This window comes from Takifugu rubripes, chromosome 5 (genome assembly GCF_901000725.2).
Source record: "Takifugu rubripes chromosome 5, fTakRub1.2, whole genome shotgun sequence".
Lineage (NCBI taxonomy): Eukaryota > Metazoa > Chordata > Actinopteri > Tetraodontiformes > Tetraodontidae > Takifugu > Takifugu rubripes.
In genome coordinates this window covers 11,021,721-11,252,567 of record NC_042289.1, presented here as the reverse complement: position 1 = coordinate 11,252,567, position 230,847 = coordinate 11,021,721, and the positions used below count along the sequence as shown (strand labels likewise).

At 46.2% G+C, this 230,847-nt stretch overlaps 19 protein-coding genes and 4 non-coding genes across 62 annotated transcripts; 14 read left to right on the top strand and 9 right to left on the bottom strand.

Annotated features, from left to right (window-relative positions):
• Positions 1-6,396: 6,396 nt before the first annotated feature.
• On the top strand, positions 6,397-26,423 carry plekhh3 (pleckstrin homology, MyTH4 and FERM domain containing H3). The gene is made up of 13 exons (XM_011604151.2): positions 6,397-7,015; positions 10,108-10,163; positions 14,340-14,434; positions 16,912-17,094; positions 18,003-18,160; positions 19,630-19,753; positions 19,942-20,239; positions 21,336-21,543; positions 21,689-21,816; positions 22,233-22,353; positions 22,688-23,176; positions 23,290-23,481; positions 24,311-26,423. The coding sequence occupies exons 1-13, from the start codon at positions 6,881-6,883 to the stop codon at positions 24,479-24,481; spliced, it is 2,358 nt and encodes a 785-aa protein (XP_011602453.1). The 5' UTR covers positions 6,397-6,880; the 3' UTR covers positions 24,482-26,423.
• Positions 26,424-26,720: 297 nt separating this feature from the next.
• Positions 26,721-31,910, bottom strand: tubg1 (tubulin, gamma 1). Its single transcript, XM_003964787.3, has 11 exons — positions 31,731-31,910; positions 31,277-31,389; positions 30,917-31,084; positions 30,763-30,831; positions 29,854-29,933; positions 29,654-29,780; positions 28,643-28,729; positions 28,259-28,408; positions 28,024-28,176; positions 27,779-27,940; positions 26,721-27,666 (listed from the first exon to the last, which is right to left on the bottom strand). Exons 1-11 carry the CDS (start codon positions 31,777-31,779, stop codon positions 27,469-27,471), a joined length of 1,356 nt encoding a protein of 451 aa, XP_003964836.1. The 5' UTR covers positions 31,780-31,910; the 3' UTR covers positions 26,721-27,468.
• Positions 31,911-32,597: 687 nt separating this feature from the next.
• On the top strand, positions 32,598-37,771 carry retreg3 (reticulophagy regulator family member 3). Of its 2 annotated transcripts, XM_011604150.2 has the most exons (10): positions 32,598-32,705; positions 32,927-33,190; positions 34,007-34,113; positions 34,319-34,349; positions 34,439-34,565; positions 34,674-34,758; positions 35,239-35,376; positions 35,476-35,555; positions 35,732-35,864; positions 35,954-37,771. In XM_011604150.2, exons 2-10 carry the CDS (start codon positions 32,955-32,957, stop codon positions 36,493-36,495), a joined length of 1,479 nt encoding a protein of 492 aa, XP_011602452.2. In that variant the 5' UTR covers positions 32,598-32,705; positions 32,927-32,954; the 3' UTR covers positions 36,496-37,771. The 2 variants fall into 2 exon arrangements, with proteins under 2 accessions (XP_011602452.2, XP_003964920.3); XM_003964871.3 differs by having other exon boundaries at positions 32,621-33,190.
• A 452-nt stretch (positions 37,772-38,223) lies between these two features.
• On the top strand, positions 38,224-40,244 carry psmc3ip (PSMC3 interacting protein). Its single transcript, XM_003964786.3, has 8 exons — positions 38,224-38,608; positions 38,863-38,963; positions 39,031-39,120; positions 39,218-39,329; positions 39,480-39,625; positions 39,708-39,761; positions 39,844-39,903; positions 39,978-40,244. The coding sequence occupies exons 1-8, from the start codon at positions 38,590-38,592 to the stop codon at positions 40,032-40,034; spliced, it is 639 nt and encodes a 212-aa protein (XP_003964835.1). The 5' UTR covers positions 38,224-38,589; the 3' UTR covers positions 40,035-40,244.
• A 235-nt stretch (positions 40,245-40,479) lies between these two features.
• On the bottom strand, positions 40,480-44,328 carry mlx (MAX dimerization protein MLX). 3 transcript variants are annotated; one of them, XM_011604148.2, is made up of 8 exons: positions 44,157-44,328; positions 43,354-43,390; positions 43,153-43,242; positions 42,536-42,645; positions 42,358-42,460; positions 41,818-41,917; positions 41,486-41,687; positions 40,480-41,396 (listed from the first exon to the last, which is right to left on the bottom strand). In XM_011604148.2, exons 1-8 carry the CDS (start codon positions 44,193-44,195, stop codon positions 41,340-41,342), a joined length of 738 nt encoding a protein of 245 aa, XP_011602450.1. In that variant the 5' UTR covers positions 44,196-44,328; the 3' UTR covers positions 40,480-41,339. The 3 variants fall into 3 exon arrangements, with proteins under 3 accessions (XP_011602450.1, XP_003964834.1, XP_011602451.1); XM_003964785.3 differs by having other exon boundaries at positions 43,354-43,393; positions 44,157-44,326; XM_011604149.2 differs by having other exon boundaries at positions 43,354-43,586; positions 44,157-44,264.
• Positions 44,329-44,856: 528 nt separating this feature from the next.
• fmnl1a (formin-like 1a) lies at positions 44,857-53,641 on the top strand. Its single transcript, XM_011604147.2, has 25 exons — positions 44,857-45,367; positions 47,376-47,459; positions 47,616-47,702; positions 47,795-47,868; positions 48,095-48,178; positions 48,264-48,410; positions 48,561-48,666; positions 48,787-48,863; positions 48,944-49,037; positions 49,300-49,374; positions 49,459-49,569; positions 49,723-49,872; positions 49,965-50,066; positions 50,335-50,962; positions 51,045-51,169; positions 51,265-51,464; positions 51,549-51,783; positions 51,863-51,931; positions 52,004-52,084; positions 52,287-52,416; positions 52,495-52,658; positions 52,737-52,838; positions 52,917-53,015; positions 53,129-53,243; positions 53,314-53,641. The coding sequence occupies exons 1-25, from the start codon at positions 45,197-45,199 to the stop codon at positions 53,376-53,378; spliced, it is 3,375 nt and encodes a 1,124-aa protein (XP_011602449.2). The 5' UTR covers positions 44,857-45,196; the 3' UTR covers positions 53,379-53,641.
• An 80-nt stretch (positions 53,642-53,721) lies between these two features.
• On the bottom strand, positions 53,722-111,420 carry srcin1a (SRC kinase signaling inhibitor 1a). 15 transcript variants are annotated; one of them, XM_029835864.1, is made up of 24 exons: positions 111,231-111,420; positions 110,803-111,159; positions 85,997-86,047; positions 83,913-83,942; positions 82,854-83,206; positions 78,416-78,442; positions 73,851-74,046; positions 73,300-73,311; positions 72,695-72,990; positions 71,313-72,136; positions 71,048-71,149; positions 69,684-69,811; positions 68,904-68,924; positions 68,101-68,261; positions 66,240-66,415; positions 65,526-65,656; positions 65,125-65,272; positions 64,554-64,860; positions 64,179-64,443; positions 63,954-64,093; positions 63,660-63,812; positions 62,327-62,566; positions 61,033-61,170; positions 53,722-58,070 (listed from the first exon to the last, which is right to left on the bottom strand). In XM_029835864.1, the coding sequence occupies exons 2-24, from the start codon at positions 110,822-110,824 to the stop codon at positions 57,564-57,566; spliced, it is 4,428 nt and encodes a 1,475-aa protein (XP_029691724.1). In that variant the 5' UTR covers positions 110,825-111,159; positions 111,231-111,420; the 3' UTR covers positions 53,722-57,563. The 15 variants fall into 15 exon arrangements, 14 of the variants coding, with proteins under 14 accessions (XP_029691724.1, XP_029691725.1, XP_029691723.1 ...); XM_029835865.1 differs by lacking the exons at positions 110,803-111,159; positions 111,231-111,420 and adding an exon at positions 109,756-109,976 and having other exon boundaries at positions 64,554-64,774; positions 64,847-64,860; XR_003888417.1 differs by lacking the exons at positions 110,803-111,159; positions 111,231-111,420 and adding exons at positions 58,278-58,424; positions 109,756-109,834 and having other exon boundaries at positions 57,931-58,070.
• A 3,058-nt stretch (positions 111,421-114,478) lies between these two features.
• arf2a (ARF GTPase 2a) lies at positions 114,479-118,026 on the bottom strand. Its single transcript, XM_003964784.3, has 5 exons — positions 117,879-118,026; positions 116,950-117,104; positions 116,715-116,825; positions 116,342-116,466; positions 114,479-116,181 (listed from the first exon to the last, which is right to left on the bottom strand). The coding sequence occupies exons 2-5, from the start codon at positions 117,092-117,094 to the stop codon at positions 116,020-116,022; spliced, it is 543 nt and encodes a 180-aa protein (XP_003964833.1). The 5' UTR covers positions 117,095-117,104; positions 117,879-118,026; the 3' UTR covers positions 114,479-116,019.
• Positions 118,027-118,748: 722 nt separating this feature from the next.
• wnt9b (wingless-type MMTV integration site family, member 9B) lies at positions 118,749-124,323 on the top strand. The gene is made up of 4 exons (XM_003964868.3): positions 118,749-118,964; positions 119,406-119,659; positions 121,021-121,286; positions 122,569-124,323. The coding sequence occupies exons 1-4, from the start codon at positions 118,879-118,881 to the stop codon at positions 123,028-123,030; spliced, it is 1,068 nt and encodes a 355-aa protein (XP_003964917.1). The 5' UTR covers positions 118,749-118,878; the 3' UTR covers positions 123,031-124,323.
• Positions 124,324-130,377: 6,054 nt separating this feature from the next.
• On the top strand, positions 130,378-133,193 carry gosr2 (golgi SNAP receptor complex member 2). The gene is made up of 6 exons (XM_003964783.3): positions 130,378-130,566; positions 130,763-130,827; positions 131,374-131,482; positions 131,917-132,049; positions 132,137-132,277; positions 132,582-133,193. Exons 1-6 carry the CDS (start codon positions 130,538-130,540, stop codon positions 132,741-132,743), a joined length of 639 nt encoding a protein of 212 aa, XP_003964832.1. The 5' UTR covers positions 130,378-130,537; the 3' UTR covers positions 132,744-133,193.
• Positions 133,194-133,377: 184 nt separating this feature from the next.
• Positions 133,378-152,405, bottom strand: gpatch8 (G patch domain containing 8). Of its 14 annotated transcripts, none has more exons than XM_029835885.1 (11): positions 152,260-152,332; positions 150,644-150,721; positions 149,902-149,937; positions 145,422-147,618; positions 142,896-143,011; positions 141,716-141,757; positions 139,575-139,642; positions 139,353-139,439; positions 139,079-139,222; positions 138,812-138,942; positions 133,378-138,608 (listed from the first exon to the last, which is right to left on the bottom strand). In XM_029835885.1, the coding sequence occupies exons 7-11, from the start codon at positions 139,599-139,601 to the stop codon at positions 134,792-134,794; spliced, it is 4,206 nt and encodes a 1,401-aa protein (XP_029691745.1). In that variant the 5' UTR covers positions 139,602-139,642; positions 141,716-141,757; positions 142,896-143,011; positions 145,422-147,618; positions 149,902-149,937; positions 150,644-150,721; positions 152,260-152,332; the 3' UTR covers positions 133,378-134,791. The 14 variants fall into 14 exon arrangements, with proteins under 14 accessions (XP_029691745.1, XP_029691741.1, XP_029691743.1 ...); XM_029835881.1 differs by having other exon boundaries at positions 141,716-143,800; positions 145,422-145,494; positions 147,600-147,618; XM_029835883.1 differs by having other exon boundaries at positions 141,716-143,011; positions 145,422-145,494; positions 147,600-147,618.
• A 1,004-nt stretch (positions 152,406-153,409) lies between these two features.
• map3k14a (mitogen-activated protein kinase kinase kinase 14a) lies at positions 153,410-163,021 on the top strand. Of its 3 annotated transcripts, none has more exons than XM_029835890.1 (16): positions 153,410-153,476; positions 157,145-157,402; positions 157,479-157,557; positions 157,654-157,876; positions 158,096-158,479; positions 158,559-158,693; positions 158,769-158,898; positions 159,195-159,323; positions 160,326-160,430; positions 160,515-160,672; positions 160,759-160,909; positions 161,011-161,304; positions 161,388-161,497; positions 161,750-161,888; positions 161,968-162,068; positions 162,628-163,021. In XM_029835890.1, the coding sequence occupies exons 2-16, from the start codon at positions 157,159-157,161 to the stop codon at positions 162,787-162,789; spliced, it is 2,544 nt and encodes an 847-aa protein (XP_029691750.1). In that variant the 5' UTR covers positions 153,410-153,476; positions 157,145-157,158; the 3' UTR covers positions 162,790-163,021. The 3 variants fall into 3 exon arrangements, with proteins under 3 accessions (XP_029691750.1, XP_029691749.1, XP_029691748.1); XM_029835889.1 differs by lacking the exon at positions 153,410-153,476 and adding an exon at positions 153,494-156,104; XM_029835888.1 differs by lacking the exon at positions 153,410-153,476 and adding an exon at positions 156,731-156,747.
• A 121-nt stretch (positions 163,022-163,142) lies between these two features.
• On the bottom strand, positions 163,143-165,808 carry LOC101068139 (apoptosis regulator BAX). The gene is made up of 6 exons (XM_003964782.3): positions 165,579-165,808; positions 165,034-165,082; positions 164,785-164,943; positions 164,548-164,683; positions 164,344-164,448; positions 163,143-164,236 (listed from the first exon to the last, which is right to left on the bottom strand). The coding sequence occupies exons 1-6, from the start codon at positions 165,607-165,609 to the stop codon at positions 164,138-164,140; spliced, it is 579 nt and encodes a 192-aa protein (XP_003964831.1). The 5' UTR covers positions 165,610-165,808; the 3' UTR covers positions 163,143-164,137.
• Positions 165,809-165,950: 142 nt separating this feature from the next.
• rps11 (ribosomal protein S11) lies at positions 165,951-167,803 on the top strand. The gene is made up of 5 exons (XM_011604143.2): positions 165,951-166,073; positions 166,500-166,640; positions 166,876-166,951; positions 167,201-167,330; positions 167,608-167,803. Exons 1-5 carry the CDS (start codon positions 166,059-166,061, stop codon positions 167,729-167,731), a joined length of 486 nt encoding a protein of 161 aa, XP_011602445.1. The 5' UTR covers positions 165,951-166,058; the 3' UTR covers positions 167,732-167,803.
• On the top strand, positions 166,725-166,807 carry LOC115250093 (small nucleolar RNA SNORD35). Its single transcript, XR_003888654.1, has one exon. It is a non-coding gene; the product is annotated as a small nucleolar RNA SNORD35 (small nucleolar RNA).
• On the top strand, positions 167,042-167,126 carry LOC115250092 (small nucleolar RNA SNORD35). The gene has a single exon (XR_003888653.1). It is a non-coding gene; the product is annotated as a small nucleolar RNA SNORD35 (small nucleolar RNA).
• Positions 167,454-167,537, top strand: LOC115250094 (small nucleolar RNA SNORD35). Its single transcript, XR_003888655.1, has one exon. It is a non-coding gene; the product is annotated as a small nucleolar RNA SNORD35 (small nucleolar RNA).
• A 12,273-nt stretch (positions 167,804-180,076) lies between the features above and the next one.
• trnac-gca (transfer RNA cysteine (anticodon GCA)) lies at positions 180,077-180,148 on the bottom strand. The gene has a single exon. It is a non-coding gene; the product is annotated as a tRNA-Cys (tRNA).
• A 2,570-nt stretch (positions 180,149-182,718) lies between these two features.
• On the top strand, positions 182,719-188,798 carry lfng (LFNG O-fucosylpeptide 3-beta-N-acetylglucosaminyltransferase). The gene is made up of 8 exons (XM_003964864.3): positions 182,719-183,251; positions 186,217-186,265; positions 186,473-186,575; positions 186,663-186,816; positions 186,905-186,990; positions 187,082-187,247; positions 187,335-187,420; positions 187,495-188,798. The coding sequence occupies exons 1-8, from the start codon at positions 182,853-182,855 to the stop codon at positions 187,559-187,561; spliced, it is 1,110 nt and encodes a 369-aa protein (XP_003964913.1). The 5' UTR covers positions 182,719-182,852; the 3' UTR covers positions 187,562-188,798.
• A 1,862-nt stretch (positions 188,799-190,660) lies between these two features.
• Positions 190,661-202,363, bottom strand: ttyh3a (tweety family member 3a). 2 transcript variants are annotated; one of them, XM_029835857.1, is made up of 15 exons: positions 202,284-202,363; positions 201,461-201,644; positions 200,228-200,397; positions 199,111-199,222; positions 198,786-199,006; positions 198,594-198,689; positions 198,139-198,211; positions 197,870-197,945; positions 196,650-196,705; positions 196,118-196,210; positions 195,407-195,499; positions 194,933-195,069; positions 193,866-194,039; positions 193,637-193,712; positions 190,661-192,127 (listed from the first exon to the last, which is right to left on the bottom strand). In XM_029835857.1, the coding sequence occupies exons 1-15, from the start codon at positions 202,340-202,342 to the stop codon at positions 192,050-192,052; spliced, it is 1,698 nt and encodes a 565-aa protein (XP_029691717.1). In that variant the 5' UTR covers positions 202,343-202,363; the 3' UTR covers positions 190,661-192,049. The 2 variants fall into 2 exon arrangements, with proteins under 2 accessions (XP_029691717.1, XP_011602442.1); XM_011604140.2 differs by having other exon boundaries at positions 202,073-202,343.
• On the top strand, positions 201,720-208,458 carry snx8a (sorting nexin 8a). 4 transcript variants are annotated; one of them, XM_029835858.1, is made up of 14 exons: positions 201,720-201,737; positions 203,007-203,073; positions 203,560-203,687; positions 203,854-203,983; positions 204,613-204,803; positions 205,004-205,124; positions 205,466-205,602; positions 205,672-205,752; positions 205,821-205,981; positions 206,051-206,180; positions 206,262-206,330; positions 206,407-206,556; positions 206,855-207,004; positions 207,297-208,458. In XM_029835858.1, exons 2-14 carry the CDS (start codon positions 203,037-203,039, stop codon positions 207,375-207,377), a joined length of 1,566 nt encoding a protein of 521 aa, XP_029691718.1. In that variant the 5' UTR covers positions 201,720-201,737; positions 203,007-203,036; the 3' UTR covers positions 207,378-208,458. The 4 variants fall into 4 exon arrangements, with proteins under 4 accessions (XP_029691718.1, XP_011602443.2, XP_011602444.2 ...); XM_011604141.2 differs by lacking the exon at positions 201,720-201,737 and adding an exon at positions 202,543-202,561; XM_011604142.2 differs by lacking the exon at positions 201,720-201,737 and adding an exon at positions 202,680-202,911.
• On the bottom strand, positions 207,516-210,553 carry nudt1 (nudix (nucleoside diphosphate linked moiety X)-type motif 1). Of its 4 annotated transcripts, none has more exons than XM_011604139.2 (4): positions 210,440-210,553; positions 209,386-209,546; positions 208,852-208,997; positions 207,516-208,724 (listed from the first exon to the last, which is right to left on the bottom strand). In XM_011604139.2, the coding sequence occupies exons 2-4, from the start codon at positions 209,535-209,537 to the stop codon at positions 208,552-208,554; spliced, it is 471 nt and encodes a 156-aa protein (XP_011602441.1). In that variant the 5' UTR covers positions 209,538-209,546; positions 210,440-210,553; the 3' UTR covers positions 207,516-208,551. The 4 variants fall into 4 exon arrangements, with proteins under 4 accessions (XP_011602441.1, XP_003964830.1, XP_011602440.1 ...); XM_003964781.3 differs by having other exon boundaries at positions 209,386-209,542; positions 210,440-210,539; XM_011604138.2 differs by having other exon boundaries at positions 210,365-210,503.
• mrm2 (mitochondrial rRNA methyltransferase 2) lies at positions 210,137-213,183 on the top strand. Its single transcript, XM_003964861.3, has 2 exons — positions 210,137-210,533; positions 210,723-213,183. The coding sequence occupies exons 1-2, from the start codon at positions 210,203-210,205 to the stop codon at positions 211,151-211,153; spliced, it is 762 nt and encodes a 253-aa protein (XP_003964910.3). The 5' UTR covers positions 210,137-210,202; the 3' UTR covers positions 211,154-213,183.
• Positions 213,184-230,847: the final 17,664 nt, after the last annotated feature.

Below are 230,847 nucleotides of genomic sequence, written 5' to 3'. Positions count from 1 at the left end.
AATCCAAACTTACAGGTGGAGGCCAATGCTTGCTTTGTTTCTCACAGACATATCTGTGCTCTGGGCCGCCTCCATTGGAACTGGGAATACTTTCCATAGGGGTGCCACTTTATCCTGCACAGGACCTGTTCTAAAGGTATGAGCATAATCCCACACAGAGAAATTCTCACACTGGACATACACCATTAAACTTTCTCTCTCTGTCTTTCTCTCACGCACACACACAAACACCTGTTCCCAACAGTGGCCAAAGCCATAATCTGTTGCCAAAGATTCTTTCCAGCAGATAACAATGCTGATGTGTTATCATGGATGTGTATTGTGTGTTATGATGGTGTATGCAGGGGTGTGAGCTATTAACAGTGAATGCCGGGTGTATTTATTAGAAACGATTGAGTATTTTTGCCCATACACCTGGAATATTATATTTTTATCATCTGAAATTATTCTAACCATGTGATTTATTCTTGGTAAAGTGTAGCTTCTCAAACTGATACTACGGCTGCCTATAAATAAGAACATGAAGGGGAATTTGTCCACTTGATGGGCAACAGTATATGAGAAAAACAGACTGCAATTTATTCCAGGAATTTTGGTAAAGTTTCAGCATTTTGGGAGTCCAGCCAGGTGTTTTCGTCCATCATCCATGGGAAACCTGGTATTCTTGGTGGGTGAACACAGCAATTAAAACAGCATGCTGCCAGGTGTCCGTACACCCCCATCATGACCCCCTGCAAGGCAATCCCTGCTAGTATGAGCAAGAAATGCATTGACTAGTATCCCACCAACGAAGCTCTCCCCCATTGTTGGCTCAACTGGTACGTCCAAGACAGCTGCTACAACCTGTAGAACCTCTAAAACAGCGGGCGCGTAATTGACTTTCCGATAAAGTAATTTTAAACACATGAATTCCGACATCTATTCTCTGTTAACCCCAGCTTATCCCCGGTCAGGGTTGCAGGGATGCTGCCTGTTCAGTTCATCACAGTTTACACACACACTACACACCCACACTAGAAGGCCACAGGCTCCAGTTAAATTAATGTGCATGGGTTTGGACCGTGGGAGTTCTCGGAAAACTCTAGATAGGAAGGAACGTGCTTTGTGGGATTCATACTTTGAACTGGCTCTGCTATAAATAGTCAAAATTATTTATTTATTGGGTTATTGTTTAGTGGCTAACCACTGATATCCATTTCAGACCAGAGCAATGAACATATGTATTTTTTCAGAGTGTATTTATGAACGGAGAGGAGACATGAGAGATATATGGCCACTGACAGCTCCACGAAGACCACAACACTAGCACCTGCATTAAGTTTAAATACCAGCAACAGCTGCAGTCTATAGCGGAGATGCACGGAGCTGAGACACTTTTGTTTGGGGTGTTTGCTGCCAACACGAACACACACAGATGTCGTCTCACCACCGCTGACACATGCATAACGCCGTGCTGTGTTTCCCTCACGCAGCAGACAAGCCACAGTTATTTATTCTGCCTCCCAGTTTGTTTGCCCACTGTCTTCTGTCTTTTGTTGCTCCGCCTGGGCTTTATGTGGTGTGAATTGCTGATGGCGACAAGTGACAGTTGCAGCTGGGAGGATAATAAGTGAGGATGAAAGGCACGTGACAAATGAGAAATGATGTATATGGTTAGGTGGGACCGTAGATGGACACCACTCTGTCGTGGCAACTGACTTTTTAAGGTCCAAAAGTGATGTTGTTGCATTTGTTAAGTGATTTCAGACGTATTTCGTCAGTATTGGCTCACGATCAATCTCCTCAGTGATCTTCTGCCATGTTCTCTGTAGATAAGCTCCAATAAATGGCAGCAAGGTTCTCTCAGTTAAGGGCCACTGATGCCAGTGGTGTTCTGAAGGGAAGCAATCAGTGCAACAGGAGAACTGGACAAAAACCTTAGTGCATATATCTATTATACATTAGAGTCTTCTGAAAAAACAGAGAAGGCCATAACTCAGAAGGGAACTTGATATCCTTTGTAAAAGATCTCTGGAGAACATGCAGAACACAGTACCCAGAACCCAGTCGGCAGGTTTGTGGTGTGCAGAGTGACTGTGTGACCGGGGGAGGTGCAGAGATAAAATACAGCACCTGCCTTGCAGAGTTCACTCTCTGCATCCATGAATGTTACTCTTGGAGGTCACGCCACCTAGCAACAGTCTGGATCATGTCCCGAAGGAAACTTGAGACAGCCCACAAGCAGGCGCTCACACGCACAACACAGTTTATAATGTACTAAAGGACACATTCTCCTAAAAACACACACAAGTGACATAGTTGCACTGTCAGTGATCTGGCCGGGGCAGTGAAATTATTCCTTTATAGTCTGCATTAGTCTCATAGCTGGCATAGTTATCATAGCTCAAATCACAACACACCTTGACAGTAAAAGATTTCCTTGTTGCTTTTCCTTCCTGTGAAGGATCAATAAAAACAACACACACAAAGACAATTATTTACCAAGGAAATTACACTAATCACTATTTAAAAAGTTTTCTATCCTAGAAAAATAGAACCCTATCATTTACCTTCAGCAATGATTATGATTACTTGTTAAATCAAATGTCTTTTTCTTCCCTTATACAGACAAAAAAAAAAGCAGGCTTGTGCAGCGGACCAGAAAAATGTAAGCTCATTAGCTCTGAACAAGACTTTTCCCATATTGAATAATTACAACGCCCGTGCCTGTAAGAGACATTCTGAAGGCTGACATTTAAACACAGGAAAGAGGAACATTATACAGCACTTCTTCAAAAATAAGAGTAAGAGAACATTTCTGCCAGTTTAATTTAGCATACACGGCCCATCATTTGCAACAGTTCCACCCTGTGGAATACAAAACAACTTCTGTTTTCCATTTGTACATAATACAATACACGACCACTTCTGCATTCGTTTCGGACTTTTTTCCCCCTCCACTAGATGTGCTTCTTTGCTTCTTTGCACAAATGCCAAGTGCAGAAAGTGTTTTGGCAGGGTGTCATCAATTCTGGATCCTTTCGCACAGCCAGGATTCTAAAAATAGATGAAGGACTTTGGCTCTCTATTCAACCTCCCTAACTGTCAATAAGTTATCTGCTTTCTCATGCAAACACTCAGCCTACACTCACACATTAACTGCATTGTCTTCCACTATCTTCCCAGTTCCAAGCCAGTTTGTTAATGAGACTTCTAATCATTAAGTGCAAACAACGGGATGTATCAAGCATTCACCGGCACACTACACCCTTCTCCTCTGATATAAACACAGGATATATTTGTAAGTTGTTTGCAGTTGTCACTTCATGTAAGTTTTACTCTGAGCTCTGTAAGATGTTGATGACCATGTAGACAAAAGAGTGTCTTTAGGTAAACACCACAGATCCACAGCCCCACTCAGGAGGATGCTTCTGGTCAATACCTGATAAGCCTCATTGCAACACGTTATTAGTGTGTTACATGTTTTGCAGTTTAAATGTGGGCAGCCTGAGACAACGTGCAACATTCAGCAGTGCTCAGAGTTTCTCCTCTGAAGACAGGCAGGGGTTAACCAGGGCAAGAGGGTCAGATGTTGGCTGAGAATGTTTTCCCAAGCCTGGCCTTCGCTTGACACACGTGCCACGCAGTCCCCAAAAAATGTCCCACAGCCAAAGGTAGACACATCTCACTTGGATTTGAAAAAGGTGTGAACAGAATTTTGAAAAACATAATCACAGACATTTTAACACTGATGCAAATGCACAGCTGGATATTTTATGGTGTGGACTCAAGGTCAAGTAACAAAATAGGTTTTCCTGCAGCAACCCGTACATGGGGTAGTCATTAAATGGGAGTTCTATTCTGTTGAACTGCCCAAAGTTACTGGTTCAACACACGCTGGGCTGTGCCAGAGGTGGGGGTGACAATTAAGTTCAATGCTGGACACAGTGGGGAGGAAATCCGCTTAAATCAAGGTAAAAGGTCATCGGGGTCCGATTTGAAATCTCTGGTTTACTTTTGTTAGATAAACTTTGACCCTGAGTCTCTTCTGAAACAAAACTGTAGCAGGAAATCTGTGCTGAGCACGTAAGGCGATTCTTTTTTTAGTCAGCAACCACAGTGGGGGATTTAGTTTCAATTTAAATAAAAAAGGGAGAAATGCACAATATTGGTGATAGTTGCCCCATCGTCACGCTCTGAAGGCTTTAAAGAAAGTTATAACTGTCAAACTGTCTGATGAAGAGAGTTGGCTCGCCAGAAAAGGTTTCACATCACTTTTTGGAGTCTGACTGCAATACAGAGTGCAGTGAAACTGGATCTCACATGCAATGACTGGCAAAAGTCACAGAGAATAGAAGATATGTGCATTTTCATAGGGTTTTGGTGTACTATATATATTTTAAAAAAAATAGCAGTGATGGGTAGTAGTAAGTGGTAGAATGGATAAAACGTAAAAGTATTTTATCAAGACAAATGAAAACAGTAAAACCCTGTCTGTGTTGGGAGCTCAACCAAATCATTTGCCCTTCTCTTGATCTGGTGGCTCAACCTTGCAGTATCAGGTTATCAGGATCTCTCTCTCTCTCTCGCTAGCTGTGTGTGTGTATGTGTGTGTGTGTGTCTGCGCCTGTGTTTTACTGGATAATGATGTGTCATCTCCTGGAAACCGAGGAAGACACCAGAGGAGAGGGTGAAGTACGACATTGAAATGTACTGAAAGACTTTAGCTGTTTCTCTCGTAGCAAAATGGAATCTGTTAACACTCTCAAGTTTAACTGTTTATTTATCACCCCAGATAATATGAGAACAGAGTTTTGGTCTAGTATTTTCTTTAATAATGCATTTATACTGAATGTTGGAGCAACTTCTTCTCTTTGAAACCATATCTGGCTCTTCTTTTTTTTTTCTTTGGTAATGTGGGCTGAGAGAGCACTAAAAATAAAACACATGTTCCACCAGGTCTGTAGGAGCAGGGCCTCCAGCGTATTGTTTTGGGATATGGGGGAGGACAGCCAAATCTGGCCCAGACTGAGATTTTGCACACTGGATACAGACACAGAGCAAAGGGGGCAGGGCTGCTGTACCTTCAAGGAAAGAGTTGCAGAGACATTAACTCCAACACGCTATTTTCTAAATGTGCTTTGCAATTTACAGTTAGAATTAAAGGGAAAAGATAATTAGGTATACTAATTTCTGCATTTGCACACATATCCTCCACTTTTACCTGTAACAATGTAAAATTAAAATGTGGGACAGTAAATTTTTTACATCCTTGACTTGGTTGCAGGTTGCTCATACATTTAGCCCCTAAAATCAGCATTGTGCATTCATGTTGGGTTTGCATATATGTCTAATGGAAAGCAAATTATTTCTCCAGCAATGTAAAATGGGCAGGGAAGTGGTTTTCAGAGCTCTTCTTGGTGAGGAATGAGTTAAAACCAGCTGACTTGGATGTGAGGGGGCGTTGACACAGAGGAGCGGAGGGGAAATGAAGGGATATTAAGTGAGAAATGAGCATGAATGCAGAGGGGGCTGTATATATCACGTGTCTGGATTTAGCAGCAGTCCTCCTACCTCCTACTGTTATATCTTTGTAGATTGTTCATTAAAGTGGAAGAAGACAGTGCGTGTGTGTGTATGTGTGTGTGTGTGTGTGTGTACGTGTGTGTGTGTGTGTGTGTGTGTGGTGTAAGAATACAATATTGAAACAAAGAAGGCTGTGAATGGCAGAATCAAATTAAATTAGGGTGCGTATTATATAAAGCATTTTAAAAGCCTTTTGCCTACTGTAGACCTCAGATGAGACGGATGGTCCATACTTATGTGCTATAGGTGCAAATGAGGTAACTGGTGGTTTTAATGCCTATTTATAGATATTGATGTGTATTGTATGTGTTCTACGGTTTCTTCCGGAGGCTCCTCTTAATATTGTCCAATTTGCATATTCTTTTTTGACTAAGGGTGTTTAAGTAAAGATTATTTGTAAGTAATTTAGTTTGCCAGTGAAGGCTTTTTGTTTTATTTAATTGGCATATGGCAATTTTCTAACAAAATATAGGGTTGGGCCCAAATACATACAGAACAGGTAGAACTGGTTTTAACCATCTGACATTCTTAACTTTTCTGAACCATACTGGACTACATTAAACCTAGAGTTTTAAACTCGTCATCAGCGTGGTACTGAGAAAGATTTACAGATCTTTAAATAATAAAAAGAATTTCGCTATCTGCCCTTGTTATCTTTAGCTATTTAACAGGCTAACTCTTCACAATACCAAAGCGATCATAAATCAGTCTGTCCGAGGGGCGTGGTCGGTGGGCGTGCCCTTTTGAGGAGTGTCTGCGTTCACCCAATTAAAACCTTAGCCGCTGTGTTGTGGGCGTGGCCCGATCGCCCACAGTATCCTGTCCGAGACCCAGCACGCTTTTGTTCAAACTGGAGTCAGAGTGTCGGTCCAGCGCAATAGTTCCCTTTATTAATACTTCAAACGAATGTCTTTAGGAAACGCTGACAGCAGATATCTCAAACGGGCTCGGTTCTACGTTTTAAACCCGCCATGCCGGTTTTAAGATAACGATTTAATATCGTGCGTTTTCACAACGCTGGGACACCGTGAGCAAAGCACCTGAAGTCCTGGGAGATCACTCTTTTTGATTTGATTTCTTAGTTGTGTTTGGACCATGGCGAGTGTTCTGAAGACCTGCCTTTAAAGCACCTATCACATGAGTGAGAGAAAGGAGAGTCCTCGGTGCCCGTTATCCTCCTGGCCGGATCTATGGAGTGGCTGCCCACTTCGCTTCCTCGCAACTCTTGGAGTCACTTGCGGCGGCCGAAGCAGCAGCGGTGGTGTTGAAGTCATCGACCTGGATAGAAGAAGGCGGCACACGTAACCTTATTTGAATGCCTTTGCACGCAGTTTGCTGGTTTCTGTGCTGCAGACAGGGATTTAGTTTGCTCGGACGGGACTATGGGGAGAAAGAGGAGGAAGAATCTTTTGAGTTGCGCAACAAGGAGGACTTGACTCCCAGTGGAAGGGTAACTATCCACCTGCACCTCACACCGTATCTAATTGGAGGGATTTATTACTCGTTTTCCTTGTTTGTCGTGTACATGGATGATGTAACATTACAAAATCCAAGATTGTCTTGAACGAAACGCACGACAGGTTAAAAAAGAAAAGTTTTTCAAATGCTTATAAGCAGCGTGGCCTTAATAAAAGGCCAGTTTTAAAATATTTTCGGCGGGCTGTGCTTTTTCACTCGATTGTTAAAGTCTGTGGGATTTCCAAGATATGTGCGCGCCGCTGGCTGGTTTAGATTGGATTGCATGCCCGGGGCGACGTTGAGCAACGCTACACACGCACATACAGTATGTGCGCACATGCAAACTGTAAACCCCAGTGTGTTGGAGCAATCATGTGTACTAGCCCTGTCCGCTCCATTGCGAGTAAGACTGCAGCCTTGTCTTCTCTGTAATGTTAGTCATCTGATCGGGCGCAGAGAGTTCAGCATTGTCCACCCATTTGTCAGAGGGGCATTGTTGAATTCAGTTGAGGTAAGCTCTGTCTGTGTGAGCCAACATGCTGCAAACCACCCCAAATCCAGCACTTTGCGTTTGTCTTCCACATACAGATCCTTACTATGATCTTGGCTTGTATTCTGGGCCAGTCTTAATTATTATATGTATCATGGTAAAAGGTACATGTGCTGCTTAAGCATTGTTACAGACCTGCTGGTGATATTGTCAAGATGTTATCTGTTGTATTTATACTTTAGCTACTTGCAAACAGCCAGTAATATGCATAAAAATGCTGCATACATATATTTTCCCCATTGCTGCTTAACAGAAGTTTAACTGTACAAGCAGCCACCAGATAGCAGCAACATCTGCTGCTCAGAGGTGGATGTGCTGCAACGAAGCGCTGATTTTCTTGGAAAGTAAAGTTTATTCCGCAATTTCCACAGCACAATATATGGAGTGTGTGCGTTCATGATTAAACTTTATTTGATGACTTTAGATGGCAGTGTGGGCAATAAGAACAGGCCTTTATTGTTAATTGTTAATTGAACTGTTTCATCTTTTGAAGAAATGGTTTCAACCGTTCAAAGTATGCGTCATCATAATTCCACAAATCCAGGTTTGTCTTCATTTCTGTCCCCGTCAGTTATTATAATTTAGTGTCAATAGTTTATTCTGGGTCAATAATTAATGCCAAATTAAATCCAGCTCATCAGCTAACCTAGCCTTGAAATCCTCAGGCCCTCCCTTGTCAATATACCAAGCTAACTGTTATCATCGCTGTTGATGTAGGGGGAGGGGAAAGCTTTGACAGTCCCCTCAGGGCCGTGTCCCATCTTTTACCCAAAGCACTCAATTTTCTCCACAGCTTCATGATCATTATTGTCTGACAGCGGGTCACATCTCCTCGGGTGTATGCATCTTTTCAGCTTAACACAACACAGAGCTACATGCACTCAATCAGGTAGGCATCTGTCCTGGACAATAGTAATGGACACAGATCAGGTTTAGGACGTCAACATTGTCCTCAACGTCTCACCACGATGAATAAGCTCACATAGCACTGAAGCTGAAGGCCTTTCTTCTTACCGGACCTCTTCTTGCTTAGATTGGAATCGTGAGAGAGTGCAGATGCTTGTGTAGACTTTGTGCTTAACAGCACCAGGCAGTGTCAGAACCTTTTCCTTGCATGTTGACAGTCCTCATTCAATGAATTTGCTCTCCAACAGCTGCCCAAACAGTCACAGTGAGCTGAATGCCTGCAGTGTTGGGACAGTAAGGCACTAATTTTAGGACAGGACATCCGTCATTTTCTCTCTCTTTTCATGTTTCCACTGAGACTTTATTCAGTTTTTATGTAACAAGTCACGTTTTTGAATGAGCTACTACCACAGACTGTTTAGGCCTGCTCCGTTTAAAGTGCGGCCTGCAATACCACAGCACATCCTGTTACTTGGAGCAAATGGAAACAGTCCAGCTATGATGTGAGCAGGTCCCACCGACTGTCAATACTGCCCCCTGTCTTCAGAGGTGTCACTGTATGCTGGTTATATTTGGTTTGCCTCACCACCTTTAGGCCACACATCTGGTCTACAGGCCAGTGCTGGCTGTGCCCAAGCATTTCCATCTGGTCTACTCCCCCCCACCCCCACCCCCCCTTCCCCAAGAGGAGCTGAAGAGAGAGAGAGAGAGAGTAGACTGGCAGGGGTGGATATAACAGAGCGGAAGTCAACCATGGAATGAGCAAATCATGGCATCGGATCTGCTCCAGTCTGGAGTGATTCATTCCCTGACCTTCAGCTGAGCATTGGCTGGAGCTTAATCTCACGCAATCCTCATTTCTCATACCGCAATAAAAATCCTTCACGATAGCGTAGAAGTGCAACAATTTCTCCTAAGCCCACATACATTTAGAATCCTTGTTTATTCGAGTTATTAAAAGCAGGCTTCTTTTTTCACTAGAGTGGCTACACATAGGCAAATGTGTCCAATAGTGTATGAAGTGTGAGAGGCCCAGAGCTGTCCTGGATAGTGTTTCAGGTAGGCCAACCCCCAAGTTTGGTGGGGGCAACCACAGGAGTTGGCTCAAGGCTGTGGCTCATAGAGACAACCATCCGGGCCAATTGGGACGCAGAGTGCAGCTCTGCACTCCAGGGAAATGGTCCAAGCTGCACACAGGCAATCACTGATGGGGTTTTCCAAGGTCATGCTGGGGCCTGAGCACCATGAAAAAAAGATCCTTTTTTACTTCATTTGAGACTTGGAATTAAAAGTCCATTGTTACACTCATGCAATTTCATTTCCTGTGTTTGCTAGTGGCAGCCCCATTTAGAATCAGCATACAGTAGCAACGATGCCGACCTCTACGCAAAACACTAAACCAACATTGATTTAATACAGATCTCAGGTTTGCAGATAATAAAAAACAACTTCTGCAATTGCTTGAATTTAATGTTTTATGTTTGTGTTGACTCAAATACAGTGACACCATGTGACATTTATGCAAAATTAGCCTGTTTTGAAACTGTGTGGAGCAAAGACTTTCTGTTTTTTTTTCTTTTGCCTCGCATCCTCATGTGTTTCCTCTGTTCTCTTTCTTCTCTTGACAGAGTCCAGCGGAGGTGACTGTTTGTCAACCAACTCATACAGCCAATGGATCCAAAGGGTGAGGACAGATAATGTTCATTAAAACATGAGCCCTCCTCTACTGTTTGAAAATTTCTTCTATTTGTGGTCAAATCTCCTGTTAACACATCCTCACCTGAACACACGTGTAAATATTCACATTTTTATTGACAGATGATCAGATGTTCTCCACTGCTAACCCTTGTGTCTCAACACAGATGGCCTGTAGGGCCATCCAGTGATTCCTTGTGTGGTTTCCTCATACTAAAATTGTTGGTGATACACAGAGCCACTGGATGTCTCGGCAACCACTGATTTCAGTAAACTACGTGGGTTGGCAAGTGAATTCTTGCATCACCACTGAGGAATAATTAATCTGCCCTGCTAACTTGAGCACTTACCAGAAATGAGTCACAAAGTTCTTGTGTGAGGCCCAACATAGAAGGGTAGTAGAGTACTGGTAACTCTTTTTGGGGGGGAGATGAGGAAAAGAACCAGGTATTAGGCCATTGTTTCCTCACCTGTGTGGGCCTCAGTTTACAGTAATAGGAAAGTGGATTTTGAAGTGGAAGCGAAAGGCTGGGCAACTGGACTTGGTGACTCAGTTCTGTGTCAGAAGCACACTAAGGAGAGGTGTGTCTTGAATGTGCTTGTGTAGTACCACATCCACCCACGTCTATGGTACTAGTGCGGCAGTGTGTTGAGGACGTAAATAACCCTTTTAAAAAAACTGGGTTGTAATTATCACACCTAATGCAGATTAGTAACTGCGACGCCTCAAAGGTGACCGGCGCACGCAGAGGGGCAGCTCGCTGAAGCAGCAGCCAAGCTAGTCGCTGACACGTCAGCTGATTGTTAAACAGCGGATGGGAGCTTCACTTAAATGTCACATTATAGACATGACAGCTTTTTGCTGCGTGTTTCTCTGGGGCTATTAAACCCATCATAACTCTTGGTTTAAATAGTGGTATTCCCATTTAAAACTCAAGTATTTGGAGAAAAGTGAAATACCACATATTAAAAAAAATTATAAAAAAATCAAGCAATAAATATCAAAGCTGGGGTTTGCAGCCATCTGCGCTAGTGCTTATGCAGCGAAGAATAGAACATTTCTGAAGATGCCGGTAGTTATTGCTTTGATATGTACACCAAAATGACTATTCTGTTTTTACTGTTCACAGGTGAACACGGACAGATTCTTTATTTCTGGTGCCAAAAACAGTTTAGCCTTTAACTTGGACGGGAAAAGAAATCTGTTGTTGTTGGCCTGAGACCAACCACAAGTGGATCAGAGCAATGATTTGAACTCTTTTTATTAGTCTGGTCATTGTTGGGAAGGCTGTAACAGATAGGCTGTGTTTACACTGACCTCTCCATGTCAGACAGCTTGCAGAGGGTGTGGGTGGGGGGCATATCTCAGCCAGACACTGTCAGATCTCTCAAGTCTATCTTCCTGTCAGCAGTGTCGAGAAACTTTCCCCCCATGAGCTCTGCTCACAATAGCTCACAGTATCCTTCTCAACTCATTCTGTTTGTATTCATTAGTTCCGCCTTATAGGTGGGAGAGTTAATTAGTAACTATATCAAAAGGTAAGTGGACACTTGAAGACTACTTGCTCTTCTTTGTCATAAGGATCAGTGTACTCATACAGCCTTTATTGCTGATCAGCGCTCTTTTTGAGTCGCAAAGTTACTCTTCCTGTCATATAAATGTGCCCCTCCTCCTCATCCGTTCTAAAAACATGACTTTTTCTCTCTTCCTTCAGCTCAGTCCAAAATTTCTTGGCAGTGGTCTTGAGTAAACAACATATTTTTAGCTGAGAGGTCATATAGGCCCAGTCTTAATCACCACATTCCCATTTTCCCACCAGCCCAGATTCAGCAAGAGGCCTTTGCTTTCTGCTCATGCATCGTGGGTGAGGGGATAGAGTCTAGAGAGAGAAAAGAGGATGTGTCTGAAGAAAAACCAGCTCTTTAGTATGTCACATAGGATTTTAATAAACTGTAGGGATGTGACCTCCATTTAACTGTATAAAATGATGCACTGCTGTGTCCAGTAGTGAAAGATAAAGCCAGATTTTCCCTTTTGGAACTATTCCTGCATTTACTTCCCCGATTAAACCTTCAACACGTCCACACAAGTGTCATTTTGGCCGCCGTGTTCCTGTGGACATGAGGTCAGCCTCTGCATTCAGAAACACGTTTCCCCTGATTCTGCAGAGGTCATCTATGCCCCAGAGCAAGGACAATACTTTTCTAACTATAATTACTGTCTCGCATTGTTACTGCACACAGAACTGTGATCAATAGTTCAATGGCACAGTGGCAACTGCCAGACAGACATGAGCTGATCAGATTATTGTGGCACTCGCGCTGAATTTAGGTCTGTCATCATCATTGTTACCTTTAACAAAGCGATGCGGGCAGTATGCTGCTCTCCAGTTGTGACGACCCTGCACAAGGACGCGAGAGCTGCCAATAATAGTCTATAACTTGGCACCACGTATAATGCACATATGACTTTAAAATAGGGAGAACGTAATAGGACTATCCTACTTTTGAACAGTTGTCATGAATGCCGGTTGTTGTTGACAACTTAGATAATTCCCTGGCCTTTTCAAGTTTTTATAGCAAAGCTTTGATGTCAGAAAAATGCAAAACAGAACCCCAAATCTAAAGCAGAAAGACATATCTTGGGGTGAACGAAGACAGTGACGATGCCTTTTCACTTAGGCCACTCTCTGTGCTGTCTAAATCCCCACTCTCTGTGCTGTCTAAAGGTATAGATCTTAAGATTACTGGGCAGCTGTGGAAATCTCAAAGCAATCAATATTCAGAGATGTATGCCTGCATATTTCAAACCAGCTCAGCGCACATGGACTTTATCCCACATTCAACATACATTCTTTTTCATTTTAAATCTGTGAGTTAGAATCCTGATCACCACAAATATATCCTTGAAAAGTAACAAATTCCACGTGATCATAATACACCATTATTTGAGATTAATGGCAAGGTGGTCTTGAAAAAAAGTGTCCTTGAGCAAGATACCAAGTCCTAAAATAGCTCCTGGAGCTGGGTCTCCGGCGTTTGCCCCTGCATGACAGGTTATTCCTAATGAGCATGTTGTACCCTGTGAGTAACACGAGTAGTGTGAATGGCTGCATATGGACTTGTAATCTAAATCACTATGGTCAAAGATGAGTAGAAAAGGGAAATATCAATCCAGTCCTTTAGTCAATGTACAGTAAAATAACACATGTGAAAGGCTGTAACCTCTCTGGAATTGTAAGCTGAGTCACAACTGGTAGGGCTATAGTGATACCTATTGGTTTTTGCTGCCATTCATGGAGCAGAACCTCTTAAAATAACCCGATCAATACCAACCTACAGTAAATCAGTGGACAGATTAGGAAACCGCGAGCTGGATATCCCTAATACGGAAGTCCTGTGGAATCTACTGTATATTCCCAGGACAATGTTAATAATGAGTAAGCTAAGAAGGGAGTCGCTTGTTCCTCTACATTAGTGAGGATAAATAAATGTGGAAAGTTCAAGTTTATGCTAATTGAATAGACTAGAAATGGGCCTTGACCCCAGATAACCTACATGACAATCAGATAAAAGTTGGAATTTGACCTCAAAACTGGCCACCCACATTTATATCTGTACATATATTGTATGTAAACACAATCCCACAGAACTCTAAAGAAAAAGAAGGGATGGCGCTTCAGCGGAATTAAATATGTGTTCGATGTTTAGCTGGGACTGTCTGAGGCTGTGACCTCCTGAACTTCGGTCGTTCTCTGCCCAACATGAGCTGGCTGGCTGGGAGTCAGACCGGCGTCTCCCAGTCACGTTTATTTTCAGTCTTGCTCGACTCGTCAGTCAGAGTGATAAAAGACAGACGAGCTGTCCGCAGCGCTGTGTTATATATCTGTGTGTGTGCGTGTGTGTGTGTTTAGCTTGCGTGCTGAGAGGGAGGGAAAGTGGCAGAACACTGTAGGACAGATATTTGTGGCACTCCTTTTAGTACACCCCCCCATCCCAACCACACACACCCACACAGCCAACGGAGAGGTTGGTAGTTCCAACGGCATGGTGTCACATGGGACGTCAACAGCCAAGTATATGTCTCTGGGCCAATTAACTGTCCAGTAGTCCTCCTGAGTCGTCAGGAGAAGCAGTTACAGTATCCTCCTGTTCCTCCACACAGGCACACAATCTCTGAGGTGTCAGAAGAGATGAAGAGCCTGGTAATTGAGAAGAGTAAAATGGGACTGGATGAAGAGCCTGAGCTGCTGGTTAAAGGTGAGTTACGATTGCATGATACTCATTTGCGCTGAATGCACGCTCCCCCGCGGCCACCCTGTTAAACTGCTCCTAATGTAAATATAGTTAGTCAGCCAGTCAGCATGGCAGCAACTCAATGCATTTAGTCACAGTTGTGATGATTATCTTAAAGACAAACCACTGGAACAGGAAGTAAAGCGCATTTTAATAACTGAACCTGAATGTGACATGGTGTTCAGAAAATGCTGATCTCCATCTTTACATACATGAAGTTCTAGGGTTCCCAGGGAGTCGCTTACAGGACATATTCAATGAGCGGAACGTCTCTGGGCAAATGTGTCAGGAGAGATGAGGAGCCAGACTTGTTTATGCTGAGAAGATGGGAAAGTAACGCAAAGATTGTTGTAACCAAAATATGCAGACGGATGCGTATGAAGGCAAAACATGCCGAACCTTGAAGAGGGCGGGCTACTGGCTGGTAGTGGTGTAATAGTGTGGGGGCTATTTATGCACATTTCAGACCACTTACTACCAATGGATACAGTTCAATGGCCAAATATCTGCCTGTGAACCACGGTTGCCTCTTTGTGCCTCTTCGCATGCTCACATACTGACAATAATTCATGATACAAAGTGAAAGAAGTGTGTGTGTGTGTGTGTGTGTGTGTGTGTGTTTCTTGGCCTGTTTCTAAAAGGGAGCAGTAAAATGACAGCACTTGGATAAGTTGCATCTCAATTGGATTGGCAGCAGTCAGATTGCCTAATTCTGACAACAGTTACTATGCACCCTCTACTAGCGCCCCTCCTTTATTGCAGCTGTTCCTTCTCTGTCTCTCTTTCACCGATGGAGTTCCCACCAAAGCACGGGACGGTTACTCAGCAGGACCTGCAAGGCTGCAGCACATCTATAGTTTAGAACTAATCCTTCACTGCTCTTTGGATTTTTTTTGAGTATTCGCGGATATTTTTTTGCATTTCCACTTGGAAATGATGTTAAGCCAGTGGTTATGGCAGAAGAGGAAAATGGTCCGATGACAATTAATCTTCATAAAATATGCTGTTCGAACATGTTAGACTACATATTGATCCGCTAATATTTTCAGCAATGTTAAAAAATACAAAAAGTCCATTTTTTTTCTGGACTGGAATGTACTCTGTAAGTGACAGGATGTTTGCAGTAAAGAGATGGAGAAGCACAGAGAAGAAGATTGTTTGCTCAGTCTGTGTTTGAGGGGGCTGGGAATTGAGGGTTAGGGGTCACAAATGAAACAAATTAAGGGTGAGCTGTGGCCCCCAGGGGAGACATTAGTGGGCCACAAGGATGAAGTCCAGATGGTGGACTCTGGAAGAATTATACAAGGGGTTTAGAGACCTTTTGTTTAATAATAAGAAGAATAATGTACAATATCTGTCTATCTGTATTTATAAGTGATAATGAAATTTTTTTTGGGGGGGGGGGGGGGTGATAATTAGTTTTAACTGAACAAAAACAGCCAATACTCATAGCTCATTTCAAACGCCTGTGCACTCCGATGCTGTAGGGGGAGCAATAACATCCAGCATTAGGAAAAGACATGAAGAAGAGTTTTCAAGGCAACCGTGAGGAGAGTTGATGTTTTTCACTGTTTCTGCAGTGGAAACCAGAGCAATTTGTAGCCCAGAGAGGGAGAAATGTTGTAAATAACACTGTCATTATCTGTTTATATTGGATCTGGTCATTTTTGTGCACCCATCTATGTCCACTCTATCTTAGCCTTTCTTACCTTTGAGTCACATGACCGACGGTATCAGCCTCAGAGCATTCCGGGGGAAGATAAGTAACAAAGAAAACACCTCAAATTTGATACAGCCTTTTAATACAAACCAATGAGAGGAATGCAGATGAGAAAAGGGGACAGGAAAAGAGAAGAGATTAAAAAAAGAGCAGGTTGAGAGCTGTATCTGTGGGTCGTCCTGCGTCTGTAATAAAAGCGCTGAGGTAAAAGACATTTCAGAGTCCGTCAGCTTGTCTGCCTCCTCTAGTCTGTCAGCAAACTCAGCCAGCATTACCTCATGGTTTTTATTTATCCATTTCATGTTTGTTTTTTATGCCCCCCCCCCCCTCCCGTTGCGGTGATAAGTACCTCTGGGATTTTTGTTCTGGGCTATATCTGGTGGGTTTATTGCAGGGCCAGACCTGCCACTTATATCATTTAGAAGAATTCCTTAAACAGGAAGCATAGCCTGAGAGGCTGAGGCTTTTTTCGACCCTTTGGAACACGGCTATTCAGGGAGGAAGCGGTGGTACGGGTGTGCCGTCACTTCCATTTTCACCTACTGTTGTACACAACCGAATGGCCTTTGCTTGTGTGCTCTGCTGCACATACACAAGCTTTAGGACATTTGTCGCAACATGAGCTTTTCTTCTTTGTTCTCATTCTCTCTCATCAGTCCGTGTGTTGTATCCTCTGTAATTCTAACAGTGGAATGGTGTGGGTGCTTATCTTTATATGTAGGGTGGCTGTTACTGGAGGTGAGAGGAAACTGGATCAAGCAGCGGCGCTACTGGTTTGTGTTGAGCCAGGATTCCCTCGACTATTATAGTGGATCAGAGAAAGGAGCCCGCAGACTTGGCACGCTGGTCCTCACCAGTCTCTGCTCCGTCATCTGGCCAGACAAGCAGAAATACAAAGAGACAGGTGAGGGTGGCCACTGATGCACAGAATGACCCACATGCCATTGCTGACCTGCACCTAACCTCTCACATGACAGCTTAGACCCTGCAAAGGAAAGTTCAAGGGTCAAGATGCCATGAGAAAGTGTTGTTTTTTTTAGATATAAAAAAGAATATTGCCTTAATATAACAGCTCTCTTGTCTTTCTGAACTAGAAACAAAAGCTCCAGGCCATTAAGAGTATTTGATAGATGCAATTAAAGAGTCACCAAATTTATCTGCATCATAAAGCAGGCTGTCCAGTTGGTCCACATGTCAGTGAATGGAGGACTGTGTCCTGCTGACATCCACAAACCACTTCATTTAACCAAATGATTTGATAAATTTAAATTCAGTTCTTTACTGATTCAATAATCTGGGGGCTTCCTTCAACCACTGTACCACTGTCAGGAGCTCTGTCATCCTTATCACTACTGTGACTACTGTTTTGTTCTCCATAATCAACCAAGCCACTGCTATTAGCATAATGTATTTACATCCGTCATGTTAATTCTATTACATTGTAGAACCCAAACAAAGAAGGATGTGTTGTAAAGTCAGTAAAGCTGTCAGGCTGCAGACCTGAGGCCTGGGGACCATCTCGCGCTCCACACAAAGGAAGCCCGTATTTATGCAGGGAGAACACACGGAGGGTTTAAACACTGGCCTCCTAACTCATCAGCAGAATCGGGTTTTATTTGGCTTTCCTGTGGTCTGAGGTTCCTCTCAGTGACTTTTGACTCTCAGTGAAAGCCAGAGAGGAAGTCAGGAAGAAAGACTCTGCCAAATATGCAAAACATCCAGATGCAGGGAGCGTTTCTCTGTTGTCTTCCATATTTTAGTTCAATTACAGTGTCAGAATAAGGTTCCGGAAATGCTGAATTGTGCTTTCAGGCTTCTGGAACATCACAGTATATGGGAGAAAGCACTGCTACAGACTGTACACCAAGCACTTCAACGAGGCTGTGCACTGGGCCTGTGCCATCCAGAAGATCATTGATACGAAGGCGCCAGTAGAAACACCAACGCAGCTCCTTATTCGGGACATTGAGGTGGGTGTTCAGATGTTTCCACTGCGGAGGAGTCAGCCTTTACTGGAGGCTGATGTTTCAAATAACTCCTGATCCGGCTCGTGATCTATTTTCTAATCTATCCTGACTGAATTCTCAGAACTTGGGATTTTGTGGAGTTATTTAACTCCCAGGTGAAGTGATTTTCATGTACCGTAAAGGTGGGATAGATGTATTTATGGACAGGAGAGGTTGAAGGAGCAAAGCGTGTCAAAATCTCAATGAGCCAACTCATCCTGCAGTAGCCTAACTGGGGGGGGGAGCAGCAAGGCCAGATAAGCAGTCATTTGCCTAGCCTCCTGTCCCCATAATCTCCCAACGAAAGTCTCTAATCTTGAAGAAAGTGGTTAATCTTCTTGCTTTCGTCTGCCCCAGTTGGCTCCCTCATGAGGGGCCAAGTTCTTAAGGAGCAGAGGGGGGGGCTGCTTGCTTGGATATCAACTCATTCGTTCTATTTTTAGACGCTTTTGACTTATCTAATGGTGAGAACCGGTCCTCATTCTCTCTTAGTCTCACCATATGTTCACTTTAGGCACAGGCGCACTTTCTCAAAGGGAGGATCTATTTTCTCTTCTAAATGCGAGATTAGGACTACTTTTCAAAAATGAAACAAAAAGTTGGTTTTTTTTGGGTTTTTTTGCTGTTTTCCAGTCATTCTCTCCACACATGGAGCAGCAGGGGTCAGACATGCAGACCAATCGTGGAAGCAAAAGTTTTCATAGAATTAGATTTGGTTTTTTGGACTGCTAATTGTGTTGAGGTGGGGGTGCTGGAGTCTATCCCATAAGGGTGCATACAGACAAAGAAAGGGTTCAACCCGGCTCATCTGAGCATTCGGGGGTTTGGTACCTTGCTCAAAGGCACCTTGGAAGAGGTCCTGGCACCTCTCCTGCTACCAAACCACCTTCCAACTGTTGCCCCCCCCCCCCCTTCTCATCCCAGTCCCCGGCATGCTGAGCTGTGATTCTTTGCACGTGCAGACTGTGCATATCCTCACGTTTCCACGCAGCGGCATCTTATTTCCGCATTTCAAATGGACGAGTCTGTCACCACTGTGAACCCAACACTTCAGAAGAATCTGTCGTCTCTGCTCCACTCCGGGGTAGATCTTTTTTGTTCAGTGGGGGCAGAGTGGCAACATTTCTAATAAGCAACAGGTGCCGGAAGGCTGATGTATGGGAGCCATCTGTACTGCTGGAAGGCATCTATCCACATAGGCAACGGAAGACACAAACACAAGCCTGCTCAGTCATTGACACCAGCAGATGAAATATATGTTAGCCAGGCTCTCGTGGTTTGCTGGGTCATCATTTGACCTTTCCTCTGCTTTGAAACTCGCCAGAGCTGAATTCTGACCCTGGTCGGCTCGACCTCGTTCACCTTTGACAGACAGGCTTCTCAAGTTCAAGTTTATTGTGAAAATAACATAACTTTGATTTTTTTTTTTCTAGGAGAATAAATTCCACCCTGAAGTAGTGGAGCACATCTACCAGCACAATCCCATATTGAAGTACACCCAGGGCCCCCTGTACGCTCCTCTGCTGCCCTTCCCTTATGGTAGCCTGGAGCACACCTGTAAGTAGTCCACCTTTACATCATAAACTATCTGGAACATTATTTTCAATCACAACTACATATATGATTTCATCAGAGACTCTAAAACAACTAATAAAATTATGAACTAAACCAAGGCTGTCGGTATATAAAGGAATTGTCAGTGATGGTCTGCAGAAATGCAGGACTGATGTTCCACCTGTTTGCAGACCACAGTGGGAAAGGCTATGGTTCCGTCCGTGAGGAGGCTGTGAAGCTCTTTAACTGCCTCCAGCAGCTAGAATCTTCCCGGGAGCCTGTTCCCATCATCCAAGGGGTTCTGCAGACGTGCTTGGACCTGCGGCCCCTCCGTGACGAGGTCTACTGTCAGCTAGTGAAGCAGACCAGCTACACACCTGCGCCCTATACTGCTGCACACCTCCGCTACTGGCAACTTCTTACCTGCATGAGTTGCACCTTTCTGCCCGGACCCAACGTACTCAAGTATCTTCGTTTCCACCTGAAGAGGTGAGGAGCCCACAGAAGGGCCAGATCTGTAGTCCACAACACCTCTCCCACGTGTGTTTAAGGTTTTATTTGCTTGTCACGTGTTTAAAACAGAACAGTACAACAAAATATGATCAATAGTAATGATTTAATGTGCTGCAACAATAATGGTATTAACTGACGTGGTAAAAAAGACCAGCAGATACGCTGGAATCACTTAATTTTGTTAGTACATCATTCAGTGTTTCACACCAGGATTTACAATCCAGAATGAGCTTTTCTGTCTTTTTTCTGTGCAAGTGTTCCATTAATAACATTCCATCTGACCTAGTGACATTCAACACCACTATTTTCTGCCTATATATATGTATATTTATATATATATATACCGGTATATGCTGTATTTACATGCATGGAATCACATTCCTGCAAACCAGACTGATGCAGCAGGGCAGCATTCCCACCCTCTCGGCCCTCCTTCCTTTACCCAGTGCCATGAGAAACAGCCCGGGAACGTCTGGTGACACAGAGCAGGTCAGGAGGGAGAACAGAATGGTGGCGAGACAGGAAGGAGTGAGGAGATTAGACCGCAGGAAGAATCACACTGTTGAACAAAATCAACAAGCCATCAGAGGGAAGGACGGGCCTTCTCCCTATGGAAGAATGTTTGCAGGCCACTTTTGTTCGCCCTGAGAAGAGCCTGTCATTATAATTGCTTCCTTCCGTTCCTCCCTTCTGTTTACATACAGCATAAGTCCATCAGCTTGTCTTTCACACCTCACACACTCTGCAGCATGTGTGAAACTTCAGGCTCCATTTGGAGCTCCTGCCTGCCGCCTTTGTGTTGCCCTTCTGAAATAACAGACTCAGGGAGGAAGTGGCGGGTCACACTGGTTCACAGGCGTGGATAACACCTTTTCCTGTTTAGCGCACTACCCACACTCTGTCCTTTCTTTGCATTTTACATTTATTTGACGGACTGACGGATATTGTGCCCAAAGACCTTAACAGATGAAAACGTTTCTCAATCCAAGCGTTGCCAGCCCCCAAAATAAAGAAATTCAGTGGATTCTGTGTTTATTGGAAATTCTGAAAGGGTTCACGCAATGTTTTGCAGGATCCAGAGCCAGAACCCCGAGTCTGAGATGGATAACTATGCGTCATTCATCAATGAGGCTCTGGATAAGACCAAGTGTCGGGAGTGCGTGCCCTGCTGGGAAGAGATCCAGACCCTGATGAACCGACAGAAAATGCTGTGCACGGTCCACTATCCTGGTCCTGGATCGTGCCAACTCTACATCAGCTCACACACGACTGCCAATGAGGTCGGGGGACACTTCTTTTGTTCTCAATTGTGTTCCGCTTCCAATTTTCAAAGAACATCACCTGCTTATCTATGCTGCTTATCTTTTGTTTTTACCTCCAAATGAACCTTTTGGGTGCTCATCTGTCATTGCTACCAACTTCCAGGTGGTGCGGAGGATGCAGGAGAAGCTCGGCCTGCAGGACAGCAACAACACATTTGCACTGTACAAACAGAGCTCGGTCTGGGAGCAGCCAGTGGCCGGCAGCGCTCTGATCGCAGACGTCCTGACCAGGTTTGTAAAGTAAATGTCAGTCTTCAGCCTGTAAAACAGAACAGACCCCCCCTTCCCAAAGAGGTCAGACATAATAAACAAGTAGACAGACGAGCTATCAACAGCTCCGGCAGAGACCTGAGTCATTTATCACCCACTGAACGTGAACACAGCAGGAGATTGTGTATTTATCTCCTCTCACCCTCTTAACGTGCACTGTTATCCTTGATAACTGACGACCTTGTCTCAAATACAGCACTTGGCTGGGAAACTGGACTTGTATTATTTCTGCCAGCAAAGCAAGTCACAGCTTTGTGAAAGCATGAAACACTTGAATTCAGGTTCATGTTACAGTACTCCAACAATACCTGGCGACCTGTAGAGAACACGTTTAACATGGAACAAATTTACGACTCTTGTTTTGTCCCCGTCTGTAGCCTCGCCAGTAAAGAATCAGAAGCCAAATCCCAGTGGAAGCTGTGTTTCAAACTCTACTGCCTGATGGATACAGACAGCATATCGGTGGACAGCATCGAGTATCTCTTTCTGTTTGAGCAGGTAATGAAGCAGAACGCAGATGTCTGAACTGTGAACCATGAGCCATCCTTGATTTTACTGCAGTGATTCATTCGTCACATTTCGTTGAATCATTGTTTTTATGGAATAATATTATATGGGTGTAAAATGCATTCAAAAGTGTGACTAAGAGCGCTGGCTGCAGAACAGAAGGGGCAAAAAAGAACTGGCACTTGTTTTATTAGAATAGTTTTCCTCGGGTCTCTCCAGGGAAGAACTCAATGAAAAAGTCAAATGGTTTGGGATGGAAGGTTTTGATTACAGGAAGGAGACTTACCGACAGTTTGTTCTGTATTTTGCTTCTTTCCGGCCTCAGTGTCACGAGATGGTGGTGCGTGGACAGCTGCCAGGCTGTGAGGAAGACCTTCAGACCCTCGCGGCTCTCAGGCTTCAGTTTCTGATGGGGGACTTCAGCACACACGCCCCTTGTCCTCCTCTGGAGGAGCTGTTTCCAAATCACATGTTAGAGGCTCGGGTCCTGGTGTCCCTGTCTTCAGCACAAGCCCTGTCCCCCTGCCAGGTGGCAGCTCAGGGCTGCCACTCCACGCAGCGCTTCACCTCTGGGCTGTTGGCAGGAGCGCTGTGGAGCCACGCCGCCACGGCGGCGCACAAGCAGAAGCTCAAGCAGGACATTCACCTGCGCAGTCGGCTGAAAGAAGAAGCGGCGGCAGTTATGGGGGTCATCCTGGAGCGGTGGCGAGGTCTCGTCGGCTACGGCTGCAGGGACAGCATAGCCGCTTACCTCGCCATCGCACGCCAGTGGTCGGGTTTCGGATGCACGCTTTACGAAGTGGACTTCTACATTGTGAGTGCTGCGCCGGCTACGTCGTTTTATTTATTAGGGTCGCTAAAAGTTAGACCGCCGCTGTGTTCCGAGGTCGCTCGGGGTCAGTTGTGCTGACATCTGGCTCTCCCCAGAGTTCAACTGGAAGCTTTTCCCAGAAGCTGTGGTTGGGCGTCGCTGCTACATCTGTGTCTCTGTACCGGCAAGGAGAGGCTGAGGCCCTGGAGTCTTTCCCCTACGGCCAGATCTGTTCCTACGGTGTGTCTGATAGCAACACCTTCAGGATCACAGCTGGGGACCGGGATCTGCTGTTTGAAACCACCAAGGTATTCTGGCACCCTCCTCCAGTTAAAGCCGCCCAACGCCGCGTGTGAACGCCGCATTGCTCGGTTTTATCACCTCCGTGTCGCTGTGCTCGAAAGGCCCTCCCTCCGTCCGTCCGAGCCGTTCTAAAAACGTATAATTCCGCTCTCAAAGGAGCGCACACGACTTATTTTGGCTCCCCAACCACAGCCAAGCACCAAACTTTTGAACTTCCTGACAACAGTGGGTGAGTTTTATTACAGCAGGGTATTGCGTTAAGTATGATGCAACATTTCTGAGAAACCAAGACCCCCCCTACCCCCCCCAGCACAAAGCAAATCCTGTTACTTTGGCCTAATTGACTTGATTTTCCTGCACAGAACAAAAATGCCTCTGAACATTATTGGGACATAAAACTGTCTGTTATTTATTTATTGAGGCCAAACTAAGAAGGCTCGTTTTAATAAACTGTCATCCTCGTATGGGCCGACCTTAATGGAATTTTACCAGGAATGAAAATAAGATGGAGGAGGAGGAGCCGTGGTTCATCTTCCTAACTGCTGCTTATTGCTAATCAGAGTCAAGGGGGGGGGGTGGGGGGGTGGGGGGGGTTATATTTGCTATATTTCCATAACAGCTGTAGAAGAAAATATGTGATGAAATATCCATTCCACACATGAAATGTTCCCCTGCAAGTGCCAAATATCATCATCATCATCATCATCATCATTATCATCTGCTTTTAGATGAGCCAATTCTCTTGGATGCTGGAGAACACCGCGCAGCTCCACCCTCCTGTAGCAGCGCCAGACTGATGCTAAAGCCTGACCTTCCTCTCTTTCTCTCTGGCAGCTGGCTGAGATCATGCAGCTGATGAATGCCTACTTCAGTGCCATCCGTTGCCCACAAGGGAAGGGGGAAGACGTGGACATAACCAAAGCAGAGAGTACAGAAGTTGGGTTGAAACACTTGGCCTCCACACTGACGCCCACGCTGCTGGAGCTGCCCTCTCACCCGGTTTGAAAGGGACCTATACTTTGACCCCCCTCTGCCCCCCCGCCTCCTCCCTCTCCACGTGGCGTCCTGAGGCCCACCCCGGTCCCCTGGACACTCCACCTCTTCAACTGGGAAAGACACGGCAGCCAAAACAAAGAGAGCGCTGTTTTCACTCCCCATCCGTGAAAATAAACCCTTGCTGCGCTTTCCAGCTGAAGGAGCGGGAAGATGGGGGAGGGGGTGGGTGGGGGCACGGGGGACAGGAAAGGCAAGGCAAGCGGGTCTGTTTGCGAGTGAGGCCAGCAACCCACAGAAACCAGCGCGGTCGATGATGAGCTGTCACACACTCTTCAGCCCACCACTCTCGTAGCCAGCTCTGCTACCCTGCATGCTAACCCTCCAACACCCCCCCCCCCCCCCCCCCCCCCCCCCAATTCCATCTCCCCCCCCAACAATGTGAGACGCTGCTTCAAGTGTTGCTATGCCTGGAAGAGCCAAGCAGAAGAAGAGCTGTGGTAACGATCCGCTTTGGCTCCGGGTGGAAACGCTGCTCTCAGCGTCGGCTTTCCTTTTCCTAGAAAGCGGCCATCACTCATGCACTGCTGGAATCGTTTTGGGAACATTCTGTGACACACAAACACGCCCTGCTGTGTCTTTGGCAACTTTCCTTTTTACACACTCTCTCCCTCACCCACACACACGCCCAGTCAGTCACTCTCACGTGCCCCGGTGCTGACATGTTCAGAAGGGGGCAGTTTTCTTAAGGTCCCTGCCAGACCTGGAACCATCGATGCAGTCAGCCATGTGAACTTGGAACTGGAAACAGATGTCGAACTCTGCAGCCAAGTCGCTCCGGCTGCCGCAGCCATATAGACTCTCACCTATGGGATTATCTGCGCGCCTGTATGTGTGCGGGATCAAGAAAACCATTTCCTGGATAACATTCAGGACCCGACTTAGCTCGGTTTGCTATAATCCAAAGGATATTGGAGCCCCTTCTGCATTGTTTCCACCCCAGCGCTCGCATGCATCCTTCGCTGGGCTGCTCGCCGTGGCTTGGAATCCTTGAGTTTTGCTTAACTCGACTGATCATCGTACTTACGGCTGTTACCCCGAAACGGCTCGAATCTGCTGACGGCAACAGGTCCGATTTAGATTATTTACGAAATGTAAATACATGTTTAATGGAAGAAAACCCAGCAACTCTCCAGTCCCCCCAGAGGTTTGTGTCACTGCGGCTTTTTACCGTGCAGTTCCCCATCTGTCTGCTATTTAAACTGATCTTTCTCATCTAGCCTTGGATGCTTTTGTAGTATTATTTATGCAACTTCTTTTGGTAATAGTTCCTTGCGTCTTAAGTGTAGACCCAGATATTTGAGGCTTTTAGTTCTGCTCCCGGAAGCAGTTCAGATCCTGTGTAGCTCCTTTTTGTTTCGCCGCCGTGTGTTTGAGCATGGACCAAAGACGACTTTCTTTTTTTTTTTTTTTAAAGCTTTTATAACAAATGATCCCAAAGCAGACAGATATTTCGACTCGCGTCACATTTGCTTGACTTAAAACTTGAAACGTGAGACAAAGACGAAGACAACCTGCAGTAAACGCTCAGGCGGAAGTAGACTCGAGACGATAGGCTTTGCAAATCCGAGCAGTCTGCGACACGATGTCACGCAATAAAGCAGCCTCAAGACAACCTCTCACCACGAAAAGCCTTGAAGATCCATTGCACAGTCGACCCTGCTTCTGTCCTGAAGCAACACTGGTTTTTCTACTACAGCTGCAGGCAGCTCTGAACTTTATACGGATCGAAGCCGGAGATGTTGCTTTGTATTAAACTCGTTTGTATGTTGCATGGTACCTTTTTAGTTATGGGTGTATAGTTAATTGCACTATCATTTGTTTTGAACTAACTTGGAAGTGCAATAAAAACTATAAATACTGTAAGAATTAATAAAAAAATAGCACCATTTTACATGATTCTTGTTTTTTGAGGTCTTCAAAATGTGTTTTCTTCACTAGTGTTAATGCGAGAGGGCCCTTTTGCTGTCCCTGGTGCTGGGGGGGGGGGCTGGGCAGCCCACCAGTGTGCAGGTGATGTCAACCTGGTGTTGTTTCTGCAGCTTCTTGGTTGCTCTGTCAAGTTGTGCACCCCTGGGTTTGGTGCTGTGCCACCTTCCATGTCTGGGCTGGGCCTTGAACCATGAACCCTGTTTCCCAACCCAGTCCCCAACAGACTGAGCCACCACCACCAATGAACCAGTAGATTGTATTTAAAATTCCAAATGTGACGTAAACATTTGTTTATTCGGCATTTTACACAGGTCCAACAAGCAAAGCAACTTAAGAGACACAAGGCAGAGATTGACAGGCAAGGAGGCGTCACCCTGGCAACTAGGACAGCGGTCCCGCATCGGTTCTGGCTCGAGTCCAACTACAAGTTTACTATCTTGTCAGTCAACTTTACCATCGATGCGTCCGTCAAACCTGCTCAAATTAAACAAGGCAACTGAATTTTTTTGAAACCTGGAAAACAACAGCACCAAAACTAAAGACCTTTACTCTGTAGAAAAATAGACAGAACCGAGGCAACATCTTTTCTTGCATTGCTGGAAATGGGCGGCTCACGGAAGAGAATCGGAAAGATGACTATCGAGGGACATTAGGGACAGGTTATACTGGTGCTCTTCGCACCAAGTAGGCTGCAACAACTTCACCTAAGAAGATGGAAACTGGGGTTTGACAATTCCCAGTAAGTGACACAATCCAGACAAAAAGTTTTTGGCTAATATAACTCTGGACGTCAGTATTCATTTATCAGGCTAACCCTGTATTTATGTGATACACACACACTACTGTTACATGCTAGACCAAGCCAATAAATACCATTGTGGAGACGCAGATTTAAAGAATTCTGTCCATTTGTCAACCAGGTATAGAAAATATGCTGCTGAGTGGACATAATTAATGTGAACTGAGTGGAAGGAGATATTCTGTGTGGAGCAGAGGAAAGAGTCTGTTTATTGTTCTTGTGTTCCCCAGGAAATATAGTCAGGCCGCGTAGCTGCGCTGTACTCCTCCACCAGCTGCTGGACGACTTCACGAGAGTCGTCCAGCTCGTCAAAGTTGTCCTTGAAAATGTCCTCCTTGCGGAACTGCTCCAGGAAGGCCTCGCGTTTCCGCAGCTTGTCGTACTGCCGACTGGTCCTCTCGAACAACTGCGGCGCAGCCAGGAGACGCATCAGTGCTAAATCCAGTACTCAGAATAACTTCAACTCAATTCATGACCCCCCCCCCAGCTGCTAAAAATAGAAAAAGAGCCCCACTTACAGAGGAGATACTTGTGTGATTGGCCATCATCAAACCGCTGACTCGGTGGGCCGACGGCAGGTACGGGGACCTCCTCGACAAGGCCACCTGGATGCTGGCGGGACCCCAGGGAATGAAACTGGCAAGTTTTCTCTCCCGAATCCTTTGGAGACTTTTGTGCACCTGTCCAAGAGTGAGTCAGAACCAGTGAAGGAGCCGACGCCGCCACGCGCGTGGCCAAGAAGGAGGAGGCGCCGCGTTCCTACCTGCGTGGGATCCACCTCGCCCTGGATGATGTTGAGGATGGCGATGTAGCAGTGGCTGGGCTGCCTCTCCCTCCCTGTGGAAACCATCACGTTCTTGGGCTGCAGAAGCCTCCTCATCACGTCCAGAACCGTGGTTTTCCTGACGCTTGCAACCTGAAAGGAGTTGCATTAACCACCAGGCCGTCGTTTTAAATCAAAGCCACAGTACGGTAGGAAAGCCTCAGCTTCCACTCACAGACTGGTCAGTGGTCAGTGGCGTGTACCCAGTCATGAGGAAGTGGAGGCGGGGTGTCGGGATGAGGGACGCGATCAGGCCGATCAGGTCATTGTTCATGTAGCCTGGGTAGCGCAGAGTGGTTGTGCTCGCCGACATGATGGTGGAAACCTGCGGAAACATTGAACACCGCCTTTAAATTCAATCCCGTGGGACAAAAACAGCCAATTTAGAACTACGTGGACATGAAAAGTAGAAGAATTACTTATGCGTTAAGCGCAATAACGGCCGCCATTTTAACCGATCTGAATTCAGATCAGCTCCAGCAGCACCTGAGCAGATGACGCTCCGCCTGCTGCGACAAACGGGCCTGCGATACCAGAAAAAATATCGCCGTTCGCTCACCAGCTGATTGATCTGGGAGAAGGAGGGATTCTGGATGTGCAGCCTGTCGGTGGCGATGCGATTTAAAGCCGTGTTGTCCAACACCACCTGACGTAAAAACACACAGAGACGGAACCTGAAGAGAGAAACTGGAGCAAGAGGGTTACGGGACCAGGAAAGTCTTAAAGAGCAACACAGTGTGCTGCTGTTAGAAAAAGCGGATTAGAAAAGGCAGACTGTAGAGACAGAACAGGGGGACCAATTGTTGGGCAGATTCTATTAGCCCTGCGGCTAATTGAATCAGCATCAGGCCCTTACACGAAACCCCAGAGGAAGGAGGTATTAGGAGGGGAAACCCCATTAGACTGGTGGGGCATCTGAACCCAATAGAATCAAAATATGTCACTTTTATTGCTTCCCCGCGTGAAAAAACAAAATAGCTTTTTTAAACGCGTGGAATCACTAAATTAGCATAAGAGCCATCAAGAGCGTTAATTGATGATAAAAGTGCCTTTGGAAACTCAGTGTAATGTCACAAACTTCAGTTTTGGAGATGAATACGACAAACCACAACTTGTTTTATATAATTGAATGAATTACTGATGGTTGTGGTTTCAGGCTGGATTCACATTTAGCGTGAAACTGGTTTTCTGACGCCGTCATTAGCGCCCGTAATGATCCTCGGAGCCTTAATCCTATTTAACTGATGCCAGGGCTGCACTCCTTTCATGTCTTAACACGTTCTGACACATGGGGGAGAATTTCCTTGGCTGCTGCCATTCACGTCAGAGCGGGGAAGGACAAATTTGTTTAACAAGTCTGACGTCACATCCTAATTTTATTAGCTAAATTTGATTTTGTTTCCTGGTTCAGCTGACTTGCAGTGGAAACATTTAGTGTTATACCGTGACAACGGTCCCAGGACTTTTCCGGGGGGGAGGGGTGATTTATGAGGTGATTTAGGGGTTTGGCTGGACAAAGCAAAGACACAAAGGGATTAATTAACCCTCATTATTCAGCGCCGCGGCTCACCACGCAGTCTGCGTTCTGAGTGAGCCTCTTCAGCGTGAGCAGCGAGTTGTATGGCTGAACGACCACGTCGCTCATCTCGTCCTGGTTCGGGAAGACAGAGTAAGTCTGTACCAGCTTCTTTGGATACCTGAGGGGGGGGGAGATACACACTGTGATTCTTGATTTTACAACCTGATGAGAAAAACCAGTGTGTTTTCAACCTGTCGTTGAGTTTCTCCAGGAGATACGATCCCAGTCCTGAGCCGGTCCCCCCAGCAATAGAATGACACAAGACGAACCCCTGCAAAGACGCCTCAGTTATTCTCGGCGACATGGTCCGGCTGCAGCACGGGCCATACGTGCAGGCAGCGCGCCGTGTGTGGGTGAGCAAACACTTCTCCTCCTACAGCAAGTATTTATATAAACGGGAGCAGCTCCACCTCACAGTTACCCCAACGCAGCCCTGTAATACCTGCCTTCTACCCTTGCCCAGCTATTATCACCAGACGTTCTGCACAGCACACCACGCCCTGCCAACACACACACACACACACACACTACAGCACAGCCCACCGATCTCGGAGTGCACACAGGAGCGCACGTGCTCAATAGTAATGTGGGGTCATGATGTGAACACATTAGAGAAATTGCAGACCTCTGCGGGGAAATGAAAGTTGTTTCATAGGAGGCTGGGTTCTAAATAAAAGTTCCCAAAAGGCACCAAGAATATTACCAAGGCTGTTCTAAGGCTTTGCTTGGTTCTTGATTACAGCCAACAGGACCATTGAACATGGCCCGATTTATTTTTGGAAGTGTTTCACCGCAACAAAGTACAAGTTTCTGAATAAAAGTTGCGTACTCTTCATACCGTACATTCATACCAGCTGGGCAGAAACTTACCAGAGAAGCAAAAGTGTCACGAACTAAATTAGCATGATGCAAAATGACAAAGATACAGAAAACAACCATGGAGACATTCTGCAGAACCTGTGTTCCAGAAGAATGAACTTCATTACATCGGTTCATGCTGTTTCTCTGAAGATAGAATCGGGGAATTAACCAGTACGTAGAATCACCCCCACATTCTCACATCAAATCACTGTTAACTGGGTTATTTTAAGAATTCCCACCTCCAGGCTGTCGCTTCCATCCGCTTCTCGGTCAATGATGTCAAAGATATCTTCCTGGATTTTTTTACCCTAGAAAGGAAAAAGGCCCCATTTTAAACCCACTCTCACCACTATTACTTGCATGGGACTAAATAAAGCAATTGCCAGCGCTCACCTGCGAGTATCCACTAGCCCAGTTGTTCCCGGCACCCCCGCCGTGCTCAGAGAGGTAGATGTTCTCTGGATTGTACAGGTTTGCATAAGGTGAGTTGAGAATGGAGTGAATCACCCTTGGCTCCAGATCCAGGAGCACCGCTCGGGGGATGTAGTGCTCATCATCAGCCTGTGCAGAGAGCAGCGTCACGGGTTTTTACCGTACACGGGATAACTACGCCACCTAGTGGCGACACATGTTGTTGCAAATAAAGCGCCAGAGGGGGAAGAAACTAAAGAGTGTAAAGACAGAAATGCTTGGTTTGTTCGTCCCTGGGGAGGTGAAAATGGCACTGAAGCAGACAGGGTTTAGATGGGTCACCTGGTAGAAGAACACATCCTTTCTGTCGGTCCCTTCAGTTGCGAACTCCTCAACGATCCCCTCAGGACTGATGCCGTGCTCGGCACACAACTGCTTCCAAAACTCAAATCCAACTGCAAACACAGATACGAAAATGAAGGCGATAAAATGAACAAGTTTATGCTCCTGACAGCCACCGTTATACAAAGCGCACTGCGGATAGCTATGACCCATTTGTTATAACATTATCTCTGGTAAAAAACACCAGATATGTCAAGTCAGTCAAGACATACTAAGTTGCTTTGCACTCTTTAATTTACATACTTGAAAAAAAGTGATTTAAACAAGCCAACAATGACTCGTGAGATGACTAAAAGCGTATCATCTTAGCAAGCTAATTTAACGCCACAGTTTGGACTAACATCACAAGGATTCTAATCATATGAACGGAGAGATCCTCCCGTTTTCCACGTACTTTGATTTCCACACTGGCCCAGCTGGAGCGTTATTATTTCCCGCGGCATGTTGTTTTAATCTTGCGCTTATTTAGCCAGTACGCACGCTAATGACCAGCTAAATAACACAAAAATACCCAAACTGCTTCGCACCAGCCTGCTTCTTCCCGCTTGGTGCTGATGTGACGCGGGGGCGACTTCTTCTACCACACCGACGGTGGAGAATACTGCCCCCTGCTGTAGCGGAGGAGCCAGGTTTTGTTTGATATTGCAACAACAGTATATGACGGCTGGTTGTATAAATATTTCACCACAACCTCAGACTGAAGTCTATTTTATCTGAATTTGGTGCGAACCAGCGTTCTATTTTCAATACCTTAATAATATGTTGTGTGAACTCATGAAGATCCGTTGAATGTGTAGTTTCATGAGCTCAGTTCCCTCAAGTGGAAATGTTTTGCAATTACATCTACGAATAAAAGTATTAAAATGGGTTTATTTCATTTTATTTTTGTAGATAATCTTTAATTTATGCTCTGAAATCGGCGATACGGTACACACTCAATGCAAAAAATGTACCCTGTAAGATGAAAGCCGCAGAAGATGGACGGAAGGAGCCAGGCATTATTGCAATTATTATAATGTAAATAAAAGGTTTGCACTCGTAATAAACGTAAAAAACTATATATTTGATAAGCAAACGTGATAATCGATGTCACGAAATTATGTTTTCCGAGCTTCTGCCCTCTTGTGGCCATACTTGATAACTACATGTAAAACCTCCGACTGTTAGTCAGGTTTACCATGATGCTATATTACTGCATTTCCGGTTGGGCTCTTCAAAATAAAATGCTTTCGTTTTCTATTCCACCTGAACGCAACGTGACACAGGGACTAGCGGCTTGTGATTGGACCGTTACGGCTCAGAAAAACAGGATACGCCATATTGTTACCTTTCGAAGACAGAACTACAGTTCTGCAAAAATGACAGAATAGTTAAGTGTCATCTTGGGTTATGAACGTATTTTCTTTACATTTAACGGCATTGGCGCTTCTAATGTTGGCAGATGATTTGTGTTAAACGCTTAGACAGTTTAATCTGGTGTCACTAGCTGTTAGCTTGAAACCTCGTTAGCATTACACTCGGTCTGTGGAGCGATGTTGTGAATGAAGCTGTATCGACTCCCTTAAACTCACTTAAGTGCTTCATGTACAGACTTTCTTTACAAACGGGATTCGCTAAAATGACGCACGCCGGTGCAACAAACGAAGTGTTGGCCGGGGAGTGCTCGGCGAGTGAGTGCCCGAGAAGTCGACCATGCTCCGGCGAGAGAGACAGTCAGGTCCGGGCTGTCAAAGCTGCGCTCCAGTCCAGGCTTGGACCCTACGAGCCCGTCCTGACCTACCTCCAGTCCGTCCTCGTCTGGGAAAGACCCATTCAGTGTGTGTTCCTCTACACTGTGGTCAACCTTGTGTTTTGGTAAGCGTCGGCTGGTGTTGGTGAAAACCCTGATTTCACTGTTACCGTTGTCATTTATCCATCTACGTGTTGTAAGAGTCTATTTTCGGGGTTGTTTTTCAGGGGGGGATGAAAACAGGTGGTGCCTTCATATAATGAGATGTTTCACCTGTCAATTCAAGCAGCCACAGATGGTCCTGACACTATTTATACTTGTTTCTGCCGTTGATCCTCCTGACCTTTTCTGGTTTAAAATGGCTGCAGTTGATGGCAGGAAAGAGACGCATTTGTGAAAGTCAAAGTTTATGTTGCTTCTCCAACATGCTTTTAAACCTTCGGATTTCATTTGATACTGGTATGCAAGGTTGCTCACGCTGCCATCCCTTTAATTGTCTTTGCACACTCACAATGGTGCGGAATAGTTTCTGCATGGATTGGTGCATTCATGCGACGCTTATGCATGAATCAACAACACAGAGAAGAGTCACAGATGAGCGGTTAATGAGGACCCCCCCTCTCCATAACGTGACACCCTGAATGGCTCGAAAGGATCACCCGGTAAAGTCATGCAGCTCCGGCCCGAACAGCATAAACCCACCCTGGAAACAAACTCTTTCTTGGGTTAATCTCTAACCGGTAAGTGGCAGCAGAGTTGCTGCGCAAAGCCAAATTTCTGTTTGCGTCGATGGGAGGTCGCTCCTCACGTCACGCCACCGAATGTGAACGCGTGGAAGGAAGCAGGAACCGTCAGGAAATCTGCGCCGAACCGCTTTGTTAAGGTTTCTGACGGAGGATTAGAAGTGCTTTGTGCTCACCTGCTTTTATTTTGCCGTGCAGGTTCTTCGCCCTGACGTCACTGCGCCTGCTGTGCCTGCTGGCGTCCGCGTTGGCTGCGCTCGTGTGTGTTGATACCTGGAGGAATAAGATCTGGCCACAGATTAGAGGTGCTACAAATTGTTTCTTCAGAGACTCTTGATATCTGTCCAGCTCAGTCTAACATGCCCTGATTAGTTTCCCCTCACCTTTCCCCCATTTTGTGGTTTTATATATAGATTAACAAGCGTTTCTTCATGGTCGGGCAGTTTTCTTAACATAGCAAATTCTCTGGAGATGTGATGAATGTTTCTCTGTTTTTCCTTCATCTCACAGTCCGAAAACTGGATGAGCCAGAAAATGAGAGGTTTGTTACTTTAAGTCCAATTGGGACTGAAAAATGGCGCCGTTGGTGGCGGCGCAGTCACTGACGGGTGCTTTTCTCTCCCGGTGTAGCTGGGGTCTGGTGCAGCCGGGCGTCCTCAGCGTGCCTGAATTGTGCCACCACGTAGCTGAGGCCTGGGTCAGCGCAACAGTCCTGGCGTCCTGCCTGCTCAAGTACAAACAAGAAAACCCCGGAAAGGTAAAGATCAGACGCTAACTGGGAAACGTACATGTGATTTACTCATTTGAGGCGTTTAAGGTACGAAATGCTTCATACGTGATTCCGTGCGTGTTGTTGCTCTGTCAGTTCTGCGTCCTGACCTGTGGAGCCTTCTCCGGCCTGGCCGTGGTTGGACGCCACGTTACTGGATTGGTGCTCTCCTACTCTGCTGGTGAGACTCACACGTGTGCGACTGCTGTGCCAGGTTCTTTTGCAGGAGGGGCAGTGAAGGAACACCCTGACTGCTTCTGTTAAAAAATGCACGAGCGGTGAAAGCGGATCTTTGGGGCCCCGCTAGCGGGGGCCTAGACTCTGGTGATTACCGTTGGGGACGAGGCACAGACGGAGGGATGGAGAGGAGCCAAGCAAAGAGCTCAGGAGGTCACACTGCGACCAAGCTAATCTCCAAGCCTCCACCTTGTACAGTCAGAGACCACGGGGAGAGGCGAGAGGGCTGCCAAAATCTGCTGACGTCAGCAGGTCTTATGACCACGGGGGGTCCAGAGTATCCGTCTCAGGAACACAGCACTGTTCTGCTGGAGCCACAGACACCCTGATTCAGACTTCCTAGCTCAAATTCACGATGCTCGCTCTCTTGTCCTGCCTTGTTCAACAGCCTGCTTCTTTTCTTCAAACTCTTCTGTCCCTGTAGTCTGGGCGACTCTCCTGGCCCCTCTGGGAGTGTACCACAGAGTGTTCCAGAATGTGTGTGTGAGGCTGGAGCCGGCCCTGCAGCGGTTGGACTTCAGTGTTCGTGGCTACATGATGTCAAACCCTATAGATAATCAGTGTAAGTAGCGCGGCGGGATTTTTCCCCCCTGTCTCCAGTGAGGGTGGAGTCGGCTTATTTGCTGTGTGTGTGTGTGTGTGTGTGTGTGTGTGTGTGTAGTCCTGCGGCGGCCCATCGCTGGTGCAGCCTCAGGTGATGCCACTGACAGTGAGGAGGAGCTGGCTGCTTTCTGTCCTCAGGTTAGTGTGGTTTCATATTTTATTCACAAACACTAGCTAACATGGTGCCGTCGGTTCAGCTAATTTCAGTGTTGAGTCGCTGCTTCAAGGATTTCACCTGATCTGCTGCGTCCGACATCTGCTTGGTTTTGGGGGGGGTGTTTAACTGTGAAGCTCTCACCATTCTGCTTTCCCAGTTTGATGACAGCGAGGACGGGAAGGAGCTGGCGATGACCGACTCCGAGCACTCTGACGCCGAAGTGTCCTTCACAGAAAATGGAACCTTTAACCTGTCGCGGGGTCAGACGCCGCTCACTGAGGGCTCTGAAGGTGGGAGACGAGGACTGGGCCATGCTGATTGTCCGTCGTGGTCTCCTTTGCCTCTGAATTCTCAGTCTTCTGCTCTGTGTGGTGTTCAGATCTCGACAGGCACAGCGAGGAGTCCTTTGCTCAGGACCTTGCAGAGTTCCCCTCCATTAACCCCGACGCCACCCTGATGGATGATGACGATGACACCAGCATAGGGCTGCCCAGTCTTGGTCCATCCGGACTTGCTAGTCACCGGGCTTCAGTGCTGGATGTCGAGGGTCACCTGGATTCGGACCAGGACGATTTCGACGCCGAGCTTTCTTTCAGCAGTCGGCCGGCCGTCTCTGATTTCTCTGGTGACCTGGCTGGAGTGATCGCCAGCAACATGATCCAAGCGGCGCTGCTGGGGGCGATGCAGCCTCGACCTCCTACGACCCAGAGGAGAGAGGTTCCTCCCAAGGTGGCCACCCAGCGCAGCTACCGCAGGATCTCCAGCTCAGAGCTGGATACAGACTTGGATGGGGAGGACTTTGAGATGCTGGACCAGGCGGAACTGCACCAGATGGATCCGCTTGGAGGAGGAGAACGGGGGAGGCGGGGAGAAGGTCAGGGGTCTAACTTCCTGTCCAGCCTGCTGGGTAAACCACAGTAAAGCGTGTGTGAGGAAGAGATAATTTTAGATCTTCTGATTGGCATCACTGTGAATTATTATACGTTCTCTCCCTTAATCCCAGTCATCCAGAACATCTTGTACATGTAGGATTAGCAATAGAAGATGCAGAGATGAAGCCTACAGAGGAACCAGCACACTGCAGCGTTGCACCCACAGTCTACCAGGGTACTTGTTACACAGGGCTATTTCACGTGGGACCAACCCCGGACCTTCCCGTTGGCCCGTCCGAGCCATCTTTCCTCGGTGACAACATGATGGAACTCTTCTAGATTCCTTACACAGTCAAATTTTACTTTTTCTTTTTTTCCCCAGGTCCATTGAGTTAAACAACAGCAATTTAAGTTTTTTTTTTTTTTAATCATATAGGCCTGACCCTTGGAACAACCTAATAGTAAAGAAATGACAAAAACAGACACGAGGGCTTTTAAAAGTTCACGTTCGGCTGTTGTTATTTCCATCGATAAAAAACGATCACTCGATGAGTCCTGGTGCTTTTTCATTCATTCAGAACTCTTTTCTGTTCCCGAGGAGAACGTTTTGGTCTTCTAGCAGCCCTGAAGAAAAAGATTTGCTTGTCTTGTATAAAGTTTCCAGTGGTGTCCATGTTTATACCTCAACCGTACCCTCAGCCGATGGTTTTACAGATTAAGCATTCATAATTTTCTTGTTTAGTCTCCTATTTTTAATTCAGGCCGACAGTTTTTAACTCAAAAGTCAAACAAATGATCTTTACATTTGTAAAAAAAAAAAAAAAGACTTGAAAGTCACGTGTTAAGATAAACCCTATACTATAAGTGTTTGGGTGTAAAGAATTGAAAGTGTGTGTGCTATTTTTTTAAAAGTACAGAGTTGATCAGGGCTTTGCAGTGAGCTACGGCTGAGATTTATTGAAATCCTTTATAAAAAATGTCCTAAAACTGCTGTTTTCAGTTGCTCTTTTCCCAGGACAACATAATAGCTGTAGAACAAAGTAATAGATGAGCATAATATAAGAAGAATTGCTGGATTGAGATAGAAAAACTGCACTGATTTAAAGGAGGTCACTGACCTGCTGAGTCCAAATGGAGACAGAAGTGACCGTGCTGTGTTCTGTTTGGAAATGTATAAACCAATGGGATCTCTCTTTAGTCCTGTCCATTATCCATGAGGGTCATTTCTTCAGTAGTCGGTTTGATAATCTGATGCATTCCTTTGCAATTGCTTTTGATATGTTTTGTTGTGCAAATCATTGAATAAAATGTTTACTTTTAAGCATCATTTCATGTGATAATTTATTTAGAAATCTATTTCAAAGGAAATATGAGACTTCAATGGCTGAACAAATACGAGAGGTTTGAGTTCTCTTTGAAGAAAATTAGACTTGAATATAACTCAAATAGTATGTGGAGCAAAATTACGGTAGTTTGTTGACCAAGTAATTTAATGGCAGATATAACAATAAGGGTTTGACTGAATCTATAAAATATAGTTTTTATATTTGTTTTAAGGAAATGGGGACTACATGTTTAGTCTTGGCAAAAGTTTTATTGATCAATGGAACTATACAACAGAACGTTCCTGATGAAGATGGTCGATTATTACATTTGGACGCCTCAATGACGGGTAAAAAACTACACTACCCACAATGCATTAATACGGCCCCTGATTGGTGGATTACGGTGAGCACTATCGGCCTTAGAAAAATAAGTAATATGTAAGCTTTTTTAATTGTTCGTTCGATTCTATTTACGGTTTGGGTTCGATTTTTTCCCCGACACACTTTTGATGGAAAGGAAATTGTGAAACAGGATTTTTTGACAACATTGTTTCCGGAAACAGACTCGTAGTGAAAAAGGGGGCGGTGACCGATGAGCTCTGACCCAAAGTTCCTACATTTCGCGCATAAAGTGCAAAAAACTCGAAAGTCTCGTTCGTATTTAGATTTAAACGGTTATTCTAAAATATTCAAAAGCTCGTCTCGAGGCTCATTCGGAGGAGATATCGGTGTAATTTGACGTCAACGGGTGAGCGTCGCAGTGACGACACTTTCGCGCGAAACTCGGTTGCAGGAGCTGAAGTGGACGTTAAGTTGAAATGAGCAAAAAGGACAACGGTACGTTTTTCGTTATTCCAGAAACACTTGAAACCCAACACCACTTAGATCCCAATGATTGAAAATAACGTAGCTCAGAGACAAACATTAAGCTTCACGTACAGCGCCGAACACAATAACACAACATGGACCGCACTAGCCTAGCTGTTGTATCCGGACTGCTATTGTGGTGCTACATCGGTTTTATGTAGCACTCTTAAGATGCCTACCATTCAAAGGAATTGTAGATCGGTTGATTTCCTCCTCACCCGCAGGCGCAGCAACCATCCTCGCCTATCTGAATGAGAAGAACCGGCCATACAGCGCCCAGGATGTCTTCTCCAATTTGCAGAAGCAGCATGGATTGGGAAAAACGGTGAGAAAACAGTCATACAAGTGTATTCAAACCTGGAAAAGGTGATTGCATATCTTTGATATTTCAGGCAGTTGTCAAAGCCATGGAGCTGCTGGCGCTAGAGGGAAAGATTAAGGAGAAGATCTATGGCAAGCAAAAGATTTATTTTGCTGATCAGGTTTGTCTCAGAAATGTTTGGCTGGATGAAGCTGCACCGGCTGTCTCTTACAAGTGTTTACCGGGGGAAACTGATTGCTAACAATCTTTCCCTAAAGGGTCAGTTCCGGGACGTGAAGGATGCTGATCTAAAAGAAATGGACTGTCAAATTTCGGAGCTGAGTGCAGAGGTCCAGTCCCTCAACCAGGGCTGCAAACAGCTGGATTCAGGTGAGCTATGCTGATCTCTGCAAGTTCACTTCATAGCAAGCTCTTCGGTCCATTAGATGTTGCTCCAACCTCTGGAAAATAAGGATTTTTTTGTTGCGGTGTGGTTGAAAGGGAACGCTGTCTGTGTTCGTATGTAATCTCTGTTTACAGAACTGAAGGAACTCACCAGCTCTCTGACAACGGAGGAACTTGTGTCTGAGATCCGGGAGCTGAAAGCGGAGTGTGCAGGGTACAGAGCACGCCTGGAGACGATCAAGTCGGCCACAAATCACGTGACACCAGAAGAGAGAGAAAAGGTCGGGGACAGCCCTATTACAGACGTTGCAGTAGTTTCTCGTTCTGTTCGATGAAGAAAGCTTCAGATATTTTGATTTGCAGGTGTACAAGGAGCGGGAGGTATATGTAAAAGAGTGGCGAAAGAGGAAGAGATTGGTAATGCAGATACTTAAAAATGGCCACGATCCTAAATGCTAGTGTTCCCTACTCATTACGTTCTGTCTTTGGGCTCTCTCAGGCATCCGATATGATGAACGCCATCCTGGAAGGGTATCCGAAGAGCAAAAAAGAGTTTCTGGTAAGAACAAGAATCTCAGAAGACCGACTTCTTTGCCTCAGAGTACTAATTAAATATCTGTGGTGCCCTCACAGGATGAAGTTGGGGTGGAGACTGATGAAGAGTGTAAGGTGGTTGTTCCAAGCTCGTGAAAGAACAAGAACGTTTTGTCCATCCGCTTCAGAAGCGTTCCTCTGAGAAATGTCAGGGTGGCCTGAGCCAGTGTGTTCTTAAACAGGCTGATTTATTTATGCCGAAGGTCTAAAGGCCGAGGAGTCGACTTGTTCCTTTGTTTTTTGAGGTTCATCTTTGGTGGGATTTGTATATAAAACCTGTCCGTTGGTAAAGCTGCTGTTGTTTCACGATGACGTTAATTCCCTTTGTGTTCTTTCTTCCTCTTGGTTGTGAATAATCATTTGCATGTTTTCTTTGTGCTACTGCACTGTTCCTCATTCATGCTGCTCCTTAAATCAGGGAGATGTTTTGTCTCTTTCGTTTTGCTTCAATAGACACTGATGTGTTGTTAGATATTGTCCTGTCATTTTATTTACATTCTATTTTATTTCTACTGTTTGGAAGAAAACAGGACCCAGGAAGAGGTTTTACAGCCTAGTGGCTGATGACGCAATAGGATCGTTTAATAAAATCTTTCCAGGAAATCCATAAATTGACAACACAATATTAGCCAATGAATGGTAAACATCAAAACAAGACAGGTTTAACTTACTGAATACTGTAAAACAACGTTGACAAAAAAGCTTTCGATCATATACATGAACATAAAAATGTTTTTTAAAAACAAAACAATATACTGGCTGAACAACAAACTTGATTGGTAAAATATGTTAGACTGATCTTCTGAAAGGTTCACAGTCCAAGTCGAGTGACCGTTAGTATTAAACACAACTTCCCTTTTACAACCCATAATAATCCATGGAACTTTACTACTGATAGAAGGCACCAGGTTAGCGTTCAGTATTATAGCACAGCTGCACCAATTCAAAGTTTAGGTTCCTCACACTTGCTTGTTTCTCCGGGTATGTGATATGTTGAAGTGGTTTAGCTGATCCACTGTGTGTGTGTGTGTGTGTGTTTACATTTTATGTACATTAATAATACAGGTGAAACCCCGATGAGGGTGGAACTGATCTGGAAAAGGGCAATAGGGTTCTCCAACCTGCATTCATTCCATACAGCTGCTTTCCTTTGCATTTCTTAGTGGAACAAAAATCAACGCTCAGCAGGATAAAGCAACAAATGTATCATTAGAGGCGTTGGGAGCAGCCCAACGCGATAGGTTTCCCTTTCTGCCCGGCGTGGAGGCGGTTTTTGCTCCACTCACCGAGACAGTGAAGAGACGAGGTCAGTGTGACAGAGTGCGACTTCAGGTTGACTCGAAGAGGTCAGAGCAAGCCCAAAATCAGGTTTGGGGAGGCAAGTCCAGAGGTTTCACTCCATTAATAAAGCTGGCCGTTGAGCTGCCGCAGCACGCCGAGCACAAACTCCTTCAGTGTCTGGAAGAAGACCACGAGATGCAGACAGACGTTAACATAAACACAGCTCCTTGGCTTATATATGCACATTACATAAGAACACTGGTCACCTGAGGTTTGCAGTGCTCCTCGATCCAGCTGAAGACGCAGGCAGACAGCTCCTGGAAACTGCTGACTGAGACAGAAGTGCTGAAGGACTGAAATAAAGAATCCATGATGCTCTGAAAGATGCTGAACTTGATCTGGTCAGACACCTGGTTCTCTCCTTGCTGTGGATTGTTCTGGTGGGCCTTTACTATGTGTTCATAGTTCCTATGAGGAGATGTGGACCGTTACACAAAACAGCGGACCCAAACGACATTTAAGCCATTTTGGTTTGACGGCCGGTCCAGCTATTATTTTTAATTCATGCAGAACTGCTCGGGATTAGGCTTTGTCTCACGTTTTCATGATCTTTAAGGCCATCACTTCTTTCCTTAGTACAGAAACTTCCTCTTCTTGTTTCTTTTTCTCTTTATGAAGAAAATGGATGTAGTCGATCGCTGGAATCACAAAACAAACAGGATTTGGTCACAGTTGGGATTCCTTTTTATCTTCCACAGGATGCTTCGTCACAATGATCTCTAATGCACCAACCACATGCTGTTATGTTCTCTAACATTTTTATTTACTACTGACTATGACTTAAATGAAAAATAAAGCTGAGTTTCTGGTAAGGCAGAGGTGGATTTTCTCCCAGGAGTTACAGGGTCTCAGACGTCTGTATGGCCCAGCAGGAGATGGAGCCAGGCCTCTACAGCTCTGTATGGCCATCCTAATGAGTCTAGTACATCTGAACTGTTGTGAATCGTTGTTGAAGACATTATGCCAACACAATAATTGCTCTGATGCTATAAAATAAATGACTTTTGTGGTGAAGATATAGTGATACAACGTTGTGTTGACCATCATTCATTCTGGTGACAGGAACAATATAACTTACTTTTCTGCAGGACTGTAGCTTTGCTGATCTTCTGTGCTCCCATTGCAAACTCAGACTGCTGCTGGCAGGTTGGTACGATGGACTGGAGGTCATCGTAGCCTTTCTGAGGTTTTATAATAGTCTTTCTTATATAAATAAAAAATAAAAAAGGGGATGCACTTGTATAGAAAAGCTTTACCTTGATGGCATCCCTCCTCTTCTGCTCCGCCTGGGTGTGTGCTTGCCTTCGACGGTCTTTATACGAGTCTTTATATGAGGTCTCATGTCTGTAGTCGCTGTCTTCATCATCTATTTAAGAATATTGATAACAAATGCACCTCTCACCATTAACTATGGCATACATGAACTGAGCAACTAAAAAAACACACAAATGGGTTATTTGTTGTTTAATATTTCAACAGGAAATTACAATTTTGCACATTTTGGTTTGCTAATTATTATATGAAAGAATATGATTGGGGATATCTATGCATATATAGGCATTATAGGCAAAATCTATATACAGCAAAGACGCAAATGAACCTGTAGATTATTACAACTGTCGTTACCCTGATTATTACAAAAGATGATTAACAGTTCTGTATGTTTAAGGTATGATTAAAAAAGGCATGAAAAGAAAAAAATAACCCTGTATAAAGCTCTGCAGTTCATTGTGCTGGGTCATTATTAGCACTGGTGTTAAAATAAACTAAGATGTCAATTATTATTTTTCTTTGTCCACAATTAAAATGTGCAAAAAACCCACAAATGCAACAAAGTTTCCTTCTAGATAATGTCAGAAATGTGAAGAGACACCTGTATTTGGTACCGAGGATGCACTGGTAGAGCCGAGGCTGTTGGCTCTGGACACAACTGTAGCCCGTTTGGATGTTTCAGCAAAGAAACCTGTGAAGCAAGAAGGCTGATGTCTGACACCAATCGCTCAATCTTCACCAACACAAAGCCAAGATAATGAAGTTCTTGGGGAAAAAGTCGACAAACTGGCTGAATACTTACTGGGGTCAAAGCCGCCGTCACTGAACGCACCATCGGTCTGCTGAGCCATCGCCAGACCGCAGCCCAGGAAAATGGGAAAAAACGTGTTGTTGATGGGATAAGTACAAAACCCCAGAGCCAAAAATACAACCAAAGACCAAGAACTAGGCTGGCTGGTAAACACGAGGATCTCCTACTGAGCTTTGGCCTGGTTTGAATCGTGAATTGGACCGTTTATGTCGGCCAAATTATCCCTGCAAACACAATTCAGCGGTTTGTTCTGGGGCATCGCGACAATACAACGTTTTTGCCAATAAGGGCAAGAAAATGACGTTAGAAATGAAAGTTGCCTTCTTGCTGATGTGCAAATACATTGTTACGGTACGCAATATAATTCGATATTGGGATTGCTTCAGAACCGGAACTACCCATCTGATCTCACGCATTTATTGCTGATTGGAGTGAAAACGTGACATCTTATCGAGAACTACACAAACTAAGACGTCGAGATTTAATCCTCTGGAACAACTGTAAAACTAGTTATTTAAAAAAAAACACACATCTAAAACGAGCCATTTTCGGTGCCTGCACGCCTATTTTAAACCAAATGTGCACAAGCGATCGCCCCGGCGTTTTGTTTACTTTCCTTACATTAGCAAACGTCACTTGGCTAACGTTAGCCGTCGAGCTAACAAAGCCACGTTACACCATTTATAAACATTTTCAACTTTTGTAAAAATGAAATTTGTCACTTAATACTTGTGTCACGTTCGAAACTGTTTCTTCATTTTTAAATAATATGAAACCTAATAACTGGTACGTACTTTCCAGTGCTCCTCTGGCGACGTCGTCGGATCCGTCATTTTGGAATGCTGTGTAAGAGTGCTGCGTTCGTGCACCACGTAACTTATTCTCAAAGGAAAAAGTAATCACTTAATATAAAACCAGTAACAAAATCGAGAGGTTATGACGAAGTAGAATTAATTAAAGAGTATGTGTTTTAAAAATCTACGGACTTTTGGAGTTTTAATTTATGTGTTTGTTTGTCAGTTTGTATTTAAGAAGTATAATTTCCAAGCCAAACTTAGAAGCAGCACCGATAATTCTGGCTGGGCGTAACTGTGACCACAGCGTGGCGCTGTTGCACAGTCGATATCAACGTGTTAATGAATTCAAAAACTAAATGAAATACCACACCAAAACCCAGCTTTTAGAAAAGGGAAATTGTGGTATAATCTTCAAACATACGCACCAAGAGCTCAAGTGGAGTAAAAACTGAATCATTAAAAGTCAGAAAGTAATGTACTCTTTTTAAAATGTTTCATATGCATCTTGCTTGGCTAGAGCACTGCTTAAAAACTGATTGAATTCAGGTGTAGTATATTTTAGTTTCACCTGCATTTACTTAGTAGATGCAATGTTTATCTTTAACTGTGGTTGCTGTCATGCATAGGAAGTTACTCTTCTGCTTTTGTGGTTAGTCTGTTACGGAGTGTCACCCTCCCTTCTCCTTCCTCTCACAGTGCACACACTTAAAAGAGTTTGTTACCTACTGGAGAATACAGTGACATTTAGGTGCAACAGGCACCACAAGGCTTGGACTTTTTTCAGAAGCCCTTGTTGACTCACTGACATATTGATAGAACAGAAATGAGTAGTGAGAATTTTTTTCCATCATACATTTTATTGTAAGGAGCACAGAAGATTTAGTAAAAACGAGTCTTCATGATCTCAGATCTGGCGGGGAAAAAGTTTGGTTTGTTTCAGATTTAGAGTGATCACTTTGTCACTCTACATACGCCGATTTCTTCGGAAACATTGTTTGTGTAAAGCTTTCCTCCTGGATTACTTGTGGAGATTAGTGATGGGGAATGCGGCTGCAGGAGGCCTCGAGCAAGAAACAGCTGAGAACTCAGCTGGGACCACTTCAGGAATGGGTGACCCTGCTCAGTTCTTACAGAAGAAGCAGCCAGCTCCCCCAAAACTGCCTATGCCCCCAGAGGAGGAGCTGGAGGAGCGCTTCAATTTAGTCCTGGTGAGTAATTGGCATTTTCTTAACATAAAACTTAGTTCCAAGATGTTCAGCCTGAAATTACAATGAAATATGCATCATTTTGTATAATACACACTTTCAGCATGTCATTACATTGTGTTTTGCACATTAATCAATCAATTAATCATTTAAAAAAAAAAAATTGCACACAAACATACATTTTTTTCTGATTCATCAACATCCACATTCCCCATTTTCTGCACTGACAGATTTAAAAATGTCACATGAAGATTATCTTGATGTGTTTCGGGGCAGGCAGCTGACTTTAGGGGGAAGTTGAGCAACATACATTCAAGCAAGTCTATGAGACCGGAAAGTAACAGTTTCTCCATTCTGTCAAAATTTGAAAACCACATTTGATTAACTGTAAAACTGATAAATTATCTGAGTAAAAACACTCAGTTGAACACCATGAAGTGCATTTGGATTTACACATTTAAAAAAAAATCCTCCCACTTTAATTAGGTGATTATTTCTTATAAGGTCCAGATCTATGATCATTATTTTAATTTGAATAGGGCACAAACACATCTAAAAGATGCTGACACAGTGAAGCATGGAGATGTTCCATTAGCGAATAATTAGCATTAATGGGACTAATTTTTAGTTTTAGCCGGTCTGCCTGTAGGTTGGTTATTTAACAATTAGTGATGATGCACCAATATAGGGCTCAGATGCTGATGACCTTCCATTCTCTAATGATATACTATTTTAATGAGAGAGCATTCCGTTCTTGAAAGAAACGATGAACGGCACACACAATAAAAAACAAATACAGTGAGAATGACAGTTCTGCCATTAATGATTGCAGGGAAAGGGGGGAATTTGTAATTGAGCTGTTGAAAATGTTTTTTTCAAATCTCGATGTTACTGCCTCCAAAATCTAAAATACCAACCAAAGCTATTTTATGTCTCCAAGAGAGGGGGGAAAAAGCAATGACCTCACTTCCTCTTTTGAAAAACAACAAACACAACTTCAACAAACTCTTCAGGGATAAGTTTAGCGTTATACTGCATACATGTTTTTTGGCTTGTTTTATTTTAATTTTAAAAAAGAAAGCAAAAAACCCCCCAACAACAGGCAAAATGGGGTTATTACCACTAAGAAAACCCACAACGGCACCCCACCCATGCCCTGCACCTCTCTGGAGGCTAAAAAGGCGCCATTTCCGTTACTGACTCTATTTTCATTAGTTGGCTAACGCAGTAGATCAGAGACAAGGCTGAGCTACACCGCAACAGTGTTTTAAAAATGATAACTTTATACAGACTGTAGAATAACATTAAATTACAGCTAAAATATTATGCCTTTAATTAAAAGTGTTGTTCGTTTGAATGACTGGATAACTGGAGGCACTTCTTTCTTCAAAATAATATTATTAAAACACATTTATGACATTTTTAAAATTTGATTTATAAGACTCAGTGGGGCGATGTGGGTCAGCTCTGGCCCAATAATAATTACATTGTATAAGAGCCTTTTTATTATATAGCTTCAGCACATGTAGTCACTTTCAGCCTAATTTTCCATTTCGGGAGGTTGAGCCTGAAACTAAAGGGCGTGGAAGTGGAAGTCGGTTCATGCTGTATCAATTTAAAAGTGTCCCGCAGTGAGGTTTCATAGGCCTGTTCTGCAAGCTATGTGGCAATGCACAATTTTATTTATCTTAGAATAAACATTCAAAGAGAAGAAAACAGCATCCTTTCATTTAGATCCAAATATGTCACCGGTTGTGCTGACAACAGTATCTACTGACAACCATCGATAAAAGATGTAAACACTGAGTCATATTTACTTCCGGCAGGCCTTGGAGACCTCCTGCATCAGTAAGAAATTGTATTTTGTGGTTACATAGATTTGAATACTGTTGCAGAAAGAAAATGGAATACTTGCCTATGGTAACGGAAAGCATGTTTTCTTTTAATTTCACCATGGTGACACCAGGCATATACAAGTTTGCTCACATTTGACTATCTCTCGGTCTTTCAGAGCTCCATGAACCTGCCTCCAGATAAACTGAAGCTGTTGAGTCAATATGACAATGAAAAAAAGTGGGAATTAGTCTGTGATCAGGTAAGGATTCACACAGAAGCGGCCGAGAGCCGTAAAGCCTCCGTGTTTCTGTGGCAGCAGGTGATGTCAGGAAAGCTACCGAGGGCACTTTCAGTCCGAGTGACTGCTGTAGAGGAGTTAATGTGTCTGTAAATCTCTGCTCATCTCGCCCTAAAGGAGCGTTTCCAGGTGAAGAGCCCTCCATCCACTTACCTGACTAAAATCAAGAGCTTCTACCAAGACCAAGGAGGAGTACCGCGGAGGGTCAGTGTCACGTAAAAGCATCCTTTCAAATACGACATGCTCATGTTTCCACATGCACAGTGCTGCCATGAGACCCATTCTTCTGTGTTTAGCTGAAGAAACGCATCCAAGAGGCCACCCAGGTCCTCAAAGATCTGGAGATATCTCTTCGCACCAACCACATCGGGTGTGTAGGTCATGGCAGTGTGGGCCACTTGTGATATATTCATTGTACATTCATGTAGATGTCAATTTTTACATCTTAGATAACTCTACACATTGACATTAGCTTACTATAGTCAATGGAAAATTGGTTGAAATGTTTATACGAGGACTACCTGAATGCATCAGACCAATTAAGATGGTTTGCTGAGTAAAACTATTCTTTGACATTTATTTTACATCTACTTTAGTTGGGCTCAGGAGTTCCTCGATGAGAAAAACAACGGCTTGGATGTTCTGGTGGAATACTTGTCCCACGCACAAAGTGATGCCTCGTGAGTATCTGAAGGATGGGAGCAGATTCTTCGAAATAAAAGTTTTTATCACTGGTTGATGATGAATGTTGTCCAAATTCTGTAGGTTTGAAGTGGAGAGCGTTGAAAATGGTGGCACCATTTCAGACAGAGCAAAATCACCAGATAGGTCAGTGGAAGACTTGACCAAGAGTTCCAGCAGCTCCCACTCATCGTATGGGATGAGCAGAGCGGCTCGTGCGCTGACTGTAAGGTAAGAACTGCAACCATGTTTGCCTGAATGTGGAACATCTAGTTAATTAACTATCTATGGACATTACAGACCAATAAATGTATCATGATTAATACCAAATACCTTAGTTCCAGAGATTGTTATTGCTGTATTTATATCATCCCTTTCCAGATTAAGCTCAACTCTAGGGAACAAGATCTATAAGAAGTCCAGTTCCAGTCAGAGGGATGACGTACACGTCTGTATCATGTGCTTACGAGCTATAATGAACTACCAGGTACAGACACTTTTGCTTTAACAGGATCAGAAATGCCACTAAAAGTGTGTTATCAGAAGACCACGAATCTGCCGCTAGCTAATTTTAATGTCTATTATGCTAAATAACGCCTATTTCTAGTCTGGATTCAACCTGGTGATGAGTCATCCCCGCTGCGTGAATGAGATCACGCTCAGTCTCTACAGCAGAAATCCCAGGTGAGCACACCAGAGGATGGAAACACCTGTGTTGTCAGCCCACCTGTGTATATATCTTATCTTTCCATTCCATTCTACAGAACCAAAGCCCTGGTTCTGGAGCTGCTGGCAGCAGTGTGTCTCGTCAGAGGAGGGCACGACATCATTCTTTCGGCTTTTGACAACTTTAAAGAGGTGAAATAAGTCTAGCCTTAAACTTCCTACGCGGCTGTCATTTGACATTTGGTTGCCTCATACTTCCGTTATTGACTCACAGCTTGCGTGAGACATCACCCCCCTCACATGGAGTGTGGGCACATGTCATAAAGTCATGCATTTGAGTTCAAGAAATAGTCAATAGAAAAGTGCAGTATTGAAATGTTCATTTCCACTTCTAATCATCTGCACCCTTGCCTCCCTTATTTAAAAAAAAATATGCATATATTTTTTCTGTCAGGTGAGCAAAGAAAAGAACCGCTTCGAAAAGCTAATGGAGTACTTCATCAACGACGACAGCAACATTGACTTCATGGTAAGCTGAAGATTTTATGCCCGACATCTTAACAGAATAAAGGGAGCCTCAGGTAAACTGACTTATCTGTTACTGTGTCTCCAGGTAGCCTGCATGCAGTTCATAAACATTGTCGTCCATTCAGTGGAGAACATGAACTTCCGTGTTCACCTGCAGTACGAGTTCACCCACCTGGGATTAGACACGTATCTACAGGTTAGTCCACTAAACCCTCAGGCATGAGACCCTTACTGTACATCCTCTGTCTGCAGACCACCACACAGCATTCAGATCATTAACGGTTTAAAACTGTTAATGACACTTCTGCCTTTATGATGTTGTTATATTTGATCTAAATCTCCCGAATAGAATCTGAAGGAAACAGAGAGCGAGAAGCTGCATGTCCAGATCCAAGCGTACATGGACAACGTGTTGGACGTCGGTGCCCTGTTGGAAGACGCTGAAAACAAAGGAGGGATGTTGGATCATGTGGACGATCTGCAGGATCACAACATACAGGTCAGCCCCCCCCCCATAAATAAATAAATAGAGTGGCCATGAGCAGGGAGAGGCCTCATTTGTAGTGTTAAATCCATTTTTATGTGCTGTAGCTGAGTGCACGGCTTGAGGAGATCCAGAAGCAGGCTGCAGAGAGGATATCTGAACTTGAGACTCAGCTCATGCAGGCCACCAAGGAGACAGAGCTGCTCAAAGTAAGTGCTGCTTGACACATATTTAATAAGTTCAATGGCAAAAGCGATGATTTGAAGGTGACTAAAAAGCGACTAAAAATAATGAAAAGAGTGGCGATTCATTTGGTTTTGACATAGCGTGGAATTGAAATCTAGAATAAAGTCAGTATGGAGATTTAGGAATTTTAGGAATTAATTTAGGAATAGATCTGAGCACATTTTTATAACCCCTTTTTACCATTCGAGTCTTGGTAAAAAGGTGTCATTCTGTCAACTCTGTCGATAACAGGAAAGCTTGCGAGAATCCTGCTCCCAGGTTGCTGGATTACAGCAGAGAGAAAGAGAGCGAGAGCTGGACAGGGAGAGGGAGAAGGACCGGGAGCGTTTGAGTGCCTCCACCCCTCAAGATTCATCAGAGCTGGAGCAGAAGATCCAGGAGCTGCAGGATAAGGGCCTGATCCGCCTGAGACACAGCGCGTCTGGTGGGCTGGACATCGAGGTCGTACCGGTTACAGTGGTTGAATATGTCCAGCTTCCGGCCTCGACCACCCAGGCCGGCCCTCCGGACTTTGAACCCAAGGATCCATCGGTCAGCCTTCCAACCTCTACCCCTCCACCACCACCACCTCCACCGCCACCTCCCCCTCCTTGTATTCCAGGAAGTAGTCTCTCCCCTGCCCCAGGTTCCGATGTTTGTGATTCTGTTCCTCCCCCTCCACCTGCTGTTGGAGGAATTCCACCACCTCCACCTCCACCTCCGCCTCCCCCTCCACCTGCTGTTGGAGGAATTCCACCACCTCCACCTCCTCCTCCTCCGTCTGGTACAGGACCACCACCACCCCCTCCTCCACCAGGTTTAGGACCTCCACCTATAGGGGGCATCCCACCTGCTCCAGGAGCACCAAACACACCGTCTGGTAGGTTGGATAGAAAGAATATAAAGACCAGTCATGAGTTTTCAGTAACAATGAACCCGTTGTGGATTCTCTCTTCCAATAGGACTTAAAATCAAAAAGCCCATTCAGACCAAGTTCAAGATGCCGCTGCTAAACTGGCAGACCTTAAAACCAACCCAGGTGAAAGACACTGTCTTCAATGAACTGGATGATGAGCAGGTCCTAGGGGTAAGATAAAGATTCCAATGACACATTGTCTCTTAAAAACAGCCATTTAAATAATTTTTTATCTTCACCTGCTGATAATTCTGCCTCTCAATCAGGAGTTGAATATGGACGTATTTGAAGACCTCTTCAAGACCAGAGCCCAGAGTAACACAACAGACTTGACAAAAATTAAGAAGGCGTCCAAGAAGGCACCGAGCAAGACGTCTCTGATTGACCAAAATAAGTCCAAGAATCTGGCCATCACCTTACGCAAGGGTGGCATGACTCCATCTGCTATCTGCACTGCCATCGAGACGTACGTTCTTCATCCCGTTCATTCCTGAGCCATGTTCCTCTCTGTCTCCCACACAAATCTGTGAAAATCTGCTTTTGTTTGCAGGTATGACCAGCAGTCCTTGTCTATAGAGTTTCTAGAACTCCTTGAGCACTTCATACCATCAGACTTTGAGCTTAAGTTGCTTGTTAACTATGAGAAGGACGGGCGTCCTCTGGAGGAGCTGACGAACGAAGACCAATTTATGTTACGTTTCGGGAAGATTCCTCGTCTGAGACAGAGAATAAACACCCTCACATTCATGGGCAACTTCCCAGACATCGTCAAACGCCTGCAGCCGGTCGGTCTTCCCAGAGCTATCGTGACCTTTGACCTGAGCTGATGAAACTAAACGTACTGACTTCTTTCTGTAATCGCAGCAACTGAACTCCATCATAGCTGCGTCCATGTCCATCAAGTCTTCCAGCAAACTGAAAAAGATCTTAGAAGTAAGTGAATAACAATGCTACACACATCAAATGGTGCCTTTTCATAATGACCTGGACCTTTTCTACTTTCAGATTATTCTCGCTTTTGGCAACTACATGAACAGCGGTAAGAAGGGTGCAGTTTATGGTTTTCGACTGCAGAGTCTGGACCTTGTAAGTATACATTTGACACCGATGTTCAGTTAAAATCATGTCTCTTTTTATAAATTTCAACTGGCATCCGAGGTTAAAATAAATGAGAGATTTTCAGTTCGCTTGCGTTTTTGTATTATACGGATTTATTCTGGTTAGCTAAAATGGACAAATATAACAGTCATTCACATCAAACTCACTCTGCTCTCCCTCCACAATATAGCTGCTGGAGACCAAGTCCACCGACCGCTCTCAGACACTTCTCCACTTCATCACCACCATCATACAGGACAAATACAAAGACCTGGAAAACTTCCATACGGAGCTGCACTTTGTAGATAAGGCAGCTTTAGGTACAAAACCAGACTCTCCTGGTCCTGCAGTGTCTCTATGTGGGGAGTGGTACCAACTCAATTCTGTTTCTTTAAAAGTGTCATTGGACGGCCTCCTTCAGGACATCCGTTCACTAGAACGGGGGATGGAAATGGCCAAAAAGGAATTCCTCGTGCAGGATGACAACACGGTGTTGAAGGACTTTATCAAAACCAACAGTGAGCTACTGGAAACTTTGACCAAAGACGGCAAGACAGCGCAGGTTAGTCTGCAACCTGGCATCAAGTCAAAACTGTGGTCAGCTCTTTTGTTTCACGCTTCCGTGTCGCTCTCTGTTCAGGAGGCCTACGGTTCTGCGGTGGAGTATTTTGGGGAGAATCCCAAAACTACACAGCCGGCCATGTTTTTCCCAATATTTGGACGCTTCGTAAAGGCCTATAAGGTGGGTGGGTGGGTGGTTTGGAGGTTGATTAATTATTTTTGATATGGTCATTGCAGCATGTTGATTTATTGAGAGCAGACAGTGCAGCAGGAGCTTGAGCAGAAGAAGAAAATGGAGAGCCAGAGTCAAGAGGGAACTCAGCCATCATCGTCTCCAAACAAGGCTGGAGGACATAAGGTATCCTTACTGCTATGATTGATGGCTCACATATACAGAAGCTGAGACGCTGCGAAACCACCTTAAATTTATGGAACAGGATTTTTCTTCTAAAAAGACTGATTTTGTTCTAGGGACCTGGGATGCCTAAGATGCCCCAGATGGACCTGATAGCAGAGCTGAAAAAGAGGCAGGTGAAGCCTCAGGTACGCGAGGGCAAGGACGGCGCCCTGGAGGACATCATCACAGGTAACGTGGCGCATTATTTTACCCGTGTTTGCTCTGCTGCTGAAATTCACACATTTTTGCGATGCCTCAGATTTGAGAAACACACCATACAGGAGAACAGATGGTCGCCGACCGGCTCAGCGCCAGGACACTTGAGCTGCTTCTGGACTGTGGACAAACTCCCGAACACACAGAATAACAAACTTTAAACTGGTCTGTACATACACAGAAAACATATATATAATAACTGCATTTTATATATACAGTATATACACACATTTTCTGTGTAAATAGAATTTAGGTATTTTTTTCAGTTAAAAAAAAAGCATCCCTGTAGTGCCAAGTGGTTTTGTATTCACATTTAGAGTTCAGTCATGAAAATGATATTATTTTGAAATTAAAAAAAATTCTGTACAAAATAAGTTGTCCTCTCCATCTGTGAGCTTAAAGCACGTCAATCAAGTAAAACGCTGCCACCAAAAAGGAAAATCGGACATCATGACTGTACAAGAGAGCTGCACTTTATTGGACACACAATCACAGCAATGTATGTACAAAAGAAAACAGGTGGAGGCGCCTGTTGTCTTCTCACAGGGAATACACACACTTCTCACAGGATATCATGGCACCCATACTGATAAATTAATATCTCTAGTATCAGTAGGCATTTAAATGTTTATATCATTACATTAGAGATAGATCTATTTCTGTATAATGTTTGTTCTTATATCACACTACTCTACAAATGGGAGAATCGCTCTGTGGAAAGAGTAAAGCATCTCTTCTTTGGGTGCGTACAAGCGTTCAGATTCCCTTTAATTATTCATTACTCTCTGCCACTATTGTAATTGTGATTTAACATCACAATAAGACGCAACATGCCTGTTTCATATATACCAAAATAACATGATACTCTTCATGTTTAGAATCCCGCAACAGACCATAGAACTCTCTGCAAAAACATGTAGACAACATAGCTTGTTTTTTTTTTCTTCTCAACTGCACCGTGCGATTGCTCGAGACTATACATGCATTGTTTTATACGGTAAATACCTTTGAAACCATCATCATAGTTTATTACTAAAACATCTTTTGGACATAACAATTGGTTGTACTTGAAGGAATGACTGGACTTATTCACAAGGTTTGATGCCAAGATCTTTGAACATCCACACATTCATGTAAAAAAACCCAAAAGTACAGTAGAAGGTAGGCTCATTTTCTTATATATATATATATATATAAAAAGACAATGGCGGAAACAAAGAAAGAACATTTTAGCTTAATGATTAGACACCTACTTCTCTGAATGTTTTTTGCATCCAGACGCATCTCCTCTACCATCTCCACTCCTGTCAACATGCAAACAGAATGACGATTGAAGCCTTTTCAGCGACTTTTCCCAAGCCGAACGATTCAAAGATTCGAAGAAGCCGCAACAACATTTGATTCTGACAGCCTCCAACTCACCTCAATATACCGAAGCGCAAATACAGGATGGGACGGAAAACTCAGACAGAAAACAAGCCCTAAAACAAAAGGACAGTAGCAAAAAAGGCCCAACGTACAGGCACTGGTCCAGCCACTTACACCTACAAACCGACCCCTTGACGTAAGAAGGCAGAGGTACGGATGAGCTGGACGAGCTTTTTCAGGGAAAAGGTAACACGTGATTCAATAGTCCATAAAATTGAACTCAAGAAAAGTCCTGGACATTGAAAATGAACTTCATTGTATATATTACAGCGACTGCTCTATACATATCTTTAAACATATATAAAAATGCTCTGTGTGTGAATAAATAATCTCAGTGTGAAATGTAATATCTCTGCCAATGAATTACCAAAGAAAAATCTGTACAAAATGGTCACTGAAATATAAAACTGAAGAGATGGTGACATTTTACAGTATATATTTCAACTAGGCCTATAAATATCTATATGTATATCACACTTTTCTCCACAATTATAATATCATACACAGACATCTCAGGTTTATTTGTACACGTATACTTCTATGTCTGAGTTCAAGTTTACAAGTTGCTCTGATTGCCAGAGGCGTCATCTGCGAGTGTCTCCGAAACGGACTCCGAAACAGCCTCCAGCTGTTTTAAAATCACAGTCTGCTAACACTTTTGAGAGGAAATAAATCATTCCAGGACACACGGTCACACGAATTCCAGGAGGACTTATCTTAGACATGATGTAGGCGAGCCAACCAAGTATGAATACTTCCTCCTCAACTCACATCACATGCAAATGCAGCAACTTTAACCCAGTGAGTTACGGACTTTAGCGTGGAACAGCATGAGCGGGCAGATTTCTTTCATTTGACTTCACTTGGTGTAAAACCCAGGGCTCAAAGCTGGCCGGTAGAGCTAGAGAGAGGCTTCCTTCTTTGTGCGTACAGATTTGCATATTGTTGGAGCTCGGGGGAGTGACATGTCCTTGCTGAAACCTGCAGTATTTCAAGTGTCATTTGTAGTGGAATTAAACAAAAACCATGAATGGAGGAACTTTAAAATATCTGTCACTTTCTCCGACCCAATACTGAAGATGAATTTGAAGTCTTAGAGGCACTGGTTAAAACAGGGTAACAGGTCCTTGCAGACAAACAGGACTTTCTCAAAGGCACGACCTCAGTAGGACACAGAGGATGCCGATTATGTGTCACGCACTGTTACTGTTGTTGAACTGACGCTCGCAAACTCCTAAAATAACCTCAACCCGTGATCACACAAAACCAGAGCAAAGTGAAAAGGGCAGGAAAAGAGCAGCCTCTTAATGGCTCCCCATCAAACCCTCCCTCACGTGTCTTCAGGTCTTAAGAAGACAAGCTCTGTGGAAGGAGGCAGGCGAGTTCTTAAAGAAGCCCACACTCATCGTGGCAGTGAAAACGTCCGCGGCGAAAAGCTTTACCACTGTTTCTGTGTGCAGTGTTTACATTTAAAGGCATTCGACGTACTTTGTATTATCAAAGGCGATAAAACCAGAGGAAGCAGCAATGACGGCGGTACAGGGGAAACGATTGCGGATTTGCTGTGCTTGTCATTATTAAATGAATCAGAATTGTTGGGATGGATTTGTGCGGAATCATTATTTCTATATTCTGCTCTCAGCACCGTGGCGGTGGAAGATAATCCAAATCTAAATATCTTGCTGACCCTTTTCAACTCTGTGATTCCTCTCCGACATTGGGAGATAGTTTTCCTCCTGGGAAGAGTGCTGTGCTTCAAAATAAGCTACAGTGGCTGGGAACCTTGTAATCTGCTCATCTTTATCATAGACGTTCAGAGGTGAGGTGTTGAGGAGTGAAGTCATGCTCTTGTGGGCATACTTTGCCAAAGTGCTCTTCATCTCAGGCGCAACAGGCTTGAAGGTCGAAGCGTCATCGTCAGGCAACATTTGCTGAAACAAACACTTGTGCAACTCTGTGCTTCTACGATTTTGCAGCACATTTTGGTTTAACGAACATTAACAAATACAACAGAAATCTTGTCCTGTCACTGTGCGCACGAGAAAACTCGGGAAGGTCTTCGATGTGCCGAAATTCTTGCGGGAATTGTTGAGAAACCGTCTGATTGTCATAATATTCTAAAGACATTTACAGAGAATCAACATTTGTACAACCAATCATTTACATTTTTCTGTTTGTCCACATTCTATTTTTTTCTGTTTTGAATGAAAATGTTGCTGTTCTAACCTACAATGTGCTTTTCAGAAGGGATCTATAGTTGTGAGAGTATTGTTTCTAGAACTTCAATGACTGTTTTTCCCCCTAAACATTTAAAGCATGTAAAGTGGACCAAATCTCAGGGACCCACAATCATCTACACTGTTTTCACACGTTGTACAAAAAGAGAGCACCAGTTCAGAGTTTAAAGACACACATTCAAGGAACCACAAAAAGCTTTTTTCAAACACAAAATGGCTGAATAAAGAATCATTACTCTGACCTGGGTCTTTTTTTTGTGAGCGGACTCACATTTTGCACAATTATTGGACTGAATTTGCTGCTAAGTTATCTAAATTTCTAAGAGTCTAATCACTATTTGTGTCTGATGAACTAAGCCAATAAATGGGGCCAACTATGAGGTTATCATCCAACCTGACCATGAGAGTTCATGGCACAATCCGACCCAAGCAAATCACGAGTCCACAGACAATAGATTCGTTTGAGCAGTGGGAATATAAGGACGATGAGTCCAGAATTCTTTTGGAAAAGAAGAATAAGTAAATGAAAAACAGTCCTATAGAAAAGAAAAAGGCAAAACATTTGAGGTTGTTCTTTTTCTGTGATTCATAATCAAATGGTGCTTGAATTCTCATCTTTTTATCATGCTCACTCAACGTTGCCACGGGTGAGGTCCTTATTCCCCGCCTCATCTTTGCCGTTGCTCAGGATGGAGCTGTCAATGCTACAAGCACTGCCGTTGACGAAAGCAGAAGAGTAGGTAAGGGAATTCAGTGGACTGGGAGAGGAGGGAGACAGAGAAGGAGTCAGGGTTGTGGGTGAAGAGGAGCAGGACGAGGAGGAGGAGGAGGCAGGGGGAGTAGGGGAGGAGGACTGGCTGCTGGGCAGGGGCACCGAGGAGGCTCGCTGCTCACGCAGAAGTCGGTGATAGCGGAGGGTGGAGGAGAGCAGCAGGGCCTCTGTAGTCAGGCCGGACGCGGACAGGCTTGCTAGGAGGGCTTTCGCTTGGCTGGAGGAAGTTGTGAGGGAGACGACCCCCCCATGGGGATATTTCCTCAGGCCCGGTGCAAGCGCCGCTGCAGTGCGGGGCACTCGGCCTGAAAAATATCCTGTTTTGAATGGCTCAATGCTGCCGCTGGAGCTGGTCCTTAAGGCCTTCGGGACGAGCGGGGACATAAAACACAGGAAGGTGGACGGAAGGTTTTTTACGGATCAAAGGGAAAATCTTGATAAACTGAAATCTTAAACTTGGCTGGACACTGTTTCCTGCTGTACCTTCCCCTGGTCATCACAGTCAAACATGCCCGTGCATGCATGCTTGCACACGTATAAATGCTCACATACATCCACAAGTGCACTCACATCAGGTTTCAGTGTGGAACTCGGGGGCAGCACGCAATATATAAGAGGAACCAATAATAAGGAAGGATGGGTGAGTGTCGCTATCCCAGGAAATGCAAAGGAGGAAGAGGATGCTGAAGAGGTCGGACATGGAGAGGTCCATCACTGCTGCAGGGTCACAGACACAGTAGGTTGGCGGACCGGAGGGTGCGGGACAGCACAGGTTCACAGGGTGACAGGGTGGGTGAGGTTGGCCATGTGTCAGAAGAAATGCGTAAAGGTGAGGGGTGAGGGAACAGAACAAGAGACAAACACAGGAGATTGTTATTCAGGTTGATTTCAGCATGTGCGATGCAACCGACAGACAGGATGGCATCTACACATGGTGAGCAAATCACTGAAAAACACACCAAGATATCACAGGGTGCGACAGTCGGTGAAAATTGACCACTTTTATTTCTGCACCTGTTTTAATGACATTTATTCATTTCTTTAAAAATGTTTTTAGTATATTTTTTAAAAGCTAAATATTTCCAGCATTGAGTTCTACGTTTTGTCATGTAATGCTGGAAAAGGGGCAGCAGATGGTAGTGTCCCAACAGTGTGCGGTTTGAAATAACAGTTTAGGAAATCCAACAGAATATTGAGAAGGACAAGCAGGAACATGACTGAGGTTTTTTTTAATATGGGTTTAAAACTTCTAAACTGTGTTTATTAGGGATTATGGATATTGGATGTGTCTGAAAGGAAAGCGGGAAGTGCAGGGCTGAAACACTTTCCCCTGCTCTGCTGGAGATCCACAGCCCCTGCTCTGAAACGTCCCCAGCGAGCAGGGGCTGCTTCTTCTGCTTGAGGAACTCCTCTCAAGTTTGGCCTGCGCATTTATTCTGCTCTGTGAGTGCTGCACGGCAGCTGCCCCTTCATTTCATGCACTCGGAGGAGTCTGCCAAAAGACAGCCACCAAGGATTGGACATCATAACCCCCACCTCGTGCCCGCTACCTTTAACCAGCCTGTTTTACTGCCAGAAGTAATAAGAGGCCAAATGAGAAATGGAAATAGGGTTCTGTGGTGTGAATGTGATTCACATTGTCACGCCCTTCTTGATCTATGCCAAAGCAAATGGAGAGAAATAGCGGCTTTGAACTGTCTGTTCTTATCCATCACATTGATTTGAGGGATTTTCATGCTTGGAATGTAGTAATATCACCGAGTAAAGCTCGGCAGAGCAGGCAGCCTGTGCTCGGTGGTGCAGCGCACCGACAGACGGAAAGAATCTGAAAATTCATTTCAGCACCTGCAATTATCACACAGATACCATCAGAGCCAAAAGTGCCAATCAGGGCCAGAACCAAAAAACAGAACGAGCGAGCTGTGACGCACATGGCTGAGTGACTCTCCGTGTATCAGAAGATATTGATTTCATGTTTTATCCCTTGCAGCCTCCACGGAAAGGGCCGGGACCTTAAAAATTCCTTCGGATGTTACATCTTTGCATTTGCCCTCTCTGTAACCCTTTTCTGTTGTGCATTATCGAAAGACGCAGCCCTCTGTGCCCCCCCCCCCCCCCCCCCCCCTTCACTGGCTTTGGTTGTGAGATACACATAAAACATTTCTACCTACAAACATTCGGTTTAATAAGACTCCTGATGCAGCCTTTTGTCTTTTTGTCAATGTTCAGTTGCAGTTTAGAACAACCCTAATTGGACTGACAAAGCCTTTCTACACTACACTGTTTACTTTGACTGTCCACTGCCCCCTCAAACAGTCATACAACTCCTTTAAATCACTTTTAGTAGCTTTATGGATGAATAAATGATGCTACAAGCATATCGGGAAGATTGGTGCTAATTTTGCATTCATTGCACAAGCACAGGAGCCCTTTGCCTCTGAATAACAGGGTGACTGAGAATAAAAAATGAAATGCTTAAATCATACAGAGAGAGGAAGACGGAAGAAGATGAAGGATTAAATAGTGAGGAAAGAGATCCGTCCTTTCCATATAGAACAATCAGTGATTGCAAGTGATTCAAGGGGGGATCATTGCATGGAGTTATGTAGAGACTCCTCTCAATCCTCTCTTAGATTGAGGCCATTCATCTCTATTTCTCTGCCTCTCTTTCTCTCTCTGAAATCTTCTGTGGGGAATTTATGTTAATTTATGTTACATTTATGTTCATTTCACTGCTTGCATTCTTCTATTTTTTAAAATTACACACACATTAGTTGTTCACTGGCACAGTGTGTGAATCTTCGCATGGTTTTACTAGACTGACATGCTTGAACAGTTCCCCTCTTTTTAATAGCACGAGAGCGCTAGCAAATTAGTAAAAAAAAAAAAAAAAATATATATATATATATATATATATATATATTGTAGCCAGCCTTAAAGTGCAGTTCTAATAAAAGGTTGGAAAATTTTAAATATTTTGGTATTTTAAAACATTTATTAGCTATAAAGTGGAGTTGAACAGTGGTGGGTAGTTTAGTCCACGGGTAGTTTAGGACTCATTGCATGTACTACTATTTGTAAAGGGGATTAAAAACTTTCCGTTCATAGAATTTTCTCTCTCACAATCGTGATTTCTCTTTGGCAGAGACCATTGCCTCCATGTTGATTAGTTTAGTTTTAGAAAAAAACTTTTTCAGCCTTTTATATGGATATTTAGTACGTATATCGAGAGATTTTTTAAAATCCATATAAAATGAATAAATAAATGTCAGAAATAAAAGCAACCAGTGGTTTACAATACTGATCTGGACAGTGGTCTGTATACCTGTTGTTGGCCCTGGATGCTCTGAAAATCCTCCTTCTTCCCACTTTTCATTTTGTCGGTGTTGTTCTGCTGTAGGTGCTTCAGTTTGGAGGCAGCTGATGAGTGGAGCACCTTGCCCACGCTCAAAATATTTCCTCCCTGATGGGAGAGGAGAGGCAATTAAATTCACACAGTGGCCACAGTGCTGGGCAACACAATTCACATTTTTATTTCACGCTTCATACCCACACACACAGCTGGCCTGTCTGCTCAGGACAGAGCAGTTTAATGGTCAGAGTTTGTTCCAGACAAGCCAAAGAACTGAATCGTATAGTTTTAACGCTCAGAAGTAAAACTGACGAAGACAAGAAGGTGGAAAGGCAATAGCATGAGTGACATCCCACAACACAGCAGATCCTTAACGATCTGTTCAACAGAGTAGTTCGCTGACCTTTTTCATATGATGAAAATGTTGAAGCATGGACATAAAACACAAAGCGCATTTGAAGCTTCATATTCCAACGGACTAATTAAAACCTCGAGCCGCAACGGGCCCTGAAAGCAGATCAGTCCTGGCTGAAAAAACTGGCGAGCATATGAGCAAATGTTGGACATGTGTTGGGGAAAAAAGGGTCATGTTAAAATGATGAACATGGTAGTGGGGCTGATGAAATCCTGCGCGGAGCTGGTGTAATCCTCAGCCAGGCCCGCAGGAATACCGCCTGACTCCACATCAAAAGGCTCCATGTTGCCACGAGTGTGACTGTCAAGTACAGCCGTCCTGCCGTGTGCGGGAGGACACATCTGCAGGACAAACTGCCCTCAGTTGAGAAACTTAGATACTCAAAGGTATGTTCATATATTTTAAGGACAGAAGATAAAAAAATAGGGTACAAAATCAAATAACTTTAATTGAGTCACAGTAAAGTTTTGGCCATAGCACAAAAATATCCCTTTAACAGCTGATGCATCATTTCATTTGGGTTGAAACCATTTCTGTGTAACTTTATTTTTCCTGCCAGTTAGTATAACGTGAGGGAAATGTGACTAGACTTGGAGGAAAAACAGCTGCCAAGATCAATAAAGACACTACGCCTCTGAACTCAGCAGGATAGCAGCCCCGGTGTTTATGAGACGAAAGACGCGAAGGAAGGATTTTAATCTGCGAGTCTCCTTAGAAAGAAAGAATCCAGAAGCTTATTTATTAAGAGGGAAGATATCAGAAGCCTGAAAGTGAAGTCATCCAGAGAGAAGAAGGGAAACAGCTCATGCTGCATCAGAGCATGATTCTGCACAAGAGGTGTGAGGCAGGAACCTGGGTGGATGCCGGGTCCAAAGAAGACGGCTTCGGTGGGACTGGTGGCTTCCTTGTCCCAGAGGTCTGACCATGTGACATGTGGACAGGACTGCCTTTGGAAGGCGGGTCTGTGTGGCGCTGCCCTGCAGGTGGAGGAACACTGATCTCAATCAAGGTTCTCTCCAGCTCGCAAATGGTCTCCTCCAAGCTGTCCAACCTCTTGTAGGTGACGCGCCGAATATCTCCACTCGCTTTTCTCTGGTTTTGAATGAAGACACTGTCGTCAGAGTCAGGTGGGTCTTAACAAGAGCATTTCACAAGTTCTGCTGAGATTTGGGAATTGTCCTAATTTCTACTCAGAGCCTCCAGTGGAGAGCTCATAAATATTTATTTTCTGGGTTTGTGGAATATTATGTTCAATTCCAAATGTGAACAAAGACACCCGCAGGCCTCGTGGATATCTATTTCCTCGATGAACAAGAGAGGAGGCTCAACCTCAGAAGCTATTCTGGTCTGTGGTGAGATGATCAGAGTTTGCAGGGCTTTACTCCTGCTGGGCTTCAACAGAGGAAATCACTCTCACTCCAAACTCAAGAGCGGAGCAACCTTCTCTTTTATTCCACATTATCTTTGATTTGAAGCTGTTACTGTCAAGGAGAACTTCTACAAAAAAAAACCCCTTCTCTTCAGAAATTTGAGGCTGGCGTTCATTGTCCTCTTGTGATGGACTCTCTACACAGTTATATGCTAAATCTCTAAAGGAAAAGCATAAAAAAAATCAGCCATTTTATCATCTAATACACCAACATAGAGACTAATTACACAACAAATGATTTGTGTTATGCCGCTAACTTTGAAGCGTTGTGGCTTTGCTAGATTCAAAGCTATCACAACATAAAAAGTTGTCAACGTGGTTACCATTAGTACCACGAGCCTGTGAGGATCACAGGGTCAGTCTACATTTTACCTGCACAGAGGGCTAACAGGCATATGTTGGGCTGCCATAAACTTCTAGTATGACATGCCAGTGACTAAATAATACAAAATGTGTTTGTTAGCAAAAGAAAATCTTATTCGATTTCAGACAGATCATTTCAAACCACGACCCAAGCAGCCATCAGACTCCATATGTCTGGCTGTGATCTGTGAGGGTGATGATGTGTGTGACTGAGCAGTATGTGATCTCTGGGTTCACCCGGTGCCAGGGGCAGGGCGACATATGGCCCCTGCTGCCTGAACATGTGTTTACGAGGGTGAGCAAGTCTGTGCGCGAAAGCAGCAGCAGACTGTGAACGCAACTTCAGGAAGGGTGAAGTCACGCACGCTAATTAATATCAGCCTTTTAATTTACCTCTAAATCAGCTGCTTTTTTCTCTACTTCTCTTTCCTCCCTGTCTTCAGAGGCGAGAGTGGGGGGCGTCGAGGCAGGACGGGGGCTTTCGGACACAGCCCTCCTCAGTTTGATATGAGGTTTCTGACCTTCTGTTTCTTCCGATTCTGTCTTCTAAAACACAAAAGCCAAGGTGATGGGACACAAAAACACATTGTTTTCATTTGTTAGCGGTGTGTTTTCACTCTCCATCTCATAGTTATTAATATGCAGCATACATAATAACACTGCATTTTTGCATTTTCTTAATTTAACCTTGATGCTCTTTCCAGGAATAAGCGGCTCGCCGCTGCGAGAGGTTAGGCCGGGCGATGAGGGGAAACTGCGTCTTGGCGGTGGAGGTGGGGGGGACTTAGAGGGCTTCTCTGTGCGATATCTTGGAACTGTGAGCTCATCTAGAACAATGAAATGTTCACACGTGTTTAGAAGGTAAGTTGATGTTGAGCTGATCACGTGACCTATTCAAGTCGTGCATCTTACCAGAACTGCGCCTGGATCCTCCCTCTTTGCCTCCAGGAAGCTTGTGCTGAGGCTTGCTGACACGATGCTCCGGGGTTCCTGTCCCACTCTGGGGCGGCTGTGTCGATGGAGCGTTGGTGGAGGGCTTGATCTGCTTAGCAGCAAAGTCTAGGTCCGGAATAGCTTTCATTAACTCTGCCTGGGTTTCCTCCAGCAGCCGGTTGATGTCCTGGGCACTGTACTGTGTCAGACTGGCACGCTTCTCCTCCCAATCGCGCTCTGCTGCCTGTGAAATAGACAGTTGGATCTAAGCTCAATAAACACAGAGCGAGTGAGTGTTACATGCATCAAAGTGTTGCCAAATGATCTGTAATAAAAGTCAGAGGTAATTCCTACCAGTCGGACCTCCACCGACAGAGCTTTGTCGGCAGCTGTGCGGCGTTCCAGCTCCTCCAGGGCTTTTCCCTTGTGGGGAACAGCGGGGTGATTGTCTTTGTGTTGGCCAGATTGGACCCTGTGGCCACGGCTGAGGCTGGAGTGGGGGCTCCAGTTGGACAGACTGTTGCTTCCCCCAAGGTCATTGATGGCGAGCGGTGGGCTGGTGGGGATGTCAAAGTCTGAAAGCTTTCTTAAGTCATCATTGTGCTTTGACAAAGGATTAGAAAAGTCCTCCTGCTTCTTCCAAATACCTTCATTTGCTTGTCTGGAGTGGGGAGGACATGGTAGAATAAATCATTAATCAACTCCCAACAATATTTGCTACTTAATGACAACAGACAAAACAGACACAAACCTCAAAGTGGACTAATTAGATTCAATTTAATTACACAGCGCTGAACTATCTGCAATTTTCCAAGGGGCAGCCGATGAAAATCATTTAATTTTGTCTCAATAATGAATTCTTTAAGGGGCAAACAAAGAAAATAGGCACGATTCACTTTAGCTCACAGCTGAAGAAGGTTCATACTTGCGCATGGTGTTGAGGGTGTCGCTTATGGTCTTGCAGCGCTTTAATAAGGCATCCAGCCTGTGCGGCTCTTCTTTCAGGAACTTGACAGCCTCCACTTCAACCCTGAGCACCACCCGCATTTTGCTCTGCAGGCCTGGGAACTGATCTGCACGAAAAGGTGTCACGCAAAGTCTAGTTCAAACATAACTGTGAAAAAAATAATTTCCTTAGTGAATGTTTAGGCAGTGAATTGAGATGTGACACAATCTGGGGCTAGATGAATGTTTGACACACTGGCTGTGCAATAATCAATAATCAGCCCCATGATGAGCGATGGTGCCTTTTAAATTGCATCCCACAGTGTTCTTATTCAAATTTTGCATTCGTGCACGACTATGGAACAAGCCAGAATGACTCACTCTTCAGCTCTGTCAGTGTCTCTCCCAGCTTTCTAAGAACATTGGTTTTCTCCTCCAGCTCCTGTACTGACAACAGCTTGTGGTTGACAGATGACTCTTTCTGGATTTCTTCCACTGATTTCTCCAAATCACTGGGATGGAATGTACAGAAGGATCTGTTCAGGCTCACTTTATGTGCATAAATCATTGCGTTGCGTAATGAATCAAAGGTTTGATACATAATTGAGCAAAATAAATTGGCCATTAGTCAGGCTGAATAATACATGTTGATTAGCAGGGATCATTGAACAACTAAACCAATTAGTCTGCACTCAAAATGCCACTTTCAGTACATCGGGAGCTCCACTACAGCTTGTAGATAAACTTGGGAATCATTACCACAATCTCTGCATATGAGACGGAAGTAAGTTATCTTTTTATTAAATCTCAAGGTAGGTCTCAGCTCTGGTTTTACAGTCACTTCAATTAGTTTCTGGACCGGCTCACACTTCAGATCTTAATAAGGATCTCGCTCTTTGTTGGATGTAATTAACTGTAAGAGTTTCATCCATCCTACATCACCCTGCGAAATTTAAAAAATTAGAATGTAAAAGCTAAAATTATGGCTGTTTCATGCTATGAAATCTCATTCTGAATTAAATTTTTTTTTTTTTTAAATGACTGGGAACTTAGGGAATGATACTGCTGACATTGCTGCTGAAAACGTGCACTGACTGGAGCTGCTGGATGATGAGCTCCTCCTCGTTGAGGTACTTGAGTCTCTCCTCCTCCACCAACAAACGCTGTCGTTGCAGAGGGTCTTCTTGCTTCCTCAGGGCATCAGTGACACGAACGTTCAGCTCCGCTTCTGTCCGCTTCAACAGGGATCGCACTGAATCCTGGTTATCCAGCTGAACCCACACACACACCAATATATACAATCAAACACAGTGATAGGTAGTTTTGCTACCATTTAGCAGGGGACATACATGTCTGTAAATATATGGGATGTTTTTAGTCTGCTAAAATCCAATGTTGTGCCCTCGGTGATAATAGTTCTCTTCATGCAGAAAAACACCTAAATAGATGTGAGACGCATAGACCTGAGCCTACTTAGAGTCCTATGAATGGAATATTCTACAGTAATACAGCCTGTAATACAACTGACCAAGAATAATTAATAATAGATTAGACCAGCGTTCCAGCAAGACAACAATATCCATATACTGTATTCTTCAATAGATGATTGTGTTGAGGCAAATTATGAATTAAATTCCTCTGTTGCTTCTCTTTCTGCTACACGTGCTCTAATTAATTAATCACCAGGAGCATGTAATATTAACAACGTGGATAACCATCATCCACAACATTCGGGGTCCAGCGGGGTCTCATGTAAATGACCACTTTCAGTTTGTGATGCAAATGCATTTAGTCAAAGGTTCAAAGTGGCTGCAGCCTCATAAAAATTCATACGCATCCATATTATGTGCTGCACCAAAATTGCTACACATTTATTCTCTGATTATTTAAAACCCCTGACAGCAGATCAAGACATATCTTCTGTGTTCTAAGCATGCCTGCGATGACGCTCATTGTCGACTTGAACTAACATTTATACTTAGGTAATAATCTCTCTTGTGGTGACTTTCCTCTTTCCGCCTATTAAGGGTTTGAGTTAATTCTGTTTACGGGTCTTGCGTGTTTTTGCAGCGTTTGCAGCAGCGTCTCCTCCTGAAAACCTTTCAAATGAAAGTGAGCACTCTTCATTCTAGCCTCTATCTCTATGCGTCATTGTCAGTCAAGCACAATGTGGCTGAAGGAGGAAAAACCAACAACAAATAAATGCTGAACTATTGATTATAGGCCAGGTTTTTGTTCAACAGAACAATCATTTTCTCCTGCTTCAAAATAGCTGTGGGCCAAAATAACACTTGATCACACCTAATGCTACATAACAACCCACATGCACGCGAGCACAAATGAGTGCGTGCATATAGATTTGCTACTTCCACAATAATGGCTCCTGGAAATGAAAACTACGGCATGAAGCCAAGAATGACAAATGCTGAGATAGGACCTCACACCCTCTTCTGTGCCAAAGAAAGCATTAAACCGAACACATCCTCCTCACGAATACAGAAGTGAGGCACCAGATTTCATTTCCACATTTTGTTTTATAAACCCACCTATAAACCCATCTTTTATTTTTGTGACCAAGTGTGCTGTACAAATTCACACAAATAGTTGCTTAATTGTTAATTAGAGATAGTTAATGATTCCCCAATCGCTTTAAAATGTCATTAGTCAAGGACGACATCTATATGTGCAGGCTGGGATGCTGAATTAAATAAATGTGTTCCGCGCCACCCCTTCTGAGCATATTTTCCCCTCAAAAAATGAGGGAACAACTCATTTTTCATTCTGTTCTTCTGCACGAGCTGCAGGCTGTTGACTCAAAATGAATCATTTAACCCTGTCTAAACCCACTAAATAGCGTGACAGTAGTTTCAGGACAATTAGTTACTGGCACAAAGTGCCACATCTTGTCCGCCCCTCCAAAAAAGTCCAGGTAATAATGCGTTCCCCCCCTATGGACCTGTGTTTTCCGAAGCTGTGTGAGCTGCTTGCGCAGGTCGGTGGCGTTTTTCTTTAGACCGCTGAGGTGAAGCTGCATCTGCAGGTGGTTGATGCTGTTCACATGGGCTGCATTGGAAGGTGGCGGCGGCATCAGAGCGAGGGGCGCCGACGGCGTGTGAGCTGCCAATCAAAGAGTGGGAAACGTGGGTCAACAAGAGCTCACAGAGGTCACTGGAAGAAAAAATGGTTAGTTTTTGATCCAGGCAGATTTACAATCAGGCAGCATTCGGGTTCGAATACACACATACGCACGCACACACACTCTTCCATACAACTAATGCTTACAGGGGGAAATGTGAGCTCATTAGTAACCTATATGGAAGTGCAATTACTGTGTTTAGTTACACACATGGGGATAACCACAGTGTTATTGTAACACACATTAACACAGGGCTTTGAGTAATGAGTATGGTCAATGACTCTGCTGCTGTTCTGACATTCAGATATGCCTCCAGAACAGAACCCCCCACTCAATCATAATCAGCGGACACACAGTGCACACATTTACAAAGTGTCCGTTCAAGAACAACACACCCATCATAAATTCCCAAAGGCAAAACTGGACAGAAATTCCAAGAACTCAATACAGAGAGATGAATTTCTGGTCTGTAGAAGTCTAACCAGGGGGGAAAAGTCAGGACAGGGGCAAGGAGGCTACCTGTCCCCTGATGACACTGAATTCCCACACTAAAAGCAGAGAGACGTGGAAGGTGATTGATAGGAAAGAAAAAAGGGTGAAAGAAAGCAAAAGATGGCAACTACCTTTCTGCTTTAGCCGTCCAGCTGGAATATAGAAAAAGTGAGCGTGTTACTGAGAAATTAATGAGATGGGGATTGAAACTAGGAGGGACAGGAACGTCTTTGAAGTTAATTTTACAGAGTTTGGATTTTATAATGACTTTGGCAATGGGCTGAGGGTGTGGACAGTGTGCAGGGGGGCTTCACAAGGTCCAACATCCAATACGGGCTCAGTGTCGATGTGGTACCGTAATAGAGAAATTTGGATTGTGTGAGATGACGTTCCAAAATAAAGCAAAGCATTCAACATGAATAGAACAAAAACAGGAAAGTTAAACGGACTCAAATAAGTTGCGAGATTAAATGTATTGAACATTTCAACCTCCACCAACCACCACTGAGCCAAAAGTTCAAATCTATCCTTGTTATTACAGTAATTATCTCACTAAGAGGGTTATGTCTGCTGAGAGTCTCCTTAGTCTGGCCTGCTTCCTTATCACAGTTCAACAGTTTCAAGCGTTGTCATGTTTAAACATGAATACAGCCCACCCGTCAGCCTGTATCTGAAGTCCTAATGCTGGTTAAAAATGAAATGTTTTTTTCTCCACGGATTGAGGCGTTGAAATAAAAACCATTGTGTTTACACCAGCCACCGGCAGTCGAGAAAAATCTTCACCTTTACTTTAGGCAGAAGAAATGAAAAGGGAGCATCTAGTTTTGTATAACAGTCTGTTTCATTTAGAGTGAACAGAAAAGCAATTAAATAACCAACAGAACACGGCGACCAGAATGTAAGTTCCCCACCTGCAGTGGCAGAGCCGTCGCTATTGGTTTCGGTCTTCTCGCTGGAAGAGAAAGGTAATGGCCGTGAGAACTCCGTCCCTTGGTCTGGAGGGCAGCCCGCCATCATGCAGAGACGCAGCAGGCCGCATCTGAGGATCAACGGCCACAGGGCAAGGCAATGACGGTGTTCATCTCCACTCGTGAACACAAAGGAGTGTTTTCACGCGGCTCAAGCAGGTCTAATCGTAGCTGTGTTTATCATTTGGGTTGGTGCAAGTCGCTTTTTTATCAGACTGTATCAAACTGCTGATTTGGGCCAGAAAATCATTAAAAAGGTTCCATTGTGTGCAGTTAAATATGGCAAAAATCACACATAAATGGCAAAGATTCAAAAGGTTTCCAGTTTTACAGGCAGCAGCAAGTGACGTGAGTGTCAGTTGCACGCAGAAATGGGCTGTTTTAATCTGCGGGTAGTAAATATGCACATCCAGAGTGGAAATGATTTATCCACATCACTATATGTAATAACAGCGTGGGCACATTGCTCTTAATCTTGGCTGCAGCTAACATGCACCAAGAGATTTGAGGATGCTTGAAAAAATAGATAATACACACATTCAAACCAAATATGACAGATGCAACGTAATTTATTCTGTTCAGTGTTTTTTTTAAATTGTTTTAAAAAAAAAAAGCTGGTTATAAATCTCCTGTCTCGTCTTCTTAACCGCTTTATCCCTTTTAGGGTCATGGGGGGGGGTACACAGTTGCTGTTCATCGCAGGACCCCACATCTTGCTCAAGGGTACCTCGGCAGTACTCTGAAGGTGTTCTGGCACCTACTACCAGAAGACTTTTCCTGTTTGTCTGCACTGGGGCTCAAACCAAGACCCCTCAGCCCAGTTCCCAACAAACGGAGCGACCACCACCCAGTGCAGTTGCCAGTTGAAGCATCGGAGCCCCGTTGTGCAAGTTTTCCTGCACTTTTCCAAACTCTTCCACCGTTTGACATGAGGGCGAGTGCTCTTTGTTCACTGTGACATTTAATTTGTGATGAAATGGCAAATACAACTTTGCGTCATGTCTGCATTTCTCAAGCATCGACTGATATGTGGAGCCTGCAGTTGTTAGAGGATCCAGTCCGATCCAGTTTAGTGAAACACAGCAAGACACAATGTCTAATTATCCGTCTCTTCTAGATGCATTAGTGATGCAAACGCGCTACTTATTATTAATATTATCTTTGTTTGTGTGTTTTACGAATGTGTTCTCACAATGTGCTGCACTCTGGGACTGATACTGCTGATAATGATCCCGCAGTTCCTGCCAGTGTGTTTAGGCAAACATGAGATCTTGTGTAGATTAATGGGTCATATTTCAAAACCTTACGTGCTGTCACTGTCTGGTGCTCTGGTCAACACGCTTTGGACCAAACCAGTAAGGCTAGCTATTTGTTTCTCCATTGCCTCCATACGCTCCAGGCGATGGTCCCTGCAAAAGAAAATGCTTCGGATGACCAAAAACCTGCACACCAAAGAAGTGTTGCAGAAGACATTACAGAATTTAGACTGAGAGGATGAACATACACAAAAAGGTTTTTGAGAAAATGATATTGATGCAGCTTATGAGATTCACCAAACACACATAAACCAACCTGCTGCTATCCGAGTCTTGTGCAGACATTGAAGAGCCAAAGACAGATGTGGTCCTGCCACCCTCCCCAGGGCCAGCGGTCAGACACAGGGGCTCTGAACCTGAGCTGGGCCTTGACTTTGGGCTCTCTACAAATACAGATGAGGAAGTCGAGTCCTTGCGGAAGGTTTGCCTGACAGGAGAGGCTCGGCTTGGTGAACTGGAATAGGAGTCTCTATCCCTCATATGCATGTCGGTGATTTTCTGCGGGGATGAGGGAGGCATTCGAAAACCCATTCCAAGTGTGGCTGAAGAGTAGGTGTCAGAATAGAGAGAACTTCCAGGCTTGTACAGGGAGTCCTCCAGGTCTCCCTGGAGAGCAGCTGCTGAGTAGGTGCTGAGAGAACGCACAGAGCCCCGCCTGTACAGACCAGTGGACACAGGGAAGTTAAAAGGGTCTCCAATGGTGGCTAACGACTGAGTGGAGGCGATGCTGAGCCGGCCCTCGTGCATCAAGCTGTAGGGATCTGCATACAGTCCCTCATTCTTCATTAGTGCCAAGTTTTTTGCAGACACCTCCTCGTCAGGCTTGACGTCCCGGCGCTCCAGAATAGCACTGGGTGATGGTGAGAGGGCGGCATCGACGCCGTGCCCAGCGGAGGGATGGTGCGGATGTCGCGGTTGTTCGAGCTGAGAGTGGGGGCTGGCAAAGGACGGTGGACGGCCCCCACTGTAGGAGAGGCGCGAGCGGGATGGAGAGCCAGAGGATGCGCTGCCCGAAGAGGAGGGCAGGGTGTTGAGACGGCGAGTAGGGGAGGAGTCGCGTGAAGAGTACACCATCTCCCTCTAAAGGAACAGGCGGAAAACGGTGTTACCACTGGAACCTTAGGGAAGAGGTTGCCATGTTCTCCAAGTGTAGGTTGATAAAATATGACAGACAGCCAAGAAGATGATAGAGAGAAATGCTACCCACTGTCAAATACTGCATACTGATGCTTTTCACTGTCTTATTATACCAGCGAGTAGCAGCTGTATTACCTACACTCAGTGAATAATACAGACGGTGAGCAGGTTCGTATTTAATAATTTTTTTTAAATTGTCTCCCTCAGGCTTCCTTCAGCTTCAGTGAAGCATAAATAGATTTGGATGTTAAAATATGCTGTTTTCACAAAGAAACATTGTTCTCTAGTGTCTGCTCAGCAACAGATGGCCTACTTGAAGATAAGAAAATATGCTCCCAGGAAGGCCAACTGTAAAATGATTAAGCCATATACAAGACAATGCAACAACAATCCAGTTAGCATGAAACACAAACACACAGTCATTATTAACTGATGTGTCCCACTCGAGCGGCCATTGAATGGAAAGTCATCAACTTTCAAATCTAGCTGGTGTCTACTCACCCTCAGGTCTCCGTTGGCCAGGTGCGCCGCAGCAGGGTAAGAAGCATAGATGGGCTCCTTGCGATAAATCTTGATGACGCTGCGGTCCTGGATATCTCGGACATCCTCAAGCTCGTAGAAGACGTTGCGGGCCTCATCCTTGATCAAGATGGCCGTGTTTGGCGACTTTAGCATACCGGCTGTCAACTTCTGAGGAAACATGTGCACGATGAGAGCGTGCAGCGTGTCCAAGCTGCTTAACTCGTGAGTGATGTGCACGCGGCGTGTCTCGTCTCCGTACTGCAGGAACAGCACACCTAATGTGGAGCAGGGAAGAAAAGGTTTAAGCATGTTTTTTGAGTGGGGGGGGATTCTGTAGATCAACTATTAGGACAATCTGTGGCTTGTTCTCAGCTTGAATTTATTATTTCTAAATGTACGATTTGACTTCTAACAAAAGCAACATCATATGGTGATGGGTTTTTTTTACACCTATGGATATGAAAAACTATTTACCTCAAATCAAAGTGAAAGAAAGGTGGCAGATATTAGATATAATGGCTCCACCCCGTGGAATGTGACAGCACTTACTTAGAGAGCAAAGGTAGGTTTGTTGCCTGACTAACCTGAATATTCATCTTCAAACACCAAGAGACAAACAAAAGAACAAACAAAGTTGAAGACAACAAGTTGGAGAGAAGAAAAGAAAGAAAATAAGTAAGTAAAAGTAAGTAAAGAAACATAAAGTGGAGAGACTTGGCATTGACTTTTCCCTCTTCTGTCTGTCACTGTATATTCTGTTTTACACACTCTTCTTAATCACATTCTACCCTATATAACATCGCATTCCTAACTTCATGAATCCACACCAGCCATGAAGATACATTGATAAGATGCAATATAAAGCCAATGTAAATTGAACAGCAATATAATCTAAGCGTCTCATTTTTCTTGGTCTGCAATCAAGCAAATCTAAATTTTGACACCTACTGTCCTTTTAAACTGGGCTCCCAGTACTACATAACTGGGGACTGACGCTCCACATCTGTTTCTTTTCGTGGACTGCAGATGCTTTTTTTTAACATTCAAGCTTTTAGGATAAATAATCTGACAGTTTTCAAGTTCTTTAATCTTCTAACACAATCAAGCAGATGGGTAGGCAGACTGTCTCAGTAACCTGGAGATCGGAGCTTATTCTGGCTGGCAGAGCGGGACAGAGGTAGGCTCTGGCGCAATCGGTTCATCCGATTGAAACCAACAGGAACGTCAGCTTCTGACATCGTTTCCAGGGATTCAGCAGAGGCAAATGAGAGCTTGGCTGCCTGGTCGGCGAGTCCAGACTGCGTAGACTGGGAATGCCGAGGACTACGACTCTGGAAGGAAAAAGCAAAAATTGAGACACGCAAGATTGCACTAAGAGGTAACATCCAAGCGAAGAGAATCGATTGTAAAGGGCGAATAAAGTAAAACCAACCAGAAAACAGACACCAAACACACAATGAGCAGCCACACAATGAACCAAATAACAGGATTAGCAAGACCTTGACAATGCTTCAGCTACAAACCATTCGCTAAAAAAAAAATACTGTTGTCATGGTGTTTATTATGAGCAGAATGCCGTAAAAAATAGGCGCAAATAGCATCGCACTCCTGACAATCAGGCTTGAAGAATTACCTTTGCTGGGTGACAAAATATACTCCAGGTTAGCATCCAGCAAATTTGCCTTTCATGTTTGTTCAACACTCCACACCTCCCAAACCCAAATCCTTGTCTCTACTCTGCTATAAACTTTAAACAAGTGCTTATGGGATGGGAGGAGAGGCTCATGCAAATCTAGGCTGTTACTGTGGGTTTATCCTGCTGGTTTGTACTGAGACAGCTCTCCCTGAAAGCCCATGCAGCTGGGCTGAGCTCAGTGAACTGCACGGCTCCCTTATCCCCCCCCCCCCGCAGCAGTCCCTTGAGCCCAGAGACTCTGATGTAATGAGCTCACAGAATGCTGTCTGCTGAGACAAACACACCCCGAGCCACATTACAGTCGGTTTGTATGTATTTTCCTCATTGCATCATGAGCACACAGCACCACCCCCACTGTTTGATCCAAGTTTTACTTTGAGTCAAACCGACTCTTAAAATACGCACAATAGACACTTGCAAATTTGACAAAATCAACTATGATTTCCCTTTATTTTTTGATGATGAATTATCTGTAGCAATGCGATAAACCCTGTTGCATATCTATATTTGTGTAACTAATTAAACGGCTTACATCACCCATCTGTCATTTGACACGTGAAGATCCAAGAGTTAACTGTTTAAGTGGTTTAATGCATCTTGACAAGCAGGTTCATTTGGGTTGTTTTCCTGGACAGTGATCAAACCCCCCCTCATTCAGATGGAGCCTCTGTTGACTGTTTAATTCCCAATACATTCTGTTGACATTGTGAGGGAATCCCATCAGCATGGCTAGAACGTTAAGAAGCAGAAATAGGAAGGTTTTTGTCTGACACATAACCTTCAGTGTCAATGTGCTGCAGCCACCGATAATGGTGGCAGGAGGTGATGCTGAAAGATAACCCCACTGTATTTTTTAAAGGGGTTCATTCATCAAATCTGTAAACACGCTGAATAAAATTGCCACTGACAGACCAGTAGAAAGAGGCTATCCTGCAAATGTATCATGTTCTGACAGCTACGGTGAGACTTTCACGGCTCAGATATATTACTGGCCACATTGTGTTGCATTTCCTTTTATCACTATCTAGCCTTATGTCCAATTTAAAAAGTAACTACAGCCCCAAACCACTTTTTCCCCCCTATTGAAAACACGTGGAATTGGGTATGAAGTAATGTTGTTGATTGTTTCTGGTCCAAATTAATGACATTTTCTGTCAAAGTATTCCAAATGAGCTTATTTTGTTTTTAAAAGTAAGAGAGACTGCCCTCTATGGGTTGAAACCCGGCTATTACAACCAAATTTTGCTATTGGCTGACAAAGGCGATGAGGATTCGAAAGCACGTTTCTCCACGGACCACCAGTGTTCGCTCGGCGAGTAGGTTGAATTGCTGTTGGAGAGCAGCTGAATGTGTCTTAAACGCTCCATAAGCTCTGCCCACAATCAAGACATTGTTTAAAAAATGTCCAAAATCAAGGGGTGTAGTTATTCTTCATGACTTGCATTCCAATATCTTATTGGAGGTTTAAATGTTAAGGACTCTTAAAATATATTTCAGCAATAAACCTTACAAACACTTGTACACAAGCCATCTAGTTATGCAGCTCTTCTTTGTGCTAAGAGACGGAGATGGTTTTCTAAGGAAGACGGGGTCTATATCTACGCCACCCTCTGCTGTTGCTGCACCTCTATCTATTCCTTTAAAGTGATTCTGACTTTTCAACGGCACTCGATTACTTTTGAGAACTCTTCACTACACGACCACGGCGGCACAGGAGCGAGTGAAGAATGGGAGGATCAGAAATGAAAGGAGGGGGAAGCAGCACATGGCACCCTGACAACAGTCCTTGGGCTACAAACTGCATTAAACCCTTTACAGCGTGCCACCATGTGGGCTTTCTGCCTCTTACTGCACTTGTACAAGGAAAAACGACACACTCACACGCACACATTCACACACAGTTACACACACAAGATATTGTCGCAGGCGGCAGATATACACACATATACCGGAAGTTTAGAGGTGTAATTTCTGATATTCTGTAATCATTTGGCATGTTACTGTGAGGGCTGCTGTATCCAACGAAAAGGGAGCATAAATATCAAACACTGTCTGATATGTGTGAAATGACAGTCAAGAGGAAGAGTTGCTGTGTCTCTGGTACTGTCCCAGAGACACGTGTTAAATGCTTCAAATCAAAAGCCTCACTCCTCAACAGTGGCGGCTGTTCTTCTCTATAGCTTTTCTCATTTATATTCTTCATATCTCTGCTTCCCGGAAGGTTCTGGCTCCCGCTGACTCCAGTTGTTCTTGCTTCTCCCTCCTGTTTACCCCCTGTCACTCAAGTGTCCTAAATCCACTCCCCAATTTCACGTCAACTGCTTCATGTCAACATATTTGCCTGCTCCTCCCTCTCTAAAAGGCCGTGGACGGTGTTGTTTGCTGCAGTTGCTTTCTATAATTCTGCATTTAGGTCTAAAACTGTGGCATGAATGTTAAAAAACACATTCATCTGGCATATGTGTTGACATCATTTCCCCTATTGTAAAGTTATCTGAAACTTTTCTAAATCCTACCCTAATCCTGTGCCTTGGCTCACACTCCCCCCTCCATCTCTATCCTCCCTTTTTTGTAATAACGGGAGCTGTCAATACATGGAGCAATTTACTCTCCTGCACTATTGTTGTCAATTGTACATTGACGTATTGGGATTATTTAAAAAGACAAGAGACACAATAGCTTCCTCCTTCCAAAGGCAAATTACTCCTGAGATTGCAGGATTCTCCTTTCTCAGAAAAAACCCGCATAGAAGACAATAAACTTCCTGCCATGATGGTGGGGATTTGTAAGAATGTCCAACACTCCTTCATTCATCCGCAGGCACCAGTACAATTTCAGGCCAGTGCGGCTGTAACACACTGGTAATTTACAAATGTTTCTGCAATTAGACAAATATAAATCACAATGCAGTAGCATTTAATATTTATTATTAACATCTTGACCAGGAGAAATACATTTTTCGAGCTGCTTGCACAAGGGAGGGAGTAGGATGGAGCTTTTGTGTGAAAGTAGAAGGATGGTGTCAAATATAAAAGGTGTTAGACTATATTGAATGCAACTAGGCTAAAATCAGTTAGCATATGGACCACTGAGATAATAAAGTCTTTATTTTGCCATCTTTAAAGAGAAACATGTGCAACCTCCATACTGTCCTAAAAAAGACATTCAGTAAACACAATTCAACTTAATGTTGTGTGTTTCAAATTAAATCTTTCTGCAAAGATTCGATTAAATTGTTTTGCAGTAATTTTATGTGAAAGGTTTATCAGAGAAAAAGAGGGAGAGAGCCTCTGCACGGGTCACCGCACAAGAACACTGATAGTCAGTGGCATTTCTACCTTGTCTGAATGATACTGTGAGCACATGTGATGGGTTTAAAGAAGCCCTCGGCTCTACTCCTCCCTCACAACACACACACACACACACACACACACACACACACACACACACACACACACACACACAAACAAAACTACTAGTAAGATCAACAGTTGGACTAATATGTTGGTTATGGATGGGCAGAGCTGACAGGCACGTAGCAAAGCGTCGTTTAATTTATGCATCAACAGCAGATCTAAACGTTCTCCTTAATGTCTCACTCAGTTCCAGCAGGGTCACATGACTCCCAGTCATTAATGCCCGCTCACTGTGGTATCATAAATCCAGAAAGAATCCTCTCCTGCAGATTAAATTAAGCTGGAGAAGTTTAAGCTGCCACCTCCCTGGACACCTCTGCCACCAAAAACCCTTACACACACACGCGCGCGCGCGCGCACACACACACACACACACACACACACACACACACACACACACACACACAAAGAGAGAGATGCCAAGTAAGCTGTGTGTTCAGGACCGAGGAGACAAGCTGATGCCTGAGGAGTCTGACATGACCCAGCAGTAGAGGACACACGTATTGGCAAAAACTCACAAACACACACACACAAACACACAAAATAGAAGGAGGGATAACAGAACACACAGGGGCATGCAGCACTGACCTTAAAGCTCCAGTAGTTGGGCTGTTGCTGCAGAGTACGCAGAGGGAAGGGAGGGAAACACAGAGAAAAGTTAGGTTTTTTGGCCCATGATGGCTGATATTTAGTGACAAAAGGAAAACCACAATTTATCATCCCGAAAACTCCCCTTCGGAGCTGTTGTTCAATGAGTTATCTCTGTCCACCTTTGAAATGTTGCTGACAGCCAGATTAAATGCTATTAAAGCCACGTTGAGAAAGCTGGCTCGTGTTACAGGACGGGGCAGCCACGTTTGAGCGAGTCGGGTTACTATAATAAGAATGAAATGAAAAGAGCAGAATCGAATCAAGCAGAGCTGATACTGGAGCCTCACTTGCAAACATTTTCATCACAGCCAACGGCAGAGCAACTGGCCTGTCTCCGCTTTCATTCCTGACCCACATCCAGCAACGTTTCCATCTGAGACTCACATTTGGGCGCTCTCTCTCTCTCTCTCTATGTCTCTCTCTATGTCTCTCTCTCTCTCTGTCAAATATGAAAATGTGCACACATGCTGACAAAGGTCTCAGGCAGTGAGCTTTCCATTTATAATACGCAATCATCGCTGATAGCACAGAAATACCTCGAAATGACAAAATGAATAAAAGTGAGTTCAATTCTAGTCCAAATGTCTTCTAGTTCTTATCTAAAGTGATTTTCATTCTGTTCTGTAGGAACCACATTATTCTCCTGGCACAGAGGGTGGACAAAAAAAAAAGTTACATTCAGGAAAACTTGTAGTTTCTCATTCCAACTTTTGATTTCAATACAGCAAATTCGCAATATAACCTTATATGAACGAATATTTTCATGTTATGCAACTCTTTAACTCCTCATTCACGTACCTCACCATGAACTGTAAATAAACTGATCTAACGCTGTCAGATACAGCCTGGCTCTGTGTGTTCTATTTCAACACACCTGTACAAACACCCTTGTGCAAACTGAAATATTACAAAAGTCAAAGACTGTGAAAAGTTTAATAGTGTTAGAATAGGGGGAAAATGCCTTCTTAAAGTCAACTCCATTCCTGCAGTATGCTCCAGAAAAAGAGATTTCCTGTTTTAAAGGACGCCATGATGCTGTAAAGTGAACACGGAAGCAAACCACAATCACTTGAACCCTTTCTAAAAACGTCTTAAGACGGGCAGAGAGGGAACTTTTGCTCCTTCCAATTCCGAATGTTAAAATACCGGCATGCACATCCATGCGTGCCTAACCTCTCTGGCACAGAACTGAAAAGAAAAAGGGATAAAGCGCCTCAACTCAACCCACACTTTCTTTTCCCCGTAGCTTCCAACATTCTGCCAACGTATGTCAAAGCTATTATTAAAGGAACCTCTTTGATGTGACACTGAGGAGAATTTCGGTGTCCGTCCGATTTGCTGGGAACTATTTTGTATGTTGCATCATATAATAATTTTGCTTTGATTTATTTATATATATATGGATGTGGGGTGGGGGGGTGGGGGGTACCTGCTGCTTGAAGTCTGTGAAAGCTTTATGTTGGTCTTTACTGGTAATTGCTGGAAACCCAATTCAAGGACATCACAACATGGAAAAACTGTCCTGAGCTACTATAGAAGACAAGCAGACAGTGTTTGTTTATCCTATAGGCTTCTATAGAAGACAGCATGTGTGGTTATCCTATAAGAAAGTCCCCTTTATCATAAAGCAGCTCAGTTGCCTTTAGAGTGAGTCTTGGCTGCGTCCTTGGTGCGTCACTCATCATTCGCTTTGCTGCTGTTTTAACAGACTACAGAGTCTTTATGGCCTTTACAGCAATGCAGTTGCACTGAGGGAACTTTAGCTTATAGAAAGAGGTAATTTAGGGAGAAAGCCTCATGCAAGGAAAGAAATATTGCGACTTGCATGTCGCCCCACCCAGAGAGGAAGAAAGTAATTAATCTTTTAGCAGAGAAGCCTTATATTGTGTCTGACTTTAAACAAACCGCAGCCTTGCTGTCCAGCTTCTGAGGGTTTTGCAGACATTTAAACCTTTTCATTCTGTATTTGAGTCCCTATTGTTGGTTTTCTAAAGGTTCGTAATTACCCCCCCCCCCTCAAAAAACAATACTGTTTTTTTTAAATAATATGGTGATTATCATCTTCCTAGATCTTAATATGTAAAACAGAAACGCAGTGCTTCTCTTAGATGGCCTATTTGTAGTCTATTTGTAGTTTAATTAAAAAAAATGGTACTTTTTTGTTTTTAATAACTGATTCACGTTGGCCTTGACGACCAGATCACGTGTCAGTCATTTTGCAGACGGGAGAACTCTGTCCTTGGCTCTGCTGGTCTGACATCAGCTCATTGGCACCGTGAATAACTGCAGTTTACGCAACATTAATGATTTTACATTCCTACAAAATGCAAGGGTTCCTCTCTGCTGCTTTCATGAGCTTTATCTCACACTACTCACCTAACATAGACAGTCCTCCTGCTTTACATCACTCCCCCCCCCCCCCACACACACACACTGTGTTTGGACTTTGAGTCTCAAATATTGTCTGTGAGCGACCTGGAGGGATCAATCTTAAATAGATGCTATCATCACTCGTTCATCGTGCTAAGTCATTGTTATATGAGTCACGGAGTAAGAGAAAACATGGCTGAATACCTATTCAAATACGAAAAACATTTAATGTCCTGCTGGAATAAATATAACCTGAGCTGCAAACAAGGAGCATAACTGGTTTGCTGTGTGTTGACCTGCCTGAGGGGGGATGACTGCTGCAGAGAGCGATGCACACACGCACACACACACACACACACACACACACACACACACACACACACACACAGAGTCTACACACAGGTGTGCGTTTGCTGGAGTTGGCCACAACAGAAGGATGTAGCCTCGTGGAGTCGAGTGCTGCATTACCTGACCTGCATGTAAAGCAGGCTATACTCGCACCACCCCTCCTCCACCCACATCGCTTTTTCATGTCGTCATCCCCTCGACACCCTCCACCTCAATCGCTCCTACTGTTTCCCCTTCAGTTCCCCGCCAGTCTTTTGATAGCTGGGTGTCACTACAGCCTCTCTTACGTTCACACTTCAGAAGCACGTGCGCTAGTCTGCACGTCTAGTGAATGCTCACCCACTTCACAGCCTCATCTCCTCTGAGTTTGCCTACAATAAAGACAATACAACAGGTGTGGAGTCGAAACAGCACCCCGCAGCCTCTCTGTCTGTCACACACGCACACACACATGAACCCATGAAAACATCTTCCATTCTCCTGCTCACAGTCGTCTCTCACCTTCAGTGCACCTGTGCATGTCCAACACTCTCGTCATCCCAGGCTATCCATCAGGTGCAGCAAATCCTCATCACATTTTTGTCGTTGCTCGCTCGCTCTGCTTCTACAACCCACTCTCTCTCTCTCTTTCTCTCTCTCTCTCTGTGGCTTTCCAGTAGCACATGCAGTGGAAACTCTTTATTTAATTCATTACAACACCAGCCGATTAACTCCTTCGCAGATGGGTGGCTGGCTCACGCTGGTGCTGGATAATTGAGCTGCGCGGCTGTTTGACTGGCTGCTGCGTTCTCCCTCGGCTCCTCCTCCTCCTCCTCCGCCCCCCCTCCACTCCCATATTCACACGACAAACCTGGGCTCTAATGCTTCCCTCCCTGGTGCAGCGAAAATGCCCCGTCACTCCAGGAAATGTCACTTTCCTCGCTGATTTTTAAACATTTTTCACAAGTCCTCATTTACTCAATCTGCGTCAATTTTTTTTTGTGCATTTTCTCTTTGTTGACACAGCCTGACCTTTGCAACGTGAGCTCCCCACTTGCCATTTATGGGAGAGGTTGCCACGGCAACTGTGGACTCCACCTGTCTCTCAAATGCTTTCTCCCCCACCTTTCATCTCAGCTTCTCTCTCATTTCAATGCAGTCTTTCAACTTTTGTCTTCCATAACAACCTTACACAGTGGAAGATGGTGCTAAATATAAAATACAATATGTTGGCTTGTGAGAGCTTCCTTTTGCTAATTTTGCCTCTTAGCTTGGGCTAGTACTTACTCCATGGGTTCCCATGGCAGAGAATCAAAGGAAAAACAACTTTTTAATCATCCTTTTGCACAGTGTAGTTAAATTGACTAAATTCAAGTACAATCTACCTTCAACAAGCACGATACGAGTGTCCAGCTTCACTTTGTTCCCTTATTGAGTTCATCTATCAACTGCTAAAGTCCTTTGCTAGATGAATATGTAACTACTGAGCAGGAAATTTTGCTGTCAGCAACTTTTAGAAGAGGGACAAATGTTGGTAGGGAAGGCTCGTAGCCCCGTGTGAAAGGCTCACAGGACACAGTACTTTATTAAACCTACGACTGACCTTAAAGAAATCAATTTAAGCGGAGAATCAAATAAAGTTAACACAGAATGAGAGTTATCAATCTTGTTACGGTACCTGTTCACGCACAGATCGGTCTGACGTGCCCCTCATGCTCGCGTGAGAGGGGGAGGGCGATGGGGGGGTGTGGTGTGGGCTGTGGTGGGGATGCTGCAGCTGCTGTTGCTGCTGCTGCTGGTACTTGCTCTTCAGGTGATCCATGAAGGCATCCCTCTTACGCTCCATGTCAGCTTTGTGGAGGTTGGTCAGGGCCTCCAGGCTCTGGGCGGCGGTGACTGTGTGGCGATGCTCTGATGTGTGCACCAAGCCAACATTTGAGAAGCGCCGACCGCTGTTCCCCAGCGTTCGGTACTCCCGTGGATACTCCAGGTCATCTCTGGATATTAAGTGACCGCCGCCACGCTCAGGATCTGAAGATGAGGACAGAAAAGGAGAAAGGGTGGGTGGGGAGGGGGGGTCAAAGAAGAAAGGGAAGGGAAAGTGTGCAAGATGAATCCTCACACAAAAACGCACAAAGATTTCAGGCATACACACACGCCAAACAAACACGCACAAGTGAAAGCAAATGAAGCAGAAACAAGGACGTGGAAAAAAGCCAGAAAGAGAACAAGAGAGAGAGAGAGAGAGCGAGATGGAGGAATGTTAGACTATTTGCCATCAGGACAGAATGATTCCCTGAAGGATGGTTCATTCTTTTTAAGTTGTGAATGGAAGAAAAAGAAAAAGCTAAATTCCTGTGCAATCATATTTATTTGGTTTTGTTTTGCCATCCTTTATTTTGAAAAAATACCAAAATCCAGGTGTCCAAAGGTCATATACCAGTTTGTGTTACTAAAACTGAGCTCTCCCTGCGTCCATCCCTCTGTGACCTTCTCTGCATATTCCCAGTCCTTGTCTGGAAGTTTCTTATTTGGCCGCCTGTTTTAAGAGGACACATCACTCTGACAGCCTTTGGCCTTTTAGCTGACATTGCACCGAGGGTGGAAGACACAGTAATGGAAGGGAGGAGACAGCCAGAAAGACAGAGTATGGACGCAGAATGAAAAGTATGTGACCTGAAAAATTAATGGATAAGCACAGACAAAAGAGCAGGGCGCTGTTTGCCCGTTGAGTTACCTTGCTGAGGGAAACACGCCCTGGTGTTGGCTAGAAGAGAAACAAGCCGAGTGTTAATTTGTGTGTTTGTGCACAGATGAGTAAGCAAACACACCAGGAGACCATCACCAGAACCTTCTCAGAAAGGAGCTATTGTAAATAAACAGGTATGCAATATATTACAGACACATGATGAATGATCACCGATGAACAGTAAACGTCAGACAACAACTTTACAACGGCCAAGAAATCATACATCATGCGTTTCCAGACTCATAACAAGTGGAGGTATCTATCAGTCCAGGGGCGCAGACGAAAACAGCTAAACGGATGGTGTAAAAAGAGCAGCAACTTAATAAGTCCAAATGAAGTGGACCATCTGCACATTTAAGGCTCATCAGCAGCATTAGGATGAGCTAAGCAATAAGCAGCAGAGAGGAAAGCTCCACGGGACACGAGCAACAAATGGAGTGTTAATGAATGAAGAGATGGCGAGGAGGGAGCTGATAAAGGTTGGGGAGAGAACGGTGGCTCCCCGGTGGCCAAAACAACGCCGTGCAAACATGCTGAGGTCAGAAGGTCAACGACTATTGAAATGTTTTCCATTCCTGGGGAAACACCACGATAGTGGTGCTCTTTCAACGCCAACACCATCCAGCGCATCATGAAGTGCTGATAAACTCAGCCGGGCCAAAGCAGAATGGACTGACCTCCTGGATAACAGCATTAGGATTGAGCTCTCTGCCACGCTCCGAGGCCACCAGCCATATTCATCTGGTCCGCTCTCCCAGATCTCTGGTTGACACTTCATTAGGCCGAAGCTTATTGGGCAGCGGCTAACAAGGACCTGACTCAAGGGCCCCATTGAAATAGATGGCAAATCTGAGCATATGCGCTATGGCTTATTATTGTGACAAAGCATCTATGATAGCAGCAAAAAGCTGGGTTGGCAATTTTATCAGCAGACCTTATGTAAGTTTACTACTTTAAAAGGTGGATGCCAGTGCTAATATTAACGAGATGACAGTTAAAGCCTACATAGTTAGTAAAAAGACCTTTTTAGCTTAATGTGACCTGAATACCTGAGAAAATATAATTCTAAAACAAGTTTTAAGATAAATGGTTCATGTTGACAAAAGTAATTTAAACCAGATGATAGGTTTGTTCCTAGCAAAGCCTCTTTATAAGGCTTGTCTAATCATAAATTTAGGTTTACAGCAGATGCACCGATGCAGAAACTACAGGAAAATGAACAGCATGCAGGTTAACAGAATAAAAGAGGGTCTGAATGATGGCGTGAGTCTGCAATCAGAGCTGATAACATCAGTGAGCCCTGCCAACAAGTCCCAGGCTGCATTGCCAAGATAGAGACCGCAATCAAGAACATTAACCTGCCCAATAAAAAGGCTGCTGCAGTGGGCATTCAAGAGATAAGACAAAAACAGGCGAAGACAAAGCTCTAGCACATAAAATATCTCAGAAAACAAAGCAGAAGACCATTCCAGTTCTGGGTGGAATCGTCTGTATCTACCTCCCCCAGCAGTGTATTTATGTAGGATTATAAATTCTGTCTTTCACATAAGCTAAAATATACATATATATATATATATATATATATATATATATATATATATATATGCAGACACGCCCACAATGACAAGAAACACAACATCCAAATCCAGGACCAGAAAAAAAAAAGTTTATTTGATTTTCTCATCTGCAAAACTGGACTTTATAAACAATAATGGTCATTGTTAGCACAAAAGTGTTAGAATCAGGAAGTAAGAATGCTAATAAAGCTTTAGAGTTACTCCTTCGTACTTTTGTACAGTATGTATGTAAAGACACAAAAATACATTGGGTCATCCAGTTACTGCTGTTTTCAACAGCTTTTTGGACTTTTTACTCTAAAAAGATGAAAAATATTCCTTTTTGTGAGCCTAAAATCTCACTTGTTGAACCCTTTCTGTTTAACCACAAATGACACACACAGGGGGAAAAACAAAACTGTGATTGTAAATGTTTCATGTGACAAAAGACACAAATCACTTACTTAACATTTAACTTATAACATCTACAAGTAGGGGTAAAAAAATAGCGTGTACCTGTGAGTGTGTGTCTCTCCCCTCCTTGACTAACACAGTACGAGGTTTTCTCTGAGGATATCGAGGAAAAGAAATGCCTTTAGTAATGGAATCAAAAGTCCTCACAGATTCATTCTTAGTTCACAAGTCATTACAATAAACTACTGTAAGTACACTGTGAAATATACCATGATGAAAGGTTACAACCAAATTAAATATTAAACAATCATATCATCTGCAGGCCAAGGGGAAAGAAAGGACTGTGGCTCCACACAGATCAAGTTCCCCCAACAGCTGCTGCACCAGCCAGCCAGCAAGATCAAGACCCAGGAGTCAGGGTGTGTGGCCTGAAGGAAGGAATGGACCACAGGCAGCAAGAGGGAGCCGTCAGAACGGGACTGCTGGTGTGTTTGGGAACATCCAGACATCTGCCGTCTACCTCGTCCCCTCCCACCATCAAAGCTGTCTTCACGCAGCACCAGGGGGGACACAACCAACGCAGCGTTAATGCGTCCAGTAAAGCATCTGTTGCCACGCGCCGAGACAATTAGAGCATGTTGCTGCATCTCCGGGGTGGTTTGTCACAGAACATAACCAACGCAAGCATGTTCAGCTTAAATGAGTAAGACGAGGCAGGTGGGGGCGGGCGAGGGGGGGTAACAGGAGCAACAGTGCAGACGGCTTCCTGTTCCCTGACCCGGCTCCTCTGTATCCAGCCACACGTTTTTAAGATTCTTGGACGTCTCAAAAGGCTTTAAAATAAGGTCCGATTGTTTGAAGGTAAAACTTTCTTCCACTACTCAGCCTCATATCAGCAAAATATCTTCTTCTGAAATAACAAGGAGCAACTCCATCAACATGGGGAAGGGGGGGGGGCATTTTAACGACTGCATGCCTCTTTGGCCACACCTCGTCACATCAGGCCGGCCATTATTGCACCGAGACACTGCATCACGCATCTAAGGAAAGATGCAACAAGGCATTGCTGACACAGGCCTAACGGGGCTCTGGCACTGGCACACACACAAGTTCCTACACTCACTTGGCAAAGATGGTAGGTAGTGTAGAAATATACCAGCCTAAGCAAATATTTCCCTGAACTAATTGCACGTAGAGATGCTAAATGGCCGCCCATGATTATTATTGGTGATGTTAATACGGTACCGTATTGACCCGTGCTGGAAATGTCTCTTCCCTCCAGATCCACATTGCTCCACATTCAGATCAGGCTACTGTTGCGGTGACAAAACCTCTTTTGCCGAACAATTACCATCAGATTCTTTGTAAAGCTAAAGAGCTGGATCCCGGTCTTCGAATTCTGCCTGTCCGCGTGTCTTCAAACGTTTGCAAGACGGTGTTCAATTTATCTTTAAACTATCACCGATGGATACTTGTGCAGCACAGCGCAGCGAAGGGCCTTCAAGCCGAACTTAGATACATTTAATATTTATTCACATTTAAGCGATTTGGCCTTTAGCGTAAAGTCTCACATTTTATCATTCTGCATTGTATAGTGTAAAACTAATGTCTGATGAACCCCTGCACCAGCTTCTGTTATGTTCAGTACAGGTGATGTTTCACTGTAAACCTGTGATGCTGCACCCTGCAGATGTCTCTCTCGCACGCTGTATAAGGATAAAAATACTATAAATGAAGGGATTTTTAAAAAAAGAAGTAAAATGATACCAAAATATGAAAGTACAGAGAGAGAAAGTGTTGTTACTGTATCCTTGAGGTTCATTAGGCTGGAACTTGACAAGTCAGAGCCTTTTTTCCCTTCTCACCTCCAGAGGCTGACATCCTGACAGCACCGGCCTGATTATACAACCGTTTCTGCGAGCGTGTTGTCAAGACGATTGGAGGGAAAAGAGTTACGCTGAAGTGTTTACACTGCGCATAGGAAGGAAGCTCAGAGACATGTCTTAGATATACAAAATAATAATAATGATAATAATATTTCACATTCCAAATCTTTTGAAATACTCCCTTGGGCAAAACCATTAAGTGCATAATTTCAAAAGGTGTAAGCTAGATATAGCTTGAAGAAATTTGAGCTCTTTAAATAAATGATAAAGCGTGTTCCAGCACTTTAGAGGAAGAGTAGAACCATTAGACAGTAAAAACAAGGCCGAGCATGAGAAGAGCAGAGCCTGCAGAGGGAATATGTGACAATTAAGGCCAAGTTGGAGCTTAGCTGTGTCCTCTATAAGGGTCCATCAGCTCCAGGGAGGAAAGACTCTGGGCTCATGAAACAGGCAGTTGCTGCTTTTTCACCCAGTGAAGGAAAAAATAAAATGCCACCGTATCAGGATGGGTAATTAACTCTAAATAACACAAGCGAAACCAAATTTCCTGAACACAATTTGCCCTGACAGCTTAATTCAAACGCTACCAGAGGTAATTGTTTGTATTTATAAGGGCCAAAGGTAAAAAACAACAACAACAAAAAATGACTTCAAGAAATAAATGAAGAACGGGGACAAAAAGGCTCATTAATGGAGGCGAGTGCGACAGGGCGTGCTGCTGCAGATCGGTTGCCTTGACAACAGGTCAGCTGTTTCACAAAGCTGTCTGCAGCTAACCCTGGCCCACTCCCGTAAACACCCACACATACACACTTATGGGACAAATTTGTCCCAAATTTGTCCAAAAAGCGTCCTTGCAAGGTTGCACCAGCCTGTAGGTGAGAGACACAGGCAGCAAACACAAGTTGGAAAGTCAGGCTGGCACAGATCTGCATCCTGTGGCTGACAGTCATGTGTCACACAGCACAAAGCGCCCTCTGCCCGCCGGGCTGTGGGATCCCTCCGTCAGCAGATCTGGGCAACGGCTCAAAAATGAAGTCCATAGTACCAAAGACTGGTTCTCACACAAGTGAGGTGATTCTATGGAGACTGGGAGATGAACAGCCAACAGCACTCCCAAGTGGGGGTTTGAGGAATTTCTTTTTTTTTTTCATTAGTTCCCAGAGGACAAAAGAAGAGGCGCTCGAGAGCAACAGCTCCAAATTCTGCCTTGCATGTCCCAGCATCCTCTGCTGCCCACCTACCGTGTGTCTCTGTCCTAAAGGATCTCCCAATCTCACAGCCGTTGGCTTTTCCTTAAATCTGCGGATCTGTGTGTGTGTGGGGGGGGGGGGGGGTTGGCTTGTGCTTGTGGCCAAAGCGGTTTGAGGTGAAGCAAATTTGGAGCAATTAAAGTGTTAAGACAACAAATGTGCACGGGAGGAACGTGCGAGTGCGTCATCGAGTGCCCCTGTGTCATGTCTGATATGAGGAAGTACTGACTGGATCTTGGATCAGACCAGTGTGTATGTGGACGTCAGCACACGCGCTCACACACGCCAAGAACGCCTCTTTCTCCCAACGCGACCCTTTGCTTGTGTGTCATTTGTCTCGACGGCTCAGCGTGTTTGTTATGAATCTCCTCTCGGGATGATGTGCAGATGGATGAAAGGACAAAGCCGCCATACAGATGGAGGGTAGGTTTCTATGGTGACGTGGTGTAGGTGAGCAGGGAGGAGCAGCCAGCTGGCGTGAAACAGGAAAAATAGAGGATCACAAACGCAACACTACCAAGATAAATCCCTGATGGGGCGAATGCGCGACAACCCGGGCAGGTTTATAGAGAAAATATCTGACTTGAATCTAAAATGCAACCACTATTTATGTGTTCTGTCAGTTTCTTAAACCATTTTCACATTTTTTTCCCCCTCCACAACAGACTAACCTTGACGTCTCCGCTCGTTCCCAGTTGGCAGGACAAGGATCACGGGATGCTACCGAAACCACCGCTTCAAAATGTTCCTTTAAACCCGACAGTCGGAAAACAACAAAACCACCAGAGAGACGCTTTAAATGTTCCCTGGAGTGATCCAGATGCTTTGTTTTAGCACCAGTGTTGTAGGAACGATCCAAAGTGTTTAGCTCACACTTCCAGTCTGGGAGAATCGTGAAGAAACGTTTGATCAAAGCTACGTTTACATCCCAGATGAGAGATGTCAAGAGATGTTTAATCTTTGAAATAAGGGTATCAAGAATTTCTCCCACAATGCTTCCTGCTAGAATATCATTCAATATTTCGTAATATTATGAACAGCTGCAGAAAATGTTTTCTCATTCCAGCCTGGTAGCTAAAATGGATTCAAGTTGCACAATTTGAATGGTTTGTTTAACCCCCCCTTCATGTAGCCCACGTCCAAGAGGGCACGTGGAAACGGACCTAATCCAGGGAGTTACGCTGCAGTGGTGGACTGACAATTAACAAGATTAAAACATCAGAGAACCTGAAGCATATATCTCTATTTCAACGATAATTCCCCCTTTTCTCTTGTCATCCGTTGAATCAAAGTGAAGTCTGACAATGATTAAGCGCTGAGCCGTGCAGCCCCCAGCACAGTTGGCAGAACAGCCCGCTGCTAATCCAGCAGACGCTCGCACTGACTCACAGCGAGCTGAGAGGAGGCTCCAAAACAACGGCAGCTCCAGAGGCGAAAATAACAGGTGGCTTGGATCAGAAAGCCACAGATCAAGGTGAATATCAAGGATTATATTGAGCGAATGCACGTTTCCACGCCGTAGACTGGGAGAGGATCCATTATTCAAGCGGTGAAATGAGTAGAATTCGATTTAACTACTGATATGATGTCACCATAAGCCTGTAGGCCAATGAACAGTGCCTGAATACGAGTAATCAATATTGATGCATTTAAGTAATTAAACACGGTGATTTAGGTGGCGTTTAGGGAATTTTGTACCGCTAACAACAACTAATCTCTAAAAGAACGGTGGTTTGGCAGACTTCCAGTCACTACAGTGATGTATGTAACCTGGCAAAAGCAGGCTACAGCTGGGTGCCGACAGAAGATGTCGATGTTGCCACGGGCAGAAAGAGTGATGGAAGCAGACAGACGTGCACGGAGGAACGCCGCGCGCGAGGTGTGCTCCTGATCTCTTTGTCACCCAGAGATTCTCGTTAGCATTTTGGTGGAGATGTCTGGTTAAAAATAGGCTTCAGAGTTTGTTGAAGGCTGGAGGTAGTGGAGCATTTGATGGCAGGATATCAGTCCCTCTCAGAATGTCGAAAAACTGGAAGACAAACAACAAAACTCACTCTTTTGGACGCCACATGCTCATATTTTTAAAATGTAAAACTACAACCGGTCCCCATGTCCCCAGATGCTCGTCTGTCTTCTCAGAAGTTCACTTCAGAATATTGGGCTCTCCCTGCCCACAGTGTTTTCATAGATGCTTCCTTAAAGGCTTGAATCGCATACGGTATATTTTCCGCAACAAATACCTCCACCGTATGCCCTTCCAAGTATTCTCGACCACAGATCCAGGCGTCCTTCTGGTTCCTTTATCCCCAACAACACTGCAGGTCATTAAAGCTGCCCCTGGTAGAGCAGAAGGTACGGCTGCAGCACAGGTCAGGGCCTCGCCTGGAGCAAACGGACAGCAAACCCAGCTGCCTCAAACTCACTGATCACTGCTAATGAGAGATTTATTGATTCAGCCGGGCTTCTCCTGTCTAACTGGCAGTCTAGAGGTATAATATCCCAAAGGAAGTGACGCAATCGATGTTGGCACCATTATTTTTCCATACATTAAAATCGTGCAGTAACAGCTATATATTATGAAGCATTTAATATAAACCCTTACTTCTTATTCTTCTGCCATCTTGTCGCCAGTGTTTCATTGTTTTAACTTTTGAAACTGAAATCTGTGTGTGATTCCCCACAATGCAATAAACCTTTGGTAAGAAAGAGGAAGGTGTGTCCAAATACAAAATCATAAATACAAGATCAACGAACTATCTAATAATATCCCGCTTATGTGAAACTAGCCGTATAGAGCAAATGCCAGAGGGTGAGCGTTGATGTTTTTCTCAGAGTCTATACTGTATATGTAAGGAGAAATGCTTTGAGGTTACAGTAGAAGTTGCATAATTAGTTTCTCGGCTCTTCTCTGCTCTGCTCTTCGCTTCTCTTCACGGCCAATTTCACGCTGGCATCTTCCTCTTCCCCTCCGTGGAAGTGACACAGCGTGCACATGCAGAGTTTCAAGTGCAACCACCGCCTGAAGAAAAGTAAGCCTAAACCCGCCTTTCAGAAATTTGCATTCGGCAGATTTCAGTGGATTTTCAAACATATCCTCAACATCCAAATCAAAATTGTGTGGCTTTTTTTTATTATTGGGAAAAATCCAATGCACGACTGCTATATACTCCACTCTTGAGGGCTCAAAGCTTTTTAAATTCACTGAAGAAACTGAAGTGCCTCTTTGCTAACCATATCCCACCAGTTAGAGATCAAACTGAGGGCAGAATGAATTAATAATAGTTTAAACTCTGAAGGTTCCCTTGGCTAATTAACAGGGGAGAACCAGAAAAGATCAAGAAGTAAATAAAAGCTCACCGCTCAAGGTTCATGCATGCAGACGCACACATAAACACTTTCATTTACACACAGAGTTTTCTGCTTTAAATTCTTCCTGTTGTGACTCCCGCTGCCAGGAAGAGAGAAACCAGAAGAAGCAAAAGACGAGTTGCTCCATTCCAGCAGACAACAGCACTGGTTGTCTCTGTCGACAGCCAATTCGGTTGTTTATCAAAGCAGTTTTATTATAGACACCCAAATCACACACACACACACACACACACACTGTCACTGAGGTCAACAGGTTAGACAGAGGGAGGTTGAAAACGGGGCGTAGGTGCCAACGGGAGTGGCAACGCTGCCATTGTCATCTGTCGAAATCGGTGAAATACCAGCAGGGTGGGGATGATGGCACACCAGAGCAGAACAATAGATCCAAACAATTTCCAGCTGGAAGAAACACACTTAAAAGCACGCGCGAAATAAATCAGCGAAGCAGAATCTGCGAAACTAAAACTGACTCGCAACAAATGACTTAAAAAGTGTCTGCAGGCTACCATGGACGGGGGGGGGTTGGGAAGGAGCCTGTCACGAATGATGCGGCAGTAACGGCAGCTTGAATCCTGGAGGAGCCGCCGAGCTCCACAGCCTCTGAACTCACAGGAGGCAGCAGCCAGCAGAGCGACGTGACTTTAATGACAACTAATCCATAGTCGCATCCCTCGTTGCTGCAGGTTATCCACATGAATATATCCTAAAGATCCAAAGAACCGGCTACAAGGAAACTTTGACTTGATGTAAAAGAAACCGTGGGCAACAAATGAGGAAGACAATTAGCACTACAAGAGGAAGGAGGGAAGCACTCCAAGCACCCACCTGAGGGTCTTCCAGCATTCTCCATCTGGGCTCCTCTCTTTTGTTGTTCATCTAAGTTATTCCAACCCTCCTCCCATTTTCAAATGGACATTTCCAGCTCACTGGGACACTGGCCAAAGCGGAATACTGAAAATCAAATGGCAGGATGGGAGTGAATCTCCGTGCAGGAGGTGGGGGAGAGGAGGAGGAGGAGGAGGAAGAGGAGGGGAACACAGCGAGGGAGAGAGATATGTAAAGAAAGAGACAGAAGTAAGACAGCTCAGAGCGCTGTCTCGTCCCTCTCTTTCTATGTGTGTCTCTGGTTAAATGTCTCGCTGGCTCCCGCTCTCCCCATTCCCCTCATTATGTCCAGCTGAGCGCTTTTGCCGAGCCAGCAAGACGACAGGAAAAAAGAAACGGAAAAAAAACAGAACAGGGCTTATTTTGGCCCTTAGTCCGGACACCTGCTGCATGCTGCCTTTGGACCTGTGCTCACTGTGTGTTCTGGCGACTATAGAGCGTGTGTGTGCGCGTGTGCGTGTGTGTGTGTGGTGTGAGAGAACGAGAGAAACTGTCATGTCAGCCAGGCAGAGCTGCAGATTATTGCAGCTCCACTGGCACATCCTACTTCATCCTTCTCGTAACCCCGGCAACACCTCCGCTCCTTGTCTCGCATCCCCCAGTCCACAGTTTATCCACTTCACCATCCTCCACGCTCTGCCTCTGTCTCTCTCACGCCGCCTCTTTTCCTCGCCTAAAGACCTTTAAATTCATCCACCTTGACAACCTATAGCGGCAGTAATTCTGTGCATCCCAGAGGAAGATTATCAATCTCTGGGTCTTGAAAAAAAAAGAGGGGGGGGGGGGGGGCAGAGCCCATCAAAGCGATGTACATACAGACGGCCCCCAGGGTGCTTCCATGCCCAGATAAAAATAGCCCGACTGAGCTAGGAAGGGAGAAGCGGTGTGATAATTAACACCAGTGGGTCTGCCCTTACATCTGTGTCGATACTCAGCTGAGCTCAGAAGCCACGCTGACCGTCAGCCACGGTTACGACCGCCCAGGGTGAAGGCAGAATCTTCTCTCTGCTCGCCTGACATGGCCGTGACGTTTAATTAAGACGTTACGCTGAGTCCAGATCGGCTGCGGGGAGGCAGCATGAAAGCAGAGGGTTGTCAAACACTCAGGGTAAGGATGGAGCACAGCTCGGGAATTTGCTTAATTTCTATGCTTTGGGTGTGTGTGTGTCTGTGTGTGTGTGTGTGTGTAATAACACAAAATGACTACATTCAAGCGGGGGGCCCTCATCAAAACATATCTTGTGACATGCTAACAGAATATTTGAATATTATTCCTTCTGCATACATCAGCCTGACATTTATTTTCACACCACCCTTTAGTCAGCTGTCACATCCACATCCGTCATTTCCCGCTGCTGCTTTATTGTGTTCTCATCAGCGGGGAGGCATCTACATTATAATCAAGCATCATGTCGGCAGCATTAGCTCATCCTTTTCCAGTACCTCTTCTTGTCTCTGCACACAGTCTTTTTCTATACCTTAACGTTTGTTTGCTAAAGGGACAAAGGTCTACAGCAGCAGATTCCACCCACTACGGCGTCTCGCTCTATGCAGAGCTGCACCTGCTGAGGGAGGCAAGATTAACAAAGGCCTCATAGTGTTCGACAAGTCCTGAACAAGCAGCATCACTCCCCACAGAGTGCACACACACACACACACACACACATGCATGCAAGCATGCGTGTATGCAAACACACAGGCAGTAGTTTGACGTATCGCGTTTCAGTGTTTATGTGTGGCTTATTTCCATCAGTGCCTGTGGTAAAGCAGGAAATATGCCGTTAATTTGAAGCAATGACTCCATGCCTTCCAAGGACAAGTAAAGAATAAGCTACAAGAACCAGCCACTTCCTGCCAAGCTGCTTGGTACTTACAAATAAATACAGATGTGATATCAATGGCTCACCGTGTCCTCTTTGACCTTTAAATCATTGGGATTTGCACGCAGAGCGCGCGCGGCGTAATTGCATTAGCATCTCTGCAGGTTTACTTAATGTTCCAGAAGAGAGACACTTGTGATGCAGCAGATGGGATAACAATCCCTTCTTTTTTGGGTACTAAATCACACACTCTGAACTGCGGGAGCCCAATTGACCGTACTCCTCATTGGATTTATTGTCTCATTCACAAGCGCCAAGACGTTTGATGTGCAATTTTGCTCTCTCGGCAAAGAGATGATCCGGACGTTATACGTTATAATTGTTTATGGCACAAATGCTGCAAAGTGGTTTCCTCCATCTCCACTGCAGGTTTCTAACACCTCTCTCTGCTCTTTGTTGCCGCCATTACGGCAGAACTTCCCTTGGCCTCTCTTTGAATTCTTCCCTCCTGCTCCCACTGAGCGTGTCTCTGGAGAGGACCACTGCTTTCCTTTTATCTTGAGAGCGAGGCATCTGGAGAACGGGCGCCGTCTCTGCCACTTTCCATCATCCTCCATAATTGTGATGTTCATTCAACCCTCCGTCCTTTCCACAGCCTCTCTAACTTCCTTTCTCTCTAGCTCTCCTCAGTCCCACCTGGCTCGCCCTCCATTTGCAAGATGTCACAGCTTTTAAACACACTACTGCTATCGCTCTGGCATCTTTCATTTATGTCTATCTCTTTCCAATTGCGTTCTTCCTCGGCATCCTGCCACCGCTTTTAAGCCTTTATTTCAGATTTCCTGCCTGCCTCGAATGCACCGGGACCACAGACTGTCGTAGGCGCGGATGTTTGAAGTTATAGACAGTTATTTCGACAGGATGGTAAACCAAACTGTCAGCAGTTTCTTCACATCCCAACAGAAATCAAAGTTGGACATTAATGGGACATCGCCCATAAAACAGGAGAACTTAACTTCCTCGGTTGAGGTGCGGTACATGGGAAAATGTCTGGGCAGATCAGAAGGCTTAAGAGTGACATTACGTGATAATCCAGTCTGAGCACTCAGGATCTCCAATCAGGTTTCTCCAACATGCAGTGAATTAAGGGTAAATCAGCCCAAAATGCCTCTGGGCTGAATCACCTTTATGATACAGGAGAGAACAAGGAGAAGCTACTCAAAGGCCCCATTTGAAGCACTAAATGCATCAAGCTACCGGCAGGTCCTCTTATTGTTTACACCATGTGCTTTTATATTTAGGTCCCAGGTGCACTGCCACCAGTTTTACAGTACATTCTGTTATTACCACCAGTCACAGTTCCAGTTATTTTTGTTAATATGCATGAAAACAGCAGATGCGAGGGCGCTACCTGTGAGGGAGGATCCAATCTAGGCCTCTCAGTGACCATCCCAGTCCCTCTAACGCTGCCTCCGAGTTGGGCACAGAGTAGATCATCCTGCAGCCTTAAGCAGTGCTCCCCCACCACAGCCAATTAAGGCTGCCTCTTTCCAGTTCAACAACTCTGCGCTAATATCTTCAACGGGGTCATCCTGGGGTGAGAAAATCAGCAAGATGAAGTGACAACGTAACAAAAACAAGCATGACATCTTCACCATATCTGACAAAAAAAGGCCCGACGTCTTCAAAAATGTGGTGGAAGAGATTCCGCATCGTTCCTCCCCATCTTGGCCACACCAGCCTTTCCACCAAGCCAATATTACAGAACTCCTACGTCTGAAGAAAATAGAAAAACGAGAGGAACTAGGAGCTGAAAGTGATAACATGAGTGTCTACATGGAGAAAAGTGCGACGCAAAGGCTGCTCAGACTGCACAGCCAAGTATGACTCGGGCATAAACTCAGAGTGGATTTAAGTCATAAAGGTGAAGGGCTGCGAGGCAAATTAAAAAGTTTCCCCTGCTTGTAACAGTGTCAGAAACTTTCTGCTTCTTCTGCTGTTTTCTGCAACCGTTGCCAAAGCGCCTGACCTTCCTTCTGCACCCCAGTAGTTGACAATGTGAGCAGTGTGGAAATACTAAAGCTTTATCCAACCCCTCATAAGCTGACATAGGGCGAAGGCAGGCCAGCCACTCCGAGGAGCTTCTGTTTATTTGACCCTCATTATATGGACAGAACTAAGAAAAACTAACCAGAACACCACACTTTAAGGGATGTCGTACTATAATCTTTATCTTTTCTCCTCACCAACACATCAAGAGTGACGCCCGGGAGCGTCTGAACGTCCCGTTTGAGAACAGATACGAGCACAAACGCTGGTTCTGCGAAGATCCTCTAGAGAACATCTTTGAGCATCGTGGAACTCCCGATTCCACGATGCTGGAACTCGTGAAAAGATGGAGCATCGTTCTGCTACACAGAACAAGAGTGACGAAATCAATTTTTAAGCATTTATCACCGCAGAGTAACATTAACAATAGATTTAATCAGCCCACCAGGAATCGAAAGCAGACAGCAAAGTCATGTTGGGATGTTAGCTTTGCGAGGCGCTACAACGTAAAATCGAATCACCGTGCTGTCAGCTTCCCTCTTCTTTTCATCTCCCCGTCGGTCGGAAATTCCCAGCTGTGCAGCACCACGGCGAGCGAACGAAGACGTTTCAACTTTTTATCCTAACTCGAACAGAATTTTTACTTTATTGCCATTTAACGTTTTTACAGAATCCTAAATTAAAGTGATCAAATGGCATCAGTTGGAGCTCCAGAGATGTCAAGCGTGGTGGCGGACACAGCATTTAGAGAGTTTAAGGTTGAAAATGAACCTACAACTTTCTAAACAGGAATATTTTCCCTGCTGTTATGCCTGAGAAATGGAGCACTGAGAAATGGAGCTAAAATACAAATTAGCAGCTGATTATGCGCCAGAGCAGGAAGAAGTAAGAGCAAAGCAAACTGTTAAACTAACGATTAATTACGGCACTTTTCCAAACACCACCTTCCCTGCGTTCTAACATCATTAATAAACGATGCTTTAATATTAGAGGGTCGCCCGGTTGAACCATCCGTTTGTTTGAGTCAATGAGTTGTGTTTATTTAATGGAGAACCCCACGTCAACGTTCTTCCCAATCAAAGGAACGATCTCTCGGTGAAGTCCTAAAGCAGACCGTGCATCAGAGGGAAGGCTCGTTGGTATTCAACGAAGGCTCGGTCGAGTCTGAAGGGGATCCGGAGGGAGTAAACTGAGACTTTCACTCAGATGCTGGACAGGACTGTGTGAGATATCGATCCACAATTGGCTACTCAGTACCGCACCCGAGCTCCATCATTGTCACGGCAACATTCCGTCATTCCCTCTTTTTTAGCTGTTAATTTATGTTCCCACGTTGTGACAGTCATATTTACAGGAGAGCGTTTCTGCCTCCTGCAGCTGCTCACAGGGGGGATGCAACTCCAACCAAAAGGAAGACTTCCTCCCATGAACGTCTGCACTTCCACTTGCATTGAAATGTCTTTCTATGTTGTTCATTCATCTATCTCGCTCTAATAATAGTGGCATATATATTTATCCTTGCTTTAACCTTCACCCTGGCATCAATGTGCTGCGTTATCCTAATAATAGAGCACAAAATTATGAGGATTTCCTATTTAAGAGGCTTTTCAGCATCAGCAAGAAGCTATTTAACAGTTCTACTCAACCTTATCAGAGGAAATCCAGATGTCCTTGTCAGAAAACCAGGGTTCTTTTGACAACAAGGCACCAAAGGACAGTTTCTCCACTGCAAATTACACATTTATTCACTTCCTATGCAGCTGTTTACCAGGACAATATGGCTACATGTCATAAAAATGCTTTCTCCCCCCAGAACCATTAATTGGCTCTTCAGCTGTAATGAGCTGTGGAAATACCACACATAGCACTCAAGGAGCAGAAAGGGCAGAGGTGATCCATGTCCTCGTGTGGAGACACACACTAGTACAAAGGAGCATAAAACCCTCGCATCTTTCCATTGGACTTTTGTTTCAGGAGGTTATTGGGAGCAGGTAGTCTGGGCTTTTACGTCCTCTGAGCCCTTGTTAAAACGTCCTTTTTAATTCAAACCTCCTTCTGCAGCATATCAGCCACATTTGAAACACCTTCAATCAGACGCACGCATTAGATATTAAAGCAGAACAGAACCGTAGAATATCTCTATTCGCTCCCGAATTCTGACCGTAGTCGTCGAACTCTGGCCTCTATTTAATCGCCGATGCATGAAAAGCTTCTCTCTGCCTTCTATGGACGACAGTCTTCCAGGATGAACGCAGAACCTCCCACATTGACGCAGACATCCTGGTTGACAGATATGGAATGAATCTGTCGTTTTTCACCTGGCAGCGATCCTTCGTTCGACAAACTGTCCCAACTAACACAGCACCGAGCATGAGCGGGAGGTGTCACACGTGTAGTGGCAGGACAATGAGTTGTGTATGAACATCTGTGTTGCCTCCTTTTCACAGAGATTCTGCCCCCTTTATTTCCCCCCTGCAGAACTGTGTGACACCACGACCCAGTCGTCTTTCGTCGACTCGATCCACCCGCACGGTTGCTGCTGCTGCTAACGTGTCGGGGGGAGAGCAACAATCACGTCCAATTACAGCTCTGTAGCCTTTATACAAACAAGCAGGAGTCCAGAACAGTGTGGTATACCTGTAATGAACAGGCGGAGTGATGTGAAAGAAAGAAAATAGCTTGAATAAGCGGTTCAAACGAGCCGCAGAGGCAGCCGCAGCATCAGGCAACGACTACAAACGTCTCATCTCCAACCACAAAGCAAACTCCCTTGTTAACAGGTGGGAACAGCGAAAGTAATCCTAGCCTCTGTCAAGGGAGATGTGAGGATTTATTACTTTAAATCTGACAGATCCAGCAGGAATTCACAGTCTTTACAAAAAAAAAGACGGGAAAAAAAAAAGATTCCTGCTTTCAACATGAGTCTAGCTCTGGATTTACAGTAATCATTTGCACTTCTTATGCCAAAATACCCAGAGTCAGAGTAGCTGAAAAACAGCCTCGGTAGGAAATATAGCATGCAAAATTCAGTGTGATTGGCACAATAAATCCCATTCCTCACCTAATGTGTGACCATAGATTATAAATAAGAACATATAACACAGAGGGAAGGTGCCTATAACCTTGCTTGGATTTCATTTCCCGGTGTTAATCTCTTCCACTTCCTTTATCCCGGATCAATTACATATTTTTTCTTCAGGAAGCTGCAGAATAGTACTAATGTTTGGGCATTAATATAACAGAAGAGCTGTGACTCACATTTGTTCCCTTCCATGGCTGGGTGATGAATCGTGACTAATGTTGGGGTATCCCAATGGAAGCAGGAAACAGCAGCATGCGTACAGAGGACGCGTTTCCACCCGGGAGTCTGGAAGTGGGTGTAATTAACTCTCAAAACTTCAGGTCGCAGGAACTACTTGACAGTTGCTATGTTTACCTCTTTTGCCTGGCTACACATCAGCGTCTCCGGCAGAACAAATTAGGAAGCTTACACAGTGTTAAACAGCGTTAGCAGAGCGTGGAAACGACCCGGAGGATGGAGAATGGAGACAGAGGACGGAGAACGAGGAACTGTGGGGAGGAAACCGACTGGCGGGAGCGGATCAGAGTGCAACCGCTGTCATCGACTGGCAGAATAAAGAAAGGGTGCCTGGCCCTGTCATCTGAACATCCCAGTGATGATGACCCAGCGTGAACCGCAGGCTCCCTCTAAGTCAGGGCTATTACGGGCAGAGTCGGGCAAATGAGAGTCTGCACTCACTAAACCCCGACAAGGCCCGGTTCAACAGCTAAGACCCAAAAGGAGCGGCGAGATAAAATGTCTGTCTGCTCCACCCTTACGTGCGTCGCTGTGCCGGAGGAGCTCGCGGCAGCATCCGCGGTGGGACTTTCAATCCCGTCACAATGCCGGGGGAGGAATTAAAGGACACACTTTTGCCCTCTTCCCCCTCTCTGCCAGCACTTTGCAGCTCCCGGCCTTTCGGTTTTGTGTGTCTGAGCAGTGATAATGGCGAGCTGTCCGTCACGCAAGGTCTGACCTAGATTCGCTGTGGGGAGGAGGGAGCCGGCGTGTGGGTTGATTGGAAAGTCTCGGACATTCACCCAGGGGACCTATTTTACCTGCCGTACACGCAGGGTTCAGCAGGAAGGCGTGAACAAGCCTTCTCCGTGGAGGCCTTTCCATATGGAGCTTGCATGTTCTATAGGGCATCTGTACCCACATATACACCAGCAGAAATCACTTTCAAGTCAAAATAAGTCATTTCAACTGCGCAATAACTGCCTCCTGTAATGGAGGATGTTAGCTTGGCGCCATCATCATCGCCATCATCGTCATCATCGCCATCATGGCCGTGCCTGTTCTCCTTTCACTCTATATGAATCCTCTCCGCCACGGAGGTGCAGCCAGCTCTACGCGTCCTTCACGTGTCCTTGTACGACATCACGACTGCAGTGCTCCACCGTCTCAGCGGGGTGTCTCAACCACGGAGAGTGGGGGGGGATCGTACATGGCTCTCAGTCTATCTGTCGCTTATCTCGATCATGCACACTCCCCCCCCTCACACTCACACACTCACACACACCACCTCTCCTGCTTTTGTCAGGCACGACTTCCGTTCAGCTCTGCACGCTCCTCAGCCCTTTGCAGGCATTTTTACAGCAAACTCAGGCATCATATCTTTCAAGGGAAATCCCATCTGCATGTGTCACCTTATGAGTATTTGTCTTGGTAATTGGGAGCCAGGTTCAAATCTCTCTTTTATGCCATCCTAAATCTGCCTGCAACACTAATAAGGACAACAAAGCATCGGTGAGATGGTCCAACATGACTTATTGCTACTTACATATATATATATATATATATATATATATATATATATATATATATACTGTAGAATCTGTAATGATATCTGAGTCTTTAAGGCTGCATTCCCCCCCCACCCACCCCAGAGATTTTAGTCTTTTCAACATTTCAGTTGGTTGGTTGGAGGAGGCCAATTAACCTCCCGTCATATTCCTCCCTGTGACAGGAAAGGAGGTATAAAAGGAGCAGGAAACAACGGAGCATGCTGCACATCTCCTCCCTATTCTTCCTTAGATGATTCTTCATAATTCATCTTATGGACATCAAATAAATAGGAAACGCCAGAACACAAAAGAAAGAATTATGGACAACACACACACACAAATGCAGCGCTGGGAGGCATTGAGAGCAGAAATGGTCTCAGTTTGCTGTGTCAAATGTTCTCTCAGACTCCTCTTGGAATACAAAGCAGGCCTAAATGATTCATGAGAGGAAACAAAGCTTGTTGGTTGTTTATTGGAGATAAGTGCTCCATAAAGCGAGGCCTTACAAACTTGACGGTAACGAAAATCCTCAAAGTCCCACATTTCTCTTAGGGGAGCCGTTTGAACCGGGGGGGCAGGCTAACGATCAGTGTTTCTACAGCAGAGCTTTTTCTGCCTACCTCCTGCTGCAGCGTCCTCAGCACCCAGCACCCACAGCTGCCCAAACATCTGCCCGTCTGAGAGGAGCACCTGGTAGTCCTCATCCATCATTCTGCCATCCAGAGCTGCCAGCAAACGCCCTAAAACCGCACAGCTTCACTCGCACGAGCACCCAAACCTCTCCAGCCAAGTCCAAGAGGCGTCCCAGGCCAGTACTGTACCCTCTACTGTACTGGTGCTGAGCGACGCCGCGCTGCACAGCAGCATCACGCCTCAGCGCTTGGCTTTATCGTGCACGCTGAAGTCACAATCAAAAAAGGCTCCCTGGCTGACGCGGTGGTGGTGGTGAACGCACACAATAGCGGGGCTGCAGTCGTGCACGGGCCGCTCCAGTTTTCTGCCCACATTTCTTTTTCATAGCCGAGACCAGGAGACGAGCGCTCGGGGCAGCAGAAGCACTCCTCGTCTCCTCTCTGGCTCCATCTTGCTCTTTCCACCCCCCCCTACCCCCCCTCTCTCTGGATTTGAAAGGTCTCTGTGAAAGGCCTGTGATAAAAGGCTGAACTCGACGGGAGCGTGATTGCAGCGATAGCGCCGGCGGGCCAAGGTGCCATCGGAATCACACGGTCCTCCCCGGAAACCTGCTCGCCATTGTCCACAGTTTTTGCACGTGCGACACCAGAGAGATGCTCAGTTCGACAGATTTTCGGGACACTTCCAGACGCAAATGAACAACGTTCCGACACAGGAAATCCCATTTGACAGAGCTGATGTGCAGCAGTGGAATAAGGGGCGACCCTCCTTCACAGGCACCAGGATCAAGTCAAAGCTAACCACACAGCCGCTCCCCGGCGGACGCCACAAAATCGCTTCCATTCCAGCTCCAGTTTAACTGAAGTGATCGTGAGAGAGAAGGAACGCGCCATCACAATATGACGGTTATGATAATGAGGCGCGAAGCAGGCGTGACCCCTCGAGCAGCTCAGCGTCATTCACGCGGAAGCTAAAGGCTACAGGAAATCTGCAAAACAACGCAAAATAAGATGACAAGAGAGGAATAAATCGAACACAACAAGGACGTTATACATTCCTCTCCCGTTACCTGCCGCACACGCCGCAGGCCACGGCTGCCTATGGCCTCCATTTTTCTGTGCTGATAAGGCTGCAATTACCTACGCTGGTCTGAAGCTGCAAATAACACATTAGGACGGACATGCTCCGGACTTATCTCAACACAAGGAAGCATAACGGCAGCAATTTAAAACTCCATTATTGTGCACCGTTTAATACCCACATTTTCATGGCGCACGTGCGCGAGGTTCTTGTGTTCTAAGGAATCAGTCGCTGAGATATTTGCTCCTGCAGAGACCTGCAGGACCTCGGCGCTCCAGACGGCGACAGCAACATTCCAGGGTTGTCAAGTGGGCGTCGTGCGCGGATTCTTTTTTGTGTGTGTGTGTGAGGTATGAATAGACTGGGTGAGGATGAGGACACACAAAAAGGAGGAGTGGGCTCCAGCAAAGCTGCGCGTACGGCTGAACTCCTGCATCAAACACCTACTGACACAGCAGAGAGAAAAGAAATCGATACTGACTCACGCTACATCCAGGCGGCATCGGGGAGATTCAACCGTGAAGAGGACGGAGGGGAAGGAAGAGCCGGAGCGCCTGGCACCAGGGATGTAAGGCAGCAATCAGGCGCAAGTTGAAGGTCAACACTGTTGCCGTTCCACCGGTTCCCTAAAAGCACAACGATGCCGCGGCCTCTTTCGCCCGGATCCCGCTGCTCATTCCTCAACAAAAACCTCACGGGGCAAATCCCAAACCGCTTCGATTGGAAAGGCGGAGGTGGACGCGAGGACGGTTTCCTATTAAGGGAAAAACTAATTAAGAAGGCCCTGCATGGGCTGGTACTCTCCGCCAAGGTCCTGGCGGCCATGAGCGGCGAGAGCGAGACGTGCGGGTGACCGACGTCCCCCCCGGGGGGACGAGTGGCATCGGAAATGCAGAGCTCAGCTCCTCCGAGGCGTCTGCAGCCAGTCTCATTTGTATTCCGTTATGAATCATTCAAACAGAACCTGCTGTCATTATCAGCAGGTGAGCACCTCACACACACACACACACACACACACACACACACACACACACATATGCACACACTAGCTCATAAAAGTCCATAAAAATAGCAGACGATTATAAAACGAAGGAAATGAAGGGTTCCCTTATTTTCTACGAAAGATTTTCCGTTACGTTTTGCCGTTAACTCCAACCATCGTTAATTATTGACGTAAACCAGTTCAAGCCCATTTGGCTTGGCGTCGTTGCTGGAAGCGCCGCGCAGCCGCTCCGACCTTGACATTTATTCACCGGACTCGACTTGAATTATCTCCAGATTGGGTTGTGACAACAGCAGGGAAACACCCTTCACACACACCTCAGACGCTCCGAACTGAAGCCTGTGGGGAGAAAACCATGAAAAGAACAGGCGAGGAGCAGCGACTGAAGTACCAGGAGAAAACGGCCCCCCGCTGACCACCGCTGATTTCCCTCAGACTCCTCGGAGCTCAGCCGGGAGCCTTTATTAGCTCCATCCACAAAAACATCGCTGGGACGCTAACAGATGCAAACTGCGGATGAAGTGCGGCTTGTGTTGCACGGAAAGGGACGCCCACGTGCACCTCAGGCGCCGGCAAAGGCACAAGTGCACGAGGGCTCTTACTCCCACCGGCACGACGCGGGAGGTGACATATAAGCGTTTCCAAGACAACCGTGGACGAGCCACATGAAACAGTTGGGAGTTGCTCCGACCCACTGACGCCACCATCAGGAATTCGGATTTGGGACGAACTCAGCCGCCTTGATTAGCGGGATTAGCGTCGCTATTGCGGAGAAACATGACAAGCGAGGCTCCTGAAACCATCTGTAACTCAGGAGGCATCAAAAGCTCCTCGAGAAGCAGAAACGACGTCTCGCTCCGTGTCCAGGTGTCTCGTGGCTGCTTCATAATTCCAGCTTCCTTTCACTCAGCGGAAATGAGCTGAATACAAAAACGAGTGAATGCCGACAGAGCGCCAGGAGGCGTCCCGGTGATGATGGCGTCCGCCTGCTGCTGCTCAGGCTCAGGTGGAGCCAACCTTCCTGCTACCCCGGCTGAAGGAGGCACGGTGCCACACCCACCTCTGCAGAGAGTAAAAGAGCTGGAGAAACAGCCCACACAGTCCAAAACACATGAAAATCCACGTCTTAGTGCGCACGCACGTGCTTTTTGCATACTTAGACGCGTAAAATGGCCACACGGAGGTTTTTTTTTTAATGACGGAGGAGACAGATCATGAATTCAGAATTGAGTGAGGACATTAGAGAATAATTTCTTCCCTTTATTCATCTATTTATCAGCATGTGGCGTTCAGACAGAGCCCCGCCCCTCGTGACCATGTTATCCGCCTGGCTGACAGGCTGCATCTTTGTTGCACCTCCGCTGCCTCAACAACCAGGTTCTTGTTTCCTAGTAACTGTGGCAGGATTGTCGGGGTGAGCAGAGGGCTTTTTATGTCTCTCACTCACGTGCAACGACTTCCAAACGGAAGGTTACTTGAGTATCGTACGCGCGCACGCACAGTTCTCCGCGCGCAAATGTGCGTCTGCATTTTTTTTTCTTCTTTATTTAGATTTAACGAGTCTTTCATTACAGCCTTTTAGATGTTGTCTTAAATTAACAAATATGAGGTGTCGGGATTCTTCTGAGAAAAAAAAGAATGGACGTTTGAGTAGAAACGCTGTGATTTACACAGATTTTCTGGTCAAAGGTGCTGCCAACGTTAGCCTGCTGCTGACCTTTTTTTTTGGGGTGGGGGGGGGACGGTCATTTCTCAAAGTTTAATAACTGTAGCTGGAGAAACATTTAATTATTACTGGCAAATTCACTCACTAAAAATAAAAAAGGAGGAAGCACATGAAAGCACATCGAGTCCAACTAGTTATTTCTTTTTACACTCCTGTTTGATGCAATTAGGCTGGAGCTGCTGTCTTCACATGAGAAGGTAAATGTCCCCGCTCGCATCGATCCATCGATTTGCTGGCAGAAATAAGGCGTTTTCTGCTCAGCCACAGTTAAAGTCAGCTCTGTGATCCACCTGATGGGTAATAGTGGGCGACGACACGCAGAGCAACGAGGAAGAAAACTTCGGCTCAAAGGGAAATTACCTGCTCGTCCGCTAATAGTGTTTAATAAATGATTTCCAGAGTGTGTGCTAGCTAGAGAGGAAGACCACTGCGGCTATGACCAGAAAAAAGTGGATATTTGGATCCAGTCAAGAGCAGAAGGAAGCTAATCCACCCAAACTCATCAATGGCTGTCCCACCAGAGCGTCTTGGGGATGAAAATAAGAAAATGTAGAACGCAAAAACAAAAATGATTAGCGCTTCTGCTAACGACTCGCTAACGCCTCCATCTTCCTTCCGTTAAACTTTTCTCTTTCACTCCAACACTTTTTTTTTCTTACATGCAGGTTACGGAAACCTTTTCAGCCATTCGTGTAGCTTTAAATGTTTAATAGCGCCGCAAAAACCGCGTTGCTAAATACGACCGCGTGCAACGAGATCTGCTCACGCCGCCGTGCCGCGAGGGACAGAAACGGATGCCAGCTGATTGGTAAGACCCGTTTTCACCGAACACGAGTCCTCCAACATCGTTCGCAGCTATTTTTGGTGTCCAAACAGCAGGTGAGGTTCAAACGGATGAGCCAAAAACGAGACGCCGCTACTGTTGAATGTGTTAAGAGTAAAAACGGTTTGGAAAAAAATGAAATAGAATTCGATTCCAACTAAACTTTTCTACTGTGTGAGATTTGAACGGTGAGATAACAAATAAAAATGTGCATTGATTAGATTTTAAAACAGGAGTTACAAATGGTGTCGCCGTGCAGACGATATCCGGTCGTCTATACTCGGGTCTGCAAATGAAAAGATTATCATAATCGTCCTCACACGCCCGGATTCTCAGCCTTGCTCACATTTCTATTAAAATAGACTTTTAACCATCTAAAAATGGGGGGAGAGTGGCCATTACTGCACAGTCTATAAAAAAAGGAACGAAAAAGAAAGAGTTCTGAAGCCAAACAGCTTTCCTTTAGCAAATCTGAATATTTACCTAATTAACTGCTCCTTTTTTTAACGTTAAACTGCAGCGTAGCAACTGTCACTGAAGGAGAAAACAGATTGCAATTACTGCCCAGCATCACTCTAACGGACCAATTAACTGTAAAATAAACAGCTTTTTTATGATAAAAGTTTTATGATAACTAAAACGCCCTTTGTGCACGTAGCACCTAGCTTATGCCGCAGATCGCTTTCTGCTACCTTTGATTGAGGATTTTTAGGGCTTGTAGGTGAGCACCCCCCCCCCTCCATACAGCCAAAGATGCTTTATTACTCAGAGGCTGGAGCTTTTAAAGACTGCATTAAGGACCTGTGGCACTACGGGGGCAGCAGAAAGTACGCAACAGATCAGGAATAATGAAGACTGGCCATTCTGTTGCTACGGTAACTTTATGTCAGGACCGTCGATATCGGCTGCCGGCGCTGACTGAGCCTTTAAAAAAAATGATTTACGTTACAACGCGGCTTATTTTCTTGTATTTCGACACTTTGCCACATTCAGAACTAAAGTTTGCAGTTTTACCTGTTTTGTTGAGATCCAACTTTAGTTTTAAGCTAGCACACCTGCGTGGATGTTGTTTAAAAACTGGACTAATCCAGCCAGCTGGGCTTTAACTACGCAGGATTCACAGGTTCCGCTGTGTTAAACGTCCTAAATATCCCAGATAATGACATCGAAGAAGCATTTTATAACTGCTCGACCGTTAGTGACCCCCACAGTCAGGTAGCGCACTTAACACTCGCCATACTGGCCACAAACCACTGATGCAAACCCTCAGGAACCTGGAGCGAGAGCCCCCACCTCCTCCAGTTTCCACACTATAATTCCAAAAATCTTTCTCTCCATCTTTACTTTCTCAAAACGCAGATTGGAGCGTGCACGAGACAGCAATGCACGTTCAAGGTCAGACTCTGCAGACTCACTGAAGTCATTTACGTCACATTTGTGATGCCGTTCCTTTATTTTATCACCCGTTAGTGAGTGTTAGTGCTGGTTAGTCTGTCCACCGCGTGCTTCCTTCATCACGCTGCCTCTCCTGTCACACACCATTGCATCATCATCAGCCAATCAGGAGGCAGCAGCCGGGGGCGCTTTGTGTGGCACCGGCAAACACACACAACTCTCAATATCACATAGCGAGATGATCTGTGTGGCCCCGGTCTGAAAAGGCTGGAACGGCACGAAGGACATCAGATAAATGCAGATAAACATCTGATCTGATGAGCGCAGGAGTCAGGACGGCGAGCGGCGAAATTAAAACCAGCTAACCCAGCGGAGCGGGGCCTCTGCCTGTCACGTCCCCGCTGCTTTTCCTGAAAGAAACTTAAGTTATGTTACCGGACGGCGTTCCCGTCCCCTGACCACGTCCTGGTAGCATCTGGCGCTGCTTCGTGGAGAGGATGAACACAAGCGCGCACGCCATGGTGCTGGCTACAGGGAGCCGAGAGCAACCACAATCAGGACAGGAAACCAACGGCCCCTGAATCTGCCTGTAGGAGGCCCCTGTTCTGCTGGTGAGGGTGGTAAAGTTAAACCTGGTGACCTTCCGGCTCCCGCATTGGCAGGATTATCTGGGAAACCGTACCCGGCCTCACGGAAGCAACGAAATGAAGAATACCCCAGGGTCGTATCAGCTTCGGCTTCGGCCTGTTAATTAAAAGCGCCGTGCTTCTGCTCTTGGATCATTGCGGCGTCCAGGAGGACTCCAGGAACGAGCCTTGGAGCGGCTCCACAGACTCGCACCTCCGCCGCAGCGAGCGACCGCCTTCACCTGATTTCAGACCGCCGGGACCTGGAGCAACGACCGGTGAAGCCACAGGTCACCCTGCAGATGACAGGGAGTCAAAACCCGACCAAACGAGTCCAGCTCATCCGTGTCCTCCCAGTACAGCTTTAAACTCCCCCCCCCCAGCGATCAATAAGTGCATTTAAAGAGGCTTAAATAGGTTTCAGGTTACCACCAGCTCCAGCATGACCTCATCCTGACCACTTACCCGTCCCGCTACGTGCCGACCCTCCTTTCCTCTTGTGGTCTTTTGATCTGTCCACGTCTTTCATTGCAACCCTCTCTGATCGCTGCTTCTCTCCTCACTTTACCTGGCAGACTGTCCTCTTGGTGGGGGGGAAGGGGGGGCAGAAAAAGGTGAGAGAACGAAGAGAATCCCTGATTTTGCCCCTCTTCCCCTACGACATGTGCAAATACGCTACGAGACACGCGGCAAATGCACATCGAGCGGCAAACCCGCCCCCCCATCAAGAAGCAGAGACCCAAATCAGAACATTTTACAGTCCGACTTCAAGATTCGCCAGGAGATTTCACGAAAATGGAAGGAAGTGTGCGGGAGCATAAAGACACATAACACAATGTGAGAAAGACGGGAAAACAGTGGTCCAGCCACGTCCGTCCGGAGATCACCCCCCCCCCCCCCAGCATCAAACCACCGGCATCCACCTCCACCCATGAAGACCTTTTTCCATCCCATCATCGTTCCCATCCACCCCTCTGGTGTGGATCACTCTCCAGAGGTCATCCATGTGGCTGAGGGTGGCTTTGCATCATTCCAGCACACACACACACACACACACACACACACACGCACACACACACACACACACACACACACACACACACACACTCAGAAGCACATCAATACTCTCCACACTCAGTGACAATAATCACCTTAACAAGTCTCCCTCTACTCTGTTACATCCCCACACACACACACACACCCACCAGCACCACCTGCTCCACCGATGGCTCCTGCTCTCCAGCCCCCCCCCCACCCCACCCCACCCCTCATATTTCTTGTTGCTCCCACCATCGGTGCCTCCACCCAGCCTTCTCAGCTCCCACCCGGCACTCCTTCCAGTCCCTACCCGGGCACCAGCCTCCTAACCTGCAGCCCATCAGCCTCGCAGCCTCGCTCCCCCCCAGCGAGGGCGCGCTCCGCGTGCCAACCCTCCCCCGCTTGGACAGCACAAGACGCAGGCTCCAAGCGCCACCCGCCACACATTTATGAAGGGAGAAAGGGTTCACATGCCTTGGGATGGTGCATTGCCCATGCTGCGCCACGGACCGCTGCAGCTGCAAGTGATCGCGTTTCCTGTTTCCCCTCCTCTCCTTTCCTTCTCTCCTCCTCCCTCTTCCTGTCCCTCGCCGCCTGTGTTCTTCTCCGGAGTGCGCGGCTCGCTCCTGTCCGTGCGTGGGCTCGCTCCTCTCTCCTCTCGCGTCCTCCTTCCCTTTGTCTCCGGCTTCCTCTTCCCTCCGCTGGAACCTCCTCTGCGAGATGGCTGTGGTCCAGCGGCGGCGGCGCTCCTTGACAGCACTGCGCGTGTGTGCGCCTGTGAGCACGGGCGTGCGCTCGCGTGTGCGTGAGGGGGAGGTTGATGGGGAGAACCTGAGAGAGAGAGAGAGAAGGTGTGCTCTTCAGTTGTGGGAGTTTTCAGAGCGTGCCAGGAAAAAGCCCACCATTAGGAATCCACGCTGCCTCCAACCCTCTCTCCCTCCATCACGCCTCCTTTGCCATCATGCATGATGGCGTTCTTCTCCCTCTTTTAAAGACGCAGGTCGCACGCTGCATTGCAACATGCCTACGGCGCCTCTCATCATATGGTAATAAAGTGGAGTCCAGGGACACACTCGTGTGCGGAGCCTGGCAGCTGAGCTAGCAGGGGGTGGGTGGAGAACAGCCCAGCTACTGTACCAGAGGGTGGGGGAGGGTGGTGCTGGTGATGCATGAGAGCGAGGGAGAAGATGGGGGAGATAAGAGTGAACGCGTCAACTGTCCCCAGTGACAAGAGCTGATGCTGGAGCTGGGTTAGGCTTGGGGCCAGTTTGGGAAAGGTGAGACCGACCGGACGGGAGGGGGACGCCAGACCTGTCCTGGAACGCAGAAGGTCCCCGTGTAAAGGGGAGAAAACCGCACCGGAAGCTGTGGTGTGCGGAACTACACGTGGGTTTGTGGAAAGAACGAACCACGATGGGGTTAGATGGAGGGGTGGGGGGGGGGGCGAGGAGGCAAAATGCCAGGAGAGAGAGATAAAAGAGGACAGAGGTGTGAGGAGTGATGAATAATGACTGAGTGGGCAGCACGGGAGTTACCCGCCGGTCTTAGCGTCCGTGGACGCGGCAGCGTCTCTAACGATGATGACGGAGTGTCAGAGCTGAGTCTTCGCCTCATTAAAAATGTGCTGCAACACCCCAGTACAGTCAGGCTGCCTGTAAACAAACACCGGCGTGCTGTCGCGGCGCGCTAACGAATCCAGATCGGTTAGGCCCGTTCAGAGGCAACAGCGATTAGCATGAAGGTGATAATCCTTCATCTCAGCTAGCGAGGTTGCTGGCGCTACTCAAACCCTGACGTGGGACTTTAACGGCGGCGGCTGATTGTTTGGATTCCCTTTCATGACGCCTCTAGATGTGCGGCTGCAAGAGACGAAGACGGATTCTCAGCCCAAGGCTGATGGCGACGGCGCCGTGCTGGTGCCGTCTTCTGACTGAGGCGTTCGTCATCCCGCTGAGCAATAACCGGTAATTGACAATGGACCAACTTGAGGAGTAAGTACGGAGCTGATGAGCGCCATAGATTCGGTCGTAATTCTGCCCATGAAGTCAGTATGAGACTGGCTCCTTCCCGCTGGGAGAAGAACCCACTTTGTGGCCCGGTTGTCCTTCTCCATCTCGCTCCTGCGAGCTCATCGACCCGGAAAACCTTCAACACATCTGATGGCCCAATAGATCTGCACTCGCTCCAGCGAAACCTGGCCATCCGAGGTCATTAGAGCCGCGGAGGCTGGGAGGGATGTCAGCCAACCTGGACAGGCGGGAGGCAGAGGTGTTCCTCCTGCCAGAGCGGAGGTGGCTGTCATAACACATCAATCTACATCCCAGATTTTCTTCCACACCGGACAGAAGCTCCACTCACACGGGCGTCCGTGCTGAGACCTCCGCCGCCAGAGCCTCGGAGGGGACGGCACGAGGTCGGGCGAAGGCCCCCCGACGTCCTCGGTGACGGATGCGGCTCATAACCCGGATGTCCTCCCAGCATCCGTCATCTAAACACGAACAGTAATGAAAGAGGGATAAATGGCAGAGATGATGCAGATGAACGCTTCCATCCTTTGGGAGGTTTCACGGACACTCGTGTACAGAGAAGAAGAGAACAAAGGACGGCCACAGGATGGAGCCGTGCGGAAGACAAACAACCTGTCTGACGTCCCCCGGGGAGACACACACGTCCCCTCAGGGGGGGGGAAACCCAGGCGAAGGGATCCTGCAATTAAGATCTCTGACTGGAGAATTGCTCTCCGTGTAGTTCCGGATCAAATGTGAACATTTAGGATATAGAGGAGTTTTAAGTTCAGGACATCCGGCCCGCTGACATTTGATCCCAGTCAAGTCAAAGTTCTGGGCGTCGGCTTCAATTCAAACGCCGCCAATCAATTTGACATCCCCTGCGTTTCCATGGCAATGGGAGACGACAGAGATTACTCGCCTTTATGCAGCAGCACAGTCACTGCTGAAATGTTCCCGGAGCCGTGTCGCGCATGTGTGTGTGTGTGTGTGTGTGTGTGTGTGTGGGTGGTGGATGTAAAATACCAGCCTGGTCACCGGCACACTGCTGAGCACCTTCTGTGACTTGTGCACACCACACCAGGCGAGTGACCGCTTCCACACGGATGCTGCGTGTATAGGAACGTGAACGCGCGGCATCAGATCCGTTCATCTCGAATTCACGATGATCCCCTGAGCTCAATCTCACACGCACAACTGGACGATTGAAATAAAGGAAAGGGGATCATTCAAGATTTATGAATGTGAAAGTGATGAGGGTGAGACCCTTTAACCTATGCAACATTCGTGCACGTGCCCACGATTACAGCACGCGTCTCGTTGGTGCTCCCCATCTCCATGTCGACCCAATGTCTCTTTATAAATACATGAGGTGCTGTTTCCAAGGTAACAACTCCATAGAGAATTGGACACCTGGAATTTAGAGGGGGAGAGGAGGAGGAGAAGGTGCAGAGGTCCGCAGGCCATTCAGGGGTCAGGAAAGAGGAAAACCTTGATCTCGACCGCATCCCCAAGAGCCCCGGGCTTCATCCAGCCGGTCAGCATCCCTTTGTGCCCTAAAACACCGGTGCGAGGAGGAGGAGAGTCCAAGATGATGACGATTCATTCTACTGAGGCGCAACATATAAACAGCTGTTTAAATTATGTGGAGGCAAGTTTGCTCTGTCAAACTTTTTTGATTGTTTTTTAAAATTTTGACCGAACGTGCGTGCGTGATGGTGTCGTCCGAGTGTGGCCGCCTGTAGTAGCGGCCCTGTTCTTTTCAATCATGCGCATTTACTCCCATCTAGTGGAGGGTCGGCGTCATAGCAGACGTGGCATTTTTGAAAACATAAGTCATGATTTATTATTATTGCCATCATCCCGTGTTTTTTCTGGTTTATATTTAACGAATTGTTTGGGTAACCACTGAATAAATAAATTAAGCCTATTAAGGTATAATCCCATTTCTATTAGTATGTTCATCTTTGTTGCTGATCTCATTTTCAGCATAAAATTGTCAGATTATTTTAAATATTCCTTCATCCCATTTCTCTGGATTTAAGATCAACAACTGTATTGACTTAGCAGTGATCTGCTGTTTTTTGGATCATGTACTTCCAGTGTTCCCAGTGGAAGTAGTTGTTAAAATATAAGCCAGTTCAAGTTATACAATAGAGATCTCTTTATTATAGTGCATTTATCGGATGTTACACGTTGAGTCAAAAACAAAGCATAATTAAGAAAAGCATATACACATACCTTGTTTGTACAGAAACAATCATGAAAATTAAAGCTTCACATCTGAAAAAACTGTATAGCCGTAGAGAGAATATCATTTATTTATACAGTCAGGACTGCACCGCCGATTATTCTGCCCTATTCTAGGAAAATGTTAAGGAAAGCAAAACGCCGTAACGTACGAAAGGAAAACTCAGACCATCACAAAGGCTACAGGAAATCAACGTGTCGATTTGGAGAAACACAAAGGTTGGAAAATGATTTTCCTTGAGGTTAATTTGACACTGATCGTAGAGTATTGGTCGGGGCAGGTGGAGCAACGCTCCCGATGGGTTCGGGAGCCACCGGGAAACACGGATGCGTCCGAACTAGCCTGTTGCGAGCGTGTCTGTGCAGGTTCTCTGCCGATAGACGACGCACCAGAATGAAACAAAGATGGAGTCCTGGGTAGAGTAGGACAACTCCGTCCATCAGAGCAGAGACAATTTGTTCAAGTGTCCCCCTGTGAAAGCGCAGGAGGAGAACGCTCACGCCGCCACCATCCCGAACAGGAGAAACAACGAGCCCTTTCTCCTCCCAGTGGGTCCACAGGGCGTATTTACTCACAGGGTGCACACCTGGCACGCTGCTCCTGCTAAGTAAACCAGGTCATGCACGCTTCCACTGTAACAGCAACCTGACCCGAAGAATGGCGTTTAAGACATTAGACTGGAAATGAAAGGCCGGAGCGGGATCCAAGGCGACGCGGTTCCAGTGGACTGGACCAGAGGAGACTGAAAGCCATCCCACAGCTGCCACTCAGCACACCTTCATAATGTAAACATGAACCATTTATTGCCTTTTCCAGACTCAGTTTGGAGGTAAATCACTGTCAGGACCAACTGGGAACTTTACCAGGAACACATCTCTAATAAAATAATCCCTTAGGTGGATGATTCACGATTCAAACGAAATGAATTAGTAGAGGATCCGGCTGGGCGAAGGTTAAAATTTAAAGCTTCCAAAATCAGTTTTCAGAACAATTTTCTTTTTTTACTGGAATGTCAGATAATATAAATTACTGTGACATGTGACAAGTACAATATTCTCATTGTCAATATGTGCTCATCACAAATGTCTTAAAGACACAGATTTAAAAGAGGAATTCTTGTTACTAATTCGTCTGACAGGAATGTTGGAGGCCGAAGCCTCTGGATGTGCTGACACTGGAGAGATGAAGTATTTGGGAGTTAACTGTGTTCAAGGCACAGCAGGGCCACTCCCACTCCACTCAGACACTCATTCACACGTCCAAAAATACTCAAACACAGCCATACAGTACAAAGATTCTCAAGGGAGGGGGGAATGGGGGGGTGGGGGGTCGCTGACCAGAGGTCCAACGCTTCAGTCGAAAGAGAAGAAAGACGGTGTGACAGTCAGACCAGTGCAGTCTCCATCACGCCACGGACCGGGGAGACAGGCGTGATCATTTTATATTCTTCAGCTGGTTCGACAGCCAATCGAGACCCTCGTAGAGACCGTCTCCGCTCGTGGCGCACGTGGCCTGGATGTACCAGTTACGATGTCGCAGGCTGTGCAGGCCGAGCTTGTCTGTGATCTCAGCAGCATTCATGGCATTGGGCAGGTCCTGAAGGCCCACAAACAAACAATTAGCAACCAAAATGACCTGCGACCAAGCTACGACCTTCCACAGGACGAGCGCTAAATTTAACTCAACGGTTTTGACAAAAGACTTCATTGACCGCTACTCAATCGCCCCACGCTGAGGGACGTTCGAGGAGGCCCACCTGTTTGTTGGCAAACACGAGCAGCACGGCCTCCTTCAGCTCATCCTCAGACAGCATTCGCATCAGCTCTTCCTTGGCCTCGCCAACCCTCTCACGGTCGTTGCTGTCCACCACGAAAATGAGGCCTGAAGGTGGAAACAGTGTGAAGGAAAGTGGGTAAATGCCCGCGTGAGTCTCGCTCCTTGCATTCACATATGCAGGTCATCTCCAAATATACATCATTTATCATTTCTGCAGCACATTATATCTATAAATAACACCCAGTATCGATTTTATTAACAAAGAACATACCGCTAAGGCCAGCATGGCAATGGTGTGACCACATATTTCTGGCCCAAACATAAAGAGATCTGCTAACATGAGGGAAACTAACCTTGCGTGTTTTGGAAGTAATGCCTCCACAGAGGCCTGATCTTGTCCTGACCACCAACGTCCCACACTGTAAAACTGATGTTCTTGTATTCTACCGTCTCCACGTTGAAACCTGTCAGTGGCGTGCAAGCAAAATGATCGGAGTTGGAACAAAGCCCGGCCTTCGGAGCATTTCTAGATTAGTATGCATTAACATCATATTGTAAAGGGCTGGAAAGCTGGGAGGCACAACTCACCAATAGTGGGGATCGTGGTAACAATCTCTCCAAGTTTGAGTTTGTACAGGATGGTCGTCTTTCCAGCAGCATCAAGCCCAACCATCAGAATCCTCATTTCCTTCTTGCCAAACAAGCCTTTAAACAAGGAAGCAAAATTCCCCATCTTGTCTCACCTGTAGGAACATACACAACATCTTTTGTCACTGGAGCACTTCTCATAGAGAACTGCTGTTGCGAGCGTGGTGCGTTCAGGGTCACGGTGGGTGTTGGCAGTGAGTCAGTCTCTTGGTATGTTAAGAATCACAAAAAAAAATAAGTAGTGACTTATTACAATCCAGCTTTAAGAGCACTGGTAAACGTAGCCTCAAGAAAAGCAGCTTGTGAAATTGTTCAAAGTTGTTATACACTTATTAGATCAAATATAGGATGAACTCAACGCTATCTCGACACATTACGTCTGACATTCAAGTTTAGGTCCACATACAGGCCAAGAACTTGAACTTAATTTGCAAGCAGGCTCAATTGATCATGTCCAAAAAGTAAACTTCACACTATTACTACCGGTAATTATTCAATGAACACGACTCCCGTAAAGAGGAATGGAAGATTGGTGCTATGGCTAACGTTAAATCTCTTGTTAAATCTAGACAACGCGATGAAGTCAACATTAACAAAATAACACGACAATGTGTCGATTATTTCAGAATTCTATACTAACATGCAAACAATTTTAAAACTTAGCGATTTAGCAAAAAAAAAAAACGCTTAAGTTTAACAGCTTAGGAGACCGCTGATGAACTGTCACAAGTGCCCTGCTTTACGTTTGAACAACTTGAAACGCCCTTCAACTTTGATTGATTTTTAACGCGTCCGTCGCCTTGCTGTACGTGTGTTTAAAGCCGCAAACCAACACCCGACTGTAAAATATTTTTAAACTACATTTGTACCTCTCGTTCCTCCCGTCGCTCGAGCCACTGGACAACAAAATGGCGTCTTCCGGCGGAGGCTTTGTCGTTTTCTTCGTCATCACATCCTCCCCGTTCTTCTTCGTGTGTGACGACGCTGGTGCACAAATTAAGTGCGCCACACTGTGGACTGGAGTGGTAATATCATTATAACGATCTACGAAACGTGGTTATTTTAAATTAAGTCGAAATGTTTTCAATGAAATCTATTGCGTGAATACACAACACAGCAAACAGCAGAATGTGCTTAGGGTCAAATCTGAAGATCGTGGGTTTTTTTTGTTTTGTTTTGTTTAAAAACAGGTTCAAATTCTGCCCACATGTGCCCATATGCCAAATGATAGAAATTATGAAAAGATAAAGATGTTGGGCAGTGACTGCAAACTATAGTCCTAAATATAACAATATAGGCAAACCCATCGCGGACATTTGTTATTTAATTATATCGTGACTCCAGTAGATGGGGCTCCATGCATGACTGCGCTTTCTCTTGAAGACCAACAGATGAAGCTGTGCTGTTTATGGATGGAAAAAGTCATTTGCGCGATTAAGCGCTTTTGAATTCAGACAGATATCGACAGTTGATCAAGTTCTCTCTTTGCCAATTGTCTAACTTGTTGAGAAAGAGCCCTGACAGTGAATGTTTGAAAATTATACAATTGGAAAACGTTTGAGGGTTTATTTTTCCCTCCCTCGCTGACTTTGGTGTCCAGGTGTATATCTGGTGTTTAAAACAGATATACACCAGATATACACGTAGCCAAAATAATCTTCAGGAACTATATTAACGAGGGTGCAGTAGTCCAACTGTACCTCCACCCTTCCAGCGAAGAGCACAGCCACCAGACGAAGTCCGGCGCACTGAATTGAAATTGTGTGCGCATGTGCCCCGTCCCTCCCCTATGGTGGTGTGCCGACCAGACTGCACAGACTTTCTCCATTGAAGAATTAGCGAGATGAAGAGCAGAGACAACCCGGCACCATGCGCTCCAGGCTCCCACGGACCGCCTGCCTATTGCGTCTCGTTGCGCTCTGCATCCTTCTTGCGCACTCAGCTGCTTATTTTGGGTCAGATTTTTTATTATTATTATTGGATCAGCTCCGTGAATGAGTTAATTGATTTTGTTATTTTCATGAGTGTTTTTATATATATATATTTATATAGTAACATTTTAGAAATGTGAGGGAAAACTGAGCACGCGTAACTGTGCAGAAACAACAGCTTTTCATCGCCAGCGTTATTCAAAATCTTTTTTCCACACTTTTGCAAAGCTGCAGGCAAACTTCTTGCAAACAGCCACAATCTTAACCTGTGGTGACTGACGAAGCATTTCAACTAGATTAATTTGAGTTATTTCTCTTATCTTTACGAGTTTGACTCGACTGTTGGAAGGAAGACAAATATTTTAATCGGGCGAGGAAATTATGCGGTTACAGTAAATGAAAAGTAAAAAAAGAACTGAATGAAAAAGCTGTGCTTTTAATCTGCGCTTTCTTTCCCGCTCTCAGGCTGACAGGTCGAGAACCCTTGGTGTTGCTGCCAGGTCCGTTTTCCAATGAACCTCCGACCGGGAAGGCGCACCTAAAGCAGTGCGAGCAGATGAGCCTGACGCGGCGCCAGAAGAGACTCTGTCGCAGAGAACCCGGTTTGGCCGAAGCCCTCCGGGAGTCGGTGCGCCTCAGCCTTTTGGAGTGTCGGTACCAGTTTAGGAACGAACGCTGGAACTGCAGTTTGGACGGCCGGGGGAGCCTTCTGAAAAGAGGTCAGTTAATGTCCCAATCTGTGCTTTATTAAGCGTGCAGGTGCCTGGCTGTCCGCTCGGTCACTTACGGATTTAAAAATAATAATAATAATAGTGTAATAAACTATATATAACACAACTCCTAGAGGGAATCTGCGTCTGATAACGTTATCACGCACTGACCGACAGGAAATAAAGTGAGTGGAATAGAAACAAGTAGGAGCAATTAGGACCAACCTCAGTTCACTTTCAAAATTTAACACAGGCGTAATATTCCAAAATGATTTAGTTGGATTATTACTGTTTTAACACCAACTCCAAATGTACAAAAACTTAAATTAACACAGGGATCTGACCTCATTTGCCTTTAAGAGCTTAAAATACAGGAAAGTTTGGGTTTTTAAAAACAAAAAAGTTTTTGAATAAAACTTTCAAAGATAGTTTTGTATTGCCTGTGGACTCCCTGATCACTAATTTAAGAGACTCTGCATTCATGGAGAATTTTCTTCCTGCGTCACTGATTATACAACATAGAAATTAGCCTCATCTCCAACTAGTATTTATCCATGAAGCAGCTGGAAAAAGTCCAGTCAGTCGCTGCTCTGTTGCTTTTGCAACTGCAAACACCAACAGACACTTCTGTCATTTACTTTGTTTTTCTCAACTGTAAATTCTTATAATGCATGTCAACACACATGCACACGCCCACATACCCCCCCACACACATGCATATACGCTATACAATAAAAAGAAAAACTTGTCAACTTAAACATCCTGGCCATCCGTCAGGATGCACATTATGTTCAACATATTGTATATAGCTCAAGTGCTCAGCTGTGATTTATGCGGACGGATATTAGTGTGTTTGGAGACGTGAACAGGTCAGCAGGGAGGTAATGAGGGAGTAGAAAACCAAGAAATGTGGTGAGGCTGAGAGTGCTAAAGCCCTGTGGTTATTTTTATCTCGGGAAAGCGCCCATTCCCAGAGGAAAAGGGTGGCACGATTACCCACTTTCATCTGGGAAAATCCTTCCTAGTCAAAATAATAATTAATTGGATCAAAATACTCGAGTGATGGCTCAGGCTGAAGCAAATAACAGTGCAGCACCAGGAAAAGAAAAAAGCTCAAAGGAGGAACTATGACACAAGAAAGCTTTTGACGGCGAGGTTTAAGTCAAGCTCGACAACACGGCGAGATCCCTGTAAACATTCTAGCTTCAAGAGTTAGAGAGCGGCAGGAAATGCGTCGTCTCAATGGCCAATTTGCTTCAGCCACTCCAGTGGCTCACATTCGTACCCTCACCCCTCATTTCTTAGGTTTGCTACATAAAATCCAAACCGCATTTTTATTTACAATTCTGCATTTTGTCCCTTTATGTCAGCCTTCAAGGAGACCGCCTTTCTGCTGGCCGTGTCCTCCGCTGCACTGACACATGCACTTGCTAAAGCGTGCAGCTCAGGCCGAATGGAGAGGTGCACGTGCGACGAATCCCCCGGCATCCAACACCGGGAAGCGTGGCAGTGGGGGGTCTGCGGTGACAACCTGAAATACAGCACCAAGTTCCTCAAAAAGTTCCTCGGCCAGAAGAAGGTCAGCAAAGACCTGAGGGCTCAGGTCGATGCCCAAAACATCAACGTTGGGATTCGGGTGAGTGCGATTCAAAAGAAACGCGCCGTAAATGTCCAGCGGTCTGTCCAGACCTTTGTCTCTCACGGTAAAATGTCCTCCTTACGTAAACTGTAAATCATTGCAGTGGTATCTTCTGCAGCATGGCAGGATGCAGCTTTGTAATACCAAACATTTGGAGAGCCAGACAAACGCCCCCTTTGATTCCCAGGCTGCTGTCACCGGCCTCGGTGCGAGGAGGCAGAGGGTGAGGCAGCCCAACACCTAGACGGGACGGCTGCAGGATCGCTGGAGCCAGGTGTTCCCAGGCATGATAAAGCTTGCTGAAAATTAAAGGCCTCACATGGCACAGCAAGATTATAACTCTGGCCTCGTTTTAATATACGAGCATGCATTTTTTCCCACTCACTGGATCATTGTGCTCTCCATAAATTCACCTAATGTTAATAACCGTCACTGTGGAGCTCTGCAAACGCGGGCCCCCGAGGTCCCGCCGCCGTAGCGCACACCTAGAGCCAGAGATGGTGGAGGCAGAAGACAAACACACGCAACAGGAAGGAACTGCCTTATCTTGGTTGAGTGAAATGTTTTCCTCACTTTACACCGATGCGAGCAAAAAACAGACCCAGAGACACTCGAACAAAAAGCTGAAGTGGTCAGGCCCCCGCCGTCGCGCTGTAATGGTCCTTTGAAGCCCCCCCGAGGGGTTCATACCTGCAAAGGGAGGAACTGAGCAGAAGTTTTCTCCCTGCAGGTCGCCTCTGGCTCTGCCCGTTGACCTGTCTCTGGCCTCTGCCAAGACAGCAGCCCATCAGGCTGAGTGATTGCACATCTCATCACTGACCATCAAGCTCAGTGAACTATTAACCCAAATCACACAGCGCCACTCTATGTATTTTGGCACTTTGCGCACAGCAAAAATTCTTATCACTGTTTTCCATGAGCAGGCATGTGCAAAGAACAGGGTGGAGAGATTCCAGCGTCTGCACTGATTGTCACCTGTGCCTCAGGCTTTAGCCAAGATCGACGGGAGATGAGCAGACTGGGGGGTTGGGGTCCGGGGGGGGGGCGCAACAAGACCTGTCCAAGTGAAAAATGCAAAGTAAAAGAAATATGGCTTGCCAACACCCTCCCTCAATTTATTATGTCAAAAAATTTTGGCCCGTGGACTAAAGGCAACGCCACCCCACCCCCCACCCTTCAGGAAACTAGCTCATGTGTCCACATAGATCTTCCAGATAAACCAAGTAATGAATCAAACTGAAGGAACTGACATTTCTTCCTCTTCCCCCTTCAATTTCAGGCGGTGAAGAGCGGCCTGAAAACAACCTGCAAGTGTCACGGCGTCTCTGGCTCCTGCGCTGTACGGACTTGTTGGAAGCAGCTGGCTCCTTTCCACGACACCGGGCGCCTGCTGAAGTATCGCTACGACAACGCCGTGCGCGTGCTGAGCGTCACCAACGCAGCCACCGGAGAGACGGAGCTGGCGGGCCCCCGTCGCCACAGCCAGAACCTGCGAACTACTGACCTGGTTTACCTGGAAGAGTCCCCCAGCTTCTGCAGGGCCTCGCGCTACTCCCCGGGTACAGGCGGCCGCTCCTGCGCCAAAGACACCAGCTGTCAGAGCCTGTGCTGCGGACGGGGTTATAACACAGCCGTGCACCTCACCAGCCTGTCCTGCCACTGCCAAGTGCGCTGGTGCTGCCACGTGGAGTGTCAGACGTGTGTGAGAGAGGAGGAGGTGTACACCTGCAAAAAGCCGTAACAACGGACCCAATAGGAGAAACCCAACACAGGAACGACGCGCTGGACCTCTGACAGACGCCGCAGGATCGCCCACCCCGAGCGTGTCTTTACAGAAGAGGGATGTGCACGGGTAATGGTATATTACTGCTGTTTATCTGCCATCGCCATGGGTTTATACCTGTCGTGCCTTTCTCCCCTCAAATGCACTGAAACACCACTTTTCTGGGACAAAGGGAAACATGCTCCTGTAACAGGTACTGGACTGGACTGGATCCCAGCAGCAGTACAAAGTCAAACACCTCTCCGCCGGGGAGCTCTGGCACTGGCATTGCTGTATCATAATTGCGTTAAATCTTCCCACTCGACTATTTATTGTTTGTATTTGTAAATGAGCGTCGCCACTGAGGCTAATACGGCCTCAAAAAAGGAACCAGGCCGCCTGTCTGTCTTTTCTGTCTGCTGTCATTGTTCCTTCCTGATTAAAAAGCACTTATGTTGCTCTCGCTACATGTGATACGAGTCTGTAAATACTCACGCAAGTTCAAGAGGCTGTTCCGAATATATATTAAAACAGAATCACTGGACTCTTTTGGGGGGGTGGTTGAGCCCACTGGCATCCATTAACAGGGTTATTGTGTGAAGAAGCAAGCTGGGTTTCAGTTGCTCTTATGGAAATGTCTATGGAAATCTGGACATGGATCCTAATGCACGCTCAGCAGAACAAAGGAAAATAGCCGGGTAATAGCAAGGGAAACAAAGACTGAGAAACGATTTAGGACACACCGGTCCTCCTTTGTTTCCCCTCAATTTCACATTACACCATACTTTCATGTTTAAAATAGCCTGACTGAATCATTAGGTTAGGCCTAATTCAGCCACTTTTTTTTGGGGGGGGGGGGTTGTAAATGCCTTTGAAGTGGGCTAATTGTGCTCTTTTCCCCTTTAAAATTGCTAATCAAAGAAAATCGCTTTGTTTACTTTCTTATCCTTACATCCAAGATAACTCTTACCGTCCATGTGTGTCGGTCAAAAGTGCACCTCGGACCTGAAAACGTCATTTTATGATCCGGTTTATGTTTGAGTGATGTATAAAAACTCAAATCAGAGCTTTGGGCATACAACTATAGAAAATTTACTACCTCATCTCATTCATTGGCAAATAGTTTCAAGATTTGGATCCATTCAAATACATCATATTTCCATGCACAGGTCTGAATTTGGATATATATATATATAATGTATTTGGAATTTTTTTTTATCTTGTTGCATTATATTCTTATTTATAAGAAGGTTAATAAATAGACATTTGTAAGAAGCATGTGTTTGGTCTTTTTAACCACCCTCCATCTCACACATATACACACACACACACACATACACAGACACATGCACGCACACACAGCAGCAATAGTGAAATACACCTGCTTGATATTCGGTTCTCTACATCTATCAGGTCACTTCAGCTTGACACTCCCTTGCTATTGAGGACGGGCCAAGAAAAGGCCTGGGTCTGATGCAAGGAGGTCGTATTTAGCGGCAGCTGGTACATCGACCACGACAACTCATACAAGGCCCTCTCACAGCATTTGACCCCAATTTGATGATAAGAAAGTTACATTTGACTGCTTTGGAATGACGATGAGACTCCCTAACGTGCTATTATCTGTGCGTCCGGTCTTTCCCCTGGTTTTCAGGGAACCGTCCTCCCACAGAAGGCTTTTGTAGGAGCTATTTACATCGTGGGCTCTGGTGCTTTTGATGTTGCTCTCTAATTACGATGATTGCTGATTATTATTCCTTATTAAATCACCAACCAAAGGGCCTAAATTACTGCAGCAGATTGTAAGACAATTACAACAATTGCAGTTTTTATTACCTATAAAGTTCCTATAATTAATTCAGAGTAGAGGGGGTTGCTTTATTTAGGAGAATTTTGTAAAGTACTGAGATGATAAGACAATTGTAATTAGAGAAAAGGGATGAATAGGGATAACGGAATAAAACATTTCCTTTAATATCCATGAAATGTGACCATTTTCTCTCTAAATACTTTCCTTAGAGTTGCAGTTTTTTCGTTTTCAGATTTTTTTTTCTGTTTTCGTTATGTGCCAGAAATGAACAACCATCTTAAATCAGTGTCCTTTACTTCTCATGGATACTCAAGTTTAGCTGCTGAGCGATAAATGTAAATTGGTCAGCTGTCTGTCTGATCCCGGAGGTCAAATAAGTCCACTTGTGTCCTGTCTCTCTCCATTGACTTACTACATTAACGGATATTATAATATCGCGGATCAATATTTAACTTCGTTTAACTTGGATACGGTGGTTTTCAGTATGTTTTCGTCCGCTCTGGGATGATGAGGATGAGTGTGACGGCGTGAGTCTGCGGGACTGGGCTTGAGAATATTGAAGGAGTTACAGTATTAAGGGACATGAAGAAAAGAAAAAAGTTGAAGATGGAAGGATGGGAAGGCAAAGCTTGTGGCCGCAGGAGGCCTATCCCCTGCTGCTGCTGTTGTTGTTTTATAATGAACTCCTAAAGCCTTCATTTCCCTCACTACCCTGAGCAGAGGGGGCGCGGCGATGGGGGCTACCGAGTCTAGAGCCGGATTCGCACGCACAAGCCCCGAGGGTGGCTGCTTTGAGCGGGGTGGGGGGTTGGACGGAGCAGGGGTGCAGTGTGCAGGCTCCCGTGTGTGCGGTTAAAACAGTCCTGGCAGCCGACAGGTGAGGGCACAACCTTTTTTGCATATGCGTGCACGCTTGGCATGTGCACACCTGTGGTCACCTCCAGTGATGTGTGAGTGTGTGTGTTTGGATTCGGGCTGTTGTGCAGGTGTGGGGCTGCAGTCTACAACCTGTCAGAGCGGCTAGAGCTGCTCTCTGTCACCCCGAGACACTGAATGTCATGGAAAATGTAGGGTGAAGCTGGCGGTAACACAATCTCCTGTGTCTGAATGGGCCCGGTTCAGGTAAAGGTTACTATGCTACGCCGTTCTGATAGATGAAGATGAATTGGCACCTTCTCGCCGGGGCTTTTGCTGAGATATGTATTATATTTGTGTTGCTTAGCAAAAAGAGATTTTCCAAAGTGACGTTCATGGCTTTCAGGTTTATACATCACTTATTTTTGTAAGAACAGTAGCTGTTAACTGAAGCGTGGAGGGCTTGGTAGATACTTTGCTCAAGGACATAAAGCACAATCCTGTCCTGTAATCGGAACCTCTGAGCCCCAGGTCAAACATCTAAACCCTACAAGATTTCCGCCTCTGAAGAGATAGCATCAGTGTTGGGCCTTCTCCCCGCACCTTGACATGGCACTGAAAGAAAATTAAATGATGAAGAGGATGAGGAGAGCGGTGCAGACGAAGAGGGAGAAAGAGTCTTGAATACAGCACAGGGTAGGAATTCGGAATGTGAAATGACTAATGCAATTGCTCAACCCACAACAAGAACATGCACAGCCTGGAGCTACGACAAGGCTGAGTGCATACCTCTATGGGGGGGCTGACTCTGAGGCTGGGTGGACTGGGATGGCGGTAAAAGTTCCTCACAATGGGTGACAGGACATATGGATGTTGAAACAGTGTGTACATGTGCGATGGTCAATTGAGCAGCAAGCCAAGCTGAAATCATTGATAAAAATGTCTTTCTTTCATTTTCATTTAAGCAAACACGGGTTTACGATGAGCCGCCCCCTCCCAGTCAGCCAACAGACAGGAAGTTCATCAGCAGTTTGGACTCCTCTGATTTATCGTTGCCACTCTTGTTTTCTGGTGGCCTCAAAAGCAAAATATAAGCACCTTCGTGCGTTTGTGTGTGTGTCTGGTTGTGTGTGTGACCAGCGAGAGTCACCATCAACCTCAGATGCAACTTTTTATGCCCAAATTCGTGACGCTTGACTATTAATCAACTGTTGTGTTTGATTCAGCACACCAGTAGACGCTTTAAATAGGGCCAAACATGAGCCTACAGGAGAACTCTGCTAGCGCGGCTTCTTTTATTTTTGACAACGCGATGCCCTTCAAATGTCTCTCAAATGTACTCCCCTTGTTTGCTTGCCGCCTGTGAACCTCCTCACCGGGAAATCACGGAGGAGGCTTTTCCCATGCTGCTCTGCAGAAACACCTGCAGGGCTAACTGCACGGTTTACATTGCAGCCACGATGATAGGACGCGATAAGACCCCTCTGCACCTAAATGAACTACTCCCTATCCTCAATATTGCAATATTTGGTACTGCTGTGCCTTTAACTCAGCTGCGCACACAGATACACACACTGACCTCCATTATTACCAAAGCAAAACTTTCCCAGATCAAAAATGTCCAACAGGGGAAAACACTGATAAACAGCAGAGTTGTGTGTGCTCCCAGACAACAACATCTCCGAGAAATAAGATTGGAATTTATTGGAATACCTATCGTCAGAACCTTTGCTAGTTTGTCTTCCTTCCCTTATTAAATGTCACTCGGGAATTATCCAGATAGACACGACATAATGCACAGTCGACCCCATTCACAGGTGCTGTCAGGCAGGGGAAGCCCAGCTTAATGCTCCATGCCATATTGACATTTGATGTTCTGCTCCCATCCTGGATGAGCAATCATCCCAACACAGGGGTGGACAGCACCTCTCATCTTGAGAGGTGTGCGTGTCCCAGGTGGTATGGCTGCGGGGCTGTGTGCCTGAGTGGCTGACAGCTGTATGATCACTCGCTGCTCTTTAGGGTCAGACAAAATAAAGCAGGGAAGAAAAACAAGAGGGGAGGAATGGCGAGGCTGATCGCCATCAGGCAGCGCGAAGAGGCAGCCAGCGAGACGGAGCAAATAAGGTAAAAACAATCCTCAGGGGAGAGTTTAAGCTGTGGGCGTCGTTAATTACCAAGTGTCATTTAAAAATTCAGTAGTTGCATGAAGACAAATCAGTCTACCGCATTGGGAATTGATAAATCGACGCAAAGAAATGCGGAAATAAAATCCAGTACTTGCAGCAGTGGGCAGAATTACTGGACAATTCAGACACTTTGTGTCTTTTCATCCATTTTGCATCTCTTTGCAAAAGTGTTCCATCTTTGTGGTCGCTGGTGGACATGAAGGCTCCTCACTGATGCGAGTGGCTGCTCAGCACGTCCTCTGCTGCTGTTGAGGGTCGGGGTGACAGGACGCTCACCCCTGACCTTTTAAATCAGAGTCCACTGAGACGCTGGGAGCTTATGAGTCTCTCCTGTCATGTCTGACAGGCCCTCATTTGCTTTCATTCAGCATCTCATCACGGCTTCAAAGACGAGTGGATCATCCACCCCAGGGGTAGAAAGAAGATCAGCGTGCCTCCAAAAAAATGACTGGTATCCAAAAACTGTTGACCCGAGGCGAATTACTTCTCATAATTGGCTTCTTTATTGTGTCTGTCTTGAGCAATCATTGCTGAATTATGATACATCACATAGCACGGAAAACATAATTAGCTATGTTTCATAGAACATATTGAGTAACATGTAATTTTCTTTTGATGAACAAAACATTGTCAATGCGTGTGTGTACGTGTGTGTGCATGTGTGTGTGTGCGTGTGTGTGAGGGGTGCGTCATTCCTCTGGCAAACAATAATTCCGCTGGTGTTTTCTGAAGGGACAGATTGATCCGATGCTATATTTTCTTTGGTTCCAGTTGGAAGCCCCAAAGCCAGGAACCAGGAAATAACATTCTTTGAAGATATGCTCAGGCAACGTGCACGTACGCACGCACGAATGCACGCACGTGCACGCGCACAGAGGCACACGTTCAACAAAAGTTACATTATGTACAATAAGTAGATTTAAAGGTTCTGTCTCAACAAAAAGAAAAAAAAAAAATCACCGGTCCACTTCCTTTCTGTGGGTTGTGAGCAGATTTTAGCAAGTTTGAATCTTCTTGGCGTCCATTAATACCTGAAGGCAAAAATGAACATCTGGAGATCAACATGGACCCCATCCTAGACCCATCACAGGTTATAACTGCTTTTACTTTTTAAACCAAAATAAAGACAACTGCACAATGTTGTAGTTTATGTGAAGCTGTTAAGGCTCTCGACCTGTTCGAAATTTATTGCTCTTAACGTCTAAATCGTGTATTCATTTTAAATAAACCTGACAGGTCCAGTAGAGGCAAATAAACATTTTTATATTAACATGGTGTTTAAGTGTAGATGGATACATGAATGGCACTGGGCCCCCGCTTATAGAACCCACACATTCCACCGTAGGTGCACAGAATATGGAGATGTGCACCTCACACTCTGCACCTGGGGACAGAATTCTACGTAGTTTGCATCCGACTGGCTGTGGTGCTCAGGTGTGCAGGAAAACCAGTAAGTGCAACTCAGCCTTTCCTTGGGGGTGAGAGATAAAAGACAGACTGAAAGAACTCCAGGACCTTGGGAGAGAAAGAGACACGAATACTGTTCAGAAATGGTTTGAGGGAGGCCTTATTTTTCTGCTTCCCTACTTCTTCTCTCTTCCGAGCTGCAGGTTTGGGCTGTGCGAGTCGGACCGCTGCCCTGGGGATGTGTTATGACAACTGAAAATGGTGAGCAGCGAGAGCAAGAAGTGGCATGAACAGATCTCAAGGCGTCTGACATGCGAGGGTGGGTGAAAGGGACTTCTGTTGGGAATGGTGTAGCCTGAAGATACAGCCATCACCCGAACGTCCATCAGGAATCCATGAAGAACCGACTGTGCTGATTCCAAATGATGTGCTGAATGAAGTAAACAAGCAGCTATGACTGGCAAACGGGACCGTGTAAAAGCTCACTAATTAGGTCAAAGGAGGCTTGAATTTATTTCAGTTTACCCTCCTCTTGGTTTAGGCAGCAGCAGAACAGAAGTTTCAAACAAGCCTTTTCTAATGTGCACTGGCAGCTGCTGGGATGACTTTTTAAACATTAAATTACAAAGGAATTATTGTTAAATGTTCACAGATTCTCGTGAGACTTACAAGGTGTTTCCATTGCACAACACAATCCAAAAGTAAAGTACTGTACTAATGCTTTTTTTTGGTGTTCGAGTTAGAAAGAGTTGCAACCAGCACCAAACAGCAGATGCATCCCAATTTCTTCTACCTGATAAATCCATTGTGAAAATGTACTTTTGCCTTACAACTTGCACCAAAGTTTTCTTTCATTATTATTCTTCCATAAATTCATTAACTTAGCATAAATGTGGGGGAAAAGCCTTTCAGGTATTCAAGCATTATATTTTGTCACACTATGCATTTGTATGAGAAATAATCTGATTGCGTCACTGTAACACAAGCAGCGTTTTTCATTACGGCGATGGAAAAAATGACCACGTGACCGGTCGACTTTTTTTCCGCTCTCGGGTGACGCTGTTGAACTTCCGTTTTCGCACTTCCGTACACAAACACTGCTGATGACGTGTACCCTCCAATACGTTAGCTAGCTAGCTTAGCCACCTGTCAGACTCTAAGTGTCGCTAATTAAGTCTTCTTACAGCGGAAAAAGTAACAACGAATCACTAGCGCACCACGGAAGATGGAGACGCTATACCACCAGACGAACAAGTGAGTTTCTGTGTGCCTGGATTAAACCACCCACTTTTAGCTCCCGTTCAACAACTTCCTCAGCCAATCACCAGCATCAGCTGTTTTTCCTGTGCGTCTTAGTGAATGACCCGTTAAATCGTTGTTCGTCGCTTTGAGATATCCACTGAAAATTCGCTCCTTTTAATCCGCTAATGGTGTATGTGGTGTGCATCAGGCAAATCCAGGAGGTGCAGTCTCTCATGGGTAACTTAGAGAAGACGGACCGTCAGTCAGTACATTGTGAGTACTCACCTGCACTAACATGTGTTTCTGCAGCTGGATCATTGTCATTGTTGTCCTCATATATTAATGACACTCGCGCTGTGTTTGTGCTTCTGAATGGCTCCTGTTTTCTTATTGTTATGGCTGCGCTGACATAATAATAGCAGGGAGCGGGGTGTCTCCCTGGTTGCTGCTTGTTAAATCAGTTGGGAGCCAGGCTGGTGCCAGGACAGGAAGAAGCTGGGTGGGTTCCCTGACAGAAGCCTCCAGAGCTCCCATGAGATAATGGTGGGAGCCAGCAGGCAGTAGACACCCCCCTCCCTCCCCAAATTATAACAGCCTTTACACTTGGGTAGATGGTAATTCCATTTACAGGAGAAATGTCAGTCAAAGCTAGTATAAAATTTTAATGACAGAGAAATTATTATAAATCATGTTTTACTGGACTATTTTGAACTGAATTCACAAGGAAAATGTGATTCATTATTTTCCTTGCTGTGATTATATACAAGTAAAAATGGTTTTTGTCTACCATTTTCTTCCCCCCCCCCCCCGAATTCAAAGTGTTGGAGAACGAGCTGCAGGCTAGAACCGACCAGATCTTCAATCATTTAGAACGCCTTGAGATCCTGTCCAGCAAGGAACCACCAAACCGCCGTCAGAACGCCAAATTGTGAGTGGCTACAGCGAAGTGCTGGTGACCCAGCGGTACAGAGAGGGTGTAGAAGAAGAGACAGGCGGTCCTCTTCTGCCCTGTGGCAACACGGCTCTTGAAAACATTTCCTCAGAAGCCCCGTCATCACCTGCATTCCTGCTGCATTGGGCAAAGATTAATTTCTGAGCTGGGTAAACAGGCCTTAGGGGACACAGCACACCCCATCCCACACGTCTGTGATCTCGGTGAAGTCGAGGAAGGAAAGAAACCTGGTTCATTCCAACCAAATGAGCATTTATGTAAAGGAAATATAAACAAATGAGAATAATTGGACCTTTCCCAAAAATAAAGTACATTAATCCACGTGTTTACAAAAAAATGAAGAGCATTGGTGCGTTCAGTACGTGGTCACATCTTTGCAGTGCAACCATGAAGGTTTTATCTCCCCTCAGACGCGTGGACCAGTTAAAGTATGATGTCCAACATCTTCGGACCGCCTTGCAAAATTTCCAGCATCGACGTTACGTGAAAGAAGCCCAGGAAAGAGAGAGGGAGGAACTCATGAGCCGCACCTTCACAACTAACGTAAGTCCAATATATGGCCTCTGAGCAGATGTGGAGTTGAACCTGCCTCACATGATGTAGAAAAAAGAGAAATGTTATCCGTTGTAGGATGCAGATACCTCCATCCCCATAGATGAGACCCTACAGTTGAACTCCAACTTGCACAATGCACACAGAGGCATGGACGACCTCTTGGGCAGCGGCAGTAGTATCCTCAATGGTCTCCGAGATCAGCGGTCCACACTTAAGGTTTGTATACGGTGCAGAAGTCGTGACCCTGTATGGAGAGACTGTACTGTTCCCCATAATCTCGTTAGTGTGCACGCTCGCTCACAGGGCGAGTCTGTATTCTCTAAGGAGATGGTCTTCCTGGCTTTGCTTCAGGCCTCCTCTTATCAGGGTGTGTCTGTTGATTGGGACCCACGTCCTGATTGTCTGACTGTGAGACACGTTTGACAGACTGGTGCATCAGCAAGGGTGTTGCCAGACTCACCGAGCCACATAAATGAGTGTGAATAAGCGTTGTCATCGGTTCCCTTTGGGCTTTGTGCAGGGCACACACAAGAAGATGCTGGATGTAGCCAACATGCTCGGGCTGTCCAACACAGTGATGAGACTGATAGAGAGGCGAGCCACTCAGGATAAGTTCATCATGATCGGGGGTATGCTGCTCACCTGCGTCTTCATGTTCCTGGTCATCAGATATCTGGGCTGACCCCTCTCTGGGCTCCATCATCAGCGACTGAATTCTTAATTTCATACTTAAATGAATACCATGTCATTGGTTTTCCAGCCGTGTAGTTATTTTGATCTGTGAAATGGCATGGAGGAAAACAACTTACAGTATTTTATTTCACTTCAGTGTCGCCTTGAACCTCTTTTAATTACTGCCGAACATCCAAATTGAAACCACTTTGCACCCGTAATATGCTCTTATAAGTGAATCCAGATGACGTATACTCAAAACTGTAATGTTTACTTACACTGAGGATGGTTAATATGTACTAGTGTAGAAATGTCCGATGTTATGTTATCACATGGAGAACGCCTACCCCATGTCAATTAGAAGTTGAAAAGAAGAAAGTTATTTTTTTGTGTTGAACCTGGACGTTTGAGTCGAATCTCACTGTGTGAGGCAATTGTAATAAAAACTTCCTCTCATTGATATCTTCACTAACTCCCTTTAAACCAGGTTTCTTCAAGCCGATTTTGCTTTGGTAACATTTGCTAGGTGAAGTATCGATGTCAGGTCCATCATGCAGCCAACTGAGTTAACTAGGGCGCCATCTAGTGGTTCCTTACGCGATGTTTTCATCATTTTTCCCCAACCCATTGACTCAGCAGACACGTGAACTCAAACATTTTATTGTTTTTAAAAATACAGAGTTGCTACTGTATGATCGTTTATTATTACTTTGCCATCCCAGCCCGTCCCCATCAGGGTAAACAAGACAGTCATGATAAAATACTTCACCTTCAACCAAACCTCCTTCCCCAAATTTCAATCTTAGACCTATAGAATGTTAATAGGCTAAATCTACAGCAGTTATTTACAAAAATGACTCCAAAGCAAAACACTGCCCTTCTTCTGAAGAGCATTTTAGAAAATAAATTAAAAACAAAAATATTGCAGTATACTACAATCTTGTTACATGATGCAATCACACCATTAATATACAAGTTTCAGTGCAATTAGTTCCGACAGACCCTCAGCACGGGGAACAGGAGTCAAAGCATCAGGGACATAAATCCCACACAGCACGGCTGCCCCCATGTAGGTGGGGGGGGGGGGGGGGGGGGGGGCTGTCACTCTTGTATGGTCAACATTGGTGGGATTCTTCACATTACACGATGTTACATATGTACAATTAATCAGCATTACAAATGAAAAGCGTCAGTCCAATAACTGGAAGTCGAGTATCAGAATTTATGAAATACTTTTGTTTCTGAAGGTTACAAAATGGAAACTGTTCATTAGGACAATGGGCAATTCCTCTAAATGCAATTCTACTTCTAGTTCCGGCCTTTGTCAGTGTTTGGCTGCCACAACCCCCCATGAGCCGGGCAGACAAGAATATGGATATTCAAAAATCAGGTGATTTCATCGAATCCTCAAAAATAAATGGATGATGCACCAGGCTCAAGGTGACATATAAACCACTGCCTTGAGAAACACTGGACAAAGATTTTAAGACTGAATAATGGTAGTTTAATCCTGAACATAATCCAGCCACTTTGTGGCTAACGTTGGCAGCACTTTCCGACTCGTTAAAATATACTTTATTGGGAGCGTATAAGCGTCTTTTCCATAATCTGACTTAATCAGAATACTGTCCAGAAGAGCTGCAGGGCTATGATTTTATTTTGCCAGCTCCCTGGTCCAAAATGTGGGTGTTTGAATACAGCAGGAGAACCTCTGCACAGCACGCTGCTAACTGGCGCATGGATGATCACCATCAACTGGACAGTTTAAGAAATTTTAGCAAAAATGGTCAGAAAAATGAAGGAGAAACAGGGCATTTTAGCTGTGCGTGATTACTTACAACACGTAGAGCAATACATTTACCTCTAGAGTAGCTTAACAAGCTGTAAATGTGCTTACAGCAGAGACTCTCCTGATAAGTGCCGCACATGTGAAATTCTCAATCTGATGTTCAGAGATCTTCTGAGCGCATATGTGAAAGGACTTTGTCCGAAATGACCATGATATTTTGACAAAATCTTTTTTCCAGTGATCGGATGCTGAACTACTTGTGTCACTACTCAAGAGCCGTGGTTAGGAGGGTGCTGGAGGTCCTGTCCTGAGAAGATTGGGTGTAGAAGTGGATGAAGCTGCAGAGCTGCTGCTGCAGCCGCCTGTGAAGGCCGGGATGTTAGCAGCGTAGGGTAGAGGGCTGCGTGTGGTACGTGGTGGAGAGCCAAGGGGGTGTGGTGCAGGGCAGACGCTGGGATAATATGTATCGGCTGACCAGAGAGGAAGGCTGTTGGGTGAGCTTGGATCAGCCCAGCATGTCCCAGTGAGTGACCCAGAGAGTGGCCAAGAGAGTGGCCCAGCGGAGACAGGGAGATGGGGGTAAGGTGGTGCTGAGGAATATGGTGCACCTGGGCCAGCTGAGCGTGTGCGTGGTGTGGGTGGTGGGCGTGTGGGTGGATGCCCATCGCTGCAGCGGTCGCTGCGTGGTGCTGCAGAATGGCGTGCTGCACGGTAGTGATCGATGTGCCGGAGGCGACAGACACGGTCGGCTGTTGGATGTGGATCTGCTGCAGGGTGGGGGGAGGGGGAGCCGGAGCCAAATTGGCAGCGGCGGCGGCGGCCGCAGCGGCGGCGGCTGCTGCGGCGGAGGGAAACGTCTTAACCTGCTTGGCCAAAAGCTGCTGCTGAATGTGCTGTTGTGCAGCTTGCTGCAGTTTGCTGTATTTCTCCATCTCCTCTGGGGTGAATGTGATGGGCTGGCTCTCCAAAGGAGCTAACCCATCTTCCTCTGCCTCCATGCCATCCTCCTCTAGGTTTGGTGGCGGGTAAGCAGGGTATCCATGCATTGGAGCCTGCTGCTGCATGTCTGGCACGTAGGCCTCCAGTATGGTGTTCTGAGAGAGATCCTGTCCTACCTCTCCTTGATATTGGGGCATCATCATGGAAGCCTCTTGTTCAAACGAGGGTTGGGATTCTTGGGGGTCCTGGACTTCTGTAACAGGCTGCGAGGTCTCCTCTTGAACCACCGTGCTTGGTGAAGCCTCTTCTATCTTCTGCACTGGTGGAGCTGGTGGTGGTGGGGGAGGGGGGAACTCCCTTATAGGCTCTACCAAGATGACCTCTGCTTCAGCTTCAGAGCCCTTTCCTGCTCCGAGCTTTTCACTTTCACTAGTTCTTGTGAGGGGAATCACTGGTTTCTTTCCTGCCTGGAGCTTGCCAAAGAGTGGCAGCATGGCTTTGCTTCCAAGGGTTGGAGGTAGTTTGGGACCAAAATAACCCTGTGGTGGGTCTTTAATTTTAACCCCAGATTTTGTTCCTGTGGCAGAGTCATCTGAGGACTTTTTAGACTGAACCTTCTCCAACAACTGGCGTGCAGTAAGAGTGGGTTTGTGTTCAGTGTCCCGTGAACCCCCGGGCCTCAGCGACTGCGAGCCGGATGAGTGGGTGTTACGGTTAAGGCCTCGTGATGAAGACGAGCGGGGAGACTGGGAGCGGTAGATGCGAGAGCGGTTGAAGTCCCTGCGTTTGGTCTCACTGTCTCCCCGGCTCCTCTGGCCGCGTCTGCGAGGAGAGTCTTTGGTGGAGCTGGATGAGCGACTGGCGGAGCTGTGGCTTCGGCTGTAGCTGCGCCTCCACGATCTCGCGCTGGTGCTGCGGCTCCAGCTGCTCGAGCTTCTGGAGCTGCTCCTGTGATGCCGCCGGTGTCTCTTCCTCCGGCTGTAGCTGCGGGAACGCGAGCGAGAGTCTTCGGAGGAGGAAGAAGAATACTCGTGTCTCCTGGATCGTCTCCGGCCTCTGCTTTCCCTGCGTTCGTATTCGGAATCTGATGAATGTTTGGAGCGCCGCCGCCTTCGGCCCTCTGTGCTGTAACCGCTGTAACTGTCCGAGTAGCTGCGGCTGCGGTAGCTGTAGGCGCTGCTTCCTGCAGAGGAGCGCTCGGAGCTGCTGGAGTATGAACGACTGCGGGAGGTTTGACCACGGTGATGGCGACGACTGCTGCCCCGTCGCTCCCCTCGCCTTGAAGAGTGACTGTGGGACCGCCCCGATTCCTCGCTGTGGTTGCGACGTTGTTCCCGAGGACTTGACCTATGATGACGGGATTTTTGTGGCTTAGAACCTCCTTCTTCTTCACTCTCACTACTGGGAGGTCGACCGGGACCAGGACTCTTTTGGGCTGAGCTGGAACAGGAGGCACTTTGAGATACACTGGAGTCGGTTTTCTGTCGCTTGGTGCCGGTGTGTTCCTCATTGGACCTGGCCTTGTCGTTGCCTTTGCTGGTCCCTCCTTCATCAGCTCCAGGCTTATAAGGCACTTCCTTTGTTACTCGCTTCCTTTTCCCAAGTTCTACGCCTGAAGCCCCTCCTCCTGCAGGCGACACGGGGCCGGGAATAGGTTTATCTTCTGGCTTTTGTTTTGCCTTTTCATCACTTGTCTCATTTTTGTCAGGAACTTTGTTTTTACTCTTTTTCCTTTTATGTTTTTTTTTCTTTTTAGGCTTCTCCTGAGCCTGCTCAGCTCCTCCCTCTGCATCCTCTTTGACTCCCTTTTCCTTTGCTTTACGTTTTGAATGCTTTGCAGTCTTCTTGTGCTTTTTCTTTTTCTTCTTTTTCTTGGCACTATTGCCAGTTGGATGCTTTTCTTCGTCCTTGTCTGATTGACTAGGCTCTCCCTTTAACTCCTCTTTTTCCTTGACGGAGCTGGCCTCGGGCACGGAAGACCGGTCTCCTTCGGTTTTAGAAGCACTGGCTTCCTGTCGCTTGTCATCAGACTCTTCACAAGGCTTAGAGGACTTTGATAAGTTCCTTCCACGTACACCTTTATTGCGAGACAGCTTGAAGTCAAAATATAAGGGATTACAACTATAGGATAAGGAAGGTTGAGCTTTTGTAAACTCAAGGAGCTCTGAAGGCCACTGCAGGGTGGTGCTGTCATCTTTGCCCAGCACTGGAAAAAAGGGACCAGTCGCGATCTTCGGACCCAAGCTGCAATCCTCAACCTCCGGTGTGCTTTCTACTTTTTCAGGAAAAGCAGTTATCTCACCAGGGGCGTCTGATGCCTGACACGAAGAAGGTTCCTCTGTTTCTACTTTCAGTGTTAACTCTGGCTCAAGGGCAGGGGGAACATTATCCAGCTCTTTTTCAGTGTTGCTCTCTGTAACGTCAGCCTCAATCTGCTCAGGACTATCTTCAACCTTTTTGTCATCTAGTCCATCTTCCTCCTCCTCCTCCTCCTCCTCCTCTTCATCTTTGCCCTGACCCTCATCAGTGGCCTTCCTAAAGAGCAAAAACTGGAAGTGAGGTTTCACCCGACAGTGAGCTGGAGGAACATAATGATAGTACTGAGGCTCCTGGCCAACGCATCCTTCATCTTTTTTCATCATCATCTTCAGTTTGTTTAGGGTAGAGGCTAAAGAGCCTCCATCATCAGCCTGTTGCGTCTCTTCTGGTGCTTCCATTTGCACAGCCTCAACTACTTCCCCTCCTGTGGGGCTTTCTGTGTTGCAGCTAGGTGTCTCCTCTTGCCCTCCAGGCTTTTCTCCCTCCTGGCCATCTTCTTCCTCCATAGCTTCCTCTCCATGATCAGCAAACACCGCTGCCACTGTCTCAAGCTTAACTGGGGCTTTTTTGGCAAATGAGAAGGACACGCTGACTTTAGATCCACCACTTTGGGCTGGGGGGGAGGAGGAAGGGGCGTTTTTTCCAAAAGAAAAGCTGATGGCTTGACTTGGCTTTGGAGAGCCTTGCCCAATTTTATCTGCCATCGATACGTCGACAGAAACTTCTGTCAAAGCAGTATTTTCAGAGACCACGCTGTCATTCTCTTCCATCTTCTCTCCGTCTAAAGCCACTGTAGTAGTCTTGAACATGGGGCCACTTCCTGGAGTGCTGACGTAGCAACAACAAAACATTATTAAAAGGTTTTCTATTTGTGAAAGTGGGAGAACGCTATAAGGCAGGAAACATGAGCGTTTTAAGAAGCTTGACTTAAAACAATGGCTTCATCAATCATCTTTCTAAAACACCTCCGACACTAGCAGATGCATTACATAATATAACCAGAAGGGGGCTCCCCCGGAGCGAAATCTTACCAGTCAAATTGTTTCCTCTGTTCAGCAAGCTCATGCAATCTACGCAGCATCTTTTCTTGCTTCTTTCCACCCTTGCGTGAGCGTGATGACACATTACGAGCAAACTCTCTCTGCTTCAGTTCTTTCAGCCTCTGGATGACATAAACACAAGATGTGGGTAAAAATCAGAGCGCCAACACACACACACACACACTCTTGCATTTCCCCCCTCAAAAAAAAAACACATTTTATATTCATAATCGCAAACATATTTTTTATAGAAAGTACCTGCTTGTGAGCATGGTCGTAAGAGTTTATGTGGTTGTCAAATTCCTGGTGTTTGGTGTACTGTTTGTCACAAAGCTCGCAGTAGAAATTGGCTCTCAGATCTTCCAGAGCTTTCGCAATAGCTTTCTCCTTTTCCATTTGGTCCTGTTGCAAGGAAATGTACAATGAAACAAAGGATAAAATCTTGTATCATTGTTAGATCTATCAAGAGCCAGGTTTTACATAGCCTACGACAAAAGTCATAATCAAAATATCTCTAAACAAGGAGCCTCACCTTATATTTTTGCCGTAGTTCTTCTGTGTCCTCTTTTTCCACTTCAAGTACTCTTCTCTTCTCTGTGGCATCTTCAGCATAGTCCATCTAATAAAACAGCATTAAACGCTTTCAAAAAATGAAACAATTTTAGTCAGTCATTATTAAAAGTTAGTCTATCTACAAATCACAAAACCAATGAATGCATGCATCCATATCTAGAAACTAGACAGAGTTCAATACCTCCATCTCCATCCGTCCCATCCCCATGACATCATATTTGAGGATGATGGGCACAGGGTCAGTGCGTCCTGAGGGAAGAGAGACAGAGTTGACAAGATGAGTGTTTAAATGGGGAGAAATGGGGCCAGCTCGAAGACAGCCTTCTTTTAGAGCATTGGGTGCTGAGGTTAGAGATTTTTGCCTTAAGTGCAGAGACCAGAAAGCTACAGTGAACCAAAGACCAGCTATTCTCACAGCTTACTGCAGCCACATGAGCTATAGACCAATTACTTTGGTCCTTCTGTTGCATATGACTGGGCTGCACATTGCAATCTAACAGAGCAGTTATTATAATTTGGGTGAATTCAATAAACCAAAGATCCTTTGAGTTTTTCAGCACAAGACCTAAGAAGTTCTGTTCCACTTCCATCGCTAGAGTCCTGCTAGACCAGAGTGTCTAGTTTATCAAGGACACAGCCATTTCAGAGACCAGGTTTTTATAGAGTGTATCAAGCTAAATAATCTACTCTGAGGGCTAGAAAACTCCTCCCAAGGTCATCACCTTTACTGAATGACCTTTGCAAGCCCTTTTTAATTTTCTGAAGATAAACCCCTCTCCTCACCCCGAGCACTACAGTGACAGCTGAAATATCGCCCCTTTTCCCTTGAAAACATGTTATGTAAGCTGTGAAAAGAGCTAGCTCAGAAAGTAAATTAACAGTAGGAAAATAAACAAACCAACCAAAAACAACAAAATATATCGAATATATAAAATATATTAAAATCAAAACTACTTTGGAGATTTGACACAGAATTGCTTAATCCACTCATAATCAGCCAAACAAAGCAGAGAGAAAGACAAGAGTAAAATTAAAAAGGACACAAGCACTGAACTACAGCAGAGTGACATCGAAGGCCAGGTATCGCCATGGTGAAAGTGCAAGGGATGGGAATACTTACCTGTCAAAACATGGGTATGAGTAAAGAGAAATAAGGGGGGACAGACAGATAGACAGGCAGATAGACAGACGGGTTCTCAACACAAAAGCCAGAAGAAGAATTTGAACTAATCTGCTGCTCCTGCCAGCCAGATATGACAATTGATCTGATTTATAGTTATTATCACTTCAGTTTGGTTTCAGTTTTTTTCTCCAACATATTTGGGTTTTTTTCCCCATCAATCCTATTTGTATGCATACCATTGGGCATATGGAAGAACTGCAATCGTTTTGATTTCAACTTTAAGGTATATGTGCCGAGTGTGGTTTTAAAAAGGTTTGATGTCAATGTTTCTTTACACAGGCAAAAGACTGACAAAGGGCATTTAACATTGACATATAGGGAGCATGATAAATAAATGTTTTGTCTGATTCCTTCCCGATACATTCTGACCCTTCTTTATACAGGAAGGTAACATCTGTTTGTTTCTTTTCTCTGATTTACTTGAGGAAAATGTAGTCATCACAGCCCAATGACATGTTCATTCTGAAATCAGAGATGCATGGGAACTCTAACATAATGGCCTGCTCAGACTCCCACTGCAGTGTTGGACGGTTAAGCCAGCTAAAATTATTATGAAATAATTGAAAGCAGATGACTGTGCAGGCCTTATTCTAGGGAAAATGACAGCAGAGTGAAAATATTTCACAAGACTCTCAAACTTAGAAGTAGGGGTACATTATTTTTCCTCCTGACACTGTTGGCCAAAAAGGAATGAGAGAAATGCCTGAAAGGAAAGACTAGCCAACCACTGCAGTGGTCTGTCTCACTGGAGTCATTAGTCAGGTACAGAAGAATAATGCATGGTTACAGTCATCCCAAATTATCACCAAACTCTGAACACAGTGACAATACTTCCACATTACCCATTCCAGTGGAAAATAAAGGGACCACACGAAAACAATGTGCAGCTAAATCGAATGGTGTGTGAATCACAGTGAAAAAAACTGAAAACAAACAAAATGACAATGTTCTAAGAATAATACATATGCATGATAATATCCAAGCAGCAGAATGAATTCTAATACAGAGAATTTTAAGCCTATGTAGCATTGGTGCTCTGATGAGAGGAAAATAAACATGGGAGAAATCAAAAACAAAATTTGAAATAACAATAAAAATAAAGGAAAAAAAATCAATTGGGGGATTAAAATAACATTTACCACTAAGTTTACCATCAGCACAACATGGGCAGGATCAAATCGCTGTAAAAAAGAAACACCAATTGGTTAAGCAGGAAGATTGAGGAACAAAGAGAAGGGAGGGTGGGGTTAGGAGTGTCTGTGTGAGATACGGGGGGGGGAGGATTACAGTGTGTCACCCCAATCCCTTCATCCCTTCACTCAGGGCTTGATGCTTACAGGGATTCCCTTTCACCACTCTCCCCCAACCACTAGTCCCAGTCCCAAGGCCCCTAGCCAGGCATTTTCCAATGCAGCATTCTCAGCCTGATTTCCACCCAGCGTACTTGGTGAAATGTACTCAGTTAAAAAAAAAAAAGATAAAACAGTCAAAAATGAAACCTTAAAGTGTTACCTTTGCCGAGACCAGGGTCATTCATCCAGCCTGACAGATGTGGTTAGGGACCACCACCATTTCCCCCCCTTTGAGCTTTGTTCAGCCCAGTTAGCAAATACCCCCGAGAGTCTCATTCCCCTGCTCGCCAACAGCCAGCAAGCCTATGTAGGGATTTGCTCGACGCCAGTAAACAGGACACCACACATGAATTATATCTGAGGAGAGTCGGCCAGGCTTTGAGCAGTGCTTAGAGTGGCTTGGGCAAGTCCATGTATGGTTGTACAGAAGCAATTTTACCATTTTTAACAGCAATTTGGAGTTGTAGGTTTCAGTGAATCCTTTGGAAATGGCAGCCAATTATGAGGCCTCCAACACTGCTTAAAGCCCCAGGCGAGTATGACAGTTTGAGGCAAGCAGAGGTGAACCTCCAGAACAAACATGCCGGGCAGAGAAACGGGGGAGGCTGGAAGCTTGTAACCATAGGGACAGTGACATTCAGGATGTTGAAAGGTGGTGAGGTTTTCCCTGTAAGTCGACTCTGTGGCCCAGTCAGTTTCACACACACACACACACTCGTCCATACATTCCCACATTATGGACACACAGACGGACAACTTTCACAGGTTCTGAAGTAGTAGAAACAGGCAAACAAGCAGAAGGAAGAAAAAAATTCTACTCTGCAAGCCATTCAAAGACTGAGCCGTGGTAACAGCCAATCTGATACCCAACAGCAGCCAACACAATCTCAGAGAAAAACAACCTAACACACACTGACTGATGATGAATCTAATGGATGTGATGGAATCAGAACTTACTGTGTCTAACCTGATTTCAAATGTCGCTGTACTTGGTTCAAATCAAACCGCTTTACATTCAAATGAAGGTTTAGTCATTAGGGGTCGACAGAACAAGGTCAATCATCGGGGCCTCGAAATTTGTCCCTGTTTCATACAACACACATAAGTAAAATCAATAAAAAATATATCTTTGGTGCTTGAACCTTGGATTCTCTAACCATCTTCTTACACTTTGTTAGACACTACTGAGTAATTACTAAGGTTTCCAAGTTATACCACTGAAAATGTCAAAACATTTACAAACATCATTCAACTGAGCTTTTCCTCCACAATCTTCATGTTGTAATTTTGCAGGGTTCGAATTTTTTTTAAATAAATAAAATCACAGGATCGTTTACTGACTTAATTTGACTGGATGTTTTGTCTTCTTTTAACAACTATTTATTGGAGTGTTATCACTCAATTGTGCAACGCATATCTACACAAGCTAATTAATTAATTCTCTAGTTCTGTGCAAAGGCTTCTCTTTAGCAGAATTCTTGTGTAATCAACAAGAGGCAATTATGGAATACTTTCTTTTTTAGTATTGAGTGTTAAAGGATCTATTTTACAGTATCTTGTATACAACTTTAAAATCAAATTGCTGCCTGGCCTAATATCTTTCACTAAAATGCAAACACAGCTAAATGGACATCAGCCTCATTAAATGCTTAATTACAGCATTGGCCCTGACAAACCATATCGGTCGACCCCTAGCAGTGATTACAGAGCAAAGAGGAGGAAGCTGACAGAGTCCATTAGCCTATGGTACACTTTTAAGAGGGGTGTTACACTGAAGTCAACTGCAAAGTGGGAGAAAGAAAACACACCCACACACACGCACACACACACACACGCATACTGACATAAAAGAAGGGATCCAACAAACCTTACCTAAAAAGGGCAAAAAGGACAAAAAGAAGAATAAGAACAAAGTCAATACAGTGGAAAAAAAATAAAAAAGGGACACAGGTTTCAATTCAAATTGAAAAAACCACATCTTCTGGTTCAGATGACAGGACAGAGCAGTGAGATCACACAATTACAGCAGATTTCAATGAGACGTATGTTTGCATTGGTGTCATGAGTTCGTTCAGAAATCTGATGGAACCAGTGGGGTCCTGGCACACATTACACACACACACACACACACACACACACATACACTCTCTTCCACAGTTCCTGACAACACACTCGTCAATAAACCCAGTATCAAACAAGTGCACAATTAACTCCCACTACGATAGTACTGAGCCTAAACGATATATTAGAACTCACAGTTGGGGAAAACAAAGATAAAAACAAAGATTTAGACGAGTGACACGCAGAGAACCTTACAAGCACATGGAAAAGCGATGCTAGGCAGCCGCAGGGCAGCTCAGACATTTATCACACCGGTGTTTCAAACAACATACTCAAGCTCTTTAAAGGGATGCAGACATGGGAGCAGATACATACGATGAGGCATATATATATATATATCATTAGCTCTCAGACCACCATGCTGTAAGAGCTGGCAATGAGATACATCAATTATTTTAGTTTTTCTTCTCCTGTCAGACGTGTATTTCAGAAGATGGAGGTAAGAGTTTCAGCTGTCAGCTCAAATTTCAATATGTATTATTTGACAGTAGTGAGCCACTATAAAAATGTTCCTAATTTCCGATTGTTCCATCCTTCCTTAACAAACAATATATAATTCCCATTGCAACATTCATCATGGACTTGGGTCAGAAAAGCAATCTAATTGATGTTATAGCAACAGAGAGTGCCATTTGATCTGATTGGATCTAATATGAGTAATAATGCCCAGGAATGCACTCCCTCCCAACACCGGTCCTGATGCCAGTGGTACCTCCAGCGGAACCATCAAACTGCTTCGGGACTTCACCTGATTAGCAATAAAGAAAAGAGCAGCCTGTTGCAGTCAGGTCTAGGTCTTTTGTTGATGTCCCTCTTTACAACTGCAGTTAACACTTCTCTATACACATGCACACTAAAAACCTGAAACCATAAATTGGCCCACCGAACACACAAAGGACGGCACAGATACAGCACACACCTCTTACAACAGAGGTGAGTAATATATGTAATGTCCCTCTACGGGGCTAATGAAGTCTGCCTCTTTTTCTTTCTACAACAGAGTTGCAGCACCAAACATGCACCCGTGGCAACACAAACAGGATTGCCAAAGCTGTCAGATGTGAACCGTCTGTAGGCGTCTGTGGCGCTGCTGAGATCCGTAGGTGTGCTGCACCTTTCAGTCTAAGGAACACCATCAAACAGCATCAGGAAAACTATTAGAAAGTGAATTGTGTTTGACACCCCCGTCAAAAAAAGTTTCTTCAAAGACAAACACGAAGCGAGTGACCAAAAAGGATGACAAAAGAAAAAATTGTGCCACAAAAAGAAAAACCCTGTAAGGGGGGGAGGGGGGGGGTGTAAAGGATTATAGAGTACTGAGTGTTTACCACCCACACACACACTGAACATTTAATAAAGCGACAAGTCTTACCCTGCATGGTTTTTCCAAGGCCTTGCCCCGACTTCCAGCCATGTTTCTGAAGCAACCGGTGCCCGATGTTATCCTAACAGAAAGAAGAGGAGAAAAAAACCAAAAATATTCCAATAATAAGAGGAGCTTTTCCTTGTTCTCAGGTACTTCAAATCCAGACAAGCTAAACACAACATTCGGATCACACTTTCAACAACAACCACCACCACCACCATTGTCACGATCGTCATCGGTATCATCATCCACGTCACCTTAATCACATAGCATCAGTGTCTGTCAGCCAAAAAGGAACGGTAAGGAGCTATAAGGGGCAGGGCAGACGGGAGAAAACTGGAGATATGAATGTATATCAGGTTATGTGTAGCCTGGATATTAGTGAATATCAAACTAGAGTAGTGTGGTTTAATTCCTTTCTATATCTTACACTAATGTGGGCTAACTGAAGAGTCAGGAAACAGCAGGGCACTATATGTACCACACACATACATGTATGAACCACTACAAAGCACCATTTCAGTACATATTTAAAGGAGACAGAAAACAGGTATGGAAATCTTGCATTAACAAAACAAGAACTAGAATCTCCAAGCTTGCTGTGATTCCATAACCATGACAAAGGGAGCACCATGAAACATATGCAGCTGTCACAAATAAACACAGCCAAAAAGACAGAAGTGGAGAAAGTGGACCTTGGATTACCATTACAAGGCCCAGGGTGGACAGATTACGCATGTGTACAGGGGTATGTGGGTATGCACGTAATCCCGTTAGATACTGTATACTGGGCTGAGCTGGTGTGTGTGTTTTTGCACGATTCTCCCGGCATTTGTTTTTATCAACAGCTTGGTTTCCTCCAATTATTCTCTGACGCCCAATGATTTTGTTAACCACCGTTAATGCTGCAGACTAAATCACAAATCAATTTCAAACAGGATCGTTTTTTTTGTCCAGGAGGAAACGGCAGGCGGCCGATAATCAAATCGAGAGAGTCGAAAGGGCTGCAAGAACATACCCAACAGAAGTTCCGAGTATACGCTGGGACGGAATGTTTAAGACCGGTGTACTGCTAATATGAGTCAGCGAGGAAAACAAAAACAACATTAGGTGAAAATGCAGGAGCGTCCCACCACTACACACTACAGGACATCCCCAAGCACAAAGAAATAATGGGATTTCTTAAGAAGCAGTGTTTTCTGTTGTGATTATAACGGTTCCAGGCTTATCTAACATTCACCAGAGTGCTGCATTCTACCAAAACAGACAAATCAAACAAATCATATTTATAATCACAAGAAGATTTACAACAACTTTCACAAACAAAGAGTGAAGAGGATGAGGGTAAACCAGCATGCAGCTTTTTGCTAAAGGACTTAACAAAAAGCATCGTCGGTGTTAGTAGTGCGCAGTGAATAGTCGACATACACGGGTGAGCTGGGAGTGGATGGTGGGGTTAACAAAAGTCCAACTGGGTTAGCCTCAAAGTGGATCAGGCAGGAGGAGGGAGGTTATGGCTCAGAAGGGTCGATTGGTTCTCTTTGACAAGAGAGAGAGAGTTGGGAGATGAGACGGAGCAGAGCAAGCTGAGCCATGGTGTTAGTGAGTTTGGAGGGAAGTAGAATCAAGTTGGACTAATATGGGGTAGTGCATGTGAAGGGGTGTAGCAGTCACACGCAGCGTGCACCGCATCTCCGTCCGCACGGGCTCGTTTGGGGTAATCTTTGAGAACGCCGGTGCCATCCTCTGCCCGCAGTGACGTTTGTGGGGAAACTGAAACTCTACCTATCAAACAGTTTCAGGACATCCCAGACAGAATTCGGGGGCTCACGGCTGCAGTGAGTGGATTTAAGTGGATTCAATATCCCCCCATTCCTTCTCTACCCAGTCAACACCCCTGTATTACTGTTGGTGATACCACTCACTGACTATCCCTTGATAGATCCCTTTCTATATCCAAGGGATATGTAAAGATTAAATACATTAGTAAGGGCAGAATGGAGGAGGCTGTTGTCAGAGAGGCTGACATCAAGAGATTATTCCGGAAGGTTTGGAGGACGGAGATGAGGGCGACCTGCATGTTGAACATCGGATGAGTGCACCAAAAGAATAGACAGATGGATGGAAGCAACGACGGCGAGTCCAACAGCAGTGCAAGTGGAGTGAAGGCATTTCCATACGAACCTGGCTTTAAAATACTGGGCTGTCAAAAAAACAGTCACACGTGACACAACGTAAGAAATGGGCCAAACGCTTATAACTGCAGTTCTGCTAGCTTCTCTACTTCTTAAAAATGCAAATCTCTCTGCTAAGTAACATAATGCTGTGAACAAACAGAAAAGGTAAGCATGTCAATAAATCCACCAACTGACTTCATACAAGAGAAAGAAAATATGTGTTATCCAAAACAAAAGTGCTGGAGAGGAAGGGGTGTTGCTTATCAGCATGTGCTGTGTCGTCACTGACACAGCGCATGGAAAAAGATATGGATCAAGGCTGTGATATGCAGGGGACCCCACTAAGAGACCTCAGAAGACTCAGGAACATTAATGCTTCTGCCTGGGCAACGGTTCAGGTTGCTGTTGTTGTTGTCCCTGCCTGGGTGTCAGCGGGTAGCTAACACAGTGTCAACCTTTAATTATTACACTTGTGCCCTAGTGAAGGTGCGGATGTGGTGCAGAGTTCTTTTAAACTCTTGGATTTACTGTTCTTCACATTACTGCTCATCGTCCTGCAGTGGAGATGTGATTAAACACAGGCTGGGTGCTGCTGCGTGTGTTTAAAGATGCTCCTCATTAATAGGACAAAATACCAGATGCAGAGTCCCACTTATATAAACGGGAAAGAGAATAATTCAAAATAAAATACTTACCTTTGCATCCTGAAGGCTCAAATCAGAAAAACTGCAAATTTATCAAAGTGATGTTAAAAAATGACACTGATGAGCTAATGGGTTCACAGTGGTCTGTAAGGACTGTGACACATTCTGACTGGGTTTTGAGAGGCTTCTGGACTCCTGGCATTAAAAGCATCTGTTTCTGGAGAAAGCTACACTATTTGATGCTGCATCTTTTCTTTTTATGCTCGTTTATTTCAGGAAAATGTTATTGTGGCCTTTATGGATCTAGTACCTGTACTAAAACAAAACGTGGTTCATTAACTAGCCTTCAGTGGTCTTCGCCAAGAGGCTTTTCTTAAATGTCACGTGTGTTTGGACTGTCTGTGGCTCTGAGGTTGCCCGCTGCATATCGTACAGGGACAGGGTTAGGAAGGAGAGGAGGTTTGAGGGACTGGGGGGGGAATGGAGGAAATGAATGTGGGAGGAAAACTGTCGTTAGTAACCAGGGCAGAGTGTCACCAGAGAAGGTACTAAATGCTAACAGGTTAATACATGCAATGGCAAAACAATGTTAGAGAAAAACAGCAAAGACAGAAAAAGATCCCAATGAAGTACCACAGACCTCTAGCTGCCTATAGATCACACACAGTTAGGTGGCAGGGGAGGGGCTCCGAGAAGCAGCGCTGAAGCTTTGGGAACAGCTCCGAGTCGGAAAAACCCAAAATTCAAGTTGTTTGCACAGCGCAGGACAAAACAGGGCGCAAACAACTTGGTTTCATAGTGTGCGTCCAGGAGCATCAGTTGAGTCTCATCAGTGTATAGTGATTTATCTGTTTAATACCATTATAGATGGTAATGTGGTGACAGCCCATGGCACCCCCGATGAGAACGTTTTGGTAGAGGAATGTTTAAAGCTGCAGCACAGCCCCCAGTGCCCCTCCACAAATAATAGCGCAGGAGCAAAAGAGCCACTAAAGCCAGGAGAGCAGGCCACCAATCGGGAATTCTTCGATTTTTCCAACGCTGAAAAACAAATGTATAAACTGTTGTTTTTGGTAGATTCAGAGATCATTCACCCCTCCCTTTGGAATAAGATTAGGCTGATTTGCCCCACAGATTCATGTTTTTTGCCGAGGTAACATCAAGTTTGTTATAGCCGTGTGAATTTAATGGTAGAATGTCTCGAGATACCTGCACGCTGAGTTTAGTTCAACAAGAACCTATTCAACTAATTGAGAAGTTAAGTTTCCAACATTATTGGCATCTTTATCCAGCCAAGGGAAGGACACTGCTGTGATGTGGGGGGGGGGTCAGAGGGAGGGGTCGGGCCTGCTCGCCACAGTTCTTCAGAGACAGAAGAGAAGGGAAAGAGGGACAGAGGAAGAGAAGAGCTGCCTGCGCTATTATCCATGTGCCTCTTCAGCGAAAAATGCAATCCCAGTTGCACAAGCACCATGCCAGCACAGAATGACAGAGGGTACTGTACACCGAATCACTGTGTAGTAGGGAGGGAGCGGGAGAGGCAGAAAGACAACAGATGTGAGCTGAGAGCGGTCAGGGAAGGAGAGAGAGACAGAGACAGATAGAGAGAAGCGTTACAAGGACCCTAAAGATAGGATTAAGAAAGCAGAGCGTGCAAATACAAACCGGGTCATTGCTGCTTAGCTAATAGGGGCCAATTTGCTGCAGGAGAGAAATGTCGAACACCCCAAGTTGTGTACAATAAGATAACCGTCCTGAGACATCAACACTATAAACTAATATTGACAGTTGAAGCTGCACAAACACAACACTCAGTCAAACACGTCTCCATTCGCACCGTCTAACACAGTATGTGTGCTCGTTCTGTAGATGGAGTGGAAGAAGCACTGCACACGTTACGTTAACCTGATCCACCGTTAAAGGGGTGTTAGTTCTTTTGAACGGGTTTTTAAAAGAGTGCATTATGACCTGACGTTCTGTTTAAAGCACCACACAAGTGTAACCACGGTAGAGTGGTCTGGGGATCAGTATGGGGTCACGCAGATGTGTCAGAAAAAGGCCTTTAACAGTGCTTGATCCAGGCCATGGCCTTAGAGTGTCTCAGAGTAACTCTGGAGAGATGAAAACTGATTAAAAAACTGTTATCTCTATGTTAAATAGGAACGGCTAGAATGTATTTTATCCTCTTCACTAGCATACACAAAATGGAGTAGGCCGGGGAGATGTTAGGAGTTAATGGGCATGATTCTATCAGTTAGGTGGCAAAATGGCTTTAAAAAACCAAACACTGGATGCATCTAGATGGAAGACAGAAATGGAGTCAAAAGTGTGCTTCTAATTCCTGTCTGGACCAATCATCCACTCTCACAGCTGGTCCAATGATGCCGGATGACGGGTGCAGTCTTACCGGTTCGATGGGCTTGTCCAAGGACGCCTGCTCCAGCTCCAGCTGGCCCTCTTCATACTGGTCAAAGTGATTCCCAGCCTGGGTGACACACATTATTCATCTGTCAATCTTTCCATAAAGCACAAAAACAACGACTGCAGCCGTCTACAGTCTGTTTCCCCCAACTTGAAATCATACAACCACATTTGGGATATTTCCTAGATGCACAATAAACAGGAATTATGCAGGCAAACGACGAACATCTCCGAGTTGTCCCGCGCATTTGTGCAACGTGACAGGTCTGGTTCTGCTGCTCATGCCAGTGGAAATCCTCCTAGGTCTCCTGGATCCTGTTGCTGGGCAGCAGACTCTGGTACGTGGGACCAGAAGGGAGACGGTCGAAATGAGAATGCCCACAAACAGAGCGCCACTGTGCTGTGCCAGCGTTGTTCTCAACAGCCTCATTCAGCCCACAGAAAGCACATATAGACGACTGGGATGGTGTCATTTCATTTAGTGCAGGGACAAATGCAATTAAATGCTATAATAATAATAATGGCTAACCAAAATACTCATGAGTCTTTTTATTCTAAAAAAGGTATAAACCAGAATATCTCTGCTCTCACTGTTGTGCTGCTAAAAATATAGAATGGGAGTAATTATATATATGCCCAGAATGACATATATATATATAGTGAAACAACATATATGACATCCATTTAATTCCAAAACTTAGAGAGAAGATAAGCTAATAATCAAAGACAATGACTCGGGCTGACAATCACAAACTAAAGTTTTTGGACTGCTAAAGAAACATGGATTTAAAGCGATTCAAGACTTTAGTTTAGGAAATGTGGCTGCTGAGTGTTTCACGGAAATCTGAGGAAAGGAACTAATAGGAATTTCTGGTATTTTGCAATCTAGTTTGGGCAGATGGGGTGCGGTCTAAAATCGCCAACAGAAAAATGAAGAAGCTTGTATTGTGCATTTTTCTTATAAGAATACGTTTGACTCAAAATATATAAAACAATAATGGAAAAATAAGAGAATTTATATAGTGTAACTGATTTATTTTCGTTTAGAAAATAAAAAAATAAACACGAGATACAAAACGGTAAATTCAAAGTCTTAACAGGACTTAGCGAATACATTATGAACACATTTCGATTGCTCTGCAAACCGATCTGTGCTTCAGTTGTCAAACGATCCAGCCATTTTTGCTACATCTGCATAATGTGCGTACAAATTAGCTACCTGCTAGCTAACTCGCAATCGTTAGCATATGTCGATAAATAACAAGCCTCCCCAAGGTCACAAACGAGCAGCTTTAGAGTCATTATTTGCGTAGTTGTCGCATCGGCGTGGTTACCTGGTATAGATAACATGTACAAAAGATACCGTATGCTATGTGTGAAATATAACCAAGCAGACGCAGGGTCAAGTTAAATTCCAAGGATCCGCAGTGGACGAATTTGTTAGCATTGGCCTAGCTACATTGCGGCGTTAGCAAAACACCCTTAAAACGAACCCGCACACAGTTTGTTACAATCCTTGGTCGTCGGTAGCTTTATTTCCCACCTTCCCGTGTGCACGACGCCAACACATGGTAAGACGACCGCTCCTCGCACTGCTATTACCTGGAAATCACGCTCTTCGTTGAACCGAGAAAACCTGTCGGCCATTTTCCGAACGCAGCAGCAGCTTCTCTGCCTGTTCCGTCGATGTCCGAGGGAAGCGCGTGCGACCACGGCGTGCACGAGCCCGCCCGCCTGCGGATGACAGGCCGTTGTTTACATTACATTTACCATACATTTAATCACGTTTTTCCCTCAATACAGTTGCAAGCAACCGTATTTAACTGACACAAAAGACGGTGTTATTCACCTTTTCAACGACAAAGCCACCCTTGAGGATCTGTATTGTATTATTGTGGTGCTGTCTGTGCCTTTACTTTCGCAAATTATGAGTTATTTTACAAATTGTGTTGCACTAGAGGTATGTTTTATCATATACAATGCATGCATTGTCTTGACAGAACACGGATTATATGGGCAGTGTCAGGTTTAGACATGGATGCATAAGGTAGATTGTCTTTATTAGTGCAATGCAACAAGTGCAAGGAGTCAGTCTGGCTTCCCATCAGGACATCCTGAGCTAGATCTTCTCTCCTTTGAATGCAGTTGGAGGACAACATGCCAAATACTTGACAGGAGCAAATCCCGGTGGAACACACACGCACGCAGAAACACGCAACCCTCACATCAGTCCACAATAGGTATTAAACGTTTAGAAAAACAAAACAAGGAAAAGTCTGAAAAATAAGAACACCTATCCAACAAGAGGCAATTTACAAAAAATTATAATAGCATAATTATTATAATGTAATAATAAAAAAGAATTATTAACTAAGGTTATACATCGTACTTTGTATAAGTACTGATGCCACACACATATGTAGATTCACGAGTAAACATAATAGCAATAAATAAACCGACTGATGAGAAAATAAAGAACACAAATAATAAAACAGTGGAAAGAAAAGTGTAACGCTGGTGTCGTTAAATGAGCGTTTCCTGAGCGCTCGAGACCGGAAAAAGGAAGTACAAATAATTCAGTTTCAAATTAAAGTTTGAAAGTCATATACAAAACAAGAGAATGTATATCTCACACCCAAAAGGCAAGACATTAAAACGGATAGAGATAGAAGTGACGTGGCCTTCTGGCCGTGTCTTTGAGGCTGCATTTATGATCAGATCAAGTCATCGTAACCTTTATTCTGAAATTCCTTCCCAGATGTTCGCGGGTTGAAACTGCTGCGCTTGCCATCGGCCGACGCCTACCGACAGAAGTCACGGTAAGACACAATTCAACCTTTTAAACCTTCTATAAAGTCACCTCACCGGGGTTACACTTTAGAACTACAACCAAAACAGCCGCTTTTGTGTTTGCCTTCCAATGTGTGCGTTTCTGCGTTGAAAAGGAGGCGGAAAGAAAGTCAAAAACATGTCCGCTTCACGGAGTGAAATGTGGTCCGAAGGAAGTTATTGTTGAGTGCAGAGAAGACGCGCACGCACGGCAAAAGTGCAAAAATATTGCTAATGTAAGATTTGGGCGCTTACCATTATCACTATTTTATATTGGCACACTGCTTGATGACACTTCTAGCAGGATTAAATGTACCCAGAGGAAGACATTAAAGGTAGGCCCTTGTACTGTAACGTCTCTACAAAATTTTTTTCCTCCACCATTTTTCTCAGGATCGCTTATTAAACATCATTGTGTGGTGTCATAACCAATGTTGTGCCAAACTTCTGCTTTATTACTTGTTTTTTAAGCTGTCATTGGATACCTCTATACGATAAGACAGTGGTAGAATTTATGTAACTAGAAAACTTAACTGAAAACAGATTTCCATTTCAGGTTTTAGATGTATTAAAGTGCAGAAACGTCATCATCGGGATTATTACTTATTCACATTGCTGTTTTTAGTTAAAATACCAATTAGCTCTTCACAATCCCTCTAAGGGTTTCCACTATTTTCACACCATAAAAAATGGAGAGCTTTAATGTTATATAATTAGGAACAATTATACGGCTTATTGACACAGTGCAATAATGTTTGGCCATTTTAGTGTCTTGTGTCTTACATTAGACACCTTTGATGCCTACATATGCCAGATAATTGTTCAGATAAGTGTCTAAAATCTGCGACCTGCATCGTCTGCCAGCCTTTTTAAAAAAAAAAAAATACAAATTTACTGTATAAACAGGATTATTGAGAATTTGAAGTGACACATATGTTCAGCAGTTTTTCATGCTTTTAGTTCAGCTGATCATAGGTTTAGATGCATCAATCCATTTAGTAATTTGTGATGATTTCTCTCACTAATTACAGCCATCTTATTAAAGCGTGCATGTTTTTGTTCATCTCTCTCTCTTAAACTTTGGTTTGATCATTTCTAAACACTTCTATCCTAATCCAGATGTGGGCAGTGGAACGATCATTTTACACTCCCACGACATCCATGTGTAAACATCAAAAGCTGCGCGGAAACGCCAGAGACTGCAGAGAAACAGAAAACTCAGCTATTGATTTTTTTTTTCTTTCCATGGTTTCAGCAGTGCTTGTTTACTTTTATGACACCTCTGTTTGTAGCCGATGGAGATGAAGTAATGGGAAAGGGAGCGTTAGTCCAAACACAGATATGTGGAATTAAACAGTGGTGAATAATGTGATGGCTTCACCATGCGTGCAGCTTTTCAACGTGTTAGCGGGCCTGGAAGGATTTCCTGAGCAGCAGCGGGAGGCTCTCTCCTTCAGGAATGCTCGGGCATGTGCCTTCTGAACACTTCAGGTTCAGTAACCCTTTTACTGTCCTGAGTAAGGGGTTTGGAATCTCGTTAATCTGTGTGGGTGTACGGCAGAATTTGGCTCACTATTGATATTTGGGGTTGAGACCTTAATAATCCTCTGTAACAGCTCATGGTGAGCCTGATCCCTGAGTCCTGTGCAGGGTTAGGTTAGGGTTAGGGTTACTGGGTTTCCTGGAATAACTCGCAACAACCCGGGTTTGGTTGAGTTTTCCCGTGTATTATTAATGCCATATGAACGAAGAGCTGTAACGTCTGATAAAAAAGTAGATTTAAAAAACCCACAAATGTGAATGTACACAGTGTCCAACACATTCTAAACCTACAAATGTTAATACATGAAAAGCATCAACAGTAGTGAGACTCTTACGAATGACTCAAAACACAAATGAGCTTGATTACAGTAAATTATTAACATATTTCTTGTATAAGTCTGAACCTTTAAAGGACTTTGTTTCCTTTTAGATGTGGCTATGTTTTAAACAATCCCATACGTATGTGAGACGTATAGAAGAACATAAGTTTAATGTTATATGTTGTAAATCTTTAACATGACCAGTTTGGCTCAGAGCAACATTTGTAACTATCGCAGCATACAAAAGGTCACAGAACTGCAGAAACACCTCCATGATTTTATTTTACCCAATCAGGATTTATACAGAACAGTCATTGCTTTCTCTTTAACCCATTGATGTTAAGTAGAATTTCCCAGCTTTAATTAAAAAAAACAACCTCATTGAATAAAACAGGGAATGAGCCAGGGCACAGGCACAGACCCCAGAACGCTCCTGTCCTGCCTCTGACAGGCTGCAGCTCACTGGTGTCTTCAGAAGAATGACCAACTGAATAACAAGGAAAAACCAACAAATCAGCTCTGTTGGATGGAGCTAAGGGAGGGCAGAATATGGGGAAGTGGAGTTGCATTTCCCATAAGTCAGCCCGCTCCTCCTGCTCCTCCTCCTGCTCCTCCTCCTGGCTGAGATCGAGCATCACGCAGAGGAGTGAGCTGAGTCGGTGCCGAGGATCAGATGGACAGGGACAAAAGCAGCACGTAGTTCTGCTAATGCCAGGCGTACAGAGAGAAAGCAGCAGTTGAGCCCAGCATCTGGTGGTATGTCTACGCGCCCCTCCGCTTTACTCATCCACCATTGTTGTTGTGGTTGTGTGTGTGTGTTGCAGCTTTTGAAAGTGAATTTCCTTTCCACGTAAATTCATTGGGGTGTGGTGTCGCGCCATGCTCTCACAGCAGCGGTGCACCGTCGTGAGGAACTGATTTTCTGTGATCTTACTGCCGGTGAAGCCGTTTGCACGAAGGAACGGCTCAGCCGGACTCGGACAGCTTTCTCTCACAAGTTTAATTGACACCGATGCGATACGTTGTAGCTCCAGTTCCGGTATTTATTTTGGGCCTTTCTGCTTGAATTTAATAAACATGTCAAATGCTAATGCCACAGCTAGACATCGGTACTGTTGAGCTTATAGGCAGGAGCACATGTTTGATATCATTTAACCCCCGACGAGCCCTAATCCAGCCTGAACAACGGCTCGAAAAATTCAAATTCAAACTGGCTGTGTCTAATGTGATGGGGTTTACTTCCTCCTCTTGCATTTAATGTCACTGTTGCAACTGCCAAAACAAGGCAAGGGTTGAGTTTCCTGCCTGATCTGTTGACCGCAAACTTTCAGTCTGTCTCTGATCAACTGAGTCTCACAGTCCGGATTTAAGAAGCTACACAGCGATTTGAGAATGGATGGTAATGTAGCAAAACAAGTTAAACGTTTGAACAGATTTATTGTTTATGACGAGCAACTCTTTCAAACAGTACTTTTTATGTTCGACAATGAGGAATAAGAAGCTATTTGTTTTAGCTAATATAAACCTGACACTGTCCGTTGGTGCTTGTCAGATACTTCCTCAAGTTTGTCATGACAAATGCATGGTTTAATAACATGTTTATAACATTAGTCCACTTCACAATTTCCTGAAAGGCAGTTCCTCTAACGTAGCCAGAAAGTTATTTGTCAACTATATTGACCTGTTTACCATGTTTGTTTTAAGCCATCACGATATTCCTATTTCTGAAAAGTGGTGGGTGAGAAATTGGTTTGATGTGATGCTTATTTGTGGCATGTTGTGTTGTTTTCCCCCAGATCCAGCAGATGAAATGGCGGTGCGGCAAAGGATTTTTAACTCAACATCCCCATTCTCGGGGTCCAAGTTGAAAGGGTCATACCCATCATGCTCAGCTGACCAGGAGGCAGAGGAGGAGGAAGAGGAAGGGCAGGACAGCAAAATGGAATACACACCACATCTGAACCCTTTAATTAATAAGCTCTTGACTCATGGAACTGCAGAGCAAGTGGGAGAGATGCCGCTGAAAACCTCAACCTTCATAGCCCAGGCTGAATGTAACTATTTCCCTTTTTTACTCAAGAGCAATCCACCTTTATGTGTCAATTGTACATTAATATTTGGTTTTCACAGGTGAATCACAGGACTCTCAAGCGATTTGTCCGTCCTACTTTAAATCTTTTGTCGCCTCCCCTAACTGCTTCACCAGCAGGTATGACATCCCCCATCATCGAGTTCATTTAAAGATTTGGAAGAAAACAGTGTGTCTTTTTATGGAATATCCTTTAATCTCACGTGTTTGTCTCAGTTCTTCCTCAGAGCACAACAATGTGGCGTGTCCCACACCCGCCTCGGTCCACGAACTCAGCAGTTCGTCCGCAGAAATCACCCCACGCAAGAAGGCGAGGAGGAAACAGAAGCGTAAGGGGAGGAAAAAAGTGGAAAAGAAGAAGGAGAAGAAGAGGCAAAGACATCGGACCCCTTCAGGGGTTCCTGAACAGGAGAGTGGCTGCTCATTGGTCCAGATTCTGGTGAGAGGACTGGTTAACCTCCATGTCACAATGTCACATTTGTGAACCGACTATCCAGCATTTAATCGGTTTGCTGTAGGAAAGTGTTGGCTTTTCCTGTTGGGTACGGACTCGTCAAATTCCAGAGCCTTGAATGCTCCTGGAGAGTCTGTTTATTATGACTGATTAACGGTGCAATGGCTAAACAGGTCTTCCATGCATCCTGCTTGTCACCTGTAGGTGGAGTCACGACCAGATGATGGAAGGAACCTCGGTGTTTCTCATCGTGGCAGCGTTGAAAGCTCAGAAGAACGAGTCAGAGGGCCTTCCTTCTATGAGCGGCACATCTACACCACAGGATCCAGCTGTTCCCCCCTTGAGTGGGAGGTCTACAGTCCCATCTCCTCTGTGCATTCCTATAGACTGGACAGCGACTCGGACCACCTTAGCAGCGTGGGAGATTGTTCGCTGGCTCTTGCTGGTCTCAGGGGTTGTGTCAGTCAGTCAGAACCGTGCTACGCTGGGCCTTTTTTCAAAGAAGTAAAGAGAGATGAAAGAGAAGAGGAAGACGAGCGCTCAGGATCCGACTCCGTCATCAACGAAGGCATCATTTTTTACAATGAGGTATGTTCTCTTTCCCCTCCGCTCTGCTCTTTGGATCAAGGTGGTTTTGAAAACGAAGTCCTTATTCTTGTTCTATCAGAAAATCCAACCAGTGGACTCCGAGTACAAGGAGGGGAGGGAGTACATTCTCTCTGAGTTCATCAAGGAAGGCTCCTATGGTGAAGTACACAGTGCTCAAGATGTCAACACAGGCTTCAAATTTGCTGTTAAAAAGGTAAAGCGGAATCTGTCGTCTCATCACTTCTTTGGTGACTCCCCTGTTTACCTCCACTGTTGCTCATCCTTGCAGATTGCCATGAAGAGGTTCAACAGTGAGGAGGTGGGTGCGTGGAGTACCCTCAGATCTCCTTGTGTGGCGGAACTCTTTGGAGTGGTCAGGGAGGGGCCCTACGTGTTACTTTTCATGGACCTTAAAGCTGGTAGGACTCGCTCATCTCTGCCTTTGAGTCACAGAGGCCTTTGATGGCGATAGTACGATGCGTGCATTGTGCAGAAAGACTGCGATAAGGAAGACGTGATTATAAACACACAACTCCGTGATGGCATAAATGACTATGAATGCCCTTTTGGGTTGTTAAAATGGCATTTATCAAGGTGATCAGCGCTTGACGTTTCCATCCGTTTTTCTTTGTATTTTACACGCAGGAGATGTGTCGGTAAATGTCAAGACAGCACTGTACTTTCTGTCACGGTTTGACCTTGGCTGTTATTTCAGGCTCCCTCGGCCAGCTGATAATGCAGCGTGGCCGCCTGCCAGAGGACCTCGGCCTTCATTACCAGTTGCAAATCTTAACAGCACTGGAATACCTAGCAAAGAAAAAAGTGGTGCATCTTGACATTAAAGGTATGTTATACAAAGGGACATTTAATGTCATTTCTTTGTATTTACAGCAGTTAGACCTATAGTTGAATCCTACGTTAGTTGGGCTTCTAAGTCAAACTTGAAAAGAAAAGTGAAATACACACCCACTGCATCATGGGGCCACAAAAACAAACGATGAACAAATTCTGAGAGGTAAAACCAGCACTCAGCGGTTTCGAGACTGAAGAAACCCGAGTGAATTTAATGTATTATGTTTGTCGTCATTGGTCCCTTAACTGTCAACCAGTGACTGGCGTGGATATTAGGAAAAAGGAATTTCACTTGTGATGTTTACGCACATCGACCAGCACAACCGGTCCTGTTAATCCTTCACTTGTTGTGGTGCCGAGTGGAAAATAAAGCAACAGAGAAAGCCAGTTTCTAATTAAATCTCATCTCATTGCGTGCCCCCGTGCAGCTGTTGTGCGCAGCACAAGTATCATAGATACTGGTTTAATCCTTGGCACCTGTGTTGTGAAACCAGACTACTGCAGAGGAAACGATTGGCTGGGAATTTCCCACCGTGTGACTCACCGCTGCTCTTCGCAGAAGGCGCATGTGCGCAGAATCAAGAGGAAAAGAAAGAACGACCGAGAGGGAGAGCGAAACAGGAGGGGGATGGGAAGATGATCAGGAAGCACAGGGGAGAGAGAGGGATCCTGTGTCCACAGGAATCAGATGATAATAATTACATGGAAAGAATTTGTGAAACAAAATTTTAAAAAAAGAGAAGCAGAAGCGAGGAGAGAGAAATTGACAAATAAACAGGATGGGGCTGTTGAAGCTCAGGCGCCACCTGGTGTTTCTGACGGATCCACCAACGCGAGCGTGTTTGTCTCTTCATTTAAAGTCTGGTCATTAATGAACTCCATCTTCTTTTTGTTGTCTTAAGACAGACAAATTCCCTGATTCTACTTGTATTATTAACAATTCAATCTCAACTTAATCAGCCATGACGATAAACTTATTGACTCTTTCTTACAGCTGACAATGTGTTGTTGTCGGAGGATGGTCGAGACGCCTGTCTGTGTGACTTTGGACATGCAGAGAGACTTGATAATGGGGGACAGAGCCTGAGTGGGTCTAAAGGTAAATATATTTTAGGCCTTAAAGCAATTTTAGAGGAAGCAGTTGTTCAGAACTGAGGCTTTAAATGGTGTTTTTTCATACCAGACCTGAAGGGTTCGGAGACCCACATGGCCCCTGAGATAGTTAAAGGTGAGCCCCGCGGAGCCAAAGCAGATGTGTGGAGCAGCTGCTGTATGTTTCTGCACATGCTCAGTGGATGTCAACCCTGGACACGCTACTACAGTTGTAGACTCTACCTGAAGGTACCCATCAGTGCGATCAGGCACTCGCGCCACCACCTGTCGCCTTGTAGACGTCTAACCTCAACATTGCATCTCTGTGATTACAGATTGCCAGTGATCCCCCCCCTCTGAGAGAGATCCCACCTAACTGTAGCCATCTGACCTTTGAGGTTCTGAAGGCAGGACTTCAGAAAGATCCGGCTAAGAGATCTTCAGCGTCTAGCCTCAAAGAGAAAACTGCACGAGCTCTGGAAGAAGGTACCTTTGTGGCGGTAGCTGCCACTAGTTTCTGATGCGTTCTGTCTCTTATCTTAAACCACTTTCTGCTACACTCACGTTCAACCTTTGCTTGATCGCAGTGGGAGGACTGGTCAGCCCAGTGAAGGGGCCCTATGCCGAGCCCTTGTATTTTCCAGACAAACCTCCTGACGCTGTGCCACTAAACACGAGCTGTTGTGAGGAGGAGGAGGAACATAAATATGCCACGGTAACCACAGCAAAGAAGGCAAAGAAGCTCGGCGAGGACAATGAGGGGAAGGCTGAATCCAAACACTGCCCAATGGTCCATCCCATAATGCTAATGTCAGAGCCAGGCCACAAGAAAAACGACCTCAGCGGTGTTCCCGAACTTGAGCTGAGTAAACTGGAGCACGGTGAGGATCCACACAGTGTCCCGCTGTCTTCTTCTCTTCTTCCTGATTCAACCCTGCTGATTGTTCCTCGTGCACGTTTGCAGATTTCTACCTGGATAGTTTGTCTCAGCTTCACCCTGCTGAGATGCAGGAGCAACTTTTGTCTTGCCTCAGCAGCGAGCCGTATTCCAACTTTGAACCATGGGAAAAAAAGGTAACTCACAGGGGTTTTATTCCGTTTACTTGGGTGAAGTCGTGGGAGACATTCATGGGGGACAAACTGCAGTAAAGCAGCGTCGTAATATTCACTCGGGTTAATAAAAGCAGATGTGAGATTCGAATAAAATCAGTCATAAAACTCTGCAAACAGTCCCAGATGAGTTCTAATAGTCTGAAGACTTGTTTTGATCTTCCGCTCTTCCCTTACAATTTCTGACAAACCCATATGTGTTGTGTTTTGCTGAAGGACTCTGGCCGTTGGTCCCTCAGCCCAGCAGAGGACTTCAGCTCTGGTGTCTTCTCCTACAGCAGTCAGCCAGATGTGCAGGTTATCAGTGTCGATCTGCTAAACCAAGCGCAGCAGCCCCCGCCGTGCTGTTTGGAAGGTTCGATGAAGCTTTAAAATGACGCAGTGAAGGCAGAACTCGGTATAGCATTTGGCTTGAGAACTTCCTCTCTTTTTAGGGGTGGACGTCTGCATCAGAGACTTCACCGGACAGAGCATCCGGATCAGGGAGGCACGTCGGGTAAAGGTCGGCCACATAGCCACTGGAATCAGTGACCAGGTGAGACCTAGCAGATTGGAAGTGATCTGTTTTCAAGTGTAACTACACCCCAAGGAAAACCAAGGCTGGAATTTCAAAAATGGAATTGATTATGGGTGGGGCTCAAGGAGCAGCTAAAATACGACCAACAACACTTAAGCTAGCTCAAGAGTTGACTATGAGTGACTCTGACAGTACTAGTAGCACCAACACGTTTGCCACAGGAAGGGGGTCATTTATCATGACCACGGTGGTCCAGAACCGTACTGAATTTGAGCCAGGCAGCAGTCGGCGCTGCGATCGACAGGTGCCTGTTTTTATAGGAGGGGCGGGGCCAACAGCGGCGGTTCGTGACGTATCCGGCCTCCACCTCAGCCAATAGCAAAAATCGATTGTAATAGACGGGTTAACCACTAGAGGGCAGTCAAGGCAAAATACGCCACATTGAAATGCTTTGACTCAAATGTCAAGAGTCGGACCAGAATCAATCAACACAACTCGTACCCAAATCCACGCAGAAAAGGGTGGTTTATTGTAAATGTCACATTTTGGACAGTGTTTTATGTTCTTTTTTTTTTAGATTTCAGAGAGGGTGTTCACCCTGGAAATGCCACAGGGCCAGCATGTTGCTCATGATGAGGAAGTGCACGAGTCTGGGCTTGAGCTCTGCTGCGTTGCGGCTCCAGACTACAGCTCTGCTTGGAGGTGGAGGATCAGAGACGGGCTGCTGGAGACCAGATAAAGACTGCACCTGTTCTCTCAATGCTTTTGTGCCTTTCTAATCTTGTACATGCACCCCTATTTCCTGTTGTCCTAATGTTTGAGGATGCCTTAATGCAGGGTCAAGTCCTTTCAGCACTTTTCAGCATAATTCATTTCATTTTGGGCGAGAAAAAAAATGCTTTATTGCTTTTTGTTTGTAAAATTTGCATGTGACTTATTGCACAAATATTAAACAATACCTGCAGCCTTAACACTTTGACACAAACAACTTCTGATTTATTATGAACCTTTAACACCATATTAGTTCATTGCCAAGGAACGACTGATGAAATACATTCCCCCCTCTGAGAATTCCTTGAACATATCCATAGACACAGAGCATTAGGATTTATTTCCATGTTACAACATACAAGGTCACGGCAAAAACATTTTAAGGGAGACTGGAACCTCATTTTAGCTTTACAAATGTGATAGAAAAGGTGAAAAATCTGAGAATATCAAAGTGATCTCATAGTCATAAAAAACACCAAGGCACTGACAAACAGAAATGTATAAAAAAGCCATTTCCTATGTAGATTGCTGTTTTGGATTGCTCACATACAGTACTTTGAAGATGCGAGAAGTGAGGTAAGTATCTGTGAGCAACCCAGGGTTTTGTCAGCAGTGCAACAACCTGCACATCACAGGAGACAAGGATAACAGTTTACTCTAACCATGTCAGAGTGTTTCCGTTTCCTTAAGCAGGGGTGATTCTCAACGCCGGTTTAAATCCCCCACATAGGAAGATGCTCACAGTTTACACAGGAAAGAAATTCTAATTTAGTTAATGCTCACTTTAGACCAGAACGACTGAAATGAGACGGAGTTGTGTTCAATGGGAGAATTATTTGGGAACACTTGAGCCCATCTATCGGATACGTTTATGTACATCGGAGTTTGACAAGTCCTTAACTTTATACAGCCATTCTCCCACACTAGATTTGCACTGGGAACGGTTACAAATACATATAAAGATGGCTTCTCTGGCATCCAAACGCCAGGTTGAGATGAGGAGCGGGAGGATCGGAGAAACAGATTAGGATAAAATGATGAAAATAACAGGGAAAGTCAATTTTTCAGTTCATGTGTTGGGATAGAAAGGATGGAAAACCGAATATGTACCAAGTAAAAAATAAATTACATAAAATGCATTAGCTGTTCAAGTCTAACAAACTCCTCCCCTCCCCCCACTTTCTGCATTTAATAATAAAGGAGACATGATATGCTCCATGCATCCAGTACAGCACTGAATCCTTGAACAATGAAATTAAAGCAAGAAGAATGGCTCTTTCTGGCTCTTTCGTTCCGGTCTTCTCCTCTCTGACTTTTCATATCTTGCGAATAACTAGAACAGTAGTGAGGACACCAGCCAAGAAAACCCCTATTGTCTGCCATGTAGGTGTGCCAAAGTAAGAGCGTATACCCTCCTTTAAACAAAAAAAAAGCACAAAATGACAAGAGTGTTACATGAATCATATCAACTACACATTTAAATACAGTAAAGAGCTTGTCGGCTTATTGGACGGTCCCTTACCCATCCACCCTGCTCTCTGATCCAGTTGACCACATGTTCCTGGAGGTAGTCCATGGTCCAGCTGATTATTGTTCTAATGATATCAGGAACGTGGGTCACAAGTGCCTGCGGGAATATTGTTATGAGAGTTTTGGGTCTTTGTTAACAATCATACATCCAAAATTTACAATTCAGATATTTTTAGTTAGTGTCCATTTTCCGTACTTTGATGACGAGGCGACAGGCAAAGTAAAATAGTGCAACAACTCTGCCCCAGTTGAACTTCCCATCTGAAAAGATCTCAAGAGCAACCTTCATAAACATGTCCTTTGTCGGTTTCAGTGCAGAATCGTTTATCATCCTGCGGGAAACAACAATTACAATTAAGGACGAGCTACTAATTCTGCTCATCCTGCCAAATCACAATTCACACAGCTGGAATGCAAATTTGAACTGGACCACCTTTGGAGCTCCATATTGCCATCCAGCTCATCACCAATCTTCTGTAGACACTGGGCCAGTTTCTTGTGGTTTGGGTCACTGAGTTCTCCTCCACCTAGCTGGGCCCTGGTCACAACAGCATTGCTGTCTCCATGTCGTTGAACACGCTCAAAGATAAAACTGCACAGGAAAAGAAAAGCGGAAGTAATTCCATCTTGCTAAACCTGCTCATTAAATCTGATGCACATTGCGTAGTTATAATATACTCACTCCTTTAACAAAAGACACCCCACTTCCACGACCTGATCTTTAGAATTGCCTGTAAGATAAAAGTGCAAATTTTCATGACTCCATAATTGAAGAAACGACAGTTTTCTATTACTTTTCTTTATCACAGACATCTTGTGTTGGAGTTGAGTCTCTTCCTATCATTTATGGTAAACTATTGGAAGGTGTACACACTGGCCTGCCCTATACGTACACGTTAAAGTCTGCATTTTAAAATATTACAATATTTAATTTGGTATGTATCGTTATTTTTCAAACCCCAAAGTTCGGAAGGCGGCTAGGACTGAGCTAACTAGGAGTCCTCAGTGTTAAAGTGCTAATGGCTTGCTAACGTGGGCTAACGTTAGCTATCTTTTCGACCTGAATCCAGTTGTTGCTGCTCGAACGTGTATAGGTTAACAAAATCTCGAAACATGGTAATTGTTAAACTCCTCCATGGTAGTTGTTAAACTCCTCCATGTACACATCGACTGCCGCAACAATGACACACGCGTTTATTTGTTCAGAATTACAACGTTAGCCCAAACCTTGATCGCCTCCTCCTGGGTGCGATGCCATCTTGTCCGCTATTCCGTCCAGACACTCGTGTGACAAAAGTGTATCGATAAGACAAACGTATGCTTTCCTCCTCTGACCGCCGACGCCTATATGTTTTCAGATGGGTGGATTGGCCGGACTGGTACGAGCATATAGCGCTAAAACAAGTGGCGGTGACATCATCGGGCACTGACGGCGTTGCGTTCATGTGACGCTCACTACGGTCTCAAACTGAAAGTACATTTTATTATGACACTTATCTCGGGAGCAATGAACGTGTTATGTTCAGGTTTTAGACGTTCTTTCTATTATTTGGGTCGGCGTTAGCCGTTGTTTTCGAGGGATAAATACATTTTTTTAAAGTTGTTGTTTTCCGGTAGCCTCGCCTTTTAAGACGTCACTTCCGACATCGTGCCGTCTTCCGGCCGTCGCGCGCATTCGTAGGCCTCTTTACGACTCGGCTGGCAAAGATGGCGGATGCACAAGTATGTGAAGGAAAGCGGCGTGGTGTATTTAAATCGACGTTTTTAGTGTCAATAACTGTGTTTTCTTATATGTATACCGGATTTATGCTTTTATGTTTTGTCTGTACGTTGTCGTGGGCGAATTCAGTGCGCTTAAAGGCTTTACTTTTAGACTTTAGCCGTTGCCCTCGTACCTCCCTCGTGCACCGATGAGCTAACTCGAATGCTAACATTGTTAGCTTAGCTTGAGTCAAGAAAATGTGTCGATAATGGCTGTTAAACTACCTGCAACATGACTGTTTTTGAACTCGCGACTTATCTTTTTCATTATATATACTATACATATTGCACTATTTCAACCATGTGTGGGCGTTGGCAGATTTTCAGCGGTTTTCTCGCCTCGTCCATGAAGCCGACCTAACATCTTGGATCTTTTCTGATCTCCAGACCGAGCGGTCTTACCAGAAACAGCCCACCATATTCCAGAACAAGAAGCGTGTTCTGGCAACCGATGGTGGCAAGGAAGCCAAGGAGAAGCTCCCCCGTTACCACAAGAGTGTCGGGCTGGGCTTCAAAACCCCAAGAGAGGTGAAAATGAATCAAAATTACTGCTCGATAACAGGCACTCCTAAAGCTTTACCCCTTCACTGTATATTATTGTAATACTTCACCTGCAAATGATGTCTTTCTCACGATGGTCTTCCAAACCGCAGGGTTCTGACGACACTGCCTAATGGCAATACTGATGCAGTCAGTATTTACAGGATTGAGGACATTATCCATGCATGCCCCATTGACACATGTTGCCCTTTGTTTCCCCCAGGCTATTGAAGGCACTTACATTGACAAGAAATGCCCCTTCACTGGAAATGTCTCCATCCGTGGTCGGATCCTCTCTGGTCAGTTCAACGCGGTTCTGACTTCATGATTTTGTTGCCATCACAACATAAGTCACTATAAATGTTTCTTGTTCTTTCTCGTCACACACCTGCAAATGATGTTTTTAATCACGATGGTCTTCCAAACCTTCTGGGTTCTGAGGATAGTGCCTGATGGCAATGCTGATGCAGTGAGGCGGCAGCTGTTGGTGCTTGTCTGTATGTATTAAACGTGAATGTGAGTTTACACTAACTGATGCTCTTCTGCAGGTGTGGTGACCAAAATGAAGATGCAGAGAACGATTGTAATCAGACGTGACTACCTGCATTACATCCGAAAGTACAACCGCTTTGAGAAGAGGCACAAGAACATGTCTGTCCATCTCTCACCTTGTTTCAGGTAATCTGAAGTGTAGTAACGGGAGGATTATTTTATTGAGCGCCGGTGTACTCAAAGGGAAATTTTAGGGTTGTCCTCTTGAGAGCCAATGATTTAGTCTGGGTAGGTTATGATTTAATTAGCTGCAAATGATGTCTTTCTCACGATGGTCTTCCAAGCTCAAGATGCTCTGACGACACTGCCTTTGGCAAACTCTGATGCAGCGTTAAATCGCTGACATCGTCCTGGTCTGCAGCTCCGCCATCCCAGTCGCTAAACCCACTTTTTCCTTCTGCAGAGACGTCACAGTTGGCGACATCGTGACTGTTGGAGAGTGCCGACCACTCAGCAAGACTGTGAGGTTCAACGTGCTCAAAGTGACAAAGGCTGCTGGAGCCAAGAAGCAGTTCCAGAAGTTTTAGATGTCTTTGGCCAGGACGGCTCCATTTGGCTAACCTGATTCAATGGCAAATAAAGAAATGTTGTTTAAATTGCTCTTTGCAATGAGTGTTTTCCATATTTCAAAATGCTTTGTGCATTACTGTGCAACATTTGCTTCAATGTTAAACATCATGAGAGAATCTGAACCCAGGTTCCAGCCATCCATGAAGAACCTGGAAATTTCAGAATTTAATGGCCTTTTCTGTTCCAATAGGGGGGGGGGGGGGAATAATCACATTTGGTACAAAATTGCATGTGCATTGTCATGTAGCCTCATTGTGAGTAATGTGACCAGAGGAGAAACTGAGACCCTTTAGAATCACTGACCAAGCAGAAAAGTTATAATTTCATGTTGATTAAGGTTGGAGTGGTTGATGGTAGTGCGTATCAAAGTAAAATCAGCTTTTCCATAATTAAATTCAAGTGTAACGGTAACAAACTTACGTACTCCATATATTACTTAGAATTTTGCTTAATATAGCTTAAAGAAAATAAAAAATTAGTGTCTTAGAATATAGAACGCTAAGACCAAAGCTATTATGCAAACATGTCAAGATGTATGAACACACACTGCACTTGGTCAGGGCTTGACTGCCTTATGGAATGGAGGCAGCATTGCTGAGATGTTCTGGAAGCCCGGGTTGCTCTGATGGGAGCCTCCAGCTCTTCTACACGGGTTCTACACTTTAGGTGAGGCGAGTAAACTGGCCAGAGCACACACACATGTCCTGATACCAGGCACAAAGGTAGACTAATGAAATAGTTAGGATTATATTATGATTCTGCAATATTGAGCATTCCTACACAATATATTTTAGTTTTACTTTCGGACTGAAATAAATCAGCCTTTTAAATGACTTTCTAACTTGACAGGCACCATTAGATTGGAAGCTGTTCTAAAATATGTCCAGCAGATGGCGACAAAGACTTCGAATGAACCAGCTGTTCATCATTGTTTTCATCATTTCAGTTGCATATGAGAACTCCAACTTTAGGTGGGCCGTATTAAGTTTGAAAATTAACAGTTAAGTTTTTTAATTACAAAAGATTTACAAAATAAGGTCAGTAGAGAATATAGAAAGGTATAAAGACTCCAGATTCCTTCATGGTTCTGTGTCAGCTGGCTCATTTTAATGTGTCCTTATTACCCTGGAGAAGATGACATCTTTCCTGCATGGGAATCAGTGAAGCCTGGACCCCATTTTACAGCGAAGGTGACAGGATTAAAACAGTGAGAAATACTGACTATATGGCTTCAGGGTGCAGATGGGAAAATGCTTAAAGTAAGCTCAGCCATGAAAGTCGTTGCACAATTTAGTGATTAAATAAGAAACAGAAGCCTGGAATATTGTTTATAAGAAAAGACTTCCCTATTTGGCCATGCTGACAATAATCCAGGCTTTTTCCCCCCACCCACATTGCAATATTTACCTCAACAACTACAAATTGTCTCACTCGGGGTTCCCCCCTCCGCCTGATGCAGCAGACGCCACGGGGGGGGGGGGGGGGGTAACAGCCCCTCTCATGAGCAGACACCCCAGGGAGCCCGACCGCCCACATGAGCACAAATACAGGCTCCCAGAGAGGGCAGAGGTCTGATCCCTGCAAAAGCCATAACAAACCCGGACGGCCAGTGTTAAACTGGGAGGACTGGTGTTAGCATAGCTGATGCTGTCTGGCCGCTTCAGCTTCTCCTTATCAAGGGAGAACATCTCAAGACAAAAACACGATCCACCTGAGAAGAATCTGCTCACATCTAGAACAGGGCTTGTTTTTCCTCTCTGTAGCACATGGGGATGGGGGGGGGGGGGGGGGGGGGGGGGGCAGAAGCAGGTCTCGCTCTCGCTGCCTAAACGCTTCCTCCCCTGCATGTCAAGGCACAAAACAACCGTTAACTTCCCCCGTGATGGGATCTCCAGTGATGAGATTCCAGTCTGTCCCCGTTCCATTTGGAGGCACAGCCAAAAGGTGAAAGTTGTTGTTCCGAGCTGGAGCCATCACAGGATGATGAGCCAGCCAGACCCCGGACAAGGCTTGGAGATGCTCCTCTCTGTCCCTCTGGACGTCCCCCTCCAAACAGCGTGCTCGTGGAGGGTGCTCGTGGAGCACCGTGGAGCTCGCTTGTGTCTCCACCGGCAGGCAGAAGGTCTTTGTTCTGAAGGCAAAACCCTCGCGATCAAAACAAAGACCTTCTGGTGTCCCAACAGGAGCCGCCGATGGAGCTGGCCCCCATGTTTGGAGCCGCCGATGGTCTACCGTTAAACCCCCTCAGTGTCCCTCTGCAGCCTCACGTTACGTTCCTCAGATTAATATTTTCCACGACCATATAATATCCGTTAAACCGTTCGAGCCGTCTGAAATCCCTCATGATCCAGATCAACAGGGACACGGCTCCTCTCCGGGTCGGTCCAGGGTCGTCCCTCACATCTGGGCATGTCGTCAACGCGCTGACCTGCACTAATGCAGCCAGTGACCTTCCAGAGGACGCGGGCGGCGTTCCGCCATCCCGTCACACACAAATCACCGTGATGGTTCCAAACATGCGGACCCGCTTCTGGACGGTTTGCTTTTAAATTTGGCCAAAGTTTGATGAAATTAGCCACGGCGGATAAAGATTTACGGCTCCAGGTCTGAGGCTGTGGTCACAGCGATCAGCCTCTGAAGTGCGCAGCAGCACCGTGGGCTTCGTAACTGATTTGAAGCGATGGAACAGCTGTGGCTCCTGCTCTTCCTTCTCTCGCACAGCTATTATCTCTGCCGCAGGCGACACGGGAATCGGATCCGGTTTAAGTGCCCCCCCCATCAGATCCATAATGAAAACAGAATCTGTTCAACAGCAGATCTGATGGGTGAAGTCGTTGGTATCCCAGCGTAGATGATTGACGACCCCGACGAGCTCAGCGAAGATCCCGGCGGCCTCGTGCTCAGATGTGTCAGCACGTCGGGCCTGCGGCTCATTTTCAGTTACACTCCATGATTTGGGATGGAAGGGGGGTCCGCTCACAGGAGCGGGCCACGGCTGTGGTCGGGCCATCCCCGGGGGGGTGGGGGGGGAGCTCACGCCGAGTGATGGCGTCACAGTCGAGGCCCCTGATTCCTTCAAAAGAGAGTGGATCAGGAGTGCGCACGAAGCACGTGCACTTTGTGGTCATTAGTTGGAGTTGACTTGGCCAAGGCAAAAGAGTTGCTACATGAAAATGCCAAAACCAGTAATGGTTTTTAAAGCCCGGGGAGGGATGGGTGTGTGTGTGTGTGTGTGTGTGTGTGTGCATGTGTGTGTGTGTGTGTGTGTGTGTTGCATAAAGCCTCCTGCATTCTTTAAAGCAGCAACAAAGAGGAGTAAAGTGTAACGATTCGGTCCACAAAGGTAACAGGAGAAACTCAAAGCAACGCCCCACAGCAACAGTTTGCGCTACTATCGAGCGGCCGGGAGGAATTCACCCCGGCAGATGGCGGGGCCGAGCCCCCCGGGGCCCCGGGCAACGCTACACCCTGGGACCCGGACACCTAATCGTGTCCTGTTGAGCTTCTCACCTGCTGCTCCGCCGATTACAATGTTATCTCATCTCTCTGGCCTATTGTGGGTCCCATCGATGATAATGACGGTCGAGAGACCCACGCAGCGCCGCAGCAGAGACCCGCTCCCCCCGGAGAGGGCCGGGATCATGGGAAACTTCAGAGTAATCGATCCCAAGATCAAGCCTCCAGAGGTGGATCGGGTTTCTCATGGCTACCTACCCAGAGCTCAGGTTTTAAGCAGTGATTGCTTTGATATTCGCCACAGCTTGTTCCCCCAGCTTTTGTAAATTAGGTGTGGTTGGTCACTTTACCCCCGGAAATCCACATAGGGGATCTTTTATGTGGATCTGTAGGCTGAACACTGCAGGAACGCAGCTGCATGAAGTCTGTTTATTCAAGCTCTCCGCTGTTTTTCTTTGTCATCTATTTCACCGCATCTCCAAATGTAAACTGTCAGGACGCCGACGTTCCCGTCCAAACCTCAGTGTTGTATTTGTAATTGTGCCCCCCCCCCCCCTTCTTGCTCTCACTGCGTTGTTTCCCCTGAGAACGTTCCGGGCAGGTCCTGGGTGACCTGCGTTCCCAGCGTCCCACACAGTCACAGTGGCCCGATTCTCAGCGGCTCGTTAGCCAGGCTTTCATTGCTTCATTAAAGTGCAGCTCTTCAGACCCCCCGCCCCCCCCACGCCTCCCCAACGCGCACAAAATCACCACAAAACATCCTCCGATCTTCTCGTGTGGATAACTCTCTAAACGCAGCGAGCGGACTTGTGGCTCGCGCTCAGAAGTCCTCACAGATGAAGGATTTTCATTGAATTCCCAGCTTATTCGCTTCCATTCTCCCACTTCCTTCCTTTTCCCAATGTTTTCCATATGTTTGATGTCATCTTGAATCGGGGCCAGCGTGTCTGGACGAGGGCCGATCACGCCAACCTTCACTGTAACAGGGAAAACTAGCGGGTTAGCCTTTCTTTCTACCTTCTTTTCTAAATGTTGACCATGATAAATCCGACCTTTCGATTAAACATGACATCCAAAGACCTTTGACGACTGTTTTTACTGGCTGCTCGGGCTCTTCAAGCACCCGCCGCATCGCGCCGCAGATCTGCTGAAACGTGGACGCGTACAGTGACTTCACACGTTCGTGTCTGCGTCCTGCAAACACAAAAGGGAGGAAGTCAAGAGGGTTTCACAATTGTCCGTTTTCAGCCCGTACGGAGAGACAAAGGGAGGATCTTCTTGCCTCACACACCCAGCGACTGTGTGCGGTTCAAACTGTGTTTCCTTTGTCGTTACTCAGAAGGTGCTTTACACAATATTGTGTTACTGCTGCCGTTTGATGGTGATTAAAGTTCCAAACGGAGGTTAAATCACGCTGAAATCACACTTTTGGGCAAAAGCAGGAAACAAGGGGAGATTGATTCCCACAAAGGTCACGACCCCAGTGGATGCCCCCAACGTAAACTGCCATTCCTGCCTGACGAGGACCGCCATCCCTGAGAAACCGGTTCGCCGCGCTCATTAGGGGGAGCCGACGCCGCACGGCTGATAACCTCGTGCGCTTGACTGCCACAACGTCTCCGTTTCACCATCGTGCGGAAGACATGCTTGAGATAACAGCAGAGCCCAAACACTGGCCAGAAAGGAAAACAAATGCCGCATTTTTCAACCATTAAAGCAAAAAAGCCAGCGGCCTTATCTTCAGATCTTCTGAGACCACCACAATTCAAAGGGCTGGAAACTCCGACCATCGCGTGTCCCCTGGAGACACAGTGGCATTTTGTAACATTAATAAAACCACACAGGCGTGTTTACAGACGCCTCAGTTGCAAGGCCCCAACAAATCAGTCACACGCAGGCTGATTCCAGCAGAACGTACTGCTAGCTAACCGGTTAGCAAGCGGACTCGATGGTCCGCGCGGAGCTTTCTTAGATGTTCCCGGTAACGTCAACAGATGACCTCACCACTTGTGTGTGAACGCACCAAAACTAACAGAGCTGGCTGGCGCGGTTCATCCAAAAGCTACATCCTGTCCTCCACCAATAACAGCAGAATCGATTTGTTTGCTTTTCACTTATCACGTGGGAAAATAACCGACCGCGCGGCTCCTCGCGGAAACGCCGCCCTGCGTCTCGGCGCGGCGGCCCCCAACGTAAACAGGCATCTGAGGAGCGGGGCTGAACTTCCTTAGCCTGCACTGCCGCACACACTTCCTGAGGGGATTGAGCCGTGCATCGGATGACGACCCCGATCTTCCCAAATGCCGCCGACGTTACGCAATCCTGGAAAAACGAACAGAATTAGCCACTTATCTCTGAGTCATTGTGTTATTTTACGCGAAAACAAAGTGTTGGTTACAAGGAAAGGCTGAGGTGATGACCGAGACGTAACTGAATCGTCTGGAGACCTGAAGGATGTGGTCGGAGTAGTTTCAGAATAAAATACTGATCTTCCTGCCGCGGGGGGTCATTGACGTCTCTCCTCAGATGATCTCTGAGATGTTTTCTGAAAAGCCTGCATGTTTCTTTATTGTCATGTGATAAAAGTGGATTTGGGGGCTGCTTTGACTAATTCGGTGTGTTCCACAGCTTATTTGTGATTTCCTGCTCCATGACGGCTGATTCTTATCTCCAGTGGCAACGGCCCAACTGCAACAAACCGTCCCGACGGCAGGAGGCCCGAAAGGCTGCGGCCTGAGAAACGCTCCCGCCTGCCCCAGCAGCCCCAAATCACTGCAGCCACAATTGGAGAACAGTAGATGTGTGTGCTCGTGGCCCCCGGGGGGTGAAGGGGGGGGGAGTCCCACCCAGGGTGAGTGGAGGAAACCGTGCAGATGGGGGTCAGAGTTGGGCGGCTCACGTCCCACTCTGGGTTTGTCCTGTTTTTCCGATCTCCGCCGACGGCCTAAGGGAGGATGTTCTCTTCTCTCTGGAAGGTTTTTTTTTTTACATTTGCTATTTAAGAGCAGTCGGGGATTTAAGCTGCAGCCCTCCGAAACACTCACACACACACACACACACACACACACACATACACACATACACACACACACGCTTTATTTCTAAACTGTTCTGTCATGTAAACACAACCCTATATATATAATATTACATCATTGGCTGGCAATGTCAAGACCTCCCCCCTTCATCCGTATATGAACCTTCATCCGTATATGAACCATCATCCGTATATGAACCTTCATCCGTATATGAACCTTCATCCGTATATGAACCTTCATCCGTATATGAACCTTCATCCATATATGATCCTCCATCTGAGGGATTTCCAGGCTGCTGCGGCTGAATCTGGCCTATAAAAGCCAAAGTTGGCCGCTCTGATGTTGTTTATAGCTATAACTCTACTCAGATGTTAAATATATTCGAGCAGATACGTTCGTTGGCGTCTGCCCGACTGCCTGAGTGATATTTGTTATTTTTAAGTTCAACAATGGGGAGCCTTCCTGGAGATGTGACCGCGTCCACGTCCCCGAGGTCACGGCGTGTGGCTCAGGGACGGATGAAGCCGCCGCGCCGACCTGGGAAGTCAGGAACGTTTCCGCCCGAATCACAGAGACAAAGAGATGTCAGAGGAGGACGACCTCCCGTCCCGCTAATCAGAGGGACGGGAAGGATCCTCCCTTCACCTCTGCCCCGGCGCTGATGAGGTTTCGTTATCGGTGTTGCCTCTGGAGGGGCGGAGCCACCTGTGTCCGTTTCTCTGCCATATTTCCCGTTTTCTTGAACCTCTGACAGATCTGCTGAGAAGTCTCCTTCCCTTTCTTATTAACAGTCTTTCTGTTCCTCATTTTTTCCGCTGACTCGTCGCTCTTTCGTCGCCCGTAAACACAACATCTGCTCTTGCTCCCCGACGCGCAGGGAGGTTTGGATGAGTTGGATCACTTTGGGGAACCTGCTGATTTAATGAAGCGTTCTGCTCTCCGAAGCTGCTCCTTCAACTCGAGCTCCATGACGACCCCGAGGACACGATGCTCGGGTGGCAAGCCGACCTGCGCTCTCTTCCAGTCAGCTGAAGTTCAAAGTTTTGTCCAGAGTTCAGCCCCCCCCCCCCCCCCCCCCCACCCTTCATTTACCATCTTGACCGTGGGCTGTGACCCCGCTAATGTTATACAAATGTCATGCATCATGGGGCTGGCGGCTCTCACAGAGGACGGCTGCGAGCATTGTCCAAAGAGAGCGTCCATTGTATGAGGACGGGGGCTACAGGAACAATGGTTTTTCAGATGGGGGCTGCCAGAAAAAAGAGCCATTACTGGGATTTTTTTGGCTTTTTTTCCCCAATTCAACTTCAAAGTTCCGCTGCAGGTCCCCCAGGGAGGGAGAAGCCCTCTGAGGTCCTCTGAGGTGTATTTGGGTCCTGAGATTATCAGGTCATCACGGCTGCCGACAGCACTTGCAGCTAACAAACAAACACTTTGCGCCCAGTTTTCCCGCCTTTTATTCGTCTCATCACAATCGCTTCGCCATCTTCGAGGGTTTTACGGCCTGTTGGTAGCGCCGGTTTGATCCGAGGCGCGAGTGGAAAGTTAAATTCCTCCGCAGCGTCACCTCAAAGGAGCCGCCGTCCAGCTACGGCGAAGCTGTGCTTTTCATCTGGCTTTTGAAGCTCCGCCGCTGCAGCGACCTCACGCAGGCACTGACTTCCTGTCAGAGTCCCAGCTTACTGCTCCCAGTCAAGAACTGGGAGGAGATGATATGGGAAGGTTGACAGAAGCTTGATTCACAGTAGGGCTGACAGATGTGGAAATGCTAACATCATTAGCAGGGAGCACAACCGATGCGTTATTTAAAGGCTCGACGCCGTTTCATTGAGCCCATCGGTTGATTTTTGATCAGAGTAAGAGATCAACAGTCCCAAACAGCTTTACTGATGCAGCAGGTTGCCGTGGAAACCAGAGTTGCCTGTTGCGGTGGTTTGTGTCAGAGATCCGCCCTTTTGCCCTGATCCCGTCTCTCCGTGGAGGCACACTTTCCCTGGGGGTTTCACACACGCACACATGCACACACACACATGCACACACACACATGCACACACACTCCAGTGGAGATTCTGGACTGGCTCCCACCACCCACACACACCTGCTGGGAGGGTCAGAGGTCACCGTCCAAACAAGGACAGACTTTCACAATCTGGCAGCATCACTGCAAAAGAACAAACGTTTCTTATTTTCTGAATGACCCCCCCCCCCCCCATCCCTTCCCCTCCCCTCCCCTCCCCTCCCCCATTCAGAACCAGAAACATTCGGATTTTTGTCAACGGGTGGAGTCTTTTCCATTAGACCCTAAACACACTTTTACTTTTCGTGTTCGGAGCTTGCGGCGTCTGGCTGCCTGGTCACATGACAGGAAGGAGGAGAGGGCGTCTGCTGGGGCTGGCAGGCCTGTCTGCCGTCTCATCGGGCCCTAAAGGAATCACCCGGCCCTCATCAATTTGCCTCCGCATTCCACAATAGCTGACAAAAGGGAGTGCACTCTCTCCGCGGCAGATGGCTGTGCCTGGGGGCCATCCACGCCAAGCTCCCATTGTTTAGGGTTTGATGCAGAGGCTTTTGCACCCCCCCCACCCCCGCCCCCTCTCGACCCAGCGTCACTGGAGCTCACTCTGCTCTCCGTGGAAGGGTAATTGGGAAAATATCGGATATTTCATGAGGGATTATGAAGAAGTCGTGAAATCTATGTGACGGGAATGAAACGTTTGCGCTGCGACAGAGACGCCGCTGTGACCTCGGCGGATTATCTCGATTCCCACAGGAAGATGAGAGAGAAAGCAGGGCCCACGCCCCCCCCCCCCCCCCCCCCCCCCCCCCACCCTGGGCTGGCGGGGGGGGATGCTTTCTGTCTGCAACTAAGAGACGTTCAGCCAAAAATCCTCGTTCACGTGTTACACTTTGCTGTAATTTCGACATTTCGTTGCAGGATCCATCCAGGATGATGGAAGATCTAAGAAGCCCAGAGCCACACGGCCAACATGTGATGCTCTCCGCCAGAGAACCCGCCACCACCCCGGCTTTTCTCGTAAGTGGAGCTGGCTAGCTTTAACACGTCTGTTGTCCAAGCAACGCACAGACGGGCCCGTTCATAGTGACGCCTTTCAGCTCTGAAAGCTCCTGTAGGCGCTCCTGATAGATGGGCCTCCAATGGAAACGGCAGGCCGGATAATGGGAAGAATAGGGACCCAACACTCCAGCACGTCCCCCTTTCCAGAGCCCTAAACATCCTTTTCAGACGCCTCCTTTTAACCAGTCCACTGCTGAGTCCGATTGTGCTGAAAGGAGGACCCACGTTCAGCACGTTTTATTTGCCGCCACTTGAGATGGCGCCCTTCTCTTCAGCTGGTTGAAAGAAAATAAAGTTTTTCCAGGAAACTTGTGCGTCCTGGTTGTTCTGGTTTCACCAGTCTTGGCAGCCCCCCCCCCCCCACCCCTCGTTGTCAGGTGGTGGAGGTCAGGGTGGAGAGGGTCAGAGGATGTGTGTCGCTGCTCCAGGCATCGAGATCGGGACAGCTCAGGGTGGGAGAGACAATAGACAAAACAATGTCCTATTTAAAGATGGGTCATCACAGTTATTTATAAAACAGCCTGAAGAGGAGGGCTGGAACATGACGAGAGCTCCTCCAGGACTACACGTCCCCTTTAGCCTCATTTAGATCCACCTGAACCTGAAGTATCCCCCGTATTCTCATGTCGATCACGCGCCTTTGTTAGCGACAGTGAAGCGCGCGGGGGCTGTCATCCGAAGAGCAATGCTGTCACACTTGTTTGGCTACTGTGAAGTCCTGGATGTGTCCTCCCTGGTAGATATTCGCTCATCGTCCAAATCTGCTTTTAAATCTAAACAGACACTTGTGGCCCCACACAATAGGCGCATTGTTTCTCTTTGAAAGGGGGGCATGTGCTTTTCTAATGCCGCGGTTGTGGCAGCCAACCTCCGGGACAACTTGTACATTCAGCCTTTGATTAAGGAGCACAGTTATGCATGGGTGACTTCCTCCAAGGTGCCTGGAGGTTGTGGGAAAGGGCCAGTGAGCGAGTGCGGCCTCAGCCGGGGGTCGGACCCACTTTGCTGAACAAGACAGACCTTTGGTTGTGTATTTTGCCACGATTTCCTAATTCAGACACAGTATGATGTGTTTAACTGTGCGTGTGACCAAACGGGGACACGCAAATGCCATTCAGGACTAATTAGCTTAGCACCGGCACCAGCGGTGGACAACTCGACCTCGTCAGGGCCGCTCTGGAGCCAAAAACGAGCCAATTCAGTTGATCTGAGGTGAATTTGATTCTTCCTTTGTAACCCGGTGGCGTCCACCATGATCTTATCTCGGCGATCCGCGGCTCCCGTGGGAAATCAAAAAGCTGGTAAGCAGCGCTAATGCTACAGTTTCCCACAGACACAACAAGAGCTAAAGCAGGCTGAGTCCCTCTCAGAGCCAGGCTACAAAGCCTGTACACAAACTCACAACTCAAGCCCCCCCACACCCCCACCCCCCGCCTCCGCTGCAAGACTCACATTCAATTGCAGTTTGATTAACATCTGCATTTTGGAAGAATTTCCTGGAAATAAGATGCTAACGCTTGGAATCCCTCGCAGCCCCTGACTGTAGAACAAGGCCCGAGCTAATCCATTTAATATGAGAGGATCAGCCCTGTTGGACCCACCACAAGAGCTAAACTGCTGCTCTGTGGGGGGGGGGGACGCTGCTCTTATTCCTCTGACTGGAGAGGGGCCAAGGCCGGTGCCAGGAATTAATCTTAGGAACCCAAAAGAGTCAATTCTCTCAGATGACCATGTTGGACTGTCTGGGAACAAGGTGTGAATGACTGATACAGGATTTTCTGACAGGTGGTACGTTCAATAACCCCCCCCCAACCCCCCACAAGATTACTGCTCCTGATGTCATTTAATGACAGATCCCTGGTTTTAATATCAATTAACACTTTGGGATAATGAGGGCTTACAGAACCAGAGAAATTGTTCCGTCAAACACATCCGACTCAGTTTATGGGCACATTAAATGAAAACTCCCTGTGTTCAGTCAATTGTTGGAGTGTTTGCAACTCTTGGCCAGTATTCAGATATTATTGCTCTTTCCATACAGAAACAAAGTGGTTGGACTGCCTCTGCACGAACATCTGCTTTCCATTGTCATGGCTCTTTAATTTGTGCGGCCTCCCTGGTTGCTGCTGGTCCCTACAGACTTCACTCAGTCAACAGAACGCCAGAAAGTGAACTTTGCCACGATATGCCTAAAGTGACCTCCACAAGAGCCGTAAAAACAACAAACCTAAAGGTTAGATCCTCGCAGACTGTGAAATTGCAGTGAAATAATTAACCTTTCTCCTGAGATGATGAATTATGCTAGTTGCTAATAGCAGCTAATTGGGCTGCAGGGAAAACTCCCACCTAAACAGATACAGATGGGCCTGGTCACCAAGACAACTGACCCAGGAGTTCTGGACGATCCGTTGCTGACCTCCATATGGCATCGGGGATCAACCTCGTGCTGCTTCCAGAGGAAGTTTGTCCAATCTGAGCTTTCAGGCCTCTGGGAGTGAAGTGAAGAGTGAGGAGGTCAGCAAAGGTGTGAGCAGGTAAACAGGTCTAACACCCCAGGGAGTTACAGCGCCTTTAACCCGATTGCCTGGCAACCAGGAGAATACACAAGCTTGCGAGATGATCTGTGTTTGAGTGGATTAAAATACTTGAAATAATTTATGTGAGATATGATGATAATAATGATTAAACAACATTGGAGCTTAAACAGTCATCACATTATATTTTGGCATAATTCAAGGGGGCATCTGGATTTGAACCAGAGACCTCTTGATCTGCAGTCAAATGCTCTACCACTGAGCTATACCCCCGGCGGTGGACTAGCATGACCAGCATGTCCAGCTGCCGATGCATCTGTCCGACTCCCTGGCTCATGAGGTCTGTTTTTCCAGTTCATGTGAGTGCGAAGCCTCTTTATCTGTGTGTAACACCCACGTAGCCCTCCTGGAGGGAAAGGTTCCCACAAGAGTCCCTCTGACGTCCCCTGAGAGTCCAGACCGCGCTGTCGCTCTCACATCACCAGCTCCACCAGTGGGCTTCTGCGCCCACCATGACACACAATGCGCCTCGTCGTGCCCTAAAGCCTTCCGGAGGGCGTTGAGGCCATCTCCTGCACCGTTCACGATGTGACCTGCTGCTAAACCCACTCATTTGGACGCCACTGGACAAGAGCTCTCCTCTTTTAAAGTGTGGATGGTGATCGTCCCAGAACAACAAAGAGAGAGTGCTGGGAAACATTGTGGAAGTAGGGCAGGAGCAGGGGGCGACCGGCACCTCTCAACAGTTATGTAAATTACTTGTAGTTGTGGAAAATAGAGAAAAGGGAACACGTATAGTGGGGTGTGCGTGTATACGTGTGTGTGGTTGTTTAAAATAGGACATCAACCACCAGCAGTGTGTTTCCTGTTTTCATTGGATCGGCAGCCTCTCTCCTCTGCTGCTAAAGATCCCCGTCGCCTCGCAGCGCTGAGCCGGTTTATTTAGATAAGCCATTTGGAGTAAACCTTATCACCGCTCAAACATCCTCGGACAAATCAAATGTCAGCTTTCTCCACTGACACTGACGGCGACCCCCCGTGGGCGCTCTCCTGCGGCCGTCGACAAAAACAAGTTTGATGATTCAAACCGCCCCATCAGCGGCTCACACATCTGAAGTATCTCAATGATAAAGGGAGGACAAAACAAACCATTAAAAGCACCTCGGTGGATTCGGTGTCTTTTGTCTTTGCCGCCTGAGCTCCCATTGTATCTCCCAGCAAGGTGGCAAGAGGCCCGGACAAAAAGAGTCTGTGTGTCTGGAATAATGGAGACGTCCAAACAGGGCGGCTTTTCACATGCTATTTGGGGACATGCTAGCACAAATCTAGCTTTTAAAATTCGAATATGGAAACATGTCACTGGGTTTTAAATCCCTGCAGCGATTTCACACGAGGACAGGACCGAGTTCTGAGGCGACCCTGTGGACCCGCTTCCGCTAGGGCCTGTGGTCCCATCAGAACTTGTGTATGCAAACTGGGAAAACAAACAGAGCTTGAAGAGCGATCCTCTTGTTCAGCCCTCATCAAGCGGTCCTCCGGATAACCTCCGTCGCAGTTTCCAGTATCAGAACCGTCACATATGTTTCACGGTTGTAAAATGTGCTTATATGGCAACGATAAACTGTGGTTGGAGGCAGATTGTAATCAGTCAGTGCTTCGGAATCAGGGAAGCTCTCTCAGGAATGCTAAACAGACTGAATTGGAGGGTAAAAATGAAAGATGTGGCTTGCGGCTAATGTGGTGCACGTTTTGTTTGACATCCGCCCTCTGCCGGGTGTACGATTACAGCTCAGCCTCGCACACGTGTTCCCACTGATGTTTCCGAGACACTTGTGGGATGTTGTGACACTCCGGGTAGAGTTGGATGACATTCCTTACCTCCCATTTGTCCGTCTCGTGTAATCACCGCTGGCGGAGCCGACCGCCCGGCTCCCTTGGCACGACGAGGCTGTTGAGGAGAACAAAATAAATAAATAATCCAGCTCGTTGTTGATTTGTGGGCTTGTGGGCTGCATGTCGAGGAAGTGGGTTTTTGTCTGAAGAAACCTGGGTGAGTTTGGGGTGGGGGTGGGGGTGGGGGGGTCAATTCTGAGAGCTTAGGGGGCAATTTCAAAAAGGATAAGAGCGTGTTTTATCACTGGGGTGTGAAGACGGCTGAAATAAGCCATGAACCAGAAGGAATGACACTGGCTCCTCAAATCAGTGGGGAATCAAAGCCTCTCTCGATGGGACCGGAGCCCTGGGAGTCTGGAAAGAGAGGCAATTGATGAAAAGCAGAATGAAGGCCACGGGGTCACCCCCTCCCCCCGCTTGGTCTCTTTTACACTTTCTCTTTGCTCATTATCAGGGGTGAAGAATGAGCCCCGTCAGGGGTGACGGAGCAGGTTCCCCGTTTTCCCGCCAAAAGAGGAAACGTAAATGGTGGTTTAGAAACGATCTGCTTAGCGGGGGGTTGATTGTGGCTACATTTTGTTTAAATCAAGTGTTCGGGAACGGCCAACTGTTGGGAGATCTCACAAGGACGGCGCAGAACAATGCAGGCTGAGGTGGCAGCTCTCGGGTCGAGCCGCTTCCAACTGACTCCCACACCGTGTCAAGTGTTTCCAAGCACACCTTTACTCGCGCACACCTGCGATTTTCTTATCTTCTAGATTCTAGAGTCAATATTTAGCCCCTTTTTATCTAAGCCAGACTGAACTATTTGAAACGCGTGACACACACGTACGCCCAGACTCACGCAGGGGCAGCTGTGTAGCCACGCCCCGTTTCTTGCGTCACTGGTTGGCATGCTGCGTTCAAGGACCTCCCGGAGGCGTGGCCGCTGGGGAAGCTTATATATGCCCCCTCGGAACACCGGAGCTTAATGTATGTCAGCTATGCATCCTGACGGACCTGTTGCGTGTTGAGGAAAGACACCATATGGACTTTGCATCACGGATTCGTTGCGCCGTCTTATAGATTTTTAATAGATTTAATCATGTTTAAAAATAATGGAAAGAAAGCTATTATTTCTGTAGCCAGCACCGCAGGCTTGTGTCTGCTGCTGCTGCTGCTGGTTGCTGTGCAGCATCACTGGGCTCAGCTGGGGGGCCAGGCGAGCGCAGGCTCACCGTCTCCTCTCCAAGACGCAGCTCCAGACGAGGACGCACCGAGCGCGCAGGGGAAGAAGGGCTTCTCGGCGTATCTGTCCAAGCTGACCCGCGGACGGAGGGAGGCGGAGAAGCCCGCCCGCTTCTCTGCGCCCGACGGTGACCCGCCGCCGGCGGAGGACCTCAGCGCAAACGACATCTTCATTGCGGTGAAGACCACCAAGAAGTTCCACCAGTCCAGACTGAATCTGCTGCTGGACACATGGATCTCAAGGAACGCGCAACAGGTAAAGGAACATAACACCCCTCCTCCAGTTATTTACTTAGTAGTTTTAAAAAAAATGTAATTTATTTGTATCAAACTTTGTGCTTACAAAAGGCATCAGGTTAAATTTCCTCCTTCCATTAATAGGCTGATATAGTTTGTGAGCTGTTCTCAGGCAGTTGATGCCTGTTGAGCGGCTGGTTATGGCCCTGCATTGTTTCTAAATGCTAAAATAGTGCTGGGCTCTGTCACTTTTTCTTCTCCCATGGGCGACGTCCCTGAGAAATGGTGGAAGCAGTTCAGCCCCCCCCCCCTCTCTATTGTCCAGCTTCTTTTTTGGATGTCCCTGGGCAGTGGATGCTTACCGACTGCAGCACTGTCCCCCTTCCAGCATTAACAAAGCACCTCTCTGGAAGAAAGGCTTTCCAGTCCCTCGTCTCCCCTCTCTCCGTGGGAAAGTGGGAGACGAGTCTGGACCTGGCATGCTGGAGGGATGGGAAAGTGGGGGATTCTTTAAGAGGGATGCCCGGGACAAAGGGGTGCAGCATGCTGAGTGTGTGGCCCTGAAAGCCAAGCTCCTTTATGGGCTGCACAAAGACTGGGCACGGTCTGAGCACAGAGGCGGCTCGTCAAAACGATTTTTTCCTGCTCTCAGACATGCGTCACGTGTGTCTTTCAGGCTTCTCCGGTTTAAAAGTCCTTCTGTCTGAACATGGTTGTGCCCGTTGGGTTTATTTGATCTTGGAAAGATGTGCGATTAAGATGCCCCAGATCAGTCTTACACCCGAAACAGAGACTTCAACATCTGCTAGCACGAGAGGGGACTGTGCTAACGGGTCCTGCTGCTTGCGGAGGCTTGCTTAACCCATTCCAGAGTTAGCAGCAGGGCTTATCAGCGACAGGCAGCTGGTGGGTGGCTGCACGGACAAAAAGGAGACTGAGCTCACAATGCGAGAGGGAGTTCCTGGAGGGAGGGTGACAGGTGGTCAGAGGAGACCGAACAAAGGGGGCTGGCATTAATGTAGCCATATGATGCTCCCAGTTCCCACCATGTGCATATGGTGCATCTGCAGTGTTCAGGTTTGGTTCTCACGCTCAGCTGATGGACATCTGTGGACTTTGGGTCACTTTTAAGAGCAGATTCCTCAAACAAAGGCTAAATTAGGGTGCTGACACCTTAAATCTGGACCTTGTTCCCTGCTGTTGTTTATTCGATAATGGGACTGACGATGATCTTTTTTGATGAGTTTGTTGCCCGGGGCCGCCGCATTTAGGATTTAAAGGCGTCTCTATTAAACACCAAGCTGGGGCCAAATTCTTGTGAACGTCTCCATTTTGTCGAGCCCATTGAAACGTTACACTGCATTTTCCTGTTTTTCCGTGAGTGTCCCTCAAACCATAATGTGAGAGCTGAACGAAAAGGACACAATAGCTCTCAGCTCTTGCACACTCTGCACATTCATTTTGCAGCTGGCAGCGACCTCCTGCTTTCTTTCGAGAGCACAATGACCATCCCAGCACACAATCAAGGAGAAAAACAAACACGTTAATCACAGTCTTAGTTCTTCGTCCTGATAAAACCCACTGAACGTGTAAAACAGGAGGGGATCGGGTGGATCTATTGGATGCAAGGAGGAAAGCCTGATGCCCTTCCTTCCCGTAGGGCTGGAGACAGCCAGCGAGGCACCAGGCTGGGCTCAGACGGGGCCGTGCCGGGCCTTCCTGAGGTCAGCAGTACATCCCGCCCCTCACCCCGTGTCCCTGGACTCTTATCTCTGTTTCACACTCCACCATCTCGTGTTGTTTTGGCCGTTATTGATCTGTATTCTGCAGGAGTAACAGTTCCTTTCAATCCCAGAAAACACAGAGGGAGGGGGGAGAAAAAGTTGGCAGTGAGGGGAGGAACATCGAGCGAACTCCTGCAGCTGTATGCAAATGCTGGCAAACATATTTAGGATTTACCCAGTGGCGCCTTTAGCCGACACGACAACCTGAGGCATTGTTCTATTCAAGGGGCCCCGGCAGTGCATGTGTGTGTGTTGGAGGATGGGGGGTGATGGCAGGACAGGAGGTGAAGCAGGGGAGAATGGCCACACACAGTTTTTGATTCACTAATCAGTGCCCCCCCCCCTTCCTCTGTCAGCGCTGTGGCGGCCGTGGCAATAGCCTCGCCGCCGCTGCCTCGCCGCCGCTGCCTCCTCTGTGGGCTTTAAAGCAAACACGGGCGGCCTCCGCAGCAACGCCGCCGGCCTCCCTTAAACAAACGCCGGCTCGTGCACCCAACATTTGTTCCACAAACACGGGGGGTGGTGGGGGGAAGAAATCATTGCTGTAAAAAAAAACCCTTCTTTTTAGCAAACACTCGGTCCGAAGGCGCCGTGCGTGCGTGTAGAGACGCGTGGCGGAGGCGAGGCAGCGTGACGCCCGGCAGGTGCTGCCACACCTGAGGCGAAGGGTAAACAGCGCTGGCGGTTACAGAACCTTTTCATCATCAGCACTCGGCGTCCTGCACCTGCTCATTGTCAGCCATCATAATCCCCCCCCCCCCCCACAGGTGCCTTTTGTTCGCTCCTTTTATGAGTAACTGCTACATTTAACAGGCACCTGAAGTAGTGGTTGGTTTCTCCACGTGCACGCACGCGCACGTGATGGCGTCTGCTCGCACGCCTGGGCCCGGTGGTGGAGGAGGCTCAACCGGGGGATGCTGGATCGGGGTGTGTGCCAGAGGGCGGACGGTCTGCCTCCCGCTTTGTTCTGTGTCTGGGATGTTTTGAGGGGGGAACGGCGTTTCCATGGCGAGCCTGGAACAGGAGACAAAAGGCCTTTGTGGGTGCCTGAGGTTGTTTAAGCTGGTGTGTTGGAAGCATAAAGGACATGTGGATCGATGCTAAACACACATGCTGGGTGAAACTGATCACGCGGTCGCTCGCCCGGCGCCATCCCGAGACGCTTCGGAATAATCTGGAACTTCTCCTCTTTCTTTTCAGACACACGTCTTCACTGATGGAGAGGACGAAGAACTGAAGAAGAAAATCGGTAAGTTTAACGAGGGGAGTTTCCGGCGGGAACAGAGAGGCACGTTGTTTAATTACCAACATGGAAACGGGTTGGCTGGAGGGAAAAACCGGAAAAAAACAAAACTGGGCCCGGAGCCCTTTTGCCTCTGTGAAGGCTTCACAAAGCCTCCATTGATGCCGTCGCCACGAACTAAAGATCCATCTGTTTCTTTTATTGTGGCTGCAGGGAGTCGAGCCATCAACACCAACTGCTCCGCCGCTCACAGCCGCCAGGCTCTGTCCTGCAAGATGGCCGTGGAATACGACAAATTCATCGAGTCGGGCAAGAAGTGAGCGGCGCCTTCTGTTGCTCGACCGCGTTTCTTCTTCCCGAGACTCCGAACACCCGTCATCCTCCCTCTGCTTCCGCCCCTCAGGTGGTTCTGTCACGTAGACGACGACAACTACGTGAACGTTCGGACTCTGGTGAAGTTCCTGTCGCAGTACCCCCACACTCAGGACATGTATGTGGGGAAGCCCAGTCTGGACCGGCCCATCGAGGCCACGGAGCGGCTGGGGGACAACAAGATGGTGCGTTGATGTTTCTCGCCACGGTTCTTCCCGGGGTCGCTCGTGTCGGGCCTCGGTAACCCTGTGTTGGTTTTCTCCGTCTTTACAGAAACCAGTGAACTTCTGGTTCGCCACTGGAGGAGCAGGGTTCTGCGTGAGTCGGGGTCTGGCCCTGAAGATGAGCCCGTGGGCCAGGTGAGATGCACCCCTCGCTCGTCGTGTGGTCGTGTTGTTCTGGGGCTGAAAATGGCGCCGCGCTCACACCTTTGCCCCGATCTTTTCCCAGCGGCGGCCACTTCATGAACACGGCAGAAAAGATCCGGCTGCCCGATGACTGCACCATCGGCTACATCATCGAGTGGGTTCTGGGGGTCCCTCTGACCCGCAGCAACCTGTTCCACTCCCACCTGGAGAACCTGCAACAGGTGTCTCGGTCTGAGATGCACAAACAGGTACGAGGCTCGCGGCCGCTTCTCCCCCCCAACCCCTTAAAGGACCGCGTGTTTTTCTGGTGCTCATCCTTCTGTTGGACCCCGCAGATCACCCTCAGTTATGGGATGTTTGAGAACAAGAGCAACATCATCAATTTGAAAGGGGCTTTTCCCGTCGAGGAGGATCCATCGAGGTGAGGACGTCTCCCGGTTATCAGCTTCTGCCTTTGCAGCAACAGCTCTGACCCTGCGTCTGTGTCCCCTCCAGGTTCAAGTCTGTGCACTGTCTCCTGTACCCAGACACCCCCTGGTGTCCACCTCAGGTTGTCTTCTAGGGCGACCGCTCCTTTCTCATCCTCGTCCCCGTCCCGCCTCGGTATCTGAAAGGCCGGTGGGGACCCGTGTTCCATGTTAGACTGCGCGGCTGCTGTGTTCTGGCTGCAGTTCCGCGCAGCCTTTTCTAGTTTATCTGGGCTGCTGTGCGGCCCGACTCGGGACTATTCCTTCCTGTTTGGAGCCTGGACCCTCTCGCCACGGCGACTGGCACCGCTTCTGGACAGGAAGTGGCTTTTGGCGTGAAGCTTTGCAGGCAATCGGTTGAGCTTTGTGATATATATGTTGCTTGTAAATGTATCTGCGATTCTCATAGAATGTATTTTCATATATTCCAGCTTTCGCCAGCTTTTTGATTAACTGATTTGTTTTGTTGTTTTTTGGAGGGGGGGATTTTTATTTTTTTTTATTTTTCATCAAGTAGGCTTTCTCGGGCATTTTTGCCTTGACATTTCCACTCGATGACTCCGGACAAACGCTCCAGTATGAAGATATTACCCAGCTTTTTTGTGTTATCAGTGTTATTTCTCCTTCGACCTGAGCTGGCACATTTCCAAAAGCCTCGCTAGCTGACCTAAGTACGGCAGGACACAGCACTTTTTAGGGTGAAAAGCCCTTTAGTGGCGTATTTAAGTCCAAATTTGCAAAAGAAAAGAAAAAGTTTTCTATATTTAATGGCTTTCCTTGCATTTGCCACAATCAGGGAAAAGGAAGGAGAGATTTGGTGTTGGGCGTTCCAATCATTTGAGTCGCTTTGAGTCGTTTTTGCACAGCCGTGTTTTCGATGAGCTGCCCGCTGCTCCTGGACTGTCCCTCCATCTCCGATGTCTCCGTGTTGGAGCTGATCTACAGCCCGTTGGGACGCGTGATTGGAGGCCTGAACAGGGGCAGCATCAGTTCCCACATGGGGGGGGGTCTCTATGTGCTTTATCACCCACATTGGGTCACTTGTACGTCCTGATTACAGTATTGTGTACTGTATTTAAAGTAGCTCTGACGGTATAATGTTATTTCCCTGTTGCGTTTATGTGCTTCGAATGACCTGGACATGTTTTTTTCCCCTTCCTGCGTTGAATGACTGCAGTCTTTAATCTCCAGTATCTGGAGGGTTTGAACTGTTCATTCCCAATATTGGCTTCTCAGGGATTATGAGTTAATCCTGCTTTTAATTGCCATGGGACCCACGCTGGGTCTGAAACCTTTGAATAAAATCTCCCCTAACCACTGAGAAACTCCGCATATGTGGTGGTGTTTTTATTTTCACACGTTCCACCTGCAGACACTTTTCAAAGGTCATTTTTCTCAGCGAAATCCCTTTGAAAAACCCTTTAGAGTAGAAACTCGACTACCCATGGGAAACGACTCTGGTTCTGGATGTGCAAACAGTAATCAGATCAGCAGCGGTTTGATCCTTGCTTTCATGCGAAGGTTTTTCTGCAAATAAATCATTAGTGTTGCTCTAATCCACCTCCTTTTTAAAGATCTGTTGGATGTGGCGTTTCTCATGCAGCCATTCAAACCTGAGAGGAAGAATTCTGAAGAATCGCAGACAGGAGGAAAGAGCATGTGAGATTAACTTCTGTGTGGGGGCATTTCAACATGTTTAATCTCCCTGCATCCCTCAAACACACCAAACTGTCGCACCAGAATATCCAAAAATTCAGTTTTCACTCTGAGCCCAGACTGAGGGAATGAAAGGACAAAGAAATCCGTGTGTTTGTGTGCGGGGAGGGCATATAAAGATAACGTTAATCAGCTGATCGGTGAAATACTGCCCCCTATAGGTCAGCCGCAGTGAGCGACAGCCTTTAGGGTTGTGTGGGGGGGGGGGGGGGGGGGGCCTCAGGGCAGGTCTGGTTAGGTGTGGATGGCTACAACAGAGGGACATTCCTGAGAGGACAGGGGATTATGGAGACACTGGCCACCCGTGCATTGTCTTCACGACTCGCTTTGGTCTAAATCAGTCAGTCCCCAATTAGCATCCGTCATTGTCTGCAGGATCAGGAACAGAGGGGCCGCGTCCCACAGACACCCCCGAGCAACTGGCACGGGCCTTAATCCTGGTCCACAAGTGGTGCAGAAGCAGACCAAGCGGGTGTTGACTCTAATCCAGGTATCACATGTCTCAGATGGAGGACTTGGACTTCTGCACAGAAGTGTTTGATTCCATCTGGCCTCAAACATGGAAGTTAGCCGGGCTAACTAGCTGTCCCACATCAGTAGGACTAACTAGCTGTCCCACATCAGTAGGACTAACTAGCTGTCCCACATCAGTGAAGATTTTACTGAAAGTCCAAGAAACTGCTTCTATATCAACTGATGCACGATTCTCTCAAACAACATCAGAGTGATCAGACAAAAGCAAACGGCACTGATGGCTAAACAACAAACCAGCACAAATTAAATATGTCTAAAATCCTATTTAATTATACAGATGAACCTTTTTTGCATCCCCTCGCTGCAGCTGCATGGCAACCGTGAATAAAGAGGCCTGGCAGCACTCAGGAAGTGTCCATGAAAGCGAGGTGTGTGTGTGTGTGTGTGTGTGTGTAGAGGATGCAGACATGTCCCTTCCCCCCCATTCAGTCCTCCACCTCAGCACATTAGTGATGCATTCCTTCAGACCAGGCTCATTGAATCCCATCTCTCGTCACTCCTTTGACTCATTCCTGCCTTTTTTCCTTTCATGTATTGATCTTTTTGACCAGAGAAAAAACATGTTACTGAATAAATTGGACAAATACATTTTCCCCCAATATATTTTTACATGGTACCATGACTATATTGTTTCAAAAATACATTCTGCTCCCCTCCCTTAGGGCTTTTATAATCCATCTCACCCCAGACTTCCTCAGATGATGTCACCGTTGTGGGGGCCACAGCAGCAGCTGGCTGGCGGGCCGATGTCTGACTCCAGACTGGTGGCCCGCTGCTGACACTGACCTGCCGCCCGCTGTCAACTCGGAGGGGTCACCAACACAAAACAGCCTCACAGTTGTTTGCACGCATGTGAGACACTCTGCAACTTCCTGTTGGAACCAGAATAACTGGACCTCTGCTGCCACCTGGTGGCGGTTCGAGGAATAACCCAGCAGCGCGGCTACAGTCGAGGTTCTTTAATTTTTTGAAACACAGCATTCAAGCTTAGAATAACCACAGGTTTCACATGTACAGTCCAGATGTTGCAAAATGCCATTTAAAACAAAAAGAAAAGTACACCTAAAGTCGTTTTCCGAAATAAAGAAAAGTTCAAAAACCTATCCGCGTTCATGTTAACGTTTCTACTCTGAATAAAACAAAACCTACAAACATATCGGTCCAAAACATCTTTGAAAAAGGTAAAATTAGCCTTTTAAGGGAATGATTCAAAATGTGTCACATTTCCTTGAAGTTGTATTGATAATCTGTACAAGAGCCTCGCGTCACAACAAAGACACCGTTTGTACAACTGGAAAACAGAGCGATCGCTTCAGTGCAACAGCTTTTTATGAGCACGAATGAGTTGAAAACGCTCCGTTTTCAGATGATCACAGAGGCAGTCAGTAGCCGTCACCTTTACAAACTGGCCTGGAGACAGTAAAAAACATTAAGAGAGTTGTGCTTAACTCGTTGGCACAGTCTCGATAATAAAGATAACAAAAAAAAAGCCTCTAAAATGCACATGTAAGAGAATTGGGTATGAAGGTCGCCGCGGGAGGGAGCAGTTCTTTAGATTAAATCACCATCTGGCCACAGCAGCCACACGTCTACGTTGGTTAGAAATGCTAAAACACATTTGAGACACTCTTAAAACTGTCCTACAGACTCTGATATGCGTATTTATACCTGCATGAAAATGGTGTGTGTGTGTGTGTGTGTGTGAGTGTTTCGATTCTCTGAGAGGGGGCTCAATCAGACGGCTTCGTCATCGTCATCATCACTGTCGCCGTCTCTGGGGTGTGTGTGTGAAAAGGTTCTTCCAGTGGTGTTAAACTCCACGTTGCAGTGGTGCAGCCCCGGCCCCATGGTCTCGGAAGGAAAAGTAAACACGCGTGTGCTGAGCTGTAGAAAAACTGGTCCCCGACACCAGATTTAAGACAAGCCATAAGAATAACGAGGAATGTGCGTGGGGGGGGGGGTGATGCAGGGCATGGCGGCAGGACCAGGAGCAGCTAATCTGCTGTTTTATGTGGAGTGTGTAAAGTCCGAGTGGGAGTGGTCAGATAAGGGCCGAGCCCGTCACGTGTGTCCGAGGCTCTCCAGCTCCTCCAGCACAGTGGAAACTTACGGCATGCATTGTTGCTAGGCGGAAAAACGGAAACGCTGCCCTGCACGTATCAGGACACCAGCCCGTTTGTCCATCCAGACAAACTGGGATCTAAGGACGACGCTGTTAGAAAGCACGAGTGGTTCTTCTGTTTTCAAGTGGAGTGAAGCGACCGGAGGCTCGGTCGTCCGTGAGAAGCTGGTTGGATGAGCGGATGGATGGTTGCCGGCGAGTTCGGCGGCGTCTACTGGTCTGGGGGGGTGTCGGGGTTAGGGTCCGGTCGGCTGTTGGCCAGGTACTTTGCCCGCATGCTGGAGGTGTACTGTGGACAGAATCGGAAGACATCTTTAAACTCTTCACTAAAGCCTAAAATGAGCCGTACTGACAGAAAAGACCAGGATCCAACCAGGCTAAAACCCTACAGATCCTCCCCAACCAGGGCTGGAACCTACAAGCATCATGGATCAAAAACACATCACGTGAGCAGCTAGAGGAGGAGCATCAGAGTGGAGGAGCGGCGTGGAGATCAGCCACCTGGGTGGGTGTTCTAAACCTCCGCCCACAGTGCGTCCATGCAGGCGGCGGGTCGACCGGGCACCGCGAGGCCGCATTTCAAATGGAGAACTGGTCCCACCGAGAGAGTCAGGGAGATGCAGGTCATGCACATACGTGGTGCAACTCCAAATGTGACAGTCAGGCGCTACGTTGGATGTTACACGTCCAAAAACAACTTTAACATCATTAAACAAGATGAAAAAAAATAGTTTCACAACTTCCCCCAAATTGTGTCCGGTGCAGGGGGAGGGAGGGGTGGGGGGTAAGGACCATGCAGCCCAGGGCTACAGGACAGATAAGGTAGGACCCAGGTAGCGTTTGGAGCCAGGACAGGGGGGGGGGGGGGAGGAGGGAGGGAGGGGGTCCAGCAGCCCAGCAGTGAGAGTAGACCTGGGAGGTGGCACAAAGGAGAAGCAGGCCAGGAGGTGCGGGAAGCGGGCGTGGTTTGTACCTGTTAGCATAGCAGACGAGGTTACCAAAAGGACCTGGAGCTCTCCGAAGGCTTTAACTGCCAGCTGTGGCCGCTGTTACTGTCGGCGGCCGTCAAATACAACTGCGTGGATCCGCAGGAAGAAGACAAAAGGACAAGAGAGTACAGAGAAGATACAGAGAGCAGCATCTAGTGCAAGCACACACAGACACCAGGGAGGGGGGCACTCTAGTGCAGATGGAGGCCGGAGGGGAGAAACAGGAAGTGACGCACACGTTGCTGCATCTGCCGGGTTTCGCTTCGTCTTTCTGGAAACCACCAAGAGACGAGTGAGGCGGGAGGAACCCTGCTAAACTGCAGTTCCTCACTTCCATTTCTGACTCGAATGCTTCTGCTCGCGCGCAGACAGCCGAGGGGCGTCGTCATGGAAACTGCGCGCGCGTGTGCGTGAGCAAAGGGAATGACAAACAGGAAGTGCGAGCCGAGATGAGGAAACAAAAGCCACTTATACACATCCTGTTCTACCAAGGCCTGCTGAGTCTGTGTTCATCACTGTCAGCATAGATGTGCCAGGGTAAACTGGGGGGGGGGGGGGGCACTGTTTTCATGTCTGAGATCTCTGACCAACAACCAAGAGAGCAGTTAGCAGCTAAGACAAAGAAGAAGAGGAGCTGAACTGGAGGCAGCCCAGCGTCCAGGAGCCCCCGTCCCGCCTCTGTACTGCTGCTGGGTCGGTTGAGGCTCTGACCCAGAAACACACGTGGAATCGACCAGCGGGGAGACAATTAACGCTCTGCAGCTACAAACACGGATCTCAAAGCTGTCTGAAGCGTATGACGGACTTACTGAGGGGGGAGGAGATTCTCGGCCGATCAGCGGAGTATTTTCGCAGCGAGAGTTCTGAAAGTTGGCGTTCTGAGCCCTGTTAATAGAAAACACAACGTCAGGCCAGGCCCCCGCATACCAGACGCCCCATCCCCCATCCACAAGTGCCTCAGGTTTCACAGCTGGACGCCAACAGCTGCATTTGCACACTTTTAATACTGCGCTTGGCTGCGAAGCCGCACATACTCACATGTACTCTGTGACCGGCGCGTTACTGACGGTGTGGGCAGCGGCCGGGATGGAGGTCTCGCTGCCGTAGCTGCTGCCGCAGCTGTACAGGCTGGGCATGTGGACCCGGTACAGGTTGTCGTGGTTCTGCCTCCCCCCGTGGCTCAGAGACTCGTCCTCGCTGTCCTCGTCACTCCTGCAAAGGCCACAATCAACTGTGAAACGACCCTCTACCAGCAGGGGGCGCTCCGCCTCATCGGAGGGGCGACAAAAGGAGCGGAGCGGCACTGACGCGGAACGATCCTTCACCTGAACCACAGATGAGGCCACCAGGGCGACATTTTTTGTAAATTCCACACCAGAAATTTGTTAATTTGTTGCATTTCCAACAATCATGGGTAACAGTTCCACACTAAACACGCTCTAGGCTATTACGACAGTACACTGCGGGTTAAAGGACATTTATTAACACACATCTGTGTACAAGATTTACTCTAAACACCCAACTATGATTTCTGCTCGCTCACATGATTAGAACAAGACAGCAGGAATCATTAAAACAGAGCAGATGAGCAGCACGGAGCGCCTGCTGTAGCGGAGAATGCTTCAGCTGAGATCAACCCCGATAAGCACCCCCCCCCCCCATGGCTATGAGGGATCAACTTAATTATGTGGTGCAGCTGAGCTGATGTCTGGGAAACCACTTCCTGCGCAGCTACCCTGCAAAATCTATCTGCAGAACAAAAAAAAAACCCAAACCCACGCCTGCAGAAAGACGCTCCTGGATGTGGGAGTGATAAGATTTAGCCCATGTTGGCACAATTAATGAGGATAACGGGGGGCAATTAATCTGAAGCGGAAGCTCAGCTGGAGCCTCCAAGAGGGATCCCAGCGGATAACCAGCGGCGCTTTGAAGGAGTTTTTGAACAGATTTAACCAAAATGACTCAGTCCGATTCATTTCAGTGCGGCGTAGAAGCGGTAATATAGACGTTATAACCATCACTAATCGATAGGCTCCTCCTCGTGCATTAATCCTCGCTGGATCACAGCGAGCGTTCGGATTTAAAGTTTGGAATGGATGCTTTACCTCCTGGCCTGCCAGGTGTGGGGAACGCTGCAAACTATGGAGCTGAACATGAGAGCGGTGATGAAGGAGAAGAGCAGAAGGTAGATGAAGCCTTCCAGTCCATCGTAGCACAGCCCCGTCACGGCCTGGACGTAGTCCTGCCAGACCAGATGAAAATGAGCAAACAGGAATCCTCCCGTGCAGCACGCACGCGACGAGTTGCACGGGAGGATCGGATTTTCAGGAACTAATCGGCTTTGACGCGGTGACAATGATGGAGGCGGCGGAGGAAAGTGGAAAAAAAAGGGTTTGTTCACGCCAGCATCAAACACACACGAGGGAGGAGCGGTGAAGTCTGACTCCGACTGACAGGGGGAGTCGGCCCCGGAAAAACGGGATCTGCTCAGCGAGACCGAACTGCGCCGCAGAGACGTCAGCATCAATCAAGGGCAGGAGCGTTTTGGGGCAGATGTGGAGTAACTGCCCCCCCCTCACCATGTGCAGGCTGCGACAGTCCACCAGCGCAGTGAGCTGATGCAGACTGATCTCTGTGGTGTTCAGAATCCCCTGGATCTCCTCCAAACTTCCCTGGAATGGATAAACAACAAAGAGAATCAGCCCGACGTCAAAAAACAAACTCAATTATCTGCCAAGTGGTTTTTATTTTTATTTTAAAAAGCTGATTTCCATGTTCTTTTGTGGAAGCTGTCATTTGTATAGAGCTGAAGAGGCAGATTTGACTGTGTGATACACTTTAATGGCTTATTTCCCATCCTCCAGCTCCTATTACAGCCTCAGTGGGGGGGGGGGGGGAAGCCCGGCTGATTGCCAGATATAACCATTTCCACGAGCTCAGCATGTTTCTGCGCGTGGGTATGTGAAGTGAAACATGCCCGGCTCTGTTCTCCATGTCGGCTCTCATTTGTGCCTCTTTCACCGCGGCGCAAGAACAAGAGCCGGACAATACCGCGGCGTTGTATTGACGGGGGCCGGTGAAAGCAGCTAAATGGGCAGAATACGGGTGCCCGGTGGGCTGTCAGCAGATCTTTATGTAGGCAGGTGCACTTCACTTCACTTGGCCCGATTCACTGAGACGTAATCATCAGAAACTCTACAATGGAGCGGGAGAGCGCGCGGCTCTGGCCGGGGGGCTGCTGGGGGGGGGGGCCTGTCATAGGAGCGCGAGCTGACGGGTGGGACGCTCACCTTAGTTTGTCTGTACTCTCTGATGGCAGAGCGTAGTAGCTCGGATACGTCGTCCTGCATCTCCACTAATGCTTTGTGGCTCCCAGAAAGCTTCTGAAATGAAGAAGAAATGCGTCTTTAAATAGAATTTCCATTTTTAAAGGTCCTGCCCAAGGGCATTTAGCCGTGGCCGTCCGGTGAAACCGGGCCGATAAATGAGAGGCGAAAGGCTTCGGCGTGAACGTATAGCTCCCTTTACACTGGGCCCATAATAGCTGCCTGGAGTTCAGAAGCACTCAAGCTTTCACTTATTTATGTGGATTGTGGAAGAAAAGGTAGCTGGTTTGAGAATGAAACTGGTCAATTCAGGCACACATCTGCCGTGCATTCACTGCAGCCTCCGCGGGGTCTGCGGCAGGTTTCCTGCTCGGCCGCCGCACCGGCGTGCTCACCTGAGGACTTCTTTGTGCACGGAACAAAGCCAAGATGCTGCTACTAACTGCGTGGGGATAAATATTTTAGCCGTCATAAAAAAATGATGTGTGAAACAAACCTGCTGGAAGGGGTTGGTTTGCTCCTGACTGCAGCTTAGGTAGTACTGCAGGATATCTGGGAAACAAACAAGAAATATAAAAACAGAAGCCTCTAAAGCCCCTTGAAAGGCAAAAACACATAAAAAGCTTCACTGAGGCACAGTTTGCCGTCTTTAATCGTGACTCAGACATGTTTCAAAGCGTCCTGCGGCTGCTTCGTGGTTGGAACCCGACGGTTTAAAGAGTCAGCTGGGGTCGGCTCTTTCCAGGCTACGTCACTGCTGAGCAGTTTGTCAGAACAGAAATGTTGACTGGATCGATTGCTAGCTACCTCACGTTTACGGAGGATGCCAGGAAGCCCAGAAGCAGACCGAGGCGGCTGTAGTTTGCTCCCGTGTTCCGCCGCCTCGGAGGCGTTTGAAGGGCTCCGGTAACCGAGCAACGGCTGAAGAATTCTGAGGTCAGATGCTCAGAAAACAAAACCCCCAACACGTGCTGCGACTGTGCTCAACAACACCCAAAAGAGCATCGAGAAGCTTAGCGGCGTGTTTGCGTCACCTCAGCAGGTACCGCTGGACCGACTCGGGACTGAACTCGCTTTGTGTTGCGTAAGCAGATTGTAATTCAGGTTTTGGACTTTGCTGCCGCGACCTGCAGGAGCTGAGGAACCTCACAGCGCCAACGTGTTGTGGAGAAGAGAAGCTCGTATTCTGAAGAGCGCGGCGAGCCAGCGCCACTGCTGTTAGAAGCTGGTCCAACGGCAGGAAGGCTGGCTGAGCCGCAGTATAATTTACCCTTCTGGGCAGCGCGAGCTGCCATTTGATGCTCTTTGTGACCATCTAAAATGTTGGTTTGTGTCTTCAGAAACCACAGCGCTGTCACGAGCAGGAAGGACGGATTCCACAACGTTGATATTAGGAAGCTGTGTTTTTAGCTGCCAGCCGCAGTTAAATAAAAGACGAGCCAAGGAAACGCGATCTCTTCCATCCTCTTATCTTCCCCACACACTCTGCCTACATCCACATGTATTTTTACACACATCACAAGACGCGTTACTAGAGCGAGACACATCAGAGAGGCTTATGTTCTGCCTCCCAAAGCCAACCCGGTGACCTCTTCACCCCACTGCAGATGTTTCAGCCCATTGTGGAGGCCAGTGAGTGCATCAGCTTCCTGTGCTGGGCTGAGCAATTATCACCCATCAACCACAAGTCCAGCTGTTGGCGTATCTGAAGCGTACCTTGGTTTATAACGCCGTACTGGTTCGCCACCTTGACGACATACGTGTCGGGAGAAACACAGAAATCGCTGGAGGTCTGCGAATGGAGAAAGCGAAGAGTCAACAACTTGACAACCAGTCAGACAGGAATGTTCACGTTAAGACGACTGAAGTGCTGCAAATTTATGCTCTGACTGCCAAAGACTGCGGCGGCTGCTCGTTATTCTCATCTGCACGGAACATGTAGCCCAACCTGGAGAACGCCATCGGGCTTTGATGGAGACACTCACCGCTGAGACCGCCAACTCCACGCCCAGGGAGACCCAGCTGATTATCAGAGCAACTACACCAAACAAGCACACCCTGCGGAGACGAGGGGGTGAGAAGTTCAATCGTCTCTAATCTGTAGAATTAGAGCGATACGCTCCGCCGCGGCAATCCAAGCACAGGTAGACACTGTTAAGCTAATTATGCCGATTATAATTATGCTAATTATGTCTGTTTCTGCCGTTTCTCTTTAATAAATGAGCACAGCTCATGAAGTGCATTATAATAAGTGGATTCAGAACCCAACTGTGTTAGATCGATCGTTTAGTCCCTGAATTTACTCTCAAAAGTTATGAAAAACTGCTGCCGAGGTGTTGATTGGCCGCTACAAGCAGCTACAAGCTAAAGCTGAGTTCCTATAAAAAGGACTGTTTTCTCGGAAGCGCTCCAGCGGCCATAAACCTGTCATCAAACGCACCCGATAAGCGTTCCCTTGGAGTTGCGAATGAGGCCAAAGAGCGCCAGAAGGCAGATGATGACATCAAACAGCAGCAGGCCCAAGTAGCCGCTCCACCTGCGAAGACAAATGTCATGAAGCAAAGGAAGGCTGAAGATTTCTTCTCCTCGTCTCCAAATGGCTGCCTGGGAACCACCTCGGGTACAACCCTACCTGTACCAATCATACAGCTCGATCTTGACGGCCAGCTCCTCCAAGGAGACGTATGTGTTGTCCCAGAAGGGAATCTCCACCATCTGGCGGACCAGCTCTTCCAGCTGACCCTGCAGCTTTTGGACGATGGACAGGTAGTCCCCGTGCTCGGCGTACTGCTCCTCAAGCTGCTGTAAACTGTCGTCCACCGTCTGGTTTAGCGAGGAAGTGCTGTCATACACCTGGAGGTCAGAGTAGAGCGGAATAAGGCGGAGCTCTGGTGGTTGGGACACGGCTCTCGGCAGACGCTCTATGAATTATTAAAGATGGGGGCACTCGGTCTCACCAGCTTCTGCACCCCCGTGATTGTGTGGTTAGCATGGCGCAGGGCGTACGTCAGCCGGTTCACTCCATCACAAGTCTCGCCGTTCCCATAGAAACCGACGGCAATGCCAGCGCTGCGGGGACAAAAAGAAAGGGAGGGGGGGGACAGGGCGTCGGGGAGAGGGGATTAGCTAAAAAAGACAGAGAGGAGACAGAGAAGAGAGCGAACGTGGGGGGGGTGAGGGAAGCGTGTGAACTCCACATTAACCCTGTCAGTCCAGACACCAGTCAACAGGCTCCTTTCACATGTCAGAGAAAGACCCCATACAGAACCATGGAGACGCAGAGGAATGGACCAGCTATGCTCCAAACTGCACCCCGAGGCTGACAAAGGCTGCACTGACGCAGGAGCACCGGCTCCGTGTTGCAGGGAAACAGCTCGACGCAGAAAACAGAAAATATTCTCGCACCTTCCGCCAGCGCCTCGGTTCCGTCGGGGCCCTTCGGGGCCCTTCGGCTTCGCTTTAACTGTCCCGCAAAGTGAGTCTGATGTTGACGAGCAAATTGTTTCCAGTTCAACTGGGTGTGAGCAAAAAAAAAACAAAAAAAACCCAACTGGAAACTATTTAGATCGAGAGAAGGTAAAAATGTGTGTGTGTGTGTGTGTGTGTGTGTGAGAGGGGGGAGCAAAAAAATAGGCGGTTTATCATTTGGTGTAAGTCACATAGAAGGGCAGCGAGGGGGCCAAATATGCGTGAGCGTGAATACAAACACGAGCGATGCGGTGATTGGAATGCTGTCCCTGCGCTCATCGCCGCGGCTAACTCTTGAAGCTAGCCTGACTCCAGTGGGACGGCTCTCTGGTGCGCCGTCAGTGGGAGGAGGAAAACAGGAAGCACATACAGAAAACCCCCCCCAAATGGTTCATTTCACACACTGCTACAAAACTAGAGTCGGACAGTTGTTGCTCTAAAGGTGAACAAACACGCAGCAACTGTGGGCTGTTAGCATTCTGGTGGCTGTGATAGGAGGCTATGAATGACATCTAGCATAATATCAGCACTGGTCAGCTCTCCACCGCTTTTCCACCTTTATTCATCCTTTTTTTTTTTAAACCTGGGAACAGAATTGATACCAACCTGCAGACGAGGGTCGCGATGATGACACACCAGGCCGTGCAGCAGCAGTCGGCGTTGGGCTGCTCCTCGTTTTTGCTCCGCCGGCAGCACAGAAAGATGGAGTAGAAGAACAGGAAGAGAAGGTCCAGGGCCAGGCAGGCCAGCGCCACGCCTCCCAGTAAAAAGATGGACTGCCAACGGAAGGATGCCGAGATGAGAACTTAGAGCCGGGGCAACACCTCTCGCATCAATAACGATAAGAGATCAATGGACCGTGGAGAGACCGCACCGGACGCTCACGCACGCCATCCCACCCGGTGACGGCTGCTTTGTAAGGCTTTAATGTGCGCTAATGGTCTGTGCGCCGCAGAGGAAACAGCTGCTCCACAGCACATCTCCTCCACAGGGATCGCAGCGAGCGCCACGCCCTGACTGTTGTTATCTGCTGTGACTCGGCTCGGCGGGTCGCGTGCTGCGTCTGTCCCGTTAGGGGTTGTTTGCGACACAGGAAACAAAGAAATAAAAATAGAATTCCACACTTTGGTGCTCCTAACTTTGGTGACCCACAGACTATGAATGTACTATCATACAGCTCCCCCCCAGAAATGCTTCCTGAGACTTGGTAAAACAAGTGGACGCCGTTGTCCCTTCATCAGCGACGCCGCGGCGCCGCGCACGGGCGGCCAAGCCCGTACAGCTGCAACCCTTCGCCATGAAGCCTTCCGTTATGAGGAAACGGCTCGGCCACCGCTGACGCAGCTGCACCACAACAACCGAAAGGCTGTGCTGCGACGGGACATCCAGAGCGCGGCGGCGCGGCGCCACAAAGCGGCCCCGCTTCATCTCACCTGGAGCCTCGCACCCGCCGGAAATGTCAAAACTGGGGGGGGGGAAGGAACGCAAATCCGTACATGAGTAACCGAGAGAACTAGAAGGCGTGTAGCAGCGGTGAGGGAGCAGTTTTCCACCTAAACTTTGAGATCATCTTTAAGCACGTTAGCAAATCCATTTACAAAGGCAGCTGGTCGGCGTCCGGAGACGCCGGGGCCATGGGCTTTAACCACAGCTCGGCGCAGATGGTGACTTGGATCAAAAGGTGACGGGAAGAAACCGGGTGGATGAAGGGCTGAACCCACATGTGCCTAAAGTCCAAAACCGTAGACGTGACAGAATCACACGTGGACCAGCCCAGATCACATCACTATCAAACAGGGTCCGTTTACATGAGGCGGAGAGTTCGGGGAGGTACTTTACCTGTTGGTAGGTCCAGTCCTCTGGCTGGAAATCACTGCTGGTTTGTTCAAACCTCAGGTTGAAGTGGGGGAGTCTGTGGAGAAGGTTTACCCACCATGGAGGAGAGTAGCTGACCACCGAGGCCATGGCGAGGAAATGGCAATGGGATCCACTCACCAAGCTTAGCAAGCGAGGATGCTCGACACTGGAAACATAACAAAGCCCACTTGAGTAAAAACCGGAAGAAAAATGACTAAAAACCACTAGTGCTCGTCCACCTAGCGCGACGGCTGACCTGGTAAACAACACCCATTATCTTGGGATATTGCAACCGTTGTTTGGAAACAAACTTCGGATTTTAATAGCCCGGTTACAGGGTTAACACTTGCAGCTTGGATCGGTTCGTGAGCTAAGTTGACAAACGCCGATGCCGCTGGTAGCTTGCTAACATTAACTAGTAGCTATAACCTCCAGTGACCGGAATCACAGCTGAGCTAGTTAGTCTCTTAATCCGGCGACTAAGTCAATGCTTACTCGCCGACCCAATTTCCTTTGTGCTGGTACGAAACTCCCAAGTGCCGTGGTCAATTTCTGATGTGTTTACAAAAAGTCGTGGGTTAAAGACCACCCTACCTGTAGTCTTGCTAGCGATAGCCGGGTTTAGCTGCTGGTTAGTTGGGTCCGCAGAGAGAGCGATTCACACAAAGTCTCTTTTGTTCTGGCTGACATTCTGGTCTGCGGTTAGGTTGTTACATTCTGTTTTGTTCAGCTGGCGATTCGGTTCATCTCTTTCGGTCCTTTCCCCCCCACCGTGGCAGCTAGATTACACGCCGCTGAGACAAACCTCCATCCAGTTATCGCCGGGGTGTGGATACTGGGACCGACGCGACCGTCATCGTTCATCCAGGAAGACGGCTCGTCTCGACGGGAGGAAAATGGTCCAACAGCGCCACCCAGAGGCGACGCCGCGACGGAGCGCGTGTGGGGGGTTCAAATCGTGTCGGAATTTTTTTATAGCCCGTACGAATACGTTGACGTTGGAGTGGAAGACTGCGGTGGATGAGCTTTAAAAAGGAAATAAAAGAATTGTCTGGGTCTAAAGTCACCCTTTTACAGCAAAAAGTGCGTTCATCGAATGTCAAGTACGCAAATGTTGTTGCATCGAAACGTTGTCCATGGCACACCGTGCGTGAGGCGCCGAAAGGGAAACGTACAAAGCTTCCGTGAAACCACATTCCGAAGAATTGGGAACATCGAACCAAACCACGTTAAACCAAATCAAACTGAAACGCCAAAAAAAGAAAGAAAAAAAGGAAATGAAATGGCCGTTAACAAGTGTCCGATGTTTCACAACATATTTAATGTCACAATCCCGACTGAGTGGTGGACAATCACAGGCAGAGCACCGGACCTTTCATTCCAATTAAACTATACAGCCGAGTTCTAGATGATAAGACACGCGTTCACCAGCAGTGCGTGTAGCCGTCGGACCGAAACTTGGACTTTAACCAGCGCTTGCTACATCTTTAAGAAATAAATTACGGGTTCTTTCCCCCCCTTTCGGCAGGAAATCACATGGAGGTGCTCTTGCGCTCACATGACATTCCGCACCATGGCAGGGGAGCTCAATGAAGGTACAGTACAAAAAGTTCTCCAAGTCTTTTTGGCACCGCGTTAACTTTATATTCCATCCTTATCTTTTGACGCGGCTTATCACAACACACCTGCTTAGTTTCCGATCGCGATTGTTTGCTAAAGTGGCGTTTGGGAGAGTTTATGGTGGATCGCTGTCCAGCTTCTGCTGCAAGAGAAGACGACAAACGCAATTTTCTGCTCTTTCTGCCACGTGAAATGTCTGTTTGTCCAAATGGTCTGAAAGGGAGGGTTACATAAAGGAGTTGCTATCACCGGGATGGAAATGATACATAGCATTTGGTCATGTGATGGGAAGTGAGTGCCATACTTTTAATAGGTGATGATAAAAGTCAGCCCCGCTGTAGCAAAGGTGGCTCCAGTTTTGCGTTTGTTTCTTTTGCAAAAACCAGGTTGCACGCAGGGTTCTGCTGCTGCCGAACTCCCCCTGGCTCGGTGGTCATGTAGGTGTTTTCTTTCCATTTCAGGCTCCGTTCCTGCCTATTACAGAGAGGTATACGAGGCCGTGTGTGGTAGGACGGATGAGAGGGTGCACGTTGAGGTTTTCCAACGGCTGCTACAGAAGACTGATCTCTCCAGGGTGGCTTTAGGCCAGGTGAGCTCTTCATACTTCAAAGCCAGCACATTTTCTTTAAAAGCTGCCTGATCTGGTCACTGGACTGTCATTTCTCCTGATGCATCGCCACCTTTGTGTTCGGAGGAATGCAGGCCACAGTTGAAAGGAGGCGACCTTGATGATCCCGGGTCGTTGTCTTTTCCAGATTGCTGAGCACGTTGACTCCGCCGACGGCTTCCTCAGCAAGTTGTCCCTCTACAAAGCTCTCGCCTTGATTGCCTTCGCTCAGCAGGGGAAGCAGCCGAGTCCCAAACTCTTGGAGAACTGCATACAGGGTGGGCGTGAAAAGTGTTGGTCTAAACTGGTGTGACTGGGGGAAGTGGACGAGGCCAGGCGGCGTCATTGAACGGCCTCGTACGCCACTCTAACAAATGGAATTTCCTGTGGTTGTGTGCCGTCAGAGTTTTGATGACTACTTAAAATGAAGCAGGAGGATGTTTGAGCGGATCGGTGTAGGACTGACTTTGTGTGGCTGGATTCATTCGGTCCCGTTTGTTTCGCTTCATCTCGCCAGATGCTGGAACTATATTTAAGCCTCCTTCAGTGGGACGATGACAGGGGGGAATTGTATGGTTTTCTCAGACGTAGCCATTAGGCTGGTCTGAGGTCTGCCGGTTCTTTGGGTTGTTTCAGGTGTGGCCGCTGCTGAATCTTGCTGCATTCACATCTGTGGAAGAGCAACGTTTCTGCTGTGGTCACGACATTAAAATTCATGACTTTCTGGAATCCACAGGAAGGAAAAGGGCAATAACATGTCACATGGTCACCAGCCTCAATACTGGGGGGGGGAGGTGTCCAGCAAACAGAACAATCTGGTTTTCCTTTGCTGGGAATCGCGTTTCCGTCTGGATTTATCTTAATCGTGGCAAATATTAGAAGCTGGTGCTGCGTTTTTGCCTGACAGAGTTGCCCAAACCTCAGCTGGGAGATCTGAAGGACCTGAGAGCTCTGAGGATGCAGCCGGCCCCGGAGGACGTCCTCACGCTGTCCCAGACGCTGGACAAACTGCTGGCCGGCGACTCCGTCCAGGTGGAGCTCATCCCGGAGAAGAAGGGCTTGTTCCTCAAGCACGTGGAGTACCAGCTCACCAGCCAGGTGAGGGGCCCCTCAACACGTTCCACGCAGACACAGAGAGGAGCGTCCTCTTCCCTGATTCATTTTGCACTTTTTACCACGTATCCACTCAGTTTGCTGCATTATGAACCACGCTACATTTCCGACAGTAAACCTAATGTTCTGTGCACTTGCCCACCTTCTGATTATCTTTTGTTGACTCTCTTTTTGTTTTTTTTAAGCGTTATAAGATATCAGTTTACCGGCGCTACAGCGATTTTGACGTCTTCCACGAGGTCTTGCTTCAGAGGTTCTCCTACAGAGTGGTGCCGGCAATGCCGCCCAAAAGAATGTTGAAAGGAGGTAAGTTATTTTTTCCCAGCAATTATCTTTTTGAAACAGCTTCTCTCTTGTTTTAGACGCGTCTCTACTTATCAAAGCTTTTGCAGTCGAGTGAGCCAGACAAGCTTGTGGTGCGTTGAAGGAGCCGGTTTCCCTATTGAATCCATTATTGCAGCGGTGGGACAATAATGACGACACACACGCACGCTCGCACACACTCCCACCGCCCTGTCTTCATCCATCAGGAATCTTAGTTTAACAATAAATAAATTGAAACACTTGTGACTGCTTATTCGTTCCCCCCGACGGCACCAAATACATGACATCACCCTGATCAGTGTTTCGTTGACGTCTGTCCGCAGTCCTGACCAACGTCTCTGAGCGCGAGTTCATCGAGGGGAGGAGACGGGCGCTCGGCAGATTCATCAACTTGGTGGCGCGCCATCCAATCTTGTCGGAGGACGAGCTGCTGAAGACCTTCCTCACCTTCAACGGCTCTGTATGTAGCACCTCTGCGCCTCTCGGAGCGAGACTACAGCGTAGTAAAAGTGTCCGTTGCTCCTCGCAGGACGTCCAGACTAAGCTGCGTGATGCCTACAAGAGAATGGGCGACGAGTTCATGACCAACAGGATTGCGACCCAGGCCAAGGTTTGTAGCGCGTCTATTGAAAATCACAAACTGCTCCCCGTTGAGAGCTAACCCTCTCTTTTTGGTAGGAATACCTCCCCGCCGACATCCAGGCCCAGTTCTCGACGAGCCGGGAGTTGATTAAAAAGATCCACAACAGCTTCAACAGGCTGCGGGACAGAGCAGAGAAAATGGCCGAGCGCTCCAAGGAGAACGCCACAGATCTACTGATGTTTGGCAGAGAGCTCAGGTGTGTTATCGGCCGATGACGATGGCGTCCAACTGCCGTGCGTTCATCCGACAATCTTGTTTCCTGCAGCTTGTTGGGCTCAGACGGTTCCTCTCTCCCACCCTGGGCCTCCTCTCAGGCCACCTGGGGGACCCTGCGCGAGTCTCTGAAGAGCCTGTCAGTTGAGTTCGCCGTGCTGTCAGACAAAGCTGCTCAGCAGGTATAACCCCCCACTCCTCCGCTCCCTCGTCCTGCTCTGCTGTCCTGAGCTAATTAATGTTGCCTTGGGAAACGTCCTCAGGGCAGCCGGGAGAATGACGACGTCGTGGAGAAGCTCAATCTTTTCCTGGACCTGCTACAGTCGTACAGAGTGAGTCTTGTTCAACTTGTCGGCTGTAAAATCCACACTTCCATGCCGACATTGTGATCCCTGCGCTTCCCTGCAGGACCTGTGCGAGCGTCACGAGAAGGGCGTACTCCACGAGCACCAGAGGGCCCTGCACAAGTACAGCGTGATGAAGAGGCAGATGATGAGTGCCACGGTGCAGCCCAAAGAGCAGGCGTCGGTGGAGCAGCTGGAGTCTCGCATTGTTCAGGTGGTCTTGCATCCCAGCAAAGATCCTCTCCAACTCTTATTATTGTTTAGTTAGCCAGTGTTTTACAGCCTCTCACCCCTGAATAAACATTCAGAGGAATTGGCCATCGTGAAGTTTCAGTTGTAGCTCTGCTGGCGCTGTCATGGGACCGTAGTTCCTCATGGTTATTGTGGTTTTGGAACATGTCGATGTATTTGAAGACTGTTTGTCTTATCAACTGTAAATATTCTGACTTTCTGCCTTCAGTTTGAGAACGGACTGTTGACACGTTCACATTTTTGTTTCTTCTCGCCAACAGCAAGAGAACGCCATCCAGACAATGGAGCTGCGCAACTACTTCTCCCTCTTCTGCCTTCATCAAGAGACCCAGCTCATCTTCATCTACCTGCCAATCACATCCCACATTCTGGGGGCTTTTGTTAACTCCCAGGTCCAAGGACACCGAGAGGTGAGGCTGAATGTGTGGAAATGGAACTTTAAAAGAAAAAGAAAAAGATACTGCCGGTTTGATGTGGGCTGAAGGAGCTAATGAGGGTGGATCCCATCACTGGGAGGATCCTGAGGGATTCCACATCAACACTGTAAATCTTCCACATGACCTTGCTATACAACTAAAACATTTATTCTAGAATCCAGCACTTTTACTACCTGCATTTCTTCTGCCCGGCAGCTGCAGCCATGATTGGATGTTTAACTCTAAGCAGTAGTTTTCAACGCCACGGCCATTTCTTTCCTTTCAGATGGGACAGGTGTGGAACGAACTCCAGCCGAAGCTCGGGTGTCTCTTTGGGAGCAATAACGGATTAAAGTCTGACTTCTGAGTCCCAGATGCCCCACGATAAAGAGGAGAAACACGGCTGCCAGCGAGGATCAAAAACTGGAAAGTAACTCTGAGCTTCAGGAGATTGTGTACTTTATCCTTCTGGAAAGTTCTGTATGATTCAATATACATTCCATTCAGTAAGATCATTTTTAATGTGTTTTGAGTTCAGTAAGTGGAAAATACAGCAGGCTCATTTTGCCATTTCATGCTCCGCTTGATGAAATAATCCTCTAAATGTTATTTTCTGAGAAACCAACCAGTGTATCAGACTTGAAGGATGACAACATAGAAAACACTGTTCTGTCTCTTAAAATAAGTTTATAGAAGTTCTCTACACTAACATAGTCGAGGATGTGTGAAGGGCAGGTTTTTGCTTTATTGACTGAGTGTATATTTGAATCAGAGATCAGTCTCTCAAACAGTTTAATGGCAGATTATACATTTTGTGGGAAAAAATGTGCACATTTTGTCACTGTTTATGGTCTTCCCTGTCAAACTTTTATATTATAAGCTATTTAGGATGCCTCCACCAAGGCTAAATACCGACCAAGGGCAAATATTTTGAAAAAAGATTCGCTAGCATCATGTCAACACTATAGGTTAAGGTTTGGTTGGAATTACCACCAACAATTAAAAGCTGTGAAGTAAAAAGAAGGATTTATTGATCACTGCTTTAAAGTGTTTCGGGAACTTTACTTTATAGAACCGTTTTACACTCCGCACACACGATATTGTGAATAATGTAGCTCCACGAACGCATCAACTTGTACGTTTGGCAAAAAAAACCAATGCTCAAGTCCATGTTTACACTTAAAAAAGGGACAATTAGACAAATAAAGTATTTGCTCTTGTTTAGAGGGTTACTCAAAATGCAAACTGAAGTCTAAAAACCGAAACACAAGAGCTGCGCTAGGGCATGAAAACAATAAGTAACAAAACAAGCTTGTTGAAGACTATAAAAGGAACAAATTGACCTTGATGTGCTCATCTGTAGATACTGTAAATATTGTGTCCTTGAACTCTTTCCTGGATTGTGTTTAATCACTAATGCTGGAAAATAAAAATGGCTGAATGCATAATTTACAGAGTTGACTCACTTTCTACATGCAGCCACTTGAGGTGAAAATCAACAACGAGCAGTTTAAGATGCTCACCGTCTGGAACGTTCCCTCTCACAGCTCCTTCACTTCCTCCAGTGTCTGGCTGAGGATCACATCGTGACCCTGAAACTTAAAGTATCCTAAAAACTTCTTCTTCTGCAGCATCAGGGGGAACCAGAGGACGTCATCTGGCCACATTTGACTGAAAGGAATTTGATGACATTCAAACCACTGTGGCTTCATCTCTGCAAAACAGGAGAACATTAACATGAAGCACCTGTCTGAGAAAATTGCAGAAGGCTCACAAACCCCAGGGGTAAAAAAGAAAAACAACACATCTTATTTTTGTCAGTGCTGTAAATCATAGATTACCTTCGGACTCTGTTGGCTCTCCATTGTAGGAATCTGCTCTGAAAATGTGCACGTCCAGCAGCTCCGTGTCTCCTACAAATTCAAACTTAATATTTCCGACCTTCTCGAGAGTGTCCACCGTCAGGCCACTCTCCTCTAGCAGTTCTCTAAAAAACAAACATGTTGGTTTACAAAAAAATAAACAGAACGCTTCACACAAGAATGAGAATTTCAGCAAAGCAGAACGTGCAGCTTTTTTTCTGAAATCTAAGGCGAACTTTTGACTTCTTTGCAACTGTTTCTCTTACTGATAGGAAACAGATTAGACTGTTGCACCACTGCCTTCTGTGCGTGCTGCTGGTGACAACACACGTCCAGATTCAACAGTCTTTTGTGATAAACTTCACACTTCCTTCAGTCTTTTCAAGACCAAAGAGCCCTGTTTCAAAAGACAAGGTCTGCTTCCCTGAAAGATGTAATCTGCAGCTGAAAGACACAGATTAGCTCCAACGCATCAGCATCCTTTTGTAAATTTATATCTTAAAAATAGTCTACCTCCTTGCAGCATCTTCAATAGATTCTCCAGATTGAACTTTGCCCCCAAAGCCATTCCACCTCCCAGCCCCGAATCCTCTCTTTTTCATGCCGAGGAGCACCTTCCCCGGTTGGACCACCATCACCAACGTCAGCAGCTTGGAGGTCAACATCTGACCTGTCTGAGAAGAAGTTCGAAAAGGTCAACTCCATCCAACATAGAGCTGAAACACGGCCTGTTAATCCAGCCGTGGTAACCACACCTGCACAGTTTCAGCCATCCTGACGTGCAAAACCCTGTTTCGATGAGGAATTCCGTTGTTTTAAACGAGGAGCATCTGAAGTTCGGACAAATCTACTTTGAAAGCACGCGTCGGAGTCCCGCGTGCAGAGCGACAATCACGTGACGCGCAGAGTTGGATAATTCTGACTGTTAGAAAAAAAAAAAAAAAAAAAAAATATATATATATAAGTACGTTTTGTCATCTACGAGGCTATATTAGTTACAAAAGGTCCACTTTTCCGTTAACGCTGATTGTCTAATTACATTTATCGTAGCTTAGAAAATCTCACAAAGCACGGCGCTCCGGTGTGCCCCTGAAACATGCTCAACTAGAAACAAAAACGCATTTAAAGCAGTTTTCCCTCTCTGATTCTAAACGCTAAATTGCTCATATATTAAATCTAAGTAGTTATTTTTGTTTGGTTTAGTTTCTTTGGTATCTTCTATTTTTCCCAGATAGGAACTATTTATACCAGACCGGCGGGGGACAGTTTTTCGTGACACCAACATGGCACAGTGTTTATCGTTGACCAATGGCAGGTTCTAGTTCCGCGCATGCACCGTTCATCATCCACTACACATGACAACACAGACAAAACAATGTGGCAAAGCTTCCTTCAGAGGAGATTGGTTCACTGTTCGTTCAGTTTAATGAAGAAGAAGGGAAAAACACCAGCCGAGCAGCGCTGGATGCTGCGGCAGCGCAAAGACCCTTACGTCAAAGCTTCTCACGCCCAACACTTCCGGTGCAGGAGTGCATTCAAACTGCTGGAGATCGACGACAAGTTTCACCTTTTACAGCCTGGATACGGTGTGGTGGACTGCGGAGCTGCTCCTGGAGCCTGGAGCCAGGTGGCCGTACAGAGGGTGAACTCGGATGGGGCAGGTGAGTCTGCCGCACAGAAGTGACGTAGCCAGACCCAGACAGACTGTTCAATAGTTCCAGAAGTTCTATGACCAATATTGAGCATTCCCAACATGCAACAACTGATAGCATTATACGGGTAAGCGGTGTGATTGTCAAATATTGACATTGCAAACACGTTTGTATGTCTTTTTGTTACATCCATCTTAGACCCAGAGTCACCATTTGGCACCGTTGTTGGTATCGATCTCCTCAACATCCCTCCTCTGGATGGTGCCCACTTCCTGTCCAGTCACGATGTCACCGACCCCTCCACACACACGAAGCTGCTGGAGCTGCTGCCCGGCGGGCAGGCTCACGTCATCCTGAGCGACATGGCGCCCAATGCAAGCGGCTTTAAAGAGATGGACCACGAAAGACTCATAAGAATGTGTTTTTCTCTGTTAGACTTGGCTGAGAAGATATTAAAGCCCGGGGGCTCCCTGATTTGTAAGTACTGGGATGGAGCTCTTGCTCAGAAACTGCAGGAGAAACTCTCCGGTGTCTTTGGCAGTGTTCGGACTCTGAAGCCAAATGCCAGCAGGAAGGATTCAGCTGAAAAGTATTTTTTTGCTCAAATGTACAAAAAGCCAATGAGATAGGTTATCGGGAATTGGTACTTATTGGTACTTAAATAATTCCTTTGCTTGAAATATTATAGCTATTTACTTCGTTGCACTTCCTTTGATGAGTGCAGAAAAGGGTGTCTTCATACATTTGATCGAAAGGGGGCACTGTTGCGGTTTCGGTCAGGCTTTGAACTGCACCCACGGACTCTTCCTGTCCTGTTTGTGCAGAGTTCTTTCTCCAAACCTGCTCGGTAGTGGCACCAAATCCTGTATAAACCTATGCAGGAATAATCATTCCTCGAGTGCCCCCGTTATTGTTTGCCCCACAGTGTTTGTTCTACACAGCCAGCTTGGTATTTGCTTTGTCCTTTACCAATGGTGCTTGTGGTAATAATTTGCACTGCCAGACACGTAGAAATTCAATCACTCTCTCGCTGAGCGCTTATGAAGAGGAAACACATTAGATTCACAGTTGGCAGGAGGAGTGGGGAGATACTGACTGTTGACTGTCACTGTTCTCTGACACTGGCTTGTTGGAGCACTGACATTTATTCCTTATTTGATGGTTGGGGTTTTTATCAGATTGATGGGATTCTGGCCTGGGTTCAGAGCTGCCGTTAGGTCCTGTGGCTCTGCTAGTTCTCCTCTTAATGCATTCTTCACTCAGGTGCAAATAACTTTTCCCCCCCTCTTTTTCTTGTGCGTTTACGCCAAAATTACAGCCAACAGCAAAAAAATGAGAGTCGAGCGATTAGAAATAATACGTTTTTTGTTTTATGTGTGCGGGGGTGCGTGTGAGCTATATTACCATTTCCTTTATTGTAGCAATGCCTTTCTAGTGCAATGTACACAGAAAACATTTTTTGTGTGTGTTTTTGCACAGAAAACTCACTTTAAAAGATCCTCATTTTATCCAAACAGGTATGTGACACCAAGGTGCCAAAAGGCTGTCATTCTTTTTAGTTCCTATTGAGCTAAAGCAGGTAGGACGCTTCACTGTTCCCGTGATTATTCCTCCTGCCTCTCACACTTATATTAGCGGGTCTGATGAGGAACCCTTAGATGGTGTCATGAATTATTGATGGTGTGTATTAATGGAAATAACCTTTCGCAAAGAGTATTGTTCTGGTGATTAATAATTACACATAGGCTAATGAAGCAATGAGCTGCGGGGGGCTTTTGTGGAATCAGGGTGCATCGCGTCGGAAAGAGGCTGATTTTTACCCGGACCTGCCGAAAACATGTTGCAGGAACAAAATCGCTGATAAATAATCTCTGTTACTGCAGGCGTGAGATTATCAAAAGCAGATCATTACACCAAATTGGCAGCCTGATCATGTCTGAATTTGCATTCAGGGCATCAAAAGAAGAGGTGGCACGCATGAATAAATTAAACAGGCTGATATTTAGCCATTCCGCTGCCGCAGTAATGAGTAATGCCGTCCGAAATGAAACATTAATGTCTCGGGAAAATGAAGAGCGCTGAAGGAGTATTGACCTCCAAAGATGATTGTTTGGGGTGAGCGGTGGTGGCTCTGCCTGTGAATGAAGCAGGGGGAGGCAGGGCCAAAGAGGTGACTCGATGAACAGGTTAGCTCGTCATTACTAGTGGATTATACAGCTCTTTACTCTTAGGGTTTAAATGATTCCAAAAATTACCGCAGGGTTTATTCAAATTCCAGCCCGGCTGAGCACTCGCAGCTCCGGATGAATGACGACTCGCTCCCGGGTTCATTCAGTGCCCTCTGGCCAGCTGCTGGATGTAAATATTAGTCAGACGAAAGAGGGATTGTTGGAGGGCTGCAAATTTCACCTCAGAAAATGAGACAGAGATAAACTGAAACCCACCTTTTTTTCATTGATTTTGAATTTAAGGTCTGATTTTGTGCCCCTCACGACCAGGTAAGGCAGAAGCGGAATAAATGGGATTAACGGATGGATAGTATCACTTTAATGATGTTTTCCTCAGCTGTTTCCCAGACTATCGACAGATGCCGCCTGAAAGGATCGTGGTTTTCATTTTAAAGCTATTTTGAAGAAAATAAACACCTTGAATGATCGCAGTTTGAGTTGATTTCATTTGCCATTGCAGCCTTGCTGAAAACATGGGCTCGAGATCAGAAATGACTCCCGCGTGCTGTGTTTTAGCATCTTTACACGCTAGCAAACCTCTTTTCAAATGCAAACCAACAAATTTTACGACAAAAGGGAATTAAAATTCTGCTCGTTCCCAACACCAAAAACAGAGCCTCTCTCTAAAATGAAGGTGTTGAGAGGATGCTAACGAAATGCTAATATCAAATCTTCTCCAGACGAATTGCTCTCCTAACATTTATTATTCCCTGCATCTGTCAACACCTGTGGACACAGAGTTTAAGAAGCTACTCTGAGGATAATTTACCATCAACGCCATTAAAAGGAGTCTGAAGCCACCGGCACGATGGCGCTGAAGACGTCCTGGTTCTGTCATCTTCAGGGCTACATCAGCGGGTTATGCAATCTCACCATCTTTGCTCTTGGTGGTTTCCTTGTTAAAAAAAAAGTGCCTGGAAAATGATGGCAGCTGGTGTGAAGGCAGGTGGGGGAGGGGCCTCATCTTGGCTTCATTTTCTATCCATGACATTTAGTCAGAAGCGGGGAAAGTGACCGGCGACGGAGTGAGAGACGCTAATGGCCGTGTGCTGACACCCCTCCTGCCTACGTTTCGTTAGGTAATTCATCAGACTAAAGTTCAAAAACACTTGCAGTCCGCTGTCTGAGTGGGGATAATGAGAAGAACAGGACTTTATTTTTAACTGTACAATCAAACGAGTGCTACCTTTTAATTGTATTTCCAACACTCCAACCCTTCAACAGAAGCATGCTTTCCAACCAGAGGTGCCAAGAGACTCGTTTCACTGTGACCAAACACTCCAAATATCGCTAAACATAGTTTACATCTTTATAATAATATCATTTATTTCACTTTTACAGTGATTGAGGTGGTTGATTGAGATCAGAACTTAAAATTTACACTTATGCACAGAAACCCCCCAAAAGATGAAAGATATCAAGTAGTGTCTTAAAACAAACACCTGGAACCAAAGCAGTGGATGTTGGGAGATCACGGCTGTGGTGACGTTCCCTCTGAAGAAAGCTGACGGAAAATTAAGTCGACAAATGGAACGCCGCCCCGGAGGGGGCCCCGGATGGTGGATGTTCCATCAGTGTCGGTACACGCCCAACGCTTCAGGGTCGGCGGCCTGCAGAGACGCTCTTTGTGATTTTGAGCTTCACAAATAGAGTTGACTTGAAGTGACATCGCCGCGGAGACGGCAGGTTCCTCCTTGTTCTACATCCCGGCTGAGTTTCACGGTTGTCCGGCCAGTTCAGCCGGGCCGTGCGACACTCCCACGTGCTCATCCCAGTTAAATCTCCGAGGGGAGCGAGCTCCTTGCAGGCGACGTTCCTCCATGTGTGTGCTTTAAGCAGAACGTGGAATCTGGTTTTTAATTGGATTTTTGTTTGGTTTTCCGTGTGATTAACATGTCAGGGGACCCGTGGGGATCTTCTGGGAATTGTTAAGCTGATGTGCTCGGTAATGAAAGAAAAATGGGACGGGAATGAAGATAAACTGATACAATTTTACAGCATTCTTTGCGTTTTTGATAATTAAACTGTAAATGCCAAGAAGAACGCTGTATAAAAGAGGTTTTTATAAAACATATTAAGCAGGAAATGCAAAGAATCCCAAAAGCTGTTGCCTTCATGGGCTAAATATGCCCATGTTGTCATATTTAGGCTTCAGCCGAAGCTAAATCAGACATTTAGCATCTCAGGTAATGATGCCTCCTTCCTCCCTCACAGGATTATTAAAGGAGAGAGGGACCGGGGGAGTCTTTGAGGCCGTGCGTGCTCATTAATCTTTCTTAAGATGCTGAAGCTGGTGACACAGAGGCGCTGCGGGCCCGTCGGGTTCATGTCAGCGCTGTTTGGAGAGGCGCTTGCACGACCCCGGGCTCTACGTCGGGTTTGGTTTTTCTTCCGCGAAATGTGATACAGATCGGACAAGATGTCTGCTTGCACCCAGGGTGTTCCGCCGCTGGTCCCGGTTGGCTGGGCTCGTACCCTCGGAGGGGCAGAACTTTTTGGGGGATGTTGTCATCAGAAGAGGAACGCGGGCCTCTTGGCAAGGCCGAGCTTATTCTCCTCCTGGCGACGAGCCGCAGGAGGTTGATGAACGTTGTTCTTGTCGGCATTCCAGAGCATCGGTCGTGTCAAGCTGTGATTTTAAATATTCCGATCATTTGTGCGTTATCCCGGAGGACGAGAAGCAGCGGTCAAACCGCCGAACCCGGTGATAAAATTCGGTGAAGCAGAAACCAAACATGAAACAAAACCGGCCTTTGTTTTCAGCTTTTAGGCAAATAAACACACGAGCGGGACAACGCACCAACCGGAACGTATGGAAATGAGTAAATAAAGTGAAGAGGACGGATGTGTGCGGCGGGCGGGAGCGAGCTGGTTTGTTGGACAGGATGTGGAGAGGTGAGGGGTGGCCTGATGAGACCGCCACTCGCACCTGAGTCCCATTAACTCTCTATATCTGTGGCCCTCTGTCTGCACAGTCGCAACCCGTCTTCGCCGCGCCGCCGCACGGAGGCTTCACCCGCCGCCGCCGCCTGCGCTTCAGTTAATGAAAAAAAGTATTTTACCGTCTTCTGGCCCTTTTCATTTCTTTCTCAGACACAGGAGAGGCTCCGCAGCCGCCGCCTTTGTGATATGATGAGCGACCGCTTTGTCTTCCCGTTTTATTGTTCCGATTTTGCTCCATCATCTGTTTTTCTTCATTTTCTGTTGTCGTCCAAAAGAGCAAAGAATGAGAAGAAAGCGTTGCAGGGAAAGAAAGGGAAGTATTTTTGCATGATAAACACCTCCCGGCTTTGTCCCGAGGGCATTCTTGTGGTTTAAATAGGTTTTGGTCAAGTTTACTGTTTATTGGACACGTGTCATCTTTCCTGATTTATTGTCGTCGCCAAAAAAATGACAGCGGCTGCAGAAGAAGTGCTCCGCTTGGATGAACTAACTTCATTTTCTTTTTAGCAGTTAGATATATTTTTGTTTCTGAGTAAAGAGAAGAGCCTGGGAACCTGCTGGATTTCCTTTCTGGGTCAAGGTGGCAGCACTCTCATTAAAGCAGACCTTCATCCATTGACAAAGGTTCCTCCAGGAGGACGCGGGGACATTCCCAGGCCAGACAGAATATGGAATCACCTCAGCTCTGTAGAAAATTCCTCTGTAGCTGCTCTGGCATCTCCGAATTCCACACATCATCATCATCATCATCATCATCATCATCATCATCATCATCATCATCATCATCTCTGAGGCAGCTCAAATCCTTCAGCCAGGAGCAGAATGTGGATCGGCTTCACATTCTGGGCGAAGCGCTCTTTTCAACCGGGCAGACGGTCCCTCGCCGCCAATGTTGCCGACGGCGATCACCCAAGATTTTGGTCTGAGCGTTGATTTTTGCTCCATTCTCACTGCTCCAGCCAGTGCCCGGTGATGCTAATAATGCTACGCAAAGCTTATTGGACTGTTAGCATCCGTGTATTTCCTGCATCCAAACAAAATGGCCGCTTCTCTCATGAGTGATTGAATTGAAAACAGAGTCCAGAGTCGACTGCTAGCGAACAGAACATTTGCCAATAAGACTTTGAAAAGTGGAAACTGATTCCACTTTTTATGCGCTGCATGGAAACGAGCATCTACATCCCGTCTGCTGCGGCGCGGCTTCAGAGCACAGATCAGAGACGGGGGTCCTCATTGTTGGACGAGACGCCTGTCGACCACAGCAGAGACGCGTCGCAGGCTCCCCGGCCGCTCCTCCATCCGTCTTTCAGGCTAACTCTAACTGAGAGCCACTGTCGACGCTGCCGTTTCCCCGCCCTCGTGAGAGTCGGGGCTCAGCGGTTCCGGCCGTAGGGAGGAAGAGGAGCCAGTGTGAGAGGAGCTCATTCTGAAAGTCATGGGAATAACACGTCTCAGCTCTGTTAATGAAGGGAACTCGTCACAGTAATTGGCCTTCTTCTTCTCCTCTCCATTACAAAGACGGGCTCTTCATCAGACTACAAAGCTTATAAAAGATTTATGTGCTTAAGACAACGAGAGCGAAGCTTTGAATTAAGTTAAGTGATGACGCAACTGGAGCAAGTTATGAAGAAGGTTTTGATCAAGCAGTGATGAAAACGTGCCCACAAATACATCATCCCATTAATTTGCTTATTCTAATATTCTGACTTAACTGTCAACGTGTCGTCGGCTCTAAAATTAGAAATGGCGATCAGGCTGGTGTCTAATCAAGAGAGCTTCATCGATCGAGGCTGGAAGTGAAACAAGTCCACGAGAGCATCTGAATGAAGTGAGTTCATCAAAAGAGCCAGTAGCAGAGAGAACATCCATAGTATTGATGTTCCATAAATAAGAAGCATATATCCCACCTCTGCACAGGCGGCTGTGTGCTTTCTGATGATGTTATGGCAGTAATAACAATAACAGACCTGAGCTCTACAGCCAGTACAGCTGTAAAGTCTAATACAGGTGTAAAAAAGATTTTTTTAAAAGGATATATGATCTCTTACAGATGTTAGCATTTATTCAGATGTTAACACTAATCTAAATGCAAGTTTTAATATAAATTTGAGCTCTAGCACCAATGTGAACTCTATTACAGGTGTGAAATCCAATGAGCTCTAATAGAGGTGTCAGCACTAATACCAACGTGAACTCTATTACAGGTGTGAAGTCTAATAAAGATATCTGATCTCATACAGATATGAGCACTAATCCAGATCAGAACACTAATGTAAATGCGAGATCTAACACAGATTTTAGCTCCAAAACAAATATGAACTCTAGCACAGATGTGAGCTCTAACACAGATGTGAGCTCTAGCACAGATGTGAGCTCTAATACAGATGTGAGCACTAACACAGATGTGAGCTCTAACACAGATGTGAGCTCTAGCACAGATGTGAGCTCTAATACAGATGTGAGCACTAACACAGATGTGAGCTCTAGCACAGATGTGAGCTCTAATACAGATGTGAGCACTAACACAGATGTGAGCTCTAACACAGATGTGAGCACTAACACAGATGTGAGCTCTAGCACAGATATGAGCTCTAATACAGATGTGAGCTCTAACACAGATGTGAGCACTAACACAGATGTGAGCTCTAATACAGATGTGAGCTCTAGCACAGATATGAGCTCTAATACAGATGTGAGCTCTAACACAGATGTGAGCTCTAATTCAGATTGTAGCACTAATACAGATACAAATACAGTTTATATGTGTTTTTTTTGTTTTTTTAACAGGACAGAAGCTTTACGCTTCGTCACACTTGCTTTCACCCGCTTGTGCATCTCACTTCCTCGCTCTCCGCCCATCGAGCGGCAGACAGTGACCCTCGGCCTGTTGAAGGGACGGCTTCATCTCCGCTTTCCATTAGACGTGACCATTTGAGATGAGAATGAGGGGGGCCTCAATCCTCCGGGGCCCAGCGTCTCAATTTGTGTCACATTGTTGAGAACTCAGAAAGCTCTTCCAATCTCTCATCCGCGGACGGGCAGGAACAGCTGTGCTTCCCGAGCAATGAGCGCCGCTTGGCTGCATGTTGATGAAATGCTGCAGCCTGGCTCGCTGATAGCGGACACAAAAACACGATTTGTCTGATGGATTTGAAGCCGCATAACTCATGAGTAAAGTTCGTATTGCTCGCGGTCACGTTGACAACACAATTGCTCCGTTGGCGCGTGTGAGAAAATGGGGTTGTTTTTTTTTCAGTCAATAATGCCACATTTACTCCGGGAAAAAAGAAATAAAAGAAACAGGCGGTAAGAGCGGAAGAGCTGATGAGAAACAAAATAAAGGCAAAACACATTGTGGCGTATGAAAGAGAAAATGGCCTGTGTCACTGACCTCATTAAACAGGCCACACACACGTAGGCAGGAGCCATTTGTGCAGCCATTGCAGCTATATGAGACATAGCAAAACTACTAAGAAACTACTGTAGTTTTACAGCACTTTTCTGAGCCTGATAGACAAGTATCACAACAAACCCCCAAAACTTCTCCTTTCCTCTGGAAAAGAAAAGGTTTTTCTGTGTGTGTATATGTGTGTGTGTGTGTGTGTGTGTGTTTGCTTCATATTGAGTACCAAAATCCTCATTGTAATAGAAAAATGGGGCCCTTTTGGCCCGGTCCCCATAATAAAACAGGGGTTTAAGGTTGAGCTTAAAACTGGAATTGCTAGGAAGTGTGTGTGTGTGTGTGTGTGTGTCTTTGCTCAGTGTGACTGTAAAAGCATGGAGTCATTTCTCCGGAGACTGAGCCAGACTGTGACCTCTGCGACAGACCAGCGGCGGATATTTCCATTGTTTGTGGTGTCGGGATGACGGGAGCGCGGGCGGATACAGGCAGACGACATGAAGAGGAGGAGGGAGAGGAGGGCGTCGTTCACCTCTGCAGCACAGCAGCACCTCACTGGGTGGGATGCCTGGCTGAAAGGCTGAAACACACTCATTGATTATTCTTGGAATGGCTTCTTGGGTGTTATCATGAAGCAGGGAAATCTTTCTATAACCAAGTGGCACACACACACACACACACACACACAAAATAAAAAAGGAATGAAATGTCACCATCAATCAAGGCAAATGTGGACGGCAGGAGGGCAGCGAGATCCAACCCGGTGATCCGGGGCCTGACGTGGGTCCGCCACTTCTGAACTCTAACCGGGGCGTCCGGGATTTCAACCCGTGTTTGTTTTTGAACGCGCCATCAGACGCGATTAAGGAGGACTTGATGGGTGTTTTGCTGCGATCTGGCAGCAGAAAATCAAGCGGCATTATTCCGCGACACAACTGAAACGAGCTCTTCCTCCCTCATCATATTGGAATGTGCAATCACAGTGACAACGGACGAGAACACGACCATCCAGGGGCCCGTCCTGAACTGGCAGACGAAAACAAATTTACTCTGGTTGGCCAGTTTTATAGAACGTCTTAATTGCATTTGTAAATCCTGCATGAACGTTGGTGCTCAGGTCACATTTTAGCATGTTAATCGTTGTCATGATGGTTTCTGTTTAATATGTTTTGATTGGTAAATGTGAATCCCTCCCCCCCCCCACAAGCGTTTGGATGGCTCTAGTCTGCTCGAAACTACGTGATTGACAGGTGACAAGAAGATCCCTCAGCAGGAGAAATATCGACTCCTGTCTCTATAATTGGTCCAAAAAAAAATCAACAACCACACAACCCCTCCCCTCATGATTGACGTGGCAGCTAACGAGCAGACAGCCACTGCCTGGGTTCATTTGCAGTTCTTTAGTTTGGGTTGAAAGATAAAAACACACTGTAATGTTTTGTCCGGCAACACCGGTGGCGTCTCCCTCGTCCTCTCCTCTGATTGGCTGTCGCCGTCCCGGGTCCAGTGCTGAGGTCCCAGGAGACGTGTCCTGAGAGTAGGTTGGGCGACTGCTGGTATTGGGATCCGATCTGGAGGTTTTAATGGCAAACTGTTGAAAACCTCTCGATATCCGGGTCTCACTGAATGCCACAGAGCTCCAGAAAGTGCGTGTAAATTTAATCTGGGATGTTTAAAGAGTGACCCTTCATTCTGCGGCTAAATCTCCAAACCTTCACGACAGGTTTAAACCTAAACACCTTCTTAGTCTCTCAACCCTCACGTACACAAGAGTGGGGAGCTCCGAGCATGCTAGCAGCACTAGCGTGACGTCCAATATTGTGCTAATATGGCTGGCTGATTTGTTGCCTCTGCCGGAACAGCTCGTTGCTCAGCGTCTCCACTTTGATGAAGATCATTTGAGACGCAGTCGCTCCTACTTTTGTGATAAGATCACATTTTTACCCCCCAGATAGCATTAGCATGGCAGCTAACAGAGGAGAAATAGTCTTAATGTAGTAAACTGCTGTTGTAATTGTGTATTCAGTGTATACAGACATTTATATCTTATTTTATTCAGATTTTAACTACACGTTTATGAAAATGATACCTTTATATAACTGTCCATTTAGCTGCTCTTTCAAGTGTAAAGACAATATTCCTCTGTTAATGACGGACATTTCACGTGCATCCATTTAGAATACACACCGAGACTGATGGAAAATTAAAGGGAACAGGGAAATTTGCTCCTCAGGACACCTTTATGAATTTTGAAATTGGACGAAACTCTATCAGTCGTGGATCAAGGGAAAAAAAACTCTCCCTGATTCAGTATTGAGTTGAAAACAGAACAGCCTGAAGGGCTGCTTTCCATAATCGCCATCCAATTAATGAGCTAACTAAAACAATGTGTCCTGCAGCAGTTTCCTCTGCTTTGTCCATAAATTCAGAGCCACATTAACTTGTGCCTTAATTCAAATGACACGTGTCCTTTGGAAGATAAAAATGCTCTTTATTAGTTATTGCTCCCGGCCACAGTCACTGCTCTCTGTTGTTGTGTGAAGCAATCCTCAATGTATTAATTACTCCGTCCTATCAGACCTCAACCATTTCAATGCATATATTCGGTTTTCTTTTCGTTTTTTTCTTTCTTAATAAGACATTTGCAAGCACAGACGTCCCTCTTCAATTTAAGCTACTGCGGACTTTAAACGAAAGCCTAAATAGAAGTCTCGGAGTTTAAAAAGTGACAACGGGGTTTAATTCTGCCGACAAGTTTGGGAAATCCGGGCTGGGAAATGACTCATTAATATTTCATGACCATTGAGTGACAACTGATCTCTTTGATTCGCTACATTCCGAAAAATTTGGAGTTTCATCCAGCGAGGGCGCAGCCGTTGCGGAATATTAGAGTGTTTACTTTGAGTGTGCTTCCACCCAGAAGGTCAGAGGAGCGCCATTTCCAGAGGTCTGTGCATAATGAAGCCACGCTAGTGGAGGACGGACATTGTGTGTCTCACCTGTATAGAAAGGCAGCGAGACTGCAGATTTCTCCCGCCGCTTTGTGCAGTTGTATAACGGTCGCATTAGAGCCACCAGAATGTCGTTACTACGCAACCAGACGGCTCCGCGACACCTCAGCGGCAAACATGTGTGGAGGTGGAAGGAAAATCGAGCCGCCTGGACGATTTTCAACACGTTTGTTTCATTTCAAACCTCCTTCAGAGCCCGAGGAAGCGCCGCTCTGGGGCCTCCTCCAAGGGCGTGGGGATCCCCGTTTACCTCAGGAGACTCACGTCTGTGATTCTTGACGGGATTTGCGCGGGGACATATTCAAATGGAGCGCCGCGCTTCTGAGAGACGGCGACATCAAAGCCAGGCGCCTGGATGGAGGCAGCACCACAGCAACCTACTTGGGGATTCTTCTGAAACAAACACCTTTTTAGCACGCATATATCGCCGGTTTCAAACTTCCACTCAAGCGTGCCTGGATAAACTTTAATTTTATGCCCTTAACAGAAAGTCTGGCACCCCCCTTCCCCCAAAAAAAGGGCAATCAAAGAAAAATCTGCGCCTGGTTCAGAGCCTTGGGATGTAAATGACTCCGGCTAATTGCTGCATTTAGACGCCCAGCATGGTGGGATAGAGGCGAGAGCGCTGGAAGGAAGGCGAGGTGCAGGTGCAAAGGATGAAGTGTCTATTAAGTTTGTAAGAGAAGTGCAACTCCGGGAGCTGCCTGATCCGCACGACCGATTACGCTCAGAGGCTCTGACGGCCAAACTCCGCAGCTGTTAACCGTGGTGTCGCGGGTCTCTGCCCCCGTCTTGTGCCGGGGGACACCAAATATTCCAGTCAGCTGCTCACGGTGCAGCAGAGAAACCTAAATATTGCCCACCGGCGCCGAGACGCTGGCAAACACAGGTCAGGCTGGGGGTCTTGGATTTTAGAGACATGATGTTCTCAGCTGCTGGAGCAGATCACAACCTTGCAACAGGTGTCGGCGTGCTGCTAACGCCATTTGAAGAAGGAAGCGAGCCCTTGCTGCTGCCCTGTGCACCATCACTAATGTAAATCTGTTCATCGCCCAAATGGAGCCCATCGATCCCGGCGAGGAGGACGGCCTTCGCACCATTGTAGTAATAATAGATGTATTATACGAGGGAAAATGAGGCTAAATGTTGGCACAAAACCAGACAGCGGCTCCCTCTGTGTGTTTGAAATGATAGCATTGTTTTACTTTTGAAGCTGGAGACGCTGCACCGTCTCCTTGTTTATTCTGTCATACATGAAAGGGAAAAATTGCTTTGTGAGCCAGCAAAACGTCTCCTGTCTTTGATGAGATGAAACACACGGTGGGACTGAAAGTTGAACAGTAATTTCAGCTTCTCACCACTTTGCAACTTCAAATCCTTTAGATTATGAGGGAGATTGGGGAATAAACACCAGAACAGGAGCCTTTCAAGGTCGCACTATTGCCTTTAATCTGAATAAAACCCACACGCTTCACATTTATGTGCTTTGTTCTCCACTTCTGATGACTACATAATTGGAATGAACTGTGCTCATTAAAACATAAGCAGTCACTTTAGGCTTGACGGCTGAGCGCTGCTCCAAAAACAGCAAAATTACAAGGTTAAAATCATATCGGCCTGCTGTGCACATGCTGGTGGGGGGATATTTCAGTGACGCACAGGTGGAGGCTCACATGGAGGCTGAAAATAAATCCACTTTTCGCCAGTTTGTCAAAGGATTAAAAGTTGTGTGATCCTTTACTGTTTGCACGGATGAAGGTTCCTTAGGTTCGGACAGATACAAATTAAGATTGCTAATTATTTTACTGTCTCGTTTCAAAAACAACACAAATGGATAATCATATTAAAGTGAATGGTGAAAACACAACTAAGCATTTATCAGGAAACAGGCCGTCTCATTGCCTCAGGAGTGACGATAACAGACCCCAAAGTGCTCAAACTTTGGCAAATGCGCAAATAAAATATGTCTGATACTGGAAAAAAGGACAGAAAATCCAGCTGAATCATAAATATGAGAGACGATTAGGTTAGCACTCTTATAATTCATGTAATCAGGCAGAAGATTTGGCATTTCACCCAATCATACAGTGACATTTCAGAGTGTCATCTGTTTGCAGACATTTTCAACATAGCTTAAATGTTAACGGCAATTTTTGATGATCCCGACGCCATCGTCATCATCATTACGGTGGTTTTTGAATTCAATTGTCTGCCATGCTAACCAAATCACAACCTTCTTTATGTGATGTCCTCTGGATTTGTCTCCCACCTGGTGAGGACTGCATCCCACAGCTGGCGCGCTCCCAGGGACGCTCCGAGCGTTCCGAGCCCGCTTGAGTCGGTGCCATCTTCATCCATCCGTGCGCTTATTTGTAAGTCACGTTTGAGCGAAACGCTAAAGTCAGCAAAAAACAATTCTCTGTTGCTTCAGGTCTTGATGTAATCTAGAAAGACCTACATATGCTGTGGACAAACATAAACTGACTGTACGGTTTGTGCACCGGAAATCTCTGGAAGCTTTTACTCCGCGGAATCACGAGTGGATCATGAACTGGCAGGTCCCTCCAACACTTGACGGTACTGACGGAGGGCTCTAAATAGATGATGGCGCCTGAATACCGCGAGGGTGTAGGTGTGAGGATGGAAGCAGGACGCTCCAACAGGGAAGCAGCCAACGTCCTTTCCACCTCTTCAGGTCAGGACTCAGCGGTCCACTTACACCTAAAGGAGAACAGGAACTCCTTTGAGGACAGTCAAGTACGGGTACTGGCCAGGGAAGACCGCTGGTTTGAGAGGGGGGTCAAGGAAGCCATCCATGACAAACTGGAAAAACCAGCCTTAAACAGAGGTGGTGGGCTGAGACATTTCCTATCACCCACGTACAACGCAGTCCTCCACTCCTTCCAACAACAAACCAAAGGCTCACACCATTCCAGGAGACCTGGAGACTCACCACCATGTGGGCCAGCAGACACACAGGGGGGGAGACACCTCAACCGAAACTAGGTGAACGACCCTACCAACGACCCTGCCAACGACTCTCAGGTGACCACCCAGATCATTAGCATGCTAATAGCCAACAAGAGCTATATTTTCAAGCTCTGTCCCCAGCAAGTTCAGATATCTCTGTCTTTGGCCTTTGTCTTCGTAAATCCAGGCTAAACGCAGCACCTGTACTCCCACTGAATGATTTTTATCAGCATCCATTTATTAGAATACAAATATTTCACTTCAACTTGACAAAAGAGTTTTTCGGCAGTAGATGAAAATAAACTCAAGTGTCGTTCATTTGAATTTTTCATGAGGCCAGCGGGGTGAATAAGGACGAGACTCGGAGCGGAAATATTATTAGAGCCCATTTCAATTATTTGTATTGGTGTCACATCAGCTAACTAAATTATGTGTTTTGTTTTTGAATTATTCACCATCTCTTATGAATGCTCAGCTCCTTCGAGTGTTCCTCAACAAAACAACAATAACGCTGATAATAAAGTACTTTGTCGCACAGCATGAGCTACAACGGAGTGATAAAACGCCTAAATAGGCCATTTCACTTCCATTTGCACCCTCATCCTATACTGAAGTTCACATGGTTACTCTGGTGAACAGACATTTACATTGTTGCTATTCAGGAAGCATTCTCCAGAATCAAAGGGGACAATTACGCCTTAAATTAACACAACAAAAACATGCAAGTGTCGTGTTTGTCTGGGCTCCTAGGGAGACGGAACAGCCAAACAAAAGCAGCAGGCGACCCCAACGTGGCTAGCTAGGTGCGCGGAGGGACTACCGACGCTAAAATGCATCCTGAAATTTTAATTAGGAGTCTGCTAATCAAGAAGACTGACAAGAGGCAGGGGTGAGCGCCGGACGACCGGAGAGAAATCTATTAACATACAATATGTTGTTGTGCTTGTTAAAATAATGGGAAACTTCCGTGTGGGGGTGGACGGCGTAGGTGCATTGTGCTTCTTGCTGGCTGTTGCACTAATTGCAAAATCGAACCCTCTAAAGCCTTGTGGAAGTTTTCGCCATTCGGAGGTTTCGCAGAGACTCCGACTACACACTCTTAATGAATTGTGTCTCTGGGTAATCCTAATGGAGCACATATCGGTAATGCAGCTTACGCTGCTTTGGCACCTTTTAATAGCTGAAAGAGAAATTTAATGCGGGTTTCTACAAAGGAAATAAGAGATAAACAAGAGTCCAGATCTTCTCTGCCTGTGGAAGCCAGTAATGCTCGACTTGTCACTGCAACTCCTCTAATTGGACCCTTGGTGAACAGGATTGAGAGCTGAGGGACTGAACGGTTTTATTTTTCAGATTTGTCCTTATAAGCCAAAAGGTTCAGAGTTCAATGTCCCCTAAAAGGAGAGCAGGATGCTAATTTTCCCAGGAAAAATCCCAAAGACTGAATTCACTTCTGTAAAATAATAAGTCCTGAAATCCTTTAAGTCTTTATTTACTGTATTTGGCTAAAATGTGTTGTTATTGGTTGCCTAACCCTCGAAACACGCAGCCGTTGCTGCACTTTTCTACTCATATTTGACGTCTTTGATAGTAGATTAAAAGGTAAAACCGACAGATGTCGACGTTTCCAAAGCGGAGCCAAACGTTTGCGCAACATTATTTATTTACTCCTTTCCTTTGCAAGTTTTGATGCCTTTTGAAAGCGAGAGATAAGAGAGGGGGATCGAGGGAGGGTTGCCAGAGGTGGATTCGGTGCCAAGACAAACAGCGTTTTGCTATATATTCCACAAAAAACCCCTAGTGTGGAGAAGCAATCTCAATTTTCTTTTCTAATTAAAGGGAAGCGTTGAAGCAGGGGCGAGGCACCAGGTGGCCATCAGAGAAGTGGGCGTGGCCTGACTGTGTCAGCACCGTGACACGGGGCAAATAAATCGCCTTATTCTTGGGTAACCCCCCCCCCCCGACTGTCTAAAGCGGCGTAAAGTAGGCCAAAGGCCCGAGGAACGACGAGTGTGTCATTAAGGTTGTGAATCTTGGAACTTAACCTGGAGCTGGATCAATGTCAGGGCGCACAAACCTGCGGGAGGATCAGCGTTCGTTTCTGGACGATTCAGGCTGTTGCACATCATTGTTACCGCACTGTGGGCAGGTTCGCAATATGCCAGTGGCCAAAGGCATGATGGGTGATTAATGACCTTAACTCCAGGTGACATTTAAGTTTCCAGGAGAGAAAGGCTCGCTCGTCTGCCGTGTCATCATTTTAGAGCAGCGTGGATGATCCAGGATGACAGCTCAGATTGGGTATCGTCAGCAAGCAAAGAGATAAACAATACAGGTCAAACTTGGGGGTTGAAACCTTGCGTGAACAGCGAAGTCTCCGAGGACACCGCAGTAGAACAGCGTTACAAATATTCGTATTTTTTAGCTGCGTTCCTACACGAAGAGCTCTTCTGTTTCACATCACCGCGCTAACAAGGAGGTTGAGCTAAGCTAAACGTATGCACCGTGTCAACAATGAGAAATTTGTTTGCGTATTGTGGAAAATTAACATCTTTAAGGGGCGCGACTTGAAGAATTAGGTGGGCTAGTTGCCGTAGAAACACAGCAGAGTCATTTTACCAAATAGGGCACAGGGGCACAGGATCTTGGTCGGATGATTTTATTTAAATCCCGTCGGAATATCAAGCCTCAGACAGCCGAACGTGTCTGAAATGCTATCCTGCCCAAATCAATCAGGCCAAAGTACATCTACAATTCAGACAGCAGAAGACGGCTACTCCTCTGAGACTCGTGCCAGGGTTTAGTAATCCAACGTTGGTCTTTCCCAGGTAGTTAGGATTATTTCCATACATCGGCATAATTCCACACCCAGAGTTCCATTCACAACCATGATCGGACTGTCATGTGACCTAAAGTGTATCGGCGCACCGATAAACAGCTTTAACGTGGTTTTGACGCCTGTTTTCGGAGTCATGATGCATTCGCTGGTCCTCTTTCAAAAGAGAGATGTGCCTCCTTTTTTAAAACCTTGCCAAATTGTCTCTTATGACCAGTCTCGCGACGCGGCATGGAATGAAGAAGAACGGGGAGGCACAAAATGAGGGAGTGGACATTTACAAACGGCGTTGATTTGCACTTTGCCTGGAGGCGGATTCAGACGGCACATTCTTAAGAAGTTGCTCATCCAGACACTTTCTGTGGAAGCAGCTTGCACGCTGACGTTTGCTGATGGGAACGTCTGCTGCGTGGCTTCACTCCAGGACTGCTGATGTTCGGAGCTGGGGTAGGTACGTGCTGACATCGGTATCCATGGCGACGAGCCTATTGGGGTTGTTGATGCGGTTGGTGGCGCGAGAGAAGTCAAGCTAATCAACGCAACAGCCACACAAAGACAAACACGAAGATGCTGCCATTAAAGGACTATGCTCTATCCTAATAACAGCAAGTAATTAAAGGAATAATTGTGTACAAAACCCACTGGCTGTTCCGGTGGTACCTGAACGCAACACAGGAGACTCAATCATCACACTGAGCAAGTCCAAACTTCTCCCATCGTTGGTGTTGATAAATATGCGTCACAGAGCTCGTCTGGGCTCAGAGCCGCTCCAGGTCTGCCCGGTCCATCTGCGCTTTGTTGACAGGCACTCTGATGTTGTTGCCGCCTTCTCGCGCTGTTCCCCCCACCTGGGACATGTCACAATTGCAAACATGGAACAAAACGTACAAAAGGGCTCTTTCTGAACAACAACGCCCCTTTATTACCTTGAACAGCAGCATAAATAATAATGCATTCAAGCCTCCCAGGTCACCCTTTTGGAAAATGATGAAGTCGTGTTCCCATACAGCCGTGCTTTCCAACTCATGTCAGCCCTCTATTGTGAGCACAATTAGGATAAAGCTGTAAAGAGTCCTCCATATTAAGCGCACGTGCCGAGGGGCAACAACAACGCTCAACACGGCGGCGATGATTGCTTCTTTTATCACCGCGACACTGGGACGCCTTTTAACATATGAAAACAGATTATGGGACCTATGTAAGGAAACAATGCGCACGTCGCCAGGAAACCTTCTCCAATCAACTGTTACAGGAAAAGTTTAGAGAGGAAAATCTTTACCTTTGAGACAGTCTGCTGTCTGTCTTCGGGGCCGTGTTATTTGCGGGGGTCTTTTTCTTCTCTCTTTCACCCCCCGCTGACTTTTATTGCTCGTGACATAAAACGCCTCAGGCTAACGCCAGGTATTTGAGTTCCAAGCGCGATTTGACGAGGGAATCGTCTCCGAGCGGCAACGTGCACCAGAAAGGGTCTCTCATTTGTAGAGCAGCTGTGTGAGATCTGGAGAGGTCCAAGACAGCTAATATTACAGTACTGCGCCACAATAACGGCATAATTATCTAATCAACTAGTGCAACAGAACGCGTCTCACAGCAAACGGGAGCATTTGAATCACAAGTCAATAAGCATCAGGTATCAAACAGCAGGACTGAAGTGGCTCCGACCGGTGTGGTTTTAAACGATGGGCCTAATTAATCTTTTACTTCCAGGAAACAGGAACTGAATTTCTAGCCGTGCACCTGGTAGTTGCCGGCCCCCAGTTTGTTCATCGCTCTTCTTCCCGGGCATAAATCTATTTATTTTATTAATAATCTCAAGGCCAGATTAAGCTGCTCAATCATTTTGGCAGTAGTCTATCCCCGAAGACGTGCCAGGCTCCCCATCCATCCAGATATGTATCAAATTATCTTGATCCCGGGAACCCATTTGTCATCTTTATTTAGTTACGACACGGCGTGACAGCCGTAACAAAATATTGTCTGTCTCTCAAATTAGCAGCCGCCGCTTTAGAAAGAATAACATTTTAGAGGGCGGCGCTAATCACGTGGTTATTTGTCCGGCGGCGAGCGGGACCGAACGATGCGGCAGAGGAGGAGAAACTGGAATGAGATCCGACTTTTGAGGCTCTCCAAAGTTTTGGAAGGACTCTTGCGTGTTCCCAATGCTCATTTTCATCGCGGAACATTGGCAGAGTTTCTCAAAAGTACCGTCTGATGTGGATGTTCTTTAGATAGACAGAAGTTTGGGAGGTGCGCGGCCTCTGAAAGGCCCTTGAGTCAGGATTTCTGCTCTGACATGATAACCAGCAGCGCTGAATGAGGGGGGCGACCTTCATAAGTGCTTATCCGGGGCTGCTGCTCCGGGCGCCTTTATTGGCTTTGAATTATTCCTCCATCTCTAATTAATGTGCTTGAGCTTCGGATCGGGAAGCCTCCATCAAGAAGCATCCACGCAATTATATTTATCTGAAAATCTAGAGAGACAAGTGGCCATAAAAAGGTTATTTGTTAAGATGATTTTATAGATTTCTCTTCTGGAAATCTTGTCAGCGTGTCAAGATTTAATCAAGAATTTATCTAAGTGCCAGAGTGTGAGCTAAGGCAGGAAGTCTCCGAGTTTTCAATGACCTTTTCTATTTCCCAAAAGCAAAAACAGCGTCTCCGTGAATGATTCCATCTGCCCCATTTTTGGTTTAGACCCCTTGATTTAGATATGGCTCATTGCTAACACACACACACACACACACACACACACACACACACACACACACACACACACACACACACACACACACACACACACACACACACACACACACACACACACACACACACACTCATTCCCCGTGAGAGCAGGATTTACTTTAATAAAAAACAGCCTCAGCGACGGGTAGTTTGCCTTGATGGAAGATGAAGGACGAATCTAACAGGATGGGAT

Bases quoted from the DNA above. Each gene is read 5' to 3' on its own strand.
- plekhh3 (XM_011604151.2), top strand. From the start codon at position 6,881: ATGCCTTTGCACGCAGTTTGCTGGTTTCTGTGCTGCAGACAGGGATTT. The intron at 21,544-21,688 runs GTCGGGGGACAC...ACCAACTTCCAG, and splicing joins CACACACGACTGCCAATGAG to GTGGTGCGGAGGATGCAGGA. The intron at 22,354-22,687 runs GTAATGAAGCAG...TTCCGGCCTCAG, and splicing joins ATCTCTTTCTGTTTGAGCAG to TGTCACGAGATGGTGGTGCG.
- tubg1 (XM_003964787.3), bottom strand. From the start codon at position 31,779: ATGCCGCGGGAAATAATAACGCTCCAGCTGGGCCAGTGTGGAAATCAA. The intron at 28,730-29,653 runs GTGAGCCGCGGC...TTTTTACGTCAG, and splicing joins CTCAGAACGCAGACTGCGTG to GTGGTGTTGGACAACACGGC. The intron at 27,667-27,778 runs GTAAGTGGGGCT...GCTGCGCCGCAG, and splicing joins ATCACACAAGTATCTCCTCT to TTGTTCGAGAGGACCAGTCG.
- retreg3 (XM_003964871.3), top strand. From the start codon at position 32,919: ATGTACAGACTTTCTTTACAAACGGGATTCGCTAAAATGACGCACGCC. The intron at 35,377-35,475 runs GTAAGTAGCGCG...GTGTGTGTGTAG, and splicing joins AAACCCTATAGATAATCAGT to TCCTGCGGCGGCCCATCGCT. The intron at 35,865-35,953 runs GTGGGAGACGAG...TGTGGTGTTCAG, and splicing joins GCTCACTGAGGGCTCTGAAG to ATCTCGACAGGCACAGCGAG.
- psmc3ip (XM_003964786.3), top strand. The intron at 39,330-39,479 runs GTGAGCTATGCT...CTCTGTTTACAG, and splicing joins CTGCAAACAGCTGGATTCAG to AACTGAAGGAACTCACCAGC. The intron at 39,904-39,977 runs GTAAGAACAAGA...GTGCCCTCACAG, and splicing joins AGAGCAAAAAAGAGTTTCTG to GATGAAGTTGGGGTGGAGAC.
- mlx (XM_003964785.3), bottom strand. From the start codon at position 44,195: ATGACGGATCCGACGACGTCGCCAGAGGAGCACTGGAAA. The intron at 42,646-43,152 runs GTGTCTCTTCAC...ATTCTTAAATAG, and splicing joins ATCCTCGGTACCAAATACAG to ATGATGAAGACAGCGACTAC. The intron at 41,918-42,357 runs GTAAGTTATATT...TTGTGATTCCAG, and splicing joins AGCTACAGTCCTGCAGAAAA to CGATCGACTACATCCATTTT.
- fmnl1a (XM_011604147.2), top strand. From the start codon at position 45,197: ATGGGGAATGCGGCTGCAGGAGGCCTCGAGCAAGAAACAGCTGAGAAC. The intron at 48,864-48,943 runs GTGAGCACACCA...TCCATTCTACAG, and splicing joins CTCTACAGCAGAAATCCCAG to AACCAAAGCCCTGGTTCTGG. The intron at 52,085-52,286 runs GTAAGTATACAT...TCCACAATATAG, and splicing joins GACTGCAGAGTCTGGACCTT to CTGCTGGAGACCAAGTCCAC.
- srcin1a (XM_029835860.1), bottom strand. From the start codon at position 109,819: ATGAAAGACGTGGACAGATCAAAAGACCACAAGAGGAAAGGAGGGTCG. The intron at 86,048-109,755 runs GTAAGTGGTCAG...CGATATCCTCAG, and splicing joins GTCGGCACGTAGCGGGACGG to AGAAAACCTCGTACTGTGTT. The intron at 68,925-69,683 runs GTGGGGAACTTA...TCTATATTCCAG, and splicing joins CGACGGCTCTGCCACTGCAG to CTGGACGGCTAAAGCAGAAA.
- arf2a (XM_003964784.3), bottom strand. From the start codon at position 117,094: ATGGGGAATTTTGCTTCCTTGTTTAAAGGCTTGTTTGGCAAGAAGGAA. The intron at 116,826-116,949 runs GTGAGTTGTGCC...CGCCACTGACAG, and splicing joins TACCACGATCCCCACTATTG to GTTTCAACGTGGAGACGGTA. The intron at 116,182-116,341 runs GTGGGCCTCCTC...GTGGGCCTTCAG, and splicing joins TCGTGTTTGCCAACAAACAG to GACCTGCCCAATGCCATGAA.
- wnt9b (XM_003964868.3), top strand. From the start codon at position 118,879: ATGCGCTCCAGGCTCCCACGGACCGCCTGCCTATTGCGTCTCGTTGCG. The intron at 118,965-119,405 runs GTCAGATTTTTT...TCCCGCTCTCAG, and splicing joins CACTCAGCTGCTTATTTTGG to GCTGACAGGTCGAGAACCCT. The intron at 119,660-121,020 runs GTCAGTTAATGT...CCTTTATGTCAG, and splicing joins GGGGAGCCTTCTGAAAAGAG to CCTTCAAGGAGACCGCCTTT.
- gosr2 (XM_003964783.3), top strand. From the start codon at position 130,538: ATGGAGACGCTATACCACCAGACGAACAA. The intron at 130,828-131,373 runs GTGAGTACTCAC...CCGAATTCAAAG, and splicing joins GGACCGTCAGTCAGTACATT to TGTTGGAGAACGAGCTGCAG. The intron at 131,483-131,916 runs GTGAGTGGCTAC...ATCTCCCCTCAG, and splicing joins CGCCGTCAGAACGCCAAATT to ACGCGTGGACCAGTTAAAGT.
- gpatch8 (XM_003964867.3), bottom strand. From the start codon at position 152,304: ATGGCCGACAGGTTTTCTCGGTTCAACGAAGAGCGTGATTTCCAG. The intron at 139,440-139,574 runs GTATTGAACTCT...CTGTTTTATTAG, and splicing joins TGGGACGGATGGAGATGGAG to ATGGACTATGCTGAAGATGC. The intron at 138,609-138,811 runs GTAAGATTTCGC...TTGCTACGTCAG, and splicing joins CAGAGGAAACAATTTGACTG to CACTCCAGGAAGTGGCCCCA.
- map3k14a (XM_029835888.1), top strand. The intron at 157,558-157,653 runs GTATGACATCCC...TGTTTGTCTCAG, and splicing joins CCTAACTGCTTCACCAGCAG to TTCTTCCTCAGAGCACAACA. The intron at 160,431-160,514 runs GTAAATATATTT...TTTTCATACCAG, and splicing joins GAGCCTGAGTGGGTCTAAAG to ACCTGAAGGGTTCGGAGACC.
- LOC101068139 (XM_003964782.3), bottom strand. From the start codon at position 165,609: ATGGCATCGCACCCAGGAGGAGGCGATCAAG. The intron at 164,944-165,033 runs GTGAGTATATTA...TTTCCTGTGCAG, and splicing joins GGGTGTCTTTTGTTAAAGGA to TTTTATCTTTGAGCGTGTTC. The intron at 164,449-164,547 runs GTACGGAAAATG...ATATTCCCGCAG, and splicing joins CCTGTCGCCTCGTCATCAAA to GCACTTGTGACCCACGTTCC.
- rps11 (XM_011604143.2), top strand. The intron at 166,641-166,875 runs GTGAAAATGAAT...TGTTTCCCCCAG, and splicing joins GCTTCAAAACCCCAAGAGAG to GCTATTGAAGGCACTTACAT. The intron at 166,952-167,200 runs GTCAGTTCAACG...GCTCTTCTGCAG, and splicing joins CCGTGGTCGGATCCTCTCTG to GTGTGGTGACCAAAATGAAG.
- lfng (XM_003964864.3), top strand. From the start codon at position 182,853: ATGTTTAAAAATAATGGAAAGAAAGCTATTATTTCTGTAGCCAGCACC. The intron at 186,817-186,904 runs GTGCGTTGATGT...CCGTCTTTACAG, and splicing joins GGCTGGGGGACAACAAGATG to AAACCAGTGAACTTCTGGTT. The intron at 187,421-187,494 runs GTGAGGACGTCT...TGTCCCCTCCAG, and splicing joins GTCGAGGAGGATCCATCGAG to GTTCAAGTCTGTGCACTGTC.
- ttyh3a (XM_029835857.1), bottom strand. From the start codon at position 202,342: ATGAACGATGACGGTCGCGTCGGTCCCAGTATCCACACCCCGGCGATA. The intron at 200,398-201,460 runs GTAAAGTACCTC...TTCCGTTGGCAG, and splicing joins AGGACTGGACCTACCAACAG to TCCATCTTTTTACTGGGAGG. The intron at 195,500-196,117 runs GTGAGCGTCCCA...TATCCATTCCAG, and splicing joins GAGAGTACAGACAAACTAAG to GGAAGTTTGGAGGAGATCCA.
- snx8a (XM_029835858.1), top strand. From the start codon at position 203,037: ATGACATTCCGCACCATGGCAGGGGAGCTCAATGAAG. The intron at 205,125-205,465 runs GTAAGTTATTTT...GTCTGTCCGCAG, and splicing joins CAAAAGAATGTTGAAAGGAG to TCCTGACCAACGTCTCTGAG. The intron at 205,603-205,671 runs GTATGTAGCACC...TGCTCCTCGCAG, and splicing joins TCCTCACCTTCAACGGCTCT to GACGTCCAGACTAAGCTGCG.
- nudt1 (XM_011604137.2), bottom strand. The intron at 208,998-209,385 runs GTAGACTATTTT...TTTGTTTTTTAG, and splicing joins ATTGAAGATGCTGCAAGGAG to AGAACTGCTAGAGGAGAGTG. The intron at 208,725-208,851 runs GTAATCTATGAT...CCTGTTTTGCAG, and splicing joins AGAGCCAACAGAGTCCGAAG to AGATGAAGCCACAGTGGTTT.
- mrm2 (XM_003964861.3), top strand. From the start codon at position 210,203: ATGCACCGTTCATCATCCACTACACATGACAACACAGACAAAACAATG. The intron at 210,534-210,722 runs GTGAGTCTGCCG...CATCCATCTTAG, and splicing joins GGTGAACTCGGATGGGGCAG to ACCCAGAGTCACCATTTGGC.